The 222,022-nt window shown below is 33.4% G+C and overlaps 4 protein-coding genes, 1 long non-coding RNA gene and 3 other non-coding genes across 22 annotated transcripts; 3 read left to right on the top strand and 5 right to left on the bottom strand.

Annotated features, from left to right (window-relative positions):
• Positions 1-656: 656 nt before the first annotated feature.
• On the bottom strand, positions 657-17,614 carry LOC105830494 (multiple epidermal growth factor-like domains protein 8). Of its 10 annotated transcripts, none has more exons than XM_012669846.3 (17): positions 16,679-17,614; positions 16,207-16,527; positions 15,967-16,130; positions 15,252-15,529; positions 14,906-15,090; positions 14,391-14,676; positions 13,807-14,042; positions 13,097-13,330; positions 12,688-12,975; positions 11,960-12,109; positions 11,641-11,885; positions 10,890-11,507; positions 9,403-10,635; positions 4,855-8,830; positions 4,510-4,518; positions 4,236-4,423; positions 657-3,848 (listed from the first exon to the last, which is right to left on the bottom strand). In XM_012669846.3, the coding sequence occupies exons 2-17, from the start codon at positions 16,409-16,411 to the stop codon at positions 3,021-3,023; spliced, it is 9,123 nt and encodes a 3,040-aa protein (XP_012525300.1). In that variant the 5' UTR covers positions 16,412-16,527; positions 16,679-17,614; the 3' UTR covers positions 657-3,020. The 10 variants fall into 10 exon arrangements, with proteins under 10 accessions (XP_012525300.1, XP_012525302.1, XP_012525301.1 ...); XM_012669848.3 differs by having other exon boundaries at positions 16,793-17,614; XM_012669847.3 differs by having other exon boundaries at positions 17,402-17,614.
• A 2,474-nt stretch (positions 17,615-20,088) lies between these two features.
• Positions 20,089-49,974, bottom strand: LOC105837893 (glycerophosphocholine phosphodiesterase GPCPD1). Of its 4 annotated transcripts, none has more exons than XM_012683057.3 (15): positions 49,654-49,974; positions 32,657-32,775; positions 32,338-32,537; positions 31,818-31,987; positions 31,381-31,559; positions 31,033-31,170; positions 30,837-30,947; positions 28,918-29,071; positions 28,523-28,676; positions 27,720-27,945; positions 26,900-26,974; positions 25,606-25,761; positions 25,064-25,491; positions 24,785-24,929; positions 20,089-24,347 (listed from the first exon to the last, which is right to left on the bottom strand). In XM_012683057.3, exons 2-15 carry the CDS (start codon positions 32,693-32,695, stop codon positions 24,087-24,089), a joined length of 2,436 nt encoding a protein of 811 aa, XP_012538511.1. In that variant the 5' UTR covers positions 32,696-32,775; positions 49,654-49,974; the 3' UTR covers positions 20,089-24,086. The 4 variants fall into 4 exon arrangements, with proteins under 4 accessions (XP_012538511.1, XP_012538510.1, XP_036138374.1 ...); XM_012683056.3 differs by lacking the exon at positions 49,654-49,974 and adding an exon at positions 37,541-37,888; XM_036282481.1 differs by lacking the exon at positions 49,654-49,974 and adding an exon at positions 37,170-37,534.
• A 3,319-nt stretch (positions 49,975-53,293) lies between these two features.
• On the bottom strand, positions 53,294-143,857 carry LOC105837892 (PH domain leucine-rich repeat-containing protein phosphatase 2). Its single transcript, XM_012683055.3, has 18 exons — positions 140,452-143,857; positions 135,515-137,311; positions 114,945-115,098; positions 107,729-107,863; positions 97,736-97,971; positions 74,269-74,426; positions 73,753-73,899; positions 66,325-66,472; positions 61,476-61,601; positions 61,139-61,292; positions 60,934-60,994; positions 60,335-60,589; positions 59,862-60,071; positions 59,048-59,210; positions 58,066-58,349; positions 57,016-57,858; positions 56,335-56,575; positions 53,294-56,056 (listed from the first exon to the last, which is right to left on the bottom strand). Exons 2-18 carry the CDS (start codon positions 137,282-137,284, stop codon positions 55,598-55,600), a joined length of 5,544 nt encoding a protein of 1,847 aa, XP_012538509.3. The 5' UTR covers positions 137,285-137,311; positions 140,452-143,857; the 3' UTR covers positions 53,294-55,597.
• On the top strand, positions 61,896-62,016 carry LOC114255550. The gene has a single exon (XR_003626807.2). It is a non-coding gene; the product is annotated as a U5 spliceosomal RNA (small nuclear RNA).
• LOC114255549 lies at positions 64,772-64,892 on the bottom strand. The gene has a single exon (XR_003626806.2). It is a non-coding gene; the product is annotated as a U5 spliceosomal RNA (small nuclear RNA).
• On the top strand, positions 75,896-80,142 carry LOC118644349. The gene is made up of 2 exons (XR_004962168.1): positions 75,896-78,432; positions 78,638-80,142. It is a non-coding gene; the product is annotated as an uncharacterized LOC118644349 (long non-coding RNA).
• On the top strand, positions 100,847-101,008 carry LOC114255555. Its single transcript, XR_003626812.1, has one exon. It is a non-coding gene; the product is annotated as a U1 spliceosomal RNA (small nuclear RNA).
• Positions 143,858-153,881: 10,024 nt separating the features above from the next.
• LOC118644380 (cytochrome P450 6k1-like) lies at positions 153,882-211,119 on the bottom strand. 3 transcript variants are annotated; one of them, XM_036282838.1, is made up of 6 exons: positions 210,696-211,119; positions 155,744-156,457; positions 155,011-155,235; positions 154,526-154,803; positions 154,265-154,448; positions 153,882-154,104 (listed from the first exon to the last, which is right to left on the bottom strand). In XM_036282838.1, exons 2-6 carry the CDS (start codon positions 156,390-156,392, stop codon positions 153,947-153,949), a joined length of 1,494 nt encoding a protein of 497 aa, XP_036138731.1. In that variant the 5' UTR covers positions 156,393-156,457; positions 210,696-211,119; the 3' UTR covers positions 153,882-153,946. The 3 variants fall into 3 exon arrangements, with proteins under 3 accessions (XP_036138731.1, XP_036138732.1, XP_036138730.1); XM_036282839.1 differs by lacking the exon at positions 210,696-211,119 and having other exon boundaries at positions 155,744-155,920; positions 156,032-156,729; XM_036282837.1 differs by lacking the exon at positions 210,696-211,119 and having other exon boundaries at positions 155,744-156,729.
• Between the last annotated feature and the right edge of the window lie 10,903 nt (positions 211,120-222,022).

Raw genomic sequence — 222,022 nt, 5'->3', positions numbered from 1 at the left:
TACTACATTGTATGTAAAAATCAACTCAAAATTCATCAGGATATATATTATACAGGGTTGGATAGTAATTAGTTAAAAAGTTGAAAGTTACTAATAAAGTTAAAAAGTTAATAACTTATAATTTAATTTAGTTAATTTTAAATAATTTAATTTTTAACTTTAACTTTAGTTATTTTTTAAACGTATAAACTTTAACTTATTAACTTTTTTTTTAAATTAAAAATTTTATCTGGACGAAAGATAAAAAATTCATTCCTGCATACAAACAATGTTTTGCTATTTCATATAATTAATATTATAATTTAATTTACAAATAAAATATTAAATATATTTTATGATACTGTAACTATGTTGGTAATCTGGCTTAAATAAATTATATGGCGTTTTAATTAAATATAAACAAACTTTCTCAAAATTAACTTTTTTACTTTAATTTGAGTTAAATTAATCTTAACGTAACTTTAACCGAGTTAGTTTTTTATTTATGTAACTTTTAACTTAATTAAATTAATTTTATAATCCATTAACTTTAATTTAATTTAATTTAAAAAATATATTAACTTACCCAACCCTATATGTATATACATATTATATATATATATATATAGTGTATATATATATAAAACTCAATTTTTTATATAATTAGTTTAATGTTCTTTTTATATTTTTTTAGTTTTAAAGAGCATTCTTTTTATTTGCTGCAAAGATCGTATTTAATGGATTTCTCGATCTACAGATCTAGATATCGTAGAAAATAAAGAGAAGGAAAGAGGAATAGGTATCTGCACTTGAAGGATATAACAAAAGGTCCACGTGCATTGCGCGTAATGACGAAACTTATGTGACAAAAAAAGACTCTGAGATTCAATAAATTGGTCGCGTCGTATCGTCGATGTGTTCGCTTAATAATTAATCAACGAATGTTATTTCCTGGTCGAGGAACACTCGTGCATTCTTTCAGCCATTTAATAGTATATACAGGATACTGAAATGTTTAAACCCTTCTTGTTTATGCGTGCCTCGTTTATGTGATATTACAACAGAAAACACATGCACATAAAAGAGGCCTCTAGATTCTCATTCCGCTATTCAACATCATTATTTTATCCAGTTCAGATACGAAAGCACATAATGAGATAATAAAGAGATAGCTCGTTTTTATGGAGTCATGAATCGTTCAAACATGAAATATTTTCAATATTTTGAAACATGTATATTATACAATTATAATACTTTAATATAATAATATATAATATTATATATAAGATGGATTTAAACTTGTGATATGTAATCGTATGATACTCGGATTTTTTTCAGATCACAAAGTTTTAATTTTACAAATTCTTGGCATTATGTATCATTTATTCTACTTTTCTATCGTTTATTGATCTATGAATCCTTAATTTCTTAAATCCTAGCTTCTTTTATTCATAGATATATTTATTTACATGCGTAGAAACACACACACACACACACATACACACACACATCAATTCAATCTTTTACATACATTTGTAAAAACAAACTTGTTTTTGTAAAGTTTTGTTTCTGTATCTTTTTGTATTCATAGAGTTTGCCTAATTTATCGTGTTTTGTTTTGCATTCTTTACAGCACTTATAAATTTCAAATAAAAACATCATCTCTGCATTATCCCATTTTTGTACTTCTGATAATTATTAAGCACATCAATTCCAATATCATTGCAATATTCACATTATGTTTTTTGATTAATACGTTGTCATTATTTCTGATACAAAACATCGCCTACCGAATATAGGAGTGTCTTTCAACCAGTTACGTAAACGATTGTTATAATAGTTTGCAACACGCATTCGCAACTTTCATGTATATATGTACATTTCTTTGCCAAATAAAACTTTCCGACTGCATCCACTTACGATAAATAATATATTATTATATTTAGGATGCGCAACACATATCCATTCTAATCAATTTGGCATAGGAACCTTGTTAACGCACGCATTGTTGAGCTCCATCTCTAATTAACAATTCTAATACTGTTCGTTCAACCGATACGAATCGCGCGAAATCGATTTCACCCGCTTCCAAGAATAGTCACGAATGTTCCATGACGCGAAGCAACGCCTCGTAAAATGTTTCTACAAAAATGTATAAAGTACGAATTAATACATAATTACAGATTGTTGTATATACAAACGTACAGTCTCGTCATGGAATGGTATACGATACAATATATTATATTTAGATTAAATAATCTTACGATCCTCTTGTTTAACTACTTATACAATCTATATCTTATTAAATATCTAGTTAAAAAAACAATAATTATTCGATTTACAGATCTACGAAATAAGATTCTTGGATCCGCTATTCATTTTTTCCCGTTCTTTGAAATTTACAACTCTAATTTTTAGTACGCTTTTCTGGTTCTTAATAAATTATAGAATACTCTTATATCTGAGCTCCAATTAAAAATTTTGGAATTTTATATTTACAAATTTTTATATATTTAGATATCTATATATATAATTTTATCTACGATTCGAAAAATCTGCGATTATTTCTAGATCCATGAATCCAATATTCGTAATAAAATTCGGCGGAATATTACATTATTAATATTTATTTTATATATGTCTGCGGTTTATAGACAATATTATTGTTCTTATAGCCAATCAATATGTGTGAGAGCGATAATAAAAAAAAAGAACAGTTTCTCAATAGAAAAGATAAAATTATAAGCAGTAAAATAAAATGTTTCGAGTAATAAAAAATGTATTTTATTAAAATTTACGTTATATCCTGAGTTCATCTGTCCATTATTTTTATCATATTAAAACCGTCCCCAAAAAGGGAGGCTGCCCGTTAAGTCTACAGACTAATTTCAGGTCCATTATACCCTAATTCTACAGCTACGATCCGTAGCAGTAGTTGTTCAAACGTCAGTGACTCTTATCGAAGAGTTCAATGAGAATATCGGGGCCCGAGATGTGGAACTCGAAAGTCGTCGAGATCGAGTTTCCACAGTAACGTCGGTTCAGTTCGTCGCGTGACTATTTCTACGTCTCAAAAACACTCTGCTGTTGACTGGATAGACTCTAGTCAAAAGTATGAGCGAACTACCCAGAGCCAGTTTGACAGGTGCTTGGCGGCCACCGGGTAGCCTAATGAACACCGTCGCTACCGCTGCGACGCCGTCGTCGGTGGGCTCCACTGCCACTGGTCTTACGTCGCTGTGAAAGCTTACGTGCTTACTCCGTCTGCCCTTACGTTGCGGCGAGTTCGGGCTACACTCACCGCTGTCCCGATCGTAGAGTATCGTCGCGGAGGCAAACGGTCGCTTCGCCATGTGCAGCATTTCCACAACGTGACGACGTCGGGCGCGGCGCAAATCCGCCGTCTGCTTCGCCTTCCACGCGACTACGCACGCCGCTAAGAATAGGAAGAAACAAGAGAAGAAACACGAGAAGAAAACGAACAGATCGATGTGCAATTGATCCTGACGGAAGAAGATCATCCCGTAGGCGGCACGGCCGTTCACTTCTGGATTAGCCGGATCAATCGCTCGTAGCGCGATATGAAACTTAGTCTGGCCCAACTCGTGTTTGTCTTGCGGCAACGTCAGTACCAATCGATTCGTCAAATTACGGATCACCAGAAAGGTGTTTCGCCTCTCGATCGTCAGAAAGCTGGCTAAATCATCCTCGAGCGAGCGCTCTATCACGTAATACTGCTGTCCAGTGTTCCATCGAGTCGGATCCGTGGTGGTACCGTTAACCATTCCAAAGTGAGGATGAAATTCAACAATCCGGAATCTGTTGGTGGGTTGATCCGGCCGCAATCTGAATCTGCTATCTAGTTCGACCTGTAAATATAATAAGTATTTCAGATACTCATTTGATAGATATATACATAAGCATTGCAAAATTTATAAATGATAAAGAAATAATAAAATAATAATTAATAATAAAAGTTTGACGCAATAATTTAATGTGCAAATAAAAAATAAAAAGTTCTTTCTTTAATTAACATTTTTTAATTATAAATCTATTAAATATAATAAAAGTAAAAAATATAATAAAAATATAACAATAAAAAATAAATTTAATATAAATTTATATCAATTCTCATATTAGTACAATATAATTCAAATTTAAATCTGAAGATGGAAAGTTTGTTAAAATGCGACGAAATAAACTAATATTTTTTATTTATAAATAAAATGATTTGTAAATGAAAAGATTAAATATACATCTTGATATCCAGTCGATGAGTTCAAAGTGATGACGAAAGAATCATCCCGAGGACTTAGAAACAGATCCAAAGCACCTTGGGTGACATCGACTGTTACTCTGATATCCACGTTCATGAAGCGCGGCTGTACCATGTAGAAAACGGTTTGGCCAGGGTTCAGGGGTTTCGGTTTCATCTTGCACTCATCTGAAATAGTAAAACAGTATAAGGTTTTATTTTGAAAACAATAGGATATCATATAGCTTATATAGTAGAAGAAAGAGAATACGAACCGTAAGATGCTCCATACAAAATAGAACGTTGCAATTTAAGAAGAAGAATTACTTGAAAGTGTCGAATATGTGAGTAAAAAAACATAAAATGAAATCGAAATTGCAGTGCCAGTATTTTTAATCGAAGTTCTATTGATTTAGTAGTAACATTAATATTATTCATGTCAATGAAAAAAAACATAACACAGTAATTTGGAATCGAAAATGTTGTTAATAAACTATTAGATTTATTAAAAGATTTGTGCAAACGAAAATCTTGTACGGTGATTTTTGTTCGCGTTAGATGTATTAATTGTAATGATATAATGCAAATTTAGTCTCTCAGTTGCATGACTGTATGCTTACCTATCAATTTTGAATCGAAGCACATTTTATTGTCAACCGTGACAGTCTTGTAGCACTGATGGCCCATTGTCGGAGTACCGGCATAGTTTTCCCTGCACTTGCTGCATTGCACCATCCAACACGGCGTGCCGCCAGTGTTCGTGTTGCTCTTTATAGGACCACTGACGCAGGACGGCTCGCTTTCGGTGTTGTTGCCGCAGTTGCATTTTTCACCGGTCACGGGATCACACGTGAAGCCGTGACCATGGCACTCGCACGGCCGGCATTTGTCCCGAAGATCCTCCGTCCCGCGGAAGTAACCAATCATGCATTCGCCGCACTTGTCGCCTCTCGTGTTGTTCCCGCAGTTGATGCACTTCGCCTTCGCCACCGGTCCTTCACCCAGTTGTCTGCTCAGCTTCTCTATTGACATTTTGTCCACCGCGTTTGGATCGGGCACGGTCATGCTGTCATTGATGCAGATCCGTGTATGTCCGTTGCAGTACTCGAGACATGGCACGCACTGGCCGTTGTCCGCGGGATTGCCAACGTACAAGGGTAAGCATTTCTCGCATTGCTTTCCCATCGTGTTGTTGTGGCATTTCGTGCAATTGTCAAGCTTGTCCGGACCAGCGCAGTCGCTGTGGCCGTTGCACTGGCACTGGATGGAACAGTTCGAGCCGACGTAGCCGAAGTCGCAACGGCATAGATCGGGCTTGACGCATGTACCCCTCACGCAGCCCTGCGTGCACATGGGCACGCAGATCTTCTTGCCAAAGTCAGAGTTCCCCCAGGTAGACTCGGTCTTGTATCCGTCTCCGCATTTGCACTCAAAGCCTTCCTCCAGGTCAAAGCACTTCTCGCTCTTCGGCGAGCATGTGTGGTGCCCGTTCTCGCACTCGTTCTCCGGCGGGCAGCGCACATAGTGCCAGGAGAACTCCTTCAGCTTCGGTTGAGCGTTGAGCAACGACATCGTAACATTGTCCTGTTGCTGTCCTTCCAGGACAGCGGATGCCTCCAAATGATACAACGGATTTAATGTAGTCGTGGTAGTCAGCGCGGTCTCGACCTCCGGGAAGTGTTGACGATAGAGCATCTCGCAGGTACCACCCGCCGGGTGGTCTGCTGGCGCCTCGAGCGATCCCTCCGTGCATATTCCTTGACCAGTCACGTTGGCGGAGTCCAGGGAGCACCAGCCACAATGCGAATGTTTCAAGCAAGTGCTGCACTGCTTGAATACCGAGCATGGCTCCGGGCAACGGTCAATGTCCGCGCTACGCAGCACTAGGCCGCAAACACCGCCGGCGCAATAGAGCGGTTGATACGACGGCGAGATGCATTCGTTTAGTTGCGTAGACCATCTGCATTCACTCCATCCACCCTCGGCACCGGAGCCTTTTAGGCAGCTGCCGCAGTCCTTGTGCTCGGAGCATCTCTTCTCGCACTGCATGTTGTTGCTCAATTTGATGCTGGACCGCTCAAAAATGTCGTCCAGCACGCAATTCCAATTGTAGATCGGCTCGCTCGTCAATTTCATTCCCACCTCGTTGGTCCTCAGCACCTGCCTTGTCCACACGCAGTCGACCAGGCTATTGCACTTCTCACAGTCGCTCGCCGCACACCGCCGCTCTCCGCACAGATTTACGTTGGTCACCGAAACGATACACCTGTTCGCAGGTTCTTGTGCCTGTTGTTCGTCGCAGTCCCTGTCCGCGGGAATGCACCTACCATACGGACAGTTGGTGCACCATTTGCAGACTGGCTTGTCGTCCCTATAATATGGCCACTCCGCCAGACACTCCGTGCAGGTCCGGAAGTTCTGGCACTTTCTGCTCGTCATCCACTCTGAATTGCAGAATATCCCGTTCGATCGTTGGGCCTGGGTTACGTTGACAATATCGCATTTGTCGCCCCTATTGCTCGACACCTCGTTCGAAAAGCAGAGGGACATATTGGTACCGTTGAGGGTGGTGAAGGCGCAAAATGAGCAACCAAAATATTTCCTGCACGTAATCTTGTCCCTCCACAGGTTGCATAGATCTTCCGGTATGCTGATCAACGTGACATGATTTTTGATGCCGCCGTCGAAGCCGCCGACCACATAAACCGCATTCGACTCCGGATCGGCGTGGGTCATCGCGTGGGCGTATGCCGGCGGCGGCGGACTACCAATTGTCTCCATGTCTTTTGTAATCAAACGTATCCACAGATTACACGAGTACTTGTACGCTATCAGCGAGTCCGAGGTATTGTGAGGATTTTGCCGGCCGCCAAATATCACCATATACTCGTCCGTCGTAACCGCGGAATGAAGGAACCGAGCTTGAGGTAAACTGCTGCCATCGGTGAAGTCGTCCTCAAATGGCGGAAGTACAGACCACGTTCGTGTCTTGTAATTTAAGGAGTATAATTTGTTCGAGATAAACGTTTTATTTACCGCGTAAGTGTAACCACCGAAGACGTAGAAGCTGTCGGACTTGCTATGATATACTGTGGAATGGCCATAAATACCAAGGGGTCCGTTCCCCATAGTGTTCACCGTGCCCCAGGTCTCCGTTTCCAGATTAAACTCCCAAACGGTGTCCAGGTATCCGTACTTGGGACTGAAACCACCGATAAGAATCAGACTCTCCGATTCTCCATCCCTGCGCAAGGTTAACGTATGACCAGCTAGAGGCAGCGGTTCCTTTTTGCCGTCCTGCACGATCTGACTCCATCGCTGGTTCTGCAAACTGAACTTCCAAAAGTCGCTAAGGGTATTGTTCGACAGTCCCTGCACATCCTCGTCCTTCATCGACAGACCGCCGTAGACGTAGATCTGTTGTCTGCTGTGCACAATTTCGGCGGCGTGAAAGTAGCGCCCCTGTGGCATAGACGCCTCCGACGTGGACTCTACCGTCACCGGCATCCATGTGTTGTTCTTTGTATCGAAAAGCCTGATGTCGTTTAACGGTCCGTGGCTCAGCGAGTAGCCGCCGAACATCCACAAACTGCCACGTCGATCGGCCACTAGACTGTGTCCGAAGCGCGGCAGTGTCTTCCTCAAGTGATCCAGATGATCGGCTAGATACTCGGAATTGAAAAGTTCCGTGAATATCAGCTGATTGTTTTTTAGTTGAATAGAGCAGTCACGGCCGCCGTAGCCCGGCACGCAGACACAACGGCCATAGCCCTTGTCGCAGACACCGTGTTTCTCAGCGGCGGTGCAATTGTTTGGGCAGATCTCTACATCACAGTTGATGCCGACAAAACCGGATTTACAGAGACAGTTGCCGTTGCGGCACTCGCGGTTCCCCGGGCAATCGTTGCACGTCATTATCACGTAGCTCGCGTTAAAACCCTCCACTTCGTCCAATTGTTTGTAATGCACCGTTAAAAATCCAGACTTTGCCTCCACCGTCACCGGATAGTCGGTGCTCTCCGTGCAGTACACACCCAGTAGTTGGCTCTGGTGGCCACCGGTAGACGAAACGAATTCGGGTAGACCGTCGTACACGTACACGCTGTTCTCCTGGCAACTTACGTTGATGTCGTCATGAATAGTAAATTGTATCACGCTCTGAATCGCTGAGATCGCATCCAAAGAGAGATCCGTCTCGGGACTGACAATCCAGAGGCACTCCTTCGTTGGCGAGTCGCCCATATAATTGTCCCAAAGCGTAGATTGCGAGTGTCGACTACCAAGGCCTTGCTTGCCGGTTCCTTCGCTGCCCAGCATACCCCGTGACATGCAGCCGTAATAGCACATCCCGCTATCACGCGGATCACCGTAGTAACCCCGCTTGCAGCGCTGGCATTTATCACCCTCGGTGTTGTCGCGGCAGAAACATATACCAGTCTGCTGATCGCAAATGCCAAGTTCTACATCACCGTGTCCGTTGCAGTTACATTCGCGACAGCCTAATGGCGTTGTCGCGTTCCCGTAACTTCCCGCCTTGCATTCCTCGCAGTAACGTCCAGTGGTCCAGTCTTGACATTCGTCGCAGATGCCTGGTCCCTGAAAATCGAACAAAATACTTATACACACATAATGGGGGTAGTTAATATATTTTTTAACTAAATTTTTAATTAAGTTAAAATTAATAACTTCTACATTTAGTTAAGTTACATGAACAAAAAACAAATTAAAAGTTAAGATTAAATTAACTCAAGTTAAATTAAAAGTTATATTTTCGAAAAGCGTTATTTATATATATTAAATTAGAAAGTCATAATTTATTTAAGTTAGATTATGAAAACTATAATAGACCATCAAATATATTTTTTCTTTTGCATAGATATAAATGTTAAGTTAGAAAAAAAGTTAAATAAGTTAAAATTTATGCGTTTTAAAAATAACTAGTTAAAGTTAAAAATTAAATTATTTAAAATTAAGTTACATTAAAAATTATTAACTTTTAACTTTTTAACTAGTTACTACCAATCCTGTGTGTGACATAGAAATTGTAATAATATTATTAATTAAAAAAACAATTAATTCTGTAGATCTTCGAGAATTAAAGATTAAGAAAGTTTTCATTTTCTGTATGTTATCTGTAGTTACACTGTCTATACGTAATCGTTGCTTACTTGCAGGCACGTGGAATGGTTATAGCAGCCGCAATTGGTCCGACAATCCGGTCCGGTCCAGCCCAGGTTGCACTCACACTTGTAATCAGGCGCCTCGCTACAATATCCGTTGACGCATCTCTCGTAACAGGTCTTAGTACAATTCTCCTTGCCGTCGCCATTAAAACCGCGTTTACATTGGCAACTGTAACTGCCGTGGGTATTGGTACAAAGCGCGTCGGGATGGCAATCGTGCAAGCCGAGATCGCACTCGTCCACATCCGGGCATTGCGCGTATGCCCAGCCGGACTCGTCGGTCCTTAGACTGCTGTTTCGATATTCGTTGATGACCGCACTGCAGTTGACGTGAGCCTGATTGAAGTCGCCCTGCACACACACGCCGGTGATGGGATTCTCCAGGCTATAGCACCAACCGCAACTGAGCGAGTGCAGACAACTCGAGCAATTGGAGTGTCGGCTGCAGCTCTTACACTGATCGCTGCCAGTAAGCGATGAGTCGCCGCTGCGCGACGTGACACCCATCAAGCCCGCCTGGTCCATCCACTCGCGGCATAGGCCGAACTGATACTCCGACGTGTACACGGAGAATGAGAAGCACTCCCGTGTGGCCTCGCACCACACGCATCTGCCGCGCTCGTCCAGGCACTGCGTGCAGTTGGAGCGCTGTCGGCACGGAATCGGGCACTGATCCAAACTTACCACGGCGTTGGGCAATCGACCGATTCGCGCGCACTTTGCCTCCTCAGTCCACCATTCGCACAGATTAGTGCTCACGCACGATTCGCAGGAGATATAATTGGTACAGTTGGCGCACGTCGTTGGCGTAATTGTCAGGTAGTGCCATTCGCGTATCGCCTCGCCGCGCTCCTCGTCCCCCTCCACGTCTACCGCGCAGCTCTCCGTCTCGTTGGCGGAGCGCGGTAAACATTGATTGGTGATGTCGCACCAGCCGCACGAGGAGTCAGACAAGCAATACAGACAGTTGTCATACTGATGGCAAGAGCCATTCTGATACGGCTCCAAGTACTCGAATGTAAAAACCTTCGGATTCTCTGGTTTCTTATTATGCATGATCTCCATTTTACTCGCAGAAGCGTGACTTGCGGTCACTATTCTTTTCGACTCGAAGTCTAATAGATAGCGGTTGCCTGGTTGTAGCTCTATCGCATGTCCGTCTGGCCATTTCGTCGGTATACACTGCGATGTCTCCGCAGTTAGATTAGCAACCAGTTCCTGAATAGAAAATAAACTTTATAAAGTTTAATTATAGAAAAACTTAAAAAAATGAATTTGTTTCGATCGATTTGTACAAGAACGTTTCAATGGTCAAATTTGTAAATTTCTTTTACTAAATAAAAATAAAATTATTTTAAATTATTTTTTCTTCGCACTATGTTTTCACACCTTTCTTATAATTTTTGTCTCTTTTATGACTTTTCGATAAAATTAGAGAATATGGCAGTTGGCAATCGATAAAGATAACTCACCAATTTATCAGGATCATCGTTTCGCGATACGTGAAGCGTCGCGGTGTTATAACTGACGCAGATCTTCAAATGTTCCGCTGCACTGTCCCAAAAATAATGAGGCGGTCTGAGGAAACCAGTCAATCTGGCGATTATCTCGCCGCCTAGTGTTGATTCCGTCTTTCCACCATGCATACTATGTATATTGAAGTCGACTGTGGTCGCGTTTACTATAGCGACTGAGTCGGGTTGGCTGAAGTTCACTGGCGGTTTGTACTGGAGGAAGGTCAAACCCGGCCTCTTGTCCATCTCCCGACATTCTTCGACCTTGATAATTTCCGTGCCTTTCGAGCCCCACCAGCCTGGTATCTGCGAGGGCGTGTCGTCTCGCAGGCCGCACACTCCGTAATTGTCATCTTTGTGATGACAACGAGCGTTTTGGACACACCACGTGCACGTGCCCAAATTTAGTTTATTCGACACGGATTTCTTCCCGCGGAAATTCGTGCCCCAACCACCACCGGGTTGACCGTGTATCAGACAAGAATGACAGTCGCCAAGGGCAGGACAGACTCCCGGACAGCGTGTCGTTTGTAGATTAGTCGTACAATTGCTGCCTATCGTCCGACCGTAGCATGTCTGCAATGTGTCAGAAAATTTCATACATCAGAACGTAAAAATAACAAATTACCTTATAAATAAATAAATAAATAAATAAATGTATATATATATATATATATATATATATAGAATAAGATTAATAGTAAAATACTTCGTCTGCGGAACACCAGCCACATTCGGGATTTGCTGCGCATTCCATTAGACTCTTGTGGTTCACACAAATTTGTTCTGGCTCCCTGAAATCTGTGTCCCCTGGTGCCAACATGGGTGGCAAAGTGTATGCGAGAAGATCTGCATTTACATTGCCATGATATCCACCAACGAGCAGTAAGGTATTTCCATTACGCACATCTGCCGCATGAGCGAATACACCTTGCTGCTTAGGATAACGAGAATCTAAATGGAAAAATAAATTTTCGATATACTTTAAATTGAAATTAATTAATGTAAAAAAATTAAGTTTGCCTTACCCTTATTTGCCTTACCCTCGTTTAAGCCTAACACATCGTGGCTCACCCAAGCATGACAACCAAGATGATAAAGATACATTTGGTTATCGTAACAAATCTCTTCTTTGTTATGTCTGTGAGAATATCCACCAAACACCACCAGATAATTTCCTGCGATAATAAGAAAGTGTTGTATATGTATTTTAAATTTTCAAATGCATTAAGTATTAACTACCACTGAATCTATACATATATTAAAACATTTTTTATATATACAATATTTTAATATTATTTGTAACCGTTTTATTTCTATATGAAAGTTTATATAAATTTTAAATAAAATTTATAATATAATATATTATAAAATTTAAAGCTATATAAAATTTAAAGAAAAAAATTTAATTTTTTAACAAGGCTCAATTTTTTTATAGCCACAACATATTTTATTTTTCTGTTAAATGATATAATACAAATCTAATATGTTACTCGTTGTTGTCTTTATTTTTATTTGCTTTACAACAAAAATTAATGACTCAATTACTGATATAGAATTCCAAATATTAGAAATTTGATGTTAAATATTAGCTTCGAATTAAAAGATTGTAGTTATACTTTTAATGAAATGTTGTGACAACAAATAATTTTAAGAATCCAAAATTAAATATAATTATGAAATAATAAAATCATAAAAAATATTTAAAATTTATAAACTCTAAAAGTTATTCTACTTAATAATAACAAGTAATTACCTATGATGTTACATGTGTGGAACGCACGTTCTCTCGGTACGTATGTATCTCGCAAATGCGCCTGTGGATAATAGATCTCGGACCAGACCTTCTTGTCCAGCTGAAAGACGAACATTCGGTCCGACAATTTACTAAAACGGGCGACGCTAGCAATCACGCCGCCGTAAACCAGGAGGGAATTAGTAGCATGATGATATACGGTCGAATGCGCTACTACGCGCACGTCAAGTTCCTTACCGCCTCGAGGTCGCACTTCCATCCATCTCTCATTAATTGGTGTAGAATCTGCTACAATTACATTAATATCTTTCAATATTAATTACATGTTCATATGCATAGAAAATATAAATATATACTATTTGGATTTTTTCACTTTAATAAATTGAAAATAATATAAACTTAAACTTACATAAGCGCAACTTGATTTTATAAAGGCTAGACGAAAACTCCCCATCAACGGTACTACCTCCGAACAAATAAATGTAGTCGCCTGCCAAAGTTAGAGTATGCCTTGTGAGGCTGGGTGGATAGAAAGGGGAGTTTTTAGCGCGTAAAGTCCACATGCGTTTTTTCACATTGTAATGCCATAATTCGTTTGACAGAGAACCATCTTGCACTTTTCCTCCATAGATCACAAAACCATCTAAAATTATTAAGATTTTATTCGTTTTTCGCCGATAATAAAATTAAAGTTCAGAACAAATTTATGATTATAAATCATAAGATAGTCGCTCAAGCAATGGTACACTATATACAATATTAAATTGCAATAACTTATAAATTTTTTCTTTTTTTGTTTATATTTGTAATAAATCCAACTAAAAGATTTTCTTCTCTCTCATAAAAAATATTTTAAAAACTCATTTTTAGATTTATTATTAGGCTAATTTAGTTTTATTACTAATTTAAATATAAAAATAATAAATAAATAAATAAAAAATATTTCACAAAACAAAGTCTTCATTTTACTTTATATATTGGTTAGTACTAGAAAATATAATAAATATGAACTTATTAATTTGCGTATAAAATTAACGGTAAATTCGTTTATTTTTGTGTAATAGAATTTTTTCGCTGTTTTTATTAGCATAGATTAACGAGTGCTATATGTTAACGGACCTTGATATTTACACGCTGCATGACCATATCGAGGACTCGGTTTGGGTAATTCGTCAATGGTTGGCTCTGTAACTTCCACTTTCAGCGGATCACTCGTAGTTACTTTTGGATACTGTGGATCGAAAATATTTTCTTCCGCGGATCCCTCCACGATTCGTTCTTCCCATTTCACGTCATCGTTCTGCATATCCGTTGCGTCATGTTCTCTGTACAAGTTTTCCAAGTTTCTGCGATATCTAAACAAACATGTAATAAAATATTAATTTAAGCCTAATTGTACAAATAAGGAACATTAAATATTTCGTAAAAAATCATAGATATGTAAAACTTTGTGCAAAATTGTCTCAAAGATTATTTTATTTAATTAGATTCAATGAAACTTTATTTATGATAAAATCTTCAATGAAAAAAATATAGGCTTTTTTATACATATATGTATATATGTATACATATAATGCTTACCAATTTTTATACACACATTTACATAAATAAAATACATTTACATGAATAAAAAATCGACTGTTTCGGATTTCCAAAATTTCCGAATTTCGAGATATTAAATTAATGAGTGAGTCACTTACTACCTTGTTGACATTTGCGAATATCGCGGTTTTATATGTCGCGGATGTTTTCTCCTGGGATCGTCGATCCTAATGATACTTCTGCTCTTCTCGTTTTCCTTGTCCTTATGCATGTTCCTGAACTCTCGCGAACCATGTTGACCCAATGTATTGTTATCTTTGATGCTATAAAGCAACTTCCAGATTAAAGTTGATGTTGGTAGGCCGTATATCTCTTTGGCACCAGGATTGCGTTGCAATTCCATTGCGATCAACGTCGGATCCAGATTTTCGGCAGATGTCGCGCCTTCTGCGAATGCAATTCAAGTTGAGAAGTTCTTTTCTTTTTTTTGATGTTAGATTCAAAATTAAAAAAAAAGATCATTTTACATTATAATACATTATTACATGTTAAAAAAATAACCAAAATGTAATTACAAAGATTATAAAGAGTATAATTGAATAATATAAGGAAATAAATATATAACGGTGTTTTAAATTCTCAAGTAAATTTTTGTATACAGTAATTTATTACTTACCTAATACATTTCCACATTCATCCTCCCATTGACTTGTGCTAAACCTGTATACTTCTAAGTCACTGAGTATATAATTGAGATCGTAGCCGCCGAAAACATAAAGTGAATCTGTTTCCTGAACATAGATTGCTGTATGAGCCGCACGTGGTCTCAGCCCACTTTCCGAATGTGAAAGCCAATGCCACCTACGTATAAATAATTAGATTAGAGATATTTTTATATGCACACATATTAATATAAAAAAATGTAACTGAACTAAAAAGAGAAGTAATTTTATGATACTTTAAAAATGTAAATACAAAGCGCAAAATCATCTAACTTTAACTTAGTAATCAGGATAACATACCGATTTCCTTCTGGATTCGTTTGATGCAACGAGCAAGATTGTCCGGAATATTCGGGCTTGCATTCACATCTTTTCACTCCACAAGTACCATTGCCATTGCAACTGTTTGGACAGAGAGCTCGGGAGCAATCTTTACCTCCCCAATCGTTTTCACAGAAGCACGTATTGTTAATGCACTTTCCATGATGAGTACAATTATTCGGACAGTTGGTGACCGAAAATTCTGCATGAAACCCATCTAGGACGTAATTCGTGTCACTATATAATAATATTAACATCTGTAAAAAGAAAATAGATAATATAATATTTCACTACTTAACTATGTATTATTCATGTTTATTCTTACTGTTATATTATTTTAATAATAACATATATTATATTTCAATTTTAGGGTCGGTTGTTTCAACTTCTTGGAAAAACCTACCTATCAAAATATGTGTTTGTCTTTATTTATGAATTTTTTCATTAAGAAAAAATGAAGATAGACACATTAACTTACTTTAACAACCAGTTTTATTATATATCTCTCTTCATGTCTATATCTAATTAATTTACATAATGTTTCATTATTAAAAATTATATCAATTTATATATTTAATTCATGCTATACAACATGCTATACAGCGTCATTAATGCAGACACTACATTGCTGTAAAAAATCTTGAATCTATAATCTGTTATCTGTGTTATTAACATAGAATGCATATGTACTTACATAACCAGATGATGATGTCACCTGCTGCGGCTCGGTCTTGCCACTGAAGCTACCCAAGAGCGGTGAGCGAAAGGAATCTCCATCATAAACGAACACATAATCGTAGCTGCACTCTGTGCCCATTGTTCGAAAACTTAATGTAATAAATTGGCGGCTATGATTAGCTGTAACAAGACAAGAAACATAAACCAAGTGACAATTTATATTCTGCTTCTTTAAAATCAGTATTTTTATCTGTACCTTTGATGAGCCACTCGCAGTGAGAATCTTGAGTATAATTGGAGCCCATAGGCCCATCGCTGATGATACCCCACGAGTCCGTGAAGACCTTCCTCGTCTTATCGCACGGCACTTGCTTGGGAGATGCCTGTGGAGCTAGGTGAAGGCCTGGCAGCAGGCAGCTCCATATGACAACCCATGCTGTGGGGGATATCGTCCACTCCATCACAGCGCGTTTGCCTCAAAGTGGTTTATTAACAGTACACAGCAGGTCATCATTCATGGATATCGAATAATCTCTTGAGCAATTACAAGGTGTGGCATGCACTGAGAGTGTCATATCTGAAAAGGACATATGGCTTGTTATTATTATTGTAATATCCACATATGTCATTAGGTTTTCAGCAAGTGCGAGATAAAGAACATCTTCATTTTCAAGCCCGAGAATCAATTTGCACAGCTGCACGTTTTGTTAACAGAGATTAAGACGCACAATGTAGCTTGCATGATACACGGTAATGCGATTAGAACACTTCGAATGTTTGTGTTCTCTCAGATTCTCTCACAGTCGGGTGTCTCGAGCTTTTGAAACAGCGTGCAGTAATACCAGAGACTACCAGGTGCAGCGCGAACTCCACGCGTTAGGGTGTCGTCCTTGAGTTTTGCAAAGTCAACGTTGTGTATCGCACGGTAAATAAATTTATTCCAAAAGTTTATGAAAAACACAGGTCGCCGTAGAAACTTTTACGTAACGTGCAACGATATAATGTCGAGTCTCGAAGGGTAGTGGCACATTTTTCGCAAAAACTCGCGATGCATATGCGAGAGTGAGCTAAGGGACTTTTGGGCATTGTACAATCGCGTTTCTGCACCGTGCTTCGGAATTCGTCGCCCCGTACAGCGAGAGTAAAAAATTGGAGGGCTGCAATCGCTGATCGCGAAATCCGAGCGAAGCATCCGATAACAGATTATTTTCAAGAAACGTGCGAAACGCTGGCTCGCGGCGCGGTCAGCGTTATTACACGTCGCTGGACGTGCCGTTGAAGGACGATCCCCCGGAGCGAGCCAGCATCGCGCGCGAGAACGCAAGCGAGGCTCTCGCTCGCTCGGCTCCTGATCAATTTGCAAATAAGCGCAAATAAGCAAATGACGTGTGTATACACACGCACGAACGCGCGCGCGCACGCACACGCACGTGCCCGTGAACTTTCCGCACCTATCACGAGACGACGATGACGACGATGACTTCGACGATGATGATGATGACGATGATAATGATGACGAGCGTAGCATAATAAGCTCCGGGAAAACGGTCACACTTTCGACGGGACGGAAGAATCGCGGGCTTAAAGGAAACAGAGAGAAAGAGAGAGAAGAGAGAGAGAGAGAGAGAGAGAGAGAGAGAGAGAGAGAGAGAGAGAGAGAGAGAGAGAGAGAGAGAGAGAGAGAGAGAGAGAGAGAGAGAGAGAGAGAGAGAGAGAGAGAGAGAGAGAGAGAAAGGACAGTGGGAGAAAGGACGGGAAGGAGGGAGGAAGAGGGACAGAGACGGGAATGTATCAAAACATCGCGGGAAGAGATCCGCGAGGATTTGTGTCTGTGGGTGCGTCGACGACGATGCCGTGAGGTTGTACGGCGACAACAACCTCAAAATCTCGTCGTGAGAAACGTGCAACGATGACGCGATGCCAGGCCAGATGATTGTGACGCGAAACGCCGTGAAAACGTCAGTCGGCACGGAGCACTGCGGAGCACAGTACTTAGTCCGGCGTTGCCTGGCTTTGCCAGAACTCGCTGACGCTTCGACTGCCCCGCTATGTGCATTGCTTTTTATGGTCGCGCTCGAGTGGTGGGGCAAGCAGCGAGGTACCTATTATGTGTAAACGTTATTTTATTAATAAGGACACCACTCGTGATGCTGTAATGTCGGTGCGTGACGATCCTTTTCTTTCGCGGAGTTTTTCCTCTTATCTAATTTTTTTCATAATTGATATTTACAATGTAAAATAGAATAATACATGTGATAAAATAATATGTATAATATATAATCAATAATATCCCTAGTAGCAAAAAACATTGGCGTAATATTGCAAAGTAATATAAAAACAATATTCTCAATATTGGTCCAATATTGTAAAGTTGACGTTTCATCTTATTTAGCCAATTTGTCTAAGAAGAAATATTGGTTCAATATTGGTTCAGCATTGGGCCAATATTGAACCAATTGATTTTTCATATTGGACATTAATTGCATTTTAATTTGGAGCCAATATTTTATAACCAATATTGGCGTTACATTTTGGGAAACATTGGAAAAACATTGGCCAATGCATTCCCAATATAACCAATATTTAACCAATATTAGCTAATAATGGCCAATATACTGCCAATGTATTTTGCTACTAGGGATAATATCAAAATTGGATAGTAACTAAAAATATATAATATGTTATAAAGTTAAAAGTTAAACAAGTCAATTAAAACTAATACAACGAAGTTGATAACTTTTAAAACTTAACTGGGCAATTTTTAACCTTAACTATAAATAAAAGTTATTTTTGAGACAGAAAATGCATAAATTTTAACTTACTTTTTTCTAAATAAGTTAATAATGTATTTAAAAATAAATTAAAGAATTAATTTAAGTCATTAAAAAGACATTTCAAAAAAAAACTTTTATATAAAAAATTTAAACTTTAACAAATGAAATATTAAATTTATTTGGTGATCTATATATTTATAATTGTTGAGTAATTTACTTAAAATCTATTTTCTAATTCAATATAAATAAGAACTTTTCAAAATTAATTTTTAATTTAATTTAATCTTAATACAGCTTAAGTGACACATACACACTATTAAGTATACACAGAAAAAAAATGTAATACAGCCAATAACATATGTGATTGCGGGCTGCCAACTACATAAAATACTCAATACAATAATATTTGCTATTAATGCAAGTACAATGTTGATACTGCAATAGCATATATATTGTATTGAGTATTTTTTTAATTGGCAGCCCGCAATAACATATCTTATTGAATATATTACTTTTTTTTTTCAGTGTACCTGATGATCTCTTATTTATTTGAAATACATTGAAAAAAGTCCAAAAAATTTTGATCATTTTAGATAATCTTTTTGCAATTCTTTTTTATTCATACTTTAATGGTATAATTTGTAAAAAATTTGGGCTACAAATGAGAGAGCTATCAACTACTATTAGGCACTTGTGCGATTCGATTTCAATACTTATTTTATGTGCTTTCATTTTAAGTGACTGATATAGAGTTGAAAATAGTATGTATATGTGTGCGCGCGCGCACACACACACGCACACGCACGCACGAACACACACACAAATTAATATTAAATTGAAATTAATATATTCTGTATATTTTTATATTATATATATTATATAAGCAAGAATAAAAAACTAAAGAATTTAATAATTTTAAACAGATATAACTTGTTCAAATAAAGAAATTTTGTAGTTTTATAAACAAATGTATTTGTTTTTTATGAAATATAATATACATATAAGAATGATATTAAATTAATTGTAATTTTCATGGGTTAAAAAGAAAAAACTATCGGAAGTTTTTTTCAAACCAAGAATCAGAATTTCTTAATACGGTTATTATCAAAATAATTATGTACCATTTTATTTAGAATGATTATAATATTGAAATAAAAATATATATTCAGTATATGCACAATATATTGAAATTTAAACTTGAACTCTTTAAAAGAGATTTTATATTTTTGTTTACGTATGAAACAATGATTGTTAATTTGATATTAATTTTTGATTATTAATTTTTTTCTACATAAAAGTTGAACAATAATCCGCTTTAAGAATCCATATATTTTTGCATATAAGAATATATCTGAAGAAAGAAGAAAGGTAAAGATCAGTATTATATTCATAATTATTAATAAACACAGATATTCTGACAATACAAATGTTTTATCATTTCGGCAAGAATAAATTACTTCAATCCTTCTCAATCGTGTTCATATAACATAAACAAAATAAAAGTGGAAATAGAGATATTTGTTAGCAATCTAACTATGTTTAGAGGTTTAAAACGGTTTGGAGACCGAAATACACATCGAGTTCGCAAGTTTTAAAATTCGCTAACTTGACGCACGTATAGTTGCTCAGAACTTAACCAAGGAGAAACAAACTGTTTGTTTCTAACGTATACACACACATATATATATACTGATATGTCAATAATATACAATGGAAAATGAGAGAATTGCTTTTGAGTATTTTAATTTAACTCGATGTCGGCTTTAGATTTCTCTCGTGTTCCATCAGATAAAATCTATATGTAGAAGAAATTCAATAAGTCAGAAAAAGCGAAGCTGAAACTATTAAGTTCCTATAAAAATGTTTACTGCAAGCCTCTCATAAACGCGCATAAATTTTCTCTAAAGCCGATCCTGCAATCCTGTTGCCTTAATTACACAAACTTCTGATATATTAAAGTCGCGGATTTACGCCTCATCTCGGAATATACACTGAATTCTAAACTTATGATATTAAGCTCCAAGACCTTCCCTACTCCTTTGTCGCTCTTATTAATGCTAATTATTAATACAGTACGGTTGCCAGATGATGTCGCTTCTATAAGTAATTATCGTCGACAACAATGTCTGAGGTGTTTTCCTGATTTATTCAGCGTTCCGCATTGTCAGCTTTCCGATTTCTTGGCATTTAATGTTTAATCGCGTTATTTTGGAGCTTGCACAATGAGAGAACATCCACGATTTGTAATCACTATTTGCGCTGAATGCAAAGGGTTTAAAGGGATGCTCGGCCTCCGCGGTAGGGCAACTGAAAAAAAGAAATTAAAAAAAGGGGGGACAAGTAATATCACCTGAATATCACCCCCGCGTAGTGCAGCGGCGTGATCTCGTAACAAACGTACAGATCGTGTATTTGCTTAATATCCTTTTAACAAATGTACTATACATTGCCCAGAGTCTCGACGATTGATACAATCGCTCTGTTAGCCTGTTTTTTTGCTACCACAATGCGGTACGCACGTTAAAAATTTTACCTTCCCGTGAAAAATTTTACAAAGACGCTCGGCGTGCCGCTGCACGTCCATTTTTCTTCAACCCTTCAGCCGGTAGATCAACCTTTTGCGCTGCGAAGTGTCAACTCATGAGTTTCGGTCTGTAACTTGTTTCGATACTACCATTATAATAATATAGTAGCATTAAGTTTTATCATAATGTATAATTTTTAACAATAGCTGTTATTATAAAATTATTGTAATAGTACTGACGCACTATGAGACAACGCTAATATAGTATTATTATATATAATAATTAGTATTCCTAATACATAGGTATCCCTATTATTCGCGAGATCAATTGGCGCAAAGCTATCGCTTGTATTTATCTTATCTAGATCCTTTAGTTGATTTTATTTTCTTTAATTGCGCCACACGAGAAACCAATTTCACTAACCAATAATTTGTTGGATTTTGTAATCTTGTAATTTTTTAAATTCATGTTATCAATTTCCTTATTAATTTGAAAGTCGAAAGACGACAAATCTTTTAAATCATTGTGACGCGAGTATTTTTCAAAATAAGCCTGCCCAACCTAACGTTCTGTTGTGACAAGAGCATCGTGCGCAAAGTGTTGGCACTCCATTTATCCATGGCGAAGCGTATCCGCCTGTCTTGAACGAAAAAACACGAGTTGTTTCGCGATATCAAAAGTCGAAGCGGACGGTGTGACGAGCTCGGCTCGTTCCAATGCCATTAAGCTAAGAATGGACAAAGCTATCGGTTGAAGGGTTAATTTTTTTTCTCTCTCGAAGGAACATATGGTGCGCTCGTGAAACTATGTACTAGAAAGCGAATGATGTTTCTCGCGTTCGACACCCCTCTGATCGCGCTTAGCACGCTAAGACTAAGACGAGGAGACCGACCGCACGCGCCGGAGCTCTCCCTGTCAAAAAGGTATTTTTGATGAGTCTCTCAGGCAAACTGGTCGGTCTTTGAACACCGGGTGCCCGCCTGTTGGACGTGCACTACTACGAAGAGACTGCAAATTATTTGCAGCGTTATCATAAAAACTATTCAGAATGAGCAAAACTACGTCATGTGAAAATGTGACGAAACAAAATGGAAACAAAAAGAACGAGATGTGTGCGTCTTCCTTTAATCATTTTTTTTCTTTATTTTCCTTGATCATACGCTCGCGCTGGTCGAATAATCATACGAAAATTGTCACGTGTTGGATGACATAAATAAATGAATATGAAATATTTCCTAGATGACTACGAAAAATAGTTTAGCTTACGATCTTATTAAAACGCTTGAGGTATAGCTGTCGAAAAGGCAAATTCGAGGTGCGACGCGATCATTCGCTCTCGCATTCGGCGCGATTTTTCGTTCGACAGCTCGTAAAAAATCGTATCAACTAATGGCAATTTTTGCTCTCGGAGTAACGAGCAAATTCTTGCTTTTTTTCTTCGCTTTTCTTTTAATTTCTTTATTTTTCCCCCATTCGCGCGTGTTTTAACCATCCGAATCGAATAGCGGAAGAGATATAAGGAGGAGAACATTATTTTTTTCTGATTATAAATAAAAATATGTACCTGAAGACATTTGTACTAAAAATATAACTCCCGCACCGGCTCATCAGCAAACTTGCGGGAGTTAAGATCGTTTTCTACATCCTGTATAGGATACATTAGCACACTGAGGTCCTTTGTTAAAAATTACTAAGGTGCACGTGGAGTGCGTGGGAACAGTTGTATGCCGGTAGCTAATGGAACTGAAAAAGTCTTGTTGAATTAATTGGAAATCTGCTAGATTTGACCTTATGGTTCAGATTCTAGTTGAACCTACTAGATTTCCAATTAATTTAACAAGAGTCTTTTTTCAATTAACAATTTACTTAATTTTTTTTGCACTGAGAATATGTAATCTAGCAATTAAAAAATGAATTTTCTAATATAAGTAAAACTATATTCTTAGATTCCTACATTTCTACTTTATAGGGATTCAGCTCATTAGATCAACGAATTAGATTGTGATCTGTAGATTCATCTTTATATGCCTAAAATTTTTAAATATTTCAGTTTTATAGACATATAGAAACTAGAACATTTAAATTTTTGTCTAGATTTTTCCAAGCTTGAATTAACTTCAAATTTTTAAACTTTTAGATATTTAAGATTAAAATTATGGATATAGATAAATAGTTAAAAAAAAGTGCAAATACATGTGACTAGAATTATTCACTAATTGAACAATACATTCAGGATCTCTCCAAATTTTCTCAAATAAGGACCATTTCCTAATTTTTTCAAAAGTATCCGGCTACATACTTTTTCCGACACACGTACAATGCGCGAAAAAATGGACCGATTGAAAACATGTGAAAAGAATCGGATGATTTTTCTTCGCGTATTATATCGATCGATATTTTAAAATAATAACAATCAATGTTATTCTGTGATCTGCAGATAAGATTTACTGAAATCTTTGTAACTTTCACTTATTGCAAAACATGGCCAATCTGAATTTTGTTTTCAATATACAAAACAATTCATGCAATAGGCTGTGTTATCATATATTTAAAGCTAAATGTTGAATGCGAATGTAATAAATCTTTTGACAAATCTCAGAATATTATTGATTGTTTAAATTCCGAATTATTTATATATAATCTGTATGACGATCTATATTAGAAGATTACAGATCTCAGAAGTACAGACAAATCCTCGGTAATATCTCGGCCTATCAACTACAGTGTAACATAAATTATAAAAAAGTTATCCCTTTGTCGTCACATAGCGTAGGATCCCTCTTAGTGTCACTTTTCCATCAAAACCATGAGAAAGAAAGTTTTTTGAAAGAAAAGCATCAAAGGCAATCCTTTGCTGTCTCATCTTCCCCATAAAGCTCAGGTAAAGGATTTGGTTGTACACCGGAGACGCCGTTTGTTTTCACCGAATGACCGAAAGTGTTCGCGCAGGCACTGAAATCCTTGGTTATCTCTTTAATCTCTATGCTCTCCTCGCAGTCAGACGGCAATTTCATGTTTGGTACGGAATATATACTATCGCCGCCAATATTGTTCTTTGAGAATGACGTGGTCGTTGACGGTCGATTCAAGTAATAATCCTAAAATCAACATTATTCGAATCTATATGTTTATATTAAAATTCTATATTATATTTATGCTTCGTATTTCTAAGCTATAAAAGATACATGTATAGGACAAAAAAGGACATAGGTCAACGGGCGAGCAATTAACAGATAGAATACGTAATATTTATTTCATAATCATAATAAGAGACGTTTTGACTTAACTTAGTCATCTTTAGTCTATAGTTACAAAAAATAAATAAGTAAACAAGAACCGTGACATACGAATGTAATAAAGGAAATCTAGCATACTATTGTACCTATCTCCTTTTTCGTTCTATTGTTTACAAAAACGAGCGTTTAATTTAATTTTTACATTATTTATAAAGTCCTTAAGAGAATCTGTAGAAGTTGCTGTATATTTGAGATATTCTTACGTATGTTACATATTAATAATCTTAAAACGTGATTACCTTTTCTGTGTTAAGGGGAGTAGAGATTTGTGTTTGCGGTGTTTGGCTGCTATGTGCTAAGGCTATCAGCTCTGTTTGGCGGCTTTCTCTAGCGTCCACTAAGAATATACTCTCTTTCACTTCTTTCGCATTATATTCATCGATTCTAAAAATAATATTAAAAATGTAAAATACATGAACATCTGAGATTATCTTTCTCCAGTGAAACAATTATTATCTTAATATTTTCAATCAGATTAAATTATTGATTTTTGAATTGGATTTTGTCGCATTGCTTACTTATCGTATATGACCGCATGTAAGCCGAGTTTCTTCAGATATTGGATAGTTTCTTTATCATTGTTGTCGTCGCCCCAGCAGAAAATAATCAATCCCGCGTCCTTGACTAATTTAACTTGAGATGGATCCCGAAGAATATCTTCGGTATGGACGTTAATTCCTAGGATATCCGCGGCTAATGCGTGTCTCATGGCCATTGGTACCGTTTGGCATCTTGGGTCGTGATAAGTGGGATACTTTGATGTGACGCCTTGCGTTAAAAATACTACTGGATACTTGTTTTGTTTGAGACGAATCATCGCGCAGATATCAGGATTGAACGAAGAAAACACGATTTTTCGGTCACCCCCGTATTCTAATACCACTTTCAAAATAATATCTAGATACATATTGAGATCGAAGGGATGATTGAGTTCGAATGTGCCGTCCTGAAACAGAAAGATTAATTTAACCCATTATTAACTGAGTTAATAATAACAAAAAAGGGGGGGGGACTTAATAATAGAATAAGAAAAATGTGAAATTATTAAAAGCGTCTTCACCTTCAATTGCATCGTCCATTTAATTTCGATATTACACCCAACGTGTTGCTCGAGTTCTTGCAGCACAGTTTGCAGCGTAGGGAAGGGCTGATGATCTTCCAAATCTTCATCAAAGAATCTTGGATTCTTTTCACGGCCTTCGGCCACGTGATAAACCTAAAAAAATGTCTAATGAAAAATATATACACATATTTAATTATAAAAGTTGACAAAGTCGATAGCTCATATTATCATCGACGTAATGAAATTCCAAGCAAGACAAAACAATCGTATGTCTTATGCACATACATCTTGTAATTTCGTGCCGTTTGTGATACATTAGCATGCTATGATCGAAATTGTACAAGATGTGTCAGAAACATTTTAGAGAACTGAGCTGCAAGAAAGCAATTAAAAGAAAAAATATCTACATTCCAGCATTTTCATTTTGGGACAATTTTTGAAAACATTATCTTAATAAAATGTTCTCATTAATTTCCCATCTCAACTCAGTCCTGAAATTTTATCTTCGCCTTTGAAGATTTAATTCAAAATGTGAGCATTTGTATAGTTGTAGGGGAGGGGGAGATAAAATCGCTGATCAATAATTTTTTAAAAATATAGAATGTTTAGAAATATTAGAAGCAATTTCGTGACATTAATTTAGCCATATTTTGCATTTTCATAATGATTTTACATTGGATCAATCAATCTTATGACCTGCTACAAACTATTAGACTGAATGTTCATCGATTATGTATTGTTTTTAAAAGCGACTTGTGTCAATAAAACTGAATTTTCGCGATATTTAGTTTTAATCTGTTTATCACAAAGGTTTACTATTAAGAATTATAAATCTCGTAAGTAACTAATGGCGAATTCGGTTGGGTGCACCAGTGCGCACTAGTGCGCCCTCGTTCAGTGTTTCGTATTCGGTTGCCTTGTATTTAGAATGGGAAAAACTAAACTGCACTAAACGAGGGCGCAATCAATGCGCACTAGTGCGCACTGGTGCAATCCAACCGAATTCGCCATAAGAGTTACTTTTAGAATTGTGAAACTGCAAATTTTATCAAAATTTTATCAAAATTAACGTTTGGCAAGATAGAAAGAGATAAGTTATAGATAAACATTCAATTTTAGATTCTAAGAAAAACACAACGTTGCAGAAAGAATTATTTCTCGTAATAGCTGTAGTATTCGAGATATTAATAGATTTGATCGCTTGATAGCTTTTTAAAAAAAGCATGCAAGTCGAATGAATATACTGGTTATAAGTTTTGAGTTAGCCGGCGCAAGCCATATAAAAGCTCACCAATCTGTTACCCTGTTCAGCTTTATCAACGTAATAGAGCACCTTACCCAACGAATCCTTCGGGTAATTATAATCCTGTTAAATATTAAAAAATAGACAAATACGAAAGAGCATGTCATTTTTTTATGTTGATGTGTGAGCTAATGGACGTTACGTACGACATACTCCTGCGTAGTAATCTACTTTTCCTTTATCAAGATTAAAGGGACATAAAAAGCAACACATTGATACGCGAAGCATTCCCGTGTTTTTCATCATTCATCTAGTGTTACATGACTAACAATAATAGATGCAATTGTTAATTGAGCCAACAGAAAATCAATGAAAAATATGAATAAAAAATAATCTTTTTTAAAATAAAAAAAAATTTATTAAAAAGCTCAATAATTTCATAATTATAGTGTACAATCATGTGTACATTATTAATCTTTATCTAGCATACTTAAAAAAAATCAGACTTGTAGTCCGTTTTTTTCTTTTAAATAATAAGAGATAAATACATCTTTCAATACATTCTTCTATTGGTTCAATTAATCATATGTCCCAAGAGCACAATATTAATCTTTAGATATAATTTAACATACAGCCAGTTTCTATAAATGTTAGTTGTCATAAAAAATATAATGAAATAAAGTAAAAGATACATATATTCATTCAAGACTATATATTGTTTAAATGTAACATACTAATTATTAGCATTTGATAAACGTTATTATAATACAAATTTAGAAGAATAAGTTTTCAAATATGTTTAAAAGTGCAAGAAATGAAAATGCATGACATAAAAATAACAGAATTCATTGTAATTAATTTAATTTACCTTGAGTAGATGAAGCTGCTCTAAAGTAAGATCCTTAACAGGTATTTCCAGCATATCCATAGCCTCTATCTGCTTCTTACGCTTCATCGAGATGGATACATAAAAGTCGTGGTAGATCACAGGTATAAGGTCCTTCGATAGTTGAACATCGAATTCGACCATATCGGCACCGTGATATGACGCAGTCTTCAAAGATGCAATTGTGTTCTCGCGCACGTTAGCACAGCTATAAAGATTTTACATCTTCATAAATAAAGTACAGAAGAAAGGAAATTTACTATAAAATTATAAATATCCGAAGTTTGTTTAATATTATATGTTTACTATTTGTACACAATTCAAAAGCTAATAAAACGCCTTAATGCATTGTCTTCCATTGTCATTCATTTTTTAAATAAAAATTCTCAAATCGCAAAAATGTATACGAATAAATACGGCATATTTATTATTAATCAATTGTCTGCATTTTGTATTTATAAAAAAATGAAGGAAACAATTTTGTCAAAGAGAGGGGGGAGAGGGGGGAGAGAGAGAGAGAGAGAGAGAGAGAGAGAGAGAGAGAGAGAGAGAGAGAGAGAGAGAGAGAGAGAGAGAGAGAGAGAGAGAGAGAGAGAGAGAGAAAGAGAGAGAGAGAATTTAAATATAAAATTTTTAAAAACTTCCATAAGTATTAATAAAATCCCATAAAATTCATTTTTTACACAATTTTCAAGAATACAAAAAATTTCCTGAAAATTACAAAACAGACTTTTGTTTTCACCATATTAATAAATATAAATGTTTAGATATAAAAATAAACTCACTTCTTCGTTTCAAATTTGAAAGATGTACCAAGTCCTCTGTGTCCTACATCTAAACCTGACCAACGCTGTTCCCAATGCTTCGCGTATGAAATGCTCATGTCCCATGGATGATCTGGTATTGGTTTTATGAGAACGTACTCCACTGTTAATTGGCCTATAATGTAATAGCTTATTGCAGAACAAAACAATATATATGAGGATTATTATTTATGAAATGCAATTGTAAATCCATCAATTATAATGCAATTAACAATCAATGTCGTTATCTTTGAATACCATAAAGTTCGAATATGCTATAAATATTTTCTAAACTATACAATAATATCTAAAGTTTAATTTCGACTAAAATAATGTAAAAAAAATCTTTACATATTTGTTATAAAATTTTTACTTACCAATAGGTCTATGTTTTGTACTAGTAATTGGTACGGTCAGAAGTCCGACGCTAGGTTGTAAAGCGCCTGGCAAAATGTAGCTGAAACCAATGTGATTTGGTGGTTCTCCTGGGAAACACCTTGAGCTGTACACGTAGTAGTCCACTAAGTACCCCTGGAAAAACAGTCTACTTAATGCTTCATCGAAAAGACCCTAACACTTTAAACAACACCAATATGTTTCTTTCAATACAATCTTAGCTCATTCATTTTTCGTGCCCACTTCAATATTAATCATGTTCTATGATTCAGGCAAATAAGAGCTTAAAATATTAATTGTTTCTGGTTTCGAAATAAGAATTTGTGTTTCTTTCTTTGCCAAAAGATGATTTATATTGCTTCGAAATTTGATAATAATTCGCGAATATTCCTTTAGCACACATCTTGCGGTAAACTAAGTTGCCCGAAGCTTCCGGCGTAAAAATTTTGAAACTTAAACTACGTTCTGATATACACTGCAAGTACTGAAAATTTACAGTTTACGTTACATATACTGTAAATTTTCAGCACTAATAGTGAATTTCAGGACACAGCCTTGGCTGAATCGTTGGCAATCATAGGCAAGAGCAACAAATTTCTGGTAAACTAGCAATGAATCAGATCAATAATTGCTAAACGTTGTACACTGCCTGGTGACGCGTATTCCGCAACACCTGCCGAGATCATTCAATGTTAAATTTCGACAGAGCGAAATAGAAATAAAAAGATTAGAAAGAGCAAGTCAGCAACGTTTGCAATTCGTATTCAGAAGATTTTGACAGCATAGATTCTGGCATTGGCCGCACAGCGGTGACACGTACGGTACAGAAGAAGTCGGTCAGAGCTAGAAAATATTAGTAATATACTAAAAGGATATAGGAGTGATGGGAATCTCACCATTTTCGACGCACACAGATGGATATGAGATGTGATAGCGTTGATATCGCAACATTTTTAGGAGTTTACGGAATGGCTGCGACTTGCGTAAATCGAAGAAACAACGGGCATAAACAAAATAAAACGGAAGGCCCGATCTATCTGGAATTTGCGCAACTATTTGTCGTTGTTAATTGTTCAATGTATGTAGTTTTGATAAGAAACAAAAGCACACACGAGACGATTTACGAGAGACCAGCCAAAGGATGGGTCTGGTAAGGTGAACGACGATCAAAACCATCATATCTCTGTGTGATGTCATGTGACACAGATGTAAAGTGGTAGACGATGCTTAGCATCGATACATCAGATTGCATGTTAGCATCATCATTTGCACCAGAGGTCTTGCTTTTGTACAAGTTGAAGAGGTCGTCTTCGTGTTCCTCGGGACTGGACACCACGCGATCACGTCACTGCTGGCATTTCCGAGGAGGGAGATAGCTGCTGGGCAAGTTTAATTATCGTTTACCAAATAATTCGAATAAGTCGCGCGAGGAGACGTGGCCAGCCTACTCGTGGTCTACTGAAAACTCACATGGTATGGTCAATGCGTATTCTTAGTGTGCTCAGCTCATTTTGTGAATCACATCACTAACCAGTAATTTATTGCTCTGCTGTGCCAACGATTCTTATTCTCCAGTCATGTTGCACACAGGTTCCCCTTTTCAAAAATTTGAGCGCGTGTATAAATAATTTTGCGTGAAAGGCCAAATATAAGGGGAACGCCAGTGAATTTTTTATTTCGACATCGAAGTCATTACATTGCACGCACATCGAAGAAGCGGATGTGATATTTTTGAAAACGCATGAAACTACAAACTGATATAGTTGAAGTATAATAGGATATTCGCATTCGAAGTGTACAGTACTAAAATCGCAAGCAATGCAAGCAATAAATCCCAGCTTTTCACATAGTGTATATAGTATGATGCCTAGTGATGAGATCTATCTACGTGGAAACTTACAATTGTTTCAGGATACCGAACGGCAACATTGAAGATTAAAAATTCGTCTTCATTGTAACAGCGGCCGAATTGCTCCTGGAACGTGAATCTAGCCTCCTCGTCATCCATCACCTGGAAATATATATAAATATTGCTTAACTTTATTCGTATACGTGTATGGCGACGTGGTAAAATAATATTTAAAACTGACACTTACAGCAATTTCTGTAATACTGGTAAAAGTGGGTTGATCAACAATATCCTGTGTATCCATAGAAAGACTATCATCTATACAGTCGCCTCCAAACTGTTGCAGTTCTAAAGAATTATGTCTAACTAGATTTACAGGTGTCATCTGTAACATAAGTAAAACATCAGTCATCATCCATTTTAAAAACATTTTGTGAAAAAATTTAATAAAATATCTATTTTAACATATTATATTTAATATTATTTAAAAAATAAACAATTTATTAATTTAAGCAATTTATTTTTTAAATTAAAATGTAATTTTTTTAAAAATAGAAACGCTAAACAATAGAAATGAAATGGAATAATCGCATACCTTAATATGAACTTTTTTGTTTTGTAGCCGATTTTTCCACAGTTTAATGGGATTATTAAAAAGTTTAAATTGTATCACAGTTTCATCTGTCAGCCAACCTCGTTCGATTTTGCAATAATTATTATGATAGCCAAATTTATCAGGATCTGGCAATGTATCATTGTCAAAATTGCTTGGTGCTGCAAAATAGCTTGATTATATATGTAGTTACAAGATATTTTTAAAGATAATGTATATGCTTGACAAATTTATCCTTTGTAATATTTGTAGTTTTAAGGCGCATTCGGAAAACAATGTCAGCGCTTTAACAGTATTGCGTCATTCTATATTTACGTTCATTAAACATTAAAAACTGATAGAATGATGCAATAGCGCTGACAATGTGTTCCCCGAACACGCCTTTAATCATTAAACAAATATAGTCAATAGATACATACTATTTTTCTTAATTAATCGTGGTGTCATATGAGTTTCCCATCTGCGAATAATCAGAGTTTTGGCCGAATTTTTAGTGCCGTTTGATTGGCAGATGACAGCTATAAAATATCGAAACTCGATATTTGCATCAATGGGAAGAGCAACCTTTTGCGAGAATATTCGCCCGTCTCTGAAATAATATAGCTATTTTGTAATACATAAAGTATGCATAATAAAGATGAATAATATCTTCACATATAACTGAAAAAAAAAGAACAAATGCTTCAAGTAAATATTTACAAAAGTACAAACATGTATTCAAATATAAATATTTGTCAGTACATTTCCATATCATTGTTTTCAAATTGTAACTAAAATTAATTGTTTTTCAAAATATTAATAATAAAGCATATAATCAATTAATAATATATAGAACATTTAATAAAATTTTTATGTGTTTAAAGAACGACAATGAAAAAGATTTTGTATATATAACTGCCGTAATTAATCAATATTTCTTTATATTGTATGTATACTTACTCTTCAAATATACCATCAGCTGCATTCTCTCCATCTTCACTATAGAAATCACCACTACTGTTATTGTCTAACAGTATAGGAGACTCTCGCCGACTATTATTTTCCTGTGTCATTAGAATGGCTTGGTTATGATTCCAAGCACCCAACTCAGGTAAATTTCCAACAACATAAACCCCTTCATTTTTCTCCAAGTTAGGTACCTTTAGATTAAAAAAAAAAGTGACAAATAGGTACAAATATTCATGTTTAGTTCTCTTCAAACTAAAATAGCTGGAAATATTTTCAAATTAGTATTGAAGAATTTCACAGGAAAAATTACCTGGACTCTAAATATCCAGTCTCTTTTAGACCCCCTCATGTCGGAATTTTCTTCGGCCGCCACTTCGGTGATGATAAACTCACGTGGTGTTTGTTCGATTTTCTCCTTGCCTCTTCTTCCTAAAAAAGTGCGTCCAATGTATATTACTGTGTCTTTTTTTTCTGATTAAGTTTCTGTAATTCTTTGTATTTATGATACGCGTTACGCATATTCAGTTAAGATTCTAAATTTGATTTTTTATGCAGGTTAGTTATTATAACGCTCAGATATAAACTCGCGACTAATATTTATAATTTTTCATTAAAAAATTGTTTAAGTTAAATTTGTTAGATTTCATACAACTAGTTTCACACAATTAAAGCATGCTACAGTAAAACATGGTAAGTTTACCAAAATTGTGCAAATATGTTTAATTGTATGAATAGATTGTAAATGATGTATTTTAACACATATGGATATTTCGTGTAGAACACTGTGGTGCAAGAATAAGTGTATAGAATAAGCGGAAAAAAGGTAGTGCAACTCTTACATTTTATCTTATAGCAAATTCGGTTGCTTGCACTAGTGCGCACTAAGTGCGTACTAAGGCTTGTTTACATATTTTACATCAGTATTCTTATATTTAAGAATACACGTTCAAAAACTATTTAACCAAAAAAATAATTCTATGGATGTTGTATAGATCATTTTACTGCTTAAAAAGTATTTTAAGAAGAATTTAAGATGATTCTTAAATAAAAAATTGACTATAAACAAGCCTTAATATACACTCAGTGCGCACTAGTGCAAGCAACCGAATTCGCTATTATATATTTACGTTTTAAAATTAAAATTATTTTATTACAATTTTTTAAAAAATTAAAACTTATTAAAACATTTTACAGATACTGATACTTATATCTTTAGTTGTTAATTAACATTTTTTATCAAATTTTGATGTTAGTTTTTAAGAAAACTGTTCTGTTTCTCCTGCAAATTAAAAAAAGGCACTTATAATGCTTTGCTTTGGCATGCATCTTGATTATTCAAAACTAAACTGGATCATTTAAAAAATTTAGCAACAATAAAAATAATAAATATCGTTGTCTGATTAATATCAATATATTATTGCATTAAAGTATAAGATAAGTAGTTTACCTATTCAAATTTTGTAAAAAAATTCCTTAAAAATTCCTGATTTTTTCAAGAATTTATTAAAAATTGCAGATATAAGATTTTTTTATGCTTCAAAATAAATTTATCTTATTACATTTTTAAAAATATTCTTTAATCATACAATCACTAAGAAAAAATGAATTGTTTTAAATATTAGATTTGGAAAAGTATTTAAAGGTAAATATAAGTAATGCATGATTAAACGCATGACAACAATTTAGAACAATTATTTTATATTATTAATTTTTTAAATAAAAAGGCTCGTGGTTTATACAAAAAATGTATGTAGATGTGTACGCTACATTTGTTGCTAATCGATTGCATTATCAAGAAAAAAAAATCGAAAAAAAGGGAGATAGAAACTTAAATTTAAAGTAAAGTTTCCCAAAAAGTTTTTTGAATATCAATAACATCCCATAAAAATTCATGATTGTTAAAGATAAAAAATAAATTCCCCGAAAATTCCAGGTTTTCCCGCTTGTTCCCAGTAACGAATATTCTGCCAATTAAAAAATTCAGAGTTCAAAAAGTGATATAAAACATGTAATGTTAATTTAGAATAAGGAGTATTACAAATATGTGTTATGATATCATTATGAATTATATATGTATATGTGCATGTGTGTATATATATATATATGTGTGTGTGTTTGTGTACACACGCACGCACACACGCACGCACACACATACACACACATACACATATACATACATAATTCATAATGATATCATAACACTTATAAATATATATATAGACACAATAAAGACTACTTAGTAGATATTGAATGACTTTACATTTACATTTTAGCATTTTAAAATAATAGTTTTTTTTACCTTAGTTTAAAACACAAATAAAACATAAAACATTGTCTTAAACAAAAAACATTTTTTGTTTCAAATAAAACAGTTTTTTGCCAATCCTGTTATATGCATTATTCAATTTATGAATGAACTTTATGTAAATTGTATATGCATATATGTATACTCATTCAAATAAAATTGATGTGTGCACACACACACACACACACACACACACACACACACACACACACACACACACACACACACACACACACACACACACACATCAATTTTATTTAAATGAGTATACATATATACATATATATACAATTTACATAAAGTTCATGCATAAATTGAATAATATATATAACAGGATTGGCAAAAAACTTTTTTTATTTAAAACAAAAAATGTTTTTTTGTTTAAAAACCAATGTTTTATGTTTTATTTGTGTTTTAAACTAAGGTAAAAAAAACATGTTTTAAACAAGCAAAAAACTTGATAGCTTTGATCCGTGCAAATATTTAAATTTTTTGCTAGCTCAAATATTTTATACAATTTATGTTGAGAGTTAATCACGAGATTAATTAATTTAATAAAAATAGGAAAGATACCAAAGTACTTATTATATATTAAAATTAAATATTATTAACTACAACTACAAACTACTGATCTACTATTATTTTAAAATGCTAAAATGTAAATGTAAAGTCATTCAATATCTACTAACAATAAGTAGTCTTTATTGTGATGACTGTTATTGGATAATATCCAAAAATAAATATTCTGCTAAATTATAGAATAATACCCATCTTATCATTTTTAATTTTTATTTTAGTATTTATATCTTTATGTGCTACATAAATAATATAAATAAAAAACTAAATAAAAAAACTAAAACAAAAACATTTTTGTAATATACACATCTATTAGTTTTTGTTTTTTTGCAATTTTTTCTAAATAATCACGTGTTTTTAATTACAGTGTTTTAAACAGTTCTAAACAGTAGTGTCCATTGTTTTAAACAAGTTTTAATCAGTTTTAAACAAATTGCTTAAAACATACCAACTCGGGCATATAATGAATTATATTAAGGGTTAATATCAAGGGTTTAATATTAAGGTATTAATTGTACAATGTATGTAAATATGTCACATTTATATCCATCGAATCGATTAAGTATATCTTACAAAAAAAAAAAATCAAAGGAATTATTTTGTTAAAAAGAAATAAAATTTAAAAGTAAAATTCCAAAGTAAATATCAATAAAATCTCATAGAATTCTATTTTCAAGAGCAAAATAGAAATTGCCTGATTTTTTGCCAGTAAAATACACATCCCGATAAGATTATATTATTATATAATCTTTCATCACTTCCGCAAGAATTCTACGGTATCGATTTTGCGAATCAATTATAATTTTGTATACTGAAGAAAATCATTGACGCTATATTATCAATAATAAAAAAAGATTCATAGGAAAAAACGTGTGAAGCATACGCAACAAATAAGATACGCTTTTTCTTACAAGTCTGTGAGGCATCCCGTTAAAAAATTCCCATACTAAATCGGAAAAAATCAACACGTGTGACTAAAGCAGCGATAAACAGTTTGATGCAATTCTGGTTACAGTTACCACATTTCGCTCCCTATTTCTCTCTCTCTCACACACACACACACACACACATCAAACGTTTAGTGACGCATGGTGACGCTTAGTAAGTTATTTTACAGGCGCAGATCCATATAAATATTCAAACGTATACCGATATTCAAAACAAGCGGAGATTCGCCTTGTAATTTAATCAGGATAACGGATTATATTTTCACGAAATGACTTATGTTGGGGCATACTTCTGATTCTTAACGTCATATTATCGTCGCGCAGATATGATATACGGTAAAAAGAGCTGCGCAACATTTTAATTTCATGATAACGTTGAGAGAGAAAGAGAGAGTAACGATATCTCTCCTGGACAGCATCGGCTCTCGGAAATATTATTCGCGAGAAAATTCTAAAATGGAAAATTCTCGCGATCAGCGTAACAACGCGAACTCATTTCATCCCCCCCCCCCTTTCCTCAATGCTTCAGGCAGGACGACAATCTCATCGGTGGTACGCAAGTGCGGCCGTCGTTTTATACTTTTTGCGAATGAAATGGACGCATAATCGAACGTTCGGGGGAGGAAAATAACGGGAAAATAGCGTTGAGCTATACGACGAGAACGAGGCATCGTCGACGTGGCCGCCGAGCTCCGACAGCCGGATGACAGGCATCCGTTCGTCGTCCCCGTGCGACGTAAACCGATCGACGAAAGCCTTGGCAAGTCGGCACGCGACGGCACGACGCAACATGATCAACACAAAGAACGATAATTGGATTCTTGCGCGAGCGCGACTTTCTCCGCGCAAGGGGGGAGGGGAGCGGGGCGATGTAACGATCGACGGAAAAATCGTCCGCATCCGTTCCTCTCGCGCAAACGTGCTTCTTTTTTTTCCTCTCTCTTTCGGAGACACGCGCTCCCCGAACACCGAGTGTCCGACAGTGGCATATTTACCTGGCGAAGCTAGGCCAGCGGTGTGGCCCACTCGGAGAAAACACTTCGGAAAAACGCGTTTCCGCTCGTACCAGCTCGTACAGAACTCGTACTTCGTACTCGTACGTAAAACGCGTAAGAATAAACGAGGACAGCTGTCCGCTCTCCGAGTTCGGATGAGAGCGACTCTCTCTCTCTCTCTCTCTCTCTCTCTCTCTCTCCTTGTGGACGGGTGTTTTCTTTTTCTCTCTTTTTCCGTCTGCTCCGGAGCTCTGCCTCGAGAGACGTCGTTTTTTTTTTCCTTTTTCGTCGCGCGGATTCTCTTTCCTTTGTCGCGGACGGAAACACGCCGCTCGGCAAAAACGGGGGCGATATTATTATCATTAACTTACGACGTGGTAGAGTCTCGAGCTACGACGGCGAGCCTGTTCTTCGTAGTCCGTCGCTGTGCTCGCGCGACCTCGTCGTCGTCGGCGCCGCCGCTGCCCCGCCGTTCGATGACACTTCGCGTTATTTGACGAACGCCTGCGGCAGCCAGGAAGCTTCCGGATGCTTCACGCTACTCGACATAATCGTGACGCGACTCCCGCAGCTCACGTCCCGCACGAAACGCAATACACCGCACGTACGACGCGCTGACATGGAAATGACATGCACAACGATGGCGGACAACGACGAACGGCTCCGATCCGTTTCTTCCTTCGCTCGTAGACGGGTTAACCCGTCGACGCGACGGGTGGTAGGGCGGGCGGGCGCCAATAGAAAAATTCGTTTCATGCGGAGGAAGAAAATCCCATACTTGAAGTCCCTAGGACTAGAGAATTTGAACGCCGTACGAATTCCCTATTAGGTGGTCAAAAATTAAAATCGCTCGGTGCACCGCCAAAAGATTATTCGTATTTTTCATATTGATTTAAAAATATCATTTGAAATTTCATTTGAAAGTTAAAAAATTCTTGTCTAAGGGCTAAATAATTTATTAATAAATTAATTTATTAATTAATTTATTAATAATTCAAATAATATAAAATAACGAAATTATAGAAGTTTATAAAATTTGAACACAAATCGATTTACATCTCAAATAAAAACGCAAGCAGAAAAATTTTTTAGCATTATTTTAAATATATGTATAATATATTATGTCATAATCGTAAATCTAATTTTTTAAATCGTTAATTGTAAATTTAATTTATGTAACATGTAATTAAAAAAAATTATGCTCAAAATATATGTTTGCATAATCATTTGCATATCTGTTTGAAAATTATCTTAGCGTAATTATTGCTGAATACAATTTAGAGATTATTTTTATAATTATTGGACAAATTATTGTAAAACAAAAAAAAAACAGGAAAATATTACAGCATAAAATTGTTACAATTAATATAATTATTAAAACATTTATGTAAAAATTTCACAAAGAAATTTGGAGCAACATGTATGAAACATATAACACTACTTTAATCTTATTTTTAAATATTTGACGAATAATAAAATTAATTATTTATCAAAAATTGAAAAAATATAATCACGAATTTTTTGCGGGCAAAAAATATAATTTATGCTGCAACAATTATTACGAAAGTTTCCTTCTAGGAAATAAAAATAATGGCAGAAATTGTTGTGCGTAAGATAGCCGTATGTAAACTTCTTTTATTTTTATTCTTTTATTTTTAACCTTTTTGTTCCGGAATATAATATGAATTTTTTATGTATGTAACGCGTTCTTTAGTTTTCCGGTAATTAAAAATATTCGTGGTATTTAAATATGTATAATCTTTAAGGACCGAGGTTTCACAATCTTCAATTACCTTAACCGACCGATTATTTCATTGGAATTGGACTAATCGTATTTGTTAAGCAAAATTAACAAATGCGATTGGTCAATTCCAATAGAATAACTGGCCGATTAATTTAACCGAAGTTTGTGAAACCGGTCCTTAGATATTTCATATAGATTTTTTAGATTTTTAAAAAATATTTTTTAGATATCTTTAAGAAATCTTTTAGATTTCTTGAAAATATCTTTTAGATTTCTTCAAGGTGTCTTTTAGACATCGCCAGATATCTAAAAGATATCTCAAACTGTTGCATAAGACATTTTTTAGATCGCAAAAAGATATCTTTTTGTAAAAAATGCGAGATATCGCAAGAAATCGCAAGATTTGTTATTCGATCTAATCAACTACTCGATTTTTTTCAATTTGCCTACTAATTGTCGAATTTTTAAAATAAGATTCCTGCGTTTCGTTAGAAATGAAAACTTTTTCGAAATTATTTAATGCCGTACATGGAATGATAATGTTCAACAAGAAAACAAAAACAGCGCTACAAAAATTGCGCATTAATTAGCAAAGGGAATTGTTGCGTTCCTTTGAGCAAGGAAACGTGACCAGCATGCAACGATAAGTGATACAATATAACACGTGTAATTATAAACTTGTTTCGTACGTGCTTTTCGACGGCATCTATTACATTCAATACTACGAGTATACAATATTATTACATTCAGTGTAAAAAATGTACAGCTACATATATAAAAAGTTAAAGGAAAATATTTTTGAACATGTTTTAAACACGAACACATTTTCGAAAAAATACGGCACAGCACCGTTCTTAAAACTGTTTAACACCGTTAACACCGTTTCTTCTTAAAAATGTCGGAATAAAAGAAAAATGTTATACTTTTGATAATTGCTTTTTTATTAATGTATAATAAATTCTGTAGGTTTAAAAGTAATTTCTTTCCTTCGATAATACTATAATATAAATATACATATCACAGTAACAGTACATATTTGATTATAAACGAATTATATTATATAAATTCGTTTACTCGTTATTATTATTATGTCTGGAAAACTCCACAATTTCTTTATTTTGCGGATATTTAAAGAGAGTTTTTAGTTAGTTCTTATAGAAAATAAAATCGTGTGTTTGTCAGCGGTGAGCAATATTTATTCCTTCATTTTTGGGGGAGTTTATTATGACATGATCAAATAATGAACAGGAGAGATGTAGCTGAAGTTAGCAGCCAAAGGCAGCAGTCAAACGCCGAGCGGCCACGATCGAACGTCATATAGGCGTTTCCAGGGGGCACCATTTAATCAAACATTAAAAATTCCCTGGTTATGAGATTTTTAACGAACTTTGAAAAATTTGCATAGGGTTTAGTCGTTATAATACATAATCGATCATTTGCGACAAGACTTGTAATTTACCAATTGTTATAAATTTTTTAAACTAATTTTTATCGTTTTCCGCACCTCACGCCTAAATGCAAAGTACGAATTTCTCCAAATTCGGCTGGAAATATCTTTCCGTAACGTACAATCGACTGATCGATCATTCGCGAGAGGATGTGCATTTTCCCAATTGTTATAAATATTTTTTAAATTAATTTTTTTCGTTTTTTGAGTCTCACGCCTAAACGCAAAATACGATTTCCTCCAAATTTGGCTGGAAATATCTTTCCGTAACACACAATCGACTGATCAATCATTCGCAAGAGGACGTGCGTTTTCCTAATTGTTATAAATATTTTTTAAATTAATTTTTATCGTTTGGTGCGCCTCACGCCTAAACGCAAAATATGATTTCCATCAAATTTGGCTGGAAATATCTTTTTGTAACGCACAATCGACTGATCGATCATTCGCGGGAGGACGTGCATTTTCCTAATTGTTATAAATATTCTTTTAATTAATTTTTATCGTTTGGAGCCGTGGAACCGCTACGTCCTCGTCGTCAGCTCTGAGTGCGGCAAAAAGCGGTAATGTATTTTACAAAAAAAAAATTGTATTATTTTGGTAATCAACTATGTTTTGCAAAAGTGCATTTTCATAAAAATTTCTCATATACGGTTAATTAAGTCGTTCTAGACTTCAAAAAATATTTTCGTAGAAATTTAAAGATAGCGTTCCTTGTATTCATCTAACGAACGTAATTAACAATTTAAAAACACCTATTTTGTAATAAAATTTGTAATTTTTATAATAAAATTCGACACCGACGAACAATAAGGATTCCTGTTTTTCGGAAGAACATTATTCCAATATTTTTAATAATATTATATCGTAATGTCAGTAATTTAGCCTTTTTAAGATACAGACTCACAACGACCTTGATCGTGATCTTAAAGATTTATTAGAGAAACTTGCTTTATTTGTGTATGAATATGCCCCGTTGAATTTGTCGTTTTCTGCCGCTAGTAAGAAAAATCTATACGCTAAATTCATAAATTAATAAATATTTAGAAATAATTAGACAGTACAATCGACAATTATACTCACTAAAATTAAACAACTCGAACGGAGGATAATAGAAACAAATAACCATTTAAATAAATAATTCGCTAAGAGCGGTGACAATCATATCAATAGATGAGCTTAGACTTTTGAAAATCGTAGCAACTTTACTTAAAGCTCATTAATATGCATCATAAGCGGAAGATCCTATTAATTGAAATCTAGACCTTACTAATCACCCATTTACATTCAAAATTACCTTTCAAGAACTTCTATAAAATACGGCTTATCGAAACTTGAACACACCTTATGTTAATTAAGCTAAAATATTTATGTGATGTTTATGACGTAAGAATCGTGCGTTTTTAAAAATGTTAAATAAATTTCGAAACGTTTCGACTATACAAGTATAACCGTTACACTTGTTTTTGGCGCTTTGTCGAATACTTTGCGTGTTTGTTGCTTGTTCTAATATTGTCTGAGATCAACATATATAAGTGTATCGTTTTTTGCAATACACACAGTTTATGTTATTCATAAATTACATATTCCATTGATTTTTTAGTTTTCTCGACAAGACTTTTTGACTATCTATTCTGTAGTTTTAAGATGAAAATCGATTTGCGGAAAAATTTTATTATTTATTTGATTGGATTATTTATTCGTTTTTATTTGTTATACATTTTTATAGACGATATGCATTGTTTTATGGTTGTTTAATAGTTATCATTTTTTAACTGTTAAATTATAATTCGTTTGCATTAATTCACTCATGTATAAGTTCATAAATATTGGTAATTTGTTACGACTGAAAAGGACTATGTATAGTTGAAACGTTTTGTTTAACATTTTTAGTTGTTTTTTAGTTGCATTTATAATTATATATTTTTTATTTAATAAATTATATTGTATTAGGATAATTGTCTTGGCTCGATATATTGACCCGTTTATCGTATTATTTTTGGTTAGCATTAACGAGCTCTTTATATTTGTTTGGTTTTTGTAATTCTAAAGAACTAATAATAATCTTTTCTTCGCTTTTCATAATACATATACGCACACACACCGACATATTATTATTTATTTTTTCGAATATTATTTTTTCTGTACATAAAAATTATATTAACATACAGAGAGTTTGTTATAGGCATAAAAAAATTGTTGATAAAAATATTATCAAAAAAATTGTAAATAATTTGTTTAAACAATTTTCAAAAATTATTTTAGCATGTGTTATACATTAGAATGATTCTGATAGCATGTTACACTTCTGCATACTCCGGCCAAACACTGATTGATCAACTTTATTTATTAATAATTCAGTAAATAATAATAATCTGAGCCAAAATTAGTAAAAAAACTTTTAGTTTAAAATTTTACTTTCTTTTGCTTCGTAAAATATAAACTAATCATTCTGGGATACATATCTGTATTTATTATACGTATACATATAATTTATACAAATTATATATACATAGTATATATATATATATATATATACTCAAAGTAAATATTTTATATTACAATGATAACTGCGAACACATACCTTGATCAAAAATTAGAAACTTGTGACACAGATTCGTCAACATCTCGTCTAATTACGACCTCTCGTATTACGCTCTATATTTATGTCCCACATTTAGCGTACGATCACTAGATCTTTATTATATGCAATCTTTTTAAAGATTGATCAGTAGATGTTGTAAATCTTAAACTGTAAGAAATTGATCATTTAGAATAGAAAATGTGAGAAGAATAATTGATTATAATTGGATAATTTCTTACGGCATAAGGTTTATTGCATTTATTGTAGGCAGACTATAAGAATTATTGTGCACACAAAAAAAATGTAAGAAGTAAGATGTGAGCAATAAGGAAATTAATAGTTTGTATTTGCTACCGTTTATTACATTAATTATACTTTAAGTTCTTGATTGTAATTGACTAATTCGCTTACTGCTTCAATTTATTGTTTAATTAATTTTATATCATGGCCTTAGGGATTCATCTATTAATAGATATAGCTTAAGTCGTAAGAAATTGACCAATTACATAAGAATGTGAGAAGAATAATCGATTATGATTGATCAATTTCTTAAGGTATAAAGTTTATTACATTTATTGTACACGGACTATAAAAGACAAGAGTATATAAAGATTGAAATAAGTCTCTCGATTGCTGTGTAATAAGCAAAAATATTTTACATATTATTTTTATGAAACCAGAAGATTCAACTAACGTTATTTGTATATGTATATAAAACAAAAAAGCTTTCTATAATTTCTTAAAAATGCAAAATAAACAAATAATTATTTAAATAAAGTTCAAGTCTAAGTTTTGCATTTTGTGCGTTTTTGTTAAAAAAATATCTCGCCCGTGTACGACGAGCGTAGCGGCAACACAATTGCGATTGTTGCCATCTGCCCCCTCTCCTCCCTGACTATCTTGGTATTTGCGATGTAAATAAAATAGAATAACAATGAATATGTTGAATCAAGTCTTCATTCCTGATGCGAACGTAAGCGTCTGCACGCGTGAGCGTCTGAGCTTGGTTTGCGTAACGCGAGCGGTTTGTCCGCTCTAAATTAAAAGCGTACCGAAATGCTGCGTAGCAAATCGGAGCGAGATGCAGCTGCAGCCGTGCGGCACAGCGAGTGTGTGTGCCTGCTGTGATAAGAGCGTATCGAATTACGAGCGAGGAAGCCAAAAGTGGTGTGAAGAAGGATCATTAAGGTCAAAGTAACATTTCTGCGAAACATTTCCGGGAAATTGTGCAGGAAGTCTAAGAACGTCGCCCTCCCCTTCACCACTTTAACCCTGGAATTTCCCGTGCGATAATGTACGCTGTAATTATTTAGAAAGTTTATATTTCCGCACGTAGAGGCGCGATAAATATCTGAGATATAGTCCTTATTCGTAAATATCAAAATAGATAAAATAAAAAAGAAAGATAAAAAGGTTTTCTTTTTATATACCTGGAAATAAAGTGACTGTCTCTTAATTATGAGTCATTTATAAGGTTAAAATAATTTTCATTGATTCGTGTAAGTTTAATGAACAAATATTTAAAGGAGTTGTTAATATCAATGTAAACAGTAAATATTATGATTTTTAAATAAGACATTATATACCTAATTAATCGACATTGTGAATTTTTAAAAAATATGAAATTTTCACGTATAAGTCCTAATTATGAGTTAAGATAATTAAACGTATATTAATGTACATTTTTAATGTATGTTATTGTATGTATTAAGTACACCGAGAGAATTTTCTTTTAAAAATTACCCTGAAAATCGTGGTAATTGTGAGACAACGTAACCTTTGAAGAATTTTGCCATACTTTTAACAAAATTTACTAAAATTTACTAAAATTTAGTAAAATTTGAATAAAATTTGGCGAAGTTTTAGCAAATTTTGTCAAAAGTATAGTAAAATTATTTAAAGTTTACATTGTCCCACAATTATCACGATTTTCAGAGTAATTTTTAAGAGAAAATTCTTTCCGTGTATGCAATATATTAAGAGTATATCCATACTTTCAGAAAATTGTTAAACAGGTTTATAGAATTCATTAATGGTAATTATTGATAATTTGCTGCTTTTTCCTTAAATATTTATTACAAAAGAATTAAAGAATGTAAAAAAATTTCTGCAATTTTATTAATACTTATATGTTTGCAAAATATTTAATTGTGCAAATTTGACTCATAGTTATAATATAGTCAACCCGTAATTGAGACTGTCGCCTTACATTCCGATTTTCTTTTTATGCAATTCTTCGGATATGCCACGTGAGGACAAGTTTAAAGTGCAGGAATATTGTGAAATGTGTCTTTTAATTGATATTCGTAAAGTTATCTTTTCTTAAGAATCTTTATGGATGGATTTCTGATTGAAGACAATGAGCATTAGTGACCATCATGACTTTCGCATTTGTTAATATATATCAATGCTATTCCAATCATCGTCGATTTGTTACATTTTTTTTATAGGACGTTGCGATACATCCTAGTCATTGTAATTTATCAAGCGCATTATGGCCTCTTTCAAGAACAATTTATCACCATTTACGCATTAGATCGACGTCTAACAATATTTACCATCGCGTTATATTACGCGCGCATCGGCTTTACGTCAAATGTCGGATTAATTGTGAGCATAACATGACGAAATCGTATTTTTCACGAATGCAATACTAACGATCGAGCTATATAGCGCAAACACATCAGATGACGGCAACTTTCAGCCCGGTGACCAAGACAGTGAACAAACACATTTTAATCATGTTTTTGAGACGTTAACATTTTGTTTGCTAATAATAATGATAATTAAAAGCGTCTTAACCACATGTCTGCCTTTATAAAATTTTATGTACAAAATGCATATGTACAAATTGTTACAGCAAAAATTATGAATAACGGTAGAAATAGATACTTTAAATATATAAACATATTAATATTGTTAATTAAATATATTATTCTATATTAAGTATTAATATTAAGTATAATATTTTATATATATATTACTTTAAACATATATTTTGTTACGGCTCTTTTTTCTCTTCCTTCTTTCGTCAAAGAAAACGTACAATTAAAATACAGATGTACAGAGTGTAAAATTTAACAAATGGACTTATATTTTACTCGAACATATTAGAAAAAAAAAGAATTGTTTGAGTGAATATTAAAATTAAAACTATTAATAAGAATAATAAAAGTCTCGAGCAAAAATCTGTTATCCAAGAATCTAATTCAAGAGCTTAGCTCTTGCTATCTACTATTCAAAGTCAGCAAATCTCCTCTTATTTGAGTTACTTGTCTAACATAGAATCACATATATAATATTGGCAAACTTGTCGAGTCTTCTCGTATGTTCCATTTACATTTAACGCTGTTGAAATGTCGAGAGAAACATTGGCACTTTTCCGTAATTTATATATTTCGTTCGCTATTTATACAAATTAGCAAGGTATGACATTTTGTGACGTCAATAATATAGTTTAGTATTCTGAACAGAATCCGTTGGCACAATAAAAAAAAAGACCATTTTTCTGTTACATCACATGTTGTCGACATGTGTGCTTTTGTTATTCTTATTTTGCGATGTAAAATGTTAATATTTATGCGAATAAAAAAACACAACATTTTCACAACAGTTTGCAACGCTTTTTGCAACGCATTTCTGGTTTAGATCTATTGCATTTTTTGTATGTAATTGTTAAATAAACTCCTTCCGTTTTTTTTTAATTGATTAGAAATTTTGAAAATTTAAAATTGCAATATAAAATAAGAATGTTTACCCGGGAAAAATGTTTCATATAAATAACCGGAATATATATGATTATATATGGACAATTTTTCATATTTAGCTTTTTTAAAAGAAGCAATGCAAAACTTATATTTTAAATTAGTTTCTGTCTTTTCAGTATGACTATTATTTTTTTTATATCAAACAGAAATTTTAAAAAAGAAAGGAGACTAATATGAACATGTATGGACATATTTTATATATATTTATATGTTTTTATATGAAACATTTTTTCCCGGGTAAACAATATCCATTTCTAAAAGTTTCTTTTTGTGATATCTAAAATTATATAACTAGATATTATATATAAAAAGAATAAACACATAGTGAAAAATCGAGTCAAGGTTATTACAATTTCCGTTAGCTACGGGAGATATCTTTCTTTTCCATAAATTAGAAGAATTGCCCGAAGGTCTTAATGATTTTGCAACTTTTCTGACTTTCACAATACATATATCCTTTCAAAATGTCTGCTGTATATTTTTTCATATCCCAGATATTATCCATATTTAAAAAGACATACTTTATAAAAATTTTTAATTATACAAATCTACAGTACCTGTAGTATAATCGTATTGTCTAAATGCAACATAGATTTTCCACACTTATATTTTGTAATGTTTTGTAAAAGTTTTCATCAAAATAATTTTTCCTTTCCCTTCTTTTCAAAAACATTTTATATCATATATAAAGAATATTATCATAGAATTTATGTTTGATTATAAACTTTTTTTTAGCACTGGAATATCTTTTCAAGATTTTCTCCAAATATTTTTACAGTGTATTAACGTAATTAATAAATAAAAATAAATAAATAAATTTGTTTAGAAAAATAATATAATTAAATGAAAAGCAGAGAAACTTAAATAATTTAATTTCCTATTTTTTTTATTCATAAATATTAGATTTTATATATTGTTAATTAATTAATTTTTATATCAATAATTTATTTGTCTTTAAAAGTTTTAAAATTAAATTTGTCAATAAAAAACGATATATTTTTTAATTTAAATTTTTGGCTTTTTTGTATTTTTTTTAACAGCCGTACATTGTTTCATGTTTCACAATTAAATTATGTTAATTTATTTTTTGTCTGACAATAATTAAAATTAATTATAGACAAAAAAAAAACAATTTTTAAATACCTAACGATAATGCAAGCTCGAATTACAGAAACAATTTTCTTTAGAATTATAAATCTTGAATGTTTTTATCATTCTTGACAATGGCGTAGCCATGAAAAGGAGACTATGATAACTCGAGTCCCCTTCCCCCAAGACTTTATGTTAATGTTAAAATTTCGTTTAGTAGAAAAAGTAGTTTTGCAACCGTTGTAAAATTCTTCATCACAATTGATCTTTGCTTTGAGTTTTTGTTCGATTTAAATGTAAATCAATCCTATAAAGAATTTTATAACAAAACTGCTTTTTCTACTGAACACAGCTAATGATTGAAAATCCTAAGAAAAAATGAATATCTTTGCTGAAAATCTAAATTTATATCTTCCGTCAAATTTTCTCTCGTCAGTATTAATACTTATGCAGCTGTAGAAAAAAATTTAGCATCCGTCATAGCATGTGACTGGAGGACCCTTCCAGAATGGAAATTAAGGAATAAAAGTATTTAAAAAATCAAGAGCACATAATATAAAATAACATATAAACTATTAAAGAATATTTAACTCATGTGTTCCTTAATAATTTGTATGATGTCAGTTACATGATTTTTAATAATTTATAATATATGTTATATAATATATAATATATGATCTCTAATCGATTGGTTACTAGATTTTTAATTTTTGATTTTTACTTCATTTTTGGTTTTTAAAATATTTATTTTTAAATTCTCCGTTTATGTCAAATTTAAATTAAGGTAAGATTGTATGTAATAAACTCTTTGTCTAAAGAGATGCTTGCTCTTTTTAAAGGCATTTAAAGTTAGATCTTTAATCATTTAATTTGTTGATTCCCAGTAGCAAAAAACATTGGCACAAGTGAGAAGTAATGTAAAGACAATATTCCCAATATTGGTTCAATATTGTAAAGTAGGCGCTTCATCTTATTTAACCAATTTGTTTAAGCAGCAATATTGGTTCAGCATTGGGTCTATATTGGATCAATCGATTTTTCATATTGGACATTAATTGCATCCTAATTTGGAGCCAATATTTTATGACCAATATTAGCGTTACATTGTGAAAGATTGGGAAAACATTGGCCAATGCATCTCCAATATAACCAATATTTAGCCATCATTTTGCTACTTATATTTTGCTACTAGGGATGTTTCAGCTAAGAATTTAATATTAAATTTGTTGTTCCGTGCTGTGTTAAACAATTTTTTAATAAAATATAAACGATGGTCTTGTTTTTATATTAAAAATATAAAAATATTTCTTTTTTAGTTCTCCCTTCTTCTCTAAACGTAAATTTATAGCTACACTCCTGATTTTTGATTGATTACACTAAACGAAAAATTTACGAATAAACGCGGACACCCGCTGTTCGTCTCGTGACTAGACAGATGACTTGTTGATGATCTTGGAATACGTTGTTATCGCGACGAGCAGTCAAATGACGCACAGTTAGAAAAAGGTGTTTACAGCCAACAACTGCAGGCTATTTTTTTCTCGAGTCCAGTTCAAAGTCCGCGGCAAGAAATTCGTCCTCTCTTGTATTTATAGCATGTCAAAAACCTGTCGCGTGTTCGAAACGCAAGGCGCAACTCCGTTTTATGTGTTCAGTTTAACATATGCCATTTCTTTCTCGACGTAATCTTCGTGCGCGAGGAAGAGATGTACGTCAAGATACGTGTCGTTCGATCTTTCGAATATATAGCGATCTAAGAATGCACTTTCTTCCAATTGTCTTCCTGTCGCGCGTCGATAACTTCCGATCTATCCTCCCTCCCCTCCTTCCCGTCTCCCGATCTTCACACTCACCTGAAGAAAGCGATGAGCCGCGCACGTGCTAACTTCCAGCGGGCTGCATTGCGCATTGGGCTGCGACACTGCAATCGATCATCGCAGATCTGGTCGATCTTTGTCCAAAATGAGAGCTTCTCGCTTTCGAGTCGGTGGGAACGAGTCAGTGGGATAAGTCTGTTTCACGGCAGAAACCTCCGAAATTGAAATATTCGCGAAAGGGTAAAAGAAAAAAAAAAGAAAAAAAATTGAGCGAAAGAGAAAGAACAGAATGGATAAGCCGATCGCTTCGAATGTACGTTCCGACGTGCACGAACGCTCGAGTACCACTGAGTGCCACTAGTCTTCGGTTCCTCGATCGCTTCACTTGACCGCCCGGAATTCCGCCCTTCCCCTCGTTCTTGTATCTCTTCCTTTAACTCGTCATTGTGACGTTGATATTTCCATAGTTATACGTCTGGCATTATCAACGACATATCGGACCGGCCTAGGAAAAAACCTACGCAGAAAAATATTCCCGTACTGAGAAAAGCGGTTACTCACTACATTTTTTAGGTTTCTTCTTCTAAGTAACAGTTATCTTTGCGAAGAATATGCTCTTGATGATTAATCTTAAAATATCTCACGATTAACTTGAATCAAGTAATATTTACTTGGAACAAACTTCCGTCTAACGCACAGAAAAGTATGTGTTTGAATTAAATGTGTTACTTGTGTGTTTTAAATATTTTATAAATTAAATATTTTTATCAAAGTCAAAACAAAAATTTAATTTACTTTATTTTGACTTTTCTTCGACTTAACTTTATAATATTCTTTGAAAGCGTATTTTTTATAAACTTGTTTTAAATATACACTAAGAAAAAAATGTGTGATATTTGCGACTGTGATTATATAGTAAAATAATTGCGGATTACAATCAGAGATATCATTTTTATTAGTAATTATTACTATAAAATATTGATAAAAAGTAACCATATACTTAAATTGATTGATCTTATTATTTTATAATATAACTTACTATATTAATTAAAAATCTCCATTTTAGCAATTATATAGTACAAGTTACATAGACCAATATTTTAATTATAAAAATATCTTTTAAACAAATGATAATTTATATTATTGAATAACTATAAAAATTATAGTGACACTGGTTACTGCAACTATTTATTTTTCTTTTTTTTCTCAGTGTATGCTAATGAGTTTTTCTAAAATTTGTGACAAGTGTATTTTAAAATTACTATCTAAAAAATATTCTTTGTTGAAGATAATCGTTATCTATTAAAAGAAAGTAATCGCTTTTTTTTTTAGTAATATTTTTCTGCGTGTATAGAGGAGTGTCGTGACGTAGGTGAGCACAGAATGATAGAAGGTTCCGTCGTTACGAAAATATCGCGTGATACACTTCTCGTGGACGTCGTGAACGTCGATATATTGACATCCTCAGTCGGAAGAAAGACCCGATATCTCCTGCTGGTACCTATGGCGGCAGGTCGATTGATGTCTGTTGCGTGTCGTCATCAAAATGTTCTTGCGTAATCTCTTAGATATCTCTCCTCGGGTTTCGGTTTCGGGACCTAATGGTATAAACTATAAAGAGCAATATTAATTCCGCGAATAAATTTCATTGTACTTCTTACAGCTGCGCGCTTTGATATGCTCATTTACGACACGTTGTTTTTCGATTTGCACGGTGCTTATCGAAGAAAAACTCCGACCGCAAGTCCAGTGTGCGACATTTATTTTCGCTTTACTCATTCCGCTTGCGCGATAAGTAGTTGCGGATAACAGGCTACGTTTCGGCTCGAACTGGTGTTGGTTTTCCTATCGCGCGTTGCATCATTTGCATCTTTGGCGGATTATAAAACTCATCGCTATCTTGCAAAAGCTGTTGTAAAAATGTCGAGTGAGACACAATATGAGTCACTTCTTCAATTCCTGTCTAATCGTCTTATTTAACTGCCATATGGACTCTAACATTCTTCACTGATTTATTATCCTGATAATAATCGCTAAACTAACAAAACATTTACCGTCATTATTTTTTTTCTCTGCGTACATAATTAAACAATCGAAGTCTTATTCTGCAAGAGAATCGTTTTAACAAACTAATTAAAAAAATTAGCTTCTTCTCTCCATTATTTGACAAGGTAAAAAATAGAATAGTCATATTTTACGATCCGTATGGCGTAATTTATATTCCCACTAGTTTTATTATTTTTAAAAATTATAGTCAGCAGAATATTCATCGTGGAACGAAATATAATGTTAAATGTGGCGTGTGGTTCAAAATATCTGCTTCGAGAAACAAAAGTATTATTCGATAAATGAGCTACCCAGTAATTAAGAGACACGCAGATGTTAAGCACAATTAATTAATAATTTGACAGTCGCTGATAGCAGCGAATAACTGATTCCAAAGTTTGATAAAGAAACTGCTTATCGTGCTCCCGATGGACTCGCCGGAGGAAAAGCACGTGCTGAATCAGTAAGATAATTCTCCCTCACGTGCGATTTGACACTAGTCTTACTCCATATTTGCGATGTCAAAAAATGTTTGACTTTTAAATTCAACTAAAGAAAGAAAAAAATCATTCTGATTATAATAAATATACATCAAATTATAATTACAAGTTTCAATATATTATCAAAATTTATTTAAAAAGTAAACTGAATATTTAAAGTCGATAATTGAGAGTTAAAAAATATAATTTTTTAACTTTCGATCTTAAATATTTAATATAATTTTTTCAATATTAAATATCACGCATTAAATGTATCTATACGTAAATAAAACTTAATTTTTTTTAAATTTTATAATATTTTTCTCTCGTATTTTTAACTTTTTACCTTAAATATTCTACTAACAAAACTATTCTTTGAACTTTTACAGAAAAAGCGATTTTAAATCACTCAGAGAGATTTTAAATTCTTCAATTAATTTAAATAATATTCCTCTGTCTTTTTTTATCGTTTATACAATTTCTACAGCAAGTTTTATCAATTAAAATATTTCGTTCTCCCTATTTATATAACCTTCTACCGTATACTCCTTTTGGACACGACAGAAACGAAGCGATATCGGTGTAATAGCACGCTGCAAATAAGATAACGCCTTCCAAGGCCAACGCGAAAAAATTGATCGGTAATCGGAACATAACCGAGCGCTGGCGTGTCTTCAATCTTGCTGTCTGTTGAATTCATTTGCCGCAATGAGTCGCGGAAGGAAGCGATTATTTGATCGTGCGGACACGCCGATAGACAGGAAGTCAGATTAGAATGTGACGAATAATGACGTGTATTTTAGAATTAATGGTAAATTTATGTAAGTTCTACTGCAGGATCCTCTGACGAACCTGTGCCTGTCTCTTAATAATTCATTAGGGTCTGTAATTTACTTCGGACTCATGTTTTGTAACAAAAAAAAGAAGAAATCGTTCGACACTTTCGATATTTTTGCCTACGATTGAAAAAATAAATTATAATTAACAATTAAATAAATCAGTTCGAGATCAATATCCTGTCTTCAAAATGTGCATGTATAAATTTCAAATATTCAAGAATTTTTATATTAAACATTAAAAAAATTTTTAACGCAGAATTTTAAATGTATAAAAATGCTGAATATTTTCGTTAAATTCTGAATACGTCACCATTTAAAATGTACAGTTTATTTGTTCTGACAACAATGGGTCACTGCATCCCATGATTTATTTGGTTCAGCCTCAGGTACAGTTTTGTTACATGGTGTCCCGGAGAAAAATATATATCAACGAAAATAGGTGATTCACTATATATTTATATTTTTTTAGAAATGGAACTTTTTTGTAAACTTTAATCAAATACTGAATAATTAGTATTAAAGTTTTCTGTTTTACATTATATATTGACTTTTGTAAAATCAACTTTTCTTTTAAATTGTTCTTCTCCTATCTTATGATTGAAGAACTTTCTTTTTTTAGACAAATATTTATAAATTTATTATTGAAACATACCTTCTTTCTGGACATATTCTATATTACATTAAAAAAATAAAAAAATATCTTTACACTTATAAAACACATTTTTTTCACGTGATTTTTTTTCATCGAAAAGCATAATTCCGATTAAGGAGAGAAATAAAAAATATGTTTTAATTATACAATAGAGACTAAAAAAAATTAATTTACGTCGGAAGTATGCTCTTTAATCGCCCATTTGATACGACTTAATCTTTCTTATAAATATACAGTGTCTCTGTTTTATTTCATTACTTTGGTCAATTCTACAAACGTTGAATGTTGCTTCTTGGCCATCAAAAGAATTAATGATGTTAAATTTACATTATCAACTCTATTACTGTAAAATGGTAGGTTTAAAGAACCTATGAAATAAAGAATTGTAAGATTGTTGACTCAAATACCTTATTACAATTCTTCATACATATAATTATATTAACTTTTATTTTTATAAAATAACGATAGAATATTTTTTTAAATAATATAACACATTTAACATTTCACATATTATTATCGCACAATTAGTGGTATGATTAAGACACCCTGTACATCATAAGTCGTAATACATCGTCACGTGACGCATATGTAATTGAAAGCACGAGATCAGATGTTGCGTCAATGATATCACGTGTTTTATGAAATTATCATAGTTTATCGTGAAAATGTTATAATCGGAAATATATATTAAATTGTACCTATTATTACAAAAAAAAAAATATATATATATATAAGTATTGTATAATAATTATGTACAAAGACATTTCTAAAACATTTGTAAGAAAAAAATATGAAGCACAACGATATCTAATGCTAAATATACTAAACATAAAAATATAGAGCAAAGAATAATTGAGATTTGCGAGATAACGTAAAATATCCATGCAAAGAAAATCGATACATTAAAAGAAATAAATAGAAATGCAATTTGCATATGTACGTATTTTGCATATGTAAATTTTACTAGATGTGGAAGTATGTTTTGTATGTTTTGCAATTAGTCAGAGATAAAGAGATTTCTTTTCGAAGAATTTACATCAAATAATAATGCGTATATATAATAATAAAGAATAGGTAGGAATTTAGAATATTTTAATCTCTGATCTCGAAGATTAGAAACGGATTTTCTTCGATCTGTTATTTGGTTTCTCTCTCTCTCTCTCTCTCTCTCTCTCTCTCTCTCTCTCTCTCTCTCTCTCTCTCTCTCTCTCTCTCTCATTTTCTGTGCAGCGCCGTAAAGTCGTTCCGCAATAAAGCAGATATAGATCTTCCGCATGTCTACCGTTATAAAGAAATAAGGCAAGCTTTGTGTAGCGTAAAGGCTGCACCAGTGGTTTCCGCGGTCCCTTTATTACACACGTATCAGCTGCAATAAACGAGCGAATTACCGAAGTGACGGTACAAATCCCGCCGTCTTTCCTTACATGAGATTCGAAGAACTTCATAGCTTATCTGGTCGTGCCATTGTTATCAACACGATCGATACTGCGATTGTGCGCTTTTGTTGCTCTGGTACGATTAGCTCTCTGCTCCATCGCATTGTATTCCATTAATTACTCTGTGTCAGCCAATGATAATTAGAGTACAGATTGTAATTACTTTGCGCCGTCGAGCCTTCCAAGACAAATCACTTTGGTTATATTAAATTGTTGATAATTAAGCGCAAATTAATTTATCGCGATCCGACAAATGATGTAATGTAATTGAATATAACGCGCAATGAATTTCCGTGTTATATTCCGCAATCAGATATGATAACAATGATAAAGAACTCGTATGCTGCAAACTTTCAGCAAAATATAAATATCAAAATGGAAACTTTTTCAGGAGAGAATTACATAAACGTTATTATACATTTGAGTGACATTTGTTCAACTACGATTGAGCTCATTCATTGTTAAATATCATTTTTTACTTTTTTGCACTTCTATCTTATTCCTAGTATCCTTGCGCTGGATTTTGATCTACAGTTCCGTGGTGGCAACTCCCCAGTACTGTTGCATCCTTGAGGCGTCCTGTTCCAACGAGTCCAGGCCGTTTCTTTCCTGGATAACGGCGAAATCGTACTCGAGGTTGTACGGCATCAACCTTTGCAGGCTGCCGAAGTAAGCGGCATTTGGCCCGCCGTTCAGCAGTCTTCGACCGCTACCGAAACGGACTATCGGCGGTCGTGATAGCGAAGGATTGAAGGAGCGGGCGCTGCCGAACCTTTTCGACAGGAAGGGAAGATTGCTGCCTAACTGTGGTGTCGACCTCGATTGGCCGCGATGCAACGGCGCCTTCGTCAGCGTGTCCAGCTCCTTGTCGAATAGCATCTGAGTATTCTGCTCCAGCATGTATTCCCAACAACGAAATTGTTCCTCGCTGAGAGCGCTAGATCTCTCCGAGATAGCATCCTCTTGCGTGGCAAGGCAAGGTGATGCCTAAAAAAATAAAGCGTGGACTTCGTTTTTTACGTCTTAATATTTTTATCTTTTACATCTATAAATTTTTTAATTGCAGTCGTAGCAACTTGTATGTGCGTGTGTTTTATGAACACATCAACCGGATACGAAAGAATTTAACTGTCATCAAATTTTACTGTGATATTTAATACCTTAGTAAAAAAGTCATAACTCTAGCATTTTTTTGCCAGCGGTTTTTATAAAATTATATTTTCACGAAGACATATAAAAAGAAAAACGAAAAGGCTCGACTTTACTTTTCGCATGCCGTTTTCCTGCATGAGAACACTCTGGTGAGCCTTATTTGTCGCTCTAGCAGCTGCACTTCCGGACCACATCCTTCCGGATGGATGACGAGACTTGAAAGTGCTATCACTGGCTTGATCGGATTGTCCACTTGGCGAACTGCGGTCGTCTCTGTACGGAGGACTTTCGTTCTCCTGCGTCGATCTGGAGTTCTTGAAATACCTTCCGGAACCACCGTGAACCTTGTTGGATCTGCAAATACCAAAATACCGGATGAAATACTTATAAACAAATTTTATAACAACACATTGAAACACATTCTCGAGAAACAAAACTCTTTTCAATTGTCTCAGTAAAAAAATTATACAGTCTTTTTTTTAAATAAAAGAAACAAAAATAGAGTCAGACTAGAAGATAATTTTAATAATTTAGAAAATTCAAATTTTTATTTTGAGAATATATTGATTGATTTGTTTTAATTTACGTGTTTTGTGCAATAAAAATATCTAAAAAGTATTTTTTCATAATAAATGAATATTGTAATTTTAAATGTTTATAGAATTATATAGTGAAAAAGATTTATATTAAAAATGTTACTTTCTTGCACATTTTTGATGTTTTATTGTATAGAGCTACGATATCGATCGACTTATTTTCCACCACATTTAATAATAGTATTTCATTTCCCTTACCTGCCTACAATGTTTTTTAACACGCCATTAAGATAATAGCCTTCGCTTGCGTGACAACAGCAGGCAGTCGGTGGTTTATGCGCCGCTGGCGGCACGCAACAAGGACAAGGACACACGCTATCGCTTTGGTTTCGGTTTTTGCCAACGGCCTGCCTTAGTTCACGCATGAGCTGATCCATGTCGCCCGGGCTTGGCCCCGCCAACCGGACAACGATAATGCTTAGATTGTCCTCCGCACCATAAGACTGCGCGAGATCCTGAAGTCTTTTCGCAGCCAAAACAGGACTGGCTTCGGCTCTGGCCTCCCTCACAGCCTCCTGGATAGTCAGGACCTCCCATAGTCTCCGATTGGCAACTATGACGAACTCATCGTCGTCCTCCAGCGTCACTTCCTCATAAATTGGATCAGGCACCACCAAAGGGAACATGGCGGCATTACCAAGTTGGTTCTTCACTGTCTGAGCTTTCTTAGACTTAGCGAAGGTCAAGGGACCTGCGGCTCTACAAAGAACAGCTTTGGCATCTCCGGTCGAAGCAACTTTCAGAGAATATTTGGTTGAAGACTTCGAATATCCTTGCTGCGACGATAGTTTCACTATGTGGACCAGAGTTGCGTCCACGCCATACTTTTGACCCTTCTCCTTGAGTTCCCTGTGTGCTGACAGCAGGGTATACTTAAGATATTCCTTTGATGTCTCTCGGATCGTTCGTTCCTCCAGTAAGAGACGAGGGATCATTTCTTGAAGGGCGCTAGGTGCCTCCTGATTTGAACCACCGTCGAATATACCGAAGAGACCCTCGACATTGCAGAAAGATGGCAATCGCACTTGAGAAATGTATAGCCTGTGAGCAAATGTGAAATTTTTACATTTGTTAAAATATGATTCAATATTTTTTCAAAATTGCTTGTTGCTTCGCAGAATATTAAATAACATTGCAATTTTTTTATAAAAATAAACTTCTTTTAATAAAGAAAGAATAGCCTTTTTATCTATCTATTCCTTTATAATTCAGCTATTTTGGAGGAACAAATACGTATAATAATTTTACTTTTCGCGTGAACCCGCAGTTTCCGAAAAACCCAATCGCCATGGTTGTTCGGTATTCTTTTCCGCCGCGACGATTTCTTGCTGATGCGGATGAGAAGGCAAACTGGGTCTGTTCTGTCCAGACACATCCACCAAAGATATTGGCCTTTGAGATCTATAATCCTGAAATTGTCGCGGGTCCACGTGCAATCGGGAGTTGCAGGATATATCGAGAAATTGTAGTTGAGGTGGTACCAGTGTTGCTAGATTTACCCTGTCCAATTGATTGTGCGCCAGATCTAACACCTAGACGAAATAACTATTTTATTTCATTGTTTTTTATTATCTAACTGCATGTATTATTGACATTTTTGTGCCCGTTTGCACATATATATATATATATATATATATATATATATATATATATATATAGATATGTATTTTTCTTCGTTGATACGTGTTATTGATAAAATTTATTTATTTATTTATTTATAAAAACAAACACGTCCCAAATATTGTAGTTTTATGAAAATACAATATTTATATTGTAAAATTATTTTGTAAAAATATATTTCACAAAAACTTAAACGTTTATAATAATAAACTCAATTGTAATAAGTAAATTTTTTATGATTTGAAATAAGTAAACAGTAAAAAAATTATAAAAGATAAAAGTAGAAGAAAAATTTAACATATTTTTAAATATTTTATTTCAATTTTTTACTGTTATGCATTACCATAAAATATATTTATACATTTTTGAATTATATTTTATCTACATTTATTAAAGATTAAAAAGAAATAATTATTGTAAACCCTTTTGTTTTTTAAACCAATTCTTCTTAAGTATAGTAATATACTAAAATTGACAATTAATGTCTTTGAGAGTAATGAACACCTTGCGTATTTTTTCTGTCTAAATAAACAGAGAATGTAATGCGAGTTTGGATTGCAATCAAACGCATCTCGTTTACATAAATAACATACGCGTTCCAGAGTCTTACCTTCAAAGATGCTGTTCTACTGAAGGTGGGGCACGTTAATAGTCGATTAGAATGTACGCGCAGTACGCGCAAATGTCGCAAATTTGCCACGTTGTCTGGAAGGTATTGCAAGCGGTTTCCAGATAGCACCAGTTCTTCCAGGTCACCCCACGCAGCTATGCAACTATAGAATTTTTCATTAATTTTAATGATAAACATCTCATAAAATAATTTTATGTGCCTTATATATATATATATATCGGTAAAAAAGTTTAAATATAATATAAATATATTAATATAAATATATATTATATTTAATATATAATTTATATCAATATATTTAATATCAAATATAAATATATTAATAAATAATAATGATATAGGTATGAAATATGTCTATAAATGTTTTTTTTCTCTTGTATAATCTCTGTTTATATAAGTAGAAAAAAACAAGAATAATAATTAAACATTTCAAAAATTGGAATTAGTACTTAAATAATATTTTCAGTTGATTTTGATAGTACGATTCTTTGAGAAAAAATTTATTAATTGGCCTAAATGTAACTTAACTTTTCTTAAATTCAAGTATTTATATATTTCAATGGAATATATTGAAGTTTAAGTATTTTATGCATTTATTTTAAATGCATTAAATACTTAAATTAAAGAAATTTAAATAAATTGAGTTAAATTAACAATATTTTTTTATCGTTAAAATATTTCTTTTTATCATATGAATATGCGTTCATTATTTTTATTATCTGTGATAGCCGCTATAAAAGTATCATTGTTCTTCTCTTCGTTCTTTACAAAGAATAGAAAAAGATAGTCTCACCTTTCCGGAAGAGTGTCCAGGGTGTTATAAGCAATGTGAAGAATTCTCAAAGACGTGAACTTCGCGAGAGCATCTAAAGCGGTATCGGTCAGACAATTTGCCGTGACATATAATTTCTCCAAGGTGTGCGATCCCTGGTGAGTTTTGCCAGCCTCTTCGCGATACGGAAGTTCGGAGAGCCGATTGTTGGAGAGGTTCAAAACTTTCATCCTGAAAAGGAGTTCGAAATCTAAACTCTATTGCGTGCAAAATATTTACCACGAAAGAAACGCGATAACTTCATTTCAGATGATTAATTGTGTGTTTTAAGAACAATTTATTTTAGACTTATTTTAATTACTGCATGTATAAGTAAGATATCGTTATTTTTATATTACTTATTTTTATTGTCATAATTTTTAAATAAATATAGATTTATTTGTAAAAAATTTAAATTATATATAATATATATATATATATATAAAATGTCTCACTTTTCGGTGTTTGCGAAAAAACTAGTTGGCAACGTGGTCAACATATTGCCCTGAAGAGTTAAATGGACGATATTCAATGGTCTCCTGGGTGGTGGTAGAGCTTGTAGTCGGTTGTGAGGCAGATGAAGAACTTCTATTCTCGAGGGTTGCGACAACAACCTGTCCGGGAGAGCCGTGAGAGCATTGTGCGATGCGAAAAGGACGCGCAATGCTGGTATTTCAGTTGTCCATTCTGGTAACGCATCTAAATTGTTGCTAAGAGAAGAGAGAAAGAAATACAATTTTCTCGTAAAATGGAAATAAATTAAAAAATACATATACATTCTTTGAATCTATTACTATATATTATTGAATTTACTAAAATATATTTAATTTTTATTAAGCAATATATTAATCACAGATTATATTTAAATAAGCATCTTAAATAATTATAAAATTAAAAATATTTAAAAAATAAAGAGAACAAATGTACAAAATAAATTTAAGAGACATTTAATAGACAGATTAACATATCTTTTAAGAATAATTAATATTATATAATTTTTTTTATTTAATATTGATAATAAACTAATATATTAATCTATACTGAATTTACTCACTAGGAAACATCTAAATGCTCCAGGTTAGTTGGCACAGGTTCTACAATTAATTTTTTTAATCCTGCAAAAAAATTAATTTTATTCTAATTTAATTCCTTTTAACTTTTCTCTTCTTTCTATATTAAACAATTAATAAAATGTTTATTATTATATAATATATTTTCATTACTGCATTTTTATTGTGCATATGAAAATCTATACTTACTATTGTTTCCTGCAATAAGCGATACAAGATTTCGGCCGCAAAGAGTTAATTCCGTTAAATGATTTCGTCCACAGCGTACACTTTTCAATTCTTGAAGAGCACTGATGTCCAATTTTTCAATGTTATTTTCGCTCACGTCTAGATGCGTCAAGTTCTTTGTCCCCGAAAAGAAAAAGACATAATAAACATCAAGTTACTTTAACATCAAGTTATATACATTAATTATATCTTAATCATTTTTCAAAAAGACTGTTTTTACATGTAAGAAATTGGAAAAAACAAATAATTCGGAAATAAAATGAAATAAAATTTTATTTTATAGCAGCTATAAACTTACGCCGTAATTTCCCAAAATTATATTTCCTTTTAATTGATTGTTCCTTAAATTAATCTTGTGCAAATTGCTATAATTGATTTTCTCATCCTTGTAAGATTTTCCATGATCTGTCTTCGACAGGACTTCCTGTAAGTTATTATATAAATAAATAAAATATCTCTAAAAATTGTACAGTCATGATTTGTGAATATTAAAAAATCCAGATATTATATTATATAAAACATTGATAATTAAAAAAAATTTTAACAAAAAACTCTTTTTTACTTTAAATTTTATTAACAAAATATCGCTACGATCCAGTTAAAAGAGGGATTGGACTATGTTAGTTTTGAATATCGCCATTAGAGGTCTGTTACATTAAAATCTCGTAAGTAAAATTAGGTTTTTTGCCGATATAAGAGACGTTACAGCTTCAGTTTGTCACTCAGGTTTCCCTTCAATACACGAATAAATCTTTCGCCTTTTACTAAAGATTTCCGTGGAGGGGAACATCTTAATGAGTATGTAACTATTTTTTGTAGTACCTGGTGAAAACTGGGTCATAAGTAAATTTAAAATTAAGTTTTCTATAATCCGTTCATCAAAGAACCCTCATCGAAGAACTCTCTATCTGCGAATAGGAAGGCAAAATGGTACCGTAGCCCAAATCTTAGTACTATATATATAAGTAATATTTAATATAATAAATATGACTGGTTTTCCTGCGTGAACCGGATGAGTTTTCCAAGTCAAGAGTTATTTATCTTGTTGAAGTAGTCGCAGAATATAATAAAACTATAGTTAATGGCTGAAGTATTATTTTTTGCAATAAATTTATTTACAGTTTTCGGGGAAAGGGGGATTTTAAGATGCGAGTAAGCATCGATATTTAGCTGTATCTGTTTTTCAAGTCTGACAAAACCTATCGGCGCACAGTTTATGTAAACTAAGAATATTAAATTAATAGAAAAATTATATTCATAGCCAAAATTCGATGCAGACTGTATAGAGCCTTTCATTGATATGTTTAAAACATTTATCGGTCTGAGATTAATGTATATACAGGGTGTCCCAGAATGAATAATTTTTATTTTACAGAGTGAAAGAAAATAAAATTTTAAACTAAAAGTTTCTTTAAAAATTTTGGCTTAGACTATTATTTACTGAATTATTAATAAATAAAGTTGATCAATCAGACGGCGCGCGGTCGGCATACGCAGCAGCGTAGCGTGCCATGTGGCTCTACGGGCTCTCCACGCGCTTATTACACATTCCGTTACTTAAAGCTTTATTTTTATTTTTTATATTAATGAATAATTAAATAAATAAACTTAAATTAATAAATAAATAAAGAAATAAATAACTAAGTAAACTAATAAGTAAATAAATAAAAATAAATTAAATTAGAAATTATTTCAATTCCTTATTATTTTTTATTTTTAGTTGTTAATTATTTATTTGTGTACTTGTATTTATTTAATTATTTAAAATATTTATTTGATTCAATTACTTAATTCTCATAGTTGACTTAACAACGATAGACAAAATTAACTACAGAGAGTGTGTTAAACAAAGGTATAAAAAAAATTGTTGATAAAAAGTATTAAAATAAATTGTTAGTAAACAATTTGTTTAAACAATTTTTTAAAGAATTATTTCAGCATGTGTTTTTAGGGCTACAAAAACCTAAAACGTGGAACAAATCTTAGCCGCAATTTACGTAAAAATGTTTTACTTTTAAATAAAAAAAAATTTTAATTTATTTTACTCCTTCCTCTCCTCTTTAAAAAATGTTTTCAAATAATAAGAAAAAAATAAATGGTAGAATACGAATTATTTTTATTAATTGAATTTAAAATAATAGCACCGAATTCTACGGGAAAAATTGCATAAGGAACGCATGATGCATATCGATATTAAGAAATTATTTAAGAAATTGTTTAAACATTCTTTTTAAAACTGTTTTTAAGTAAAAATTGATAGCTCCTTTGCTACAAAAAAATCACTCTAATAATTAAAAAAAACACATGCTGAAATAATTCTTTAAAAAATTGTTTAAACAAATTGTTTACTAACAATTTATTTTAATACTTTTTATCAACAACCTTTGTATAACACACTCTCCGTAGTTAATTTTGTCTATCGCTGCCAAATCAACTATGAAAATTAAGTAATTAAATCAAATAAATATTTTAAATAATTAAATAAATACAAGTACACAAATAAATAATTAACAACTAAAAATAAAAAATAATAAATTATTGAAACAATTTCTAATTTTATTTATTTTTATCTATTTACTTATTAGTTTACTTAGTTATTTATTTCTCTATTTATTTATTAATTTAAATTTATTTATTTATTCATTAATATAAAAAATAAAAATAAAGTTTTAAGTAAGAGAATGTGTAATAAGCACGTGGAGAGCCCGTGGAGCCACATGGCACGCTACGCTGCTGCGTATGCCGGCCGCGCGCCGTTTGATTGATCAACTTTATTTATTAATAATTTAGTAAATAATAGTCTAAGCCAAAATTTTTAAAGGAACATTTAGTTTAAAATTTTATTCTCTTTCATTCTATAAAATAAAAATTATTCATTCTGGGACACCCTGTATAGTTAATTCTATTACAAAATATCTTAATTGTAAAGATTTAAAAGTTTTAAAATTACAAAATGTTTTATTTTAATATAATTTAAAAAATTAAAAATTATGTACGTAGTAAGCGTTATATATATAAGTTAATTTATATTATAATTTCTATTACTATGTATGTATACAGAGTGAAATGTAACCGAAAGATCCATTCCGTAATAGAAAGATAGAAGGAGAATCGAGATGAACATAAAAGTCCAATATTGTCTTTGGTTAGGTCTTGAGTTAAGTCTTGGGTTAAGTTCACCAATAATCGAGGTATTAATTTTTTTAATTATGCGAATGAGAGCGCACTGAGAGAAGAGCTCAAATCCGCTCGAACTATAACACGGAAGAAAAAGTTTATCGTGAATGTATATGATAAGCTTTCATTAAATTACTGTTCACAATTACGATAGAAATTATATATAAATTATCTTATATTATATATTATATACGTTTACTACATACACATAATTTTCAATTTTTTATTTTTTTAATTATATTGAAATATGAAAACATATTGTCAAAATTTTAAAACTTAAAAATTTATGTATTATACTAAATATTTGCTTATATGCGGTACTAAGCTTGACTGTGGTGCCACTACCTTCTCTAATCGCAAATCGAGGGTTTCTGTCATTGAATGGATTATAGACAATTTAATTTTAAATTTACTTATGACCCAGTTTTCACCGGGTACTACAAAAAATAGTTACATACTCATTAAGATGTTCCCCTCCACGGAAATCTTTAGTAAAAGGCGAAAGATTTATTCGTGTATTGAAGGGAAACCTGAGTGACGAACTGATGCTGTACCGTCTCTTATATATCAGCAAAAAACCTAATTTTACTTACGAGATTGCAATTTAACAGACCTCTAGTGGTGATATTCAAAATTAACAGCGTTCAATCCCTACATTCTTTTAACCGGATCTTAATAATGTTAGTTCTACTGACCTATGTGCGGGGTTGGGTAGTAACTAGTTAAATAGTTGAAAGTTATTAATAAATAAAGTTAAAAAGTTAATAATTTTTAATTTAATTTAGTTAATTTTAAATAATTTAATTTTTAACTAGTTATTTTTTAATAAACGTATAAACTTTAACTTATTAACTTTCTTCTAAGTTAAAATTTTATCTGGGCAAAGAAAAAATTATAAAATTAAAATTTATTCTTGCATACAAATAATATTTATTATTTCATATAATTAATATTATAATTTAATTTACAAATAAAATATTAAATATATTTAATAATCGATACTGTAATTATGTTGGTAATTTGACTTAAATAAATTATATGACTTTTTAATTTAATATAAATAAAGCTTCTCAAAATTAACTTTTAGTTAAAGTTACTTTAACTTGAGTTAAAGTAATCTCAACGTAACTTTAACTGACTTAGTTTTCATTTATGTAACTTTTAACTTAACTAAATTAATTTTATAATCCATTAACTTTAATTTAATTTAGTTAAAAAAAATTATATTAACTTACCCAACCCTGCCTATGTGTGTGTTTATTTATTTAATAACACCACAATATTTAAAAAAAATCTTATATAAGAAAATTCTTCAAATTCTGTATGTCTTTTAAATTAAAAAAAATTAATTTAATTAATTTAATAATTGTGCACATACAGATGTGCAAAGAAGTTAAAAAATACTATTTATTTAAGATTTCTTTAGTTATTTTTAACATCAAAGCAAAACAAAACGATATTACAAACACGACGTATTTTTGATACAATATGTATAATCAATAATAGGTGTAGTCGTCGGTATGAAATGTTAATGTGTTAGACACATATGAATAGTAAGACTATACTGCTAGGGTCAAGGTTGAATACAGCAGATCAATAAAAGTCCCTTAGGATTCATTCATATACTTAATGTTACTTTTACAAAGCGTTCACTTTATTGCTTTCATTGCATTTGTTTCAGACATCTATGTTTTATTTGTAATTTTATAAAAATATACGTATTTAATATATTTTGTTATATAATACATATATATATATATATATTCTGTAAATTTTTAAATATTTTTTGTATTACATGTTAAGTTAAAAAAAAAATGTTCTAAACTTTTGTTACATGTAATCATTAATTTACACCCTGTCTTGTACAATTCAACTCACATATTAGTTAAAAGGTTTTTGGTACTAAACGTCATTTATTATTAATTATCTGTTACATTATACTATACAAGAGAGAAGATATTTCAACTTACTGTCAAAGCGAGAGCTCGCATGTTGAAAAAGGATGGTACGGTGCTGAGTAAATTTCCGACCAGGGAAATATTCTTCAAGTTTCTTAGCCGTGTCACTTCATCTGGTAGGTCCTTGATGCCATTACGGTCAAGGATTAGCTCCTTCAAACTGCAACATTGTGATGATGTTTATAGTTATGCTTAATAAACAAAAATTATACTAAAAATAAATTAACAAACTGCTTTATAGGTGTTTAAAAATATTAATATTATTTTAGTATAATTCTTAATTTTATATATCATTGAAAGTCAAAGAGCTCAACTTGATTAGTTTATGTATAAATTAAAGTTAATGCATATATATATATATATTTTTAAATATTTTTTATATATTTAAATAAGCTCGTTTGTTTATTTCATCAAAATTAGAGATTCTCGAATTAGAAACTCTTTATCTTACGCAAGGTATGTTTGCTAAATTATTTCGAATTTCCGGTAATTTTTTAAGGTATTAACAAAGAATGCGTACGGAAAAATTTATTCATATTAAATTATAGTTTTTGCGATGTAGTAACAGTTTTTAGCTACTGTGAATTGTATCCCGAAGCTTCGGACACGCGAGTCGGTGAACCTAAACGAACGGGCCGCCCACAGGATGTGCACTTGAGTAGAAAGTTTTGAATTATAGTGAAAACCTTCGTTGCAGTAAGCATCTGTGTCATCAAACAGACTTTCGATTTTTGCCATCAAAACAATAGTGATTCTTATCGATAAACGCATTTAATTTCAAAAAATTTGAAATTTTTTATTTTGTTAAAATCAATTATGTATGGACTTTCAAAATGTTTCCGCATGTCTTTTTTGTTTAATGAAGTCAGCTTTTAAAAGATGTATAATTAATACTACTTACAGTAAGTAATTAAAAATTCCAGAATTTTACAAATTGAAAAAGTTTTAGAGAAATATATTTAAGACATCGTATCCTTAGTATTACACAAAGAAAAGAAAGAAGTAAATAGTCTTTCACGCACATTTCGCGTGCGCGCATGAAAAGGCTTACATAAATATTCATAAATATTCATGATTGCAAAATATTTTAAATATTTATATAAATAAAGTGATAAATATATATATATAAATAAATAAGTATTAATTAATAATCTCAAAAATAATTTTGTTTGCCACAAAGAGATAATTATAAATTGTTTAAAAAATAAAAAATTAAATAATTATAAATAATAATAATAATAATGACTTTATTGTGTTCCTCTTCAGGAGTTACAAGGCGCTTTTTAAAGAATTATAAATAATAATTGTAATAAATTCTAAATAAACGTACACAAGAACGGTTTTGTTAAAATACCTAAAAATTTAGTTGGATATAGATCTAAAAATAATTTTGTTAGATTAAGATAATTATTATAGGGCGTTAAGTTAATTGCTACAATGTCAAAATAATATTGCTCTTACAATATTGCTTTTCCTGCTTGAACGTCTTTCATAATTATTTTAATGGCTCAATAAATTATTTTCAGCTCTGTGTCCAACTAAATCTTTAGATACTTCAGCAAAAATGTTCTTTCCGTGTATTATTGTCGTTAACAACGTTTGCTTTACGAAGCCAATGCCACCTTATTTCAGAATGCGCACTCGTTTCTTACTTGGCTTGGTAGGTACTTCTTGATTTCTGATGTTGCTGCGCGCACGTTCGTTCAAGAGCGGAGCAGTGTTCAAGTATCTGAAGTACTTTCTTCGGTACGCTCGGTAGATTGTTATCATCAAGCAACATTGTTAAAAAATACTCGTTATATATGTATTCCGTAGATTTCATTTTTGCTACTGTGAATTTTTTTTACTGTTGTCATTTTAATAATGTATTATATATATGTATATATGCGCGTAAATAATTATTTAGATATTTCTTAAAACTTTCCGCTTTGAGAGTATCTGGCATAATTTATCTTACTACGTTAATTGCTATAACATATTGTATACAATTTGCAGGGTACACAGTTATTTGCAGGATTAAGGACTAGTTAAAAAGTTAAAAGTTAATAAATAGTTATAATATAGTTATTATAAAAAGTTAATGATTATTAACTTAATTTTATTAATTCTAAATAATTCAATTTTCAATTTTAACTAGTTATTTTTGAAACATATAAACTTTAACTTATAACTTTTTTCCTAAATTTTTATGTGTGCAAAAGAAAAAATACATTTCTACATAGAAACAATATTTTTGTGTTATTTTGTATAAACTTAATTTACAAATATAATATTAAATATATTTGATGATGATATTATAATTGTGTTGGTAACCTAATACTTAAATAAATTATATGGATTTTTAATTTAATATAAATAATACTTTACAAAATTAATTTTTACTTTAATTTGAGTTAATTTAATCTTAATGTAACATTAACTAAGTTAATTTTTTGTTCATGTAATTTTTAACTAAATTAAATTAATTTTATAATCCATTAACATTAACTTAGTTAAAAACATATATTAACTTATTTTTACCCTGGTTATTTGTATTGAGTAGAGACGCGTGTAATATAAAAAGCACTATATTACACAGATGTTAAAAGTTTCTTGTATATTGACGATTTTTTTTGCCAATATTGCTTTCTTTTTGAATGCTGCGAAGTCCTGGAATATCCTGGTGTCATCGTAAACAATATTACGCCCTCGTGGCGAGCGACATTCTCATTTTACAAGATTTGTGAATTGCGAACACCGTACACCGCACATACAGAACTTTCACCGTCGAAAACGCGTGAAAATGTACTTTGCGAGACCACTAAATTTCCGCAGGTTAAAAAAATTTCTACGACACGACGAGCCGATTCTTAACGGCGATCCCGCACGGCAAGGGCTGTAAGGGCAATCCGGGCAATCGCGAGTTTCGCCCCCGAAATGATCGGCCGAAGAGTTTCACCGTATTCCCTGGATCCCGCGGTGATTTCCGGCGGCTCGGACGGAAGTGATCCCCGAGACTTTTCGCGCGGCCGGAGATGCACACTCGCGGCGGCTCCTCCGAGGACTAAAGAGGTCGGTTGAAAGGCGAACTTATTCCTCCTGAGGATACCATCTTGCGGTGCTCGGGGGAAGAAGAGGGAGGCAAGACCGAGGATGGGTTGGCTGACCACTCTGATGTAACAGAACAGAAATTGTCTGCCGGTGTAGTACGAAGCGGGACCGAGCGAGCGATAATGCGCCTTGGCTTAGACCGGACATGCACCAGCGACGGCCGCCAGCGCACACAGCCGGTGAAATCCCTGTTACATATAATACCTTAATTCCGCGTGAATAACGTTGTCGAATTATGCCGTTTGAAGTATAATACGATGAGCGATAACTCGGCGGATCTCCCCTCTCCCCCGTCAAAAATCTGCACGTCCGAATATCTACTTGTCTCCGGTGGAGATAATTTCGGAAATATGCGCGTTTAATTATTTACGCAACTGTTGGACATTCCGATTGTTCAAAAGCCGAAATAGTACTATTATTATACGCGATACGGAATAGCGAGACGATTTCGCCGCACAGGAGGATTAAACGCATTATCGGCGAGCGTGTTTAAATTGAAAAGCGAATTTAATTACATCCAGAAACCTGTATAAGGATTTAAGTCTCCGTGATCCTTTATCTTCGGAGGCAGCCCCTTTTGTCCTCGGTATCTGGGTCAACCGTGCTATATATGCGTACCTCAAAACGACAGAAGCAGCGCGGCGTTATCGTACGATCTTAAATTCAGATCCGGGTTTTCCTTCGGGTTTTTGTTGGGCGCCGCTTTTCGTCGTTCGACGCGATCGTCGAAAGTGAATCATGCAAAATTGCCTTAAAGTGCCGGCTCTTCCTGCGGCGGAACGGGGTTAAGCAACACCAGGAGTACGTACGCCGCCGCCGCCGCCGCCGCCGCGCCGAGGCAGTGGCGCGAGACGGCGAAGCCGAGACTCAGGTGGAAAACAGGCGCACGCGAAGCCAAGAAGAGGTGAATGTCTATGGAACTTATGTCGGAGTGAGGCACTTAATACGGCGAGTGCTTCCATTCTCGAACAATTAGACCTCGCGGGGTCTTAACACCTTGTGAACGAGCGTAAATTTTCAAAAGTGCAAAACGCGTTGCGCTTTGATCCACAATCGGAACCATCGGCGCGTGAAGATCCTCATTTCAAGAAAAACAAGAATAAAATTTCATACACTGAAAAAAAAGGGTTACAACTTGGTTACAATTGTCCAGTTTTGGGCAAAGTTACCCGGTGCCTTAGTGAAATAGTGTCAACTGAATGTAATTGTAACGAAATGTAATTATAACAAAATGTAAATGTTATAATTATTATCACACTGATAGAAAAATATATGACATTTACGACTATAATTGCATAGTAAAATAATTATAGTTAGAAATATAATTTTTATAGTAATTATTACTATAATATTGGTAATAATAACTATATATTTATGGTAAATGCTTATAATGATCATTTTATGCTACAACTAGTGTATAAAATTTTTATAAAAGTGTATAAAAATTTTAATTATTTTACTATGCAATTATAGTCGTAAATATTATAAATTTTTCTATCAGTGCAAACGTTTTTTGTTATTATTAATGTTATTTTGTTCATAGCAAACTAAATGTTTCAAACAATATCATCTTAAAATATCTTACTACTAGAAATTACGAAGACAAACGTACAAAAAAAGTCCTAAGTAAACTTGTAAAGATGCTAACTGCATTTTACAGGTTTACTTAGAATTTTTTTATATGTTTGTCTTCGTAATTTCTGGTAGTACTAATGTATTTACCAAGCAAATAAAAATATAGCGTTTACGCATTTGATGTGTTCAAATAAAATTTCTAAAGCGATCAATATCTACTGAAACAATGTTTCGACAATGAAAATATCTTTTGGTCGCCTGGATGCAGGCGTGTGAGTTCAATTAAATGTGAAAACATAAAAGAGACGCAGTTCACTTCGCAATCTTCGCAAAAAGTAGATTAAAAACCGCTTAGCGATGAACGTATTAAGGAAAATAATATTTGAAAATTTAGATAAGGAATATCGTTTTAGAAACTAAGTAATATATCTACTATATCGTGCAGATCTTCCGTTTAGATTTAGAGAAAGAGGTCAGGGATGCGCTAAAGCTACTAACTTGAGCGGATTATGTCACTTCTGATGGCGCGGTCGAACAGAGATTTTCGTTTATCTAAACAACTATAGTACCTCGCAAAAAAATAAAAGAAGACCAGAGAGATGTCTCCTATCCGTAACGATCACCAAGACTAAATTCCGCAAATTCGCCTTTGAGTTCATCGACGGCGAACCTATGCTAGGAGCACTTTTACCTTCCATATGTGTGTGTGTGTGTGTGTGTGTGTGCGTGCGTGTGCGCACGTGTGCAGCGACGTCGTCGTGTTCACACCCCGTAGTTCCTCCCCCCGGCATCCTCATTTCCTGTCGGTGGAAAGCGGTTTTCGAGAAACTTTACGTAATCTCGATTGTGCATCCCCACCCCCTCCCCCTTGCAAGATCAGATTTTTTTTACGTTGTCTAAAGAGTCGCGTGGTACTGAAAAACTTGTATCTTCATGTGATCTTTATAGTATCTCAAACTTGATGTAAAATACTTTAAAGTGTAGTACTGCATTAAGAGTCAGTTTTGAGTTTAAAATTATCTAGAGAACGTAGCGCAAAGAAAGAAAAGATCATATCATCGCTTGTAAACTAATTTCTAAATTAGAATCAGGAGAAACTCGAAATCAGTGAAAGTTAAGATGCAGTTTCAGTGATATACTTATAATCATTTACTGATTATCAGTCAGTGAAATAAATACTGATCTTTCAATGATAATATATTAATTCTTAAGTAAAAATTTCTGAAAAACAATAAATACTGATTATCACAATTATAAGTACGCCATTCTAAAATCAATAAATATATTAATTGCTATTTAGAGAGTATTTTTAATTTTTTTTGCTTAATAATTAAAATTTTATTTAATTACATTTGTTTGATAAATAAAAAAAAGACGGGACACTTTTATAATTTATTTTCGAAGAAATTTGTATATCTTGATACAGATGATCGTTTTTGATTTAAAATTTGAAAATTTTTACAGCTTTAAAAATAAGTTATAAATTATATAACAACAAAAAATATTATTTATCTGATAAAAAAAATGAAAAATTCTTGTATAATTTGCTCTTTTTAATTTATTTACAATATGTTAATTTCTCAATATTCTAAATGATCTAAAATTACATGTCCACATTTTGATGTATTATACAATTCACTATAATTAATATTACATGTTTCTCGAGTTCTAATATCGGCAGTTGTACGTTTTTCGGGGAACTGGAAAATTAACAGCACTATTTGATCATTATCACGCGCGTTGATTTTCCACACGAGCCCGTTATCAGTGCTGATCGACAATAGAGAGCGTGATTAATGTATTGGTAATTAATTGTACTTCTAGATTGACGCGTATAAATCAGGCGGTGTGGAGAGAAAATTTAACCGCGTGCAACGAGTTGCCGTATCGATTAATAAAATGGATATCTCATTGCAGTGATTGCTAATAAAGAAATAATTAGAAAGAAACCAGTCGCGAAATTTTCGACAGAAGCCAATTATCACGAGCATGTTTTCTTAAATAAAACACTTAAAGATAAAAAGCACGATCGACCACAATTTTTTTTATCAAGTGGCATAAATGACTGATTAAAAACTTTGAGATAACAGCATGTCTTATAAACATCTCTTCTGATAACAAAGACTAAACAAGTAGGCCGCTTTATTAAAAAAAATTAAAGATTTATGTGTCACATCTCAATGCATTATTAAAAATATCAAAATGAATTGCTTTATTATTGCGTTTGAGTTGTGTGAAAATTAAAGCTTCAATTCTCTTATTGGTTTATTAAGTTATTTAATTATTTGTTTGCTCCTAATTCATGCGTGAAACCATGTTTTGTAGCAGTTATTTGCAAATACATTAGCCGGAGCGGCCAGAAAACGGACGCTTTGAAGAAAAAGTAGTATTATTAATTATAAATAAAATTTTTTACATGCATAAAACTTTATTATTAAAACTTTAAAAAATATTCATTGCAGTACAAGAGTTTATTCATACTTATAGTTCAAAAGTTATTTATCTTTTAGTCACAACCAAATAAGCTCGTTTTTACTACATAAATCAATTTTTAATCTTTTTTTTGCATTTTCTTGCAGTTGGTTTTTTAAATTCAGATATTCAAGATAAAAAGTGTTTGTCGTTAATTAGGAAAAAAATTAACCTAAGATGCTTTTAGTTTTTTAATTTTGATAATTTTTAGTTAATACTGTAGAGCCAAAATACCCTTAATCTTATTTTTGTCATAAATAAACGAACAAGTAAATAAATATGTGAGTAAAATTATACACGTACTTGATTAGTTGGCAAATGTCAGCCGGAATTATCTCGATCTTGTTGTCTGAGAGATTAAGGTAGGTCAACGCCGGCAGCTCCAGCAGTTCCCTCGGGATTCTGTGGAGATTGTTACTCTCCAGATGGACGGTATGAAGTTTGGGAAATCTGCGCAAGGAAATGAAGAGTTACGTACGAATTAACTACCAATTAAAGTTTCGCCGTGCTTGTACTATCGGACACTCGCACGTTTTTCTTTGCTCTTATCGAAGAAGGGAGTTAATCTATTCGCGCTCTAATTACTCGATATTCCGCAAGAATTAATTTAATTTCTCCCTTTGTCTTTCTTGTCGGCTCTTTTTCTCATTAATCTCATTGAAGTCAGAGGGTATTCGGATACTACTTAAATTAGCTCTTATTCGTCGCGCAATAAATTAAAGAAAATTGGAAGTAATGGAAAACAAATGGAAAAACCAAGTAAGTTTTTGTGTTATTCGATACAGAAGCAATTTCATGTGGATACATAAGAAAGTGTACCTATGCAGAAGCTTCAGATTGTTATCAATGTTGGTGAACTGGTTGCATCCTAATGCGAGCTCTTCTATTGCCGGAAAAGCAATTGCGCTGTCGGGAACTCTTGATAAACCCGCCTTGCTCAAATCCAATTTTTTTGGGCATGTCGACAACTGCGTAGCCTGCAAAAATACGAAAGATAGTGTGTGATTAACATATTTAGTAAGATGTAAATAATAAAAACTAAATGAGTTAAATAATATCATAAACATACGTTAATATTAACAAGAGTATCTGAAAAATATCTCTTCGGTTTTTATTGCGAGAAATCCTTGACTTAAGAAATCCTATAACTTAAGATTAAGAAATACGTAACGCACTATTAAGACAGTTTTATTACCTCACAAGATATTCATTTTGCAAGGTAAATTTAATTTAAGTAAACAGAGAAAGTGATCGCTGCTAAATAGTTTATTATTGTGCAGCTTGATTGCGATTTTTATCGTAAAAATACATGTATGCCATGTTTACCTCAAACTCCAAGGAGTCTGTGTCTACGGTGTCGTCTCTGTCAAAGTCACGCTCTTCCATGATAGCAATCAAATCTCCGACACGTACCATCTTCCGAGACGCCGCATATTCTTGCGCGTCACATGCGTTTCGCGTCGAGCGCGCGAGTGTGCAATTTTAATTAAATTCACGATCCACTTTATGATCAATGACTAATGCTATCATCACTCGATGTGTAAGCCACATAATTTATTTCGCGGAGTGCAGCAGCATTTAAAAATTTTCTCATGAAAATGTTGTAATTTTATTGGTTTTACTCCTTGCATTGTAAGATTGAATTTTATATTAAATACTATATTTTGTCAACCTCACGTCAACCTTTAAAATTGCAAATTATCTTAGTTAATGTTGACTTTAGGAAATCGTGACATTCCATTGATTTTTCCACGATTTTTCATACATTACGGAGCAACAATTTTGTTCAGTTCAATCGATTCGTTATTGTATCTACAGATGAAAGAAAGAAAGAGAGAGAGAGAGAGAGAGAGAGAGAGAGAGAGAGAGAGAGATCATTTAATAACGAATCAATAATTTAACAATATCCATACGTGACCCAATGATTAATCAGACATCGAGAGTATTGCACTTGTTGGAGGCGTTCGAATGAAACAAGCGAACGAATTTTAACAATGTAATTTTGTCACGTCGTTTCGATTTGTTCTTTCGAAAGTTTCGCATTCGAAATTACAAAACGACCAATCGACATAGTGCAATTATTGAATCACGTACAAATATGAACTTGCAAATCTAGAAATAGAGTGATATATGATGCACGCAATAAAATAAAACAATTTCGCAATGGAGTTACAGAAGTTACAGAGTTACTTCACGAACAGAATTCTAATAAAAAATTTGAGATCGATTTAAAATTGATAATAAAATTGTTTCTTTAGAAATAAAATTCAAATAGAATTAAGTGTAAAAAAACAAGATTAAATTAATCCGTCACGATATTAAATTAAAATTAAAGCTAATTTAATTAAATAAAATTATTTATATATATACAAATAAAATATAATAAATAAAAATAAATAAATCTTATACATAAATAAAAGTAAATTTAAATCTAATAAAAAGGACAAATAAAAACTCATAAATTTAATAAAATTTACTGTCAAATAATTTTAAAAAATTATCTTAAAAACAATTTAACTGTTTCATCTCCTTTTGCTTTTATGCGACTGCAATAATTAATTCTGGGTTTACATTTCGCTTTCTATACACTATTTGTGACTCAATTTAGATCATCATTTTATCGTTGAGTAACCTAAAGATTATAATGCATTCAACCTTGTTGAACTTCATTGTAAGAAGCCAACATAAAGTAGTGGCGGTGCACGAGCAATATTTGTGCCGACAAGTATTGTTCGGCTCGTTGCCCCGGCTACGAATAGCCTCTCATTGTCCGCGGTGGATTTTCATCCGAACAATGAAGACGTCAGTCATAGTTTTCTTATCGGCGTTAGATTCGTCCGCAATCGCGCACGGACCTCCCTAAAACAATACGACGGAAAAATCGCTACTGGTATCATTAGAAAGCAGAACGCTGCGCACCAAGTCATAACAAAAAGAAAGGTAAAAAAATTTTATATTATTACATTTAGTCAAGACGAGAGTTCAAGAGCATTTTGGTTTAAAGAGGAAGTTCATCAATATTAGCGTATCACTTTGTCTTTAGATAATATTTCTTAAACAAAAGCTAAAAATAAAACTTTGAAATATAAATTACAAATGTAAACTAGAAAGTGTCTATCAAATGTATAGCAGTTTTTATAAAACTGTTTTATATTTTGTAATAATTAATGTTTTTCGCAACATAAACAAAATTAAAAATGTGAGAAATTGGATTCTAAAATTAATATAGATGGCTACATTTTCCTTTTTCTTTCTTTAACATGAACAATTTAGCACAGAACATTTACAAGTTTATGTATATGAGAATTTCTAAAAGCCTTTCACTTCGATGTAAAACTTTTTGTCGATTATACAAATACCTTGTGCTGTTCTGTAAGATGCACATGTAACGCGATTATATGATATACAATATAAAGATTAGATTAGATTTCATATAGAAAAAAGCTATAAAATATAAACGTATAAACTTCATTTCTTCTTTTTTTTTATTTCTTCAATTATTAAAGATGTGTTTTATCAGCATTAATAGTGTAATATTAAGTTGCCAAGAAATAACGGAGAGCCGTCTTTTTAAAAGAGAATTTATACCAATATTGGTGAAATATTCCAATATTACCTTTCTTTATAGAAATATTATTTAAAGTCAAGTCAATAATGTTTTCAAATTAAATTAATTTTAAACGTGTCGTATTGAATTTTAAGATCGAGAAGATAAATATGAGAATATATGTGCCGATTGTTCTAAAATTCTTTAGATGTTTTGAAAACTGTTGTGCTTGTTACTTTTGTAAAAAAAAAAAAAAAAAGGATTTAATAAAAGAATTTTCTTATTTTATAATTTATATATATTTTATAGGAATTAGCATTCTCTTTCTTTTGCTTATAATTTTTGGATCATTCTACCAAATAAGAAGAGGTTAGAAGTTAAGAAAATTTACTTATTGAAAATGATCACTCTCAACTTGAAGTTTGACTTTTTAACATTATAGATTCGCAGAATAAGATTTCTTGTCGCGTAATGCATAATGCAGTTTACATAATAATCGAGAATCTTTTTCTCGGTACGCCATTAGAGGAAGTGCCACCGCTGATAAAGGGGAAAATGGGATTACGAGGAAAAGAGAGCGATATCGTGTCGCCAGGAAAGAGCTCGAGTCGCGTGAACGGGCGCGATCGTCGCATGATGATTAATTTCCGGTCTGGCGGCATCAAATCCGCGAGAGAAAGTGATTTACATTTTAGACGTGTATGTACTACACACAGTCTTATATAATCGGAACGTTCGGCGAATTTAGAGGTAGGGATTCTTTTTCACGGGAATCCTCAGGGCATTCATAATCAGGGTTTAAAGTGATCAGATTCGTTGAGGCGGTACGTTTCTGACGCTCTCCCGGCATCGCTCCCGTGGTAGTATCCCAGATTTAACTCTACTTTTCCATCGTCTCAATTCCACCAATTTCCCGACGATAATTTCCCATCGGAACCCGCCCGATCGATTGATTCTACTTTCGGATCGCGACTTCGGGTTCGCTGACCGTCCTCGAGTATCCATTCGATTTGGGGATTCAGTAGAAGGAGGAGGAGGAGAAGAAGAAGAAGAAGAAGAAGAGAAAGCTGTGAAGGATACAAAGGAAAATTGGGAGGAAAAGGAGGTGAAAAAAGTCGCGCGTAGCCAGTCGGTTGACACCGGCAGGGGGGAGGGGGGTTGAAAACGAGAAGGAAACGAGACGAAACGATGTTTCTAGCTAACGGACGCGCTTAGCCCACCGTGAAGAGACGAGACAGAATGGGGTAGAGTGGGGAAGAAAACGAGGAGAAAGGGAAAGAAGAAGCTCCGGCTGTCTGCATTCGTCGACGGTGGAAGTAACGAGAGAAGTAACTTTCCCGAGAAAGTTTAGGCCAGTCGATACTGATGCGTCAAGCGAGCTACGATAATCCGCCACGATAATCCAGGATCTAACGGCGGAAGAACTCGTTCTCTATGTATGTGTGTGTGTGTGTATGTATGTGTGCGCGTGTATGTGTGTGCGCGCGCGCGCGTGTGTGTGTATGTGTGTGTGTGTGAGAGAGAGAGAGAGAGAGAGAGAGAGAGAGAATGTGGAGGACGTGAACTTTTTTTTTGCGAAAATTACTCTTTCAACGTTGAAAACTTTCTATCTTCTTTTCCTATTCTCTTTTTTGATTTAAGAGATCGGTCAAGTTGGGATCAAGCCTTGTGAGTCGTAACGAAGATAAATAATCCTGAGGATCAAGGGTGGCGTGCGAAATCAAGGACGGAAATGATGAGCTGTAAAATAGATTCGGCGCTGTGTGTGTGTGTGTTTGATGCACGAATTATTATGAGATATAATTAGCGAGTACTGTTAGCACATTGGACGTGAATTCGCTTAACACCGTATACCGTTCGGCACGTGCGGAGTAAATTCATCATGTGAATTATGTAAACCGTTAAACGAGTCTTCTGAAACGTTCGGCGAGAACAATCGTGGCAATTACGGGGAATACAAGAGGCGAATTAAGGACGAAAAGTAGACGATTAGGGAAAGTTAATAATTAAGGTTACTGCCTTTTAGTACAGCACGGCATTCTCGTTAATTCCCATAATCGATAATACGCTCATCTTGAATTATAATCGTCTGTGTTAAACGGTTAACGATGTTATGAAACGAGCAGTTAATTGAATGTTTCTCTTTTATAAAATAAATTCATTGTATAAACTTATAGTTTTAATATTTTATTATTTGTTATATAACATTAGTCAAAGAGCATACCATCTCTTTTAGAAAAATGAACTAAAGATAGAAGATTACCAATACCAGTTAGCACAGTTTGGTTTTAAATAATATTTCTTAAATAATAGCTAAAAATAAAACTTAAGGAGACTCGATACGTTTACAAAATATCTCAAAGGGTCCTAATACTTGCACACATTGGTGTCGGTGCTAAAATACGCATGTTACATGAAATTTCAGACTACATTGCCGATTAATTATTGGAATGCAATCAATTGTAGAGCTAATTAACATTGCTCTTATGGAAGTCGTAATATTTCTCACCGAAAGTAGTGTATTTTCTCGCTGAAAACATTTGCGTAACCAAATTTTGAGAGTAGTTAAGAATCAATTTTTTCATTCATGACAAGAATAATGTTAATATCCGACCATTTTCTAAAAGTATTTATCATTAAAATGTCAAGTAGGTGGATTATGTTAGATGTGAAATCGCGGAGATCGGGCGCGCATAATTCAAATCTTACGTAAAACCTCCTTGTCAATTTTTCTTCTTTTTGCCCTTGCTTCCAAGCAATGTTTCATCTGAGCAACCACTTTTGCTTTGACAAATTGACCTTTCTTTTTCCCTCGAGTCTGTATGATGTTAAGGTATGACATTTTGACAGAAAGAATTTTCGTCTAACCATACGTTAGAAAAGCGATACGCGTGTGCATGACTTAGCGTCTAAAATGATCTACTCGGTTCATCATTTTGACGTATTTACATTGCATTTGTAAATAAATAAAAATATTCAACATTCTTATCGTTAAAATAAAAGTTAAAATTAACTTTTTTATTTTTGTTCAAATTCATACGGAATTAAGAACATTTTAATGTAATACTTTTTATTGACTAAAGATGTAGATCGAACCTCCTTAAAAATAAAAATGTTAATTAAAAAGTGTTTCTTATCAAATGATATAATAGTTCTTGTGATGCTGAATGTTTTCGCTGTATAATGTTTGTGAAATTGGCCCACACATAGATCCATTAACTATAAAATTAATTAAATAATTAAATAATAAAACATATATTTCTTTGTATTAAAAAGTTTATAAAATAAAAAGATTAGAATTGAGCACTTTAAAAATAGAAACAATTTAAGAACTAAAAAAGTAAAAATAAACAATTTCTTGAAATAAAATTACGTTATGAAAAGACCACACATTTATAATCTATTCTTAGTAACAGAAAAACAAACTGTTTTATGATCTACGACAATTTTATGTTTTATACTGCATTATGAGAAAAATATGAAAGAGAAAAATATAAGAAACAGTTTTAGAAGGTTAAAAAGATATAAAGTACTCTAGTATTATCAATAATAAAATATAATCACTATTATTTAAAATTTTAAAGTATGCAAAATAATCATACAAATTTTATTGGCGTTTTTGAAGAATTCGTTTTTAATAAATTTTGTATAGAAAAAAATCACCAATGTATAAATTACAAATTTTTTATTTTTTTAATTATCTAAGTAGATCATGTTCTTATCAGCATTAATATGGTGCAATGTTTTTCCAAAAGATGCCACTTAGGAAGCTTATATACCAATATTGACAACTTTCCTCTATCAAAAATAACTTTTATGAAAACATAAATCAACGTAATAAATCTCTAATACATTATTATTTATTAAAACTTCGATTTTGTATAAGGTACATAGAATACTTCATCAACTATTGAATCCACATGTGTAAAGTATGTTTAAATGCTAAAATTATTATGTACGTGTAATAAAAGTTTTACGATTCCCTCGACACTCACAAAATTTCGCTCAACCGCGATTCTTTTTTAACGCTCCTGCGAAATTAATGCTGGGACAGTTTTCGGTTTTGTTCAATAATAGGTACGTTCGCGGAGTCGGATGAATCGCGCTTAATCGATTATCGGCAACCGCATATCGGTGGTTTGCGCGGGCGGTTAAAAATTCCGACCGCAACGCATGTCCCGATTAATTTCCTGGAATAGTGCCTACTGGGAAACGCAGCAACGACGTACAAACGCATACCCGAGAGTTTCTTTGACACTTTAGACTTTTAATTAATTGCCCGGTAAAACATACAGCAATCGTGTTCATATCAATGATTGTAGTCGCGTGTCTCGATAAAAACGTATATAATTTTATGAAAAGTTTCTCGGCAAAGGTCGTGATGTTTTATTCATCCTTTCAGCAAAAAGTTCGAGTTAATTTTTCAGAAAAAATTTAATCTACTTTTCATAAAGTTAAGAATTGAAAAAAAAATTACCCACACAGTTTATAACTCGCCAAACTCAATCCTCGATATATTAAACACCCTCTCTCCTCCTCCCCTGCGATTATGCCGCGCTTTGAATCCTCGCGAAAAGGAGAGAGAGAGAGAGAGAGACGGACGGAAAGTCCTTTTGCGAAGGTACGCGTTCTACTTTCTCGGGCTTAACGAAAACTTTACGGGATATATCCCTGGAGCATCCCCCGGGATGAATCCGTCCAGCTTTTCCACCGGGCGTCTTAATTCCGGTCAATTTCCGAAGCCGAGCACGAACGCGAGGAGCGGCGCTCGTCCATGCGTCGCAATGCGAAGCGTCCGTGAGATACTTATGTACGTTTGCATTCTGCGCGAGAGAATCGAAGGAATTCCCTCGACCGGTCCGAACGGTCGGTCGTCGTCTCGAGTGTCAACCCGACGAAAAAGACGCTCGGAGAGGCACTGGTCTAGTTGGCTCGTCGCCGCGGCCGCCGTCTCCGCTGTCTCCGTCTCTCTCTCTCTCTCTCTCTCTGCTCGCCGGATACGGAGCATTATTCACGACTACCGCCGGCACGTCACTGAGCAGCATCGCGCGCTCAGAGACTTTTGTCGCGTGTCCCGCGGCACGTAAAGCGGAAGAGAGCACGCTCAGGTGCTTGGCGTTGCGCAATTTTTGCGTCTGCCAGACACTTTGGGTCTCCTTTTTTTTTTTCCCTTTTTCCTGCAGCCGCGGGGACGTAAGGACGACACGTAGCAGGTCTGTGCCGCTCCGACGTTGACATTTAGCCGCTGGGAAGAAGCACGCAGACACACGTAACAGACACGCACGTGCATTTGTGAGTTGAAATTCTCGATCCTTATTCTCAACTAGATTGTACAAATGTACCTCTACCTAGTTACGAGATAAACATTCTTGAAAGAAGAATATGAAATGTCATTGTTTTAATGGTAGATTCAGAAGAAGAAAAGGGAAAATATTATTTGTATATAAATTGCGATATAAAGGGTTTACGGATTAAATATTACCTCACTCTAATTTTAAATATAGAGATAAGTACCTTGTTATTTGTATAAAAAAATGCACATAAATAAAGCCAATTCTTATAATATTGTATAATAATATAATAATATAATAATATAATGTAACATATAACATATCAAAAATAAAAATAAGAATTACTAAGTATTTCAAAATTAAAACGTGTCAGCATCCCGCAAATTACGTGTTGAGAAAAATTTTTCAATGTTAATCCGAAGAATCCCCGAAGTCGTAAGAAACGCGAAAAAGCAGGATGCAATTTGCTTATTTTCTTATCAGAACGCATTACGATTCTATTGTGTTACGTGGCGGTCGAAATCAAAGTAATGGTGACGACATGGTTGAACCCTCGCGGGAGATCGACGGCGCGTTTAGCCTTTTTTCTTTTCTCAATTACGGGGAGGGGGGGGGGACGCATTGCGCAATCTTCGCGATGCGGCTAGAAGACTTCCCTAATGGCCAATTTGAAGATCAATTTCGCGTGCCCGTACCGTTGGAATGCACATAACGGTTCGCGTACATCCGCGTGCCTCTTCGTCTCTTCCGAGAGGAAGAGGAGCTTCAGCCGAACGAGAGTTCAGCTTGCACCACCATCTTCTCGTCAGTTCTATACTTATTTTATCGTGGCAAGATATTGATTGGATCTCGTCACCGCGTAACATTTTGCTCTTCTTTTGTTTTAAATAATACTACAAAATTATGAAAGTTTCTTTAAAATGAGATGTGTCACCTTCAATGAAAATCTACCACCAGAAATGTTTTCACTCTGTGATCCAATTAACTTTCAGTCTCCTACAATTAAACGAGTGAGCTGATACGATTGCATAAAATTTATGAATTAAATTCGAAATAAGTCTTTAAATTTATCCTTTAAGTTTTGCGTGAAAAAGAAAACGACGTCGTCGTCAAACGATTTCACACGAAACTCTCGCCATCGGCGACGACGAGGAAACCGCGCGATAAATAAACTTCAATTAAACTTCTTGAGAGCAGCTCAAGGCGGAGAAGTTGGGCATGCCGAAGAAATTAACTGACTTTATCAACATCAACATCATTCTAAATAGTGAACGAAAGTTATCTACCGTTTCTCATCTCGTAGATTTTCGCGGCTGTTTAGGGGGATGCTGCAGTGATGGTCAAACATAATCGAGGTCGGTAATGTAGAATTATTAGTGCATATTACTAACAAGATTTCGTAAAGATTTTTTTCATAGATTTGGAAATTCTTTTCCAGAATTAAAGTATATGTATTAACATTAGTCTGTGACTTTATTCCGAGAGAAAAAATTTTCTTACGTTGCTCTACTTATCAACTTTCCACGCTTAAATTTTCGTAAAACGATTCCGTCTCAATTTAGCATCAAAGTTCTAACTGCAAAAATTCGACATTGTTCGTTCCTATCATTTATGTGTCTGGAATGTCGAATTTCGTGCGTGCAAATTGCAGATCTTTTATATCAAGCAAATATTACTACAGTGTGACAGCTCCACACACTATTTGATTAAGAAATGATATCGTGAATTATAAATTTTTTTCCATTTTCGGAATAAACCTCTCAATCTTGTAACGTATATATTTTCATTCTGGAAAAGGATTTCAAGAATTATTGCGTTTAATCGATAAAGCAGACCTGTCTCTAGCATTCTCTTAAAAAAAAAAAAAAAAAAAAAAAAAAAAAAAAAAAAAAATCGCCACGGACGTCACGAATTGTCGCAAATTTTTGAAATATACATTTTTTTTCTACCATCAATCTTGCCGATGGTCACTTTTTTCAGCCGTAGCACGCCGGTACATTCTCGATTTTGCATTTCACGGTGTGCCGAGCGTGTCGATCCAATCTCGAGTTGTTCGAATGGGCCAGCACCGACCAGCGACACGCGCCGTTCGTTAAGGTGAAATTCCTCAGGTTGTTTTTGACCATTCCCGAATGAGTCATCCCTAAAGAGCGAAAGAAAGCTATGCAAATAATATTCTCGCGGAAAATAAAACGCGCGCGAATCTTTGGGAGGCCCTCCCGTCGCCCCAAATGTGATAAACTGTATTGCAGCGTTCCCTAGAAATCGAGTCATCTCGCGAGATTTTGAACGCGACAGTGCAGCGATATCACGCGCGAACCCCTATTTAAGTTACAGTTATGGGTCGAGGGAGAGCTAATTGCCGCCGATATCACGGTTACATTATCGTGATTCCTATGACTGGCTGTTACGGCTAATAAACTCCAACCAGCCAGTTTCGTTGCTCATTCTCTCCCGAGAACTACCCCGCGAGCGAGGACGCGAGATAAGGGTTGCGAGAGAGCGCAGTAGACGATATCACGTCGCCCGGTAATTTATGGGTGTGGGTAAGAGAAGGGAATACAAGGAAAGAGAGAGGGGGAGAGAGAGAGAGGGAAAATAAGCGCGTTTTGGAATACAGGAAGTATTCGCGGAAATATAGGAAGCGTCTTGGGGATACGTTACGTTACTCTACTTGCGTCGAGGCACCTCCCTTCGAGCCTTTTATCCGAAATTCTGTGCGAGGTACGAGAGATACGGGGAGGATATTTGATATACGCGATCGAACGTGCGCGGGAAGGATATTTGAATAACGCGATAAGGATACTTTCCCAGCGTTCGATAAATGCATTCCGGCCGTACCTGGCCGTCCGTTTTTGTCCTAGAAAAAAAGGCAGTAGCACCGCCGTGGCGGGTGAACGGGAGAGGAATTGACGAGGGCGAATATCTAGGCGAGATCGGTCGATTAGATGGATGCGGCGAACACGCGGGGGGAGGGGAATGAATCGGATACGAGGAAGGTGACGAGATACCGTTCGTTCTCGGTTTGCGTGGAGAAAATGGGGTGCACGAGATCGCATTGGCTGCCAGCTTCTTTCACGTCGTCGACTGATCTTAATTGCCTCATTAGGATAAGCGTGTACAGTAAATGCAGAATAAGTGATATTCTCTAGTCATGTAAATAGTAATAAATATATATAGTCAACAAATTATTGAGAAACAATTTGAAATGCATAAGAAGATTGTGTTATAAAATAATTTGTATAATCTGTTACAGAATTATACAGAATAAATGGTTATCACTTCTTGTCTGAAAGAGACATTTTTATGACTCGTTTCATTTTTAAAATCAATCTTTATCAGTTTTAAACTATGATAATTTTATTATTTTTATTAATTTTTAAGTGTTTTTATTATTATTCTGTTATTTCTCTTTTTCTCTCTGTTATTGATTTTTCCTTAATTTTCATTTCTTATTATTCTTTTATATATCTACATACATTACTATATATTATATGAGAAAGGTAACAAAAAGTTCGCGTATAGTTATATTTCTGCAGGATTCTGCCGTATCAACATAGCGTTTCTTCTTGCTTCAGTCTAACTTCCTCGTTTCTCAAAAGATAGTGTTACAATCTCTGTATTTGATGATTATATATTGATAATTAATTAAATATGTTTTTTCATATTATTTATATAAAAATATATTACATTAGCTATATGAGAATATATTTGTCTGCTAAAAGAGGTTATATTTATCTCTATCTTTTATATTTATTTTTCTTATTTATTTTTATTTATTTATTATCACATAAAACAAGTTTTTGCATAATAATTCAAATGTTAGAGTCTTCAAGTTAAAAAATCTTTCAAAATTTGAATTTATAGAAAAGAACATTTAAATTATTGAAAAATTATATATATGTACGCTTATTTATACAAGTTAAATACATATTGAAAATCTGATAAATGATAATTTGCACACATGAGAAAGATGTCAGCGCTTATTTAACAAATTTCTAATTTAAGAAGATACCTAATTACGATTTAACTATCACAGAAGATTGTATTGCTGTAAAAATTATGAGTATCATTGTAAGTTGTCATTTATATATTGAGAAGTTAAATTTTATTTTATTTATGGAAAAACCGTTTATGAGACACAAGTACATGCAATTATCGGCGTGGTAATACATGTTGATAAGTTTCAAAGGATCATCGGGACATTCGGTGAACATACAACCAGTGCATCTGTGCCGTAAACGCGTTAATCTCACCCAATGAACCGAAAAGTGATGGTTAATACGGTTATTTGTCTTATAGAAATTGATCCAATATATAATTTTCGAAGGGTGTTTAATTAATAATACAAAAAGCAGGAAGTGCAATTTTTTAGTCAAAGCGCGATCTTGGTGCTTAATATTCTATACCATTTATTAAATGGGTCGATAATTATAAAATTGTTTTAAATACAAAATCTAAAGAAAGTAAATTTATTTCATATTTAAATGTAAAGATAAAAATGCAACACAAAATACTTATGGCATAAATTTATTTCTTTTAGATTTTTTTTACTTAGATCACTTTCGTAATTATTGACTAAATATATTTTTCAGTTTCATAAATAAATATGAAATATATTTCTTTTTATATATTTAATTATATATAATTATGTTTAATAATTAATACAGAAATGTTATTTAAGCATTAAGATCCATTGCGACCAAAACATGATACTTCTTTTTTATAATATTTACGCAATATACGAGGTTTTATAAATAAATCAATAAATAATTAAAATTGCTTATAATTGCAAATTCTTGGTTGTGCATAAAATTATTTAATATATTATAAAACTTAAAAATATGTATGTATAAATGTAATAAACATTTCGATCGTAATTTAATTTTTTATTTTTTTTTAATTTCTTTTATTATTCACATATCGTTCTAATATTCAACTTATTATTGTTGTTAATAATGGCGTAATTAACACGAACGATCGCGACAGTGAAGCAATTAAAAATACACACCGGAGTGTAAATAAAGAATAGCGAGCTTCAAAATCTTTCTTTTGCAAGCTTTTGATGCAACAAGTCAGTTTATAATTCCACAGTCTTCTCACTTGCACCGTGAAAGCGCAAAATCTTTTTGCAATTTCATTTACGATTTCTACGCGGCGGTCCTCCTCGTCGAGAAGCGACCTCGTGTCGCGAACGATCGGAAAATCCGGATCGGTCGATCACGGATCGTGTCGCTTTTCCGATTGACGCGGTAATGCGTGAAAAACCATCGAGATGTTTCCCCAGCCACCTGCGTCATTTCCGATGAAAAACCGCCGCATTTAATGAGTCGTTACCGCACGATCTCGTTAGTCGGACACCCGGTATGCGGTGGACTTCGCGCTTGGAAGGGGATTCTTCCCCCGTAACGAGAGCATCATTATCGTTGGCTGCCGTTCTCGCAAACCTTTTTTTTCTCCCCTTTCCCCACGGCCTGCTTTTCCACCTGAAGAAGTTCTACATCGTTCTGGAAGGATCTGCAAAATCAGGTGGAACGAGAGACGCTTCTCCTGTTTCGCTCGTCCTGTTTTCTCTATACTGTCTTCCTTTGTGTCTCTTCTTCCTCTTTGCGGCTAATACCAAAGTTTGTAGCTTTTTATGGGGCTGGTTTTGCACAATGTAGTTTCTGCGACAATGTTTTTCCGTCGTTGTGTCCAGGGAAAAAGACTCGAGGAAACTAGAAATGCGTCTCTTTAATCTTTAGCGACGAAACAAATCTTGACACGACGATCGAAAGGTATCTGAAGACGATTGTTCAATCAATCGTGTGCAATTAACGTTAAACGTTAAACGTACACGTTAAACGCGTCATTGCCGTCGTTTTCCCGGCGAAATTTTAAAATCAGAGAAAGTCGATGAATAGAAAAAATATTACGGTTCATAACGAGCGAAGCTTCACGTGAGAACTTAATAAAGCCGCGCCTTAATAAAAATGTCTGCTTTGATCATGGCCGGCATGCGGCGCTTTAAGGGTCCTTGGAAATTATTTTGTCGGCGAAAAAAGAACGATGAGGTGGAAGGGTTCGTTCGCCCTCGGTGTTTCCCCTTTGTGACTAACAAGTGGAATTCATGTGAACGCACGCTCGGCGCTACGGTTTACTCTTCGTGAAGATCTTTTAAGGGTAAAAATGGGACGTTTGTGGGGGCGAGAGGGCGCGAAGGATGGACAAGATAAACCTGTAGATAACAATGGTACTTAAAAAAATATGTTTCATCGGCAACGTTTCGTGCGCGGTATTATGCGGTTTTATAAAAAATAAATCGCGTTGTAATTCGTTTTGTTTTATAGTCACTGCTAAAAGTTGATTATCGTCGAAGAAATGTCGGATTTTCAAGCTACCTTTAACTGAAAAAATTTGACTCGATTCTAAATTACAATAAACGAAATAAAAATAACTTTTAAAAATAACTTCTTGACCAACCTTTGGTTTAATAGGTGTCGTTTTTTTAACACGAGAAATTATAATTGCAGTAAAGATCAGTGGTTTTTAACTACTAAAATGTTGATATACGCAATGTTGATTATTTCTACCATTCGCAGCTTATTGTTTAATATTACACGTTAATAAATGTATTAAATATAAATTTTGCAGTTTTATAAAACAGATTTAATTTATTTGTGGATGAAAAATGCGGGATATCCTGTGTTTTTAGCGTGATCATAATCGTATCTTTTATTGACTTTGTGATAAATATAATGGTTTGTATTCCAGACGATTGAACTGAAGTTTCTCTCTTTCTCTCTTTCTTCCACTCAAGAATAATTGAGAAGCAATCTATAAAAGGAAGGAGAAACACAGGGAAAAGCGAAAATAGTGATGCGAATGTTGCAGGTAGCAACTTTTGCGAAGTGCTTTTCAGCGATTAAGGCGAAACTTTCGCGATTTACAGTGGATTCCAAAGAGAGCCGCAGACGGTCCAATCGAAGATTTACGGCTAAAATCGCTCTTTGAACTTTATATCTTTCCTAATAAGTTTCAAAATGTAAATGGCTCGGAGTATCGAGCGTGCTAGTTTAATTGTGCCAAATAATAAGAAAAAAAATTATCATCACAAAAAAATGCGATAGCACTTTTATCGCACCAATTATTTCTTTCACGTGGCAAATAGCTTTTTATGCATCATATATATAACGTATATAAATCTCTAAATTTACTCTTCAAATTTAAAAGTAGAAGTTTTAATGTTCAAAGTTATTTGTCACTTTATTGGAAACGACTGTTTCTCAAAAAGTTACTTTGGAATAATTTATTACGGTCTTTACGTAAGCTAAGGTGTTACCTTTCTAAATTATTTCCACGACGGGAGGGAAAATGGTGAATTAATACGCATTGCCTGTGATATTATTTCTTATCCGGTAGCTCAAATAACAAATGTGTCAATTTGGACCCCTTCCGGGTTCCCCGCGGGGGTCCTGGTGATAAATGCTCAAAAACAGTCAGCCCTAATTTCGAACCCCTTGCAAGGCTAATCGCCGCTATCTTCTTCCTTCGAGGCAGTTCCCATTTCTGGGTGCGTGAGAAATTAGGACAGCGCTTTTATCCCTCGAGCCCGATTTTTCTCCCACGTTATTCTATTCCTTCACCCTTACGACCACACGAAGAACCCGTTGGATGTGTGAGAATCCGCGCGAAGATAAAAATTCTTCGTGTAACGAAGGTGAAATCTCTGAATCATTCTCCTCGCGTTTAACGATCGGTGACCGTAAAAAAATCGCGCCAACTCACGAGAAGGGAGAAAAGAGCTGCTCTCGTATTCACTTCATAATTTCGTCATGTTATACGACCTACGTTTATGGCGAGAGAAGTTAATTCAGGCTCGCATTACGTAATGTGTAGAATTTCGCATGCGAAATTTCAATGTATTAAACACGCACTTGGTACTGATGTAAGAGTAGATTTGCGTATTTGTAGCGACAAAAATCGACCCATGATACAAATTACGGTATTAATTCCACGTAATAACACTGCAGCAAATGGACTCATTTATAGTTTCATGTTTGTGAACACGGGTTTAATAAAGCGTATACGTATTACATCCATGCTGGATGATGAATCAAAGCACGAATATACGTAGAGTTTTAATGTATTTAATGCTTATTCTATTTAGTGTAAAACAATTATAGTAGTGTAACGTAGAAGACTGAATTACGATATTTGATCATATATGTGGGATACAACATAATTGGGATAATCAAAGTCGCTATAATAATCGATTAATTAAAATTATTGAGTTTTACGTGAATTAGAAATTAATAATTAATAAATATCATGTTGTTTTGGATTTACAATATTACAAAAAGAAATACCAAAAAATGTTAATGTTAACAATAGGTTGTCTAATAAATAGAATTTTCTATTAAAACCTTTTTTTTTTTTTTTTTTCAAAAATACCGTGAATTTAAATCTCAAGTATTGTAGAATTTGACTGTTTTTATTTGGAAACATAATTTTATTCTAATAATTGTATTAAAATACAAAATAATCCGAATGCTATACATTCATTTTAATTAATTTCTTTATCAAATAATTAATCACTCGATATTTGTACGCGCCTCTCGAAATCAATCAATTAATGTTAAAATAACGGTATTAAAAAATCTTCAGGCTATTATATTCCCCCACTTCGATGCAAAATCAAGGACAGTGCCATTAACCATTGTCCGGGCGCCTTTGATCTATTAATTTCTTAATGAAGCAATTAATTATTTGCGCTTTCATCGTAACAGTCATCAAATCGTCGTCGAACGAGATTTATCTTTACCGTTTCACGCACCATATAGGTGATGTTAATTAATCTTCCTCGTTGTCATTCACGATTTCATCGTAAAAAGCGAGTACCGCGAGATTAATCACCCATGCCGTACGGCAATCATTCCTCCAATCCACTGCCATTCCCAAGCCTCTTATAATTTCCGGTTAATGATACGTTGAATTTTGCTGCCATATTATCGTTGAGCGAAACGGATTACGCGATGCTGCGCGCTGAACAGTTTTTTGCCATATAATAAACAGCACACTTTTTCTTCAGGATAAAGGAAGTCGTGCGTCGTTCCAAAATTAATTTTAATGGAGATCGATTTTATACAACAGTGCACTCCGCGTTATTACACAAAGTAAAGTAAGTAATTAAAAGATATCAACAAAAGCGCGGAGAGAGAAATTTTTCTGTATGGAAATATACTCTGTTACTATCGCACGGTTTTTTTTTCAAAATTTAATATTTTCTGTGACAGATTTTTACACTCTCTTGAAACCAAATTGATGAATCGATCTCTTGATTGAGATTTTGGCTTAAACATTACAAAAAATTATTTTAAGTTAATTATATTACGAATAAAACTTAATAAAACAGAACTTGATTGATTAAGTTATTATTTTAGTTTATCAGTTTAGATATTAATTTAAATTGAATAGAATAAAATAAAATTTGGTCACTTCTTTCTTCCTTTCTAATTTTTACAATTTAGACTTAAGTCGTTCTATTACTTTTTTCAACAGCTTGCACCTCGAAAATTAATATCTCTGTTTTCAAATAATTTTTTCTAAATTAATCTAACTTGTATTTGTACCATTGAAAAAAATTATTGTTGGTTTTATTTTGAATATTGACGGTTACATTAAAATAAAATGTAACCATTGCAAATACATTGCAAAAACTGGTAATATCTTTGATGCGACAAGAGCTCAACAACCATTTCTGTTTATTAAATTGTTTTTAATAAAGATCGATTTTACGCGTTAGTTGTGTTGCAAATGAAAATCACGGTATTAAAAAGTTGCAGCAAAATATATTGCGAGAGACAATTTTTTTTATGGGCATACGCTGACAAGGGCATTGAGGTAAAATAATATTTATTTAGTTATAAATAATGCCGGGATTATGCTTGTATGGTAACAACAGAAACGGTGCGCTGCAGGGATTATCTTTGGTGTATTTCCAAAATGTACAGATAGAAATGATATAATGTCATTATGTCAGAAATTTTCATAAAAATCGATGGACTGCATGGTCAAAAAAAGGAACTCGATGAATAACGCAATTTTAGGACACTTTGTATAAATAGACTCTACAGATATCTCATCCGTGATGTTTAATTTTAGCTGCGGATACAGCGAGCACGAGGAATACGATTAATTAATGAGACGATGACACGTAGCCCGGCTGCAGCTACGTGGTGCATCGTATCATCGTGGTCAATGCGTTCTGTTGACACGCGTGAACGCATCTCGCATAGAACGCGCGGATAATCAGATTGGAAAGTATCATCCGTTATATCGACTTGTATTTGTTTATTTTTCATTTTTCCCCTGTTGTTTTTGCCAAACAGAGCAGTGTGATAAATTTACCTGCGCGACTGGAATGTCGATCGCTCGTCGTCGAGCGAAGGTAATCGAATATTTGGACACGTCGTTATTAATCGGACTTCGCGTTTTAAATTTCGCGAATTTAATGGACCCTTTATTGCATAAGCTTTCAATTTTTGTAGAAATTTCTACATGCATGTGTCTGGGTATGTGCGTGTGTAATTTTATATATTTAACGTTAAGTAATATTGCTCTTTCTCATAAAAAAATAATATAATGTGATTGTTTATTCTTTAGACCTCAATCTAGATTAAAATTTTTTAAATATTAGTAATTTTGCAAAAAAAAATCCTATAATTAAAAATTAGTAACAAAGAGACGTTAATAATTAACGTTACACATATAACGTTATATAAAATAATAGTTTCAAAGCTAATAAAAAAATTCTGCTTACTTCTAACTTAATAAAATATTTTTTTTTTTCAAAGATAATTCTTTTACATACAGAAATAAGCAGAAAATCAATGATTATTTATTTACTGAATATTTACTATACAAATGTAGAACATAGAGCGTATATACCGATGAATGGTATTCAATTATAGCTATAAATTTAGTTTATGAAAAGGAAACTAATCTTATCAATAATTTAATTAATATTGAGTATTGCCGATAAAATCGTTTGATTTAATAGAGAATATCGAATAAACTGTCAAAGCAATAAATACGAATAGCTGTATCAAACTTGTCATAGAGTCGTTAAAAATGTTTCGCTTCTATTAAGTAAATAATGAAGTTCCACTACAAAATGTCACTGTCCACTCGATCGTGTCATCGGCATATTCAAGAAAATTGTTTCATTATCTGATGTGTGCTTGAAAATAACTCAGTTTGACGCAAGCAAATTCTAGTGAATGCTAAATAAAGAACAGACGATAATACCGTGAATTAAACGATAAATCCGTGGTTATATTCTCGTTTTTATAAAAAAAACATTATGTGTAATAAATAAACGTTCTTCTAAACTAAAATTATACCGAATTCTTCATTATCATTATTTTAATTTTTTGTATTACAAATTCTTTTATCGTTCTCGCTTCATGTATAATAATTTATTTAAAAAATCACATTATATACACAAAACACAAAAAAAAAACAACTAAAAGAATTTGGAGTTCAAAAGGAAATAAAGATGGTAACAAGGTAATAAAGACGTTTGCTAGACAATTTCAGTACATTCACACTTTTTCGGCATGCACAAATGTTTCTGAAAATATCTTTAATGCAAAATAAAATAATAAAACCGGAGGAAAAATTTTCAAAGGTCGAAAATTTGGACTGACATTCCGGAAATTTCGCCCATCACTCACCGTGGGACAATACATTAGCGGAAAATTCGGACGGATTAAACGTGATCGCCGTGCATCTGGTCGATGTAATAACAGCATGCAGGCTCGTGGTAACAACGGCGATGCATTTGCGCCAACGGAGAAAAGCGGCAAAATACTACGCGCGTTGAATAATTCAAGGTAAACGGAAGGGAGAAAGAGAGAGAGAGAGAGAGGGAGGACACGCCACATGGGAAAAAGAGAAACAGACAGTGTAGGAGATGGCCGCGTCTCGTATTTGTACAACTGATCGCTGAATATTTAGCAACGTGTTTACCCGAATCATGATCTCGCGTTTCGGGCCGCGTCACGTTCGCATTGGCTTATACAGTGAACGAACGCCGCCTGCCTGCTCGCTCGCTCGTCCACGTTTCTCTCTCTCTCTCTCGTATAATATGTTAAAACTTCTCGCGAGCTGCCATTTACCTCAACTGAAAAGAGTCCGACAGCGCAAATGGAAGAGAAATAGGTGCGAAGTGAGGCTATTCCCGAGCGGGGTGGCTCTCCCGCGGTGGCGGTTGCAATTTTGTAAATAACGGTTTTACAATGGAAAGAGAGCCAGCGCGTTAGTTATCATATAGATTTAAAACGCACTCGTGACGCAACGCGTAATATTCACCAACGCGGAAATACAATCCGCGTTCTATGCCGAATTGTTGCGTCGGTCCCGGCTGATGCGCGCTGCACTTTTAACTATTTTCGCGAAAAAAAGAGTCAAATCATTGGGGAGATTTGAATGTTGCGCCGTTTTTAAAACGTCAGAGGGGAGACTTTGAAGTCCGTTGGATGTTATGACGGTAAGTCGTACTGAAAAATATACACATTTTCGAGACCGCGTTATTACCACTCCGCGCCTTTCGCGTCCCCGGGAAAAATGGGGGGGGGGGTGAGGGGAGGGAGGATCGATCCGGATCGCCGATAATGTCGCGATCGAATGTTGGCAACCGTTCGGTCATAACGGTATGAAAACAGCCCCTGTGTACCCTCGTCTCTCTTATCTTCTCTCTCCACAGCCTCTTTACCCCTCCTCCCCGTCGCATTCGGATATTAAAGTTTGTTCATCGTGATTTCATATTCAGGATGTGCCTCTAGGCTAATGTTTGCATCATTCTGGATTCTACTTGCTAGCCGTTTCTTCCCCCTCCCCCCCGTCCTTCATCTTTCAGCGCCGGACCGTATCCCGCAGCCCCAACCTCTCCTTTCCCCTCGCAAATGCTGTCGCTGTCGTCTTTTCAGTCGCGGTGCCGACGGAAATTTGCGAGATGAAGGGGGGCACAGATTGTCCTTTGATTTCGCTTTAACCGCACACCGTCAGAGCTCTTCGGGGAGCCCGTTCTGCGCAGAGTTATTGAAAATTAAGTGTCTATTTATCAACGTGAACAGAATCTTTAAAAAATTCATAACTCTCCTCTTTCGCGGTGTACGCACACGTAAAGCCTCTAATTTTATGTATACAGACGGTGTGATACGCTTTTAATGCACCGAGAGAAATATTTTTGTTAGATTAACAAGGCAGAAGCTACTGTAGCGAATAATTTGCTGATGTAGGACAGCAAATGGCTCTGTTGCGGAAACAAACGATTCATCACGTTTGATTTGCTATTGTAGCCATTGAACTCTAAGCGGACAAATGTGATTTGTATCTCAGACAATATATTTCTTAAAATAGCAAACGATGAGAAACGATTTGCAATGGTAATTGTTCCCTCTAAGCAATCCTCGCTTTTGTTTTGGCAACCGAAAGCCTTTTCTCAGCGCGGAGCTAATTAAAACGTACAGCGTATACATTTTATACGGCAAAGTGATGCATATTTGTGGGACGTTGGATTGCTCTCGTCTATGAGGGAGGGGGAGGGGATGTATCGGACAGCCTTCCGTTGTCCTTTTTGTTGCCACGATGATTCCATTAAAGCCCATCAAAACGCCTGTGTTTGTCCTCATTTGCATCGCACACCGCGAGTCGACAATACACAATTCTAATTCACTGCGCTGTGTCCTGTCGCCTGCCGTGTAACGACATTATCGGGCACCGCCGCCGTCCGTGCCTTCCCCCGTCCCGCCCCCGGCATAATTTCCATGTTGTACTCTGTTCGCCGCTTCTGCATTGACGTTCCATCTATTCCTTTCCAGATATGGTTGGTATGCTTTGGAATATTACCTATTCGGAATATTACCTCCGTATGACCTATTTGCACGTATATACCAAAGTCGCTTTCGTGAGGGTTATTGGGGTCGGGGGAAAGCGCGCGCGCTCGCGGTACAAAGACGCCCAGAATTCAGACGGTTATTTACGCGGTATTTCTGAAAAATAGAATTCTTTACTTCCCGTAGCGCACACGTCCTTATGCATTTTAAATATCAACTTGCGTAGCGTCAACCCGTGCCGGGTCCCGTTTATCTTCGTGCACATCGTGCAAGATTCAGCCTGTCCGAGCTCGTTGCATAAGAATCGTTCATTTTCTCGATGGAGTTACGTATGCCAAAAGAGAAGTTCGCGAAAATCGGTTTCAGCTACAGGAGCTGAAACTTTAAGGCGAACTGAAATTGTAGCGCAAACATCGACTATGTACGACGACACATCCTCTTGGAAAATGGATTTTCCTATTCTTATTTCAATACGCGTCACCGTGGGTCGTCTTCTGTGTTTATTTATAATTGTGTAAAATAGTAAAGTTTAACGCTATTAAACAATTGGACTTTTTTTCTAAATTGCAGCAAGACGGATAATTTATGCGGTGTAATTTGACCGATTAATTCGACGAGTATATCCAAAGTAAAGAACACATTTAAAAGAAATTTTGTGTTTTTAACACAATTCATATGTTCCAATTTATCTACTTAAATTTGTGTGTCAATTTAACATAAAGCAAATGTGTTAAAGAGAAACACAAATAATATGTAAGAAATTAACATAAAAATTTAACATTTAGACGGTGTCAAGAACCGAATTTTATGTTAAACCAATATATGTTTAATGTTAAATGTAACTAAAATAAAATATTTCAACGTTTGAAAGTAGTTATTTACAATTTTTATAAAATTAAAGTGTTAAATTGACATAATCTATGTATTAAAAATATTGACGAAAACCAATAGGAGAATAAAGCAATTTCTTTATGATATATGTCATTTAACACATGATAACTTTTACAGAGAGGAAAGTAACACAATTTATGTTCGCTTTAACATGTAAAATATGTAACCAAGAAGTTTTGTATTTGCATATAAATTGTGATATTTTATTCTCAAAAATAGTATTAATTTAACATACAAAAATCTAAGAAATATAAGATGTTAAATTAATATAGAATACTGTGCATTAATAATAATGTATTCTCAAAGAAAATGCTAGAAAAGATGAATAATATAATTTTTATATTATTCGAAATACCTTAATTCCTTAATATAATAAAATTTGTATAAATATTATTCACATTGTGTAATTAGAATGAATGTTAGTAAATCATTATAAATAAGAATATTCAATAAAAGAAAAAAAATTATATTTTAAAATATATAACAGTTATTCCTGTTTCTAAAAAGTTGTCACGTTGTTAAATCTTACCACCAATTCAATTGATTCACTCGACTTGGCATTATATTTTTTGTTTTAAGACAACGTCCCCGGACGTTTCTAGCACCTCGTCGTGAAATCGTTGCGAGAAATTCTCTCTCGATTTCGTGCGAAAGAACAGAGCGCGAGAGTCGTTTACCGTTTTGATCCAGCCTTTCCAGAGGTCTCGATCCCAGGGATGATGGAAGCCCAGATACAGATGCCTGGTTTCACGATGGTGATTCTCCTCGGGGTGTTGGCTCACATGGCACTGTTGAGTGACCCTGGGAAACCCAGTGACACGCAAAACGAGTTTGCCCAGACGTGACGGCGCATAGCATACCGCGCCACCTCCGTCGCCTAGCTCCATCCATTCTGCTCGCGATTCCGGACAAGCTGGGGAAAACGCATTTGTCTCGTTATTTATCAGCCCTTTGATAAATCGGGAGGATCGTACGGTCGCGGCTGCGGCGCGGCGCGGCGCGAGAAGCGTCACGGGGAGATATCGGAAAAACGCGAAGCGGAATATTTTCACAGATAATAATAGCTTTCATAGAAAAAAGGGTCTAATCTAAATGGGAATCTTATTTTTTTTATAACCTTTTCTTTTTTTTTAATCAAAGAAATTTCACAATCCCTCCGGACTCTACGGTAACTCGTCGTGCGCAGTTTCTCAATTCAATGGGCTTCAAACTGAAAAACCGTCCGGAACTGTCGACGCGGACCGACATCAAAGCGACTATCATTTCTCTTCGTTTGTACCGTCGTTGGAAGTGATCGTAACGTACAAACAATTTTTGACAGGTCGAGTGCGCGATACCTGACCGTCCTTCCGACATCACGCGTACCTACCGGCGTGCACTTACTCGCTTTAACACTTCGAATTTCAAATTCTACAATCGAGCTGTACCCGGGGCGCGTTTCAGACGTCACGCAACCGCGGACGGGGGGAGGGACGACGACGACGACGACTCCATTTCTTGCCTCACGAGAGAGAGAGACCATCAGCGCCAACGGGGTCTAATTACGTCGAGCCACGCCGAGAATGCCGGACGGTCATTGATATTCCGATGACGGCCGGTTACATTCCACGGCGTCGGCTTTCGGAGAACATCCATCACCGCCGACTGGCCCGTACACGCGCGTACGCGCTCCCGCGAACGGAAACGCCATCGGGTATTATCGAATTTTTGCCCCCGTCTGCCCGGGGGCAACAGACGGGGGGAGGGGGAGAGGGAGGGAGAAAAACAGACGCTTCCGGCGATCCGATACAAAATTTATCCGGAGCAGCGGATCACGAAATACCGAAGAGCGCGACGCCCTGTCGGCGAGCGGATACTTTACGCGATCGAGGAATTAACGTTTTCGGGCGGGGAATCTCTCTTCCTTGTTGGAGGGAATCTTAAAAGGTCTGCGAGCTTTCGTGCTTACACGTATAAACTAATAAATTCTGAAACGTTAGATTCATGAGATTCTTGGATTCTGTAATCTGTGTGAGTCACGAAGTTTGCAAGATGGGTTTAATAAAAATATTTATCTTTGTTACCTTATTATTATTATTATATTATATTATATTATTATTATTATTATTATTATTATTATTATTATACTATTACTATCTATATTATATTATTAATAGTAGTGATGGCTAAAACGAGTGATTCTGCAACAGAGCCCCATAATATATTTAGATTATCTTTTCGTCTTTGCTCTAGCACGACGAGACTGAAAGACCAAGTCTTATCTTATGTAATCCTTATCCTCAGCTCGTGCGAACATGCGTCCTCATGTTCGGTATTTTCCGCATACGCGAATGCATAGCGACCGAGTTGTTAATAAAATTTGCTCTTCGAAGGATATATCAGAGTCGGTACAAATAAATGTATAACGTATAACTAAATTATACAGTATTATATACAGTAAAAAATTTTGTGTTTTCTTGTTAAAAAATATCCTGATTAAAACTTTTTTGTTAAAATTTAACATATTTGCTTGTTACTTTAACATATTGCTGTTGTGTTAATTCAAGTAAAGTGTTAAATTAGAATAACTGAAAAAAGTGTAAAAGTAACACAATGTGCACGTACTTTTAATTTTACACAATAAATATGTTCCTTATTATTAGTGATAGGATTTATCTGTTAAAATTGACAGAAAAAAATGTTGAATTTACTTTATAATTGAGTTTTAACGAGGACCAATTTATTTTTGAGGACTTTACTATCTATCCCGAGATGGCGCATTTCTCGTGAAAAAGGTATTTACCTAGTAGGCGAATAAAAGGGGCTCGCCAAGAACAGAGAACCAAGTACGATTGCATTCACATATATTATAATATTGAACTGATTCCAATAATATACACACATAAAATTTTTATCGATGATCCTGGAACAATCTCCATATGCAACTGTAAACAATTTTTTCAGCATTAAAAAAATAATTATTATTTAACATATATAATATATTAAATTAATATATATAACGTGTTAAAATAATATTATAATCATGTTAAAATAACATATATATAATATGTTATTGTTGTTACGTTAACATTATTATAATGTTAAAGTAACATGTTACATGTGTTACTTTGACATAATTTTTTCATTAAATTGTTAGATAAAAATTATGTCAAATTATAAAATTTACATTTATTTTTATTAAAATATAACATAATATTTATGTTGTTCTTTAATATATGCTCAATATGTTAAATTAACAGAAAAATTTCTGTGGACCGTTTTGGACATGCGATATCTGTTAAATTTAACACAATTTTTTTACTGTGTATAATTGATATGAATGATAAAAGTAGAATTTTACATTTCAAATCAGTTAATCAATAAATTCATAGAGAGAAACAATAGAACTGAAACTGTAAGTCTATTATATTTTTTTATGTTTATTATTTGACATAGAGAGTAGAATTCTTTTCAAGCCAATTAATTAATTAATTTAGAGTAAAACAGACCGAAAGACTAAAAAAACATTTATGATTTTTTTTCTAATTTAAAATTACTTAAAAAGTTAGTGTAAGTTCGCGTTAAATGTAAATAATGACATGATATAACACGAAAATACATATAGATTTATTGCTAGAGGTGGGGAAGAAAGCGGGACGAACCGGTTGTGTGCGACCAGTTTCGATTTAACAACTAACTGGTGAACAGTTTAGTTGAGCATGTGGTCGCTACGCGGTGCGTATGCATAGTTACTTGTATGTAATTTTTCTCTACTAGCCAATATTAAGGGGCTGCAACGTGCCGAAAGCATACTTACCTGGCGCAGAGGCTACCGTGATCAGCAAGGCGGTTCCTCCAGGGCGAGGCTCTTCCATTGCACTACGGTTAGAGCTGACCCTTGCGAATACCCCTAAAGTGGGTATCTCGGGCGTATAATTTTTGTTGTCGGGACTGCGTTCGCGCTGTCCCGGAAAGATTTAATATAAACAAAATATTCTTTCTTATTCTCGATCTACAATAAAGATTTGACTAACAAATTGACTAACTACAATCGATTTTTATTAAAAAAATATTCAAGTAATTCGTCAGTTTCTTACGGCTTAAAGCATAAATTTTTATTATGTATTAGTACCAGGGCTTTTGCTTACAGCTAGGTTAGTGAAGTGTCCTGAACTGAGGGTGACAATTTTATGTAATCCTCGTATATAACAAAAGTTACGGACGTATTATTCTATGTGAAAGATGTTTAAACAATTAAATCAAAATAAAACTATCTCTTATAAGTGACTTTTTAATGGAAATGTAGTATCAAGATGTGGAAATGTAGTATCAAGGAATTGAATTAAATGGCTAGAAAAACTCCACTAATTAATTTTAGAATAAAATAAATTACATGGTTTTGTTTTAATGATGTAAAACAGATTAACTATACATTTCTTTTAAAAGAATCTTGGAAATATTATATACGATACGTACATATAAAGAATTTATATATAGAAATGTATATACAGAAAATTTTTTAAAAATTGTTATACAAAATTTTCTTGTTTAAAAGTGAGATTGATTGTCGATTATGCGTGCACCCTTTCATTATTGTTGCGTTTGGTCTTGTCCACCTACTGTGAGAAAATTAACCACTGCTTGGAGACATATGAACATGCAAATGTGAAGCACAAGCACTGTCACGTTGTTACGTCATCACGAAAAAGAGAAGTCTTACTTTTAGAGCTTCGTGACAGGAGTGGTCGATCGGTATCTTTAACATTCCGCGGCGGAGTGTACATACATTGTGACTGCTCATACGTCTTTCTGTCGTGCACCGTTAAATGTGATCATTCTTTTATTAGTAGCGATTGAGGAACGAGAACAGTCTTAAATGCGGGTAAAATTTAATGCTGAACGATGAATTTTTCAACGATTTTTATTTTATTCGGAAATTAAAAATATAAAGTGCAATATTTGTTGCCATTCTGTGAAATGCGAAGCGGGAACGATCGTGTTTTCTCCATTGTTCTCGAATTGCGGTGCCAAGCGTTGGAAAATGGTCGAGGCTGGCAATACTTTGTTTCAGTTGTTAAGCGATACGGCGCACGCGGTTGGCATCGTTTCCCGATGAGACTGCCGCGCTGCTGTACAACTAATTTCCGTGCTGGTTCCAAAACTAAACGTCCCGAGAAGTTCTTGCTAGTAGCTCATTAAGTTAGATTCTAACAAGTTTAACGTATTTTGCTAACTTTACGTAGGACGAATAGAATGAACACTTAAAAAGACAAATTGAGCGGAGCGTTTAATTTTTATACAAAGCTGTATACGTTTTTAAATAATCTAATCTAATTGTCTATGAAATTTTTAATTTTTAATTTGAACATTTTTAATAGATAATGACTATTATATATAAAAAATAAGTATTTTTTAGAAAACTAAAAATATCAGAAAATTATAATGTTAGCAAGTATAAAAACATTTAAATGTTCAAGTATTTAAATGTCTACAGAATGTACGGTTATTATAATTAATTATAATTAAAGATCCAAGAATTTTATGTTAAATTATACTAAAAATTATACTTAAAAAACATTATAATAAAAAACAAGATTTAATAATAGCTATCCAATGTTGAGTAAAATAATGCCAATTAAATATCTGGTTAACGTCATAAAAAATAATTATATACTTTTCTAAATATTCAATAAGTATTACCATAAACATAATAATGTATGCAACCGTTTAGAAATACATATATTAAATACTTAGAAAAAGAAAAATATTTTTATATCGACTAAATATTTAATTAGCAGTTCTAAAAAACAATCTTTGGTAAACCTGTAAAATAGATTTAGTAATGATATTGTTTCATATGTTTAGCTTTTTTATAGATAGATATAACAACAAAATCACAATATATACATATAATATTAACAAAACCTTTGCTAATAATCATAAACATTTCGTTATAATTACATTATTTTGTTATATAGTTACCTTACGTTTAGTTAAAACTGTTTTACTAAAGCCTTTGATAAAAGAGATTCAACCAAATATCGCAATCATAACTAAATGGATCTCACAGATTTATTAAGGATTTTTTTTCAGTGTAATAGTTATCAAACTCTTTTTTTAGTGTGCTAAATATGAATATCTTTTGTACATCGAAAATTTTAAAATTTCTCATGTCCTAATAATAAAAAAGGTGTGTAAGACATATATATAAGAAAGATAATCGTTAAATCCATAACGTGGGGTTAACGACATCGAGGGGAGCGCTGTCTGCCTATATGTGCCCGAGAAATCGCCGAGTATTCGTTTCCGAATCGTAGGATTCCAGGCAATTCCTAATTGAAGCCGGCGGTATAGCCGCAGCTTAACCCAGCAAATGCCGGCGAGGCTGGTCAGTTTCTGGAATAGCCGCCATTCTACGTCCATGCTAGATTGTGGTTCCATTTGCAAGATACGTATCGAGCAGTGGGCAATTTCCTAACAGCGATGTATAGGGTGTATACAAAGTCCTCGTGCATTCTCGCGTAATTGGCGCCTATTGTGGTAAATTAAAACACTATTGGATCTTGAAAAATAAGATTATAATCCTTAAAATGTTGATCTTTTCTAGGCGTTCCTTAATAGATGTTCATATTGTCCGAGAAAGTTTAGTTGTTATTATTGAAGAATTTTTTGATAAAATTCAAAGTCCGCAAAGTGTTTCGCAAATAGAATCGTCAGGCGAAAAAAGTTATCGGTATCAGTTCAATATTGAGAAACGGTACGATAGGAAAACACTTTTGGACGCGTGACCGGGTACGCAGGTGCCGAGATCAGAATCGTTTCGTGCCAAGGACGATGCGGCTGTTCCGTCTCTCGTCACGTTTGCCGGATATGAATCTCCGGGCGATGACCGGGAAGTAACGTCCGGCAAGTCCGGCATAGTAGAAGGATCGTCCCGAGGAAGTTGTTCGCTGTTGATTCAGCACGGGGGTCCGCGATGGCGAACACCTGTTACCACCATCTCGCCTACCTCGAGTTTAATCAAGGCTCTAGCTCCCGTAGGAGTGCGGCCACGAGGGCGGCACTCTCTAACAACGGCACTGATGTGATGTAGCGGGACGGCTGGGGTTTAGCGCGTCGTTGGGCGCTTATGGGACATCGCTCGTTAAAATCGACTACCGGCTACCACCAGCGAGCGTCCGGTGATATTTGGGTCATTCTTGGGAAAACGCCATTTAACGCGCTGGTCGCTGCACCTGGATTCTTACCTGGGTGTAGCGCTTCGAATATTGAAATGAGATCCGTCAAAAAGTAGAATATGTAATATTTAGTATACTCTATATAAAAAGTTAATTTCTGATTATTCTTAGAACTAAAATATTTCTATATTATTACATCGTGCCCTTTCGTGCTCGAAGTACATCAGAAGATACGCGAAACTCCGAAACTCGAGGCGAAACATGCAGTTTATATTAGAATATTAAGTCTGAAATTATAATTACAAAGGAAGCTCTAGTTTGAAAGTTTTACATCACAAACTTCATATTTCAAGAAATGGCAAATTTTGTGAAAGAACTTGAAAGCAGACGGACAAAAAAATTTACAATGTCAAAGGAAAAGAAAATTTGAAATCTTTCTCTCTTTCTTTTTCTATCTCTTTCATACTAGATTGCTAATAATTTTTATTGTACAATAGATGGATGGTATCTTATCTGCCGCGAAAGCAATGATTGCTTCAATATCGAAGAAAAAGTAGTTTTTAGATCATATAGATGATTGAAACAATACAAAACCGTTCAAGTAGATCAATATTACAAAACAATATTATTTTCAAAAAGAAAGTGCGTATATAAATTTAAAAAAATGTTCCAGTAAATGTCAAGCTATAAAAAATAGAACAAAATTTATTTATTACTGGTTATTATTATTAGTGCAGAATTTTAGAAAAACATATATTTAGTATAGTGCTTGAAATCATATTATGTAATTAAAAATTTAGCAGTTTAAATCTCAAAATTGAATTATAATAAATTACAATAAATAGTTCGAACCGTTCGAACTAAAGACATGTTCGACCAGGGTAATGAAAATGCAAATTAAAAAATAATGCATTACTTATTAATTTTTTAATAAGTAATAATTTCTTTACTCATTAATTATTTAAAACAGTAATCCGAAATGGGAAAAATCGCATTGATTATTTAAAAAGTAATGCGTAATAAAAATATTGCATTAATTATTTCAACCGTAATGCGTAATGAAAAAAATCGCATTAATTATTTCAAAAGTAATGCGTAATGAAAAAAATTACATTGATTATTTCAAAAGCAATGCGTAATTAAGAACCTTCGTATTGGTTATAGAAAAAATATTCTTTAATGAAACTGTAATGCATTACAAAAAGTAATGCATTATTTAGAATCCTGGTTCGAACTGTTTGAACTTATTTCCATTTCGAAAATTCGAATTAATTATAATTTAAACCTAAATGATTCTGAACAAAATTAAAAGATGTTAGAAAAGTAAAGAAATATACTCCTCTTTTCTAATGCACACTGCATTTCCAATCTTCACTGAATTTTAGACATGACATTATAAACCAATATCTTTCAAACTATCAAAATTTAAACAAAGTATTTATTTGCTTTTTACTTTGAACTATGCGAACAGCTCAAATATATAAAATATGCTTAAATTTTTGGTCTGTTCATTTGTAAGTCCTAATAATTAAATTCAAAATTTCGGACAAAAATTCCGGTTAGGAAATACGCGTGATGAAAGTTTTAATACGACAAGGCATCACTAATGACGTGATGTATGCTTACGGCTCGGCGCTGTCGATTCACCGTTAAATAATTCTATTATTTTCAATGTTACATATGAATATACCGACGTGAAATATCGATCGTTTAGCTTGAATGACGCGCGTCAATCGTGCGTAAAATCGCGGAGTCGAAATTCCGCGAACGTTTTCAGCCGGACGAAATCTCGTCGTTGTTTCCAGAGTAACGAAGGGTTGTTGGTCATCTTGTCGTTGACTTCGCGCACCGTGCACATTTTATGGCTTAGAAAAAGCCGAATGTGTCCGGGTGTTTCGTAAGGGAGACGATTCAATTCCCGTCACGTTCGACCGTGCCGTGTCTGTTGTCCGACTTCGTTGTCATTTGGCAGAAATATCTGAGTCTACGGATTTTTATGGATTGTGCAAATTATTATAAAATATTACATTATTTCAAATTTTTGACAACATATAATTCAATTTTTGTCCTGCATAAAAGTGTATACTGGAAATTTTGTAGGAAATAATAACTCTTTATTTAAACGCGAATTTCTCAGCCAATTAAACGGGCTTGTTAAACAAGTTTATTAAGCGAGTGTGAATAGAGTATATTCTGTTTATAAAATGCACACGTGATTCAATTTTTATCTTATATACAAAAATATAATCGAACTTTTTTTGAGACAGTAACTCAATATTTCAACGCGGTGTTTATTTCACAGCCAATTAAACGGGTTCGTTAAAGAGATTATTAAGCGAGCCAGAGAGTATACAGCACATTATATTTATAAAAAATTATTCAATACTTAACGGAAAAAAAGTTGCAGTTAGTTACAGCAGCAGGAATTTCTGTGCGGGAGCTGAAACATCCTTTAGCTATATACAACGGAAATTTAGCCAGTACACACAGATTCTTGCTGCTGCAACTAATCTTTTTTTCTCCGTGTCCATTTATTTCAATTGATATATTTTTTTTATCCGTACTGTAAATACAGTTCTTGTAACGCGAGCAACGCCATTTTTCTTTCGCGCGATAGCGACGCGCCGTATCTGAATGTTCGGCGACGTAATTGCACGTCAGGACGATAAATCCTTTTGGCCGAAGAAATTCTTGATCCACGGCACGCATCCTGCCCGGTGACAGGATCGTTCCAACAGAAGGATAAGGGACGGACATAGATAAATCATGATGTTTCGGGCGTCGGGTTGGGATGCAAGATGGGGGATGAGAAAATATCTATGGGGTTGATCTCGTAATATTTTTCTTCTCGGCTAGCTTTGTCTCTTCCACTCGTCGCGAATTGTCGCTAGATTCGATTATTTGCATAAATGCAGCTTTGATGGTTTTATGATTTGATACATCAACATGTGTTAATTTAAATTAAATTTAAAAATAGGTGTCACTCTACTCATCTTGTAGAAACTAACCTTTTCTATCGCTTAGTATGTTTAGCATTTTTTTAATGTACTTTTATTTTTTCTTTCGTTTCTCAATTGATTTTTAGAATTAATTTAAAGATTAAAAAAAACTTCAATTTGAATATACAAACCTACAACTAGCGCAACAATTAAAGTTATATCTTTGTTTCTGGCAACAACATCTAAAAAATATAAATTTTTATTTTGTTTTTATTTTATTTTATTTTACTATAAATTTTTTATTTAAGTGTTAATTCACAAACTATTTTAATTTAAAAAACAGTTTTCTTACATTAAATTAAATTTCAACAAATTCTTTTTAAAATTTTACGATTTATAAGGGAAAAAAGATAGATATTGGATCGGATAATTCCTAATGTCTTTGACAGACGCTTAGGGGTTGTTTCCCCACGGTAAGTATTTGTTTCCTGCCCAAACAGGCCGCACGCTTCCTTTGGTTTTGAATTTTTTTTATCTCGAAGGTTGGCTAAATTCACGAATAAAAAATACTTACCCGGATAAAGAAAGAGCCTGGATCCGATGACGGCCAAAGGTCGTCGTTTCCACTGAGGAAAGACCAACCCCTTTAATACCAAAGTGTAACCGCAACGACTGTATCCTCCCAGATCTGGCAGTGGCGATGTGGGTCCTGGCAAAAGGAGAAAAAGATAAACTGGTGAATAATTACAGCTTTAATCAACGCGTGAATAAATCCAGGTGCCACTATTTTAGGGGGTGACACATGTAAAACCTTTTGAGATCAAAGAATTAGAGTCCTGATATGATTATATTAATTTTTTGATACAAAGAGCACATTTATTTAAAAAACGATCAAATCATTAAATTTAAAATTTATATCATAAATTTTATTATCAAAATTTATTATTTGTATTGTAAATGTTTTATTTATTTGCATTGAATTGTCTAAATATTTATATTTTCTCTAAGTTTAAAAAACTGTCCTGTTACATTTAATATTTTTCTCTTAGAAGAAAAAATTTTTCAAAAGGATAAAATGGCATAAAAAAATATAAAAAAATTATTTTAACAAATTATATGCGCGCACGCACACGCAACACACAATTATTCTTATAACATTAAAAAATTAATTTAATTAATATAACTACGTTAAATTAAATATGTTAAAATAATTACACAATGCTAAAATAAAATTGTTAAACGTAAATTTTTGTTATAAAATATTTCTTTCTCTCTCTTTATTATTTTTGAAAGTTTGCTGATTCTATTCAAAACTGCTCTATATACTATAATATATGGAATTTTTCATTGCATATGCGACGGCAAACGGCGTCCTGCGAAATTGAGTTACGTTCACAAACAGAAATGCAAATTCCCAGAGAGTTTTGCAGACCATATGCGACATGCGAATCAAAATGTTATTTTTTCGACTCATTGTGTAGCAATATAAACCTTTAAACGTTTTGGAGATGTAAAACCACCACAGCTAACTGTAAAAAGTATCCCACGTTATATTGCGCTCATAGCTTTTACACATTTTTCAACGGCAATTTTTTAACATGTTTGATCATACAAATGGTACTTTGGTTATCTTAGCATATCTCAAACTAACATTGTTACAATTTCTCGCAAGAGCAAAGCTAACTTTAAGTTTATTATATCTATTAAATATATAGAAGATGCATGCAAATGTTATGAAATTCCTAATGTACCTATTTTTTTTTTAAACACTTTATATAGAATTTATACAGGATTTATTCAGGTAAAGCAATTAAAGAGTAACAAATTATTATCTCTGAGAAATTCCAGTTTTAGTTTACATTTGTGTTTTAAGATCGATTGTGTTTGATACGTTCTATTTATAAAAATTGAAAAGGTATTCAAAATTCACATATAAAATAATATTAGGTACTATTAGGTATAGATTCGGCTGTAATTGGCGTTTCTTTATTTATTTGTATGATTACACTTAAATAGTCTGTTTCAAATTATTGTATAAAATATCTCATAAACTATTAATATTTTTCGATAAATTGATCTGAATGCTTTTATATGAGAATAATTAGAAAAATCATGTTATGTAAAAACATATAATTACATTTCAAAAATGGCAACCTTTATAATATAATTTTATAAAATAAAAAATTAATTTTATCATTATTTGTCCTCCTTTCCCTCTTAGACAATATAACTTTTTATCTGACACGGTTGCTATAACATGTATATATTGTTTCAGAGACAATATTAATTTTATAGTTTGTACGCTTTAAATGCCCAACTCTGTATATACGTATAATATAACATGTTTTACAAATACATAGAAAAATCCTTCGATTAAATAATGCCTCAAATTTCTTATAACATTATATACACCATTATATAAACACATTTAGAAATCAATATACGGAGTAACGGAGCAAATGTAAACGTGTAAGAAATAAGAATAATGTCTCCATTATATAGAAAAAAGCCCTTGTTACCCGGGCAGTGCATGCTATTTCCTTGCGGATGTGTAAATATCAAACTATGTTGCTCTCGGCGAGAAATGCTTGCGAGCTTTGTTTCGCCATCTCCGCTATAAAATCCAATAAATCGTGCGCGGTTATTAAAGCCAACGTGCGTGAGCTTTATTGCAACTAGAAAATGCTACGGTACGTACAATATTCAGCAATTTTAAAGAGAAAACGATTTATTATGCGAGTACGGATTTTGCTATTTTATTAAATAAAAGAAAGGCATGGCCGATGCTTTGGGGTTAGAATGACCAATCACATTCCGGATTAAAGAAAAAATTAAAACAATATTGTATCTTCGTTGTTAAATCTGGTTTAATCTCGGTTGTTAAATCTTGGGTGGAAAATTTTCATTAAAATTAAAATTGAAATTTGATTACTATTATCTGATGCTTTTTTCTATTTTACAATACCTTTTTGCAAAGGAACATCATTTCATTTAAGATATTAAATCCCTTTGCAAAACAATGTGCGTTTTAATATTTTAATATTTAATGTTCCCTTATTTTCCGAGACAACTTCGAAGGTTTAGCTGAACGAGGTCTTTCTCCATAAAATGAGTTATATTTGCTATTTAACGCTCAATACCTGGGCTGTGTTCCCGCGGGCGAAAGTTGCCGCGGGAAATTACAAGCGGGAGCATGGGGAACACGATAATCGGCGTTTAACGTTTCGGCTTAGCTAAGCAGGCGCGCGGTCGCTTGCCAGGGTGACGGCGGTGGCGCGAGCGTGCACTTCCGCCACTTCCGGCCAGGAAACTCTCAGTCGTTAGCGGTTATTATGGTTAAATATGCTGGCGCCGGGGGCGTCGGTGTGCCGCCTGCTAGATAAATTTGCTGTTTTAACGCCCAGCCCTACCTGCATCAACGCTGTGCGCGACCTCACACTGTAATCCCGCCCCAAATTCTGCGCCATGAAACGCCAAACGGCACGTGAACGCGCGATACCACCGGATTTAAAATCTTGGCAGCATAAAATGGAAGAATTTATATTAAACTAGAAAATTATGTTCAGCTAGATAAACAAGTGCGAGAAACGCTAGAACGATGCTGATACCCTTTGATCTCTGGAGTATTAACGGCAATCCAGGTCTCCAGGTGGCAAAACAAGACTTTCAAAGATGTATCATTCTGCCGTTGAAATGTCATTAAATTAATTTTGCCAAATAATTTGTCGTTAAGATACCATTTTTAATTGACATTTTTTGACCTTAAAAAATAACAAACTTTCTACGTCTCTCCGAATTTTTTGTATCTCTCAATTCAATGTATAAAATGCAATAGTATATGAAAATCATCCATTCGGACGTTCGAAAAATAGAAGAAAAAAATTCGGAGGAAAACGCTGGAAATTTATCTATGTCCCGTAAAACTGGATAAACAAAAACAAAATGTAAAAATATACGTGTGTAAACGGATTTTTGTATATACATTCGAATGCATAAACGTTGGGTTTAATAATACTTATAATATTTTAATCATTAAAAATTCGCGCCGAGCTTGAGATCCCGTACGTACGCTGTGGCAGCCTCGAGTATCGGTTTCGTTATCCGTTCCGTCGCTCGTGCATTTTCACACGCTCGCGTATCCTTGCCTGAGTTATCGGTTACCTGGATTCTGCATATTTCGATGAAATAAACAACGGGCTCCCGTTGTAAAATAAAAAAAAACACGACGGGAAACACACGCGTATCCACACGCCGGTTTTCAAACGTTCCGGAACCGTGTAGCGCGGAAAGTGTTTACGATTGCCAGGTTTTTTCCGGTGTATCGGTCCAACGAAAAAAAAAAAAAAAAAAAAAAACAGAGTGCGAACGTCTCTCAGACCGGAATATCAATCACCGGGGGTGTCCAATACCTATCTCGTCGGGTCTAGGGGGCCTTCGCGAAACGCCGCCATTTTACCGCGGCAAAAAAACCACCCCGCCGGAGCGTGCACGACAGTAAACAGAAGTCGTGGAAGTACGAGGGGTAATTTTCGAGTTTCGTTCGTGAACAGCGACTAGGAAGAAGACGGACAAGTAGCTCTCTTTACGGAGTGGCACGAAAGTTTTGCTCCTCCCCCGACCTCCTCTTTCTCCCTCTCTCTCTCTCTCTCTCGGATTATATTTGTACGATGAGCTCACGCATACCGTAGAAGTGCGCTGTAAGAGCGAATCGTAGATAAATTGCCTTTACATCTCCCCGTTAAAACCGTAATTACCGCGGACGTTAAAGGCAATCGCCCGTTGACGAGTTTTGCGCCGGCAAGAAAAGAAGGTAAGGGGAAAAAAAAAAAAATAAACGCGAGAAGGCGCGTGAAAATAAATGCCGTCGCAGCCCTGCGACGATGACAGCGTCGTCGACGATGCACGCGCGCGCAACACACTTTAACTTAATTAACTCGGCTAAATTGCGCCACGTAAGTTACGTAATGCGCTTCGAGTTTATATCGCCGGCGACTGAGCGCGCGGCGCACAGAAGCGCCCTGAAATTGCTCATTAATAGCGGCAATAACGTTATAATTAGCGGAGCACGCGCGCGAACTCGCCCGCCCATCTCTCTCTCTCTCTCTCTCTCTCTCTCTCTCTTTCCCTCTAAAACGGAGATCGCTCGCGAAAGTACCTACTTAAGGCTTTCGTGTCGACAAAACGGCAAACTCCCCCGTTCGTACACACAAGGCGCTTTACTTTAAATGGAACAAGCGTTTCCTAGGGCGATCGCAGTCGGAGTGTCCAAGTCGCGCCGAGTGACCCGTAAACAGAAGGGAAAGAAGGGAAAAAGTAGAATGCGGCTACTGCGAAAGTTTTGCTTTCGTAATAGCTGTAATGTGATACTATAAGGGGGGCGCGATTATCATACGGTGAGAGCCAGTAGAGCGTGGCTATGTACTGTCCATCGAACCCATTTCTTCTTTCTTTACCTTGGAAAGAAATCACAAAGAGATATGTACTTTTATAATCTCGTGAGCAACTCTTTCTCGTTGCGCTCTCTTTTTTTTTTTACAGAACTTACGGTGCCACACTGAGGAAAAAAAGTGCGACGTTTGCGACTATAATTGCATATTAAAATAATTATAGTTATTATTTTTATAGTAATAATTATCATAATAATGGTAATAATAACCATGTGCTTATAGTAGATGTTTATAATCTTTTTTTTGTGATATAACTTACTGCATTATTCATTAAAATCTTTATTTTGTTTATGGCAACCATATCGTAAGTCGTATAAACTATAATTTATATTGTTGAATAACCATGGAAATATGGTTGAATTAAAAAATGACTATAAATGATATCATGGTCACTCTAACTAATTTTTTCTTTCAGTGCAACGTGTTCAATACACAAAAATATATTCATAATTATCCAAAGTATGGGTCCTCGCATCTCGCCAGACATACGCTCGATCCTTCATCTCGCTAAATTGCTCCGGGTCCTCGTAATCAATAGGCACACGCCACTTACAATTAGTCAAACCGCGCGTCTGGCTAATTAATCATCACGCCTCGGCGCATGAAGGTTAAGACGACGGGAATTAGACGGGCGCGATTCTCGCAAAAGTTGTTCGCGAGTGCTGGATGACGGGGAGAGACAGGCGAGATGACGAAGTGCTCAACTAACGCAATTAGCTTGCAGAAGGTGCACGTCGGCCCACCGAGAATGTAGTCGAGATGTAACGAAATCCGACGCGCTTTGTAATTATCAGAGTTGGGATTTACGTGTAATAAAAGTATGGTACGTGTAATAAAAGTACTATATAGATAAACGTATGGGTGCATTCTATACATAAACCTAATATGAAAAATACACCTTGCACTCTCCAAAAGTATCATTGCATCAGAGCAAAGTGCTTTTAGATATAATTGAGCTTTATTTATTTATTTAAACAATTGTTTATTTATTTAAACTAACAACAAACGAAGGATTAATTGCTGATTGATTACACAGATCTGCAAAATGTTATTTTCTTCTATTTTGAGGAGAGGGAGGGGAAGAAAAGTTGTTTTCCAGGATTTTTGATGCCTTGAATTTAAATTCATAAATGCAATCGTATTACTGCAGTATTATCAGTAAAAATGTTAATTATCAGTAAAAATGTTAATTATCAGTAAAAATGTTAATCGTGTATTCGATATGCGGCAATAAAAGATTATATTTTTTAATAAAAAATTATTGATTTTATTAGAATAAATTACAATTGTTTGCTGTAATAAAATAATTTTTCACCAAAATGTAAATGTTAAATGTAAATAATTTTTTTACAAAATATAATATTTTATTCTCATATATCAAATTCAGTGTTGCTATTTTTAGATACTATTTGCAATGGTATTCCGCACTCTTCGGGACAATCGTTTTTGACACTGTGCGATTACATTTATCGCAAAAAATAAAGAGCGCTAGAGATTCGAGGACATCAATGATAAAAGATTCGATATTTTCATATTAAAGTGCAACATTCAAGCATTAATTTAAACCCTTTTCGAAATCTCTCGCAAATAAAATTCGTTAGCTATAAATTGTCAAAAATATAAAAAAGATGTGTTTTTGAAACATTAATTTCTCTAAAATCATTTTTCTAAAAAATTTGACATGATACTACATTTTCATTTATTAGATACGTATTCATCACATCAAAAAATTATGGACAACTATTCTTCTTTTCCAATAACAAAAATAAGACCTATGTTATTTTTTTAGATTAAGGAGTATTTTATGATATTCGAGCATTAAAATGTTAAAAAATTTTCAAAAAATAAATTAAAATAATTTTTAAAGATTTATTTCAAATAGTAGTTTTTGAGAAAAGTTTACAGCTAGTCACTCACAAACTATATTTAGATAATCCCGTGTCTGTAAATTACGTGGTATGGTAATATTAGACTGCATGAGAGGTTATCATCTAAACGTAATCTATGATTGACTAGCTTTAAGACTTTCTCACAAATTACTGTTTAAAATAAATATTTATAAATTATTATTTTATTTAATTTTTCGAGAACTTTATTACTTTAATATTTAAATTTGCAAATTTTGAAACATTCTTATAGTTTATAAAACAATCCAAAGTATTTAAACTTTCATCTCAAAGTTGAATAATATAACAGAATAAATAATAGAATAAAGAATGTCAGTGTTTTAATAACATCTTAAAGTTAAAATTGTTTAAAATAAATTATTTGATAAAAAATAAATATATAAGTATACAATAAAACGAGAATCAAAGAATATATTCTATCATAATTCATACTAACCTACGTGAAAGCCGATGAGATGTCTGAGTTCTGGATCAACTCCCAGACGAGCGCGCCGGGACATATCCTGGTAGCCAAGCCTTTGAAGAAATTGATCCTGAATCTCCAGCGGCTTCTCTTGGGACGCCAACCTCCTACCTGGCTCACCACCATACTAGAATATAAATTTATGGAATGTTTATTTTAACAACAAACAAGAAGCAGCACGATGAACATCATTGTATTCAGGAAAGAATAAAATTCGTACAAAAAGAAAGAGAGAGAGAGAGAGAGAGAGAGAGAGAGAGAGAGAGAGAGAGAGAGAGAGAAAGCGCGCAAAATATTAAAAAAGAAAAGAGGATACAAAAAAGTATGCAACTTTAGGTAAAATTTATAAAAGAAGATCAAGCTAATTAAATACATATATATAGGTATATATATAAACATATTTTTATTATATTAATTTTATTTTGGTTTTTAATGATTATAATTGATGAAAAACTTTCATTAAATTTCTAATTTAATATTAGAATGGCAACTATTTCATAATTTTTTAATATTTTATATCTAAAAGTCTTGATAAATTTTTTAGATCAAAGTTATTTTCTTAGAAAACAAAAGTCATTATTTTTGCTAATTAAGAAAATATTTTAACTAAGTTTGTTTGGATCTCGTGTTCTTATCGTACTAACTCAAGTGTTTTATATGGTCGTTTCTTTTATCAATAAAATACCACGTTGTTAAAAATTATGGCAAAAATTTAACCTTAAAATTAATTATTAAGACAATTAATTTTTTTAAAGATTATTATTTAACAGTGACATTCAAAGAATGTAATATAAGCATTAGAATGTAATATAAGAAACGAAAATAGATAATATAAAACGTAGTCTGTAAGTAATTAATTCGCTGTAAATCTTTTGTTAATTACAAATTAAATTAACAGACTATTATTATTAATTAAAGGATTATGAGAAAAATAAAAAATATAGAAAGTTAATTTAAGTATATTTAGTTTTAATTTAGATGCATTAGATTCAATTTGGAATAAAGAGTTTATGTCGGATTTAATTCTCGAACAACATAACTACTGCACAAAGTTAAAGTGATTTAAATTTAACTAATTTATTGTTGTAAACTGTCTTAAGTTAAATTTATTTTCAAGACAGTTGCTGATTAATTTGTTTTTAATAATTTAAATTTTTTTCTTGTCTTTAACTTCTTCTTAATCGCAAATTAAACATATATTAATTAAAAATGTTGAAAAGTTTTTGGAGGTTTTCTCTACGAAAATTAATTTTTAACTTTTTACAATACGGAGCTAAATTACATGTTATTTTACATAATATTTTCTCTCTTCTTTTAAATATAATGAATAATTATAAACATTTTGTATAAGATACATGCACAAAAAGAACGATTTTGCTAAAATATTAAAAGCTATAAATACAGATCTAAAAATTTTGTTAAATTATCATGACATTTACGTAGAACGTTGATTGTTAAAATGTCAAAATTTTTTACAGCGTTGCTTATTATAATTTTGATAGTTCAATCAATTTAGATTTGAGACTGTAATCTTTATTTTTATGGAAAATATAAATTTTCGAAAGGTATATACCCCCTACTAAACACAAAAGGGTTGAAAAATAATTTCATATACTTATGTATGTTAAAAAAGTGTATGCACTAAAATCACATATTCAATTGTTGATGTTAAAACTTATAAAATGTTTTCGTAAACATGCTTCTCTCTCGACTGCGCTCACTTGCATCGTCTTGAATTCGTTATCCCGTTTCGTCGATGTCGTAAAATACTCATGCGGAAAGTCTTCATTCTATTTTGAACGTCGGTACGTTTTGAGAATTTCCGACAGCTTCCAAGTTTCAGATCGGCCGTCGAGAGCGACGGATTCTCCCTGGAAAACTCGTCTGCCGGATCGTCGAGCAGGGCTTTCAACGTCACGTCAATCGCGAACTTTCTCGGAAAAAGTCGTACTTTGGTCAAACACCCCCTTTTAGGTAGCAATCGGCCGAACTTCGGCAACTGCGATCTTCGCGTAGAAGTTGCCGCTTCGCTAAATCGTTTTGCCGTCATGACTTACTCACAGCAAATTCTGTCCCTCTTTTGATAATACTTCAGTTTTACTAGAAGTAGAATATAGCATATCCTTTCAAAAATTATATGTAATAAAACCACGCTTCTCCCAACAAATCCCATGATTTTTTTATATTTATGCGTAAATCGAGTTTTGAAAATAAATTGAAGCTTATATGTAATATTATATAAATTAAAAAATAAAGAGATTTACATATTAAAATTTGAATTTTAAAGTGAATAACTTTATTTTAATTTATTTAATGTTTAACGTCTATTTACATGTAAAATCTCTTTAATTAGTTAAATATTATATCTGTTACTAATACAGATGCAATCTTCAATTCCTATAAAAAATAAGAAAGTTATAAAATAAATCATTTAATAAGTTTTTTTTTCTTTATAAGACTTATTCTTAATCTTTCATTGAATAGTAATTATTATATAATATAATATCTAATATAATGCTTTATTCAATTGGTGATAACGAACTTGATTTGAGTGATTTCGCATGTGCTAGAATTCTTCAAAAATCATACTTATATTAAAACAAAAACTGCCATTCAAAACGCATTAGAGTCATCTATCCGAACGCACTGTGTATAGTCGTCCGATAATTCCATAATCTGGGAAACGGTTTTAATTTTGTGAGATAAAACGGCACGTAGCACTTCGCGAGCAAGGGGAGACATTAGTCGTGACATATGCGCCATAAAAAATTGTAATTCCGGAAAGTGGCCTGTAAATAATAACCCGGTTAGCCACAGGGGTAAAGAGATTAATCATGCTGCGCAATAAATAGCAAGCGAATGCGACCGCTTGTATATATCATCGCCGGCGCATCGGATTTTCTAATTTTTGGCCAGGGTAATTCCAGATAATCTCGGCAATTTTGATGCAAGCTTATGGAGCTTTTAGAATAATGACATTATTTTAAACATTGTTTCTCCGTAATGTTGTCACGGATTTTAGTGCTTTCTGTTTTTAACGTTCTATATTTTTTGTTACTTATAAAGTTCATGTGACAGCAATGTAATTACAGCAAAATGTGTCGATATACAGTACCAATATATGTAATATTGACATACACATCGCTCAATGTTACATTGGTGATTTTTATAGCAATTTCTTTATTTAAATTTTGCGATTATTAGGCCAATGCACAAAATTTATTATATTTATAAAATAAAAGTGAAAACAAAGTTTTTCAACAAAATCGAAATAAAATTGTTGCTTCAGTACATACTTTCTTTTTCATTTGGAGAGAAATTTTCTAATCCCTTTTTTAAAGAAGAGTTTAACTGCATTTGAAATTAAACTTAATGAAAAACATTAATTTTTTTATTGAAAATAAATTAAAAAAAATTTATTTTTATCGTAATATTTACATATGCATCTGTGTATATACTGTTAGCGCGTTTTACGGAAATGGCAGGAAGTTCCAAATAACGTATTGCACACGTAATAGGTATTAGTGAATATTTTAATGATTTCAACTCTAGCGTGGTTACAATAGAACGAGGAGTTCACATACATAAGGTGGATGGTAAGAATGCGTGTCCTTCCGTAAAAACTGTAACGCCACCTGCTAAGACAGCCAGCGCCTCCGTAGATAGTTCCGGCTAGTCACAGGAACGTACCCGACAATGCTCCAATACTCCCCCTCGAGACTAAGACTAGCCTTCGCCGCAAGTTCAAATCCTTGACAAGCCTAGGATGCTGATGCATTTTCGAAGCTTGTGCGCTGGTACGGATTTTGTTAATATATCCGATACCATTTCGGAGGAGGAAACGTGCTCGATTGTAAGTTCCCCTCGGTTCAGTGCTTCCCGCACATAATGATGCCTTACATCTATGTGCTTCGTTCGACTATGGAATATGGGATTCTCGGCAAGTTTCCGAGCTCCGTTGTTATCACAAAAAACCTTGATTTCTGCCAATGTATTGAAACCAAGTTCCAGGAGGAAATGCCGCAGGTAGGTGGCTTGCTTTGCGGCTTCGGTGAGAGCCATGTACTCCGCTTCGGTGGATGACAGTGCCACTGTCTTCTGTTTACGAGATTCCCAAGCAATTGGACATCCGCTTAGGATGAAGGCGTATCCGGTATATGATCTTCTGTCAGACGTACAGTTTGCCCAGTCTGCGTCGACGTATCCCTCTACTGTTTTTTCGTTTTTTCTGTAAATGAGTCCAATGTCGGCCGTGCCTTTCAAATACCGAAGTACGCGTTTGGCGGCGGTCCAGTGAGTCGAGTTATATCGTGTGTTGTATTGGCTTAAGTAACTGACCGCGTAGGAGATGTCCGGTCTCGTGCACGTGGCCAGATATAACAATGAACCAATCAGTTCTTGATACGGGATATTTTCCAAATCAGTAACTTCATCCGTGCTCGCCTCCAATTTTGAGTTTGGATCTAATGGCGATGTCACCGGATTCGCGTCTGTCATTCCGAATCGTTTCAAGATATCTTGAATGTATCCGGTTTGTTTCATAGTTATACTTTCTTTGTCTTGAATAAATTCGATTCCCAAACAGTACTTTATGTGTCCTAGATCCTTTATTTCAAATCTTCTTAGTAGGAAGTGTTTCAACCTTTTAATCTCGGCTGTATCTCGGGAAGCTATTAAGATATCGTCCACGTAGATTGCGATTAGTAGTAACTGTCCCTTCTGCTCCTTGTAAAATATGCATGGATCTGATAATGATCTTCTTGCGCCGAATTCCTGTAGTGTTTTACACAATCGTTCGTGCCAGCAACGTCCAGCTTGACGTAGTCCATAAATCGCTTTGTTCAGAAGACAAACTTTATCTCCGGACTCCAGATCGCGAAGCATTTCCGATGCCTTGCTGCCTAATTGACTTGGCTTAGACTCGTTTTGTATAATGATGTCTAAGCCTCGTTGTATGTGTTTGGGCACTTCCATGTAAATTTTTTCATTTAAAGTCCCGTTTAGGTAAGCCGTGGTGACGTCGATCTGTTCCACAATCAGGTCTCGTTTTACTGCGAGGGCCATCATTGTACGTATAGATTCCATACGTGCTACAGGTGCGAAAGTGTCGATGTAGTCTATCCCAGGTCGTTGTGCGAAGCCTCTCGCGACTACGCGAGCCTTTCTTCGTTCTAGAGTTCCGTCCTGTGCGTACTTGTTACGTAGCACGATTCTACTTCCAATGATAGTTTCATCTTGTGGTCGTGAAACGAGTTGCCAAGTATTATGTTCGAGTAAAGATTTTAATTCTTGAGCGATTGCGTCTTGCCATTCCTTTGCATTCGGTCCGTGTATCGCCTCTTGGATCGGTATTTCTGCGTGATAAGCCGTTTCTTCTAATGTTTCCGCCTGCCTCGCGTGTTGATATTGTTTTTTCGGTCTCCCCCTCAATCCGGTACGTATTATGCGAGGTCGACCTCGACCTCTCGTTGATTCGTTTCGGTTTTCCTCGTCTTCGCGACTGTCGTCCGTGTCGTCGTTGCTGTTCCCTGGTGTGTCTATTGCTCGTTCATCGGCTAGTATTTCATTGTGTTCGTTTTCGTTGACGTCTGGATTTTCCTTCCTTTCCTTGTTAGTAGGCGTGTTAAAATAAAGTTCCACTTCCTGATTTTTAAAATCTATGGTTTGTGTTGATAATGGGTATTCGGTTTTCTCTTTCGATGTGGATTGCACGTTCATGAATTTAACGTCTCTAGCGATTTCTACCTTTCTATCTTCCGGGAGCCATATCCGATATCCTTTAGACACCTCCGAGTAACCGACGAATATTCCTTTTCTGGATCTAGCTTCAAATTTATCCTTTTGTGATTTCCTTTTCAAAGTCATAACTTCCCGTCCGAATTCTTTGAAGTGGCTTACGTCTGGAATCTGTCCTTTCCATTTTTCGTAAGCAGTCCTTCCATTATGACAGCTAGTTGGGCTTCTATTTAGTATGTAATTTGCCGTATTTAAGGCTTCTGCCCAAAATTGACCGGGTAGGGATGATTGTATCATGAGACAGCGTGCTGTATCAAGGAGTGTTCTGTTTTTCCTTTCGGCGATGCCGTTTTGCTCTGGCGTATGAGTGACGGTTAACCTTCGTCCAATTCCGTTCTCCTTCAGGAATCGATCAAATTTATCACTTAAGAATTCCTTGCCATTGTCGGATTGTAGAAATTTTATGCGTTTGCCGATTTGATTTTCGACGAGTGCCTTATATTCCTTGAAGGCTTGAAATGCTTCGCCTTTATGTTTCAGGAAACGAACTTCGCACCATCTTGAGGCATCATCGATGAATGTAATGAAATATTTGGATTTCCCAACGGACTCAGTTCTCATTGGACCACATATGTCTGAATGAATAATCTCAAGTATTTCTGATTTTCTCGTAGATTTCCTTGGAAATGGCGATTTTGTCATTTTTCCACTCGCGCATATTTCGCAACACGTGTCTGTTTGATGATCCTTAATCGTCATGCCCTGTACGGCGTTTTCTCGATGGCATTTCAGAAGATCTCGGTAATTTAAGTGTCCCATCTTTCGATGCCAAATTTCCGCCGAAGAGATTTCCGTGTCAGTTTCGCTGTTCCATTCTGCGTTAGCACTGTTCTCGATAGCGGTGGTGCGCAAATAATATAACCCGCCGTCAGATCGGTCAGCTCTTAATACTTCCTTCCAGTCTCTATCAACTATGGTTGCTACATCAGACTCGAAAACAACACTGAATCCTTTGTCGCATATCTTGCCTACGGACATTAAATTAGTTCGCAGTTCAGGGACGTACAAAGTATCTATGAGACTTACGTGCTTTGTCTTGCCGTCCAAATCAGTATTTAATAATACGGTTCCTCTACCCTTGACTTCAGTGCATGATTTGTCAGCAAGGTTTACCTTTCCAGACGTGGACTGATTTAAATTCACGAATCCTATATCATCACCACACATGTGCGCTGTACAACCGCTGTCAATGCACCATGTTCCTGCGTTGTTGTAGATGTTCTCGTCATTCGCTGCGTTTGCCGCGAGTGAATTCGTTGTTGCACATAAGCTTAAGTCTTCTGCTGCTTTGACGTCGTCCGTGTTCTTTGTTCGCTCGGTGCATTCCACTGCTTTGTGTCCTATTTTACGACATCGATGGCACTTGTATTTGAATGTTTCCTTTTTGTCAACTTCTTGTGCTTCGTGTGTCCCCTTTCGGTACTTATTATTTCTGTCGAATACATTGCGTTTCTTACTTGAGTGTTTCTTAGCAAACATTGCGTCCGTGTTGTTTTCTCGTTTCTCATGTTTCCTTGCGTCGCTTTCTTCGACGATTTTTGTACGAAGACTGTCTGGGGAGGGTAGTGTATCGCGTGATTCAATAGCACATCGAAAATTTTCGAAGGAAGAAGGCAGGCTATGCAGCAACATAACTGAGAGTAGATCGACGTTAATATCGACATCCATTTCGTTCAATTTATCGACGGTGTCAAAGAATTTTTGTATGTACTCACGTACGTCGTCGCCCTCTTGCATGCGATGATAAGTTAGTTGTTTTATTAGGGTGGCCTTCCTCGCAGGTCCGGACGATTGGTAGATCGATAATAGTTTCAACCATAATTCGCGTGACGTCTTACATTCCTTTATCTGCTTAAGCTGTGATGGGTGAATTGAAAGTATTATGTCCGCTTTGGCTTTATCATCCTCGATCGTCCATTTTCTTACCTCTTCCGCGTTATTTTGCGTTACCTCTGGTTTCGGTTTTTGCCCGCTTACGTATGCCCACGCTTCGTTTTTCGTCAGTAGCGCTTGCATCTGTATTTTCCACGTGTCATAATTTTCCTTATTTAGTAATTCGATTCTGACCGTGTTCGATGAAGCCATATTGGTAGATATTCACGTTCGAGGTATTTCTAGATCCTTCTCGACTCTAACCTCGAATTGGACTTCCGTGTGCGTTTGGCGTTAGCTTCTTAATTTCCACAACGTTCCTGGGCCCATAACCTGTTAGCGCGTTTTACGGAAATGGCAGGAAGTTCCAAATAACGTATTGCACACGTAATAGGTATTAGTGAATATTTTAATGATTTCAACTCTAGCGTGGTTACAATAGAACGAGGTGTTCACATACATAAGGTGGATGGTAAGAATGCGTGTCCTTCCGTAAAAACTGTAACGCCACCTGCTAAGACAGCCAGCGCCTCCGTAGATAGTTCCGGCTAGTCACAGGAACGTACCCGACAATGCTCCAATATATACAGTATGTACATACATAAAAGTACATATGTAATAAAGTGTTGGTATTAAAAAAATACTTTTTTACTGAAAATACGTGACTTTGATAACCATTATAAATAATACAGATATAGTGTTAGTATTGCATCTATTTAAATAAAAAGTCATTATTTAACGGCTAAACTTGGTATAAACATTTCTTTAAAATGGTTTATAAAGGTAAAAATGTCACAACGCAAATTATATTGGCGGTTTATATCAAAGAGCCGCCATCGAAATTATTTTACTCAATTCCCGGAATAAAGTTTATTCACGCACCGAGATTGAGTCGGCAACAAATACATCTGCAAACATAACATACGCAGGATAATAGCATAACCCTTGAACGTGAGTGTCTACATGGAAATTGATTTTCACGTTAAGTCACGCGGATGTTTTTTCCGACTGCTCTTTTGTAATTTGCTGTACAGCCAGTAGCTCGGAGCTATTCGAAACGAAAGCTGGTCGGAAGCAAAGGGAATCCGTTTGGGAACGTTTCGTTCCCGCAGCGGGAGTAGATGAAACGACGTATCTCCGTTTGGTACGAAAGGGAGGCTCTTTATTAATGAAGATAGAGTAATTAAAGACACGAACACTTTTGCACCGCGCGAATAATCGTATTTCTGTGCGCGGAGCGTCTCGCTCAGCCGATTCATCTGGGCATGAATTTTCGACTTTCTCGACACGATCGCGGATTTAGAAATTAATTGCTGCCACCGAGTCAGCGATAAGTAGTCTAGTCTGTCTGAAGTCTGGATCTCAAACCAAGAAGTAACGGGCTCTTTTACCATCCTTTGAGTCTCAGACGCGACTTGTCTGTTCTTAAGTTGCTTTCGCATTGCGTTAAATTATTGACGATTAATCGTGCAAAATATTTAACGTACATTATCGTTTAAAAGTTTCAACATTTTTTTTATATTATATTACGATATATTAAAATACTTGAAAGTTTTATGTATTACTGTTATAAGTATTTCTAAGCAATTTTTTTAAATATTTCCGTAATCAAAAATAAGAGAATATTTATATGTATATCATAATTCTATATTTTATTCATGAAAAATGGAACTGTTTGCGAAGATATAAGGTGTGCTTCATTTTTGGGTGATAATGTATTTAAAAATTCCTTATTTATTTCAAATGACAGTTTAAGAAAGATTACATTAAAACATTATACAGGATGTCCCAAAACATACTGGTCAACGCTCGTAAAAAGGTAGAAGGTATCGAGGTGAACATAAAAGTCCAATATTGCCTTTGGTTAGGTCTTGGGTTAGGTCCATCTATCGAGGTATTAGTTTTTTAAATTATGCAAATGAGAGCGCGCCGAGAGAAGAGCTCGATCCGCTCGAGCCACGGAAGAAAAAATCTATCGCGAATGTATGATAAGCTTTCATTAATTTACTGTTCACAATTATGATAGAAATTAATTAAATTATTTTCCGATTTCATATGTTAATGTCTGTCGATTATTGATGGACCTAACCCAAGACAATATTATTGGACTTTTATGTTCATCTCGATCCCTTCTATCTTTTTACGAACGTTGACCAGTATGTTTTGGGACACCCTGTATATTAAAGCAACATATTTAAAAAGCTATAATAATTAATGTAATTAAAATATACAATTGCGTAGCTCAGTTTCTCGTATACGTTTAATATAAAATAAATACACGAAAAATATTGTCAATACAACAAATTTCAGAAATATTGTGAATGCCTTTATTGTATTGTTATTGCATTCTCTACTTTTTAACGGATTTAATTAGCTTAATTACAATTTTTTAAATTATTTTGTTTTTTAATTATGATATATGTATTTTTTTCAAGAGTATTAAAAAAAAGAAAAAAGAAAACTTTAAGAATATTTTCAACAAGATTATATTTATATGACAAGAAATATTAATGTAAAAATAATAACAAAAAGACTTAATTAAATCGGAAATAATTCCGTAATTAAAGTTACAACTCTCTTTATTATGAGAAAAATATAATAATTTTACATAAAAGGAATCATTTATTTCTCTGTCAAACAGAAAAAGTTTATACAGTAAATTGAGGTAAACTGAATCAGAGTTGTCAAATTCCCCCATTGAATTTATAATATCGATCATTTTCTGTGCTTACAATATTTACATCAATGGCCATTTGTTAAAAGTACTTGAAACTTGATAAACTATTTGAAGTTTAATATTTTTACCCGTTCTGATCATGTCACATATTCGGCGTTTAATTATGGCGATAAAGGATTGCCCTATCAAGTTACGAAGCATCCTCGAGGGACGTCATGTCTTTGTAGTTATGTCCGATTAGCCAAGTGTATAGTTTCACGTAGATCAATGTTTGTGAAATTAAATCTGTTGCTTCAATCGGAAATGAATTTCACTTCCTGATTTTGAGTTATAATGCATTTAGTCAGTGCACCAATTCTAATATTACTTATTAAAAAAAGAAGCGTTTATGCCTAAGTTAATTTTTCTTTCCATATATATTTCCTTATTCTTCTCTAACTTACCGAACGCATCCTTTTCATAGGAAAAGTAATGTACTGCATGGCAAAATGTATGCGAAATACAGGCTGCATATTTCACGTGACGTTATTATGAACGTTGCCATTTACTTTTAAAGTGCCTGTGAAAAATTTCATCAATCCGTCTAGCGGCGGCGGCTGCGAGTCGCTTCCTCACGTCGTAAAATCCTCATTTGTTACGATTTAGGGGCTTGTAAGTAACGTCCCGAACAAGGGTTGGGGAGGACAAGGGAGATGGCCACCCCTTCGCGACCAGTCGGGTATGAATTTTCGTGTGAACTTGCAGTCAGCAGCACTCGCGTAAATTAAAGTTAAATTGGAATCGGCCAGCTCAGCCCCGAAATTCATTTTGATTCCCTACTGGCCACCCTCGACCAGGCTTTCATTTCTCCTGGCACCGGCAGCCATTTTGCACGAGCACAGTTACTCAGAGTTTCTGGTATTACCAGAGTGCATTGTTTGTTAAAATCTCTGAATTTTAGTAATAAAATCTTCATCAGAATTTCATTAAGATATCAACTTGTTGAGATCTATATTTCTCTGTATTGTAGCACGTTTACATATTTTTAGAACAATTAGGTATATCACTATTCATAAATTATATTAAGCGCAACTAAGAAACGAGTAAAACAGATTGTCATTGTGTTGTTATGAAACTTATCTTTCCGATTATTTAAATGCGGAAACGGTTTTGCTGAAATATCTAAATCTAAATATAAAAATCTAGATGTAGAAGATGTTTTTTCTAGATATTTAATATAATTATGTAGAAACTCTCGAGCTTTCAAAAACTCAAAAACAAAAATACTGTTATTAAAGTGTCAAAAGTTCCGCATTTGACTGTTGAGCATTTTATATGATTATTTTGATGATTTAATAAAATTATTTTCAGATTTGTATTTATATACATATTATATATATTGTTAAATTGTTAGACTTCAGCAAAATTATTTCTCTCGTCTATGTAAACAAGCTCCATAAAAATTATACGTTTACACGTTAATCAAACTCGTGATTAATAAAAAAATAATTATTATACTATAACAGGAGATTGGGATAACGAGTTTTGATTAAAATGTCGGATCGATGCGAAATCTCGTCGGTGACACGCGTATTTTTGACTTGCAATCGCTAATGTCGGCAAGTCGTTATTCTGGTTTGATAGAACCGATATTATCGATCCATCGGTTCGTCCGAAGAGAAACTGGGCTACCTTTATTCCTCTGGAGACCCACACGTAATTAACAAACTCATTATAAGCGTTCCCTATGTGCGGCAATGCCGGTTTGCCACGGCGTTGATTTTGTTAATTTCAAAACGCGAAAATTAGTTCGCGTTGCGCACATTTTAAGTTTGTTTCAATATCAGAATTATATTTATAATTATACACATATGTATAAAATCTCTGTACTTTTTATAAATTTTTATATAAAATTATAGTTTCACATGATCTTCAGTTGCAAATTAGTCCATTTTATCTTATTTTATATGTGTATACGTTTCTCTTTTATAATATAATTAAAATTGCATATATTTATAAATTACTTTTCCTCAGGAAAAAGAGAGAGAAATAATATAATAGAAATAACTATCTTAGTTATATCCGAATAATTTTATTCTAATTGACATAGATACTTATTAGAAAATTTTGGAAATTGAAATAATTTTGCGTGTTTTTTTTAATAAGTCTTTAATTTGTATTTGCAAATATTCGGGAAATTAATTTATTAGCTTTAATTAGTGGTAAATGTGAAACCACGGAATTCTCGCCAAAAAGTATATTAGCATCGGATCGTATATTTGGCATCAAATAAATTTTGCATTTGACTAACGCAGCAGAAAGCTAAATAATCCTCAGCTACTTTCGTAATTATCGAGTATAAATGTCATATTGGGTTATAAAGTGTCGTTATAACGCTCGCATACTAATCGAGGACGAAATCTACCTCTTTATAAGATTACTATTAACGTTTTACAATATTTGCGTAAATAAGTCAAATAATTATCCCTGTAATGTTTTTTTTGCGTTTTCAACTTTTTCATAAACTAACAGATTTTTTTTTAATTTTTTGTAAGCCGGATTTATTTCACATGGTGAGTTTAATAGGTAAATTACGTTTTAGGAAGTATATGTTGTACAGTCGTGTATTTATTTCAGATAAATTATTAATCAGCAATGTTTGATTTTCCTTTTTACGTTTCCATTTCCTTTGTGTACATAATAATTATTAAAAATTACAGCAAAAATAAGAAATTATTTTCGTTTGAGAGATTTCACTTCACCCATCCGCTTTGTAGCTACAAAGATAATTATTTGTTCGAGGTGAAATGCTGCAGGTTTTTGCGGGATTATGTATACGAGCGGTCAATCCTTCCTTGTTAAGGAACTAACGTCGTAAACAACAACATGGCATTCTTTTTCTTTTAATTTTAACAATTAATAATTAATTATTAATTATTTAATTTCTATTCGATATATAACAATCCGCTAAAGCCAATGGACCTTCAAGTACGTCTATTTTCTTTGCTGCCGTCATTAGACACCTGTTCGTTGTACGATCGAAATACGTTACGACCGACGTCTCTTGTGTATGTTAAACGCGAACTGACAAACACCTGTCGTCGCAGGCGTGCGCCGTTGTGTGGCAGGTGCCCTGTAAATTCGTTTACATAATCGGGCGAGTTTAACCTACGTTGAATTAAGTGCGGCAGGCGTTGGAAAAACGGCGGAAAGACGGTCCCATTCAAAGCGGGGAAAAGTAAATAGAATTAGCCTTTCTCACAGGTCGACGCGAAAATGTGCACATTCAAGATACGTTCGCGCTATTCTTTCTTTCAGCCATCACGGGATCGAGGGGAGTAAAATGAATTTTCAACCCGTCGAAGAAATTTTCACGCGAAAACCACTCATAATATTTTTCATAATTTACTCAGCTGACGGTCTGTTTGTTTCCTTTTTCAAGGAAAGGATAAACAAGCGGAGCTTGAATATATATATATATATATATATATATATATATATATATATATATATATAAAAGCGCCATAAGGTTTCAACATTTCTCTTAAGCGTTTGCTGCCTCAGATGATACGCGTTGCGTCCGGTTTTTTATTATCGCAATCCATTTAACGTCACTTCGTGCATGTGTACCTATCTGGCGACGAGCGCCTTTAATTAAATTAGGCAACGGCGCGTAAAAATTTGTTTCGCTTAACGAAAGACAATTCCCAACGTCGTTATAATTGACAATTTTATTCCCGCTGCGCTTTCCGTTGGATTTACACGACTGTCGGACTGATTTTAATTAAAAATACAAATTGCTCGCCGGCCTATCTCATCCGTTTCCATCACGATTTCGTTTCAAGTAACGTCGCCGTAATACAGATTATTTATCCCTTCGCCGTGTAAGAGGATTGGGAATGAGATCGCATTTCTCGTATATGACTTGGTTCTTCTTTGGAGGTATAAATGATCGCTTCCTTACTATTACGAGCGACGCGAATTGAAATACAGATCATAGAGCATGATTCATAAGATTATAAAGGTCAATATTATTTATATATATAAATACTTTATAATTATTATACATAAAAGAAGTAAAACTATAAAATAAAAATTATATACATTATATACATTGCATAAAAAAGTAAAACTATAAAATAAAAATTATATACATTATATACATTCTAAGATATCAATGGCGACAAATTAATTATCTCATATATTAAATTGTGAGATAGAAATTGTATAAGATACAAGATTTTAAAAATATATGTATGTATTAAAATATAGAATATCTCTATATACGTATGTAAAATTAAAAATGTAGATATCTGGCTTTTTAAAGACTTAAATTCTATCTTAAATAATTGTTAATTTTAAGAATCTAAAATTAAAGGTTTGAAAATAATCAACCTAGGTTAAAAACTCCAGAAGATTATATAATCCGCGACAAGATAAATGACGTCAGTCTTGTGACAAATGCGATTTGTTGTTGAGATAAAAGAACGTAAAAAAGCAATATATCCAAGAGCATCAGCAGTAATTGATTCATAAATTTACATAACTATTAAACGTCGGTCTCAATAAAATTCTATCGTATAAAATCTCGCTGTTTACTAACAACAGAAAACCATAAAAAAAAAAAGAAGTATCTCCCACAACCAGGGATACAAAGTGCTCTTTGACGAAGCGATCGAAACTTTATTATCGTCCATCTAACATTCCTCTCACTTCTCACTTCTCCCCTTTTATTTTCTCTTCCTCGCTCTTTTTCATTTTTGTTTTATTCCTTTTGTTCTTCTGTTGAAAAAAACAGCGTTGAAATCATTAAGCAATGTTGTTAAGTTGTTAAGCAATAATCGTTAAATAATGTTGCTCGTAAAGTGATGCTCGTTCATCAACTCGTAAATGGAGCATTTGCAAAAGAAAAGTAACAAATCATGATTTTAGTTAATCGTAAAAAGTTCCTCCTCTACGTTAGAAATGGCGGTTAAAAGGCGGGTTTAAGTGATTCTCTAATGCGTTCTCGGGTAATTTTGATCCAAACTGATATACGATGATTAGAATAATACATATGTTGATATTGTTAAATTATACCAAATATAATTGGATATTTTTTTTATTAAACATGTTAATTTACAAGATGATTTTATTGTCGTCTAAAATACTATATTATGAAATACTTTTGTCTTGATTCATTATCGCCAGAACTTTTTATCTTCGTGAAATTATATTAAGCAAATTAGATAACTAACTGTAAATTCATAAATAAGTTTGTAGTTAATTAAGCAGTTGTTTTTGTAACTTATTATAAAAAGAGTTTCCGGATCAGTGGATTTCAATATTTGTTTCTTAATATTTTTTAAAATATTCTATAATACAAGAAAAATAATATGTTTTAAATTATATCACTTACTGTAGATAATTTTGTTATTTGCTCTGGTATTAATAATTTTTATAACTAGCTTTTTAATAAAATAATTTAATTATATTAGTTTTAATTTTATATGTGTTTTCGATTTAAAATTTTCAAAAAGTTTATGAAGAATCAAAAGAAATCTTAGACTTTATTTAACTTTATAGTAAAAATAATAAGATAAATAGGTCAATATGTCGAGCTAATACTAATTTTCATAATATAATATAATTTATAAAATCAAAAATATATTATTATATACGCTATTAAAAACAACTGTGTTAAAATTGTTAAACAAATTTCGAAAATACTTATTATTAAACATTTGTAAATTGTTATTGACAAGTAGAAAAGCGTTTAGTAATCCATACACAAATACTATGTATAATTTAGTTTATCAAATAAGCAAATAGCCCTGTATAAATAAGATTTTTATTTAGATAAGAAACCGCGTTCGATTGAGATAAGAGAGTGTAAATATGCCGCATGTTTCACGATAGCCGTCAATCCTTCCGTTTCGATCCTCGTTGAGGGGAAAACTGTCTCGCAATCAAACCGAAATGCAACTTCAACGGTTCTCGCATAAGTCTTCTTGACTCTGTGCATTGTTCCTACGAGTTGACAGATGAGCCTGACATGTCAGAGCTGTCGAGAGCTCGAAACACTACTATTGTAGGAAACGAGCTCTTCCGCGTCTAGTTTGCTCTAATTCGGTGTGCCAGACTCCATAATCCCAATGTGGAATAATCTGTGTTCCGCGAGTATTTAGAAACGGAATGGTAACGTGTGACAAGTTTGCGCGATTACCTCGCGAGATCTAGTTTGCGGAAACGTAATAAATACCAAGTCCCATCGCTTCGAGCCTCCATATGTTAATAAAACGTCAGGTTACATTTATGAAGGAACGCGCAGCTTTCGTACGATTACCAATCCCTCTTATTTATCAATTTTTACTGCATGCAAGATTATTTCTTTATAAAAGTTACACCCATTGGATTTAACTATTATTATAATAGATAAATATATATAATAAATAAAGATAAAAATAATAATATAATCATAGCAGTAAAAACACTGAAAGAACATACGCTGCCAATTTTCAACTCAATAGTCGATTCCTATTCTTGACAAGAATAGCAAGTATTTTTCTCACGACGTTAAATCCTGCATTATACGTTCGTTGAATTCATTATTGTACGGTCCGTCTTCGTGCGTGTTTATAACGCCGAGATGTTTCTCCTGGGAAGGAAGCAAGGCCGACACAAAGACTTTTAAATTATTTGAGAAAACTTAAACCGGAAAGTACCAAGACAGAGCGTAAATCTTCAATCTTTTCACGTAACGTAAACGTCTCATATTTTATTCATCCCTTGTCATACACATAATATTTATCAAACCTTGCCGCATCTATACCCCTTTACATTATAAACATTTAATTGCCGTTTACAAAAATTTTGTTTCTCCAACATTACAAGTGTCAACAGAAATTTTAATTTTAACCTTAATACCACTGTATTACCGTACTTTAATTACACTGTGCTTACTTTCAACTCTTCCTACGTGAGATGAAAAATTTCCCGCTTGCAATTCCGATCCTGGCGGAACATCTCCCGGGAGATTTCACGATCTGTGGAATCTTTCGTCTGTTTTCATGGATTGGTCTTCTTTACTCGCGCATCGATCTCTTCCCTCGGCCAATAAAAATCGTTGCGTGGATGCAGAGTTTCGATCTACGGGATCTCCACCGTTAGCAGCGACAGTCTCTCGCGAATCCCGCGGGAATTCTTTCGAAATAATGCCCGGTTCGTTTCGCATGTTGAATTTTGAGCTTTTGCGCTTGTCAGAGTCTACTTCTTCCTCTATTTTCTTCCTCTATAAGCTTTAAGCGTGATCGTTACCTCATGCAATATTTCAAGAATACTGCACGGAAACCGCCGCCGGTACTCCTACCTAATATGTGTTGAGATGTTGGTCACACCCTAACAGTCAATATTGTTTCGGTAATAATCCATTACCTGTTAACTATCAGAATTACGACGTATATTCGGGTCAACGCTAGAATATTCACGTGCCGATATACCGAAGAGCATTTTGGAGCGTTAACATTTCAATGGAAGAGGAAATTATATGTAATTTCTCGTTTAATAATGTTGTAATCCAATATAATTACAATGAGTAATCCGGAGCCTTAAGGGAACATGCAGTCCCATTATCGCGAAACAGTCAGTTTGATCTAGGTCAGTACGTTGTAATTGCCAGAGAAGAGAGAGAGAGAGAGAGAGAGAGGCAGCTTTTGAAATATTAGATCAACTATCGTAGCAACAACTATTTGTACATTTTTGCGTCTATAGCGGTCTTTACTGCGATATATTAGTCTCCTGTGGTCAAGTTTAGCCAGCGAAACGCGCTGAAGGGGATAAGGATATATTTACTCAGCACTGGGACCGATAAGATTCCAGAGTGAGCGATTACCCCTAGAGAGAAATTGAGATGGACTTGACATTGAAGCAATCACCCTCACTATTGATTGCAATATTGGTGATCATCTCAGCAGTATTAGTGACCGAGAGGGTACAACCAGGGGTAGATCTGGGTCGCTTTATCTTTTAACGCGATAAGCCCGAGCGCGTTTACTGTACGGAGAATACGGCCGAAGAATTCGACGAGGGAACTCTTCATCGATAAGCATCGCGTCGCTGCAGCGCAGTAGATTCCTCCGGCAGCCAGCGAACCTTTAATATCCCCGGCGCGTCGAAAATATAGGTAGAGATTCTTCAGCGAGCGCGCGTCGTCGGGTCCTCCTATTGCTTCCGCGGAACTTTGAGGGCTGTCTTCCAGTTCGCGCCGATGGAAAAATTCCGCTCGCATGCGGCGATTGTGACCTATGCGTCTGTCTGACACACACTGATATGAACAGAACTTGAGCGTTATCAGGTAGAAATCATGCCATATCTTCTTGTAGCATGTTTTTTTCATGGTGCGGTGAAATAGCGCGATTATGATATTTTTTTCTTTCCTTACTTGGCGAATAAAAAGTGAAAAGTATCCAAGTATTTAATATCCCCGTTGTACGCATTCGAAATAATTATATTACAGTATATTAGAATATAGCTGAGAGTCATAGTGCAACTCTTGACAGATTTACATTTTGAAAGGTAAAAGCTGGAAGGAATTCGCGGGATAAAGTCCACGAGAAGTGTCGGTCTGCCTTTCTGCCGTATGAAAGCTGTTCAAGCAACCAACCAAGCGAATAATACAGATAAAACGGACGAGAAAAATCTATTTCACAAAAACCCAGCGCATTCAATACGTCAAACGTATTATTGCGCATTAAACAGCAAATTTTTATAATATCGTGTATGTGCAAGAAGATAATTTATATAGAACAATACATTATTGGATATTTGAAAAGCTATTTTAGTCGTACAAAATGTGTCAATAACACAAATTCATGCGAATAAAATTCAATATTATTTGTATATATTTTAGTGGTAATTTAATTAATTATTAATTTCAAAATTATTATATAATTAAATTAAAGGATAAATTGTAGCTTCTAGAATTTCGTATATTATTGTGTAAATATTTTACTTTAACACAAATTACACATTAATTTCATCTTTACTTTCAAAAGTTTTTCGATCATCTTAATGATCTTAATGCGTTGTATTAGTGTGGCATCGTTTATCAGATATAATTACGTTCGTCAATAATTTGTTTGTGTAATATTTGATTTGCCATATCCTTTAAAATATTTATTAAATTTTAATGCATATGTTTTCATATTGTGTAACATAAAAGTTACTGAATTTACAAAGCAGTAAAATCAATTCAATAGGTAATTTATTTTTCTCATTTATATCTATTCAAGGAAAAAATACTTTATTAATATAAGTAAAAACGTTACGTAACTTTACATCTACAAATAAAACTTTAGTAAAAATAACTGTCACTTTTTAAAATTTGTAGCGTCTTCAATGTGAACGTGAACGTTATTATTTTTGATACAGTTTATAAAGACGCATTATTAAAATGCTTGATGAATATTTGATGTTGCTTAGTTTTGTGTAAAGCTGAATGTAATTGTTAATTAACTGTTTGCGGCCAATTAACAATTAGAGATAATGAAGTACCTAAACGCCTTGGCTACCAAATGTTCGCCGAATAGAGCTCGTTCTTCTTGCAAGAGCATAGTTAACTTGGTATTCAGCTCGGTGGCTTTAGTAGTCTCATTGAGCCGAAACTTCTTTCACCGACTCGGCCGGCTATTTAAGTCTTAGACTCCTTTGATTACTCGCGCGTACGTCGTTATCTTTGAGAAGCCGGACTGCGCTACGCTTGTCTCCCGACGCGACGGTAGCACATAACACGCGGGCTATCTTAACTTTCTTTGAGACTGCGAAAATTTCTCCTAGTTAAAAATAAAAATTCTTAAGAGAAGAGACAAGGCTATTTTTTTAAGCCGTTATTAATTTTGATAATTTAAGGTTTCAAAGCTGTAATAAAAGGTCAAGACCTTAAAGAAAATTCAGAAATGAGAAAATAATCCTTTTACAAAAAATTTATTTACTTCAGCTTTCTTGCCAAAATGAGATGATCTCTCTATATATTATTTACAAGATTATAAGAATATGTTGATGATAGCAACTGTAAAATACTTTTTCGTATTAATAAAATATGAAAGATAAAACCGTATGTACGTTCTTCCTACCTACGAGAAAATTCATTTATACTTGATATTTTATTTTCTTGCGGAACAAACAGAATGTGATGCTGGCAGGCAAGCTGAAGGGACAATCAGCCGCGGAGACTGGCGTTTACCTGAACAAACAGAGACAAGTCGTCTCCCAACAGCATGTCCCTGCAGACGTCCTTAGCTGTGGTGTCCAGAGTAAGATATACGAGGCTGCTCTCGATTCCCGTGTGTATCCTTACCCACCCACTCCCATTGCCGACGTCCACCCCGACTCCCGAATCCCAGGAGGAATTGAAGGTATCCAGGAGGTTAGCGGCGTTCTTCGAGCCTTTTACGCTCGACGGGCTCCCACTCTGTATAGAATCCGTGCTAAAGCTGTCCTTCTCCTCATTGCTATCGTCCGACGTCAATTGCGTCCTTTCGCTATCGAATCTATCGATTGTCTCGTCCAGGTTCTCTAGGATCTTGCTCTCTAAAATCTTTTCGTCCGTCACAGCGTCCTCGCTCCTTCTCTCCGTCTCAGTGTCTTCCCGCGAATCGGATCGATCGATCGTCGAGGCTCTATCCCTTGCCTTTCCCTTCAAGCCATCATTCTCAGGCTCGTTATTATACAGATTGCAACTTTCGGGATACAATCTGGAATTCTCCAGGCAATCTTGAGTCTCAATTGATTCGATCTCCTTCGGAGGGATGTCCTCCTCGTTTGCATAGAAGACCGAACTCTCTTCCGACAATCGTCCCTTCTTATCTTTCAATTTCACATATTTCGACGGCAGTGTCTTTTCATCAACATGGTAGGAGAAATTTTCTTTAGCCGCCATGCTGAAATTCGTATTCTCGCAAACGATCCTACGATCAAGCTTATTCGCGGCTGTCGAGATATCCCTTTGCTTCGCTCGGTCTTTGATACTTTCGTAGTAACTTTTAGATAAAACTGATTTATTAGTATCCGCTTGTCTACAAGTATCCCGCTTCGCGGAGTCTCTTCTACAAGTTTCTTGATTAGAGCTATCCTGCTTAAGAATGCCTTGTTTCCTCCGATCGTTCGTTCTACAGGTTTTGTTTTTTCTTTTGATCTCTGTGTAAATATGTTCCTCAGGATCAACTTTATCCTTGGCACAATTCTTGACGGTCTGCTCCTTCGTGTCTTTGGCACGCTTTGATCTCTGCTGAAACCTTTCATAGTTAGCTAAGATCTTTTGATTGAGCTCATGGATCAATTCTAGCCGCTTGGAGATGGAATCGCCGCACTTATCTTTGGTCCATCTTCTCGTTGTATCGGTGCTGTCCTTCCTGAGCGTATTCTGTTGCCTCTGCGTTCTTGTCGCGGAGTTGCGACTGGGAATACCGATTTCGTACTTCGAATCACTCTTGAGAATATTTTCATCTCCCGTATCGATGTCGATTGAGCGAGAACTTCCACGGTGCTTTCGATCGACATTTGAAAGGAATCCAGATACGTTCATCAACTCCAATGCTGGTTTGGTTGATGACAATGATGACGATTTGGTTTCACAATTCCGTTCTGAACATTCGCCGATTTTCGATCTACTTTCAATTTCCCTTCTGCGATTTTCGCTGAACTCGATACCTTTCCTACCATCGGGGCGAATCGCCAATCCGGCACTGGAGCCGCTGCTTAAGCTAATCCTCTCATTCATCTCCCAGTTTATCAGTAGTTTACCTTTGGTGTTGTCCTCGTTGATGTTCTTGCTAGCTACGGGACAACGACCGAATTTCTGATAGTGATCTTGATAAGGAAGAGAATCCTTCGAAATATTTGCGGTGGTTCGTTGCTTCAATCCTCTGGTAGATGATAATCGGCGGGATCTTCGAAGCTTTACGGATGACGTAGGAGCAATTGTTTGATTATTGGATGCACTGGCGATTAGCATTTTAGCTGTGGACCTTTTACAATCACTCTACAAACCAGGTTTGTTGAAAATTTAATATTAAAAGTAACCTCATTAAATTTTATTAGCAAATGTATGTTATTAGCAAATATTTTACATTAAAAATATAATTTATTAGACTATTATATAAAATCTTGATCTATCTCCCTTCAATAATTTATAAATCCTTGATTCTAAATTTGGCATTCTATTTAAATTTTTATTTCTTATAAATCAAATAACATGTTTATTGTTAAAAAAAATATTTGTTAGGGAAAGCGATATTTCATAACGTTACGATATATGATCATCACATCATTTTATACATTTTATTTTCAAATCTAACGTTTTATTAAATAACAAAATATAATGTTCTGATAGAATATCATATTTTCTAGATATGTTAGGTATTTGTACAAAATATTACTTCTTTATAATATTATTTCTGTAATTAACAGAATAAATAAACAAATTTTATTGTGCAGAATAAAAACGTGTAATAGAAAACTTTCCTGGTATTTCGATGCGAACCAAATGTAAAATAATTGGCATGATCGAATGACAGCGACGTCGTGGAATTTGCAAGAGCGCAGTAACGGTGTGGAATAGCGTTGTGGAATAGCGAAATTTCCACATGACGGAAGTAGAATCGAGCGACAGATCGTCGGTAAATGATACTATGCTGATACTATGTGTGAATGTATCGCTGTTGTTTTTATGTATTCGTGTATAGGGGAGGGGAAGTCGTATAAAATGTCACGCCTGGATGCTCGTTTCAGCAGCGCCAACGTCCGTGGTGTGTATGTACATACACGATAATGCAGACAGTTAGACTATCTATATATGTACATAAATAAAAATACTAGGTGAAAATACTACTACAAATTTTAGGAGAATTAGATATATATAAAATAACATTAATTATTTAAATAATTATATTATATTATAGACGTATATTAATTTAATGCTGGTTCGGTCAATGATTTCTTTCTTTCTATTACCGTTCAAAGAATGTAAAAAATAAACTTTTGTGACTGAAGCCAAAGTAAATACACTGATCAAACTTTTAATTATTATTTTCTTTTATATATATTAATAATAATTGTGAAAAAATATTGCGGTCCAAAGTTGCCTGGGGCATTTTTCACCGACTTGCAGAAACGTTGCAAAGTTACTACAATATCAATGGAATGTTCTGTGCTGTATGGAAGATTAGACTGATTTGATTTTCAGAGATATTTTGAAATATTGCAAATTTTGCATTTATCTCATTTGTAAATCCGATCCCTATCTCCTGCGCGAATCGTATGTTCCGTGGCTAAATACGACGAGCTATTCATATCCCATATCGCAGATTTTTTATTTACAATATTTCCTACATAAATCCGATCCACATCTCCTGCGCGCGAAACGTGTATTTTCCGTGGCTAAGTATGATGAGTTATTCATATCCCGTATCAAAAGAGAGTTCATACAATAAATCTGTCGCGTCGAAACGTGACGTTTAGCCGATCTCGCGGCATCGGCGTCGCGTCACACCGTCGCTGATTGTCGCGCGCACGTCGTGAGCGATCGGATAATTTGATCCCGGAGGAGAATTACCTTTCAGACACACACTACCTAGGCGAGATACATAACCGTGAAACGTGCGAAAGTAATCCACGGGGAACCTCCAGCCGGGAGGACGACGAAGAAGATGCGAATACGTGTTGCACTTGCGGCTTCGAATCACGTAGCTGGGCTTTCTATTTATCTATCGTCCCGCAGCCGAAAAGAAATTCATCTTAAGTTTATCGCCGCGTTCGCCGAGAAAATTTATACCGAAGAAAAAGGGGGGGAAAAACGGCCGGCAAAAGAGCGAACTTCCTTTCTCACGAAATGCGAGTTTCCGGGGCGTGTTACGTTATGCTTGGTATATAAATTTGAGCGACAAGGGCGTGGAGGACACTCGGATGGTACGTCGATCAACGGGCAAATTCAACGTGAGTAAGCTGGGTCGTGAATGTGTGATGAAAAGAAATGGAAATGAGGCAGCTTCCTCTGCAACGTGATTTTTTTTTTTACCCTGTCGCACGAACCATGTGTAACGTTTTAAACGGGCGACAGAATCGACGTGTTAGGTGAGAAAATGACCGTTAATCTTAATCCCGTACATGTAATTAAATTGTGAAGAGAATAAATATCACAGGGATAATGTTACATTATGTGTGTTAAATTATTATGTATGTATGTAATTTTTTATTTACATTTATTTTTCCTTTTATTTATATTTGTGTGATTTAATTATGTCTGATTGACACTGAAGTTCGCCTTCAAATTCAATATTAATTTACTGTTTTGACTGGAAATTAGCCAGCACGAATAGGAGTCGTAAACCCATGACAGTCCAATCTTGTTAACGAAAACAAATATTAACTAGCGGGAATAATCATTAACGACAATACCATAGGTAGCCATTTATCAACAGGGCAGTAGCCGCGATGATTTCCATCAAGTCGCCTGCCAATATTATCGAACAAATATTTCCGGCTAACAGAATTTGGTAGAACTCCGCGATCGATATCCATTATCTATCGAAAGGCGAGACCAGATCACGAGAGTGCTGTTCTCCTCAAAATTTGTTACAAACTTGGTACATAAATTATTTTAATAATAACACGATTATGTGACTCACGCATGATACCTAATTTTATTTTCTTAAATAGCAAGATCAAATAATATGGTTACTTTCATCATCGTAAGATATAATGTAAATTGAAAAATATGAAGGTTAATATGACAGATGCTTCCTTATTATACAGATTAAAAAAATATCAAAGATTAAAAAATTATTTTTATGTTTTACGAACTCTTCATGCTAAGGAACATGTCTTTAAAGAAATTTTGATTTATAATTATTTGAAAATAGCTTTTAAAGCGAATTTTAAATTTACCTTTGTTTTCGAGAGTAATTGAGACAAAAATATGAGTTGGATAAAATAAAATAAAATAGCTTTGTGTAATCGAGGATTTATATATCGTTGGGAGAATACTTTAATTGAAAGTTTTATAGGTTCTACATTTTTGAAATTGTTTAAGCGTAAAATTAATTGCTAAACTTTAACGTTAAATTAAAAATAGATTGGATTAATATTTATTTTGATGTTCAATTAAATTAAAACAAAACTAACTTTTTGTTGATACAAAACCACGAAAGCTGGATCGCGATGGGAATCATCGAATTTCACATTTTCGTTTTTTAACTTACACCATTAAACACACTGTGATTCACTTCATTTTATTTATTTAATATTCAATGATTTTCTGTAAACACCGCGTTGATAAGCTCACATAAATGTTTCAAAAGATTCACAATTCAAAGCACTCTATTTATCACAAACCATCACTGATAATGGACGATTCTAGCACAGTTAGAATCGTTTTGATAAAGACTCTAATTAATTTCACGAAAGACGTAAAAAAAAAATCGTCGCTATATCATATTTATCCAACAGACACGTCGATTCACGAGGCAGTCATCACGGACACTGGCCAGAGTTCAGGATTGTCGTATCGCACCCGGCATCATGCATACATCGCCGAGCCACCTGTCTCTCTTTCTACCTGTTGGCTGCCGAAGGATAGAAACGGAAGAGAAAGAGAGAGAGAGAGAAAGGAGAGAGAAAGCCCACACGCCTCAGGTGGAGGGAGGAGAGAGAAAGGTTCTCTTTGGCGGCCCCCAGGTCTCTCCTTCCCACGTGTTCGCGTCACGTGTTGTAGCTTTGCAGAGAAAGAGAGAAGGATAACCTGACGCGACCTGGCTTCCCAACCGGCGACCCTCGTCGGGGGAACCAACGGCAGCGGAATGATGTACTTCCGCTCTTGACGCCGCCGCTCTTGGCGAATAGTTCGAGAGGATGATTGAATTTCGGGAATGTCTGCGAAAGGCGCCGGCGATCGAAAACGGTAAAGGTACCATCGGGAGATCCGGTGACGGCGGATGAGGATCCGCCAGTCGATTCTTGAATATGAAATTTCGAAAGTTGCGACTATTCAGAAGTGAGATCCTTAAAACGGTGTGGGGTCTCAGAATTCTCTCGAGAAGGATTATATTTCAAGATTTATGATTGGTTTTATCAATACCGGTTAACTTAAACCGAGACTCTTTATCTCAATTGTGGAATTGGAAGTGGGAAGAGATGAAGAATCTGGTAAATTATGAGTGAAGTTAATTGAGACCCCTCAATTGATAGAGACTATCTCCTACTTACAATATTCAGTTAAATATGAATGAAGATTTTTATGTTATATAAATAGAATGACGTGACAACAAGCTTAAACAACAAAATCATGATATTAATCGCTAAAAGATCAAGAGACTAAGTGGCGAATAAGCGATAATTGTCGCTGGTATGAATGCGGTACAGTTTATCGTGTATGTACATACAGTTTGGATTTGCGGAATGTTTCATGAGCTATGTGCATTGTTTCTGAAAGCGGTTTAAGAGCGTTACGCCGAAACGTAATTCGGCATGAAGGAGGCCATTCCCACGGCGTCTCTCCTCGTCTTCCATTCTCGGGTGCGAGGCGACGTGCCCACCCTTTCCAGGCCAGGAAGCGGTCTGCATGGGTGCGCCTCGCGTGTTTGTGCGGTCACCGAAAAATGTGTGTCCGCCGTCAATTGAACGCTTGTACGCGGTAACGTGCGAGCGATTCCGCAATTTCTACCCGAGTATCAAGAGCCGGTGCTGTTACACGAGGCTGCAAAATTGCAGTTACACGCTCGAGAATTATTGCCTTTACGATCTACGACGGCAGTCAAGGATCTTGCGAAAAGGAAGATTTATGAAAACAAAGCTCTGCCGCATTTGAGATTTATGAATTGAAGAATTTACGCGAGCGCAAGTCCCCGTGGCGTTAGGCAAAATTAGTTCACGTTCATTGAGACTTAAACACACAAAATGCGTAGCATGTAACACAAGACCGTTAAAATCAATGAGCATCTAACTCAGCTAGTAGCCACATTAACTTATATGAGCTTAAGATGCTCAGTGGTCTTCCTATGCTTATGCACATTCATACTGTGCATATTTTTTGTGTATTATTACATTATAATTATAATATATTATGTCGTGCTAATTTCGGGCATTAAAAAATTATTAAAAAATGTTCACTCGCCGGAACTCTGTTTAAAAATAATTACAAAGAATAGAACTGTATAAGTACTACCGAGAATTGTTGCTAGAATTATCAGAAATACTCAGCACGACACTTCGTCCGAGTATCGTTTAATATTAGAATTTAATATTATATCGCTGTGTTTAATATTAAAAGTGTAGAATAAAAAGAAAATCGTTAAAATTTTTGTTTGTTATTTTGTTTGTTATTACACATAATGCTAGAAATCTAGCAGTACTATTTGGAACTGGTATTAAAAACGATAATATTTATTGCTCTCTTGTACTAGAGAAAAGGTGTCGTGCTAACTTCGCGAACTTGGTACATTTTTTCATTTTTATTTTTTTTTTCATATAAAGGTTGCAGAACTCTTTTTTATTTTAATAAAGTACTAGTGCTATTAGAACTGTAATAATTTTTTTGATATTAATAAAATGTCGCGCCAGCTTTACAAATCCTCGACTGGGTGGGTTAAATACAGTTGATATCTCTAATGTCTCGCAATGAAAACATGATACATATTACGTCATAGAGTGTTCGTAACGATATCCCCTAACGATAATTGATGATAAAGAAGTCTTTTGTCTGTGATGAGGATCTGTATCAAGTCTTCCCCGTCCTGGAGAAGCTGACAATGACGGCACTAAACTCACTTCCCCGATCTCTCCAGAACGCAGCCTCCGACAGCGCGGACTATTCGGGGTATTCCACCCTCTCCTTCCGGCCTCCTTCTTCATTGTCTTCGCTTGTGCCAGCCCTATCGCGGACTCCTCTCATGCCGTAATTACAAACGAAGCCAATTAAAGCTGATGAGCCTAAATAGCGCCGAGGTTTGATTGCATCCCGAAAGCCGTCCGCAACACAATAGCATTGACTATCATCCTGTCATCGCGAAAACTATGTACCCTTCTCAATGCTTTGTAGGATAGAAATCGGTAGATCAAATCACCAAATAGTAATGCCATTGAAATAGCAATTTGTAAAGATATTAATTATATTACCAAGTAAATTTTATATACCTTTTTATTATTTTTTTAAAGGAATTTAACGGTTCAATATAAGCTCGATAAAAGTGACTTATATTATTGAGAATTTACATTTACTGAAATTAGCATGTATTTAGATTTTATGAGATCACTATTAGTTTTAACTCCGTAAAATTAATAAAATATTTTCTATTATATTAACTAAATATTGAATTGACATTATTGCATTCAATATTTGGTTAAATAACTATAATAAAACTCTTTTTTCAATGCATATTTCAATGTTTACTTGCGAAACTTAAACTTCTATAAGAGCTTAATTTTTAATTAGATAGTATTCTTGTAACAATTTTTTCAACCATTTTTTCAATAACGTTACCAAATTGTTCATTATATTTTTATCATTATTATATTCTTTCAATCATTAAAAGTCAGCTTCAATTTTAATTAGCTTTTATTTCTATACGAAAAAACTAAATAAAATTAAATTTTTGCAAAAACAAAAAGATATTTCTAAAAAGGTTTACTTTGACTATTAATATAATTTTTATAGATGCCGAAGCATTTTAAAAAGTAATGTAACATGATCAGTCATTCGACGCATTTGTTATGAGATGCCATGTATAAAAATTACTAATTTAAACTTTTTTTTAGAAAATACACGGTCAATTGATTAAAAAATTTAATATTAGTTTTATTTTAAATAATATTATATATAATTTTTAAACAGATTAAAGATATTTTTTAGAACATATTTCCTTAAACTTTAAACTCTCTCAATTTAAACTTTGTTTACTTCTATTGATGTATCTGTTCTATTGTTATTGGAGGTTTATGGATAGAAACCTTCGAAATAAAATATTTGGCACGTTTGGCACTCAGATACCCGCATTGCAGAACTTCTTTGCGCCGTGTACGTGTGGCAAACAAAATTACGTCCCACAAATCTTACTTTTATCCCATTTCACGTCTATTAAGAACGTTAAAAGAAACAGAATCAAGAAAACGTCATCTTTCCGAGGCAGCTTAGTGCATTTAGTTTTGAAGTTAAACCGACGCGATTTCAATCGCCGTGATGTTTAGATCGTCGCGAATCGAAAGCTGTCGGTCCGTATAATCCAGTCCTGACATCGCCTAATCGCTCCCTTGGATTTCCCTCCGTGATCCCACTTGACCTTCTTTCGGCCACCCTCGTAATCCGCCCGAGTGCGCGAGAGCCAACAGTGGCCGATATTTAATCGATCGCGGCTCCCTCGACACCCGTGCTCGATCTCTCGATTTCGCGACTCGGTCCGATTTACCTATTACCGTTCGTGAAATATTGGCAAACTCCGCAGCTAGATTAACGAACTCATGATTTATCGGTCCCTTTTTGGCCGCTCCGGTTTGCCCGATTAATGAAAATCTCGCGACGGTCACTTGTCGACCTCGATCCACCGTGATATTTATGACGATGACTTATTGACGTTTAGAAATCATCCTCTCTATTTACGAGAGTTTTGACAAATTTTGAATTACTCAGTGCAGATCAGTTTTAAAGTCATTTGCGACTGAATAGATAGGAATTGCGATTAAAAAATATTGTAAGCCCTAAAAAAGGATTATTTAAAAAAAAGTTAATTTTTAAGTTGTCACAGTATTTTTATGACTAGGGAAAAGATAAATATAAATGCTCAGTGAATACTTCTACAAGTACGTAATTTATAAATACAAAAAGATATATACTCAACTGCAATAAGAATTATTAAATAGCAAGAAATAGCAAGAAATAGCAAGAAAGCGACTCTGTATAAAAGAGAAATGCAGTCTCTCGCATCTTTCGATGTCAAATTTCAGCTAAAACGATCTCAGAATTCCCTTTCAAATTATAACGACCCACTTAACAATTCCGATTTTATTAAGAACCCCCCGCGGAAGTGAGAGTCGGGCTTTTCCAGACCGGAACGAAAAGGGAGAATAAGGAGAAGGATAAATGGAAGAATGGCGGTCGGCGCTATGATAATTAAAACGGAAAATTATGAGACGTAAATCGAGAACTGGAAGTTCGCCGATGACAACGCTGTATTCTCCTGCGTGCAAAAGCTTTTAATGCGTAACGTAATTTGCCTCGGCTTTAATGAGTGATGTAAATCATTTGAAGAAAAAAAAAAAAGGAAGAAAGATAAAATTTGCGAATTATTGAATTTAATTACTAAATTAAACTGAAGGACAATCTCCCTTTTTAAAACTTTGTTAGCTTCTTCAACGTAGTTTATCAAACTCGTTTTACTTCGCCGAACTTTTATCAACTAATATTAACGCTTTTGTGTAACACGGCACGAAGTTTGATCAAAACTGCAGAATTATGGGTCCGAGACGAGCCAGCTATTGAAGCAAATCCGTTCGATTTGTAACATGATAGTAAATAATCTTGATTCGAAATTCAATCATAGCGGGCATGGCTCAAACGTCGACAAATCCGTGGATATGTCGGATATATCGGCTATCGAGGGTTTCATTTCTCATGACAGTAATGTCCGCAAATCCTCTGCAAAAACACGATTCATGTGTATGCAAGACAGGTTTGACATTGTTTTCGATGCTGTGTTATATCATTTGAACTTCATAGAGAGAGAGAGAGAGAGAGAGAAAGAGAGAGAGAATTACATTGGTTACCGGTTTACAGTAAAATAATTTATCAAATAATGTTTATTTGACTGCAGCATTTTCAAGTTACATGATACTTTTGTGTTTTTAAGTGTTTCACACTAGTTGCAAGTAAACAATAACATTACGAAAATTTATTTTTAATGGCAGGAATAATGCGAAAAAGTACAAAGCTGAAAAATTTATATCATATTTATATCATATATCGCGGTTTACTAAAATTTTTGTTAATTTAACATAAAATAAATGTGTTAGCAGTAACATAAATATTATGTAAAAAATTAACATACAAAATGTGACATTTTGACATATTAAAAACAGTTTGTAAAAGCACGTTTCTTTATATAAAATTAATACTTTAATATGTTAATATTTTTATATTTCAAAACTAAATTATTAATTTTACACAAATAACAATATTCAAAATTATGTTAAATTAACATTTGGATATTATAAAAAAATCACGAAAAATTTAATAAGAATTGGTTTTAACATAAAAATAAACTGCGTAGCAGTGAAAATTATAATTTTATGTTGTACGTGTAAGAAAAATCAGTTTTAACGTTCTTTTACGTGTAAGTTGTCGATCAAATGCGCGACTCTCGATAGTTGCGCGAAGTAAATAAAAAAGTACGACGTAACACCTGTCGCGCTTGTCGCGGATACGGCTCGTCCCGTTCAAGAGTACCTATCCGGCAGCGCCAGGCAATTCGTTTCACTCTCGGCGTCGGTGTCCGCGAGTTTAGGGATTCCGACGGCGTCCTAAGGATATTGCCTTTCGTAGTCCGTCACGCACAACGTCGTGCGCATAGTAAGAGCCGTCGCTGATGCCGCCGGTTTAAGAATACCTGAGGGAGAGCTATCGTGCGGATCCGAAAGAAATGTCAAGCGAGACTCAAACGGCGTGGAAAGCCCCCGCCGATCAATCCTTTCCGCCATCGTAAACGAGGTGTCGCGTCAATGCGTTCAATACGGCGCGGCATTATTCCGATTAGTTCCCATTATGTTAAGTGAGAGAGGTATAAATCGATGCCCTGGAATTTTTTTTTTTTTTAATTCTTGACTATTAGGTCCGGAGGGCCTGAATATTCCCGTGGCGGCAGGTATTCATATTATCTCTCATGTGAAATATTACTTCGGCACGAACGTTTCCATCAGATAATACATGTACCGCCCGACTGTGTTTAAAAAGGTTAATCAGCACGATAATGAAGCCTCATATCAAATTCGCATTGTGCAGGCGGGCAGAATTATTAGAATAAAATCCCATTATATGACACACGTACACACGTCGCGCGGCCCATATAATAGATTTAACGCGCCCCCTCCCCCCCTCCCCCGTTCCTTTCTGTTTGAATTTTACCGAGTAAATCTCGTTTAACGTCGGGTTTAACGTCGCGCCTCGTAATCCCGCTAATCTCGATTTAATGAGAAGGTAATTTCGCGCCCGGAGTTATCGACGTTTATGCCCTGTCGCGGAGATGCGGAGATCAACCATCCACCCGTCGTTAGTATAATGCCGGTTACGTTCAATGCCTGTCGTGGGATAGCCCTCCCCCCCCCCTCCCCCTCGTTCTAATCCGATCCTACTTGGTTTACACGGCGGCGAGTCGAACGTAATCCGGATCTAACCCCGCGCAAACACGCCACGTTGCCGAAGATGCGATTTCTGTCCGCGAAGAGACGGAATCAAGAGTATTCGACGACTATGTAAATATATATATGTACAGGCGCATATACATATAGAGTAGAAAAACTAACTGTCTTAACTGGCTTGACTCATTCTCATCGTAGCTTTATCGAGACTACCACGATCTAATTGCGTACATTCGGTAGGAAAAGCGGATCACAGTGAGCGCTCAGTGATTCTTTAATACGATTGGTACCCGTCTTTTAGCCCTCCGCTGGAAGAAGTGCTGAAATTAATCATAATAAAGAATCACTGGAGCGCTTACTGATCTGCTTTATCTGTTGAATGAAAGAGGCCCATTGTGAGGGATGCGAAACCATTTGTCATTGTGAAGAGTGTAACAGAACTCTATTTCCGAAACTGTTTTAGGTTAACTGATAGCGTTAACAAAAAAAGTATTAACGACTCCTTTTATATTATTCTCTTCTTTCGACTCACCTACATGATACATAATCATTTTCTTAATCAATTCTAGTATCTAGATAGTCTAAATGTCGTAATCTTTTATAAAAATATTTGTTAAAAATAAATTATCTTGAATTTTGTTGAAGAAAAGGCTGTCATAAAGATTTTTAATATTTATGTAGTCTAAAATATAAAGTGATGCCCAAATTTTATAGGTCATTTAATGGGTAAAAATAATTTTCATTATTTCACGTAAATTTAATGACCGAACATTTAAAAAGTTGTTAATGTCAATGTAAGCAATGAGTATTAAATTAAACAAAAAAATTATTATGTATTCAACAAATCGATTGTGAAATTTAATATATATTAAACAATGTTTATGTGTAAATTTCAATTATAAGTTAACATAATTAAATGTATATATATTAATGTATGTTTTTAATACATATTACATCGCTAAATACGGTAGTATTTTGCGCCAAATGAATGAGCAGTGAGACTGACCGATTTGTGTATTAATAATTAACTAAAAGTATCATAATTTCAAAAAATTATTAAAGAAATACTTAGAAAGCTTATTAGAAAAATATTTTTAATGATAATTTTCTGCTCGTTTCAAAATATTCGATTGTAAAAGTAATTTTATTTTACAATAATTACAAAAAATGAAAAAATGTAAAAATCTTGTCACTTTATTAATATATGTATATATATTTATAAAATATAATTTAATTTTGCCAATTTGATTCGTAATTAGAACTCGACTCAATTGAGACCGTTACCTCAATTTTTCTTAGATACTTTAAACTTTTTATTTATTTAAGTAACTGTTATTTAATTTCGATAAAAATAAGAATAAGTTTGACATTAAAATACTCTGTATTCTCCACGCTTCCATTTAACAGGAAAATAGAAATTTATCGGGAAAAGTAAATTATTGGATAATGAAATTATTATTAAAATGATATATGTTGTGAAAATGTCAAAAAGTTATTTCGTATAATAAATAGAAGAAATTATTCCGTGAAAAGAGCGACACGTTTTATTATTTATAATTTCCTACATTTAGTACGATTTCTTGTATTACTATTTATACCAATTGACTAATTAATATTCGATACTTTAATATAGTGTTATGATACACAGAAAGAAAGTTCATTAGATACTCTCTAAATTGAAATCGGAGTATTATTCATTGTTTTGTATTGCTATACTTATAACTTTAATCGTCAATAATTATTTAGTCTTTCAATGATTAAGATGGATATTCTTATTAATTGGGAACACTGTATATTGAAACAGTATGTTTTTTTACATACGTAATTTATATTACATATCAGATATACATATATTTTGATACATGCGCAAATCTCAATATCACGAATAATTTAATAAAACTTTTGCTATGTGCCATCTTGTAAAGCAAATCGAAGCATTGAATTTAATAAAAAGAAAAAGAAGGATCGCAAATCTCGATTTTCACCAGCTGCTATCGTCCTTAAAGATCAATAAGAGCCGTTTTTATGGCAAGTATAAATTTGCATCTCGCCGAAACGGAAATATAGAGATGAGGGTTTCGTTACCAATCAAGAGCTCGTTAGAAATTAATTGGAACGAATGTCCTTGCATATTCGCAGCTGGCTGTATGGTACGTTTTAATTTTATGCGAATCGTAAAATCCGTAAAATCCAATAGACACGATCCTAATTGCGTTTATTATCGCTAATAAAAGTGCGGAGAGATTAAGACAATGATTTTGTGAAAAAAATATATTCATATTATTTCAATCTTTTCAAAAAAATAAAAATTATTAAATTATTATGTCCACAAAATGACACATATAATAAATTTCTTGTGTTCAGATCAATGAGAAATGGATTTAGATTGAAATTAATGAGAAAATAATTAATAATAAATCGAATATAATAATAAGCTGATTAATAAACGACAATCATGGTATTGCATCTCATTAATGACAACGAGTAGTTATACCAATAATAAATTGATGTATTAATATGTTGTGTAAACGCAAAATTTATTGGATCTAAATTGTTCACATATAGTGTGATCCAAATATATAATCAAACCATTCATATAAAATTTGTATGATTCTAAAAAAAAGTATCGTGGTTTTTTTTTTAAAGCTTCAAATATAAATAGCTAAAAGAGTCGATACAAATAAAATTTTTGTTATCTTTCTTTAATTTTTATATTTAAAAAATACTTTATATTTAAAAAATGTTAATATTCTTATCCACAGAATTTTTATTCATGACTTTTTTTTATAAAATCGAAAATTTTTTAAACCGAATTTTAAATAAGTTCGAATATTTGGATCACACCGTATGTAAACAATTTTTTATTAAAAAAATAAAGCTGAATTTAATGCATATAATAATAATATTTGAATAATATAAAGCTAATATGTAAATACCAGATTACAAATTATATAATAACAAATTAAAATTTTTCAGTACAAAAACTTTTATAAAAAGGTAATAACGTCTTATTAAAAAAATAGAAGTACACTGGATTTTATAACAATTTTTTATGCATCTTGTTTAACATTTATGGACATGTTATATACATATTTTGCTACTGCTGAAGTTTCAAATACGATTAATAAAATTAAAAATAGAATAAAATTGAAATATGTAAAACTTTTGTAACGTTATCCATATTTGTTCTCCGTATATTTATTCTGATATTAAAATCTGTTTTAATTTCCAAAATAGAAATATCTCATTAACATAATCTACGCATGTAATATGCATAAAAGTGATAGAACATGCGTATAATGTTTCCTTTTTAATAAATTAATTTCTTATCAAATATCACTAATAAACAGATACTTTATTAATGTACATGCCAATTAACTCTTTCAATTACGTAAGTTATGCATTTTTATTAACATGTCTGCTTAAGCTGTTATTTTTTCGATAAAATAAATTCAATATCGCGTTAAAAATATCAAACAAAATGAATTTGTTGTAGTTTCAATAGTTATTAAATTTAAATAATTTGACTCATCACTTGGAGACCATGGAGACTTACTTTGTTTATATTGCCTTTCAGATGATATTTAGGCACATATTACAACTCAAAATGTGTACCACATAATTTTTACGTATTAAAGCACTTGATAAAGACCGAAACCAACGGTCGAAACGTTGTGCGCTATTTATTAAATATATTTGAGGCCAGGTCAAACGTAATAATTATATTGGTTTTTTGTTGTAATTAATCCAGGAAGAAACGTGAAGTCGGATAGACATCGAGCAGACGTCTATCAGACGCATCTAAGCTAGATCGATAGACGCATCTAGATAGACGTCGAAGTGACCTTTTTCAAACGCGTATAATAGACGTCTAATAGACGTTCTATGTAACCTTATTATAGACGTTTAATAGACGTTCTGCGTAATTGTATTATAGATATATAATAGATTTACCTCTACACGGAGAGAATTTTTTCTTAGAATTTACCCTCAAAATTAGTGGTAGTCGTGGAACAACACGGACTTCGAAGAGTTTTACTATACTTTTAGTAAAATTTGATAAAATTTTACTAAAATTTAACCAAAACATTTTACATTATAGAATAGTTTAGTTAAAGTTTACTAAAATTTTACTAAATTTCACTAAAAGTATAGTAAAATTCTTCCAAGTCCGTGTTGTTCCACAACAACCATAATTTTGAAGGTAAATTCTAAGAGATAATTTTCTCCGTGTATAGTAAAAGAACCAATTTATATACTCATTAATAAATAATACTAATTTATAATACACTTTTTTTATTCTTTTAAGAACAAATACTATTTTTTCTTTAGTTTTTTTTTATTTTTTTTTTATAATATTTATGATAAATCTTTACGATCTGTCAAATCTAACACCACAAAAATATTTATAAAATATTTAGATAAATATTTATAAAATAATATTCAAATAAATATCATAAATATTTTGTAAATATTTTATAAATATTGTGTGCTGTCTGGTAATAAATAAATTTGCATTAATTATTTAAAAAGTAATGCGACGTCTCTTCAAAATTATTATCATTCACTTAGACGTCTATTAGATGTTTATTAGACGTCGAGAAATGACTTGTAGCTTAAAATAATTTTTTATTAATAATTTATTGTTATTGTATAAAGACTGTTATTGTAAGGTTTTAAACAAACACAATAACACCAAATCACATTACATCTAAATTAGATATTTCTAGATGTTATTTTAGATGTAGATGGCTTCGACGTCTAATAGACGCTTATCCAATTTTTCATTTCTCCTTGGGAAATTTTTATTATATATAATTCGCTTTTTTTTGCACGGAAGTGGAAAATCTTCATAAAGGGCCATCCAGGAGGTCAGACCGCAATGCGGTCCAGCAACCAGGAGGCCCAAGACATCCGGGTGCTCGTACACCCGAATAGTGTGGGATTCTATATATGCACATCGCAGTAGATATTGCATTCATAGCCTACCCACTAAAAACCACTCCCAGAACGTCTTACCCTACCTCTGCGCTAAAGGAAACCCTCCCCCGGTACAGCTGATGGCTATTTCATCGAAGGGAGTCCCAACGCCTGGAGACATAGCTCCACTTACTTTTATAACGGGATTTCCTACCTTGTTAAATATATATATATATAGATTGGTAGGCACTCGCCCATTGCCCTCTGCCAAAGAGCCTTCTTATATATAATTCGCTTGACTCGCTATTATCATCTTCATATATTATATATTACAGTGCTTGAGCCTAGTTGCCCTTTTCGAGCCGATTCCCGAACGCGCCGCCTTCTATGCCCCCACTACCGCGCGCGGCCTTGACGGCCGAGCCGCCGATCTCGCCCGTACGCTTTGTCTCAGGAGCAGCTCTGTATAAGAAATAGTGCCCTGCACAAAATTCATTAAAATTACTTTAAGTAAATAATTTTTGTTTTTATAAAAAAGTATTAACTTTTTTATTACTAATTTATTTTATGTAGTATAACAATATTTAAAAACATAATATGTAAATTAGAATTTTGACAATAGTTTTCCACATCATCCGTGAGATACTATTATTGATGCGTTTTTTTTTTAAGTGGTTTCCCCAGTAGGCCTAATTCACTAAAAGATGAAATATAATATACAGCTTGGCAGGAAAACAAAATTTTATATATTGTAAGATATATAAAAACGACAGGAAAATTAGAAGAATGCCAAGCTATATATTATATTTCATCTTTTAGTGGATTAGGCCTACTGAGAAAACCACTTAAAAAAAAGCATCAATAATAATACCTCACGGGTGATGTAAAAATTAAACTATTGTCAAAATTCTAATTTATATATTATGTTTTTACGTATTGTTATACTATATATAAAATAAATTAGAAATAAAGAAATTAGTACTTTTTTGTTTATAAAAACAAAAATTATTTACTTAGAGTAATTTTAATGAATTTTGTGGTGCAGGGCACCATTTCTTATACAGAGCTGCTCCTGAGACAAAGCGTACGGGCGAGATCGGCGGCTCGGCCGTCAAGGCCGCGCGCGGTAGTGGGGGCATAGGAGGCGGCGCGTTCGGGAATCGGCTCGAAAAGGGCAACTAGGCTCAAGCACTGATATATTATATTGTATTAGTTTTAAGTAAGTTTTAAGCAATTCCGTAATGTAACACAAGAAGATTATTGTTACTTACTAGCGTTGTTTATAAATACTGCAATTATTGGATATACTTTATTTCTATTGAATCAAAGATAGCTGGTTTTAAGCAAGAAATGTAAAAACCTAATTACGTTTTTTGAATTTCACGTATAAACCATTAGCTGCGTATGTAAATACGTGAAAAGCATCATTGTCACTTGAAGTACTTTTATAAGATAAAGTGTAATTTGAGAGAATCATGATTAATGCCACTTTTGTAATTAATAGACCCAATCTTTGTCCTAAAATTTAATATAAATTGCCATATAAATTTGCAATAATACACATATTAAAAAAAAAAAAAAATAACAGTATTTTTGTGTTATAATTAATATAAAATTTATATGACACAAAATTGTATGTTATCATAAGTTTTTGTACTATAAACATTTTAAAATTTACCTATACACGCTCGAGGTCCAATACCAAATGCCAAGGATTCGTAAAACTTTTTGTTCTCTTTATTCTCTGTTCTCAACGGAATAAAGTCACACGAATTTGAAAAATATTTGGGATCTTGATTTGTTGAATTTATGGAAACGTACACTGGAACATCCTTTTCAATTATTAATCCAGTATTTGGCAACTAAAAATGACATATTTAATAATCAAGAAAGTCAAGGAAACATAGAAGGTTTCATTTACTTGTAATGTATTGCCTACCTCATAATTCTTTGTAGCTATTCTATCAGTAACGGGTAGAGGAGGATGTAATCTCAACGATTCGATTATAACGCTGTCCAAGAAAGATAGCTCATTTATTAGATCCATGGTCAATTCTTTTCCCGTTAGGTGTGTCTGTATCTCGTTATACAAAGTGTCTTGATGTTCCGGATAACGTGCCAAATCATAAAGGGCAAAAGCGATTGTCGTCGCGGTAGTTTCGAATCCGGCGGTGTAAAAACTGGCGGGATGTGCCAGTAAATTGTCGCCCTCGAACTCTACATCATAAATTAAACGATTAAATGACGGTATTAATATTAACAAGTGTCTTGATCTCTATAACTTTTTTAATAATTGATATAAGTTTGACGAAGTAAAAATATATTAAATTTTATGATATAGCAGAGTATCATTGTATTATGTATAAATGTTATCCAATATTATGATATAATTGTTATTATTTTAATTAACAGAATGAACTTTACTGTAAATGGGATTCTGTTCTCCATTTTTGAGCGCCAACATGGAATCTATCATGTCTCCTCTCTTGAACGCCAGCTTTTCTCTGGTATTCATGGAGTCCCAGAAAACCTCGCGAAAATAGTTTGCCGATTTTTTAATCAATGGTGCGGTCAAAAAATCCCATTCGGGAATAAAAAACATGATAATAAATATAATGTTGCGCGTGATTCCTCTGAAGACGTCCATACCTGCAAATACGTAATAAAATTATATATGTATGTACATATATATGTATAATATATATAATGTATATAATTACGTTATTTCATACAGCATATATAGCCTTGTTTTTTTTTCTACAAATACACAATAAAGAATTTTCTGATTCCACTCTTAATGAAAAAAAATTATCATAATATTTCATAAACTTGTAAGAATTTTTAATATTTTAAATTTATGAAAGTTTCTGAAAAAATATCTTAAATTTTATTGATATACATTTGACGATTTTATGACATTTTTAAAGTATTACAATTAGTCTAAGAAAGTTTGAAATTTTCTAAGAAAATATACAATTATAATTACAAATTATAAAATCAGAAGTTCTGAAATTTTAATAGAAATTTTGAAAAATAATTTTAAAAAATTATATAAAAAATTCTAAAAAAAATTTTCACTCTATGGTAGCATATCATACTGTGAAATGACAGCTGTTTGTAGGCTTCTACGCCAGACAAAATCAACGCAAAGTCCTACCATGTTTCAAGAAGTCAGTTTCTTTCTCGTCGAAAGAATTTATACTAATTCCAAACGCCAGGGAAGCCATGACATCGCTGCTGTAACGACTGCCCATGTCTTTTGCTTCCCACTCTTTCCTACCAGCTTCATCCGTGGGCAATTTATCGATGAAATTCAACATGAATCTCCCGCATTCTGTCATTAATGATACCATATTCTTTAATTTTTGTCCAGTCAAGACAGGGGTGAGCTTTTGTCGCAGGTATCTCCATTTTGGCTGTTTTATAGATAGGATGCTGTACAGACCTATCGCGTCTCTCTCTAGGCCTGAACCGAATCGTCGATTTGGGAAGACATCGAAATCCTTGATCAGCACCTGTTTGATAAGATCATGGTCCCGCAGGAGCAGCATGGGCTTGTGAAAGATATAAAAGCCGATGTAAGGATCATCCGAATCGGCACTGTTGAAAATCTCGCGCAATATTTCAGCCGGTGGTTTTCGCAGAGTGAGACACTCTTTAAAATTGCCGAATAATAGATGCGTTGGTGGGCTCTTCACTCCACGTCTACTCCAGTAAGACAGCCTGTATTTAGCGTACACGTAGAAGAGATTGAGGGATATTATCAGCGCGGTTGTAAAATAAATCAAGCAGTTCATCGTCGGCATGATATTTGTTGACTGATACGTTTTCCTTTTTCGTCTCCAGCGTGTATTTACAGTTTCGTGTTTTACTGCAATGTGTAATACAGGTACTTATGTATTCGTGAAGAAACAATTAACATCTTGTCTCTGTTACGTGAATAATTTGAGTAACGTTTTATACTGGTGAGTATATATATGTTGACAAGTTAGAGAATACTACTTATCTAACTGGTTTCCGCTCGATTAAAATAAGCGATTCAATTGGTTTGATTAGAGTTATCTTTAAATTACAATGTTCTTATTACGTAATAATGTGATAAGTACATTGTAAATATATATAAGTCGCCATTGCTCCTATTCAATATTTGATTAATTTGACTAAATAAAGTAGTTAATTTGACTAATATTGAATAAATTATACTTACTTAACATATCGTTGATTTTTTAAATTTAACCTTCGTTGATTTGTTAAATTTAACTTTCTTATTAGGTAGGAGTAGTGACGACTTATGAAATCGTTAAAAATGACTCAATTAAGTAAAATTTGACACTACGAGTTTAACAGTGTATGTACACTGAGAAAAAGATACTGTTGACATTACTAAATACGTTTAGTTGGCAGTGATTTTTTTAATACAAATATTTGTGTTTTTAAATTAAATACATGTCAGTAATATTAAGAGATTTGTATAATTCGTAACAACAATATAGTTTTGTTGCCATATTTAATTCCGTAAATTATAAATTTTGCTGTGCTAAACAACTTAATTAGAGTTAATTTAAATACGCAATAATATTGAAATAAATAAATGTTGTAGTTAATAAATTTTATTCATTTGATATTATTTATATGTGTGTAGATCAGCTATCTCTTTTAGGTGAAATATTTATTATCATGAGTGAATAAAATAATTTAGTTACTCTAACAAAATAGCAATTCTATATAAGTGTATATAACGTTAGATAGTAAATTAACTTCGTTGTGATTAACATTTTGTTGCATAAAGAAAACATATGATTAACAGATTTGATTAAGTAAAGTATATTTACCGATAATTTCAACTTCGAGGATAACTTTGCGTAAATATATATTTTATTGCATTAGACGATTGATACACAGTTTGTTAAATAAAATCGATTTTTATATAATGACATATCTTTTATTTAAATAGACATGTACTTTAATTAAAATTATCAGTAAATATATTTTATTTAATTATTTTATAAATATATTTTATTTATTTTATTAACTGTATATTTTGTTTATACAACAAAATGTTAATTACACTAACTAATTTACAATAAATATTATTTTTACTTATATATTAGGGTTATTATTTTTTTCAAACAATAATTTATTTTATTTACTTATGACAACAAATGTTTCACATAAAAAAGTAGTTAGTTTACATACGTATAAATAATGTCGATTTAATACAATTCATGAATTATAGCTTTCTTTTATTGATGGGGCAAAATTGTACTCGACGTAGAACCATCTTGCACACAAATTTAGTTACAGGCAAGAGCTACCGAAAGCCATGTGCGCTTTTGAAAAATTAAAAATGGTGAAGCCAATATGGCGGATATAAGAGTGTAATATTATTCAATATTATTTAAAAATATTTAATATTACTTTATGTATTTGATATATTAGAATATTAATTGTAATATTCTAGGTAATACAAAATAATATTAAATAAATGTCCTCTCCTGTAATGATACTTGTAAAAATATTGTGTACTTATAGGGTGTAGATTTGAATGCGTGCTCGCGTGCATGTATCAGAGAAAGATAAATACATATTCTACGGGATGACTTATTACTACAAAAACAGACAGAAAGTAACAAACAACGTTATTTTCAGATACATGGAGATATTAATTGTGCTCAGGAGAAAAAAATAAAACGAGCACAAGAATTAGGATTGATTGTACATACAGCCGTATGTAATAGTCGTGGGTCCTACTCTTGCATGCATTCTATATTTGCATTGATAAAGTGTTGTATCAGGTTTCAACGGCATTGGAAGCAGTTGACATATGTTTTAAAACATTCCATGTTTTTGATGTTCAGTATCCGCCCGAAAGTGAACACATATGGTACATGGTACAGCTTTGTCTTTATAAGTTTTCTACAATATGTAATAAACAAATATCATACGTAATGCTAATTATCAAAACTTTTAACCTATTTAACTCTACAAAGTAAGTTTATTGTTGTATACAAAATATTATATTACATATTCCATTAGTTATTTTAATATTAATGTGTTACTTAATATGGATAAGTTACTAAAATAGCTATTTTAATATGCATAAGTGTCCGTGCTGCAAAAATAATTCTTTTAAAATTAAATATCTTATAGCACATTTGAAAATGGTGCATAGTGCATCGCATTCTGCTTATCTATGTAAACAGGAAAATTGTTCGCGCAGTTTTATAAATTTGCATTCATTTAAACGCCATTTGATATTAAAACATTCTAATGAAAATGATGAAAACGTTTCTATTCCATCTGAATGCCATTTATTGAATAATAATAGTAATATTTTAGAAATTACAGAGGCAGCTAATCAATTTGCAGAGTACATTAATTCTAAAGATTTGCTAACGAAAGAAACTTGCAAACAATTAATGAATAATCCGTCAATAACATTAAAACAATTTGATGATATAATAACAAAAAGTGCTGTTTAATTTGTCTGTAAGTTATATTCCGATACTACTTTAACACGATCATTAAATAATACAATATGTAAGCGATTTTTACAAATTTTTTATTAAAATTATTAAACAAAAGCATAAAAGTCAAAAGAATAAGGAAAATGTATCTGACATAAAAGATATGTACGTAATTTTACAAAATGCTTTTGATAATTTCAAAACTGAACACCAAACGTTACAATATTTAATACGACACGATTATCTTTTAATGCCTCAGTCGGTGCACATTGGTGCAATATTATGTCCAAAGCGATTAAAAACGCATACAAGCATGGGTTTAACAAATCAAATGTTGCAAATTATTTCTTTAAAGCCGTTATTAACAAAATTTTTACAGTTATCAAATGTTCTTTATACAATAATGAAATACATGTGTGAAAATAAGTGTAATAATACATTAAGTTCTAATGTAAATGGGGAAATTTGGAAACGTATTGAAGAACAGTTTGCAGAAAAAATAGTTCTACTTTTGTTACTATATTTTGACGATTTTGAAATTAATAATCCTCTTGGATCTCACAGTGGAATTCATAAAATTGGTGCCATATATTGTACAATACCTACTATTCCAAACACACATTCAAGTTTACTTGAAAATATCTTTCTGCTTCAATTACACAATATAAAGAATCATTTACATCTGGGAAATAAAGGTTTATTTTCAAATGTAATAAACAAAATTAAAGACTTAGAAAAGAATGGGTTAATTGTAGAAGTTAATGGAAAACAACAAAATATATTTTGCTTTAGTCGGTATTATTGGAGATAATTTAGGGGTTCACACAATTTTTGGTGTTTATCAAAAAGTTTTAACTCATATTATCCGTGCAGAGCATGTCTAATTGATAAAAATACTCTTCAAAATCAATTATTAGAAAATTCTGAATTATTAAGAATTTGCTTAAATTACAGTGCTGATTGTGTTGCAAATACTCATGGTATTCAGGAAGAATGTGTTTTCAACACAATACCCTCTTTTCATTTTATAGAAATTATGTGTTTTGATGTCATGCACGACATTTTTGAAGGTATTTGTCGGTATGAAATTCCACAAATTTTAAATTATTTTATAAATACGGAAAAATTATTTTCTTTGGATACTTTAAATAATGGAATACGTTTTTTCCAATATCCTATTCATAATGATAAAAATATTTCACCTGCTGTAAATAAAACTTCATTAAGAAATCAATCTCTTTTATTTTCAGCATCAGAAATGTTTGCCTTAGTAAATTTTCTTGGATTAATAATTGGTAATTTAATACCAGATAAAAATAAAGTTTGAGAAATGTTTATAATTCTTAGAGAAATAATATGATAATGTCACCAATAACAACTGTAGGCTCTTGCAACTTACTCGAAAAATTAATATCAGAACATCACGAACTTTATATAAATCTTTTTAAACAAACATTAAAACTGAAGCATCATTATCTGCTTCATTACCCACGAGTAATAATGAAGATGGGTCCTTTAAAATACTTATCTTGTATGTGTTTTAAAGCTAAGCACAAAGAGTTAAAGCAATATTCTAAATTGATAACATCACGATGAAACCCTATAGTTTAGCTGTAAAGCATCAATTAAAATTAACATATCGATTTATTAAGAACAAGGGCTTCGAGAGGCGCATTTCTGTTGGTATTATTTTAAATAATACCCTGATGCATGTTTATAATAATTTTAAGAGCACATTATCTAAAGATATCGATGAAAATTATTTCACTGTTTCGTGGCTAAATATTGATGGAAATATGTTCAAACCTGGTATGGTCATAGAAATAGACACAGACGGCATTTTTCATTTTTTCGGACTTATTCAGTATATTATAACAACAAATACAGACTGATGCATTTATTATGTTTAAAAAAAAATGAAAACATTAAGATTTTTGCAGCACGTACATGCATTTAAAGTGGTACAAATAGAAGTATGGGGTTGTATTGCTCATAAAAATTTAGTTTCTTGTCTTCCTGACTATATACATATTATGGCAGATGGAAATCATTATGTATCTTGTATGTAACAATTTTACTTTTATTAAATTTACTGTAAAATTATCATTAGATTTTATGTTATAAGATACAGTATATGTAAGTAACAATTTTATTTTTGTACGTTTACTATAAAATTAAAACTTTTTGTCATTAATGATTAAAATATGTTATTTATGTGTGTGTTTAATCAATAAATTGCTTTTTTTTAAAATACACTGTTTTATTGCCATTAGTTAAATTAATTACAATTAAATGTTAACGTAATTATGGTTAGAAGCTCTGTTTTTACATTACTGTTAGTACAATTAATAATAATAACATACAATGTGTTATATTTGTAAAAAAGTAACACATTGTATATTATTAATTGTAATAGTAGTAATATAAAAACAGAGCTTCTGACCATAGTTACGTTAACATTTAATTTTAGTCACGTATATCTAGTATTCTTTTCTTAGTATAACAATATATTTAGTAAAAATAATATAATACAATATGTAGTGTAAAATAAGTGTCGGTTTATATAAAAAAACATACATTTTCTTCAACATTGACTTTGGTTGATTTAACAGTATATTTTGTACAAAAGAGATGATATGATATGTAGTATTAAATAAACATACGTTTATATAAGAAAAACATATATTTTTTTAAACATTATTGTGGGTTAATTTAACAAAATATGCTGTTCTCTAAAATAAAAAGGTAAACCTCATAACAGCTTATTATGTACAATTAAAACAAATGTTTGTTCCTTTAAACTGAATATTCATGACTATCAGTGCAATATTTTGTTTATTAAATCAAAGAAATGGTCCAGACAAATCAATATGTATAACGAACTAAATAAATATTACTTCTCTTCAATGAAATATGAATGACATTTGACTTAATAAGTTTTACCCATAACATTATATTTGTTTTTTTATAATAAAATTTTTGTTATATAAATTCAATGTTTTTTAAATTTAACTAAATATTTAATTAATTTAAATAAGTATTAACTTATTATTAATACTGATTAAAATACGCTAATTTGTTAATTTTATTATAAGTATATTTATATGCAATATATTATTGTGAAACTAAATAAATATTTCTTTTGGTGAAACTTAATTTTTTGATCTATTAAAATATCATATTTTTTTAAACTAACAAATGTTTGCTTGACAGCCCGTGACCGCTACATATAGTTGAATCAAATAATATTTTTTTGAATCAACAGATTTTTTTTCTCAGTATGAGATTTTTTTTTTAGGAAAGCGAAAGGTATCAAAACGTAACGGGAGATTGTTAGTAATATGTTATGTAATATCAAAAAATCGATTTAGAATCAAAGATAAAGTTGTATTTTATAATTAAACATGAAAAAATAAATAATGTTTAGGGAAGAAAAGAGTTGAAACCCTTCAAATATCTTCTCTGTATAATAAAGGCCGGCATTTATTATAATTCGTTCTCATTTTAAAAGTATTAACAGTCTTAAGATGCCAATAAAAGTGAATATGTTAACTTACTAACTTGTTACACTATGCGTAAATACAACTTTGCTCTGTGAAAGTTGCATTTGCGCGTATTACAATTAATCAATCGAATTAAAAAACTCGCCTTACAATTCTGTTGCAGGAACATAGCTATATGCTTATGTTTTAGAAGAAAGTATTGAAAATGTTATTATATATCTTTGATCTTTACAGAAACTACTATTTATTACAGAAACTACTATTACAGCTTCGCGTAAGCCCTACTCCCGGCTCTATGAGATCTTATATAAGAGTCAAAATTTTAAAGTTCTTAAATATATATATTTTACAATAAAAATTCACGTAATTTGATTAATCTATGTTTATCCTTATGCGAGGCGAATTTATTGCGTGTTAAATTCGTTGTTATATCATTATTAGATCTCGAGTTATAAAAATTTGATAAGGTTTGTCTTCGACTTATTCGAAAGGATACTTAACCTTGCAGTTAGGATAATTTTAGTCTTATTGTTATAAATTGTTATAAATACGTATTAGTTAGTTCTGCAAAAGGGCTTTTTTTTTTTAAAGAAAAGTATTTTTTATTCAAGAATACTCGAAATGACTAAGTCGCAGGCTGCATTTGTTATCTTAAGATGGTCGCCTGGAACGACTTAAAGGTTTATTAGATATTTGGGTTTATTGCGTGGAAATGCGTTGCGTGATTTGTGACAATAGATTGAGATAAATATTTAAGAGAGCTCTTTTACAGAACGGATGAAAAATTCTAGTGTATGAAATGGGTTTATTGGGATGTAACAAAATATCTTTTAGTGATAAAACTTCAAATCTCTCCAAGCTCTCAGTTTATTGTTTCAGAACTTCATCTTTCTATCTGTAATATAATTTCTATCTTTTTAATTGAGTTCGTTATTAAATTGTACTATAAAGCAATTAACTACGAAAGTTTCTTTAAATCTAACTGCCTATTTTTTTAATAAAATAATGTTTAAATAATAAATTTTAACTGCGAAACGTTTATTAATCAAGCGTTTTCAAACGAGAGAAATTACTTTCGCAGATGTCCATTCTACGAAACAATGGTACAGATAGACGTATACAACATGTAAATTAACGCTGACATTTGTAGCTTTTTTGAAATCCTACTTTTTTAATAAGATACCGTTTTCTTGAAATTGTTTATTACCGCTTTGCAATAAGTGATAGTGTTCAAATGGGAACAATTGTTTCTCGATAATCGTTTTAAGGCTTTCGAAAATATCTGCACTTTAATTATTTAATGTTTTTTTTTAATATACTTGGCTAATTGTATTAATCTTAAATTTATTTTTGAAAGCATACATTTATATACTTGGTCTATCTTTTTCCGTTTCAAGGTTGACGCATAGTTAACGCATTTACTTCATATCATTCCTTTTGTAGAGATAGTTAATTACGCGTAAGAATTAGTATTTTCAACACTCTCAGCTTTGATTTGTTTGAAAAAAGAATTTCAATTTACTTTTGACCAATACAGACCATTTATTCCAATGCAGATTAATTTTAGATAATTAATTTGTCTTAATTAATTATTTCCGTTCTTTCACAAGAACAAGAAAAAAAATGGCAAAATAATATTTTAGGGTTAACTTAAAAGAAAATTAATATTTTTATTATAATTTTTACGGAACGAATACGGGACAATTTCACTTCGATTAGGAATAATTATTGGTAATTCTATGTAAGCAGCGATTTAATTATATCGCAAACACAAACACGGCTCATTAATATCGCGATTAAATACATTAACGCGGTTGACAATGATCGCGAAGGGCTCGCTGATTCGTCTCTCATGCTCGATTACGCGCGTGACGCGCTTTTCGAGGGAACAATTGGCGCGGATAACGCGACGCACGCATTTCACACCGCGGCCGCCGAACTGATACGCTAACGAGTCAAATGCGATGATGTACAATACCTGCGCCGCGCGCATCTAATCGCGATTGCGATTCGAATATTCTAAATCCCAAATGCCTCGCACGTCTAACATGGGCATCGTATGTTACGGTTGTAATATTAATACACAAGGTACGTGATTGTAATTAGAATTTCTTGCAAATTTCGCGCAATCCAAAAACACGCGCGCGCGCGCGCACATTTGTCGACGCTTGTCCTACGTAACTATTCGGTACTCTATTTGGCTCCGTTTATCGTGAGACAGTGATTAAGGGCATGTAAAGAAACGATAAGATTCGTCAACGAGAAGCATTTCATAACAATTTATGGGCTACCGAATGAAGGGCACTCAGGCTCTAACATTAGGTTTGTTTTTTATTCTTGCACTGCTGCACTAGTGCAATAAAATTAGAATGAGAAAAATATATTTGTCTCATTCTAACTTATTGCACGAGTGCAGCAGTGCCGAAATAAAAACCAAACCTATTGCGAAACGGAAAACACGCGTTTTACTTGGATGTATATATTTGTATCACGTGGCCGGCGGTGATTGAGCGGCTGTCCCGGTTGCATCGCGAAATTTCACCTCTAAATTGTAAACACGACACCGCGAGGTTACGAGGGACGAGAGACTTTGTCTCCCTCTCGCCGGGCGTCAACGTTAGCTCCCCCGGCGATTTAAAAATTGTGTGGCGCGCAGGGCACACGGATAATACGCGTCGCTACGATTAACGCGCCACGCCGCGCCGCGCCGAGTCGCGAATTCGGGGTGTTCGGAGTGAAGTTGCTCCCGTGTCGCGTGGTGTCGCGCCGCGTCGCATCGCGTCTGCGGTAAGCCAAGCGCACCGGACGAAAATGTTGGGGTTTTCGAACGCGCTCGTTGCGCGAATGTCGTCATGTGTCGATCAGCTGCGCGCGCGCCTGGTAGCGAACGGCGTGTTTCATTACTTTCGTTAGGTCCGTCCGGTTCAAACTTATTTTACATCATTTATTCCTCATCCCCCCCGCCCAATCAGAGTTTAGAGTTTAAAAATAATCGCATCTTTGATTAGCCGATTCTCGAATTCTGTAGTTCTTAACACGGTCTTATGATTAAGGTTATGGAGAGAGTGTGTGTGACAATCCTGGCGGCCAAATATTCCGAGTATCGCAATCCTTTAGTATCGAATAAAATTAATTGAAAGAAATTAGGGGAAAATACCGAATATGGGATATGGCAAGTTAATATCTCTGTAATAATTCTAGCAAACATCAACTAAGAGTTATATGCAACTGTTATAACTTACATAAAGTTATATTATTAAGTAGGAGTTTATAATTAGTAGTTAACAGTTATACATCTTATTAGTTGTTGTTTGTCCGCCTTTTAATTTACTAGGTTATATTGTTTTGACTATCTGTTAAAAACAATTTTATACGTTCCAAGATAAGTGACTGTGAATTTTTTTTTTATGATATACTCTGAATCTGCGTTTGATAACAATTTGATTGCATGTTTATATTTTGTCTTGTCCATAACGTGAATGTTTTTTAATTAAAGATTGTTTATTTACATGGCATTCTATGTTTCGGCAACGCATTTTCAATACAATAAGAATTTAAATTTTGGCTCTTTTTATTTTCATTTTTTTTTATTAATTGTTTTATGGCGTTTTGCTTGTGATAAATAAAAATTATACTTAAACATGTAAAATAAAAAAAGATATATTTCCCAATTTAATGCCTTTAAATACATCCTAAACAAAAAGTATCACATATTTAGTTTTTTTCTCTACTTTATAAGAAAAACTATTTTGTAAAAAAAAGAATTATATTTATGCGGCGCGTATTAACATTTAGCGTTGTTTTTATTGCAAAGAAAAGAATTTTAATAAACTCAAGACCTTGCGACAAGCGTGAAGTTGTCTCTGTTGTCTCTGTTGTTCTTTTCTCTCCGTCACGAGTCGAATCGCTCGAATCAACCCGGCAAAGTGTGAAGTTACGCATGAACCGGTCACACGTCCGCCATATTAATATCGCGTTAGCAATTCGTGCCGATTTTTGCGACGGTCGCAGTTAACCGCGTTTTTCCGATCGATTCGCGAGTGAGTGTGTGTGTCCCTATGATGAGCACCGACGAGTGTCCTTGAGACGAGCAACGAGCTGGAACTTATGGGAGGAGCAGTTGAGAATATATAAGCAAAATACTGGACCCTGCTACTGTGTGAGTAAATTCACTTGTAACCGTATTTTGCATGCAACGATATCATCATATTGTCATAACGTGATAGTAGACGTAGCAAGAATAGACCGAGCGTGTCTAACGTCAGGTAGTGAAGATCAGAGAAAAAAAGGAAGGCAATTGCTGTATGTCTTTCGTTCTTTGATTCACGCAATTATTTTCTCTCTCTCTCTCTCTCTCTCTCTCTCTCTCTCTCTCTCTCACTCACTCTCTCAGTTAAATGTCTTCCGTCTCTTTCTACGTGACGTCTTCAGATTTCGCGCTTTTTGCTCGGTCTATCTTTTCCATGCCTATGAATATTACCAGCATTGTATTCGCGTGCCACATAAGTCTTACAAAACTTCTTCACTTGCGCGTGAAAAGCTCGATAAGTACACGTGCATCTGCCTCGAACGTTGAATACAAAAGAGTGGGAATTTCTTATGTTATACCACGCTTTGTGTTTTTCGCAGATTTTTGCGTAGTTTACTTGCGCGTTATAATATTAAATAATGTATGCGTACACATTCTATTGTATACCTCATATACCTCTTTATAAGTATTACAAAAGTATTTTACATAGTATATTGCATTTAATTAATAATTTCACTGCCAATTTGGCATATAAAGTAGAATCTTTTAAACAGCCGTAAGGTTAGATTTCTACGAAAAAACATGTAAAGCCAAATCTCTTAAAGCGAAAGACTTAGAATAATAAAGGATTAATATTGCAACACAGACAGTCTTGACATTTTTAACTACTGAACTCGCTAACGTTACCATATTTTATTATTATTATTATTATACATGTTTGAAAACATATGAAAAATATGTGTAAAAATAATCCGGCCTTAAATAATTTAAAATCAAATTTCTTTTTTATTTGGTAACATTTATTTGAAAATTATTCATTATTTTTTTTTAATTTTCAATTTTAAGCATGTTTTCTAGTAATTATTTTGAGTTATCTAAAAATTATCGATAAACATTTTCGACGCGATGTTATTTAAAATGCAATGTTGTCACAATTGGGCGACATAATATATTTCTATGTATCATTAGATTTTTGCTTCAATGTTCTTTAAGAGGAAAATTTTTTACTTCTATTCCAGAGAACAATTTGGTTTTGTTATTCTGTGTAAAGTCCATTATTTTACACTAATTAACTAATGAAATTTGTACAACAAAAGCAAAACTAGTATACAAAATAAAACTTATGCTGAATAAAAATATTTAACAAAAATACGTTGGCAATACGGAAATCAATGAATTTGTATGTTAAAATTTTCGCTCAGTTACAATTTAAATCCGGTTATATGATTTTACATTCGGTCAGTTAAGTATTATAAACTTTATGCGATCTATTTGAAAACCATGGGCAAATAAGATTTTATTACCTATTAACACCCTTAAAGTATATAACGTTGCGAAACTCTTTTAATTTTGAATGTTTATGAAGAAAGTTAACGTTCGTAGCGTACGAACGTAGCGTAAAAGCAACTGCTATTTTTCTTCGTTTCGCCTTTAAAATATGTGAATTAGTAAAAGTATAAAGTTCTTGCACGCTCTTTGTAAGAACATTATTTTATCCGAAGAAAGTAAAACAAGAGGGTAAGAAAATTGAGTATTGAGACATGAGAAGAGTAAATTTTAAAAAATTAAAATAGAAATTATAATATTAAATATCCGACTTATAATTTTAGTTCAATTGTATTGATTAATTCCATTAATTTTGTAATTGCTATTAGCTATGAATGATGGAATAGCCAGGTACGCATTTAGCATTAGATTCAACTAATGGGGAATACGAGTTAATTACTGATTGACATGCTTCACTAAAATTTGTGGCTTCAAGCAATTTCAGCCATTCAATTCGAACTCTAGTGCAATCGTGAGAACTACTAAATTATATTACATACTAATTCAAACTATGCCTTACGTTCGGATATTCCTGTTATCTAAGTATTCTAATCAAAATGGTGAAGAAATAAAAACAAGTTATATATACAGTAAATAGTGACACGAGTTTGTGTCGTATTGAAAATAATTATTTTTGACAAATGATAAAAATATAAAATTAAATAATAAAATAATGAAAACGAGAAAGAATTGCATATGGCACGTGTTATTTTCTAATTTTATGTAATTTTGTATTTTTATATGTTGAAAAGCGTCGCTTTTTTTAATAAACTCAGACGCAAGGGAACGAAACGTACCAAAAATATTTCTTTCCAACGGCTACGGTCAGTTTTGTGGAAACAAGAATCGTCGCGTTTGTAAGCGGGAGCTTAGCTCGAATATCGATTCCCGAACTCCGTTTCGAAACTTTCTCATTCTAGGACGATGCATCGAGCGAAGTTACGCATTTATACAATGCTGTAAAATCGTGCGTCCCTTCGTGCAATGCGCAAAAGTGCAATTCGCAAGCACAGCACGTTGCTTAATCATTAAATATACATGTAAACTACAGATGTCTTTAGTAACCAGTTTGGCGACAGCAATAATGTGTATATTACGTAAAATAAAACAATATAACGGGAAAAAATAAAGTTGCAATTGATACAGAATTTATATAGCATACAGTATGTAAGAAATTATTTTTTTATATACGCACATGTCATCTTTGACATTTAATCTTTTCGCACTCTCGTGTTGAGGTAAAACTAAAAATAGCTACTTGTAACAGTGTTTCTAAAACTTTTTAGGAAAACATCTTTTGTTTTTTGTAAGTAAATAATAATAAGAGAGAAAGAATTATGTTATACATAAACGAAATTTAAAAATCTATGTACGCAAGTTGAATTGATGAAATACAAAAATACGAAAACAGATACAATAAACTTTAAGTTGAGTAACTTATATATTTATTTAGTGCATTTCTCTCTCTTTCTCTCTCTCTCTCTTTCTTTCCTTGTACACAAAATGTATCTAACTAATAAAATACACATAATTTTATTGCTATATTTATGGTGTTGTGAGTATAATCATACTCGCGCATAAATGTACGGTACACGTGCTTTACTACGACTTTTTTTTACACACGAATGTACCTTCCGGTCGCATATAAACGCTTGGTTGCAAGTTGCGTCATCGTTGCATTTTCCGTTCATGAAACGCGCGATGGATGTAAATGGAACAAATGTACAAAAGGGCTACATTACTATCCTAGTGGGTATTCTGTGCTTTACATATATTTTACATATTCCGGTTTTAGTGATATAACGATGTACATAATGCGAGAAAATGTCGCTTATCTTATTAAATTTCAATATGCCACATTGCCGCATACAAAACGTTGAATTTTGGAAAATTGAATTTAATAAAATATTCAAAACAGATTAATGTTTTTTAATAATTAAAAGAAATGTTTTTTAAATTAAAAAAATATTTGCTTGACAAAAGAAATTTAATAAGTACGACAAAATAACAAATGTTAAATATTAACAAATACTTACTGGAAAATTTTCTTTTCCTTAAAATAAAAATTTGTATTTAACTACACAAATTTTATATTAAAATATTTATATTTTTCTCTTGCAAAAATGGTTATTTTTTTATATTAACGTTAATTTCAAAGATATTTTTTTTAATTAATTAATTTTGAAAAATTACTTTATATAATATGTATTTAGAAAAATATTACTTTGTATGTATAAATATTTTTTTTTTTTATTAAATTTAACAAATATTTTGTTTATAAAGAAAGACATTCAAAGAAATACTTTTTTTGTTTTAATAAATATTTTTTTCAGTGTTTATATAAAAAAATTGAAATATATTTTAAATATCTATTATAAGAAAATATTTTCTTGAATCATTATTTTTGTTGTGATTTATTCAGAAATATGCATATTTCATAATCCTGGTGATAATTATTATCTTTTACGGGGCGTAAAGGTAAGAATCTTCTTGTTAGAATGCAACGTGGCACGGACGTTCGTTGCCTAAATTAATCGTTGTACTTTTCGGCACGGATTCCAGCTCATAAATTTTAACGCGACGCCGACAATATCGTTAGAGTTTAAGAATCGCTGGAGTCCCGTGGTATCTCTTTGTGCGGAATTTATCGCCTAACTTCCTACGCTTGAACTTTATACGCAGAGCAAAGAGTAACTTGTCAGCTGGCACGCCCATTGCCAACAGAAATTAAATTAATACAAGTATCCATGGATACAAATGTAAACATGTGTTTCTTATTCTCTAAAACACTCTAAGTATTCTCTTTGCATATTCTTAGGTTTATTTAAATTTTAGATGAAAAATTTTTGACTTTTGTAGTATTAAAATATTTTATATCTTCACACACACACAGACACACACATTATTTTTATATGTGTACTAAGATTATTTTAGAATTTACATTATTATTTGATTTTTTAAAGATTGATACTTATAGTTATTATACATATTTTGTATTAAAATAAGCAATAAGAAAAATACTTAAAATTTTAAATCTAGAAACGTGGATTTATTAATCACATCGTGGTTACAGATAAAAAGGCTATGAGTATATTCAGCGTATTGTAAGAAATAAACTATTTCTGTGGAACGTAATGCTATTAAAGCATTGTACGATTTTTACAAATATTTTGCAATATTACATACATAACAATATAGTTACGATACGATGATACGTATTAAATATCTGTATGTTTCAAATAATATAAATTTAAGAAATTAATAAATAAGTTATAATAAAAATGCATTGGTTGTATCTTAATTTTTTATAGTTTATTTTTTTATTTATTAGTAATTTGATTACATATACATATAATGTATAAATATATTTGATAATATTTAATAACAATATTTAATAAAATTGAATTTTAATAATTTTTTTACTTTTACTATAAAATCATTTTATATTTAAATAATAAATATAATAATAAATATTATCTTGAAATTATGTAATTTCCTTTATGTTAAAATTAATTTGTGTAAGAAGTATGTAAAGTGCCATTTTAAAAATTGTACAGAAATTATTGCGAAAAAAAAAATTTTAGAAAGGGGGAATCTTGTAGACACTTATTAGCTTCATATTTATTAAATTGGTTATCAATTTAATTTGTGAATTAATTATCCTGACTTTATGTAAGGATTGTGTTTTAAAATTGATGAATATGAGACGCGCAATTCATATGTAGATTGTAAAAATTCACACAAAAGTACATTAAGTAATAAGCGTGAAAAATTTTTTGCCACACACTTCCTTTATTTTTTATGTTAATTATATCGATCCATTTTAACTTATTATTATTATTAATTTGATAAAGCCACTTACAGCTGAACGTCAATTTTGAAATATAACTGAGAATTAATATTCCTAAACGTTCAAACTTCAAGTTATGTAATGTAATAATTATCACGAGGCTAGGGTTGTCGACAAAGTCGGTGACTCGAAATTCCCTTGAAAGTTATAAAATGAATATTAAAGGCATTGCGCACTTCTCTAATTTATATCATTAATTGTGGAATTCTTTAGTGGTGCTCGTTGCGGACGAGCGAATTGCAAATCCGGTGAATTGCAAATCTTTTCTTTGCAGTAGCAAAAATGAAACTAGTAATTTTTATTATTAAAGAAGCCAGTGAAACCGTTACGCCTCTTCTCGCGGAATGTTAAGAAATTCCTTTCTATTATAAAAGCGATTAAACTAACCGTAGGTTGGAATCTTCGGTGCGAACTTTCGAGCGAATGTGCCGCTAATATTCCTTTTAATTATCACTTCTTAACCGCACTCTCGTTACACGAACGATTGCTTGCGAGCGACTTTAATGGAGCATACTTCGATTTTGATGATTATCGCAGTCATTCCAGCAGATCGATGAAGGGAAACCAAGCTATTAGGAAATCTGACGAATAAAATTGAGATAGAATAATAAAATTATTGACGAAATTGAAACAATTAAATTTATACAAAAATTTTATTCTTTTTTAGGGGGAAACATTTTGAAATTGACATTATGAGTCTGAATTTTTCTGAACGAGCTACATTTTGAACAGTAATGTAAATTCAGGAATAAGCCATAACGTTGTAATTATTAACGCGGATACTCTTACACAAAACGCGAATGACAGAATCCATCTCGTGGTTAGAATATTTGCAATTCAATGCATGTAAATACGCGAATTACAGTGTTCCAGTAAGTGGTTACCTCTTGCATTCGGGATTTAAGTATTTTGCGACACGTCCGGTATATAAATTCAGGCACGTGTTATCCTGTTTTCGTCATCACGAACGGCTCCGGCAAACTCCGTTTTGTGAAGTTTCCAATAAAACACAAAAAATCTGATGTTTTTTTTATCGGAAAAGAATATTTTTTGTTTCAAGCTCATTTATATATTACATTTTTATGTTTTTTTTTTCCGATGACGTGCGTATTTCATGTGTTCTATTAATTGAAATAGTTGAATGTGTTTTTATCAAATTTTGAAAAATAATAAACTAAATAGCTATTTTTTATCGTGTAGGTAAATATTTGATACGAGAACAAAGATAAGCCGAGACTTATAATCCCAAAATCATCGCTTTTTATTTTATAGGCCTATTGTAAACTGAACATTATGGAGGATATATTATACTAGGCTCTCTTGTCGCTAAAATGAAGTCTTGATGTTTCCTCTAATGACAATCGTGCTCCATAGTATTCTCATTAATGTGATATGGTCAAAGCCGGCTACTTATCATGAATCCAACTGAGGACCATCCCCTCGGCTTTGTGTACACGCGCGACTCACTTGAAACCCGAGTAGAGCTTGTTTTGCCAGTGTCGCATAGCTCTTCATGGCAAAGCCGATTAATTATTAAACGCGCGATGACCTCTTTCATTCCCGGAGATTAAGAGATGCAATCCATTGTCGTTGCCATGATTTCTAGAGACTGAATCCCGAACACCGTATTACGCGCACATTACATATGCATTGTTCGTCTAAAATAATGTTGCGCGAAAGTCCTTTATATTGCATATAGTTCATTTTATGGTAGGAGTGTGCAAACTTTAAAATCATTGTATCATTTGCAAAATTATTATAAAATCGAAAAAAATGTTATATTTTACTTGGTTGAAAAATGTGAAAATTTTAAAACATTTATTCGAAGGAAGAGAATATATTTTTATTCTTTATTAGATTTCGCGTATTATTAACAGATATAATTGTGATTGTAGTTATAACTTTTCAAATAACTTTCGTACAATTATAAATGTACGTATATTCGAGTAGTCGTATCCCGCGTGTCTTAATTTATATAATTACGAACTAAACCTCTTCAGTTAGAATGGTAGAAAGTGCAAAGTAAGTGGGTGAAAGAATTCTTAAAGATGTTCCTACTTAGGGACCTACCTACCAATGCACGGATATTATGCATACGGGACGCATGAACTTTCCGAATATCTTTGAGACGGAATGGCTCCCACGTGTACCGTGTCTCTTTCTCGGTATTCTATCCTTGATTGTGTGATGTGCCGCAGGATACGTTTGCGTGAACGATAGTTCGCGCCAAGTAGATCCCTAATAGACGGTACTTGTTTAAAACGCACTGACGGATTGCGTGAAATCCACGTATATTGATTTTTATTTTACTTTACGTTATCATCCATCAAAAATAACAATGTTTTATAAAAGTCTTATAATGTAAATTATTTGGCAACGTTCATTAATTGTTACGTTATATTTTCTACATTTTCTGCTTTTTTTTATAGATTGAGATTTAAAATGCGTATGTGTGTTTGTGTGTGTGTGTGTGTGTGTTTCAACATCTGTAATTTTATTTTGTAAACTTTTTTAAATAAATTTTTTCAAAAAATATTGTAAGCCCCTGAAAGAGAAAAAGAATGCACACAAATATATATACAGCAGATCTATTTTATGTTAGAGTTTTTCCGTTGTATTCTTTATGCAGCAGCAATTTTTCATTTACAAAACATGTAATGTTTTCATACATCTTTTAATATCGCAAGATATCAACCGTATTTCCATGAAGTTAAATTTTTATTTCATGATATTTTCAAGAAAAAACCAAACTTTATCTTGTCACAAACTTTATTGCAAGTTTTCTTTTTCAATACGTATTGTCCAGCATTAGTGGTTCTCAAAGTTCTCTCTCAGAGTAATAAAAAGAAAAAGGGAAAACTCGTATATGCCTTCTAACCTCAGATTTAACTATCTTATTAATCATTTTAACAATTATTTTATTTTAATGACGCTTTTGATGTGTAATACATCGTTACTTTTACTTAACTTTTGTTTTGGACATTTGAAAAAACTTTCTCGGAAACCACTGGTCTGGATGCGGGATTAATCGAGACTACGCCGGAGGAAACACGAGGGATTCCGGAATCGATATGCGATATCACGTTTCGCTGTGTCACCGGGATGCCACAGGACCATCTGCATTCATTCCTATTCTCTTTCTCTCCCTCCATTTCTCTACGTCGCTCTCTTTCTCTCATACACAGTTTCTCTAGCAACTACTGCGCGGTATAAAATGCGGAGCGTTTTCAGCACGAGCAATTGCGGCCTTCCAATAAAATCGAGAACTGTCGATATCGCAGTAGTAGTAACCGTGTGACAATATTTAATATACCGTGAGTTTGCGTGAAGGGAAACGTACGTGACCAAACGACCATAAAGATCGATTTATACCTCAATTACATCGAGTCGTAATTAACTATTTTTAGTCGCGAGAAGATTTGAATCTAATCAAATAATTAAGACTTTCCTTCGATCAACTCACATACGAAGTTCTACGTTTTCTTATAAAAAGATATCTTAATTTTTTATATTTATTTCTTTACGGGAAACAGTGTATTTGCGAGTGATAAATACTATAAGATATATTAATAATAAAATATCCCAGTCATATTATTTATTAAATTGGAGCCGTTATATACGCACAGTTTCGTAATCAACATGTACGATACATATTTTACGTACACGATAAAAAACGAAAGATAAACATTAAGGGGTTAATGTATTCAGGTGCTCGATCTTCTTGCTGATAGATTAAACTCGACGTACCGCGGGTCAACATAGCCAATATAATCTCTTTCGACTATAATAACTCGGTGGCGTTTATAATAAAACGAAGTCTGCCGGGTCACCACGGGTGAACACTGTGTCGGCTTGTGATGGGAGAATAATAACATCCTCATCGCAGATCTGACACTGTGACGAAAGGAGCTTTTTTAAATTTTATTTATATCATAAACGGATTATTGTTACCTATATCTCTCGATTTATCGGTACGTTGCACATTTAGAGCGCGTTGACGTTGTACTCGCTGAATAAGAACATGCTGAACTCACTGAATAATAACTATTTAGATCTTATTAAGCTGCTATTTTAATGGATATTTTAAACATTTCAAGATCTACATCCAACGAAATTAAGTTTTCATCCACTCCTCTCACCGAGTATATCATTTTGAAATAGCTTGGCTTATAGCCAGGCTATTACACTGTGTACATAATTTACTTTGAAAAATTCTACTTAAATTGCATATTACATCCTAATAGATCTGACGAAGTGAGCTCGGAATTTTACATTTTTATAGAGTGAATTGAACTTAAATCAATTATTCATTGTTAATTTTTTTTAAATAATCGTTTTTTGGTTTTAATTATATTTGCTTTCATGATATATAAGTAAAAATTTGATACGTTTTTAAATATGTATTTATAAACAAACAACTCTTATTAAGCATAGAGTGTTATATTAACTTTAGTTAATAATATTACACTAAAAAAACAAATGTTTTGCGTATACAACTCTTTTATAAGAAAAATAAAAAATAAGAAATAGCAAAATATAATAAAACTCGACTTTTGGCTCATGTAGTATCTTGTAAAATATTGTTTCAACGATCTTAACATATTCCTCGAGATAGAAATAAAACAACAGTGAGAAGTAGATGGATGGCGAAGAGTGACCATGACCGATAGCGTGAACAAGCGAGATCCTTGAGGAAATTTCCCGTTTAACCAAAGTAAAGGAATAAAAAGTTTATCAGACGTGACGATGAATGGAATCGAAATTCAGGAGGCAACAATAAATTGTATGTTTCAATTGGATATTTGTAAGGAAAAAGACAATTTAGACAAAATGCATTTATGAAATTATAGTTTTATAATTTTGTAACTGCATAGTATTTTTAAATTAAATACAAATTACTAACTAAATTAATTTAATTACACCAAGAGAAAAAAATAGCTGCAGTAATTATAATTTCACTGTAATTTATAGTCATTTTAGACCCAACCATATTTTTATAGTTATTGAACAATATAAATTAAAATAGTTTGTTTAAACTATATTAAAATTATAATATTGGTCTGCAACTTATTATGGTTGCCATTATCAAAATAAAGGTTTTAATATAGTTATTATAAAAATTTTAATAATTATTATAAAAATGATATTCTTAACTCTAATTATTATGCAATTATAGTCTCAAATATTATACTTTTTTTCTCACTGTATATAAGTTTCACGAAATTATTTGAAAATCGCTGATAAAAAATGCAAAACGTGTACACTTTATTTTAATGCTAATGATACCAGTAGTTCGCGTTTGCATTACTTTTGCCGCGAGCGATAGTCACTTTATCGCCATAAAACATCGATATAAGAAACTATCGTTTTGCTCTTTGAATCAAGGAGGTCGCATCAAGGTTACTGGTGCACATAAGTTAGAAGAAAAATCGTTATGCCAGACCGTCGTCGAACAGCGCAGCAATACCGCGTTTCTCTCAACCATTAGTCGCGATACACGGTGTGACTCGAAAGTAAATGCACGTAAAACAGTACGAGGATTTCTTGCGACATCGTCCGCAATAAGGCGATTGAAGAACAGCGATGCTTTGTTATTTAAGGTCTAAAGAGAAATGCACAAATTCGGGGATTACGATGCGGCGACCTAAAACGAGCTGAAGCAATTTTTATTCGGATTTCAATTTAAAATACTTTTTGGTAGTTTAAATTAGAATAGCAGTCATTATTTTTGCGTTATCGACTATACCACGTTCCCTCGGGGAGTCACAGCGCCAACGTTATTCTTGCATTATCACTTGTGGAGGAGAACCGTGGGTATTATATTTCCACCTCCCTGTCCCCCGGATGATAAACAAGGATTAAAAAAAAAAAAAAAAAATCTCTTCGGACATAGCCGCCGCTGAGTTTCTCCAACTTATTTTTCTGTTCGACGGCCATATAACTCACGTAATTACACGTGTCGGTCATATTACGAACTTGCGAATTACAGGAAAGTCGTCATTCGACGACGGTGGCGTAGCACTTTTATAATTAAATTAACGGAGAGTAATATGTTGCGCGGCAAGTTCCGTAATTGGCCTATATTGAATTTTATCGACATTCCGTGTTTTCATTGCTATCGTAATTCTCCAGCAGGAGGGGTCCATTTTAATAGAGACGTAATGAGACTTGTCGAGAGGTAGGAGTGTCATTAAACGGAAAATACGCTTGTACTTGCGTAATATTTTGCACGATTAATTAGTACAATTCTGCCTGACCCCCACATATGTGCGTAATATTATATATATTTATCGCCGTCGTGTAATCGCCTGACGAACCTTTTCCCTTCTTGCCTCACCGTACATCCGTAACTTCGTTCAATTAGCTGCAAAACGCTTAATCCCGGGCTAACTCTCCGCTCGAATAGACGAAGTAACACTTCGCAATCCGTGTGCCGCTTGTAAATCCCGTATTCCGCGCCACCGCGTATACCGCGCTAATGCGCTCCGAAACGAAAGATGCAGACTGCAGGTGCGATCGTTTCCCCTGGCGCATCCACGAATCGTCGTCGTCGCGCCGTGGTAAATGCATTAGGCATCGCCGCGCGAAAAGCGGCATTTGCATCAAGAATACAGGCAGGACGCGCCGCGCGCGTATACGGGAAGGCATTCGTCATCGCCGGCATTCGGGCGCCCGTTTACGATGTACGTAAAGTGCAAAATGGGGAAGCGTGCGCGCGATAACGAGATGCGCCACACGCGATACGGTAAGTACCACACGTCGTGTTCGCGAGTACAGACGGGGAAGCCGGCGCGGCGCGATTCGCAATTCGCGTGCACACGCGAATAAACGAATTTGCCGCGTGAAAGAGTCGCGGCGTGGAGAAAAAAAAATGGTTAGGCAATTACCGTGAAATGTTTGCCCGTCAACTCGTGCAAAATTGATCTTGAGATGACGTTATGCACAATGTCGCATGGACCGCGTGTTATCGCGGGAGGGATCGCGCGAAATTTGTACAGAAACCGACTCGCCGATGGAGGGCGCGTCCCACTTTTGCCAATAAAAGTCGCTTTCTTTGTAAAAATAGAAGTGATGTATGAAATAAAGTGCGCGGGTAAGAAACGGGAGAACATACCTTAGCCATTTATTATTTATCCGTTTCTTTCCGGGATAAAGTGGTTGATATGACTCAAGCGAAATAGTAATTTAAATTTATTGTAAATTGAATAAATAATAAGTAATTTGAAAATAATGTGATATAATGTTTGACGTAAATTAGATTTGATTTATTTTACTATTACAGTTAAGTCAAATTTTTCTCCAAAATATATATAATAAATATAATTTAGATAAAAAATTTTATTATGCGTATAATATTATTTTTTATTTCGATTTTTTTAAGTAAAGTTACATTATAAGAGTAACTCGTTGCTATTACAATTACTAAAAAATTAACAAGTTGTTTTGTTTCTTTTTTATATAAAATATTAATATTTTAATATATAAAATTAATATTAATATTTTTTATATAAAATGTAATAACATATTAGGTATGAGTTTCTGCGATAAATATAAATAAGTAAAAAATATCAAAGGATTCTTTCTTTTAGTAAAGGGTTAAAGTCCAAAAGTTTGTTAGTATATTAACTTTATATATATATATATATATATATATATATATATATATTGTTAAACACGTATATAACACTTGACTTGATGGTATTAATGACAAAAATTTTAAAAATTATTATTGTATATTTTATTTAAAGACTTTTATATAATAACAAAATAGTCACAAAAGGTTTAGTTAGTTTTTGATGCTTTGTTATAATATATTTTATAAATATGTTAATAAATGTAAATAATAAAAACGAAATAGGAATGGCCAAATTGGAACTTAATACTTATTTTATATTATAAATTGAATATATAATGATAAATGTTTCAACCTTTAAATTCAGGTCAGCTTTAATGCGCTTATAAAATTATTGTATAAACGAAATGAATTATTAATTATAGTCAATTAAGTAAATTAAACGTAGTTTGTAATTTTGCGCTTGACATACAGGTAAAGATGATTTGATTAAAAATCGAAACGTTTGTCATTATATATTCAATTTAATATAAAATATGCATTAAGAGAGAGTTGGTGTCATTGCTTTTTTGGCTACATTTTCCTCAACTTACGCTAAAAATCGTAGTAGTAGTAATAAAAGTAACAAATAGTAATAAATACAAAAGTAATAAACAGAAGTAACTATTTAAATTATTATTGTTACCAACAAAATGTAACTGTGTTATCATTAATGTTACAAATAGGAAAATGTAACATCGTTATACGTATTTATTCATTATATAATATAATTATAATGATAACGATATTCCTTTCCTATTCTTTGTATACATATATATATGAGCAAAACTATTATTAATAATTAACTTTCAATGATAAATTTTATTGCCTAAGAAAGTATACGCTCCGCATTTTAGATTGTTTATTCGAGAAAACTAAAGATTTTGCGTTTCTGTATTGTTTTATTGTTTCCGCGAGTAAGAAATGAATTTTCACGAAAAGATCAATTCGAGGCTCAAAGGGTTGGCGCTTTTCCGGGTCGCGTTTCCTGGATTACAGTTACCGTCGGGATTCATTTTATTTCCCGTCTCGTTCTAACCATCGACTCTCTTCTCGACGAAAATCTCCTTTGGATAGGTAATCCGCTTTGTTGACCAGTAAGAAGCGAATTTTCAATTCGCCAAAATCGGCGGAGAACCATAATTTGGTAAACGCAACGCTTTTGGAAAAGTTTTACTTACGATTCAGCAAACCTATAAGTTTTCTCGCGAATTCGTTCGTTTTTCGAGCTGATGCTTAACATCAAGAACAAGAAATTCTTATATCGCGCATATACTCGTATTATATTAGATTTTATCCAACATTATAATTATATTCATGGATCGACAGGAAACTTGTAATCGCTTAGTCGAAACTCTTAACTGGTTCTTTGCAAGAATTTTCCTGATAAATGAAGATCAGCGCTTGAAGCATTAAAGCGATCTAAAATATAGAGCGGCGCGAAAGAGAAGAGAATTTATTCGGTGCAACACGCGATGCGTTGCAAAAATAGCGGAACGAGTTCTCGAAGTTCCTGGAACTGTCGAACTTGTATAACTTTGGAGCCCTTTTGTGTAACTTTGACGAATGCTGCTCGCGTGTAACACGCTTTTCGCGCCCGTCGCCTTTTTCTATCGAAAAATCACGCGCCCGCGCGCGCGCGCGCGTCACATCGGACCGCGTTTGTTATCCGCGTTTGAGCATCGACGGTGAATGAAAAAAAATAAAAAGTACAGAATGGGTTTGACATCATCGATTGGACGACGACAAAAATTCGTGAGCGATTTCCTTTTTTTATGCGCAATCACCGAGAGAATAATCCTACGAGTTTCGCATTTCGCGGCAGGCGAGTAGGTGAGTTCGAGGGGGAAAAAACTTTCATTGTCTTGTCTGATTTATCGCGTCTTTAAAGTTTTTGGGGAAGAAAATAGAATAAAAAGGTTCGTTTTGACGAAAATATTATAAATTTTTTAAATTTATATTTTAGGTGAAATTTATTTTATGATAATTTATTTTATGTTAAGCTACTTCCGCGGATTGCGTTGTGAAACTAATTTTTTGTGAATGTGATTTTTACAAAATTACGATTACCACTTACAGAATAAAATTTGTATTATATGTATAATGTATAATTATATAATATTGTTTTTTACTTATATATACAAATATTATAATAATATTAATATCCCAAGATTATATTTTTTAAAAATTATTACATTAATAATCGAAGATCATCATTTTTCAACCGATATTTTATCGCTGATTGACGATGATACCATGATAATCTCTTAGCTATCTCTTTAATGCCGACATTATTATACACTTGATGGAGATTGGCAGAAACTGCAAAAGTCTTTTAAAAGTACCTCGGTAAAGTATTCCGTTCGTGTGCACTAACCCCGTTTTAAGATCACCTCTTTGACAGTCCGTGACATTCTTCAACTTTAACGATTTCACGACGACAGTTTTAGAATAAAACTCTCTGTACTTTCGTGCCGTGTAAATTTATGTCGAACCATCTTCTTCTATCGTCGATTCACAAAACTTTGTTGTACATTTGCATTTTTACATTTTATATGTAGTAATATTTTAATCATTTTAATATTTTATCATTATTGAATGAAATCTTACTTTTATTCGCATTTAAACGTTTTTTCATTGACCAGAGTATGCATTATGTATTATTACTCCGATTAATATTATTTATTTCTATTGTGTTTTCTAGGAAAAAACGAATAATTTCGATTAAAAATCTATTTCGAATAATTTTATAATGCGTGCTTTGTTCGTTGATAAATAAATATTTTTTTCTTTAATAACGCTAAAACTAAAATTCAAAAAATTTTTAGATGTATAAATCTGAGGATTTCAAGTTCGAAGGTAAAATAGCGCTTATAACTCGTAAAGATATCGTAGCGTGGTACGCAGCTATGCATACGATAGTGTATGACTCATTAATCAGCTCACGGTTGGGCAAAAACGAATAAGAATCAACTGCTAATTACTGTGAAATGTGATTACCGCGAGATTAGCGCGACTGTGGCGAGCCGCCGATACTTTTGTCGTCGTTAATGAGCCTTTTGCACTTTTTTATCTCTTCTCCTTCGATACTTCGCTGCCATTCCGCTGACTTTCTCGACCGGCAAAACCAGGAAAATGTCACATCGCGAATCTTTCTCGTTTTCCCACCTTCATTATGAGGTATTCAAAAGCTGTTTTTACAATACCGAGTTTATTTTGTTCATTTTTTGTTTTTCTATGCTTGTTGCTTTTTCCTTTATTGTAAAATTTACTCTATCGTTACTCAGTAATCAAGATTGATATTTTGTTGTTGCATATTTTACTTTTTAAAATCTTACATATTAGAATTTTTTTAAAGATAACGTTTAATTGCTGTATTCTTAATGTTTATGTATTTTATCTTTGTAATATTTCTACATACAATATTTTTAGAATTCTGATGACTGATAAGTCTTTAGAATTCTTTTTCAATAAATTCCAAAGTTTTTGATAATCTAAAAAGAATTTTGCTGTTATAATATAAAAATACAGATCCAAAATATAACCAATTTTATAAGTTGAAAAATTTGATTTTTTATAATGATTTTTCTACTTTAATTAGAATCAATTTAAGCTAATGTTTCTTGCAACAATCGTGTTTGTAAAAGTGGGTTGTGAAGTTCTTAACTATTGAAAAATATATCTATTCTTCGAAAGACTTTTAATTTAGTTATTTTTAATTTGTTTCTTTATTCTATTAGATTGAAAAATTACTCCGCGTATAAATATAATATAAGGCATAAAACAGCAGTAAAAGAGCAATTTTCGAGTTTAATTTTGTATATCCTTGTTATTTAAAGAAGATGCACAAGTAATCTTCAAAAATTCATGAACATCCACATCGAATGTCCCAGCTAATCAAGGATTAAATATTTACAACAATTTTAAAATGCAAATTTATTAAATTTGTTAGTTCCTTTTTATTTGGAACACTGTTTTGCAATTACGTTAAGAGAAACACGTTCTTAAGAAATAATGAGCTTCAAACGTCCCTTTCGCGCTTTTATGTATTACGGATGACAATGATTAATGAACATTGCGAGCGATATTAATTATTCGTCAGTTGCGTGATACTATGCTATTAAGTGATGAAGTACGGACGATGATGAAAATAAAGTAAATCTAATAATATCGTATATAACTAATTATCTGTTTAAAAATGTTTGAAACGTTATATATAATCTTATAATCTTTTACAATTAGAAGTATATATCTTTCTTAAGACATAATTATTATTCATAACAGTAATGAATAGAGTAAAAAGATCCATAAACAAAGAAAGATATTATAAATTATTAATATATTTTACAAAAAATCTGTATTGTTACGAATAGATTTATTTAATTTTTTATTTTATTTTTATTTTATTTTCTTAAAAATGTGTATCATCAAAATTTAAAATTTTCTACATATATATTAAAAAATATTGATCATGCAATCCGATTAATAACGCAATAACATTTACATAATTTATGTTAATTATAGTTAAAACGAAAATTAGAAACAAAAGTGATAATTACAATTTTATTTAAGGAACAATGGAACAACGAGAATGATGAAAGTTCGGCAAATTCAATACTTGTTAATTAATTATGATGTAAAGGAAGGAATTGCTTTAATTATAATATAAATGTAGAAAAGTAATATAGTATTACATATTATAAAGTACATATAATAAAGTTTTGAAGTTAATTAACGATAATAGAAAAGTCTAACTTTATTTTCACTTTTGTTTAACAGTTGTAAGTTTTGATTAAATTGATTTATACAGTTGCAAGTTGCCCGATACTCGTATATCTTTTTTATATACATTTTTTATATACATATACAATTAGTATATTATGTTACATAAATTCTGTTACTATATTCTGTTCTCGCAGAATAGGGCATTTATTAAAAGCATATGTATGTACAACCAAGACTTTAGCTTAACAAAATATTGTGTTATTATATCGATTAGTTGTGTTGCTTACATATAAAATACATACAAAATAAAATTGACTTATATTTATAATAATAATAATATCATTATTATTATGATTGAACTCTGGTAATCATAACAGTCTAATTTTAATGCACCAATTGTATTCACTGATATACACGTTCCATGAATATTCTGATGGAACCTTACCTTCAGTTACGAAGCAACTCAAAGGACTAGCTTATAGAGTTTCTCTCGACGAGAGGTAACTTTAACGGAACATACTGACAAAATCACCAGGATATGTTGTAACACATTTAACGTACATATGTAACACACCCATCATCTCACACGATACATCGGAATGGTCTCTATAAAGTGCTTTCCACTGAGGATGTAACACACTCCTTGGAGCTTTATTATTATATTTAACTTGCGGCAAATATCGAGGATGTGAGTAAACAAAATGTGAATGGGCCACGTTGATTAAAATTACGGAATTAAATTGCTATAAAAGTTTTCATTACTATGAAAAGATTTTTATCAATGTTATACAATGAAATTTGTGTACCCATATTATAGACATTATTTTCAAGTCTTTTACAACAGAGATTTTAACGGATATTTAAAAAATACGTCAACAAACCATTAATAAATAAATTGTTCTAAATGAATCCTTGCCAAAACCACGTGTTATTTATTACTGCAATAAAAATATCATTGAAACTCTTACTTCTGATTTTATCCTAAGACTAATAGTTACAGTTTAGATTTTTTTTAGATAGACAGAAGTTATCTGTAACTTTTAAGCATTTTAGAAAAATTTTTGTGATTTTTAAATCTACATATATATCTACGTTCACATGCCTATAGGAGAAAATATCTTCGTAGATAGATGAATTTGTTATAATGTATTCGAGTGTTTCTGTGGCTCTCTCGGATAAAGCGCTGCTCGAGCGTTTTAATCTTGACCTCGACCAAGTTACAAGATGCAACGATAACAGCATTCGAACGCTAAATTCGCAAACTCGAACGCGCAATCTACACGTAATCCTGTAACATTTGTGGCACCCGCGTATTCTGTACCGTATTACCTGCGGTCCCGAGATAAGAAAGGATTTCTTAAAGAAGAAATCAGCGCGCGCCGACCGCGAGGAGACCAATATTCGCATTGGCCTCACGTACTTTCTTCGAAAGAACCGCTTCCGCTCTTTCGTCACATACACCGCCATAACTCTTCGCCACATACACCGTTATAACTCTTCGCCGCGAAAAAGCCTTAAGTACTCTGCGCCGCGCAATGTTTCTTTCGATAATTCGGTAACGAAATTATAGCGTAGAGGATTTCCCGAGAAGGGTTTATACGGCACTAGAGTGGAACTGATTCTGTGGCAAACCTGAGATAGCTTCTCTCAACGAACGGCTTCTCCGAGATTATCAAAATTCCTGGAATTATGAAATGAAAAAGTTCGGTAATCCTAAAATTTCCAACTAACTTTTATATGTCTGTTTTGAGATTCTCGACCAATAACTTAGAATGTTAAATATCTGTGTTAATAATTTAATGTGTAAATAAATTTACTCTTATAACCGTAAATACGAAATTGAATGAGAGTAACGAATGTCACAAGCATCATCTGGGATTTGTTGCATTTCTGTGTTTTCGCTCTCGGGCCGTACGGCAACAACGACTTTCCGGCTTTTTCGTTTCCCATTACGGCGTATTAACGGCAAGAAATAACGTTACAAGAAGATTTCGTTCTTATGTATAACCTTAATGCAATGAGCTTACGCTCGCTTATAATTCTCCGTAGTTGCAATCTAACGGTCCGTCATATAAATGGAAAAGTGGTTATTAATCTCAGTTAAGCCTTGAGCAAAGTGAAAAAATAAATTTTATTTGATATTCCTGTTGAGATAAACAATATTTTACACACATACTGTTATTCTAAATATGTTATCGGCTCTGTTTTCTCTCTTTCTCATTAAAAAATTGATATCGTTGCGCATAAAGAAATTTTTTACAAGAAAGAGCAGAAATCTTGCACTCGTAATTTAATTACCGCGTAATTATACAAATTAATGCGAAAATGCATAGCGAGAGGAGTATAAGATAAATTATTTAATTACGGTGTATAATCAATCAACTCTTTCATTACCAATGACACCGCGTGTGGTTTGATGGTATGTTGGAAAGTAAAATGGATTGCGCCATATGTGACACGATCATACTTTACGACATAAATTTTCTCCGCATGGTAATATGAGAAATTCATAAAATTTCATAAAATTCTTAATGAACCTCACGTTTTTAGTAGCCATTTGTCGACACATAAGATTTTTTCACTTTTTCTTATTATTATTATTTTTACTATAATGTCTGTGCAACAGACAGAACTTTTATGAAGAGAAAGAATTAAATTTGCTGTATATAAAAATAAAGTACCAAAGACGATTATTTACAAGTTCAAATGAATTTTGACCAGTAAAAGTGGGATAAATATTTATAATATCTTTTTCTGTACATATAACTAATTGAACTAAAAATTTAATTCAAAAAGCTTTTATTTTCTTTACACAAAAAAGTAAAGTTCTTATTTTGGATTTCAGAGAATTAAAATTTTAATCGCAATCAAAAGTATTTCAGTACGACCCGTTTTGCTAGTTGCACATCGGGCGAAATCAGAGGAAGAGACATTATATGAAAGATATATGTGTCACCGCATTTTCTAATTTAAAATATGTTCCCTGTTTCCGCTTCCATCATCATAGTACTTTTGTATCCCTGATATTATAGTCTGTTTGTAAAAATAAAAAACTGTAATTTTAAAAGAAAACAGAATAATACGCCAGATAAATTTTTGCTATTTGAAACGCGTTATTCTGAAAGTGACAACAAAGTGATGTTCTTTTGATCTTTTTAAGTGTCTACTAATGTGTAATATAAAACACATTATATTTAAGTCTTAATTATGTCTTAAAGAGTTGGAAATTTTACAAAAGCGTAAATGTTAAGCATCTGTGTCTCTAAAGGTTAGTTTAAATAATTTATGTGTCGTTTAATTATATATACATATATATATATATATATATATATATATATATATACCGTTCGACATATTTGTTGAAATAGCGACATAACTAAAAAAAATTTTTTTTATAATTATTTGAAACAATAAAGAAATACAATGTGAATTTAATACATTGAAGAGTTATACATATATTTAATGTATATATAACTTTTATTCTTTCAATAATTAGTTGTTACAGAATTTTGATTTAAAAATATTAATAATATTTTAATAATTTAAAATATTTAGACTAGAATACTTTGTTTTTGAGTTATATCGTTGTTGCAGTAAATGAGCAATATATATCCAAACTGAGAAAAATTTTCTGAAAATAATCCTATCAAAAAGTATCACACGGATGTTTACGACAATTTAGATCGAACAAACAAATCCGACTACGGTTCACTGGAAATAACATCGTCGAGATTATCCGAAAATGAACAAAAAATACATATCTGTCACTTTTTAATCGTATAATCCGTTTTTTTTTTTTTTTTTTTTTTTTTTTTTTGACATTTTGATTCCAATAAATTGTGATAAGATTTTTGCCCGATCTAAATGTGAACGTAAATATTTGTCCGCTTTGAAAAGACAATTCGATCGGACAGTTTCCTCAATGTGTAAATTATGATTTTAGTATGAAGAAAGCGATTTGACAGAACTTAAATACAAGACATAAATGTGAATGGTTAATTGAATAATCTTTAAAATATTAAAAAATACTAAAAAAACTTGTATTAGTTAAAGTATAAAACGCTGTTACGTTAACACTGTGACACTGTACATCATATTAGAAGCGTGTACGTAATATGTGCAGTCATACATGTGACGTACGCGTGAACTTTTTACAAAATGAGCTTTATGAAACATATACCGTAGTCCACGACCATCGATGGAGCTTTTCTTATTCACGTCAAAGCGAAAACCGCGTATCTACAGACAAAAGCTACACACAGGCTTTGAAGAAATTTAACGAAAAATTTCATGATGTCCGTAATTGTCTTTATAGATATCACACATGCGATAATTTAGAAACTGATTTCTATTTTTGCAAAAAGGCACCCTCCCCCCAATTCTTATTTATTTCATATTTATAAAAACTATTTGTTTAGAGTATATTATATTAATTACTTAAAAGTAAATATCGCTTTTAATTATTGTGCAGATACATGCTGTCGCTAACATTATTGCATAATCTAATTAAATAAACTGATAATCCAGGATAATTACATAATAATTGTGTGAACTTAATAAGCATAATCGCAATGTGTTTATACCAGCAGTAATACATTATAAGCATTGGATTTGTTATTTCTCATTTATACAAGGAAATTATCGGTTTTAAACCCCTGTTTTAGACATGGTTATTCATGCGGGGCTTAAAGGAACATGCGGTTGGAAAATTTAAAGGCATCATATATATATATATATATGTATATACAGACATGTTGTTTGTGCAAAAAGCAACTGAGAGTCCTCGCAGCTCGTGATTTCGCGGGAATTACAGCGCCGTGCGCGGAATTTCGCTTGCAATCTGTTATTGCTACGTGACGCGTTATATGATATGCCGTGCGGTATAATAAACTTGACTTGGCGTAACGATCTTACTAACATATTTTATCGCAACACACAACCCCAGCCCGGTCGCGTGCATGATTTAGCGCGATCGGACCGCGCGCGGCCCGATCCGCTTGCTTCCGCCGCTCACCGGCGGCGAATGGCTTGGTGAATTTCCGTCGCGATTAATCTCCTGCGGATGGTCGTCCGAATTAATCTGGGAAAATTAGTGCCGCCGTAAGTAACTGCAGTTACACAACGAACCCATCAATTAGCCCTAGATCGACTCTCACCTCGCGTGCATGCTCCATAATTAATGCAATCCTAAAATCCGGTTTTCTTCTAACACCGGGAGAGAAATAAAATGTCAATCTATCTATATAATGAGACATTTCGATACTTTTTTCCGGTGTTCTTATGCGCGGGCTACATCAGCGTCTCTCCCTCTGTAAAATATCCCCTCCGTAAAATACGGCCGCGACTCGTCGTCCTGCACATACGAACGGATAGCTGTTTATGTAAAAAAGAAACTATCGTAAGCGAAATTTCGCGCGGTTTTGTGATCGCGGCTGGAGATGATATATATTCGTTTCAAGCTTCTCGCGTTCTACGCGTATCACTTCAAAGTACCGCAGTTGCTGCGCGAAGAATATTCTTATTGAAAGCACAGTATCGCGCTACTTTTGTAAGCAAGATTTCCTCTTCCCGTCTATCTCTCTTTCGAGGGACTTTACGTCGACCCTTCTCAATTTCGCGACTACGGCCACTCCTGTTCGTCCAATAGCGTCGAAAGAAAGGAGGGAAATGTGCATTTTCGAGTGACTCGCCCGAGAACTCGGCATGATCGTCTCAATCGTATTTCCGCGGCTATCTCTCTGGCCAGTAGCCAATTCCGCGACTTTCTTACGTTGTGGAACAGCCAGTTAAGAAGATCATCGCCGTGGAATTGAGTTCCATGGACCTTCCGTTCGAGCGATTCCTGCCGCGATCACTTTTCAATAAGTCTCCATGCGAGAAAGTCCTTAAAGTTGATTGTCGAAATCATCGATTGTTTTGGCTGAATAATTAAAAAACGAATAAAAAATTTCTGATCGGAAAAAACACAGGAAATTCTTAATATCTTCTGGAAGTGTAAATATTTTCTAGATTATATATATGTATATATAAAATACTTTAAAATTGAATTGCGTTAATTAGGTTAATTGGATTGCACATGTGTCCCGGATTTGCATGTTCCTTTTAAATCTTTCTAGATCCGACAGCATGGCTGCTACAAATCAGACGTAAGAACCCGTGATACGCCGTTGATGAGGGATCTTGTAGTCTTTTCAATCTCGTAATTACGTCATTGACCTCACCATTCACTCTCAAACTTCTTAGAAAGAAAAAAAGGCAAGGGAAAAAGGAATGTGGAAGGAAAGAAATAAGAAGCTGAAAGATCTTGCGCGTGTAATGGACGGTCGCATTTTTCTTGGATCTCTGTGCGGACTTTTTATGAAGTATTCTAATTATTAGGAGATTTTAATTTAAAAAGGAATACAAAAAATTACGGCTAAAATCCGCCTTAAGGCGGAAACAATTGTTTATGAAACGATTCGAGGGAAAAACAATTAGCGTGGTAATGTTTATTTTACTTGTGGACGTATTTATTCATATATTACATTATGCTATTTTGCTCTTCCTTCTTTGTTCCTACCTTTCCTGTTTACGCGCGACTATATAAACTAGTAGTCTGGCTCAGGAAAACACACAAAAGTTGCAACTTCGAAATTCTGCAGTTCCGGTAACAAGTGTAGTTTAGTAGACAAATTTCAAGCTTATCTATACGCACGTATGTCGTTAATTGCTAGGGAAACAATCGGTCGTTAGAGCGTCGCTCTAGATTGTTTGCGAAAAAGTTCTCAGGGCGAGCGGTACGAGTTTCCGAACTTTCCGGCATATTGCAAAGCGGATTCGAGCGCGGAGCTTTTCGCTTATCTGCATTCCGAAGCGCGAACATATCCATGGCGATGATCCTCGCTTATGTGTCCATTTTCATGGCGCGCAGAAGAACGTAAAAATCTTGAGGTGTAATCCGCCTGGAAGTAGCAAAAGCCGCAAAACCCTCCTCAATTCCATGTAACCCATTTTATTTCGGGATTGGCATAACTTAGTGCCTGAATAGAGAATGGGAGAAGAGTTTCCTTAAAATGTTTTTTATCCGCAATTGAATAAAAATAAAAAGTGTTTGTGTACTCTGTCTATGGAATAATCTGGGCCAAACTTGTACTATACAACATATTAATGAGATTGAGTAGGTGAAAAAAGTTTATATATATCCGAAAATAATTTATTGAAAAATAACAAGTGTTTAAAGACTTTTATGAACTGTTGTAATAATTATAATAAATCCTTTCCTTCCGCAAAAATATAAGTTTCGTCAAATTAATGACTGTTGAACTCTTTCAAATACTCCTCGAAGCTTTATATATATATATCAGATATTAAAATGACTTTTATTTTGAAGTTGTAATTTAAAACACATTTAATGGTTCGGTATATTTACAAAATCTGCAATATTTATTTAAACGTATATTTAACATTGAACATAACAAACTGTATTTTATTTATATTATATTTTATCGTAATGAAATAATGAAATAATAATAGCATATGTAGAGAGTAATTTAATTCGATTTTTGTGTATATACACGATGCTCCGGGGTAGCCAGATGTATTTTGTAATCGAAACCTTAAAATAGAAATCGTTAAATATGAAAAAAGCTGATTTATGTTAAAATGTTAAACTGAAATATTTGAAAGTTATGTGCCACTTCTTGAGGAAGAGATCAAATCCTAGAAATGATCTTCCTTTAACCACCAATATTTTATGGCGCGGTGTGATATGAAGAACGTCGCATAACTTGTAAAAAAGATAACGTGCATAAAGTATTAAGAGGGAAATCTGTGAAAATATGGCATGGATTAGACTGTCGTAAAATGTGCCTACGGATATGCGACGATGCAAAGTTCTTTCCGTTTTGCCATTAAAGCAGCCGGCGAGCGCTCGGTTCGGCAAATTGCAAAACTCAGCACTATCCACGAGTTTTTATTATTCTAAGAAAGCAAAAGAGAAAGAGTAACAGAAAAGAAGAGAAAGAAAAAGTGAGAGGACATGAATGATAAAATCTTGCGATAATCTGGAGTAAAATTTCTTTTGGGCGTTTAAGATTAAAATGGAATTATAAAAAATTATTAGGCAAGATTTCAAGGTATTTTGACATCTCCTGATATCAAATTATGAAATTTTTGTAATGAAAATAAGAAAAATGTTAGGAAAACGAATGCTACTACGTGGGCTTTCATTTCTCGTGTTATTTCCGCGTTGGATACGAAATAGATATCGGGCTGCTGACATTCCTAGGACATTCGAGATATCAGCACTAGAGGCTGTTGATGACTGCACATTCCACGTTATTGAGAAAACGTTGAAAGGGTCAGTTTGCTTCGTCGTATGAGAGGCCATTTTATCGTATCAGACTATTTCAGGATACGACACACTCGATATCTTTTAAATTTCAAATACGTTTTGCACAAGAAGTATAATAATTATGATGTTATCAGGACTACGTTTTATTTTGGAAAGTTTTCAAATACAGTGAGTTTTGCCAAAAGAATATATTTAAGAATATATTTATATTCGAAGTATTTTTGTTACAAGATTATTAATTATTAATTAGTAAGGTATATATGTATTTATATGATATATATATATATATACACACATATAAAATAAAAAGAGTATACTTATTTAAAATGTATTTTAAAATTTAAAATTTAATGATTTAATTTTTGTTATAAATTAATTTCTATAGTGTGCAGTTTTAAATTTGATTTATCGTTTAAAATAATTAAACAAATTTCGTATTTATTACTTCTAATATCTTCTTTTTTATTTCGGTATATGGGACATATGTATAGTATCAGACTTGTAACTATCAGACTTGTAACTATTCTCTTAAAAGTTTCCTTAAACTACGAAGAACTAGTATACCGTGATGATCTTCTTAACTGGCCATTCACTGGGGGCTTGAAGAGGGCAATACGAATTCGAACGAGGTGCCGTATGGCTCTTGAACTTGTAATTCACAAGAACAGAGATGAGACTGACACAAATGTGTTTCCGTCCAATTGAACTCCGTGAGAGTCCATATGTTCAATTAATTTTCCTGCTTTTCAAATTTTGAATTTTTTAATTAATAAGACATAATTTTAATTAAACTATTTAATAATTTAAATTTAACATGATTTACATTAATCTAATTTTAAAAGTATTTAAATATAAATCTAATTTATTAATAATCAAATTAAGCATGATTAGAAACATACTTATTGTTAGTCATCATCAGTTTTACATAAATATAATAAATATTAATAATTTAATAAATCAAGAAAAGAGAAACATAGTTTTGTGCAAAAATTATTTAAACAAAAAAGTATCTCTAATAATGTTTAATTTAATTTAATTATTATTAGAACTAAATTATAAGAACTGGATTGATTCAATAGATCTAGTCATAATATACAAACAATTAATTTGCTATGTTAAATTAACAAAGTTTTATAGCTGAATAAAATTAGAGATTACAATGATATTTGTTATGATAACACCGTGAATTTGTTAATACAGCAAAATAACTTCTTGCGAAAATCAATTGACTATATAGATTACAATTTTTAACAAATTGTCTAATTATAAAATGGCACATACTTTTGATACTGTAATACAGAAGAGAGAGAGAGAGAGAGACATTTACATTAGCATTTTTATTGTAACAAAGAATTGGTTCAACAAACGTACTAATAATTATTTTGAGACATAATTTCTTTGTTGAATTGTTAAATCTCTATACCTAGTTGTAGATATCAAATTTACATAGTAAACTAATTATATATTATTCGTCGAATTCTTGACTCAATTACGCGTCAAGTATTATTAACACTTTAAAAATCTCCGCGGATTATAACATTCAATAATTCTAGAGTACCAGTATGTACATCATAGTACAGTTAGTATCTTGCTTATCCTCAGAATATTACACTCTTGACGTATCGATTTTTGTTAATCTATACGTGTAGCTTTCCTTCCCTTTTCTATTTGTAATATAATCATTTGTGACACAATTAATAGATTTATTCTTTTTATCTAAACTTCTAGCACAGTTTATCTTTTCATTTTTTTCCCAACTGGGAAAGAAAAAAATGAAAGATGAACTATGCAAAGAGTTCAGCTATAAAAAAATATTATAAATGTTCAAAAAATAAATTTGAGAAAGTTTTACGATTTAATATTTAATTATTAAAAATAAGTTGAATATTTAATGGTTTGCTGAATATTTAAAAATATTTTGAGGTTGAAACAAAATTACTGCCTCGGATTCTTAGATACTTTAGTCTGGCTGGGTCGAACGCCGAAATGCAGGAAAATATAAGGGCATATTGTACGTGAGGATGTTTCACTGTGCTCGACCGAGGGTCAACGTTGTTTTCGGAAGATTGAGAAGGGTCAGCGATGTTTGTATAGCAGAAATGAGAAAACGGAGGACCGGTGGAGAACGCGGTTTTTCCTTGGTAGACACCGCGGTTTTTTTTTATGGAGAACGCGGACGGAATTTTAGATGTGGACTTGTTAATAATGATCTCGAAAGATAATGAGTCTTTTTAAATTTCACACTGTAATCAAGAATTTATGTCAATAAAAATAAGAACTTTTGACGCATATATCTTCTTATTTATTAGATATCGATATTTATATGTGACAACAATATTAACTTTTATTAATTAAAAATATATGATTTATTTTTATTAAGTATCATGAATATTTATTAAATATTATTTTTGTTAAATTTGTCGATATTTTGTTAATTCGGATTTTGTTTATAAAATTCTATAATAATTCTAAGTGTTTTAAATAACTTTTCATCATTATTGTAAATATTAATACATATTAATACAATATATTGATTTAAATTCTTAAATAACTTTTATTGATCAGAGAGTTAAATGTTCAAATTTATTTTATATATGTTATAGAATCTTAAAAATGCACTTATTGTTAAAAATGAATTGAGAATAAGCCATTGTATTTCATAACATTTGTGATATTTATTATCATTATATTATTTATTATTCATTTAATATTATCATGTTAACATTAATAATATCATTATTTTTAATATCTTGTTGATAAAGGAATAATGTTACAAGTATTTTTCGAAGATCGCGTGTATTATGTGTATTATGAAAATATTTGACTGTATAAATTGGATGAAAAATATTGGAAGAATCAAACAAACAAGGTTTCAAATTTGATTTTTGATCGGGCGTAAGATAGTTCTTATTAGAACAAATGTAGCTTGTAAAGAGCTAATAAAACAGTAGACACTTATTCTGTGATTGAAATATCAGCCAATTCTCTTTCTTCGTTCCAACTCATCGATCCTTCGGTAGAACCAATCTTGAAGGATATAGCTATTCTGAGTAAAGAAGGATATTGAGCGATTGCTTAATGAAACAATGTCGTTTGATTATTGTTCAATTTATCTATATCCTATACTGTTGATTGCTATTGTATTGTTAAATATCTGATTGTATCAGCAATTTTTATATTGTTTAATTGTTACAATTTTGAATTATTTAATCTTTGCATTTCTATAAGTTTTTTTGATCCAAAGTAGTCTTAATTAATTTTTAGTTTACACGCGACGCAATTTTTATAAAGAATTTATTCGTTTTAGATTGAAATTCGAATTTATTATTATTTTTTTGCTATTGGAAAAATTCAAAAAAATATAATAAAATTTTTTTGTTAAATTGTACTTCTGGAGATTCAAGTGTTGCCGAGTGAATACGTCGCAATACGTTAAACGATTTACAAACCGGAAAACGATTATGCCATGCAAAATGGTGAGGGGGATGATAAGATCAGGGAACTGTCGATACTCGTGTTACATTCAACCAGTGCTTCGCGCGGAATGGATAAAAATTCAAGAGCGAGGTATAGCGAAACTTAAGTGCGGTATAATCCATTTTTTTTTGCCACTATTGTAAACCACGGTGCAACCCCACCGACCGCAAGAGCGAACTCTTTTTCCAAATTACGGCTCGTGAAGTACGTGCTCGCGTTGCTCGTAAATCTGCAGGCTATGGAAGGGAGGAGGAAAAATCCCGCCGCGGAGAGGAGAGGGGAAAGGTCGGAATGGAGTCCGCGGCGTACGTCCCTCGAAAGTTTTCCATACTCGGCAGCCTTTCGGAGGGTGCAATGCGAGGAAAATTGCGACGGGGTGAAGCTCTATGAAGACGAGTATCGCGCGATGGAGAAGTTTGAAACTGGTACGCATATTTAGCGGTTAACATACTTTCATTTGTAGAAAACGAAATTATGTGTATAACAGTTGTGTAACGTGTTGTAGGATGACGAAATTGTGTTTTTTTTTTGTACAATAAAAAGATGTAGAATTTTGTAAGAACATCTCTATTATATCTAATAGGAATCATCTAAGAGAATCTAATAATTTTTTCATGTAATAGGTAAAATTTAAAAGAATTTAAATTAATTCTAAGTTTTGGTATTCTAAAATATTTCAGATGATATTATATGTATATATAAAATTTGGAAATATGATCTTAAAATCGGAAAAATGTATGAAAAGGATTAAGAAACGTAATGATTAAAAAATTTAATGCAATTCTATTTCAGAAGCTAATATCTGGTGCCTTGATCTAATATTTCAATAAAAATTTATATAGTGACGCACAATGATAATAATAAAAGATACTTTTTATTAAACAAATCAAACTTATTATAATAACGATGGGGAACTGGACCGAAGGGGTTAAACGACTCGAAGACGTTCTCTCTGGTGCGTACACGGCGAAAAGAACTAAAGGAGCTCCTATTCTCTTTCGGAGTGCCGCAAGATGGAAAAACTTAGATTACAGCATTTATCTTCACCTCGTGGCTCGTCCTCCAGCTTTATCCCCGCACTTTCTTCACTTCTCTTCCGTATTCGGCCCACGTTCCGTTTTTCGGATTGCACTCGACGACATACATTCGACTACATTGCAAGTTCTTCAGACTATCAACTCTTCGATTCAGTAGACACGGATTTTGTGGCGAAGGATTTCGAGGATATGACACGATATGTACTGGACTTAGGGGGGGGGGGGAGTTATATAGCAAGTGATATACTACTTGTGATGGGACATTAACTGATTTTTCTGTCGAAAAGTTGAGAATCTTTTATATGAGATTTTACTTGAACGATGAGTCATTTTTTACTAATTGAGCAAAATTTGTCAAATAATTCTGTAAAATCAATTTATATAGGATATCTTGTTTAATCACCCCTTTTATCTTTATAGAATAACGTCGAAAATACGTTGAGACAAAAATTGTTTGATCTGTTAAAGCAGTTAAAGAGAGAACGTCTTTTACAGATGATATGATTCTTCTAATTAGATTCTGCATATAAAAGAAGGTTTATGTTAAAATATAGTAAAAATAAATTATCAAATATTTCATATTAATGTTAAATCTAATTGATCTTTTGATGATTTAATATTTTTATTTACAGAATAATTGAAAAAATAATATTATGTAAAAAATTTATATATAATTCTTTTTTTTTTTTAAATAGCGATGATCATCACATAACTTTGAAAAATTAATTTTTCCGAAAATTGATTTAACCTCTTTTGCTTATAAAACAATTAATGTACATTGAATATAATTATATATATTTTTAATTGCATAAAATTCTGTACTATGATTCTTCTTTCGGGTGATGGTAGACCTGACGCTGTTGCAATAATTCTTCTTTTCACCAAAAGTATGTAGAATTTCGGCAATCTTTCTTTTTTAATTTCCCCCACGAATTTTTGACAATGAAAAATGGAGCGTATTCGTCAACATTCATTTCTGCGACCATGTAAATTTACCGCAACCGGTGCCGGTCGTTCAGAAACGTACACGGCACAAAAAAAAAATACTCATTGTAAACTTCAGCGTGAAAAGTTCGCATAGAAAGTTCGTCGACGCAATGCTAACCACGTGTGTTCGCACACGGCGCATTGGAATATTTTTAACGCACCTGCTGCCGTGGCCGCTGTTAGAGAAGACGTCGGTCATTTATCGTTGAAACGTAAGTGACGTAAATCATCGGCGCATGCACGTGGCGCACGTGGCATAATCTCATTTCGCCGTAGCTATAGACGCACTGACGTACTTAAATCTGCGATCTTATTTACCGCTCGAGAAACGGATCATTGTATGCATCGAGAAAACTTACGTACATCTGTGACATTGCGACGAGTTTGCTCGTATGCGTACACGTATACATGTATTGAGGGAAACTGTTGTTGAGCACTCACAGTCGTGCGCTATAAAATCACGGAAAAAAAAAGAGTTCCCAGACCGCGAGGGAAACGCAGCTGGGATTCACCTGTCAGGCTATTCTTGCCATGTACTCCGTTAATCTCGTTGGCTGCAATCTCATCCGTTGCATTCGCATACAATCTAATCTCCGCGCCATTTATCAGATAATTCAATTTTTAACGACTACACGTGCGTGTTCGGCATTTTTGGACATGACATTTTCTTCAGCGTATTTACTTCGGATGTCTCGTGTTCTATGGTTTTTAGAAATGATAAAAATATTTTTTATAATATATATATATAATTTTTATATATTATATGTTAGTAATATTGCATCTATATATCTACTATTTAAAATTTTATTTTCGTTATAGCATAGCAGTAGTTAGAAATTAATTTTTAAAAAATTACTTTGCGCGGATAATTATAACTTTGATTATTTGTTTAAATTTTGTGATATATTCTCATCGATTAACTTTCTGAACTGTTACATTAAGACATTTTATAATTTGTATTGTACAATTTTTTAAATATTAATTTGAACAATAATTATTTATATTTCTTTCGAATATATCTTACGACAACATAATGGAAAAGAAATGAATTTTTTTCTTGCAAAATTTTTTACCGGAGAATTAATTAAAATATCCATTTTTGCAATACAAATTTATTCATTAGAATCAGTCCCAGATGCACTTTATTCAAATGCAACCTACATCAGATGCAGTCTGCCTTCGAATCCGTGCAATATTTCGAGGAGATTTGATACAAGTAATGGCAAGTTGGCTAACGCCATTTCGGATTTCGAAGACGCCCGGAAACTTAGTGCTGGTAATGAAGCTTCGTAGATCCCGCGAGAGTTCCTAAAGCCTGACCAAGACGTATTAATGCGAGAGAACTTCGACTTCAACCTGAACACTATACTCGCCACTTGCGTAGTAACAGGTCGAGGCAACTTATATCGACCCGCAATTACTATAATACATTGGCAAACACGCGAGCTAATGGCTACTGACGAAAGCTTCTGGAATGTAAGATTATGATTTGCGAATATTACAAACTTAATAGAAAAATGTATTTATATCTTACTTTTATTTCTTATTATATATAGAAATGCAAGTCTTGAGTTTTATATTATGTTACTTCTAGATTTACCTTTATGCGCGAGAAAACTTTCATGATTTTATAAGGAAATATTATATTTCAAAGATAACATAAAGTAGTAATAATGTAAAAGGAAATAAAAGTATAAGAGCAAATGGAAATGTGGAAAAAATAGAATTTTTTTAATAGGTCGCGCATAAGAATTATATTCTGAAAATATCAAACTAAAACCAAATATCAATCAAATAACGTTTATATCGATATACAGTTTTCAAAGTGAAATCATATATAAATTTAAAGTTTTTACGTATTTCAGTTTTTTCAAATAAATGACATTTAAACTGACTATCGAATATAAAAATGTATAGATTATCTCACACACATAAAATTATTTAACACAAATTTAATATACGTTACATACAAAATTAAATAAATCAAACTACTAATATTACACCGCAAATAATTTTCTAGCTTCTATGTACGTATATGCAAAGCACAACTTCGTGAACTTTCAGTGCAGTTCGCACAGATATACTGCCGATTCTGTGCAACGTATCCGTAATATATGTTGGTATCTTCCTTTATTCGCACGTTGCACCCTCGCATTAGGCTGTCAGTGGTGGCATTTACGCTACTTGAGTGCGCACTGCCGGCAGTAAGGGATGGGAAGCCAAGAGTTACTCGCGGGAGCGAGTACTATTCGAAGGAAGCCGTAGGGTGAAAGGGCGCGGAGAATCGGAGGGTTACGGGCGGATCGAGACGGTAAAAGAGCGGCGCGGGATTTTACGAGCACTTGGACTAAAGCGCGACGAAGCGCGATTTCGCGTATGAAGCACAACCAGGAAGATACACATATCGCAAACAATGTAAAACGCGATCAGCAAAATAATACGATTTGAATTTCGTGCTTTTCTGCAAAGAGTGAAAAAGCAAACTTGGCTGCGACGGGTTATGGCATCCATAAAAAGTAGGATAAATGAAAAAAATGAGGATCCACAGAGTGGTCTGATACAAAAAGAAATATAGCGGCAAGAGCCCTGTGGAGGGTTTCAAGGATTTGTTTACATGCGACGATCTTCGAAAACGAACACTCGGAAATTCCAATGTGACGTTTTATTATTTAAGTTTAAAACGAAAGTTTAAAACGGAAATGAAATTTTTACATTGCAATATATAACATTGCAATAAATTCGAAATCAAGCAGGAAAACAAATACTACAGAAAGAGGGCTTTCACGTATATGCAGCAATATAATGGGATTGCATAACAGCGTAATGTATAATACCACATTATAATACAATTTTAAATTATTTGGATTAAGAGAAAGCAGGAGAAACGGAAAAGACAGGAATGGAGGAACACGAGAACATGACCTTTCAATCTTCGACCGTTATTGCGGAACTTGTTTGAAGCTCTTACTTGAATTTACGAGGCAAAGCTCAACTTCGAAAATGCGGCGTCTTAGTTCCTGCACTTTTCTCCTTGTATTTCCGCACTCGTGCTACATCCTTCGCGAGTATCTTCTAAAAAGGACGACCGTCTGTTCTCTACTATACGGCAAATCTTATCCTAGCTTTACTTCCACTGTGCGTTCCGCGATTTCAATTTTTTTTTTTTTGTACCCGCTTATCATTTACCTGTGTTTTCTTTCCATTAGATTACCTGTCGACTTTTATTTGAGAAATCGACTTTACGAATAGGTTTCCGCTATACTTTTTTTGTCTCCACTTTTTATCTCAGTTTTAAATCATTTTTATCTCTCGTTCCTGGTTTTGTGAGAGCATTATTGCACTATGTTACGTGAATATTGCGTACTGTTACAGCTATTAAATTTTATAGTTTTAAACAAAAATTTGAGTTGAATATTTAATGTTTATATTTTGGTTGAATTTTTTAATGTTTAATTCTTGAAATATTTAAGAAATTTTTGAATGCTCCCTTCCATTTTTTGTCACGAAACTATTTAGATTTATACGTTTTTATCTCTGAATTTTTAAATATCTGTTTATAGTGCAGTTTTTAATGTATTTTTTGTAGTTCTAGTAAAACGCGTCGGCAATTTATCTTAAGAAACAGAAATGTACATTGAGACGAGAGAAACGACAAAAGTTTCGTCGCTGTTTATGAATCAAGGTTTTCCTCGCGGGAATCTCAAGTACGAGTTTACAAAGCGCAATCAACTGTTACTACATCCGATTATAAACCACGTTAAAATACACTCATTAAAGACGTCAATGTTTACTACACAAAAGTGGAGCGAAACAAAATTTATATTCTGCTAGTAAAAAAAATATTTGCAACGAGTGAAGAAAATATATAAAAATATCGTCCATTAAAAGCCATTTGTAGTAAAATGGTTGCGGTATTTTAAGAGAGATTTATATTTCACAATTAAGAGTATAAAATTTCTAAACTACATAGAAATTAAATGCTGCAAACGTACACACGTATTATTTCGTAATATTTCATGTTTTTCGCTCAATAACATCAATCAACATTATAATATATATTACAAACAATACTAGGAATGTTATTTGAATAACAGTAATTTAATTATGAAGAACAATATTTTCGAAATGGGTATATTTTCTTATTAAATAATCCCGCATATTACATTCTGTGAGAGAATCAGAAAAGATTTTATCGGTCGGATATTGTAGGTATTGGTATTTACCGTCTTTTATTTCCGCAGTAGTTGTCACGTGTGTGCAAAAATGTTAGTGGTACGGCAACATTATGCAACGGCGAAAGGAATTATTCCGCATAAGCGTGTAAAATCGTTTTGCTAGACAGCTATAATACGAGGAAGAAATAATTATGTTGAGCCTATCACGCGCGCACGTTGTTGTTAATGTGTGTGCGTGTTTTTCCCCGCGAGGAGAAGGAAAAAATTCTCCCCGAAACTAATTTCTCTCGCTACATTGTCCAACGTGAGGCAAAATTAAATTCTCCCGTTTTAAGAGCTCACGTTATGTACACCTCTGCTTTTCGCTCGTGTTTTCGCAATTACGACGATATACGGTGAGTAAATTAAATGTAACAATCATAAACGTGCCATATCGTTTTCAATCTTCCAGATTATTGCAATATAATTTTTTTAAATAGTATGATTAATATATTCTTTATTGAGCTCAATGCACTTAAAGAAACAAGACAAATTAATTGCCTGAATATCTCTTGTATCTTATAAAATAAATGTTTTATTGTAGTTTCTGTTAAAAAATTTGAAATAATTAATAAGAAATATATTAAAAATAAAACGTTTGATATTCTCGAAAATCTAACGTAGATACCATCGATCCAATATTGAAATTTATAAATTTTAATTACACACTCTCTCTCACTATAAATTTTTAATTAAAGAGGTTGTTAAAAGTTACCGAAAGAAAGGAGAGACGGCGGATCGTTCTAAGTTATTTTATATTTATTTAAGCAATATAAAAGCACAAGAGCGGACTTTGCTCCATTTTATATAGTTGGTTTCTTCTCGCGCGATTACATCTGACTTTCTCTTGCGCGAGTAGTGACTAAACATTCCGGCAAGAAGCCGGAAATGTTTCTAACATCCTCCCCTGAAGACAATCATGTACCTCTAAGAGCCTTTTTCCATTCTATGTACTCCGCACTCACGACTGCGCTTCAGTTATCCGACCAAAAGAGGCGACTCTTGTTTCTCATTATGACTCGAATTTGTACTCGTATTCGTACTCGTGAATAGTGAGTATACGTTTCACTTTGGATCGCCGCGAAAGTAACTTTTGCATCTTGCGAAGACTCGAATTTTCGATCCTGATTGAATGAAAAATCACCGCTGGCTTCATCGGAATTCTAATTGTAATTATGTTCGTCCATTTACGACAAGTTTTTTTATGTTTATAACACATTTTTTTATGCGGTAGACAATTTGATAGAAACTAAAGTTAAGAATAATAATTAAATAAGTTAAAAATGACGATTAAATTTAGATAAGCGCAATAATGTATCAAACCGAGGCTAAAAATCGTTGTTTGATCTCCGACTTTGTACATACATCAGGTCTCCGCTTCACACAGATACCCATATTCCCGTTATTATTCCTACAAATGGATTCCTGCGACAGTAATCCCCTTCGCTTGTTGACACGTGAGGCGGAAATGAGCCGAACAAATCGCACCGACGTGCCAAGGCTGAACAATTAATCTGATAACGGCGGCACTTTCATGGGAGAATGGCGCGGGGTCTTAATAAAATCGTGAGAGATAACTGAGAGGAGGAGTGAGGCAAAGGCGGGGTGAGGGTACTTCAAAGAGCGAAAGGAAAGAAATAGGAAGACAGATAAATAGATAATAGTTGTCGAATCTGAGACAGCCTCTTTGAGACGGTTTTCTCGAGCAAATAACAAGCTGAAATGCGACATCATCGACGTTAAAACGAAGAAAAGTTGGTAGGGGAACAATCGAAGAATCGTATTGCGTGATCAATATAAATAAGCGTTGTAATACATTGTAATACGTTGTAAAAGCGTTGTAATACATTGTATAAGCGAGAATGCAAAAATTGTAATCCACAAGTATTACGCATTGCACGTAGTACGAAGCTGAGAAAAAGCGTATCTTACTCTTATATTGGACGAAGGAAGGAATTTAAGTAAGACAAACTCGAATTCCATATCCTTTCGCTATTTCTTACGAAAGTTCGCCCGCGAAGCGTTATCAAATCGGTTGGGCCTTGTAAAATGATTGATGGAGTTCTGATGAAGCGCGGGGACACTTTCTTACAGGTTGTAAGTAAAAGAAAATTCTGGGCTGTATTTTGTACAGGATACGTAGGGGAAGGGGGAGAACGAGGAGAGGGAAACTTTGGAAGTTGTGGAACGTGAAGCAAGATACCGGGGTTAGGAGGGGGGGGGGGGGCGGAGGAAGCGGCACGAGATTCTCGTTCTAAATTCAGCCTGTCGTCAAGCGCAGGCTATTCCTGGTTTACGAGTACTTCGTCAGCGGTGCTGCTCGGCACCGGTCATGTTTTAACGAATTAAGGGGGGAGAGCGCTGAAAATCCACGGCGAAGTAAGTCCATCAAGCCGGATATTACTGCGAGCTCGCGATTAATCCCGGTTTATCGTGCGACAATACACAGCGCGCTGTTGTTCATTAACAGGACGTCGCTGTCAGCCGCGAAGAAGATTTTTAGAGATGAAACACCGCGAAATACTCGGCCACGAATTTATACGAGACTGTTTACATCTATTTTTTTAAAATATTTTTTTAGTATTTCTGAATTAAAAAAGGAAAAAAGTAAAGGTGAAAATAAAAGCAAAAAAATTTGAGCGCGTGTATTTTTAAATTATATTTAATAATGAAGCTAGAAATAAGATTATCTATTCAGTCTGCAGCTGATCTTAATGAATAATAATATCTTTATGTTTTAAACATTTATCGAATAGCTTATTATTATTGTATATTGATAATTTTATATTTATGATTAGGAACTTTATAAAACCCGTTATTTTGACAAAATAACGATTTGTTATTTTTTAATTGAAATTTTGACTTTTTTTTTAGCCTGGAATTATCTGCGTCACTATTTGATCAGTTTAATACAAAATCTATATTGATTTTGATTAACTATAATGTACGTTTATAAAATAACAAAAAAATTCGTTTAACGTTTACTGTAATGACGTTACAGTCACTGATAGAAAAAAAAGTAACTATCGATATCACAAAAAATAATAATAAAGATGATACAAGTGATATATTACTTTCAAACTCAGTTTATATTACATACCGCAGAAGTATTTTATAAAAAAAATTCAAAAAATAATAATAAGTAATTAAAAAATTTTTTTAACCCATAAAATATAAGAGAGGATCGTCAATTAAAATCAGCGAGAAGATCTCTACAGGTGAACTTTTACTAGATGAAATTTTAACCCAGGGGATCGATTATGTAATTCCACATAAAACTTTTCACCTCTCATACATGTATAATCTTTTTTCTGTAAACAGTGTTGCAGAGAAAAAATTATTCACGTGTGAAATGTGAAAGTTTCACATGAAATTACATTATCGATTCTCAGAGCGATTCTCTTAAATTAAAAACGCATTTTAGCCAAGGAATCGCAGGCCGTCCAAGACTTATATAAAGATTTTATTTACATTTTTTTACTATCATTAAATTAAAGTTAAATGTGTTTTCAAACGAACATAATCGCATTATTTTATCGAGGGAAAATCTTTTTGACTCTGATACGCTGTCCGTCTCTCGAGAACTCTTTGGATTTCCGGATACTTGAGTATCTCGATATCATAGACATTTGAAATATTTTGTACCGGAGTCTCGTGATTTTTAAAATCCTCGAGCTTTAAGATTCTTGAATACGCACGAATTTTCCCTCGAATACTCTCCGCGAAGATTTACGATGCGTGAAATTTCACTTCTTCGAAAAGAAAAAAGAAAAATTAGGAAAAAAAAAGATACATAACTGTATCTTTTCCCTCCATTCGCCTTGTATTTCCAGCACGCGTCTTTGCTATGGTTGTTATACGGGTGGAGCGGATAAATCGTTAACCTTAAGTTAATTAACTATTTGCGAGCCGCTACGTGACGGGAATTGCGGGAATTGCGCGACTGCCGCGGGTTTTATGCTGTTCACCCGTTATGTACGGCGAACACATACGGGTGCACGTATAGAGCAACGAATTCGAACGAATAAACCGTTCGTTGATTACGTTGTCACCGAGGGCTGCTTAAAACATAATTTATCGTTCTGATGGGCGCTAATGTCACGAAATTGCAAATGAGCCGGCTTATTACAAGTTCATTACGTGCATTATTCAATAATTATATGTGTACACTATTATCGCTAACACGCACTTTACGACACGCTTCCGTCGCGCAAAAAAAAATCGATAAACGCTTGCTAATATAGTACACCACCGTCGGATATTTATATTACATGACGTGCTTGCATTTTTAACGCCCTATCGTAATGCATCAATGAATTATTCGACGCAGGTGCCAGAGCTTGACGTAGTTTACCGGAATAATCGATACGATCGTACGTCTCGGATATGACAGATCGAAATGTACACTGCTCGTCAATTTCGCGCGATTGAAACAGATTGAGAGTGGCGATTGTAATTTATTTATCTGGAAAAAATAAAAATATAAAAAAAAAACGCTGGAACCGATTGAAAGCGGACGGACGCGTTCGGGTTTTTATCAAAACCCGGGCGACGAGATTGTTCGCGTTTTAACGGATTGTTTCACGCGATTTGCACTTTTTTATATCGGCAATTCAAGGATTGCACGTTAACGCATGAAGTTATCTCTAATCTGAAAAATCTGCAGGGCGATTCAAAAGATAAATGCATTTAAAAGATCAACACGCTTCTAGCTTTAAATTTATATACGTGTGTCCGAAAAGAGATTAAAAGGATCGAAATATTTCAGCTCGTGGAACGACAAACGTTTCCCTCGGACCCTTTTGAAAACTGATTTTTTTTCCGTTTGCGTCCCAGTTTCGAGAAAACGTTGCTGGGGCGCCTAAGCTTCTTCCGCGGCTACGTCTACGCGCGCGCCGATTATCGCGTCGATAGCGTGTATTTCGCGAACTGTGTTAATTTTATCGTAATAATGAACACAGGCTCTCGAAACCAGCTTCGCTTCCGTACGGATAATTACCGTCATTTGTAACTCAAGATGATGTATTTCGGCGCGCGTACTAGAAACACGGTGCAAACAGGCGCGCGCGGGTTCGCGTCGCCCGCGCGACAGCGCGAAATGTATGGACCGCCGTTAATTCGCGGTAATTGGAAATTATTATATGACGCGAGTAAGCGCCGTTTGTCTTTGTTCGCGTGCACGCTGCCGCGAAACAGCCCGCGCCTGCAACGACCGTTGGAACGATATCGCGATCAATGGATCAACCGATTTGTCCGGGGGTTTCATTGGAACGCCCTGCCACTCTGTTCTAGATGTACTCGTGTATCGCGCGATCCTCTCGAGTCTCGTTTGTACGGTTGTAATCCCGGAATGTAGAACCCGATCATTATCTCGATCTCTATTGCATTCCTCAAGATCTGGGATACAGTTGATTTTAGCTACACTAATACAGCATAATAATTGCATATTAACAATGCGTTTGAGGATTTAGATATTTTAGATAAATAGTCGCGGAAAACAATCGCATTAAAGATTGAGGTAGAGAAATTTTTGTACAAAAATATGTAAATATATATAATTATATACGAAGTATTTATATCCATATATGTTTGTATTAGCTTCTTTTTTGTATAATTTTTATTTGCTACAAAAAAAAAATATGAAAGAGACAAAAACCAGAAAGATAATTTTGCATTATCTCTTTTACATAAAGTTAAACATGAAAAATAAGAAAAAATTGCTAATCATATTTCTTAAATCATAAATATACATATATGGTTATACATAGCTTCATATTTAACTTTTTGTGATAAAAAAAAATTTGAAAATTACCTTCTTAATTAATTGTTTTTTTAGTACAACTGTTATTTTTTTTTATACCAAACAGAAATTTTATAAAAAGAAAGAAACTAGTATAAAAATATATGAACAAATTTGTTATATGTATATGTATATATTAATTTATTCATATGTGTTTTTATATAAAAAATTTTTACTGGGTGCAAACGCAGCACAATTTTGTCGTAAAGAAAGTTTTTTTAAGGGAGAAAAATCACTTGAAATCTAGAAAAGCAATGTTATACCGAATTTATACACGGAACCACAATGAAGTCATAGAAATAGTGAGTTGACTTCGCTCTCTTTTCGTAACAAAAGCTCGCGAAAGGATAGTAATAATAGTAAACTAATTCACTTTATCTAGCTGTCTTTCAAATTGGTTTCGCGTAGTCACGACGTACGGCTTACAAGCACGAATACCTTGAGGCGTTTCTCTTCGTTACTTATTCGCTTATTTCCTTATATGTTAAACAAGCGAACCTGAAACCCCTACTTTCGCGCAAAGTTCCACCACGCTAATGTAAGTTTAGCTTCTCTCGTAATTACTTGCTGTTCGTTAACATTTGAGCGATGTTAGATAATTGTTACACGGTTCCCCTTTTATAATAAGAGCAAACAAATAATCTAGCGCAGTCGATTTCTTTCTCTTTATTGGCTATGATGTAAACCGAGCTTCACCCAACCGCGTGCGCGTCAGCCATTAACGAGCCGTCAAGCCGCGTTAGCCCGTGAATTTACGACACAAATACGCGCTCGTCGATTCCGCTCGTTGATCTCGCACAGCCTCGCGACCTCATCGCCTTGGACGCATTTTCCAGCCAGCAGACTCGACTGATAAACGGTGAAACATCCTCAACGTTCTTTTCGCGACGGACTGCCAGTTTTTTGGATGTGCTTACGTGAAAGATGAACCGGAAAAAGATGAACGATCTCGGGTTATTATTTCTGCGAACGTCGTAAATACTCTACAATGTTACAAATATTCTGCAATATCACAGACGTGTTCCTATAAAAAATAAGCTTTCAAGTTTATTAATTTATTGACATTATCATTAAATTATTAAAATAACACGTGCCATGTGTATAAAATAGAGCAATAAAGACAGAGACACAAGACATAATTAACAGAATTTTATTAATTTTGTTTGATCAAATTATATCCAAAATATATTTTTTTATTTATAAAAGGTTTTCCTAAAAGGTATTACATCACTTTATCTGTAAATGTAAAATCTTTTTTGTGAAAATTTTTCATTTTATTTTTAAAGCCTTTATTTTAAAGCTTTTTTATTATTATTCTCATGCAGCATAAAACACAATATCTGTAACATGTCGGTAATATTGCAGAAACAAACTTATAGCAATATTACCGAAATGTTCTGTGCTGTATGAGTTGACCCAAATTACATGGTACAGAACAGCAAGGTTTCAAGTTTCAAAAATATAAATCATAAAGTATAAATGAGAACTTAAACGAAGGCAGCGTAAAATTACATGTAAATGATGACGCTAATGAAAACCATTCTACACGTTATTAATTCTAAAATCCCATGATGAGAACAATTTTGAGGGGCGGAAAGGAAGCAGCAGATAAACCTTAATACGTATCTTAAGTGGAATATCATAGACGTTCTCTGTTTTCATTTTACGCACGAGAATCAACGTGATGAAAGAATAATTTAATATTCAACAAATATTTCCGCGTGCGCGCGCTTGAAATTATTCCACGCTTTCATAACGATCTTTGTAATTAGCCACCGCCACAAATTGCCCGAACCACGTCTCTGCCTTGCCCCGTCGTAAACCCACCCTTTACGGCATAGTAGCAGCCACCACTTGTGAATCTCACGTAACGTCCTTGCCGAGGATGTTGTACAAATCCTGGCAGGCATGATGGCCCGTGCCGGCGTTGTTTGCTCCTTGCAGCTTGTTCGAGATTAAAAAATATCAAGCTAATGTTCTTACCTCTCTAAGGGATGGTTACTTACTCAGTTCGTGCGAACGAAGACAAGATGAAAAATCGATTAGTTGAACAGTTTTAATTTAATTAGATTTAATTAAATTTTTTGGTATCTTATCTCATTAAAGTTCTGCCTGAGATTTTTATTTAAAATTTAAGAGAGATTTCAAATCTATTCTTGACATTTTCATCCCTTATAGTTCATACATATATAACGTTTTTTTTTAATATAAAACTTTGAAATTTATTTTTTAAATTATTCGAATTTTTTTAAATAAAAGAGTCTATAGATTCTATGTTTATTAATGTAATGTGATAAAAATATTATTTATACGTTTAAAAAGATCGTTCTCTCTGAGATTGAAGGTTTATTATTTCTCTCTTTACTGCACATTCTTAACCGTGTACTCCGACTGTCACTCACGGAACAGATGCCGATTTGAAAACCGCGACGCGATCGTAAATAAGATCCGCACTCGTGCAATAATAAAGATATTCTGACACACAAACAAAGATCCGAGAGAGTCGTATTATTTATCCGATATTACGTACAGGACGCAGTACATATGTAGGCGCATATAAATGCGGACGTTATCCGGCTGTCAGTTTCAGCTGCTTACTCAGACTGCTAAGGAGAGCTGTAGCTGATAAAACGAAAGAAACTGCCGCGAAACAAACAAGCTGGTACGCCAGCTCTCCTTCCTCCATTCCCTTACGTTGCTCCATCTGTAAAACGTGCAAGAATCTCGAAAGCAGCAATGCCCTATATCCCAGTCCGGCTCACAACGACGCATACCTACCTAGTCTTATTGAATACTATTGACTGTGTTGTTCGTTTCGGAATAAAGAATTGCTCGACCGAAAGCATAAATATAAATAAAACGATTAACGTGACGATTTCCTCGAGTCACATCCGTCAGTTAAAAAATTGAACGACCTTTTTTTATATCGCCGTACGGTTATTAAATATTTTTTAAATAATTAATGTAAAATTGCAATTTATAAAAGAAATTAATTTTTATACTCTACATGTTTTATATTTTAGACAGAATATTTTAATTCTTGCAACTGTCACATAATATATATATTTCGAGATGAATTATGCTAATCTGACAAAAAAAGAAGACGTCCCTTTATTAAAAATGGTACGGCTAATTCCACGTGTGCCATATTAAAAATTGAGGTATATTATACTGAGAACGTAAAAGGAACATTATTAATCGTTCTCAGTTCCATTTTAGAATTCAACGGTTTTATCAGGGAAAAATTAACAACGGGAGATAGAAAAAAAGAAATTCACTTACTCGCGAGCGAAAAAAAGATTAGAGGAGCGTCCGTTAAATCAGTCGTACATGCTTCCACGTATTTTCTTCCCTCTTTTCTTTTTTCATAACGGACATTTCACTCTCTAAATAACAAAAAAAGGTACGCAAATTATTTTTTAGTTGTTTCTACATTAATTATTATTATGTCAATCCATGTTATCGCTATTTTAATGCAAGATGGTAAAAAAAATCTCTTTTTCTTAATCAGAGTATTTATTTCATACTTGCTTATAAAGCATGGTGAATTATTTGAAATGTGTATGTTGTTAATAAAATTAATAAAAAGAACATAGGTTTAATATTAAACATTAAAATATTCGGATAAGTGACAATGTTAAATTAATCAATTATTTAAATAGCGACCACCGAAAATGAGAGTGTCTGTAAACAGCGTATTAGTAAACACATCCGAAATTGATGAGAGTGACGCTACTATTTCTCTCGCTAATTAGCGCAAATTATTAATTCAGTTTCAAAATTCGATAAAATGACATCAGTCGCGATAAAACAGCGGCGGCTCGTTACTCTAGGGATGTATAACCTACCTGATCACGTGACAACACATTTTCCTGATAATCACGTCAATTAAACGCGGAAACCGTATAATTTGTGGCCATGTGATTAAAAAAATCCCCAATGACATTTCAAGCTACCAATAAAACAAAAGGCTGGTTTGGTATCGAGTTTCACAATTTAACGTTTTTAGATTTTATAAATGTATTGTCTTTACAAAAATTGCGGAACAAATTAATTTCTTATTAATATTATCATAAAATAAATGAATTTTAAAGTATGAATAAAATAAAAACATTTCCACAATTTTTGCATAAAGTACTATGTTTTTGTGTAATAAAAAAATTGTACGTCACTTAAAAAAATTTTTTAATAAATTCTGTTATACTAAATTATCGCAAATAATTAAAAAATTATAGCGAATAATATTCTCGATGTCCATCTTAATAGTGTACATTTGATTTAGACAAAATTAAATTAACAGTATAATTAATTAAGCTCCATGAAACTCATTATAGAGGATAATATTAGAGGAGATTTTGTGCTATTGTAATTTATTGTATATATAATATTCCATTATCATGTATCCCTGCAACCATCATAAAATCAGAACTTGCAATATTCGGCATCAAGTTTCTCTATACAATTTAATATTGCCTATCGTAGTAATTACAAGAAAGCTCATAGTACAATTTGTTGTGATTTATTAATGTTACGTTGGTTAATAATAAAAAAATTTTTAATTAATATTTTTTAATATCTTATGACTGTTAATTAAAAGTAAACGCAAAGGGAAGATAGAAAAATTTTTAAAAATAATTTTTATAAATGAATTTATTAATTATATAATGCTGTTCATCAGAAATAAACGAGGGATGCTTTTCATGATTTTGCGATAGACTTTTTAGAAAATCACGAAAAAAAACAAATACAACTCGTGCAGTGACAAAAATATAGCCAAAAAATGTTTTTCACTAATAAGATTTTAATTTAATTCATCGAGAATTTTTCAACTTTTAATTCTATTTTAATTGTTTAATCAAATAAAACAAATTCTTTAATTTCTTAAAAAATGTATTTACATTATTATTACATTTCTTAAGTACATCAAAATTAATCGAGAAATTTATTTAATGGAAATACATAGCCGTGATCGATTTTACGTAATGTGTTTCTAACACATGCAATAACTATTTCCGTGCAATTCTTTTATCGAGGAAGGTACTTCTTCCTTAATTGAACTATGTTTTTGCACGAAACAAATTGTAGAATAGCCATTGCTGCACACGATCTGATTTGCCTTCTCGAAGAAGTGCCGTGAGCGGGTAAATCGAGCGGAAGCGTTAAAGCTCCGCGAAAGCTCTGATAATTTACGCGAAGCGGCACTTAATGAATAAAAGAAAGAAACGCTTCGAGGAAAAGCGCGCAGTGGGGCTGGTCTTTCATTTAGCTCGAGAAAATGTCTGAAAGCTTCATAATAACGAATGACAACGGATAAATTAGCATGAAAAGAAAACGCGTTGCTCCTCAACTATATTGTCGTGATGCGAAAATTTTGTAATTATCTCAAAAGAATATTAAAAGCGCATTCTGAAATATTTAAATAGTCGTATCAATCTTATTTTAATTATAATTACGTACAAAAAGATTTTTATTTATTAAAAATTACAGAAATTGTTCAAACGCTGATTATACTAGTTTAATATTTTTTTTAATCTCGCATTTCTTAGATATTAATTTACTATATATATTTATTACATATATTATTATATATATTTATTATATATATATATTCTATTTATTATATATATTTAATGAAAACGTTTGCGTGGTAACATATTGCATAACATAGTCTAATTAGAGATGAAATGCATTAGAAGGATTCATTCGTTAAACAACCGCAGAATATTTTGCCATTGTCCGCGTTTCTAATATACTGGTCCAAAAAGTAACCGCAGGTGTCAAGAAAATTGCTCGCAATTTACCGCGCCGGTACCGACCTAATTTTGGCGAAATCCGACAATTTGCAACTTGCCGCGTCACGCGAGTCCCGGGGAACTTTTGCGGTTCGGAGTCGACCTCGCGCGTTTCCGTAAACGAAGCAGCAGCCCCCGAGCTTTTTACTCAAAGACGTCGCGCCGACTTTCCGGCAACATCAGTCAATGCCGCTCGTCACTGTCGACTGTCGTTGTATGGCAGTTTTCATCGTCGTGAAATATTGCCACGCGATGCGCAGACATATTGACGGTCACGCGCGTCCTTAACTCGCCATGACAGGCACTATATTCGTAGATAAAAAGATCTGCAGAAAACTGAGATTCGAAGGAAGGTAAAAAGTAAATTAAAAAATTACAAAACTGGGAGATCGAATTGTTGGAATCATCTAGAAACTGAAGGATGTTCTAAAATATACATACATACATATATATACATATAAATCTAAAGATACAAGAATAGACAAGATGAAGGAGTCGAGTGCCAAGCATCCTGGAATCCGAATGGCTTCAAGTTTTAAAGATCTAACACGCAAGGATTTAAAGTTAAGAATCCCAGCTACTCCAGCCGGCATCCGACAGCTTGAAGGGAATCCCCGATTTTTTGGGCGGCAGGATCAAAGAAACTTTTCCACGTTTTGCAGATCCGCTCCTACCTACATCTTCAAATTTATAACACTTCTTTACCGCACACATCCCGTATAACGCGGCGCGGGTGGAAAAAAAAGGGGGAAAGGAACGGGGAGGGAGAAGACTACATCTCATCTTTCCGCTGCGCTTAGCATTTTTATCGCTTCTTTTCGCCGTAGAGGAATTCGCCGTATCCGGAAACGAGCTCGCCGCTCCCAAGTTGGCTATCACCCGCGCAACAACCTTACCCTCCTCTGTTATATTCAAAAGATTCAGATTCTCCTCATTCCCTGGGCATCAATATGTTGGTGGGAATTCCGTGCCCGGCTCTGCCTCTGTGCCTTTGCACGTCATAAACAATTTTTCGTGCAGTATTTGAGACTGCAGAATTTAACTCGCGATAGTTGCCGGAATCTCAGACTCTGAAAAAAATCTAATAATGCAGGGCACGTCAAAATGAAAAGATTCCACGCGTCTCGCAATAATATAAAAAATTATATTACCTTACCTCTAGTCTTTTAACGCATAAGAAACTCGTTGGGAAGAGAAGATTTCTATTATTATTTTACATAAAAACTTTGCGTCACTACTACATTTTTTCTATTTTCTTACTTACCCGATTTGTTTCCAAAAATTCATAATTCGGGATTTTTATTTGGGTTCTCCTAAAAAATTCGAGTTTATAGAGACGCTCGTTTTCCTTCTCTTACTCGAAATGTTGAACCATAATCACGAGCAAATCGGGGGAAGCTTTTTTCTCGTGCAACGTACACGATCCCCATTCGCGAGTCGCCGAGTGCTGCACAACTTTCCGCTCGGTCGGGCGAAATGGCGCGGATAATTTACGCGCCGACGTCGATATGCGGCTTTCGCTTTCGAACTCGTCGATGAAACGCTGATTTACGCCCCGCGGACGGGCGGGCGAGCGAATTCACGCTGACTGCGCATTTCCGTCGCTGCGAGAAACTTACCTTACTGCGCCGCGCATCCCACGATGAGTAAAGGGGCTCGGTATGGTCCAGGCGCACCGACTCGGAAGCTTGCGTCAGCTTGGTCCTACCGGTTAGTTTCCGGTTCCGCTTGCCGACGCGCAAGATATTACGTCGGCGAAATGTCGAAAATATCCCTTCGAATGTCCGTCTCTGTTTTCTCTCGACGAAAAACCCTCACGTGGATTATAGTGGCAGGTTCAGACCTTAATACTTATATTACAATATTCTAGATTATTTTTCTCGATATTGCTATCTTTTAAAGTATATAATTACACACACACCATTGAGCACCATTGAATCAAACGTTAAAAATTCCCTGGTTATAAGATTTTTAACGAAACTTGAAACATTTGAATAGGGTTTAATCATTACAATACATAATCGATCATTTGTGACAAGACTTCTAATTTACCACTTGTTATCAATTTTTTAAACTAATTTTTATGGTTTTTTGCGCCTCACGCCTAAACGCAAAATACGATTTCCTCTAAATTTGGCTGGAAATATCTTTCCGTAACGTACAATCGACTGATCGATTACTCGCGAGAGGACGTGCATTTTCCTAATTGTTATAAACATTTAAAAATTTAATTTTCATTGTTTTTTGCGCCTCACGTTTAAACGCAAGGTACGATTTCCTCCATATTTGGCTGGAAATATCTTTCCGTAACGTACAATCGACTGATCGATTATTCGCGAAAGGACGTGCATTTTCCTAATTGTTATAAACATTTAAAAAATTAATTTTCATTGTTTCTTGCGCCTCACGTTTAAACGCAAGGTACGATTTCCTTCAAATTTGACTGGAAATATCTTTCCTTAACGTACAATCGACTGATCGATTATTCGCGAGCAGACGTGCATTTTCCTAATTGTTATAAACATTTGAAAAATTAATTTTCATCGTTTTTTGCGCCTCACGCCTAAACGCATGGTACGATTTCCTCCATATTTGGCTGGAAATATCTTTCCGTAACGTACAATCGACTGATCGATCATTCGCGAGCGGACGTGCATTTTCCTAATTGTTATAAATAATTAAAAAATTAATTTTGATCTTTTTTTGCGCCTCACGTCTAAACGCATGGTACGATTTTCTTCATATTTGGATGGAAATATCTTTCCGTAACGTACAATCGACTGATCGATTATTCGCGAGCGGACGTGCATTTTCCTAATTGTTATAAATAATTAAATAATTAATTTTAACCCTTTGTTGCGCCTCACGTCTAAACGCATGGTACGATTTTCTCCATATTTGGCTGGAAATATCTTTCCGTAACGTACAATCGACTGATCGATTATTCGCGAAAGGACGTGCATTTTCTTAATTGTTATAAATATTAAAAAAATTAATTTTTATTGTTTTTTGCGCCTCACGCTTAAACGCAAGGTACGATTTCCTCCAAATTTGACTGGAAATATCTTTCCGTAACGTACAATCGACTGATCGATTATTCGCGAAAGGACGTGCATTTTCCTAATTGTTATAAACATTTAAAAAATTAATTTTTATTGTTTCTTGCGCCTCACGTTTAAACGCAAGATACGATTTCCTCCAAATTTGGCTGGAAATACCTTTCCGTAACGTACAATTGACTGATCGATCATTCGCGGGAGGACGTACATTTTTCTAATTGTTATAAATTTTTAAATTTAATTTACGTCCTCCCGCGAATGATCGATCAGTCGATTGTGCGTTACGACAAGATATTTTTAGCCAAATTTGGTGAAATTCGTATTTTGCGTTTAGGCGTGAGACACAAAAAACGTTAGAAATTAATTTAAGAAATATTTATAACAATTAGGAAAATGCACATCCTTCCGCGAATAATCGATCAGTCGATTGTGCGTTACGGAAAAATATTTTCAGCCAAATTTGAAGGAAATCGTACTTTGCGTTTAGGCGTGGGACGCCGAAAACGATAAAAATTAGTTTAAAAAATTGATAACAATTGGTAAATTACAAGTCTTGTCGCAAATGATCGATTATGTATTATAATGACTAAACCCTGTGCAAATTTTTCAAAGTTTGTTAAAAATTCTTTAACCGAGGAATTTTTAACGTTTGATTAAATGGTGCTTCCTGGAAACGTCTATATGATGTTCGGCCCTGGCCGCTCGGCGTTTGGCTGCTGCCTTTGGCTGCTAGCTTCAGCTACATAGAAAAAAAATTGCTAGATACAAATAAATATTTCTTTGACTAGTGCTAATAACATATTTTATAGAAAATTAATAATATTTATTTCAAACAAGTAATATTTTTTAAATTATAGAAAACTAGTACTTGTTTTAAATAAATATTTTTGATTTTTTATAAAATAATGTTATTAGCATTATTCCAAGAAATATTTATTTGAATTTAGTTTTTTTTTTTTTTTTTTTTTTTTTTAAGTGTAGAAATTGGATTTTGTGGCGATCTTTGTCAGCGATTTATAAATTCGAGACGATATAAATTCGATTCAGTAATCTACAGAGTTGAAACCTTGTGATAAATCATTGTACAACGGGTAAAAAGAACGTTTGCACCCTATTTGCTTTGAGAAAATTTTGTCAAAAAACAAAGTTTTAAAAACGTGTTGACGATGTACGTGTCACATTTTAAGGTATTATTAAAATTATTAAAATTTTTTAATTTTTATATATGATTCTATCATTGCTTTCTAAATGCTCTGTAAAATTTGAATATAATTCTTTTATTAGTTTAAAAATCAATAGTTTTATTAGTTTAAAGTATTTAATTTTTTATTTACTCTCTCTCTCTCTTGATATAATTGCAAAATTGCGTCTGCTTATTAGCAACTTTAATGAATAGTAGGATTACGAATTAAATCAACTTTTGTACATACATGATCAAATAAATCTCTAATAAATATTCGTGTAAAAGTTTATTTGGATCTACATGCTCGTTTAAAAATTATATATCCAAAATTGTAGCAAAATAGGTCATTTTTACAGTATAAGCCATTATAAGCCAAATTTCTTTTTGCAGGTGGGTTCAGAACTAAAATTCAGATATTCGCAATCAAAATGTTTTGTTATAGATTCAAGAAAAAAAGATTAAAATGTAGCTTTTAAACTTTGAGAAAATTTTAAATATAATAGTAATGTAGAATCAAAATCTTCTTAATCTCTATTGTATATATAATGCAACTAAAAATGGTACATTTTAAAACAAAAAAATACAATAATATTTTTTCACAGTATAAAGTTATTTCAACTAAGATGAAGAGAAGTGAGTAAATACTTCTTTTGTGATTACATGTCTATAAGAGAACTAGAGACATGAATTCTAGCATCATAAATGTACTAAACTGAGGATCTCTTTCGAAATTTCACTTTATTCTTTCGATAAACGGACTCTGATAAATGTACTTCTACAGCAGTCAGAAATAAAAACAAAATTGCTTGTACGAGCTATCGATCTGACGCTCGAGATGCCCAGGTATTCGATAAAATTTAACGTCCCAGTTTCTCTCAAGGAATTCAATTAACATAACAAATCGGGTCACGCCAAGCGGAATTGCGTGAAATTTCAAATAATTGCGTACTCCCTACCCCGATCAATTATTTACGATGGTGTAAACATTTGCATATGTAAACATTGAGAGCGCGCACTCGTAAAGAAAATACGGTTTGTATAATATTTGGATATTGAATAATTGAATTATACGTTATGCAATACGGAACCAGAAACATTGTACCGTGAAAGGTATTATCTTCATTTGTTAATGAAGCACGGAACGCTCTCTTGTTATTAATATGAAATCCAATGAAATGCAACTTGTTGTTAGTGTATACCGTAATAAACAGAAATCAAAAAGTAGTTATATTATATCTTTGATATAAATATCGATGTTTTCAAATGAAGAAAAAAAAATTACTTTCTAATATACATTTAAATATACATTTAAAAATAATTTTTTTGTTAGACTGTCAAAATAATTATATATAGGACGCCCAAGATTGTTGTTAGAATGTTAAAACTTTTTGCAGCATTGCTTGTCATAACGTCCTAAATAATTTTGGTAGTAATAAAAAATCACTTTCAGATCTATATCTAGCTAACTTTTCGAATATTTCAACAAAACTGTTCTTTTCTTCAAGATTTGAATTATTTATGACATAATGCTGGAATAATTATTGATCACGAATATTTAGATTATGCTGTGTTAAAATCTATTATTAGAAATAAATAATTGAAAATTCTTCTAAATGGTTGATAATTTTTATAAACCTGAAATAATACCTTGATTTTTACTAATAGATCAATTTTCGATGTTTCGAGATTTTTAAAAATATTTAACGTATTCCTGTTAACGTGGGATATTGGTTAGATTTCTAAGTAATTAGAACTGAACTCACTGGCTACTTTATAGTACCCTAATTACTGGTTATCAATCAACTAATGATAGTGCCCCAGGTATAGTTAATGTGTTCATAAATCAACTCTCTACTACACCTGCTCTTTAGCAGAGCCATTGCAAATTACATACTCTGAATCATGTATGTCACGAACTGGTTACATTATTTAATACATCGCCAGAATTCAGGATACTCGTAATTTTTTTATTGCAAATTTGAATAATTAAATTATTATACATTAAAAATTATTCTTTTTTCTTCCTCCTTTCCCTTGGGTTATTTAATTTGTACCAAGAACATGTTGATTTTTAACAGTAAAACTTTAAATAAAGTTGTTACTTAAAAAATGTGCTTAAGATTAATCAAGAAACCAAATTTATTTACATATTTACGTTTGATTTCCTATAATTTGCTAGTTTTCAAAGTTACGTAAACTTCTATCGATGTCAAAGTAATTTCTTTTTATCTCACATCGCTTTTCCCCCGTATTTATTAGTGTTTATTAAAGAAGCGTTCGATGTTTAATACCGTTATACATATAATATAACGAACCAATAATTGTGCATATCAGATACTTGGCGTGTAAATTATTTCCGTGAACTAGTGAGGCAATTTGTAAAATAAAGCTCGCTAGCTTCACGCAAGCTTCCCTCAGACTTTCCTATACGTTGTACCCCCCGCGGCACTCCTCGTGCACCCTTGCACCCTAGAATTCAGAGAACTGCAAAAAGGATTAAATTCAGCGAGCGAATCTTCCGCTCCGACTGGTCGATTTTACAATCACCCTTCTCTCACAGGAACCTTCGCAGAAAGACGCGCGGAAGGAAATTGCTCGTTCACGACAATGCGATCGCCAATCTTTGACGAAAGCGCGTGGCGGCATTATCGGCGACGGAATGGCGCTGCCATTCGGTTCTGCCGACGGGGTACGTTCAAAGGAAATCTGTGTCGACGGGCCTTTCGGCTTTACGTGTCGAAGTTGCCAGCACAGTCGAACGAATCGGCCCAATTCCGCCGGACGAACAGGTATTATTCCTTAGCGGGGCCCGCTGCGGTCAAACCGATTTTCCCTCACGTCCTTTCATATCATGCCGGAAATTGATAGCTGCATCGATCTCTGAGCGGCCAATTTCGATAACTGACAAAGGAATTCACAAAATAATGCGTTATTTAATAATCTATATATTCTTGTTAAATAACCTATTTATTTGAAAATGTTTTCAATCCTTTTAGTTATAAATTATTTAAATTAGAATTTAGTATCTATCGTATAATTATGATTCTTTGTTCTTGGCCATTAGGATATGTTTTAATTTGTTGTTAAATTTGATATACAATGTTAGAATTATTTGAAGATATAAAATACGAGATGAAGTAAATAAAAAAACAACTACATACGGAGAAAATTTTATAGTAAAAATTACTATGGTAAATAGTAAGCGTGAACCAAGGAAGAAATTATGAAAATTTTTAGTATGTTTTTTTAAATAAATTATTATAATATTTACACTACTTACGATATAATTCTCTGAAATTTCTTATTATAGTTCATAATTTAGAATTATGATCCGTAGTTAATATCTTACACAGCAATTTTTCATACAAAATTTTCTCCGTGTATTTAAGCCGGACGGCGAGAGGATTAACGACAGAAATCGAATATATATTGTTCACCGATATATTAGCGATTTGACGCGAGAAAATCTCAACGCAGCTCACTTCATTTGAAAGTCCGGTGGAGTAACGCAGTAGCGCCATTTTGTCGGTTCTCGGACACAGTTTGAAAAGCATTCCTAAGTCCTTTGAAGCAAAAAGACTGTGCACTCGGTTCGCCGCTAACTCGAATTCACCGACTACACATTTCTCTTGACCCGTAGGGGGGGGGGGGAATGATTCCCTTTCCTCTCCATCCTTAAAGCTCTCATCGATTTATTCACCACATAATTCCGCTTAATCCTTTGATTCCCAGGTAACGAATAAATATTACGGTGCGATTAAACGCGACGGAATCGAACAACACGCGTTTATTCTTCTGATTGAGAATTACGCTTTGTCAAATT

Source organism: Monomorium pharaonis, chromosome 2, assembly GCF_013373865.1.
Source record: "Monomorium pharaonis isolate MP-MQ-018 chromosome 2, ASM1337386v2, whole genome shotgun sequence".
Taxonomy (NCBI): Eukaryota; Metazoa; Arthropoda; class Insecta; order Hymenoptera; family Formicidae; genus Monomorium; species Monomorium pharaonis.
This window is presented reverse-complemented; position numbering and strand designations above follow the sequence as displayed.

Coding starts and splice junctions, on each gene's coding strand:
- LOC105837892 (XM_012683055.3), bottom strand. CDS start 137,284: ATGCTAATCGCCAGTGCATCCAATAATCAAACAATTGCTCCTACGTCA. Junction 115,099..135,514: donor ACTTGTCTCTGTTTGTTCAG/GTAAACGCCAGT, acceptor TTTATATTCTAG/TATGGTGGTGAGCCAGGTAG. Junction 58,350..59,047: donor GTAGAACAGCATCTTTGAAG/GTAAGACTCTGG, acceptor TATTTCGTCTAG/GTGTTAGATCTGGCGCACAA.
- LOC105837893 (XM_012683057.3), bottom strand. CDS start 32,695: ATGAGGGGGTCTAAAAGAGACTGGATATTTAGAGTCCAG. Junction 32,538..32,656: donor ACTGGATATTTAGAGTCCAG/GTAATTTTTCCT, acceptor TTTAATCTAAAG/GTACCTAACTTGGAGAAAAA. Junction 26,975..27,719: donor AGCAGCTTCATCTACTCAAG/GTAAATTAAATT, acceptor AATATTTAACAG/GATTATAATTACCCGAAGGA.
- LOC118644380 (XM_036282838.1), bottom strand. CDS start 156,392: ATGCCGACGATGAACTGCTTGATTTATTTTACAACCGCGCTGATAATA. Junction 154,804..155,010: donor AGAACAGAATCCCATTTACA/GTAAAGTTCATT, acceptor TTTATGATGTAG/AGTTCGAGGGCGACAATTTA. Junction 154,449..154,525: donor TAGCTACAAAGAATTATGAG/GTAGGCAATACA, acceptor TGTCATTTTTAG/TTGCCAAATACTGGATTAAT.
- LOC105830494 (XM_012669844.3), bottom strand. CDS start 16,411: ATGGAGTGGACGATATCCCCCACAGCATGGGTTGTCATATGGAGCTGC. Junction 15,091..15,251: donor ACGAATCCAGAAGGAAATCG/GTATGTTATCCT, acceptor ATTTATACGTAG/GTGGCATTGGCTTTCACATT. Junction 12,976..13,096: donor TAAAATCAAGTTGCGCTTAT/GTAAGTTTAAGT, acceptor ATGTAATTGTAG/CAGATTCTACACCAATTAAT.